The 288,358-nt window shown below is 45.0% G+C and overlaps 2 protein-coding genes across 3 annotated transcripts in view; both read right to left on the reverse strand.

The window, feature by feature from the left end:
- Positions 1 to 14,616: 14,616 nt before the first annotated feature.
- GALNT17 (polypeptide N-acetylgalactosaminyltransferase 17) lies at positions 14,617 to 195,921 on the reverse strand (the record flags this gene model as incomplete). The annotated part of the gene is made up of 11 exons (XM_079545336.1): positions 14,617 to 14,745; positions 15,004 to 15,171; positions 22,741 to 22,836; positions 24,000 to 24,137; positions 27,136 to 27,321; positions 79,094 to 79,211; positions 120,799 to 120,996; positions 122,863 to 123,037; positions 130,858 to 131,024; positions 147,676 to 147,859; positions 195,684 to 195,921. The coding sequence occupies 11 exons, from the start codon at positions 195,919 to 195,921 to the stop codon at positions 14,617 to 14,619; spliced, it is 1,797 nt and encodes a 598-aa protein (XP_079401462.1).
- A 69,653-nt stretch (positions 195,922 to 265,574) lies between these two features.
- AUTS2 (activator of transcription and developmental regulator AUTS2) overlaps positions 265,575 to 288,358 on the reverse strand; it is a gene marked incomplete at both ends in the record, with an annotated part of 659,789 nt that continues 637,005 nt past the window's right edge. Inside the window, 12 exons of one of the 2 annotated variants that reach the window (XM_079545343.1) lie at positions 265,575 to 266,814; positions 271,446 to 271,668; positions 272,583 to 272,666; positions 274,401 to 274,478; positions 274,974 to 275,115; positions 277,935 to 278,006; positions 279,433 to 279,462; positions 280,891 to 280,962; positions 282,086 to 282,181; positions 285,775 to 285,819; positions 286,278 to 286,498; positions 287,389 to 287,642. In XM_079545343.1, coding sequence (XP_079401469.1) covers positions 265,575 to 266,814; positions 271,446 to 271,668; positions 272,583 to 272,666; positions 274,401 to 274,478; positions 274,974 to 275,115; positions 277,935 to 278,006; positions 279,433 to 279,462; positions 280,891 to 280,962; positions 282,086 to 282,181; positions 285,775 to 285,819; positions 286,278 to 286,498; positions 287,389 to 287,642 — 2,557 coding nt within the window. The remainder of the gene's footprint in view (positions 266,815 to 271,445; positions 271,669 to 272,582; positions 272,667 to 274,400; positions 274,479 to 274,973; positions 275,116 to 277,934; positions 278,007 to 279,432; positions 279,463 to 280,890; positions 280,963 to 282,085; positions 282,182 to 285,774; positions 285,820 to 286,277; positions 286,499 to 287,388; positions 287,643 to 288,358) is intronic. The other variant, XM_079545344.1, reaches the window with a different exon arrangement.

The following is a 288,358-nucleotide window of genomic DNA, read 5'->3' on the forward strand; positions in this document are numbered from 1 at the left end:
TCCCGTGTTAATGGGAGCACTATTGCTTGCTCCAGGGTTTACTGGAACGATATCCTTCAAGGAGGACTTTTTGCATAATTTAATCTAGGTCCCCAAGGACGTTTCATCAAACTGTCCCCCCACCGGATCCAGTACCCAGACATCCTGCTGGGCAGCTATAGATAGACCAGGTGACGCAAATGTTGGTACCTCTTCCATCCTCCTTTCCTCCATCCATGCTGGAACTGTACTTGCTTTCAGCCTGGCATTAATGCCCACACGCTTCCTGCTAGGACTCCTCTAGGTAGTGCATTAGTCACACAGCTTGTCAACGTGAGCTCCAGGCCAGCATTTATTTGAACTCCTCTTTTTCTTTTTTTTTTTTTTTTCCTAGCAGAACTGTCATTGCCTTCAGTGAGAATTTGAGAATTCAACAGCCCTATCCTATTTGCAAGGCTGCTGTGGAGCTTGTGTGTTTCCATCACTAAATCTTGCAGTGTTTTGCAAACACAGAATCATAGGGATTGGAAGGGATCACTGAAGTTCTCCCAGGTCAACCCCCTGCTGAAGCAGTTCCTACAGTAAGTTTTAACAGGAAAGTGTCCAGGTGATTTTAAGTATCTCCAGTGAAGAAGATTCCCCCATCTGGGCAGCCTGTTCCAGGTCTCTGGCACCCTCACAGCAGATATATTCTTCCTTGTCTTCACTGGAACTTCCTGTGTTCAAGTTTGTGCCCATTGCCCCTTATTCTGTTGCTGAACACCACTGAAAAAAGGCTGGTTTTCTCCACTTGGCACCTGCCCACATTCCTGCATGCCATAACTACATTCTTATAATCCTCCCATGTGGCCCACCCCCATTAATTCCACTTTCTCCTTCCATTTGAGATTTTCCATGAGCTCCTTGCTCATCCATGCATGTCTCCTGCCACCACTGACTGCTTCCTTAGTCTTAGGGATCTCAAGCTTGGAAGAAGTGGTGCTTGAATGTCCAACAATGCTAATGACCCAAGGGATACTTCCAAGTGGATCCTTGAAAGGAACGGGATCTGCTTCATGATCAAGAAATTACAGTGAAAATCTTTCTTTTGCCTTTGCCATTCACAAACACCACAAATATGAAGAGAATCAGAATGGTAAATAGTCGGCATGGAGGCTAGACAGGCTTTTCCTTGAACAAGTGGAAGCTCATTAAAATGAAGGGGAATGATGATGGAGATTCAGCACTGAGGAGGGAAGAATGGAGTAATTTTGGCATTGTGTTGAGTACCTTATGAGAAAATGTTTGGAAGACTTCAGCATTTCATGATCAAATTCCAGCAAGACCTGGACTATTTTCATTTATCTAGGTAACTCTTGCAGAGCTCATCTCTTTTCTCTCCATTTAAACTACCTTTTTTTTTTCTTGCAGGAAGACCCAACTTTAAGCTCATTGATTTAGTAAGGATCAATTTCACTTCAAGAGCTTCAGAAGTACTGCATCAGAAGGACTGACAGAGTTCACGGCTTCCTTTCTGCAATTTCACTTGCACTGTTGCCTTCCTACAGTAGAAGGTTTACATCAGCAACCTAACCTCCAACAGAAACACTTTCGAAATGAGCAAACTGGAGTGAAGGAATAACATTTTTTATCGTTCTTGTTCCTTTTTCTGGGGAGACATGTGGGCACGTGCTTGTGGGGCTGTGGGGTGGGGAGGAGGTGGATCTTGAGAGGATCTCGAGTTTGCTAACTGCTTTCCCATGGCCAATGATGTATTGTGTAGTCCTCAATTTCCCAACTCCACTCTCAGCACACTGGATCCACCCATACTGGGTTGTTTACTGTCTACTGTCTACCCATTGGTCCCGAGCATTCAGAAGAGACCAGAGAGTATCATTAAGTGTAGAAACATAAAATGCCCAGTATTCACAAATACATGTGCAATATTGAGACAGTACTGCAGAAAGAGCAAGAGGAGTAAATCAAGCTTCACCAAGTCTGCCTGCAAGACAAGAATAGGGCTTCTATTAACATTTAAAAGAGAGGATTGTTTCCCTTTCTTCCTGGGGATAAGCTGAAACCAATCATGACCACAGATAAATCCATCCTGACATCTTGTGCTGAGACTTTGAGTAACACCAAAGGGTTTTATGAAAAGGAAAGCTCGGGGTGAGTATTACTCAGGGTCCCTCTGCTATGAGGGAAGAGGGTGAGAGAGCCTGGGCTCTTGCCAGGGGTGCACCGTGGTTCCTCCATGCAGTGAGCATGGCCAAGGCATTGCTGGTGTGTGGGGAGGGGAAGAGAAAAAATTTCTCCTCTTTGTCTGGGAAGACAGCCATGTTTAGGAGCCATTTCACTGTCTCCAAATGCAACCTCCAAGGTATATTACAAATGAACTGACCCCTTCTTATGCAGGGGCAATGAGGGCGTGAATGGAGACACGCAGGCTCTCCTAGCAGCCCTCATTAAATCATACACACTGCTGTCTGCTTCGTAGCCAGTTTTGGCCTTAAATCTGTTCCACAAACACTTTTTCTTCTTACCAGTCCTCTAGGCCACCTCCACGTGTTTCATCACTCAAATATGCTGAAGCAAAGCTTTGTTTGCTGCGAGGCGTGGAGGAAGGAGGAGAAAAGAGGCTGGAGGACTGAGAACATCACCATGTGTGATAGGAAATGCACTTATCTCAAAATCGGGACATGGGGTGCTGAAGAACAAGGAAAGGGGACACAAATTGGAATTGAAACACTTGACCACAGCCACGGAAGAGATCACAGCTGCCTTATTGCCTTGGTGCTTCCCATGGCTTAGGACTCACTTCTTGCACTTCAGTTGGTCTTCTCTTGAAGCAAAAGCTGAGCAGCTCAGCTCTCCAACCACAGCCCACTCTTATAAAGTGTTTGAAACTTCACCCCAGCTCTCCAGACCCAAACAGCAGGCTTGTTGGAGAACTCCTGCCTGGGAGAGGCAGGAACCTTTCCCCTCTACCGACTTAACGATACGGGCAGTGTTTTCCTTTTAAAAACACTTCGCAGCTGAACCTCGTTCTCGTTCCTGGATATTTTGCCTTGGATCTTGAGGACCTCTTGTGGCGGGAAGTAAAAACGTGCTTTTTGAGGAGAGGAACAGGGGGCTGATGGGGCGCCTACGTTTTTTACAGAAGCTTTGCAAACAGAGGAATGGAGATCAGATGCTCCCCCTCCTTCCAAGTACTCCAGACAAAGGGATGTTTCCCCCCGCCTTTATATGGGGATACAGTGAATGGCACAGATTGACAAACTGGGCGACCCTGAGATGAGCAGGCAGTGATGCCTCCATCCCCTAAGGAGCCCCTTGTTGCTCACTCCCTTGAGGACCCAAGCTATGCTGTGCTCCATTTTGGGACTTCATCTTCCCTGGTTCTTCTGTCTATTTCATTTAGGAGTTGAGTTTTTTTGGTGTTTTTTGTTTTTTGTTTTTTTTTAAAAAAAAAACAACTTTTCATTTTTAGGGGACATTTTAGAGGGCAAAAACAGGTTCAGGTTGGATATGAAAAAACATTTAATCTTCAAAAGAGTGGTGCTGCAGTGGCACAGCTGCTCAGGGAGGTGGTGGGGTCGCCATCCCTGGAGATGTACCATGAAGAGCCATGAAGATGTGGCACTGAGGGATGTGGGCAGTGGGCATGGTGGGACAGGCTGAGTTTGGGCTTGGGGATCTTAGAAATCCTTTCCAATCTGAATAATTCTATGATTCTGTGTCTCTGCATGCCCATATGTTGCTAAGGAATGAAGGGTGTTGTTTTGTTTTTTTTTGTCTCTGAAGATGTTTGATGTCCTCTCTCAGTCAGCACCACTGACTGCCTGGAAGTTGCTGGCAGCAGATGCCTGGGTTCTGCCCCCTCTTTGCTGGTAGTGCTGGCAGAGACCACATAGACAAGCTTAAAGCAGGGCAGAGCTGGGGCAAAGGCAGCCCATTTTCTGCCTGCTGACTCACTTGTTTACAAGGGCTTCGTTCTTACCATGAAAAAGACTGAAGTGTAACTTCCAAAGGCTTTATTTCTAAGTGACCTCTGGTCAGCATCCCCAATAACTCAGAGTGTAAAAAGTAGTACGACTGTGCCCTTGCCATAGCCTATGCCACCACCAGTGGCTCAGCAGAGATGCTGCAGCACAGTGCAGGACTGGGACAGCACTACTGAAAGCAAAGCCACCTCTGCATGGCCCCTTGAGCATCTCCTGCTCAGCTCCCAGCACTGCAGCACCCCTCACACCAAAGCTGTGTGTTTGAGGCTGCAATTCCACACTGCCCCTGCTAACAATTGCTCCTGGATGGAAATTCCAACCATCAATGGTTCCTTTCTAAAATATTAAACCACCGTTTCTCTCTTCTCTCCCAGTGCCTGAATAATTAATCTGTAGTCAATTAATCACTGTGCCTCTGCCAGGGTGCCTTGGGACTGTTCTTCTCACAGTGCACAGGACTTCTGGAGCAAAGCCTGGCAAGGGAGCATCCCACTCTCCTATACGTTTTTAAGGACTGTATTTTGCAATGCAGAGAGATGCCTCTAATATTGCTCTGACATTGTGCCATGGGCATTACTGGGCCCACATGAACCTGTGTTGGAAAAACCAAGACCTCTTCGATCCCAATCCTGGCAAGCATGGCCCATCCTGGGCTTTGACACATCGGAACTGCTGTGACCCAGACCCAAGGCAGTTTGCAAGGCTGTTGTCATTAACATCAAATAGAGTTTTAGAGGCTGTTAGTAAATACTCAATCTTACAGCTAGATGGAGCCTCTGTCTTTTTTGGGACAATCTCTCATGTAAGAATACTTCATTAGGGATGGTTCAAATTGAGGTGGTTTTTGTTGTTTGTTTGTTTTGTTTTGTTTTGTTTTAATATGGAAACATTGACACAGCAGCAATCCTACCACTCCCATCTGAGGGCACACAGCAGCCCCAGCTCCAGGCCTGCAAACCCCAGAAGCCACTTTGCTGCCAAGCAGCAGAGGGATGAAGAGCAATTGTAGATGCATGCTTGCATTTGTCTTTGCATCTGCAGCTGGACTGAGCATTTGGGCCAGTCAGGACAGCACCTGGCCCTCCAGGAGAGAATGGGGCAGAGCTGGCTCTGCAGACAAGAACTGCCTCTGCAGCACTGTGTTCATCCTGGCACTCCCAGCTCAGCAACCCCAAAGCAGAACTGTTCTGGTCCCTTATCACAGGGCCTTATGCTACAGCAGCATCCGTCTCCATCTGAAGTTGTCACTCCCTGGTTGACAGACTGATGGGTGGGACATCGCTGGAGTGAAGGACTGGGGTTGGTCTGAGGGCTGGACACACGTAGAATGGAAACGTGCTGTGCACCATGGCACATCTGGCTTCTGCCTATGGCAAGCTGGGGACACATGGACACATGGCTGTCACCAGGAGAGCACCTCTGTAAGGGAACCACGTTTCAGACACTCAACACATTCCTTCTTTTTGCCTTATTTGCCAAGCAGGAAACTCCAGGTTGGTGCATGGCAGATGGATCTCCCATTCCATGCTCCTGTCCCAGTCTGTGCTAGCACCAACCATCCTCACACGTACTTTTTTGTAAACCAAACCCAAACCTCCCAGCTCCAAACTTCCAACAGGTCACGTAGTCACCAGGGCACTGTCTCACACCAAGGAGCACTATTCTAGAACCACTTTTTGCCTGGTTTGGGATTCTTTAGCCCCACAGGCAAATCCTGAACTGCCCATAACCCTGCCACTGTGCTGTGTTTTGTAATCCTGCAAACACACCAGGCTGTTTTAGTTCCAGGCACACGGTGGCACTGGGGAAGCAGCTTTCAGTGCTGAGCAGCTCTTGCAGTTTCACTCACTGCATCCATGAGGACAAGGACACGGGACAGCAGAAATCCCTTCATGCAAAGCATGAACTTCACTCTCTGTGCACATGAAGGATGAGCTCTGTCAGGTTCGGTACCCAGCAATAGCACCCCTCACCCCATGCTGCTGGTGCCCATGCTCATCCTATTGAGTCGACTTTCTTTTGCCTGTGTGCTGCTGTTGCCCACTCGGAGCCACTGCTCCTGGTGATCTGGCTCCCAGCAAGGACACCAAGCCCTATCACCTCCCCAGGGGTATCATGAACCAAGGTTTCTGATGTCCTTGTAGAGGTTTTGGGGTTTTGTTTTTGATTACCCTTATTTTTTTTATGTGCATACATCATGGTGCATTTCCCTTCCAGGAGGGGTATATGAACAAACACAGAAGGGGAGTGCAGGGCTCTGCCATGAGCACTGGGACACTAACACCAGCCCCGTGGGCAAGAGGTGGCCTCTGGGCAAGGAGTGGGCACCAGCTCCTTTCTGGAGCACCAGAGCTGAGGGAGCAGCCACAGGGCATCTGCCAGCACTGTCACATCCCACAAGCTGATGGGCAATGGCGGATGTCCCACACAAGCCTTGCTACAAGGGGACAAGCAGCTGCATGTGAACAAAGTCAGGAGATGAATCTTCTGCTCCCAGGTAACAGTGATAGGACGAGAGGTGATGGCCTCATGTTCTGCCAGGTTGGGTATCAGGAAAAAATTCTTCCTGGAAAGAGCAGTGCTGCAGTGGCACAGCTGCCCAGGGAGTGGAGGGGTCACTGTCCCTGGAGGTGTTCCAGAGCTGGGGAGATGCAGCACTGAGGGTTGTGCTGAGGGTGGGTTGGGGTTGAACTTGGGGATCTTAGAGGTCTTGTCCAACCTTAATGATTCTATGACAAGACTGTAGTGAAAATATGAAGCATAGAATGTTTGGGTTGGAGGGACCTCAAAACCCATCAGTTTCCAAGCCATAGGCTGGTTGTCACCCACTCAGTGAGGTTGACCTGAACCTAAGAGCAGCCTTCATGTGCTATTTAGAGAACATAAAATCTACCACATCTCTAACACAACCTATGCCTTGTTGGGTGCTCTGCCTGGACACCAGCACCCAGGATGGCAGAGATGCAAGGGCATCTCCCCACCACCAGCACAAGGCCATTCACCCTCCTGGTCCATTCCCTGTGCTTTGCCTCCTTCTCACAGCACCCAGCATGGGGGGACTGCAATGGTTAGGGCAGGCAGGGTCTCCTGTAATAAATGGTTGGAGCAGGCTGCACACAGCAGAGCTGAAAAATAACAGTGATGAAGCATGAAATGCTGCAGCAAACACCTCCCAGGTAGTTTTCCAGGCCAACAGTTACAGCAATCGCTCCCGATGTTCGCACACAAATAATAATAATTAAAGGAAAAGAAACAACAGAATGGTGTGTACACCTAACAAGGTTAAAAACAATAATAATAATGATTTTAAAAGTCCTCCTCAGGAAATAATTATGCTTTCTACGCACTGTTTATCTATTTGGAGTCTCAGAGGAGCCCCACATTTAAAGAAACCAAAATGTGGGGTTGTTATTCACATCAAGGTCCCAAGGATTTGGGGAGAAGCCCTCCCTGCCCTCTGCCCGGCTGATTTCTTTAGAAGAACATCAGTATTGTTGACTCGATTGTCTGTCTCATTGCAGTTTAATAGCAAAATTGCAGAGAAATGGATGAGCTTATTACTTTTAGCAATTTCACGCACATATTTTCAGCATGGGGGAAATTGTTCATTACAACATGAGAAGCAGCTCGTTTGGCTTTGAGGTTTTAAGCACTCTGATTTTAAGTGTCTTGAGTAACGAATAGATGTTACCTGCCACCTTTTCCCAGGAAGGACTCAAATACTTGGAAGGGGTGGGGGGAGACATTGATTTCACAATTAAATATTAAGTAACATTTTAATGGGAACTTTTCAATCCCCACCATGTGGCTCTGGTCACGAAGTAACTCATGCATGAGATCCCCCTGCTCTGGTTGGATCACACAGATGCTCTGGGGTTGGAAAAGCCCACCGAGATCATCCAGCCCATCAACCCATCACCACCATTCTCTTATCGACAGCAAGAGCACTGGAGCAGGTGACCACCAGCTCTGGGATGCACTCACAAGCACTCTGCTTTCAGAGCACTGTTTTTCTACATGTGCATCACTGAAAAACCATGTTTTCTCTCGCCAGCTATTGTCAACGATCACTTGCCTCCCAACAGTCCAGAGATAGCAGCTGATTAATATCAAATCTCTAGGAGCTGTTAGATATCCATCAAAGGCTGAAGTGTGTGTCTTTTGCCTATTGAAACAGTTTAATCACTGATGGGATTATAATTATCTTGCTATCAACTGCAACAAAGCAGCTCAGCAGGAGCTCTTACACTTAAACAGGGGAGGTCAATGGAATTATTCTAGTGGGAAAGTAAATGTGAGACCATGACCTTGCTGTACAGATTGCTTATAATTAATAGGGTTTATGATTTATAGCAGGGCCACGCTATCACCTGGCAGTGACAGGGTTGGCAGCTGTGTGCCCCTGGCTGTGATCTCTCAGCGGGATGTGCACAGCTGGGAGTGATGCTCAGCTCCAGCAGTGGGTGATGCAGAAGCAGTGATGCTTTGGGGCTGGGAAGCTTGGAAGCTGCAGCTCACTCTTTTTTTCCTTTTTTCTTTCTTTTCTTTTTTGAGCAGATGAGACAAGCATCTACCAGGAAGGGGTTGGGGATCTCACATACTCCGGGATGACCCATGGTCACGTGTTAGGGCTGGGCATGGCAGGGCTGACAGCTTCCCTGGTCCCATGCTGTGCCAGACACCTCTGTTATCAGCACACACTGCCTGGAGGCTGCAGCTCAACATTTCCCCATTTCCCATCTGACTGATTCCACCCCAGTCTCTGCCATCTTGCTTTCCTGGCTGCTATCCCCTTCCTATCTTTTCTCCTTGATGTGGCACATGCTCATGGTCCCACCACTGTTGTAGCGCAGGACAAGAAGGCTCTGGGCATTCCTTCTGCTCTCAGTCATCTCATTTTGGGGAAGGTCTTGGAGGAGTTGTGTGAATATTTTCCCCCCATATTAAAAATGACAGCCCACAGAGTCCAAGTTCTTGAATCCATCTCTTCCTGTAACCCCTTCCCCTTTCCCTCTGCATGACTCCTCTCAGTGGATGGCCACAGGTTCACCCCACTGCTTCAGAGCGATGCATCCCCAAACCCCAAGAATCTGCACTGCCTGAAAGCAGGATTTCCCCATTGTCTGCAGGTTTTTATGGTGGTTAAGTCTCAAAGGTTGGAAACCAGCACTTTGGCCATGCAACCAATGCCCAACCAGTGCCCAACCCCAATCCTGTCCACCTACCTTCTATCCTCTACTCAAACCCTAACCCCAACTCTAACCATCTACCCTCTGTTCTAACCCTATCCCCAACCTCAACCCTAACTATCTAACATCTACCCTAACTCTACTTCTAGCCCAACTCTGTAGGGTTGGCAGAGGTAGGATGGCATGTGCTGTGCTGATGTACAAGCAATAAAACAAAGGTTTGGCCAACAAGCACTGTAATTAAAATTTAAGGAAAGTAAAAAAGATGGCTTGCCTGGGTTCAGCTCCAAACCTGTTAGAAGAAAAACAGGAGATGGGGAATCTAAATAGCAAAACAGTGATGTGCAATGAACAAAATAATGGGAGAAAGAGCAAGAATACAGGGAAAGCAAAGCAAGAGGTAAAAAAGGAGATGAAATGGGAAAGAATAAGGAAGACTGAAAAAAAAAAATCAGGAGAAATAAGCAATCAAAAGAAATAGTAAAGGAAAAAGAGCAAACGGAAGCACGTGGGGAATAAAGGAGCAAGCAAGGACAGAGACAGAGCAACCTCCTGCTGAGAGCAAAGAGAGGAACATAAGGCGGCCCCAGCCACAAAAAGTAAAACAAGACAGTCATAAAGACAAAGAGAGAGCGGAACAAAAATAGCACCAAAGCCAAAAACATGATGGGAATGGAGGTGGTGGTGAGCTGACACTGGAGTGGAGGGGGAAAGCAGAGTGCAGGGAACATTCCTGGGGAGCTCTGTCTGCTGCCATCCCAGGCCATGGGATGAGGAGGGGGCCTGCGAGGACACCCAGAGGACCTCTCTGCTCTCCAGGGGAGGCTCAGAGCATCCTGCTGGGTGCTGCTCTGCTCTCACAATGCCAGAAGCTGGTGCTGCTTTACCACTGGCTGCCAATCCCGTTCTCAGCACAGCACATCACCTTGACCCCACTCTGCTGTTATTTTCCTCCTGGCTGCGATTTCTGAAGAGCACAATAAGAATTAGCTCCTATGTGGGTTCTTGCCTAACTCTGAAATTCTTGCCTATAACAATAAAACCTAGAATGACAATAGGCAGGAAATACATTTGGAAAGCTATTACCGATCATGTCTCAGAGACACCAGATGGGAATAAAATAAGAAACTCCTTAGAAAGCTCTGTGGGTTAGACAGTCTTTCTTCTCGCTATTTTGTCTTCTGACAGAGAAATAACACTTGACACAGAGGACCAGGATAGCCATTCTCAGCAGCAATTCCTGCATGCCTTCAGAATGAAACACTGAGCACGTTGGGTGCTCACCAAAGCTAATGCCTAGGTTGGTATTTTCCCTTGTGCTGAGCACAACTAGCGTGACCCTAAGCCTGAGTTGGGGATAAGGAGAGCTGAGGTGGCAGTGGGACTTAGCACAGTCTTCCTCCTGGGATGTGACACTTAACCTGCTGCTCTCCCCCAGGGATCCTGGGTAAGTGGAGACTGCTGAGCTTGAATTTTGGGTTTGCAATTCCTGCTGTGTTATTTCATTTTAATATGGTGCTGGACAGATGCTGTCACTCTGCTTCCAACGCTCTGCCTGGATCTTGGTCCCACCAGCACTGACTGCTGCAGACCTGAGTGACCTGAGCAGCTTCCATTGGTCTGGGAACATCATGTAAGAGCTGAAGCCATTAATGATTTATAGCCATAATGATGGACTTTTTTTTAATTTATAGGAGTGATTCCAGGTATCACCTCCTCCAGAAACACAGGATCAGCCCAGCTACAAGGCACGAACATCCAGAGGGACTGGACTTGATACAATTCCTACATTTCTGTGATGCAGCAAATAGAATTCCATAATTCAGTAAAAACTCAGAAGAGCTTGGCACCATACCTTTCCATCTATGATGGAGATTCAAGGGTATATGGATTTTCTACCACCATGGCATCCTTTAGGAGAGCAGTGGCTGCAAATTGGATGCTCTGTGCTGGAGCTGTATTGGCCATGCTCTGCAAAAACGAGCTCAGAGCTGGAGGCCACACTCACCTGGAGTATTTCCAGCAGCCTGCCATGCACTCAGCTCATAAAAACAGCAAAGGTGCCCTTGCTGTAGGGTGCACACACAGACATAGCTCCTACCATCCATATCTACTCACATCTCACTGACCTCATAGGATCATCATTACCAGCCACCTTGGGTTTCATGACAACATGGGCACATGAAGCTGGATGCAAGCCATACCTCGAGCTTCAGGATGCTTTTAGAAGCATCCACTCTGGGTACATTTGCAAGCGATGCTGTTTTACCGTGTAACATCTCTTTTTAACTCCTTGAATGTAATTGCATTATCTTGGTGAGTGGCAGCCAGCATGGGAGGATGAAACGGGAGGTTAATTTGCACTGGCCATCTCTCTTGATTTCTCCTTCATTTCCATTTCTTTTTAAAATGGAAGTTCCATTAAAACAGCAGCACACTTTTCTATTAACTGAGTAACAGAGAAGAATGACTGCCTCTGTATCTCATCAATGGTGAATCTTTTTAAAATCACTCAAGAGGCAAAGCTCAAATCATATATTTAATAAGAACCACTTTGATATCACTTTTTAAAGCAATTAACATTATTATTAGAGATAAGCGCAAGATGCAACATTTAGATCCAGATTCCTAAGACAGATTTCTAAGGTTTAGGAGGGTGCAGACCTCAGGTCGTCGCCTCAGCAATCATCTCTGCACGTCACAAACCAATATGAGCACAGAACTGCACTTACAGGGACGCAGCAGATAAAACTCCCCATTTTAATCCCGATTTTGCTGCTTTTCAGCCATTTCCAAGCACTCTACGCACAGCAGTGAGAAGAGGGAAATCGCTTTGGCAGGGTTTCTTCTCCACCTGAAGGTCCTGGAGCCAAGCATTCATTTCCACATCTCCTTCGCTTGGGATACGCACGAAGGGAACAAATCCCTGGCTTTTTTTTTTTTTGTGAAGAATCGGAGCCCGTCACCAACGGGATCCAGATGTTTCGTGCCACCTGAGCTGACAAGCACACGGATGTCACCACACACCGCCACGCCACCATCTTGGAGTGACCTCAGCCCACGGTCTCACGGTTCAGCAGAGCGATCCCCGCCTGCTGGAGAAGCGCATCCTGCAAATGACAGCAGGCACGGTGCGGCTCCTCAGCGCTGACGGTGATGGGGACAGAAGCCTCCAGCAGCAGATGGAAGGCTGGCGGCGGGGACACCTTCCACCACCACAATTAGATCTGACAAAGCCCATCTGCCGGCGCCCTGAGCACTGGCAGGACCAAAGCGGAGCTGAGAAGCGTGAATGGTAGCACAGCAACATCCAAAGGATTCCTTTTTCTCCCCCACCCCCTCCAAAACATGCAGGCTTTTCCCAGTGCTAAATAATACGTGGCTTCCACTGATGACTGACAGCAACTGACTGCTCAATTAAAAGGGAATTTTACATTTTGGCCACTAGCTGTGAAGTCTCAAACCCCCCAGACTTTCTTGGAGTCCTCTCCATTGGCAAATGGTTTCTCTTAGAAGGCAGCAACAAATGCAGGGGAAACACCTCATGCATCTAAAGACATTGCAATCGTGTCTGTTTCTTAAGTGCTAAAATTTATTACACGAGAGATGATGCAACAGCGAGTAAGAGAGCAAAATTCTACATTGAGTCCCTACTTTGCAATTCAGGACAACAGGAGGTTTTACTGCATTACGGAAGGCAAGGGAGAAAACCCAGAGACAACTCCAATGAGTCTTGTCACGTGTAAGTGAACAATCAGATGTGATGCTGTAAGAAGGAACAATGAAATATATCTGTTTCTGTTCAATAAATTACTAAAACATCAGTCATAAACCTGCTGCATGGCTTTGAAAATCAAACTCATTAAACACCCAGGTAGCATTATCCCGATGCAAATGGAAGACAGGCATGAGTGCTCTGCAGCAAACAACTCTGTGCACATCCCATCTTTGGGAAACATATTTACACGTACATCTCATATATTAATATATTTTAGTGCACCCTAGCCAGAGGGCAACCAGAAAGAGTATTATTCTGTGAGAAGGACAGGAGATGGGCTGGCTTCCCCTCTCAACTGAGCAAAGCCTGCGGCCACCCATTAGTCCCACATCCATGTGAAACGACTTTTCAAGACATTTCCCTTTTCCAGTTAGCCAGACACCAGGACCCCAAACTGAAGTCTCCCACAGTGGCTGGATTTGGTTCCCAAGATTCCTGCGGGTCAGATAAACCAGGTGAGATCGGCCCACTGTGTTAACAAGCCTTAAGTGACCTCAAGATGAAGAACTTCAGGCAAGCTGCTATTTACTGGTCTCTTGCCCTCCCTCTCCCTTCCCTACATCAACTTATGTCACTGCAGAAGCACACTGAGCAGGCAGGATAGATGTGTTCGAGCCTCAAAAAGAAAACTACACCACTACAGAGGTAAGGAGACTACCACTATTCATGTGTTCATTCAGAGGCAAGGATGCCTTTAAAACAAACCCCAAAGCCTCCATGGGAGGGAAGCCTGAGCAGGACTTTCTCTCACATGACCAGCCCTCAGCCTCTTGCACACATCAGCACATCCATTCAACAGCAAAAAAAGTGGTGATGGAGTCCCCAAGGGGCTAGTGCCAGGCTAGCAGCCTGCTGTGCAATGCTTGGGCTGCTGTGGGTTAATTATTACGAGGCATGCATCCAAAAGACCCCAAAACAGGGAGGCAATCAACTGTGGGGCTTTCCACTTGGGGTCTCCACAGAGGGGCTGGTGCAGCACAGGGCTGGTTGAGCCAACAGCAGCAAGTGGGCACAATGGGGAGCAGAGAGTGGGAGCTCAGGATTCCTATTCAACTGTATTTCATGACATGACATCTGTTATGGGGGACTGGAGAGATCTACAGGATCTATCAGGGAGTCTCTGAGAGCTTTGTTTCTCCCAGACTCAAGAAAGGGGATGCTGGATGCAGGAGCAAGAAAGGGAAAAGATACAAAGCACCTAGCGAGATGCCACGCCGTTTAAACACAGCTTCTTCAAGGCTTGGTGACCTTTCCCTCTCACAAGCACGCACGTTTGCACGCTTGCCATGCAGATATATGCAGGGTCTCTTGACTTCAATCACAGTACAAACCTGGATGGGTCTTGGGAGCGCTTGGAGTCATCTGAGAAAACAGCATTTCCCTGCCAGTGAAATGCCCACAAGGATGCATGAGCTTATTACACTTACTTCAGCAGAAATAAGTGGTACCTTTTAGAGTGCTTGCTAGAAGAAAATTAGAGTTCTGACCCAATTTCACACAGCTGAAATCATCTGTGGGAGACTAATATACAATAAAAATAAAGACACAAATGCCCATTTCCCCCATGTCCTCTCCTAATAACACGAATAAAGCTCTGTTTTGATATTTTGTCCTTTCCAAAGGAGTCCAGACGGATTGGTCCAAGTCAGCCATCTTTCAGGTGAAATTCCTCTGACTTCTCCACTCTTTACTTGATGAAATTTTTAATTGTCCACCTCTGTCCTGTGCAGCTGCGAAGGATCAGATCGATGCCGGCCATTCCCCTGTTCTCCACCTCCAAGCAGCGCCCTGTTCCCTTGTTCAGGATGGCACCGTTCTAAAATTAAAGACATGGAGAAAACATCAAAAAGAATTCACGTGGGGATGCATGTGAAGGAAATCAGGACTGCATGCTGTGGGAGAGGCTGCGTCCCTGTGCATGGCTGGGAAGCGCACAGTGCTTTGTGGGGCGATAGTGAAACTGAAGCAATAAAATCATTTCCATAATAATCAGCAGGGTTGACTGGAGCAACCTTTGTCACTACCAGCCCACTGTATGGGACCGAGAGGCAGTGATGGCAGACCCAGAACACACCTGGATGAAATTCCAGCGCTTGTGAAGGCTGCTCTTGACCTTGTCGCAGTCAAGGAGCTGGGGGAAGCGGCTCTTCGTGTTGTCCACCAGGCAGCGGGTGTCGGGCAGGAGCGTCGTGGTCCCAAGGGCACCAAGGTGAAGGAACCCCTCCTTGGTGTACCGTGCAAGCTGGGATAGGGAGGAAGGGAAAAAGACCATCAGTATCCTTGAAGTATCATTTAAAAGCAATAGAGAAGAGGACAACCATGGCAGAGCCCAAGGAAAAATCTGTGAGGATGATGAAGAGAGAAAATAGAACTGATGAGGATAAAAGAATAACCCTTTCTCCAGCCTTTTTCTCCTGTTAAGTTTATTTTGCAGACACAGGTGGGGAGGAGGGGAAGGGAGAGGAGGGGAGAGGGAAGGGGAGAGGAGGGAGGGGGGAAGGGAAGGGAAGGGAGGGGGGAAGGGAAGGGTAGGGAAGGGAAGGGAAGGGAAGGGAAGGGAAGGGAAGGGAAGGGAAGGGAAGGGAAGGGAAGGGAAGGGAAGGGAAGGGTATTCTGAGCCTTAATGCCTTAAATCACAGGGCAGCCTCCTCCTGGCCTTGGTTCTTGGCTGGAGCCAGCTGGCATCAAGGCCACGCTTGCCCAGTGTGGCTGCTCATGTGCTTGCCAAGCCAGTGTTGCTTTGGACAGCAAGAAGCAATGCCACTGGTGCACCTGGGACAGCCCTCCCACAACCTCAACATTAGCCAAAGGGCAACATATCACTCACTTTGTTACCCAGGATGCATGCCCAAACATCCCCCAAAGCTCAGCTGCGCAGCAAAGGCTCAGAACTACACCTGACCACTGCAATAGCACTGGCACATGCGTGCCATCCAGCCCTGGGTGCTGCAGTGGATGCTGTGAGAGCCAGGCTTTGGGGGCTGGGGGTGTGGGAAGCAGCTGGCACTGTGATGGCACCACGCACAAAGGGCTCCTGCATCTGCAGTGTTCGAGAGACCCCACTACAATGTTTCCCTAAACATTTTTAAATTCAGGAGTGAAAAGGAGATGAATGACAGCGGCCTGCCTTTCATAGTTCAGGGGAAAGATATACACAGCTGCTTATTTAAATTATGAATCAATCCATTATCTAGCAGACAAATGAGGAGTATTCAGCACGTTAATTAACTGAGCATATCTGTGACCCAGATGTTTAAAAAGAGACAGTAAATCACACTGGGAGTATGGGTTATCTCTGTTAGAATAATTAAACACTGAAAATCAAGTTAAAACAATGTAAAAGGGTCTGACTTGAGCTAGTAACAGCAGATGCAGTGCTTGAATCTTGTTTTCCATCCCTCTATTTCTCCCTTTTATAGAGAGAGGAGTGCTGGATCCTCCTGCTGGCCCCACAATGCCTCTCTTCCTTGAGATGCTGCTCAGTGCATTTTGCTCCCAGCTGCAGGAGGATTTGCACTTACAGCTCCCAGCGAGGGAGCTGCCCTCTGCACAAGGCAGCAACAACCTGGGAAGGAATCCCTGAGTACCACATAAGGCTCAGATTCACGTAATTTGTTTTCAGCAGTTTGATTTTCAAGGTGGTGCTCTCAGACTGACAATGCCTTTAGCCATGCAATTCATTTGAACTGGTATCTGAGCACGAGCCCAGAGGATGGGACCACTTATCTTGACAGAAAAAGCATCTAGAGTCCCAAACAGGCAGCTCAAGTTACCCTCCTCCTCTGGTTCCTGACGTTTTTGCTACCATGCCCATAATTAGAGTGCTACACACTTTCTCCTCTTACGCTGTTCAGCAGTTTGTCCTCTGAAAAGCTGGCCCCATGCCCACCATGTTATCACCTAATGTGGTGGGAAAAGTAAGTAGAGCAAAAATCAAATCTCTCCCCGGGAAAGGAAAGGGGTGGGGGCTGCAGGGAGGCTAAATGAGCCGAAAAACAAACATGGATATTATGAAAAATGCATCAAGTGCATGTATTAGATGTGTCATCCACTACGTATAATAGCCAGATAAATAAAGCCCTGAACATGTGTCTGGATCGGGAGACATTTGAGATAGCCCCATGGGCTGCTCTAGAGAAGCTAACCAGCTCTTTTTGTCTGGGTTTGCCTGAAAAGAGATGAGAAGTGTTACATCTGAAAGAGCAGCTCCAGACAGCTCATCACTCACAGTAGACTCGGGCCTTATTTAGAGGATGCTCCATCGTATCAATAAACCACACCTGTGCCACTGCCACAGAAACCCTGTCAGCAGTTGCAGCAATTCACCATCTCACCAACGAAGTAGTTGAAGCCAAGCTGCCTGCTTCAATGTGGCTGGCACAGCCCAAGGCAATCAGTGAGAGTTTGTTCTTCAGTTCCATGTGAAAGGTGAATGAGCCAGGGCTGGTGCTTGACGCCTGATGGGCCCACAGAACAAGAAGGGTGCAGAGCTGTTGGAGCTGGTCCAGAGGAGGTCACAGAGTGCTGGAGCACCTCTTCTATGATGAAAGGTTGAGGGAGATGGGATTGCTTAGCTTGGGGAAAAGAAGGCTCCAGAGAGACCTCGCTGTGTTCTTCCAGTACTTGAAAGGAGCTTACAGACAGGAGGGGAATCAACTGGGGGAGGGGTTGGAACTGGATAGTCTGTAAGATCCCTTCCAACACAACCATTCTATGGTTCTATAATTCTCTGACATGTTGAGCACCTGAAGAAATTGCTCAGCCTCACACAGGACAGTAGACAAATCAGCAGACCAAGGGGACAGACCAGAGAAAAACAGTCTGAAAACACTAATGAGCTAGCCATTGAGAAGTGGTTAATCTTGATGAAGTCTTCTACAGCTGCAAGCAGCCCTCAGCCACATCCCCAGAGAGAAAAAAGGATTTGTTCCTGCAGCATTTTCCAAGCACATTTCCAAGTTTAGGCTACAAAAAGACAGCTTTGGATCTCCAGTTGAGTCACTGAGTCCTAAAAATAAAGGATGAAAAGCTCTGGGATCTCAAAATGAATCTTTATGCCATCAAAACAGACGTTGGGACTAAAAAAGGATGCTTTGGATGAGGATCTGGGTCCTAAATTGGCACTGCACACGTGCCCCATGCACTGCAAAGCAGTACCAACAATATCTCTTCTTTGATTATTTTTTCTGGCTGGCTGCATCTCAGGGATGGGAGAAAGTTAATTAGACATCTCAGCACCTGGGAAATAAAAGCCTTGATGACCTTCATTGACTGTATTGGAAAATAATTTAGGGTTGTTTAGCTTCCTTTCTGCAGTGAGCAGATCATCAATTAGCCACTGTTAAGTAAAGAGTACAGTATTTTCTCTTAACCCAATTTCATCTGATGTGCTGTTTTGTCATCCTTGACATCGCGGTGTCCCAGATGATCTCAGTATTAATGACTTTGTCCCCAGGTTCTGATGATTAAATGGGCAAAACATATTTTATCCTATAATTAAATGAAATGCTCTGCTGGGTGAACATTATCTTAAGTTTTATGGCATTATAGTGCTTTCTATCACATTAATACATCACCATCGTGCTGTCACTCCAGTGAGGTATTACTATATTATTAGTGTGATACATCATTACAGCAAGGTTTTTTCATGATGTATTGCTTAAAAGATGAAGCCGTCAGGAAAAAGTCTAAAAGAGCACATTCAGTATAATTACAGGATAAAAGGATACTTCGTTATGAAATCTGATAATTATTTGACTTGGAAATGAATAAAAGCAGAAAGAATGAGAAGGTAAAGCGAAAACAGAAAAAAAGACAAAAAAACCAACAATTTCCCCATTATAGATTCTACAACAAAGGCGCTGTGAGAAAAAAAGCCAATAACTCAATCCACATTTGGCACCAGGCAAGGGATCCACTGCACCCAACCACATCAGTTTACATGCTACGCGGAATCATTACGGTTGGAAAAGACCACTGAGATGACCAAGCCCAAGTCCCTGCCACATCCCCTGGAACACCTGCAGGGATGGTGATCCCAGCTGTGCCAATGCACTGCCACTTTTTTGGAGAAGAAACTGGAGAAGAAACCTCCCTTGGTTTGCTTTCCTCGTGTTGTTAAAAAGCCAGCTGAGAGCATACACTTTACTAGCTGAGGCAAGGAACCTACTCCTAGACTGGGAAATGGATTTCAGCGTGGCATTGATGGGCTACAGCACCAGGGGGAGAAGTGGATGTGGCAAGCCAAGATGTGAACACAAGTACCACTCTGTGTGCTGAACTGCTCAACAATCCAACAGAAACTGCAAGTCCTTGTGCTTTATGTACATATATACATAAATCTCCAGCAAGTGAGCTATTTGAACAAAGTGTTTACATCCCTTCTAATTATATTTCCGGTAATAAATTACAACGTGCAGCCCATTAATTAAACTGTAGCAGTGAAAGTCCAATTTCTTTTGTGCCGTGCCTGTGTTTCTGCAAAAGGCTGATTTCAAAGCTTCTGCACTCCCTGATAGCTACTTTTCAAGGAGTTAAAGCTAATTGCACATACGGTGAAACAAAAGAACTGCCAAGAACTGGCTCTCAGCTGGAGAGGGAAGAGATGACGTGAGATGGAAAAAGCAGGAAGAAAAACCTGTGCTGAGCTTGTGCAACAGGCAGCGTTTTATTTCAGAGTATCAGGTTGGAAAAAGAAAACGTTGTTATGTTTAATCACAAAAGAAGCTGTGGAAAAAATAAGTAACCTGCTTTTAGTTGTTAGTCTTAAAGCCCGGGCTTAGCAGGCACTGTCAGACTTAATTCAGTTTCTCCTATTATAATGCAGTCAGAAGTTGGAGTTTCCATCCGGGAAGTCCAATAGGTAGTTTGTGCCATTTAAGAAAAAGAAATTGTGCATTTATGCAACAGCTAGGTTATATTTAGCAGGGACTTGATAGACCACGGTTGACTGATCTCTGTTTAAAGACAAGGATAAACCAAAGTGAGGTTTGTCTCTACCTCAGAGGACTCCCATGGCCTCAGCTCAGGTGGCTCCTGAAGTTTGCAGTTCAGCTTCAGATGAGCTTTGCAATTACTTAGTCCCAGTGAACCTGGAAAGCTGACAGTGACTGCACTGCGAAAATGGACTCTTTACACATTCCAGTCTTCCCATATATCTATCTCAATCCTCAGACAGTCACTAAGGCTGCCATGTCCTGCAGCTCTATGTCCCCACTCGGCTCCATCCCAGTCTTCAACTCACCTTCCTGCCTATCCTTAGCAGAAATCGTTCTGCAGAGGAAGAATTAAAAGAGACCAAAATCAAACGTCATCCTGGGAAGCTACCAGGAATGGGGAGACATGCTCCCAGGCCCTTGGGAACAGGTATCAGATTTTCCTATGGACTCCAAAATGAATTTCCCACCTGAAAAGCAGCAATGGCAGTAATTGCATGGAGTCCTCCTCCTGTTCATGGGCAGCGCAAGCACTGTGAAGGACCTGTCTGCAGTGTCCAAGGAATTAAAGAAAATTCTATTCTCGAGTTCTGTTCAAAAACCAACTTGAAGTCAGCAGACTGGCCACAGCACCTTCTGCATCAACTGGAAAACTGTGATGCTTGTAGTGAAAATCCACTCAACAAATCACCCAAAATACACTGGGAAAGCCTACTTTACAGTGGGCAGTTGCCTTCCCCCCCAGTTCTTTTCTGATTCATGGGAGAAAATTATCTAGGCAGTGTTTTATTATGCAAATACCTGCAGGCATTTAATGGGGGTGGTCTCGATTATATAATATTGAACGTCTTAATGAATGCAAATGCAGTACTGAGCTTTCTTTTGCAATGTGATGAAGAAGTTTCTCTCTCCCAGCCCACATAGAGACCACATCAGAGACACTGGGTGGGCTTATGAAGCTCTTGGGAGCTGTTTTCCACTGGCAGTGAGCATTTCTATGTAATATATGCATTTCTGGGACAAGCTGAAGCTCTGATGCAGTATTATTTCATGGCGTCGCATATCTGTCAAACAGCTTCACTAGGTTATGCAAAGGTGGGCTTTCCCTAGAAAGCTCAAAGACAGGCTGTTCTCCAGCAAATAAATACAGACCTCTGCCTATGCCCTCCATATACCCAGCTCAGCATCCTAGCACAACTGGATGGGTTTGTCTCCCCTAACCTTATCCAAATCAGCAGTGAGCTTCCTGTGTCAGACTCGTCCTCTTGGAAATGAAGAGCAGTTAACAGGACTTATCCCTCCATGCCAGGTGTCACGGGGCTGCTCCTGTGGAACATCTCACCTTCTTTTGAGAGAGCACAGATAAATGTCTTCAGACCAGACACTCAGCAATCTGACAGCAGTGAAGGTACGGTTTTGCCCAAGTTTCTAAGTAGATTAGTGGATGAAATTCCTTCAGTAGAAAGGTGGCTGATGGCAATGACAGCAGGGAAATGTTTCTTAGTTTGGTGGTGCCACAGACTTGCCAAAAGAGAAAAAGCAGTGGAAGAAACAGCCATGCTTCAGAGGAGCTTGTCTCATTCCAGAGCTTATTACCTCCAAATCCTGCATCTTGGCTACATTTCCAGGATAGATGGCCACAGCATTTACATGGGAAATGGACACAAAAGCAGGAGGTTCAAGTCAGACAAACAGCATACCCTGGCAATGAACAACCAGGGTCTCAACGGATAGAGCTGAAGTGCCAGTAGAGTAATTGCTGCTAAACTGGGGCTTTAGGGAGGCTAGGCATGATTTTGGCAACGAAAGAAAACCCAAAAAAACACATCATAAATAAAAAAAAACCACCACCACCACCACGTGAATGGTAAGACAGTTACTCCACCTCCAGAACTAAGAGGAAACTTGTTATACTTTCTCCTTCAAGACTGGATGGGAGAGCGTCATTGTGCTAAGAGATCTGCATGCTGAGATGATGGCTAGTGGGCACACAGAAAGAGAAACAGGAAGGAAATCACACAATTTAGGCAAAATACTGAAGTGAGGATATGGGACAAGAGGAAGAACAGATGAGAAAAATTAAGTTAACCTGGAGCCTGCAGATCCTGGGAGTCCAGCTCAGAGTCTGCTGCTGGCTTTACAGATACCAGCAGCAACAGAGCGAGCACTGCCCCTGTTTTTTTCCAACCCTACTGCTACGGAGCCACTAGCATTCCTCTGCTGCTTGCTTTTCCAAACACTATCAAAGATAAAACTGCATGAAAGGCCAAACAAATTCATCATCTCTAACTCTGAGTATTTGACACCTCCAGTGATCCTCCAAAAGACCGAGTGTGAACCTTGTAATGATGAATTCTGATCCAGAATGAGCTTGAAATTAGGATAAGAAACTTCTGGTTTGCTCCTAAAACTTTGGAGAGGCAAAGGAAGTGCTAGAAAACTAACACTGTGTAAAGCCCAGCCCTGCTGAAATGGCTGATTCTCATCCCATCAAAAAGCAGTGTTTGTTTTCTTATCCCAACTGGTTCGTTTCTACTCTGTCACGTAAGAGAGAAAGAAAAAGTCTTAAAATGCTCTTGTTGTGTGTGTTCTGCTCTGCTCATTGGCCATTTGCTTTCAGAATTATTTACCCTTGCCTGGAAGATGTTTTCAAATTACGCTTTTACTCGCAGCTCTGCCGCAATTATGGTAATCCAGAAAATAGCTCTCAGAGTAGTTGGGAAAGCACATCTTTTATGTGATTTTTTTTTTTTTTTTTTTTAAAACAAAAAGTCAGGCCTGGTACACTTCAGAGTGAAGCCAACAGACGTGTTGCACATCCAGGCTCCATCCTCCATCCCTCCAGCACCTGCTCCCAGCACACGTGGGCTCCTCACCTGTGGTCCCCAGCCATGGCACGGGTACAATATTGCTGTGTGGTTCTCCTGCGGGCCCTGGTCAAGGCAGACATCTTTTGCCTTGTTGTTTCGAAGCTGTAAGAAATAAAGAGAGCGTGGTTAAACAGCCCTGCGTCTTCAGACATCAGCAGGGGACTGGTATGCAGCCATGTCTCTGGCCATGGAAAGAACATGTGGTATTATATATCAATGGGCATAATCAGGCAGAGGAAAGTTTACTGTGCCATATGTTTTCTTTAAACATGGGCCTAACGATGACTATTTTTACATCATAATCACCAGTCAAAGGAGCCAGCTTCCCTGAACAGTGTTTTTATTTGGTCACATGTGGTAGCAGCAACTGTATTTTCAGACTGCTTTCAGCACATTGCCAGGAGCCTCAAATCAATGCGGAATCATTTCTATTTCATCAGAATCCCAAACTGTTCAACAAGGAAAAGGATGTCCAGATAGCACAAGGAAATCCTATGACCTGTCACAGGGATGCAGGAGGAGACACAGAGCTGGTGGCTTAAAAGACCCCCATTGGAGAGTGCTGGACTCCTGCTAAAAGCCAGGTCTGTGAAAGCAGAGGTCCTCCCTCCAGTTTCATCAGATAGGTCAAGTAAAATGAAATACTGCCTTTAAAATATTGCTTGTTTGGGGGCGGGTGCCCTGAAGCTATTAAGTAAATCCAATAAGGAAACTTCCTTAAAATTGATGCCCATCTGGGGTGCTCAGGATGTGTTTCGAGGAGCCTTCTTGAACTGCCACCGTTCTGTGAGACCAATTGCAACAAAATATTGTTAGTTGCCTGTTTTTATATTCCTAGTACTGTCTCAAAGCCAAGAGAGATTGAATTAAGTCTCCTTGCTTTATCTCAGCCTTAAGCTGTTGTGACAATGTATTATATCCTACAGAGACCATGTAAGAAATTAGGCTGAGGTTAAGTCAAAGGGTTTTATAAAATGACTACATGTTTGCTGCATAATCCACGCACTCGATAGGCAACACACACAGTTTTGTGTCAACTCAGTAAATAATGTATTAAAATATTTTACCGTATGCAGTCTCCAAGATTAGAAACAGATCCCAACACAGGTTTTCACAACTGTGAACAGGTTTATAAACATTTACACAACTGCAGCGGAACAGTAAGGTCTGATTCACATTCAACTCCTTTGAGGCTACTTCTCATCAGAGCTTCACCAACTGTAAACACTTCCTGTCTCATCTAAGGATGTATCAGCTTTAATTACCTCGCCATACGCAACGGTGTTGTTGTATCTTCTCATTTCTGGATAAACGTGGTCCAGATACCACTGGAAATTTTTACACTTCAAGCTCTTCCTTAAGGCTTTTCTCTCGGAGACATCCCCGATGTCAATACCTGGATTCTGAAAAACAACAGACACAGCACATCACTGGAAAAAAAAAAAAAAGAGAAAACAAGTGCATTCCACTGATTTCACTATTTGTTCTAATCCACTTGGAAACTGCCAAAGGTTGAGTAACTTCACACAGAAGCCGTGCCAGGAAATTTTGGCAGGTGTGTTCAAGGCTGAAATCATCAGCAGAGAAGTCTGACTTGGGACAGAGGCTTCACAACCACAGCAAAGGAGGCACTCACTTCTCTGACAGGGTTTGAAGGTGCTCTCGCATTGGCCACCAAACACACTTTGGTCCTGGGAGGAAATATGAGAAGTGCAACATGGCGCTGACAAAGCTTCCCATTAATCCCTTCTGCCTTTGGATCAGTCTGAAAGTGATGGAGTTTATCAAAAGGCACAACGCCAAGCTATTTTTAAGAGATCTCACCTACCACTTAGGTACTGACATAGTGGATTTCCAGAAGAGCTTAACAGCAAATGTACATCAGGGTTAAAAGATGGCTGCATGCTCAATCCTGGGAAAGCAAAGCCCTGTCTGCACCAGGCACCAAAACCCTCACCCTTACATGATCTTTGAAGTTCCTTCCAACCCAAGCCATCCTATGATTCTATGGAGACTCTTCCAGGAGCTACCTCAGAGGACAGGATGGTTAGAAAAGTATAAAATAAAGAATTTTTTTTTTTTTTTTTCCAAAGGAAAAGATCTACGATTCAAATAGAAGAGAAGCAGATAGGAAGCAGATAGCTGAGAACAAAGGATAAAAACCACAGGAGAACAGAAGATGAACCTAAAAAAAAAAAAAAAAATCCTTTTTTGACAATTTGGACAAATACATGTTGAAAGAGTCTCCCTGGAGGAACACCACTGCTCATGCTGATCTAAAAGCACACAGAGCTGCAGCACCTGTCCCAGGGGGAATAAACTCACAGCAGCTGAAGAGAGCAGCCCCTCTTTAACCTTTTATTTCTCTACAACATTTGGGGAACTAATGCAGCAACCAGGTGAAGGAAATCAAAGGCACAAAGCAGCCACTTCTCCTTCCTGCAAGTGTCTGGGTTTCTACTCTATTTTAGCTCCTGCTCTTTTCTCTTCCAGTGATCATTAACTACAGCTGGGAAAGCAATTTTCCATTACAATACTTGTAATGATCTCCTAATGAATTATTCACTCTGCTTTAGAGAAGACACCATTTTAATCTGTGACTGGTAGCTCACAGGTGAAATAAAGATGATTCAGTAGGTAGGACAGGCTGAGATCTGAATGGGTGAGCCTGGAATATTCGGCACCTGGTATTGTATTAAGGGATGGTCAGGTGGCGTTAGGAAAAGCTTCTGCACCAGAAGGTGGTGGGCACCTGAGCTGCCAGAGCTCAGGAAGCATTTGGACAATGCTCTCAGACAAACGGTTTGGATTTTGGGAAGGGGGTCCTGTGTGGAGCCAGCAGCTGGACTCAATGGGTCCTTTCCAATTTGGGATATGCTGTGACACATTGTCACTATGCTGCCTTTTCAGAGATGCATGGGACCTGTGCCCTCCTGCCACATGCTGGGTAAGCAGCATCACCTTCCGTCCCTACTCATTTATTTCCTAACAAAAAAAACACAACACAGGGCTCCCCACCACTCCCAGAAGAGCAGACCAGCAGCATGGGCAGTTACCAACCTTTCCCAGTTACCCGTTATTCTCTGATGCAGTACGAAGATGTGACTACTAGGGCTCCAAATGCCAGGAAATCTCTCCAGATGTAACCTTTCCTCCAGCAGCAGCAGCTCCTGCTAATGCCTTTCAAAATGCCCTGAAGCACTGTGCTGCCAGAAGGCATGCTGCTGCAGCATGGAGCATGAACCTGGAGCAACTCTTAGCTGGGGCAGGATCTGTAAGGAGTCCTTATTTTCATCACCAAAAGGATGGCTCTATATTTACTTTGTTATTACATGGGGTCTTGGGCTTTGTGATTTAGACTTCACCTGCACAAAGACCAGAGATCAACAGCAGCTGTGGATGTATACAAAGTCCTCCTGCAGTTTATAGATCTTTGTGCAGAAGTGTAGGGAATCACCTACAGAGGTGTAGGATCTGTGCCCTGAGCATCCCACAGCTTCCTAAAGACACACCATCCTGCAACAAGGCAGGATTTACATGAAAAATAATATCAGATCTGGGAAAACCTGAACAATTCTGTATGGAAATAAATAATAACCATCAGAGTTACACAGTGTTCTTGGAGCACAAACATGGTGCTGCTGGGAGGGCATCTCCCCTTTGTGAGCCACAGCCTCTGATCCTTTACCACAGTTCCTAAGCACCGATGGCTTTATCCTTCCCAGTGCTGAGTTTGCCTGCACACGACATGGACCTGTGCAAACTGCAGGGCAAGCCCCAATGCCATTATTAATTACCTCTGAAAGCAGGTTGCAGAGAGGTGGGGGTCGGCCTTTTCTCCCAGGTAACAGTGATAGGATAAGAGGTGATGGCTTTAAGTTGTACCAGGAAAAGTTCAGGTTGGATATAAGGAAAAATTTCTTCTACAAAAGGAGTGGTGGGGTCACCAACCCTGGAGGTGTTCCAGAACTGTGGGGATGTGGCATTGAGGGACGTGGGCAGTGGGCATGGTGGGATAGGATGGGGTTGGTGATCACAGAGGTCTTTTCCAACCTTAATGATACTCTGATTTTATGGTTCTACGACTCCATTTGAGGAACAGCGTAATGACATAAACTCACGCTGTTTAAACACTCAGTGGGGAGATAAACACTACGCTGCAGGTTTAATATTGAGAGGCTAAAATGAGAACACCTGATGGCAACTATAAGAATTCCCTTAAATTCTGCAGGTGCTGCAGCACCTCCATCAAAGCCGAAATAGCCCTGATGGCTTCCGTGGCTGAAGGGTGGGACAGAGGGTATTTAAGGCTCTCCTTCCCTTGGGAGCACCAAATCCTCTACAATTCAGCATTTTAACCCAGTGGAGCAAAAACTCAGGAGCAGGGCACAACGGCCATACCTCCAGAGGCAAGTTCCACGCGATGTACACATGGGACTTGTAGTCATCCATCCACACCTCGGCCACTCGCAGGGCGTTACGCTTGGTGTAGAAACCAATGTTGTTGTTGTAGGGCTTCTTCTTGCGTTCAATGTGGGCCACCCTGGAGCAGGGCAGGACTTCCATGCTGCCACCACACAGCCACACCTGCAATGAAACCAGGCAAAACTCCCATCAGCAAAGGGTCTGTGAGCAAATTCAAGAGAAAGAAGGCTTTGTGGTTTTTGTAGCACACGGTATCTCATCATCTAGCTGCAAACAGAAACCCGTGGTCATGTTTGACCAGCTTGACCACTCTGCTCAGCACCGAGGCAGAGGGAGAAGTTAACCTGTGCCCACAGCAAAATGCACTCTGCATTTGGTGGGATGACAACTACACCATCCCACCATCAGCACCCTGTGGTATTACTGCGTTGCAGGATGGGGTGCTGAGTTTGCAGAGCTGCTTCTACTAAATAAAAAGGATTAGTGCCTGGAATAACTGAAACAATCGCAAGAGCTCCTTCTGCAGAAGGGATGACTCAGAGAAACATATGGCAGGGACAGATTTCTCCCACTTGAAAACATTTGTTCATTATTTTTCTTTCACATGCTGTTTAAAATTCCCTTAAATCACAGTTTACAAGTTAATAAAATATTTGGAGAGCTTCTTTTTCTCAGACACAAAGGGAACGTGCAGAATGACTCACCATACCTGAGTTCTTCCCTGTTTGCCTTCACCAAGAAGTTATTTATCTTAAATATAAAAAATCCGTGGCAAGGACACCAGGCTCTGGGCAATCATCATTAACACATATGCCAGGCAGGCCTAATAATCCCAGTTTCACCTATTCTGCAGTCTGCTTTGCATTATCCTTTTGCACAGTTGTTGTAACACCCAGTGTTTCTGGGATCTCGTCCAGGCTCACCACCTTTATTGCCATCTGCGTTCCCTAAATGTTATCAACCTGCTCTCTCAGCACCACAAGGAGACTCCAAGCCCCCAATGCCTTACCAAAAACCAACCAAACTCACCCCATTTATCTCACAGGGATCAATAAAGGAGCCCAGGGTGAGCAGCACCACGCAGGCATTTGGGCCACAGCTAGCTAAGGATAAGATATGTTATGCCCAAACCCCAAACATTTGCATCTTCCTGTGCTAATAACATCCAAACGACACAAAGGAGATATTAACAAAATCACGTTAGAAAAGGTGAATTAGTTCACTGCTCCGTCAGCTGCCCTTCACAATGATGAAATGGCAATAGTTCAACTGTTTGGAGCTGCCAGTTCTGGGGAACCCCACATCTCCCCCAGTGCTGTGGAGCAGCGTGTGAGACTTTATCCTGATCCGAGATCAAAAGAATCATTCTCACAACTTTTAAGCCATCACGTAGTTAAATTGCCATCTTCCACCAAGCTTGCTTCGGGTAGTAAGAATGTAATTTTGTCTTTTGAGTTTTGTTTTAATAATTCACACGGTTCTATGCTAGACAGCTCCTCATACGTTGGAAATATCTGTACAAATGATCTTGAAATGCATATATTGTAATAAACAGAGAGCGCTGGAAACGGCAGTGACTATCTATGTATCCACCAGCCAGAGAGATCAATAAAACCCTAATTCTAAAAAGGCACTTCTTTGGGAAAGAAAAACAAAACAGATGCGTCTATCATCTCGTAAGTAAATCCACACTGTCATTACAGAGACAAAAATCGAACAGCTTCTACAACATTTCTGCTGGCAACAACAGAACAAAGAGAACGTGGGGCTGTTACACAGGGAGGGGCTGTGTATTCAGTATTGCCATCCCCACTGAGCAGGGGAGAAGCCGTGGGCCCAGATGCCGCTTGTTCCCAGCGGCAGCGACTTCTTGAGCCTGCTGGCATGCAGGTGAGCAGGTCCTCAGATGCTCAGACCCCCAGCGCAGATGCCTTTCCGTTGTCAACAGCTCCTTTGGGAACCTTCATTACTGCCCTTTTGAGCAACCTGCTGTTGCACCGAAGGTACGTAAGGAATAAGGAGACACTGAAAAGTAGGCTTTTCTTATTCATAGCAAATGAACCCCCAGTCCCTTTGGGTACTCTATCCGCTTCAACTCACAGCTTTAAATGGGCAATCAGTCCAGCATGGTTTTTTTTTCTGCCAGTTCCTTCAGGAATTGTCCATGTTTCTTAGCAGAAGTGTAATCAAGAGAAGCAGAATATCGAGACCGTTGAAGAAACAAGTTCTTGTAAATTAATTCATGTTTAGCCTCTTTAATTTGGCAGAATCTTTCACACTGCTTGCTACAATGGAACAAATAACCATTACACCCATTCATAAAACATGCATGGAGAGCGTGTAAAGACAACGTTTGAAGACTCGAGACGGAGTGTGTAATAGAGCAGGCTAAATATGAGGAACAAGTCACAAGTTTCCCCTTGTTTTCTGACATTCAAATTTCACCATGACTATTAGCTTGCCATTCATCCACCCGTAAAGAGAGGCTGAATTAAAAATAGAACATTCCCCTCCAGTAAATGACAGTGACTCAGTGACTGCTCCTCCACCCGTCTACACAGATGTACAGAATGATGCCTGGGGTGGTAAAAAAACCACTTAATACTAAATTCTAGTAAAGCACTTCCAGAGAAAGAAAGAGAAAACAAACCCATCGCCAGGAGAGCTTTGGTGTGTTTTCAATCACTGAGGCTGGAAAAGAGCTCTAAGATCATCCAGTCCACCCATCCATCTACCACCAATATCTCCCACTGATCTGCGTCCCCAAATGACACATCCCTATGGTTCTGGGACACCTCCAGGGATGGTGACCACACCACCTCCTTGGGCAGCCTGCTCCAGCGTCTCACCACTTTTTTGGGGAAGTTTTTCTTAATATCCAACCTCAACCTCCCCTCGTGCAACTTGAGGCCATGTCATTTTGTCCTTGGCGAGAGGAATGCAACTGTTGTCCGTTGTCTGACTGTCGTCCTTCGCAAAAGATGACTTTTGTAAGAATTCAACATGGAAAACCAGCAATTCTCAAGCAATGAAATTTTTGAGTGCAGCTGAAACAGCATCAGCCATCTACTTTCTACAAGTGTTTGCCCACGTGGGAGGCAGCCCTTGGTTAGTGCAAAATCCCATCGCCTTGCTCTAGGGATGGAGTGGCCCAGTTTTGCTCTCCCATCACCCTCAGGGAGCAGGAAGGTGTCACAGATGTGTGAAAGCATTGACAAAACAGCACGATGCTGACCTGCACTGGGACAGTGCAAAGCGGGAACAAATTTGGCATGGTGCAATGCAGCAGTAGAGCTTCTAGGGAGGTGCAGGGTCTTCTCTTGTGCATGAGCATGCAAATACATTACAATATTCAGGGTAAGGCATTCCCCCCACCTCCCAGGCAAGGCACCAGCATCTGCCCTGCCATCAGCCTGCAGGTCTTATGCAAAATCAGAGCTGTTTTCACACTGCTCACATGGAGCATTTTAATGTGTCTCCATTCCTAATGATGGCTGGGATGTCAGTAGGCGCAGTGCTTGGGGGAATGGCAAGAAGCACATGTTCTCCACTGCTACTGCCCTGCTGGTTAGAGAGGGAGGATGGGCAAGAGTGTGCAAAGTGCAGCACGCAGACAGTCCTCTGTGCTGGTAATAGAGACAGCAAGAAAACCCCCATTTCACTTGACCACCTCACTGCAGTGATCACAGAAACAATTTTCCAAGTGGTATGCAGTTAGGAACAATTACTGTCCACGATCCCCTTTGCCCTCCAAAATTCACTGCAACCATCAATTTGTTTTGCTCCTGCCTGCCAAAAGCAGCAATTACCCTCCAAGAGCATTATTTAAGAAACAAAAGGACTTCTGACAATCTGCCTGCCATCACTGGAGCCAGCCAGGTGGAAAAGGGAGCCCCAAAGGAGCTGTGCCTGCAGGAATCATAGCGTCATAGAATCACTAAGGTTGGAAAAGACCTCATCTAGTCCAACCATAAAGGAGGGTACTGAGAACCTGTCCTGTGCTACACCAGCCTCAGGGCATCGCCTGTCCTCCCCTGCGGGCTCAAGAATTATCACGTCTCGAGGTTTGCTAGAAGGTTCTGTTGCTAGAATGGGACCAAACCCAATTTAATGCATACTAAGAAAAGGTTGGTACTGCCCCGAAACAGCACCTTCTCCTCTCTTACCATTTGCATCCACGTGAGAAAAAACATCCCATTACTTGGGCACTGCCTTACATAATGCTGTGTGTCCCCCTCACCCGCGGGACATCATTAATAATCATCATAATAAAAAGTCAGAAGGGATAGCAGCTATCTGGGGTCCTGAACGTGGCATTCTAGCTGCAGCTCTCTGAGACTTCCATAATGCACACTGACAGCTCCCATTACAGGATCCTGACTTTCCTTGCTTATAACTTTGGCAAATTTTAAGTATTCAGACTGAAATATATCCTAGAACAGCTCGAGCCTGCCTGTAGTTAATGCAAAGAGACATCATGTCTAATGGTGTCAGGGTGAGTCTGCAAGGTAAACTTCTAATCTCCGAATGTATTGTGACAGAAGGATACGGGGAAAAATGCTCCTAACTTTCATTACACAAACTCCAGTCTTTTCCAGCTGATAAGTTCATTTCTAAGGTGATTAGCAAAACTGTACCTTAATTAGCAACGGATTTCCCATTTAACAGTTTTGCCTTATCTTCACCCCCCTCCTTTCTTTTAAAAGCAACTTCTTTAGTTGAGGGAAAAACACAATTACCCAGGGCAGCTAAAATAATAAGAACACATCAGAACAAAGACCTAAATAATGAAACTGAGAAATAGCAAAAAATTTAATAATAATAAAAAAAAAAATGGCAAAGAAATACTAATTTCTGCACAAGCTCCCTTCTATAGCTCTGAGATACGGCCTCTCTCTCCAAATTATTCCTTTTGTCAAAGGAAGCAACACTTTCCACAACACATTTCTCGCTACATGGCTGAGGCATGTAGCCTCAGTTTGTCCTTTGTGTTCCCATTTTGGCTCCTATGCCCTTATGCCAACATGACAGTGCTGCAGAAGAAGGGTCAGTAATGAGATGAAGAAGAACCCTTGCACCCAAAGTTGCAAGACTCTCATAAGCAGCAAGCTGGGTAATGCTTTATATACGTAAATGTCTATCTATAGATTATATGCCATATCATTGCTGATGTGCTGCTGTGAATACAACTATCTAATTGTAAAAATCACAGCAAGAACTGGAGAAGAAATGTTTAGTTAAATAACATGAAAATGAGTTAAGAAGTCAATGTGGGGGGAAAAGGAGAGGGAAATAAAATAATGTTTTCTTTCTATGGCAGAAGAATGCAGCATTCACAATCTCTGCAGGTGCACACAAGCACTCCTTGAAAACGGGTTGCTGTCTTTTAGTTATTTTAGGCTGGGTATGTGGATTTTCACAGATCCCATTGGAGGAGAGGATTTAACAAACAGCAGTGAACTTTCATGGGCACTGTGCTGCAGTCATTCAGCAAAGGTGCAGCGTTGTACCTACAGACCAACAACCACTCGCTGCCTTTGGAAAAAGGCAACTCCGTGTGAGCAGGGACTGATGGATCATAGAATCATAGAATGGCCTGGGTTGAAGAGCAGCACAGTGCTCATCCAGTTCCAACCCCCTGCTGTGTGCAGGTCGCCAACCAGCAGCCCAGGCTGCCCAGAGCCACATCCAGCCTGGCCTTGAATGCCTGCAGGGATGGGGCATCCACAGCCTCCTTGGGCAGCCTGTTCCAGTGCCTCACCACCCTCTGGGTGAAAAACTTCCTCCTAAGGAATCCTCTTGAATATCATGACTTTGGACAGGTTCCTGTCTTTGCTGTACCAGACCCGGACTAGAAATATCCACATTATTTTGTGTCCAAACTCCCCAGCTTTTCTGCTGAGACCACTAAATGCATTCCTGTTATCATGGCCATTTAGAAATGCCAAATAGAAGCAGAACCCAGGTTCCAAATTCACTCCGCAAATCCTAACCTACAGCAACACGATGTAACAGTGACGGATTCCATCCTCTTAGCTCTGTGTGGAACATAAACAGTTTAACATTTGACATATTGGAGATGCTAGAATAAAGCAAGCTTCACGTCAACGCGAAGCAGAGATTTCTCTGTGCTGCCACAGTTCAAGGAGAATGAGACATCCACACTGTAATTGTGTTTGCTCAAACTTGAGGTTTTTCCAATGAAAAATTTATGCTGTGCTCCTCCAACAAATCTAACAAAACCTGTCCTACATTGTGCATCATTGCTGGGTACAATGGGCATTGATCTGGCTTCATCACCAGATAAGGTACGTAAGAATGGGTGCGAGGGGAGGCTGTATTTAAAGCACTCACAGCTGGAAGGCATGTGTCCCCATCCTCCTGGCTCAGAAGAACTGTGGAAAAAGACCACTTTGTCTCTCAGCACATCAGGACGGGTACTTCAATTACTTTAAGACTACTGGGGTTACCATAGCGTTGTCAGTTTAACATTTCTAAAAGTAATTTTTCAAAAGAAGAGGAAGGGAGTATGCCTGTTGAATCTGCAGGGATGCTCTCTCACCTATATCCCAGCCTTGGTCGGAGCCCAGCTTTGTGCCACCGGCTCCTGTTGGCTGAGCTTGGCATCGTCTCATCGCTCTACAGCACCAGATACATGGGATGTTAACCAGGCACTGGATTACCACTCTTAATGTGAGTCGTGGAGCACGAAGCCCTGGCTCTGAAGTGTTTCGCAGCTATCGTGTTATAAATCTGTGTCTTTCATAATACATTCAGCGTGAAAATTCCTCAGTGCGCTGATGCTATCTGATCAGTTTTGGCAGCACGACAGGGACCTGATTATGTTTTAATAGCATAACACAAAGATTATTACAGAGACCCATAAAAGACGAGTGCCTAAAACTAGCATCAACAATACCTGTAAGCCCTTTTGGAAGGCAACGATCACGTTGGGCTTTACACCCTTGTAAGACACGAACTACCGGCAGGATTTGACCCTAATCTACTTGGAGGTTGCTCATTTTTGTTTTTTATTGCCGGTAACGTACCAAAAGCATCTTGATCACATTCTCTTATTACCACTTTTGTCAAAGCTGTAAAAATAAAGCAGCATAAACAGTTGAAGGGAATTTTGATGTATTTTTCATGCATGGAAAGCCGTTAGAGAAAATTATCCTCAGACAGTTCTCTGGACTAACAGAGCTCCACATGGGGAGCAGCAGGAGAAGGGGGAAGGTGTCATGGAGCAGTTTAACTATAAGAGGCAGTTCTGAAACAGAATTATTTATGCAGAGAGAGGCAATGCATGCTGGAGCTGACAGCTCACCGAGCTCCTTCCAGTCATCTTAACTCCAGCACATCACGACTGCGGCTTCTGTGATCGGTAATTATAGATATCCTCTCATCAGACACTGATGGGGAAGGCACTGAAAGGAAGCCGAGCTCCGACGTAGATACTTGTAGATGGCTAGGATTTAATGCAACTCAGATGATCCTCTCTGCAGAAAATTGCTCGAGCAACTCATCAAAAAGAACAGCTAATGAGTTTAAAACTAGAACATGGAACTGAGGGAGGAAACGTATGCAGTGTCTGCTATTTGGTGTGAACACCCATACACACATGTACAGACACACAAGGCATGTCCTGCCTTGTCAGAGCTCTAACCCAGACTGACAACGCTTTCTGGGCTCTCAGATGTTTTTGCTATGGACTTTCTCATTCATTAGGTTTAGAAAGAATGCCAAACATGAGCACTGAAACAGACTGTCAGGTTTCCCTGAGGCTTCTACCCTCAGTTTCTGATTCTGTTCCTATTAGGAGGGGCTTCAAAGGGCTCTGTCTGTCCCTGATGCAGAGCCCCCCACACCCAGACACCGGGAATCTCCAAAGGGGTGAGGGGGAATCCATTGGGACCACAGGAATTTACATTCCTCTGAAAAATGCTGCTTTACAAACCTTAGCACTGTATTTTAGTTGAATCCCAGAAACAAAGAATGATAGAATCACAGAACTATGGAATAGCCAGAGTTGGAAGGGACCCACAAAGATCACCAAATCCAACTCCTGGCTCCACACAGGACCACCCAAACCCTATGTCTGAGAGCAGTGCCCAAACTCTCCTCGAGCTTTGATCACGGAGGGCCGTGCCCACTGCCCTGGGGAGCTGTGCCATGCCTAACACCCTTTGGTGCAGAAATCAGACCGTCATTTCAGTAGTTAGCTATGAGCAGCTCATGTAGGGCAAGCAAAATTTGTAAGCTAGCTATAATTTTAGAGAGGAAAAGCCAGCTGCCTGTGTTACTGAGGTCCGTGGGCTATTGCATGCTACTGCTCAGCACATTCCCCCTCACGGCACCACGTATGCTGCAGACAGACTTAATGTGTGCAAGTTTGAAATCTGAAAATAAGGTCCAAACCAGATGGTTAGAGACTGGGGCTGCTCTGTCATATTTTTGCCATTCACTCTGCCATCTGCTTATTTTCTAAGGCAATGCTAAAATCTCATCTTCGTCTTGTGCTTTGAAATAATGAATACTTTGCAACTCAAAGCAAGTGTGAAAGTTTAAAGCCCGAGCAATTGCTGTGGCTCTGAAGCTATCATCAGCAAAACTGCTGATAACTGACTGTCACAGACAGCCTTCGACCTCCACTAAAACACTCCCTTCAAATTCTGGCACATGTGCAGGTGAAGCATTGCGCAAAGGCTCTCGAAGATGAAAAGCCTCCTACCAGCTGCTCATCAGCACCATCGTCTGTTCAACACCACTCCTTCAAGGCTGACCAACTCCGGAACCATTTCCCTTCGGTACAGAGAAGCCACTGAGCTGGAGCTGTGATTTTTAGCTGTGATTTTGGAAGCCCTGGCATGGGGACAGCAGTGAGGATGGTAACAGTAGTGCAGCTGCTTGATGTAGACATGAGCTACTCCAAGAGCATGAAATTATTTTGGCGCCCGTCCACCTGGACTCAATTCTTTCATCTTTAAAGGTTTCCACTGCAAGTGGCCTGGGCTTGCATTCATGGTTAGATGTCAGTTTACTAAAGACCACAGCATACCCGTTATGGGAGTACACTGGGTGCATGGCCTCTGGCTTCAGAGGACTTGAACTTACTCAGAGCAGCCAGCACCAGCCTTCAACTCCCTCACTAAAACCACAGCCACGAAGACAGGGGTTGTGTGGTGAGTGGGGACAGACTTGGACAGGAGGGAAATAAAAATGGATCAAATGCAGAGTGGGGCTTTCCCCCATCTTGCACACAGCACTGCCTAAAAACAGAGCTGCATTCCTGTTTTTATTAATACAAATCTTAATTAATGCTGTCTCTGTAGAAGCTAACCCTGATCAAAGCCTTGTTTGGTTATGGAGTCCTGCAGAGACAGCATGTGTTTGAACTGTTGAGGGTGATCCAACCCACTGGAACAGTCACATCTTCATGGGAAGACATGAGATTGCATTATTCATGCCCAGAAAAGCAGCAGCAAGCTTCTCCCAGGATGGCCACACACCTCAGATGTGCTCATGTCCCACCACTGCAGCAGGGAAGTGTTTTTTGTGGCTGCTCAGAAAGCACGCTGCTTCATGTTAATTCCTCTTATAACACACGTTGAAAATTGTTCCATTGGTCTGCGGGACCAAATTTCCACAGCAGCTATCAAAATGGTTTTGAAAGATGACCTTGGCTGCTTGCTCAACCCACCAGCTTGATACACTCCATCAGCTTGCTCCTCCTCTTCCCAAATCCCAGGCACAAAGCTTCTGCCGCATCTCTATGTCCCTCGGGGTCTGGTCACAGCACGGACACCACAGAGCATGACCACTAATGATTTTTCATGCAGCAAACACCAGCTGTGCTCGTTATATTGCACCCCGTCAGTGCAACGTAACAGCAGTGAGACACCAATGAAACGGCAGCTCCGCATTGCCTCCGGGTGACTTTGGTGATGTGCGGCTGCTGTGTGACAGAAGGGAGATGGGCTGCTCTAGCAGGGTGTCCCTTGGGTCACATTCCCAGGAGGGATGGTTGGATAGTCCTCCACACTGCTGCAGTGTCTGCCCGCTGCCCTGAACTCTGACTGCACACACACACACACAAAGCTCTCTGCTGTAAATCAATCCAGCGTACGGCTGCACTTGATGGGTCCATGCTAGAGCTTCATGAAAAAGATAAAACGCACAGACTACACAGCCACTTTGATGCTTAGATTTTTTTCTTCATACTTGTGAAAAGCCTGAAATATCCCCAATTCCTTGTTTTACCCCTGCACACCTACATATAATGTAATCCTGGAAGTATTTTGGTAGGGTAGAGAGAAGAGCTGGAGCTTCTTCATCCCATGGCACCAGTTGATCAGGTGTGTGGCTGCAAGCTCTCCACGGCTGCAGTCCTCTGTGTGCACCCTTACACAGAGCTCTTGCCTGGTAACTATTTTCCTTTAACTATCTGTACTTCCATGAACAGGAAAACATACCCTCTTTATACTCATCTCACCCAGCCAGGATGCACAATGGAAGCACCCAGCACTGGGACACAGAGGCTGAGGAGCCTCTGACCTCCATCCTGGGCTGGGGATGCCCATGAGTAAGCTGATCCAGTCTTGAAGCTCAGCCAGCATTGAGTTGAAGTAGATGACAGCCCTCAAGAAGTCTGAATCTGAATTATTCTGCAACTCCTGTGCAGAGATGCTTAAGACAGATGTACAGAGATCCCTGTGAGGATATCACTAGGCTAGGGTAGAAAAGTTGTGAATCATCATCTTGGCTCTTCCACTGAGCAGCCTGACAAGTTATTTCTGTGCTATCTACCCTAGTTCTCCCCTTCTACCAACTATGTGGTCTAACCAGACAACATGTCGTGAGGTGGGAGCTGTAACAATATGTGGATGGCTCCTTGTGCTATACTGGTCCCTTCAAGATACTGGAAAACAAGGAATAACTTTGCACAGTACGAATCCTCAGGCTATTTTAAATTTAAGTATCTATACAATGGTGTTTTTCAAATGTTCCTCAGCTCTGAGCAATGTCAGATTTTCCAGTTGAGGAAAAGAGACCTTCAGGAACTTCTCCAAGTTCAATTATCATATAAGCATATAAGAACTTTTGTTTCCTACCTGCTTGCAAACAGTACCTCAACAGCTGATGTCCACGAGGAGCAGACTAAAAATCTGGTCTGAGATGTCTTCTAGATTCCTTAGTCCATAGAGAAGATGGGAACATTCATTGTGTCATTCAGCTAGACCAGACAGCTAAGCACAGGTGAGATGAATCGGAGCCTACCTTCCTCCTCCTCCATACAGCATGAAGGATGTTAACTGCAGCTGGGTCAATGAGAACAACGAGTTGGTGGAAAGGAAGAGATGATTAGGAATCTTTTATAGGTCTCCACTTAAGTCGATCAAAGATGTGCAGTAATTTAAAAATGAGAAGCTGAGTTCATAGAGAAGAAGAGAGGCAAAGCAAGCACATTGCCATGTATTACAGAATACGCCTTCAGCAACTGAGATGGGTATTAAAAGCCCCGTCTTTCTGAACAGTCCATTCTCAGGAGTGAATCCCTGCACTGAACAACCTCATCCCAAAGTCCTCCATAGTTCAGCTGCCTTCTGCTGAAGCCATGGATCCAACGAAACAAAAACACCTTTGAAATAGAACTAAGTTCACTTATTATGAGGGTCCAATAGTATTTATCTTGCATGACATCCACAATGGTTTGGCAAAATTATACATTAGTACCTTTGTGTGCTTAATCTGACAGGACCCAGTTCATTTGTTTGATGTTACCTTGTTTGCCATCATGTTATCTACACAAGTCATGCTAAATATTTAATAGACCTTAAGAACATCTATTCTAACTCCCCAAATGCATAATCATTGTTGAAGAGCATCTAATATCCATCAGCTTCTATTTTTATATCTGGTTCCTTTTTAAAAGCATAATTAATTTACTCTTCCTAAAAAAAAAATAATAAATTAAAAGCCTCTGTAGAATAATGATGTCTTCAATTCCTGCAGAGGGAACTGCCAGCCTGGCTAGCAGCACTGCATTTCATTCAGCACAGCCCAATTCTGAGGCTGCATTTTAATAATGGGAGCACGGTCCTTATCCATTCTTCCCTGACTTCTCTTGTCCTTGATTTGCCAATTAGAAATGACTGCAGTAGAAGTGATACAATCCCACAATGCTGGTTGCAGACAGACTGTCACCTGAATAGCTATTAGAGAGCAATAAAAAGCTCATAAGGATTTTTTTTCCCAATGAAGCGTGTTGATGAAAACAATGAATGTTTTCATTTATTTATATGTATATACACTTATGAGTACACACTCGGATATTTTGTTCTAACACGAAGAAACCAATTATCATTCTCTGCAACTCCAAGCCTCAAAAAGCACCACGAAGTATGAAAATGGTGATTATATTCTAATAAGACATTTCCATAGAGAATATTCCTACTTCTTTCAGCCAAAGTCTGGGACAGCACAGAAAACAGGCAGTCGCTGTAGAAACTCATTGGTAAGGTAAAATTGCTGTTTTCCAGCTCTTCCAAAAAAAATGGGGCTGTGCTGCAAGCTGTCCTGTGTTGGCATCCACCCCCCACCCACCAGCCAACCGCCCTCAGTGCTGTAGCTGTGAGTGCCCAATGTGCGTACTATGAATGCCCATCCCCACACAGACACACAATGACTGCATCTTTTCTGTCTTCTCCTTTTTGGCTGATTCTAGGCATCCCCACCAAGTGCACGGATGGTTTCCATGGTCCCAGGAGGGCAGAGCCCACCAATGCCTGCCTCAGGGGGAAAACTGCATCCTCTGCAGTGTGGAGTGCAGGGACTTATGCCTTATCTGCACCGCATAAAGACCTAAAGCAACAAACTGGTTTGGTGTACTACCTCTGGCCTCACCCAGCTCCTTACCAGCTTCAAGCAATCTGTTGCTCAGGGACTTAGGGAGCAGCAGAGGCCTTTTATTCAGTAACCCCCAGCAGATATTTTTATGTTTCCTATTGTTTTTTCCAGGGACAGGCATGGGAAGAGCAACTCACTGCTTCTAAGTGTCCGAAAAAGCCAGGGCAGGGCTCCTGTATGTCATGGCCACAATACATCCCACACGTGCCTGCTTTTCTCATGGTTCCATATGGGATTCAAGATGACCCCACTGCGTAGGACCACCCCCCTCAGCACCTATGCTTGGATTGAGCTAGCACCAACAAAGAAGAGACAGGGAAGAGGTCTGCAAGAGAACATCAATTATTATTCTTTGACTGAATTAGCACATGCTGTATCATGGAAAAAAGGGCTGTTCTCTGTTAAAAAAAATTCCTTTTTTTTTTTTTCTCCTTCAGCATCCAAGAGAAACAGCAAAGCTTTGGAGGGTGACTTTGGGGCTTTGCTCCTTCTCAGCAGCTTTGCTGCACAAGGCCAGAGTGGCTCTTCTGCAATTGCTTGGCAACAGACCATTTTTTCCTTTTATTACACATCCACGCTCGGGACTCGCTGCCCTGTGGGAAAGCCATTTCCTCCAGCTCTTCTTCCACAGCTGGGGAGGGCTGAACAGAGGAGGCAAGGAGAGAGGCCAGGCTGCCCAAGAGAAGCAAATCACTCTCCCCCAATTATAGCCAGACAACAAGGACTCCAGGAAGAGCCTGTTTTTTTTTCATTCGAGCAGCTCTCTCACAAGAAGAGGACAGAAAATCCTGCGGGTTGGCAGACGCAGCCAGGTTTCACTCAGTGCTCCCACAGCTCCTCCACATCAGCTGTCTCCATAGAGCGGTGTGGGCAGAGAAGATGAAGTGAGAGCTTCCAGAAGAAATCAGAATGTATGAGAGAAAACAGATGGACCAGGAAGCCTAGTAGTGATGGTGCAACATATGGTGCTGTTGTGCTCTCCATGTTCTGCATGGAGCAGTGAAGCAGAGGAGAACTTCCAAGACTTCACTGCCATCAGTCTACAGAACTTTGGTGGCAGTGATGCCCAGGGACAACAAGAGACTCTTGCTGGAGCAGGATAGGAAACCCAGCCCAAGCAATGCTGCTCCTCAAGTACTCATGGCAGCTCCAAGCAAGGGGACACTGAGGCAGGCTTCCACAAGTAGAAACTGAGAGCGTGTATTTATCACCCTACGCTGTGGGGCCATACAAGTCTGCCATTAGATACTGTGTCCTCAAAAAACATCATGTCTTAGGCTCTTCATGGAGTTGTCTTCTCATCTAGCTAAGTTCACAGTACAAGGCAGGGCACTACAGCTTCTGCAACGGTGCTGGTCTGTGGAGGACATGTTCCTGTTCCCTCCCTTCACTAGCCTAAATCTTCTGGCTTAGGATTTATATGGCACACCAGGGATGGGAAGGGTAACATGATCTGTTGTGTAGGGCCTTCTGGTGGCCTGTAGAGCTTTTCATGGCACGGTGAACGCTGACAGCGAGTCTCTTACAGCAAGACTTTCACTAATACATTCAAAATGTTGCATCTGTAAGCAGGCTGCGGTGTGGGAAAAGCAATCCCTGCCACTTAGTAGGAGCAAAGGATGAAAGACATCACTCGTTAGCAGTAAACAACTAACGAGGCCAGACTGTTCTCAGTTATTTTAGTCTGAGAGACTGAAAAAGATGGGTGCTCCTGATATGTCACTGAGATAATTTATTCTGCCACATTCTCCTTCATGTCTGTGAAGTGTTTCCCAAGTCATTTATCTAAATGAACCATCACATTCTTATAAACAAGAAAGTGTATGATGGTTACCCAGCCCTACTCCAAACTCTGTCTCGAACCTTGCAAAGGAGGTAAAGGATAAAAACGTTTTTGGGTTTGTTTTTTTTTCAACTATGTCAACAACAAAAGGAAGACTAGGAAAAATGTGGGTCTCCTGCTAAATAAGATGGGTAACAAGGGACACCGAGAAGGCAGTTTTGAATGCGTTCTTTGCTTCAGTCTTTAACGCTAAGACTAGCCCTCAGGAATTCCTGACCATGGAGGTAAGAGAGATAGTCTGGGGAAAGGAAGACATCCTGTTGGTCAAGTGGATCTGGTCAGAGAGCATCTAGCCAAAATCAGTGCACACATATCCATGGGTCCCAATGGGATGCACCCACATGTGCTGATGGAGTTGGCAGAGGTGATTGCTGAACTACTCTCTGTCATCTTTAAAAGGTCTTGGCAAATGGGAGAGGTGCCTGAAGACAGGAGGATAGCCAATGTCACTCCAGATTTCATAAAAAGCAAGAATCAGGATTGGGAAACAGGCCAGTCAGCCTCACCTCTGTCCCTGGAAAGGTTATGGAACAACTTGTTCTGGATACCTGCTCAAGCATTTGGAAGAGAAGGAGGTTATCAGGAGTTGTCAACATGGATTCACCAGTGAGGAATAATGACAGGCCAACTGGGCAGCCCTCTATGTTGTCATCATTGGGTGAATAGATGGGGGGAGAGCAATGGATGTTGTGTACCTTGACTTCAGCAAGGTGTTTGACACTGTTTCCCACAACATCCTTCTTATTAAACTTAGAAAGTGTGGGGTAGATGAGGATGGTGAAGTGGGTTGAGAACTGGCTGACTGGCAGAGTTCAGAAGGTTGTCATTAGCAGCACAGAGTCTGCTTGGTAACTAGCAGTGCTCCCCGGGGATCAATGCTGGATCTGGTCTTATTCAGCATCTTCATCAATGACCTGGATGAAGGGACAGAATCCACTCTCAGCAAGTTTGCTGATAATAGAAAGCTGGAGTAGTGGCTGACACGTCAGAAGGCTGTGCTACCAATCCATAAGGCCTGAACAGGTTGGAGAGTTGGGCAGGGAGGAACCTGTTGAGGTTTAACAAGAGCAAGTTTAAAGTCTTGCACCTGGGGAGGAATAATCATAAGCATCACTACAGGTTAGGGGATGACCAGCTGGAGAGGAGCTCTGTGGAGAAGGACCTGGGGGTCCTGGTGGACAACAGGTTGACCATCAGTCAGCAGTGTGTCCCTGCAGCCAAAAAGGCCAGTGGTATCTCGGGGTGCATTACAAATAGTGTGACCAGCAGCTTCCTACCCTTCTGCTCTGCCCTGGGGAGGCCATGTTTAGAATACTGTGTCCATTTCTGCACTTCCCAGTTCAAACAGACAGGGAGCTCCTAGAAGAAGTCCAGTGGAGGGCCACAAAGATGATAAAGGGCCCACAGAACCTCGCATGTGAGGAAAGGCTGAGTAACCTGGGTCTGTTAGCCTGCGTAAAGAAAGACTGAGGGCACATCTGATAAACATTTATAGATATCTACAGGGAGGTGGGAGGCAAATGGATGAGGCCAGGCTCTTCTCAGAGGTGTGTAGCAATAGGACAAGGAGTGATGGCCTAGAACTTGAACGTAGGAAGTTCCATACAAACGCGTAAGAGGACTTCTTCATGGTAAGGGTGATGGAGCACTGGAACAGGTTGCCCAGGGAGGTGGTGGAGTCTCCCCATTTGGATGCCCACCTTTTGCAGGGTACGTGTTTGAGAAGAGTGGCCTGGACCCAATGATCCCTTGAGGTCCCTGCCAACTCCGGTGATTCTGTCATTCTCTAACCTCACTTTGGAGCCCTCTTCAACTTTTCCCTGCCTGTTCCAAGCACTCACACAGTCTCTTACACATCTTGAGCTGGCTTTCATTAAATTGAGATTAAAAGGACTCTCTCCACAGACAAAATCGTGAAATTGAAAAAGTCTCATTTCAGCTTTTCCTTCCAAATACGAAGCTTCCCATTCAAGGGCACACCAGCACTAATAACTTTTCTGCTGAAGTAGCTACTTCTATTTTATTCCTTAAAAAAATGCATTACAGAGGTTACAAGCCCCAGAGCAGTAGCATAGGAGATGTTTTTAGGCATCTCTGGCATATGTGCATGACACTTTAGTCCAGGAAGCTTTATGAATACACCAAAAATACAAATGGCATGGATGTGGAGTGCCCGGCTCTGCTCCCATCCTTTAGGTTGCAGATATTTGCTCTGAATTCGGCATATGAAGAGTTGATTATATCTCAAAAAGTTGAGTCAAAAGGATCTAAGCCTTTTTAAAAATTTGCAACACTCTGATGTCAATGAAATTCTTTCAAAAAGGAAGCAGAGAATTTAAGGTTCATCAAAATGTGCAGCTGGTGTATTCTGAATTTTGCATTAAGTTCAAAAGTTGCAATAAATTGTAAGAAATAAGAAAGTTGTGACTGGAGCAAAATTCAGATTTACCAAAGCAAAACATTGCCATCAACTCGATCATTGCTAAACTTCAATTTTGGAAACTTTTCAGTACTTTCTGAACAGCATTTCAAAATCCAAACAAAATAATGAGTTTTGGAAACAAGAATATACGAAGTGGACGACACAGAAGAAAACAATGAGCAGCACTGTGTCTCTGGGTCACGATGACTCATTTCTCTTATGTTCATTTGTTTAGATTTCAACACCAACTGTTATTAGTTGCCTGATTCACTGGCTTTCATGTGCTCTGTATGAATTTAAAATGACAAATAAAGCAATTCCCTGCAAGCACACAAAACCGTAAGAGATGGAAACAAAGCATAAAATCAGAAGAACCCATCCGGATTGCTGCCCAATTGACGTTACTAAATTTTTCTAAGACACCTGTTGGAAAAAGTGCCCACTGCTGCAGCACCAACTGCTGAGCAGAGGTTGCTTTTAATGCATCCCTCTGCTCTAGCAAGGTTATGCAGGAGAAGGGATCCTCTGAGGCTGTTTGTGGCTTTGCAAGACACACCAGCATGTTAATTCTTTTTTTTTTTTAAACACCTGCAAGTCACCAGGCAGCCTTCAAGTGACTGCAAACCTTAAAGCACGAAAATCCTTCAACCAAATTCCCTCTGAAATGAAGTCTGGGCCACATCCTGGCTCAGCTTCAAATTACACTTGTGAAGAGCAAGCCAAATCCCTGCAAGAAAATGGAAATATCTCCATCCACTTCAATAGGCTTTAAATCAGCCGTAAGTGCGGCCCCCACCACTGAACTCGGCAGCGGTTCACTTGGGAGATGCCAATGCCATCAGCATGTACCAGGGCCGAGATTTCAATCAGAATACGATAATAAAACTTCATTTTAATTAGAAAGATGCATTCAGGTGCAAAAGGATCTACTCCTCCGAGGCGCATGGAGAGCTCTGGGTCTGAGAAGTGCCTCCAAGCTCTGCTTCATTAGTTTAACTAGGAGATGCTCGTTGATCTTTCCTGTAAATGAGCAAGCTCTAGCACACCGTTAAGCGCAGTTATGCACATCGTGCTGGAGGCAGAAAAAAGCCTGCCTGGCTGCTCACATCCCTCTTACAGCCATGGACAGCCCAGATAGGAAAAGGCCGGGGTTCTCCTGCCTCCGTGGCACTTCCATGCGTTGTCAGCTTTCTGCCTGAGTGTAGAGGTGAAGACTCTTCTCCCATCAGCAAGTCATCCCATGTAGGTTTGAATAAGCAGTTTCCTGCTGAAAGAACTGCCACAGAGCTGCTGCATCTCTATTTTCATTACACTCTGACCCAGTTCAGAGCCGAAAAGACTGCCAGAGCCTTCAGTATTGCTGGGGAAAGAAAAGATCAGGCTTGTTGTCACCAGCCGTGCCCAATGCCAAAGAAAGCATATTACTGGTCACACACAATGATAATGCATGTACCAATGTACCCATGATAACAGGGCTTTGTACATGCTCACAAAGCATATAATAACTTACCTTGTTCTCATTTGCTGCATTCTGTCTGTCATGGTTTGGGTGCTTTTAAATGTCTTTAGAGCTATTTAGAATTACTCATCCTTCTGCAGGATGAAATGAGAATCTGAACTCAAACTGCTGATACTGAGCTCGTCGCTGACTGTTTTCATCTCTGTATAATTACTTTTGAGATAGATTCCTTCACCAGGAGGAATGACTCAGGTTTCCCAGGGACTGACACACACTCTGTTCCCCCTTGTAATAAAACGTGCTGAAGGTGTTTGGGGCAAACCACTGCCTAAAACTGCAGCAACATCCTGAGCTGCATGCCTGGTGTCCATGCCCAGCAACAACAGGGCAACCCAAGGTGTTCCCAGCAGAAATCCCTTCAAGAACCTCAAGCTCAGACAAGTCCACCTTGTCAGACAGCAGGAACTCTGTTTCCATGAAAATCACTGAAGTTTGGAATTTTCCTTTCATTCTCACAAGTCCCAGATTAAGGCAACAGCGGAAACACTGATGCTTGTTTTTCAGAGCTTCTCCTGTTTGACCAGTCATTGTGCTGCTTTACTGTGAGCACTGTGGGCATACGGATGCAGCATTTATACAAGGATGCTCCTCACCAAACCTGTACAGCAAAGCCATGGATGAACCCCTCATTCAGCAGTGCTGGTGGAAAGCTGGTGTAGAAAAAACTGCTTCTATTTCTCTTAAGCTCCATGCACACAGGATAACAACCGGACTTAATTTCATCTGCATTAACATCATATATTAATGGTTCACACACACATGATGAGCAAAATGCAGCCAAAGCCTTGATGCTGGGAATGGCAGAAGGCCTCGGTTTTAGTCCCAGATTCGTAAAACCTCTTAAAATGAACCAATAGCAGCTACTAAGCAAATATATGGTTTAAAGGTAGCAATTAATTTACAAGTTGTCAGGGGTCGCATCCCACACTATCTCTGGATCAAGCAGTAAGAAGCATTTAAATCCTTCAGGAAGGCAGTAACAATTACTTGGAACAATGATAGTGTACTTGTTATTTTTCTTAAAAGTGCTTTCCTTTGACCAAAATCTATTCACAGAAGCACAGAATGGCCTGGGTTGTAAAGCACCACAATGCTCATCTCGTTTCCAACCCCCTGCTACGTGCAGGGTTGCCAACCAGCAGACCAGGCTGCCCAGAGCCACATCCAGCCTGGCCTTGAATGCCTCCAGGGACGGGGCATTTGTTGTATTTCATTTTCATGCTGGTACTTTTTCTACAATGAGAACGAAAATGCAATGCTTTCCCACACCGAAAAAGGAAAAGAAAACTGAGAACTCCTCTTTTTCTGCTTTTCCCTCCCTGCTCTGGGAAGAAAGCATGTCCACGAGCAGCACTGCGCAGTGATGCAGGGTGGGGTGAGCAGCCCTCTGCAGCATTGACCATGGTGGCAGCCCAAATGTGGGGCCAGGGACACGGGCAGGCATGGATGCCATGCAGCTCATCCACACATGGGACTGATGAAGCAGAGCTTCAGCCAGGGCTGGCATCCCCATGTTCTGGAGACAAAAGTGCACTTCATGTGCCTGAATGTGCTTCAGGCCTCAGGCAAGGCCCATGGAAATCAGTACAAAAATTCCTACTAACCTCAGCAGACAATGAATAAGGAGTAAAATATTTAGTCACCAGAATGAAGCACCAGCTGTTATTAGGTCTTTATTAAACAAATTAAGTAGATTAGCTTGACAAAATAAAGGCCTTTCACCTCCTTAGGGTGGAGGCAGCCTTGGTGTGGCCTGGTCCATTGAGGACCCCAAGCCAGGGACCCTATCCAGCCCACAGCTCTTTGCAAGTCCCTTCCACCCACACTGATTTATTCACTGTGTTGAAAGCGAGGCTTGTTTTTGCCATTAGCTGATCACAAGAGAGGCACCTTGTCCTCCCCCCAGGTCACCCAGGCCTGGGCACTGCTGACCAAGTGATTATAGTTTTCTGAGGTCATTCGTATAGAAAAAATAAGTGAAAATCTATAAAGCAGCAGGAAGTCTACAGCCTGACTGAAGAAAACATCTTTGAAAACTGAAGCAGTGACTCATTCGAGGACTGCAAGAACTAGTGGGAACTTGGGATAATCAGTGGATTAAAAAAAACCCTACCATGATAACGCACCCCAAATCTTAGAGAACAAACTGTTAATTCTCAGTTGACGTTACTGGGTGGTTTCAATTAGGCACCACCCCGCTGATGTCCCCTTGCTGATTTTTACAGCTGGGAAGGGCTAATTGAGAGGCAGGCTGGGCAATCTGCTCTGACAAAATCCTATGAAAAATGAGGAGAAATCGAAAATATGAAGCTGGGAAGATCACATCTGGCAGTGTCTACTCGGCCTCATGTGATTTCATTCCAGCTCCTAAATCTATTGGCTTCAAACCACGGTAAAAAGGCATATCCAAAATGAAAGGCGCATTCCTGGAGGGCTCTTCCATTGCCATCTGCAAATCATTATTTCTTCTCCATAAAAATAATGAAGTACAAATGGTTACAGGAGAGGGGAAAAATTCCTGAGTTCTTTCCAGCAGGAATTGTTAGTAGTGATTGAAACGGAGCAGAAAAGACGTGGGTGCAGCGAGTGTCCACGTGTCCTTTTAATGGGGTACAGCAAAAGCAAAGGAAAAAAAACAAGAGCAAATACTTCCTGCACCTTGCTGCAGACACAGTCTGCATGTGCACAACCACCCACCACGTTCCCATAACACTGACGACACACAGCTCTGCTCACCTCAGCCAGAAAGGTTTCAGGTCTAAAGCTGTCGTTCCAAAATCAATGTATATAACAAAATATACAGGAGCCAGCATGGGGTGAAATGAAACCCCTGCCACAAGCTCCTGCCTGATCCCTGGGGAAGCAGGGGGTGCACAACAGGGACCAATGAAACTTTGCCTGCACAGGGTCGCTCTGCAGATGAGAAGAACAACAAGAGATCAGCTCAGAGGACACCTGATCCACACTCACTGAAACCAGACTGCAGTGTAAGGACTGGCACGATATTTTTTGGCTTAGTTTCATCCTGGGAACGAGGGGGAGAAGCTTGGCCCAGACAAAGAAGCAGCCTGGTGGCTATCTTATGTGATCTTTTAGAGAAACTTTTTCCTTTCCTGTGTGAGTCATGAGACTGGAAAGAATAAGATCGGAAGATTAAACAAGTTATCAACTCCCCAACTCTGGAAACATAAAATCCCTTTTTCTCTCCAACGGCAATTAACAAGGAGCAAAAGTAGATAAAACTGGAGCCGACTGCTTGCCATCTCCTCTTAATCTTCAGATAACTATTTTCTTAAACCTCCTTCAACTAGCTGCTCTGCATCTGCAGCACATCGGTCCCTGCAGATGAGGCTGTCTCAAGAAGAAGGATAAGGACATTAAGGAAAATAGAAGATAAAGAGATGAGGGAAACGCTTGGCATGCTAAGAAGGGTGAAAACTTACAAAGCTATTGCTCAGAACCAACACAGGAACAGAGATGAAAGGGAAAAGATTAACTTCTGTTGTTCAGTTTTATGAAGGCGCTGTACACAGCTTGAGCTAATAGGGCTCCTCGCTGAAAATCACAGAGGACAGAATTATCAGCAGCTAAAGCAAATGGAGGGAGTTGAAGATTAATTCCCAGTGCGACAGAAATGCTCTGCTGACAGTGAACTGCCATGCTGCTCTGAAGCCCTGACTTTCCCAGCTCAGCTCAGCTGAGCAGAGCAGTGCTATCTGTCAGCCTGTCTTTCCAGAGGCACCTCCAATGACCCTGGAAGCTGCTGCTGGACGAGCCACCACCAAAGTGAGGACTGTGCCAAACTTCATGTGTTCACCCTCAGAAAGCTCAGCAGTGGAAAAAATGCATCTGTCTCAAGACAATACATAATCCAATGGGTTTCGTTTCCTTTTTCACAGAATCACAGTGCTGCTGAGGCTGGCAGGGACTTGTACAGACCCTCCAGTCCAACCCCAACCAGCCTGCAGCAGGTTGGAGCATCTTCAAGGATGGAGCCCCTACAGCCCCCACGGTCCTCCCACATTTGCTCATCTTCATACATACAGGGGCAGCCCATGAGCAGCAATCCTTGAAAACCAACCCGTCCTCCTAGGCTTCTCTTCCTGTTTTTCTTCTTTTTATTTTTTAAGAAAGGGTCAACGTACAGAAACAGCAAAGTTGGATCTCTCTGAGCTGAGAATTCTCAGTGACTTTATGAAAGCTGCATGTAGATACCACTCTGATAACAAATTATAGATAAGACATCACAGAGGGATGATGATTCTGGCTTTGTTTTCTTGAGCATGAAAGAACTAGAAGCAATTTTCCTCTTTTATCCAAACCAGAAACATATTACAGACTCTCCAGATTCCATTAAAGCATCCAAGCCATGTTCCTCACTGCCACTCTTTACAAAAATCAACATATTAAAAAAAGTGCCAACACCAAAGCCTGCTTTCAGGTTGAACTGTCAAAATATTTCCCATGCACTGTGCAGGTATGCACTTATGACTGCCAGTCTTTCCAGATGTCTCCCCCAGTAACAATTTTACTTTCTCACTTGCTAATTTCTTTATCCATTTGGTAGAAACACTTCACGCTAATTGTCGATTAAAGGCAAGTAAACAAGATGTAATTTCCAGCAGGACACCCACACAATGCATGCATGAGTCTACGCAGCTGACAAATCAACAAGGACTGCTGCTTTGACAGAAGCAACCAGAAGAATTTGGATAAACACACCATTAGGTCTACAGCTACTAAACAGAGCTCCAGGTATTAGAACAGCTTTAAAATATTTGTTAGTATCTTTCCTAATAAAAAAATCCTCTGTAAGCAGCTTTAGCAATTACTGAGAGCCTCTCCTATAAGCGCCAGCTGCAGTGCTGCTGCTGCTCTCTCTCTGTCTCAGCTGTCAGCATTGGAGTCTTTGCTCCATTTGCATCCTTCCTTCTTCGTGGCTGCTTCCACTCCTGGTTCTCCCCAGCCCTTTCCACTTAGGTGAAGAACCACGTTGAGCCTTGGCATCTTGGTCCATTCTGAGGTTCACCCTACACCAGGCAATTCAGTTGTTAATTTCGACCAAGTTTCAGGGTTAGAAAAACTGCTGAAGAGATGAGATGCTCACATTGGGTCAGGTTTTGCTGATTATCAAGGTGGGCAGCGTGACTGGCAGCAGGAATTTCGGGGCTTGGCACCTAGCAGCTTCCAGCTACCACCTCACCTGAAGAAGTAGTGCTCCCTGCTTTCAGAGGGACTCTGAAAAAAGCAGAAGTATTTGCTATCAGAAGTAACACATCCCTGTGGCTGACAGGGTTTGCTGCTGGTGTTGAGGGGCCAGTGGGATTCACAACGGTCTGCTGCCCAAACCACAACAATGCTTTGTGCTCTTCAAACAAATGCCCGGTATTCTATTCCCTTATGTCTCCTTTACAAATTCAGCTGCTTAATTAGTTCACAATGAGTTACTGCATGCATTAATAGCAAGCCCATGAATAAGCATCATGCCTGCTGCCCAGGGGCTCCGTTGCTGAGCATGTGTACCCTGCAAATTAAAGTCAGTGAGAAAATGCAATCTTCATGAGTTTGATTTCAAACACACTCTTGATGGCACTTTGCTCTTGCAGGTACCAAATAGGAACCATGTGAAGGTATTTTTTTCAGATTATTATTTTTTTCTCTTTTAAGGAAACTGTTTTAGAGGAAAAGTCATATAGATGTGGGCCTGGGCAACTTTCTGTGCATACCCCTGCTTAAGCAGGCCTTGGAACAGCTGCACCCAGAATTCCCCACCAGCCTCAGGCAGTCACTTCATCTGCAGAGAATTAAGAGTGTGGCAACCTGGTGTGGCAGAAATGCAACCAGCACCTGGTTTTCAGCCAGGATCACGGGACTGTACACTCACCTGATCCTCCATGCCAACGGCATCTGTGATGCTCATTAGCCTGTAGCAATTACATGGTGTTACAATAACCTTGCGTGTCATCAGCTGATAGTGGCAGGGGGGATGGGTGTTTCAGGGTGATGTGCACTTCTCATTCCTCAAATCTGTCGCAATTAATTGGAACCTGGGTTTCCTGACTGTTGTGTCCGTGGATATTCTCTGCTGCTCCTTGCTGCACAAAAGCGTGCAACAGAAAGTTTCTTATTCCCATTTTAAAGATGGGGAACTGAAGAAGAAAACAGCTGCGTTCAGTTGGCACTTGGGAACAACTGGAGCCTGAAATAAATCTCAAGCGCTGCTTTTGTGCAAATGAATGACCCTTCTGATGCACTGGAAATAACTGATATCATGCATTCGCCACAGAGAGCAACGCTGGGAAGAACTAAGGGAAACATGAAAGAAAAAATCTTGCTTGTTTATTTATAGCCCCTTTCTTACCGCAGGAGAGGATGTCCCTGCAAGCACCCTGTAAAGAACCACGGCCAGACAGGGGAATTCCCTACAGGGGACATGCAAGAATCATGGGAATGGATCTTTTTTCCTGATCAGGAAGCTCACACTGGCAATAATGGGTTTGACTTGCTGCAGAGAAGTCATTTTGCAGCTTGGAGCTCTGCTCTGCAGCACACGTGACAGCCCTGGAATGAAATGCAAGCCCAAACCTGGCCAGAATACTCAACTCAATTGAGTATCACCAGGAAGGAGGAAAGCCTGCATTTTCAATTGACCCTCTGGATATATTGCAGCTGTGAACAGGAAGAAAACAGAAACTATTAGCCACGCTGGGCCAGTGTTTCTTGATTCAGTGACGATCCCAGATTTTACTATTTCAGCTGGTGCAAGACACAGTCCATGGGAACAGTCACCTTCCATGAAACACACAGGATTTATTTTCCCTTTTTATTACTTACTAAAATGACTCCAATTTACCTCTTCCCCAGCTAAAGCAATGATGTTTAGCTCCAACTTATCAGGAAGGGCAAAAGTTCTGGGTGAGCACTGGGCAGGACAGGGGCCATCGTGGGCACAGCTGTGCCCTGGCTGCATCGCAGGTCGCTACTTGGCAGGGATCCTTGATCCTTCATGTGTGATGCAATCAGGTTTTGAGTTCACAGCAGTCCAGAGGCTTCCTTGCATACAGGAATTCAATTAAGGAAGTGAAAGGCAGCCTCTTGCAGCGCTTTGCTCAGACAGCCACATCAATTTCTGCCCACAATTAACTGGGGTGAAAGAACAAAACGAAATCTCAGAGCAACCCTCATTCTCTATTGACTACAATTCGTCCTTTGCTTTTAGATAAAGGCCACTGTCAATCTATCAGCTTTGTCCAGACCAGTCTGAATAAGCATCAGGAGCAGGAATTGCTGAACCTGGTACTCGAACTGGGGAGAACTTCACAGTGACAAGAGAGAGAAACAGAGGCTGCAAGGAAGCAGTGTAGGAGAAGCCTGAGGAAAAATACTCCTCCTTGCGACAGGCTACATCTCCAATTTCTTTCCTTGCACGTAGTATTTATACTTCTTTGCAATATGTATATACATCAGTTCTCTTCAGTATTCTACATTATACTGTTTTTGTTTTTCTTTTCATCAAGTCCTCTGCTCAAATCAGTTCCATTCTAATACAGACCTTGGAAGCACTCTAGTGATGAAAGCAAGAGGACTGTGCTCCTGGCTGCTATGTTGATGCCTCTGTGACAAACGCTTCTCTTTCTTTTCTATTTTAACTGCTAGTACTCAAAACTTATCAACTATTAAGATATTAAGAGAAAAGGTAAAGTAAGAGACAGGGCTCATTTATTCTTCTCGCTGCTTCACTTATGAGATGCCACCAGAGCCAAGACTGCTCATCAAAATGTCTTTCTAGACATGCAGTGAGGTTTTTTTTAATGTGAATTGTTCATTAAAGATTTAACTCAGATCATAAAATTAATTTTACTCAGTGCTTCCAATAAGCCTTATAGCTTGGTAACCCCACTCCTTCCTTGTTTCAACATTTGCTGACAACTGGCTGGCCCAAACGGCCCACCAACGGACTTTATCCCAGGTTAAGTCACGGCCTCACCTGCCACAAAAAATGCAGCTCCTGGTTCTACAGGAAAACCAGTGCTCCAAACTGTCTGATTTCAGAGGCAAAGCAACAGTAAGCACGCTCTTGAAGGCATTCAGAAAACCGGCTATTCAAAAATTCATTTTCCCATTGGGATTGTAACATCAATAAACGATCACTTTAATGTCATCTTTTTGGTTTTTTTTTTTCTTTTAATCATTTTCCCATCATTTCTAGCATTAAAAATGATTTATTGAAAAATAAAGAGATACTCTGGACAACTCTGGACAAGGCATCTTGCTCAGTATTATGCACAGGAATTCCACATTTTGGAATAAAAAAACAGAAAGTCGAACACAAGAACACAGTACAGTGCAACTGCAATGCAATTCTGCAATACATGCCTCAACAGCTGGCTGCCTTTGGCTTTCATGACCAGGTACAAATATAAAACCATAAAACCTAAGAGAATTTAGCTTCAAAGTGAATAGTGAACTGTCCACGTTGTTTAAAAGTTCATACTTTGAACACACAAAATCTGCTACTGCATGAATTTTCATTCACATTTATGAAACTTGATGAAAAAAACAGAGCTTAAAGTGCAACAAATCTGTCTCACTCTGCTGCCACAAGAACCACTGCTCAGTCCCTAGAAGATCCTCACAGCTGAGATATTTGTGGTATGTAATAGGAAACATTTATTTGCACAGCCTCCCTTCACAGCAGGGTCAACACAGCCTCCTTCTCTTTGAAAAGGCAAGGAATAATTCAGTCTTGCCTGCTGGCCACTCTGCTGTGAAGAAGTGCTGAAATTTTTACGTATTTGAGAGAGCTGCATTAGAGGTAGAATAGTCCTGTGACAGTGATGGAAAACATGCTGAAATGGGTATCATCCAGCCAACAACGTTCCTTTCTGAAGTCATTCCTGAGCTGCTGGAGCAATGAAAAGATCAAAAGACATCAAGGGCACCCTCGATGAGTGCTTTTGCTGAATATGGCAAAAAAAATGGGCAAGTCCACAGACTTTCTGCTTGCAAAAGAGCCACGCTAACTTTATTTCCAAGCAAAAATCACAAAACAAAATATACCTGCAATACATCTCCCTCCATGTCTCGCCCAGGAACCAGCTGTAATTAAAGCAACTCTGCTCAGATGTGACTTCATCCAACATGATGAAACCCTTAAGACATTTTGGCTTGGGGAAGATCAGTCTGTGGCCAAAGCACTGACCTACTTTTTACTTACTCTTTCGAAGGAAGAAAATCTGAGGACTGATACAGAGCAGGAGGGAGGAAGAGGGAGAAGGTGAACAAAGCACCTTGACTCCATTCCTCTGAACAAAAAGCAGGCCAGGAAAACACTGGAGCAGCAGGACATGCAAAGTGCTGATCCACACACCAAATCTACAACAAATAGGTGAGGCTAAGAGCATACACACAAACAGCCATTCCAAAACTGCAAAACAACAAATCCAAATTCTACCCCTGCAGCTCTATGTGATGTGATGAGCTCAGGGACGCACGTTCCCTAGGCACATTGGGCAATTGGGCCTTTAATGGTCTGTATGTGAGATGGGGGACCTAGACCACCACCACTGTCCTTGGTCATACCTCTGGGATGAAGCTTCGGGGTGCAAGTCTGGCTGGTCAGAATGGGAGTCCCACACCTCTGCCCTCATCCAGCATCCCCAAGAGCAGTCCAGCCACCACACCGACCCACAGCTTGCTGGGTGGCTCGTGCTTTACCAACACCATGCTGGGCTGCAGGACTTTCATTCCATGCCAAATCCAATGATTTAGACCAGCTATAAAAACTGCAAGCTGGCTTCATCTCTTCTAGAACAGCTTGTGCCCATCCACGTGCCTGCGATCTGGGCCAGAGCTGTCGCTTACTGACCCACTCTTTCTGCTCAATATCATGTATCTGTTCTGCTGGCAAAAAATATGCCTAAGAGTCAACAGGAGTTCATACTTAGAACAACAAAATGATGGAAAAAATGTAACCTACAGAGCCAGAAAGCTTGCTTCTTGGCTGCTCTGAAGCAAGAATAAAACCCCAACAGCTAGCTCGGCATAGAAGGTCAATATTTTCCTGTATTACCTAAGACTTCATAAAGATAATAAGGAGTAATCAGAGCGCACAAACATTTCAACTCTTTGCTTGTATTATTTGACACAAGAAAAAAAAAAAAAATAGCTCCAGCAAAAGTTTTAAGGGAAAACTAACTTTGAAAAACTAGGCACTAGCAGCCAGGTAATGACACCTTTTGTTTTTCTTGGGCAAAACGCCTACAAAGCCTAAAACTCCTTTTATTTTTCCTGACTGAATAGGCAGCTATTCAAGCTCCCCAAAAGCCCAACCACAGGGGCTGGGAAGTGATTAATTCTCCACCAGCTGACCTGCTGCAGCCCTTAATGTGTTTTCCCAGATAAAATTAGAAAATACTTCATTCTCCCTTTAATTTGCATGATACTCACCTGCATTTTCAACACTTATTACCACATTTGTAACAGTATAACTAGGCTAAAGACCGAATGTGAAATTGAGTTTCATTTCCCAGACTATGTATTATACTTTAATTAATTCTAACAACTGCTTATAGCTATTAGCACTGTGCCAAGCTGGGGCTTGTTTATACATACAAACATTCGTGGAAGCTATTTCTGCACGAGTATTTTTGCAGAGAAGTGTTTGTCCAAGTCCAAGTTCTATTTGAGATCTGGGGGCTATGGGTGGATGAGACTCCCCCAGCTTTGGAGCTTCTCCAGAGGAAAAGAGAATATTCAGTATCTGTGTATTTTCATGCTCAGAGGGCTTTGCTTCCACAAACCCCAATTCAAATCTCCCCTTGGTTGTGGTCCTGACAGCCACAGCACAAAGTGCCCACACCGTTAACTCCTCACCCAGCTGGATCCAAACAACTCACAAGTGTGAGGGAATTTTGGGGCTGAAAGAGGGTATTTCATTTGACTTGGAGCTGCTGGCAAGTATTTGATGCTTGCAGAGATGGATGTACCCAGCCCCACTTCCACTGCTGTGGGAACATGGAAGGACCCCTGAGCAACAGCAGTGCTCCCCTTTCTCCTTTTATGTAGGAAAAACTGTTCAGTTTTGGTTTTAAGTCAAGGGAGGGAAGATTTTGGTTGGATGTCAGGGGGAAGTTCTTTACTATGAGAGCGGTGAGGTGCTGGAACAGCTGCCCAGAGAGGCTGTGGATGCCCCGTCCATCCCTGGAGGTGTTCAAGGCCGGGTCGGATGGGGCCCTGGGCAGCCAGGTCTAGTTTAGATACGGAGGTTGGTGGTCCTGCACGAGGCAGGGGGGTTGGAGCTTCATGATCCTTGAGGTCCCTTCCAACCCAGGCCATTCTATGATTCTATCATTCTATGAAAAAAAGTTCGTTTCCTAGAAATGGTTTCCATTTCAGTGTCAGGAAAGCAATATTCCAAGTGTCCTCTCTCCTCACTGAAACGATTCCACGTAACTCCTACTGCGTCTGGTTTTAGTTCAGGAATTTTGTTGTTTGCCAAACGACAGCGATAATTGAGACAAGGGATTAGAACCAAAAGGGGAATGAGAATTTACAGTGTTTACTCTGTCTTCCAAAAAGCATCACTAAGGCCCAGAGTGTCGTTATGGGCAGGAGGAGGTGATTTCTGCTCCCACTGGCTTCCTCTTGAAACCAAGACACAGACACGTAGAGAAAACTAAGAAACGCTTTGTCTCCCCTTTTTTATTGAGCATTCAATAGTTAAGCTTTTGTATGCACGATGCAGTCTATATCTGAACAACGCAAGTGGGAAAACACATGAAATCCAATGATTTGTAACTGAAGACTGAGAATAAACAGATATTTTATGTGAGGTTTTAAGTTTATGCTGCTAAAGCGGCAGGGGAAAAATGCAAGTGCATTTATAAGCATGATTTTTCTCAAAATCCTTTCCAAAGACTCAGGAAATAACCAGGCTGGGCAAAGTTTTGATAAGCAGCTTTCCAGTGCAGAAAGAAAATGTTCTTGATAATGTTGACCAATAGCAGAAGAAAATGGCTTCTGGGGCACTTTACTGCTACTAGGTCACGAAATCCCTCCTCGCAGGATCTGCTAAGAAAACTTCATTCCAAGCCAGTTGCCTGCAGCTTTCCCAGGTTCTCCATCGATTTTATTCCAAACTCCTGAAATCTGGGGCACAAGGGGGCTTTGTTACCAGCGGTGAGGCTTTCCCTGATATTCCAGCCCACGAGCATCTCTGTAACTCAAGGCTCACAGGGCTCTGCCTGGAGGAGATGAGTTGATCCCTCCTGAAACGCTATTTCCACAAAAAAAACCCCACACTGTTTAGTGCTTGCGCTACCTTCATTAGCAGCACTGTTGCTGTTTTTTACCATCATTTATAGTGGTGTTAGGAGCAGAATCACAGAGTCATAGAATCAGAGAATTACTGAGGTTGGAGAAGACCTCTAAGATCATCCAGTCCAACTGTCCACCTGCCACCAACACTGCTCACTGCCCACATCTCTCAGTGCCACATCCCCGCAGTTCTGGAACACCTCCAGGGTTGGTGACCCCATCGCCCTCTGGGCAGCTGTGCCACTGCAGCACCGCTCCTTCTGAGAAGGAATGTTTCCTAATATCCAACCTGAACCTCCACTGGCGCAATTTAAACACATCACTTCTTGTCCTATCTCAACTACGTGGGAGAAGAGGCTGACCCCAGAGTAGTAGTGTGCTTTTCCTATCAGAAAAATGGTTAGCTTTCCCAGTCTTTCTAAGCTCTCCGGATGCTGTACTCCAGTTCCCAAAAGGTGATTCCCTTTCGGGAGTTTTCTCTAGCTTTCTAATTTCCCAACACATTAATTTCTGCTATTAATAATCACATCTGATTGCCTGTGCAGCACTCGCCACTTAAAAGGATCTCACATGTATCAAACACACTTTCTTGGGAAAGCATTTGATCTTGGGAACGTGCAGTGCCCCAGATTGCAGCGAGTCCAGCTACATTAGCTCTCTGGGGCTTATGCCTGGTGTGCAGTAAATATATGGCTTTAGACATATCCACCTCTGATCTTAAATCAGAGGAAGAATAAAAAAAAATAATCCACTAAAGAGGGGAAGCTTGGGAAGATGTGGTGACTGAAAGCCTCCTTTGTTTAGATGCTGAGCTGGCTCTGAACCAGAGCTCTCTTTCTAGAGACGGAGAAAGCAGTTAATTTGTTCTGCTACTAAAAAACAGATTAAAGTGCAAGGCTAAAGCACTGTAAATAACATCATGTTCCTTCTCAAAGCCAATCAAACGGGTGCACAAAACAAGCAGAAACATTTTAAAATTCAAACAGAAAAGGGAAGAAGGCTGAATTTGCACAAGGCAGACCCTGCCTTGGTCTTTAAGTATTTTTCCCTCTGGGGTAGAAGCAGGAGCAACCTGTCCTCCATTCGGAAAACCCTCAGCACAATGGCACCTAATCCATCCTTCCAAGCTTTTCTTTCTTTCAAGTAATTACTGAGAGTTTGCAATGCATTCATTTGATGGCAGATCTCATCTATACAGCATGCTAAAAACTCAACCAGAAATCAGTGCTGAACACCTTTTCCCTCCGATCTGCCCAATTCTGGCAGTGCTGACGAAAGATAAGGGCCTCTTGTTCACATGCAAGTAGGCAAGGTACTCAAACACAGAAACTGGCCTTAAATCACACCAACGGCTGGGTGACCAATGCACAGGGAACAATTTATCCACATTAGACAACAATTTTGAACTCTTCTCTCCCCATGAATTGCCACATGTTGGTATTATATAAACCCATAAAATATGGGGGACTGTGTGGGTACAGCAAAAGCGCCTTCAGGTATGGTCAGAGCTGTGTTAACACACACTGCGTATGTGCCATGTGAATGAGCACAAGGGGTTTAGCAGCTGATGAGGTGTCACACGGAGATGCAACCAAAGCCAGACAATGGTGCAGAAAGTGTTTAGTAATCCTCCACGCCACGTCTGTACAAATACAGCTCTGTAATGTATGGCCCTTCCCTCCCTGGTAGACTAATGGAAAACCAAGCTCGCCACTTTGCATTTCATTTGAATCACAAGAGACACTTCAGGAGGTAACAAATTGAACCAATTCTTGCCCTGTATATTTTCACAACAATAATTTGCTTTACTTTATGCAAAGAGTGTCATGAATATGTATTCCAACAGCAGCTCCCATAAATCAGAGCTCAGGGTGAACACACAGCACGCATCTCCTCAATTAGAAACCTGCCTTCCCTGGGGATGGAGCAGACGGTTGGTGGAAAAACACCAGGAGCCACTTTGTCTGTAGCAAAAGATTGAAACAACGCTTTGCCCCGTGCCTGGCTGTGGTTGCCCTTCCCACGCTCCCTTACGACCTGTTTTATAACTGCAGTGTATTGTCCAGCCCCAGATATTCACATGTCATGGATGTATCAGCTTGTAAAGCTCACCACAGCACAAAGCACTTGTTTAAAACAGCACTGCTCTGTGACATCTGGCCCAACCAGTTCTCAAGCTCATCACTAGCTGCTGCTCACGTGCACAACTGCAGAGTGGGCTCCAGAGACTTCAGTAAGTATCAAAGGGTGTGAATCTCCTGCAGTAAATATGACCTGGAGAAGTGCAAAGGACTTTTGGTATCACCAGCATCAATCTAACCATCAAATGGAAGGCCCAGTTCCAACAGATCAGTGGTTTGACTCAGACACCATCGACAAGCATTACCCCAAAGCAGTAGCAATTACCAAAGCAGAAGCCAGAAGACTGACAGAACATCCATGGACAACGCTGTTACATCAGCCTCACCCAGGGGGGTTATTTTCCACGTCATGAGTGGGCAGAACCACACGATTTCCAAGTACGTGGAGAGCAGGACAAGGCTGGTGCCATGCCACTCAATGGGGATGTTGATACCACAAGCAGAAGGTCAGGATAACCTGCACAAGGACGAGCCAGTGGGATCGTATAAGAAAGCCACGTGCCTGTCCACGTTCTGTTTTGCTCTTCTGCCTTGCAGAACAAAAGGAAGAGCCTGCTGCTGGACGCAGTCCTCCGGGAAATGAGAAGAGCTTCGGAATACTTTCTGGATACTCGAAAGATTTCTTGCATGGTGAAAATCCAAAACTTTTGATTTCAGTGCTGCATGCTCACCATCATTCCTTCATCATCAAACAGCCTCGGCAATAAACTCTGGTTCTGCGGTCCTTTAAATTCAGCATTACTGCACCATCCTAGGATGTGCTATTAATAACGATGAACATCTCAGAGATCCGGGCATCACAGGTAATACCACATCCCATTTCAACAGAAAATTTCTACCTACTGTGATGATAACCAAGAGAAATAGGAAAATGCCTGGATAGAGATTGCCTTTTTATACATGAGAAACTCATGAAGACAGCGCTTTTACTCTATTTTATGTTTTAAGATTTCACCTTAGCCAATGCCAAGGAGTTGCCATTTTCTGTCTGCAGGTTATTTATTGTGGATCAGTTTGGAAAGCGGGAAAGCAGAAAAATGGGCATTTTCTACCAACTTCAGTTAGTACTTGCTGCCCTATGCATGTTTATAGGGAAATACATCTGCTTACTCCTTCAAGATCCAAACGTGCCATTTCCAGGACATCACCATAATTTAAACAGCAATTCTTATGCAATGCGCAGGAACTGCAAGGCAAGATGTTATGAAATATGTTATATATTTGTACATGCTCGGGAGGAACATTCATTCTCTTTAAATAGCATTGCATTTCAAAGAGACTGAGACAGGAAAGGCTCGTTATCTACAGTGAGGGTCTGGGAATTAAGCTTTTATGGGCAGGTCCTCCCACCCCTGCAGACAGAGGGCAATTCCCAAAAATGCACTGCTGCGTTTGGCCAGAACTGGTCACCCAAAACAGGAGGCATATCAGTAGGGCAGAGGATGAACCTCATGAAGAAACAACAAATTTTGGTGATAACGACAGTGCCAAAAAGCACGTCTGAGATGGTTGCTCCAAGAGCTGCACCTCCACAGCTCCAGCGTGGGGGCTGGTGCTACCTGTACATCAGCTTTCAGACCAGCATGCATCTTTATGGCACATCTAAACCTCCCTAAAGTGGTTTAAAAGGAAAACGCTGACGCACGGGCTCCTGCTGCAGAAGCAAGGTGCCAAATGGGAAATTTCCACAAATGGAAACAGGCAGAATCTTTGAGCATCTCTGTGAGTGATGTCGTCAAGGGTCAACTGAGGAACAACGGTGATAAAAGACAAAATCAAACAGGAAAATCTGCAACGCCGGTCAGTGCTGCGATGGGCTGGCAAGGACAGCAGTGAGGAGGAGGAGGAAGGCAGGCCCTAAGCTGATTAGCAGGTGGAAGGCAGGGGTGTGAGGGGTTAACACAAGGCACGCTCCCAGCAGCAGAAGGGAGGACACTGCCTGCCTTGACGATGAAATGAGCGCACTCTTGACAGATCTGGGTCTGCTGTGCTTAACCTCTCCTGCGAGGAGATTTTGAGCTGATTTGCTCTGTCAGAAGGAATCATTCCTGGCTGTGGAGCGTTTCCCTGCATATCATGATTTAGCTGGCGGCAAGGCGCAGAAACAACTCAGAAATTACTTGCTGTAAACTTGTGTGCATCTTTCGGGCTTTATGGCTTTCCCAGAGCTGTCCTATAAACACACACAGGCGTTGTGGAGTGAGGACATAAAGACAGAGGTCAGATGAGGACTGCATGATGCAGCTCTTCTCAGCAACCCCCAACATGGGTGTGCAGCCCATGCAAATACCCACAACAGGAGTTCAACAGGATACACCACTTCTCATTATAAAGGACACGTCCCCCACCAGGATTTTCCTGTGAAAGGTTCAAGAGGAGACCCTGCAACAAGGAGGCCCAGAAATACAGCACTGCATGGCCACAGCCCTATGCTTCCAAAGTGGCATCACTTTGGTAAGCACTGCAAAATGAATGGAAGCATGGGGTGGAAGATGCCTGAGTAACCCAAGCAGGGATAACATTCAGGAAGTCTTCTCTTTGCCTTCAGTCAAATTCAAGGGAAGATTCTGAGATGTGAAGCTGGCAGAGGTCAATGGCCTGTATTTGGTGAGCCTGGACCTTAAAGGCCATCCAGCCCCATCCGTGCTGTGGGCTGGGTGCCACCCACCAGCAACCTCCTCATGCAGGAGTGCCCTTCATGTCCCCTGTTACCCACTGTTCCCTGTTCCAACCCAAATTCCTACCTTCCGAGACACAGGGCCCCGAGCTATGCAGTGTGGGCAAGATGTGGGCAGTCCCAGCCATGTCCTTCTTTTGCTCAGCTCCTCCCTCAACAAATTCCTGCACACTTGCTGCCTTTCCAGTTACCACTGGCACAGAGGTGGTCTTTCCAGAAGAGGAGAAACTGTAGCACCCATCCCCAAGTCCCCAAAGAAAGGACAGAGCAGAGGGCTTCATAAAGAGGATGGACAAAACCTGGCAGAGAGATCAGTGGAGCACATAAAACCCAACAGCTGATGTATGTTAACCATAACACTACTTCTCCATTTAAAGTAAAGTAATGTTAATTGAGAAACTTGCATGTGTGTTTAATCCTGAGAGCTACAGACCCTTCCAGGTGATGACCAGAAGCATTTGTACAATGGGCTTTTCATGCTCTTCAGTCGACATCATGAGATACTCTTTATAGTCTACTCTATTTACAAGATACATGTTTGCCAAGAGCTAAATGCTTTCAACGAGAATAATCTACTACACACTGCTCATTTGCAATGGAGTCCTCTCCTTCCTTTACAGTGATGCTTGCCAGCAATGAAAGCAGCTGGTCTGAAAATGCTCCAGGACTTACTCTTAACTGGAATTGAAATATGGAAATTCAGGGGGAAAAAATATATATATATATTCTCAAGATGTGCTCTTAAGTCAGAAAATCTGCAAAAGCAATATCATTCCCTTAGCGCAACATCCAGAGATCTTCAGCCTTGGCTGAGGTCTCCTACAGCTACCAAAAAAATATTCTCCTCTCTCCCAATAAATCTACATTAATTTACACCAGCAGGATGAGAACGACGGAACACACAGCTCTACCAGATATAACAATTTATCTACGGTTCAGGTAACGGACCGAAGGGCTGCGCGCATCTGCTTGAGGCGCACATAGCATCAATCACTACTTCAAATGCTGCTATAAAACCAGGAGTTTATGAACGCCTGTTGTTTCGTTAATCATTTTATTTCTGAAAGCTGCACATTCAAAGTCGGATCAACTTTAGGAGGAAAAGGAGAAGAAACGTAATTTTATGAGAAGAAAAGAAATGGTTTGGTCGTGTATCAGCATTACAGTTCCCTCTTCTAATGTTTCAACATCTACAGAAATTTAAAACCCTCTCTGTATCTTCCTCTCTGCTCTATGGCAATGATTGCCTTTAGATATATGCACCAGTTACAGCAATATAGCTGAAAATGATGAAATGCCATAGGCATTTTATTATGCATTCAAGTTTTTAAGACTTGGATTAAAACCACATTGCAGAAGCCTGGTCAGTAAAGCTGAGAGAACTTCTGCAAAGATTGCAGAACTGACAATTTTCCATTTCACATTGAACATATCTTCCTCTTAAATGGTATAGGTCTTCTAAATTCAATACCAATAAACACATTTTTCCCCTTATGCAAGTCACAGAAAGAGCAAAGCAAATCTATTACACACACAGAGTACTATACCATGAACTTTCCACTTGAAATCTAAGCAGAACACACAGCTGAGTTCTCTGGCCTGATGCATAGATCTCTATCAATGATGTTTTGCTCACCAGCAATTCATCTCCAAGACTTCCTGCTTGCGCAGGGGACCAGAGTCAGTGCTGGATGCCCCTTTAGTCAGTGCTGGATGTCCCTTCAGTCAGTGCAGGATGTCCCTTCAGTCAGTGCAGGATGTCCCTTTAGTCAGTGCTGGATGTCCCTTCAGTCAGTGCTGGATGTCCCTTCAGTCAGTGCTGAGCTTGAACACTAGGAAAATAAATTACTGAGTGGTAGTTTCAGCTGAAGAGCTGACCATCCTATTACTGTTCCTGCATGTTCTCCTTGTATCATGCAAGTGATAATCCCTGAACAACTGTTTGCCCCTCTCGTGTAATCGAAGTAGACAACAGAACTCTTGTAGAAGATGTGACAAGAGACTCCTCCACGAATTTGACAAAAGCAGCAGATGATGCAAACGAACAGTTTTGAAAGGCTCTCCGAATGGTTCACTTGGCTGATTTTTGACTGTCAGCAAAAATTACCATTAAGATGTCCTGCTTAAGAAGGTCTGCACTCCTGCAGTTTGTACAAATCTGAGTAATTGAGACCTCCTAGGAGGCAATAAGACAGGTTTGTTCTCTAAATAATTACTAAGTCTTTCGTGTCACTTCTTTTCCACAACCTTAGAACCACTTAGAAATGCATCATCAGACAACTGTAGGGCCCTGCAAGCAGATGCAGCAGTTGTTCAGAGAAGCTGTGGATGCCCCCTCTTTGAAGGTGCTCAAGGTCAGGTTGGATGGAATTCAAACTGAGCTAGGGGGTGGAAACACTGCCATGGCAGGGGGATTGGAACTAGACGATCTTTGAGGAGCACTCCAACCAAAGCCATTCTGTGATTCAGCTAATCTTTGGCCAACAAGTAAAACGGATAAGGTCAGTAAGAGCCATTCCCTGATTACGTATGCTCATTATTAATGTAAAACAGCAGGGAAGTGATGCCAGTTTCTAACAGGACAGTGTTCAGACCCTTTTGGGTTCCCTGATAATTCTTCTGGTCTCAGCCCCTTGGCCACAGATGCTCATGGCTTTGGGTAGAGCTGCAAGAAGTCCTTGGTGGGAACAAAAGGGCTCGGGAGCTGTCAGGGTAATTCTATGCAAGAGCTGGAAGATCAGAGAGCTCTGCATATTTTTCCAGCTCTGGGTTTTTCAAATTGTGTTGAAAGGAGACATCTGTGATGGCCATTAAAGCAGGCGAGAGAGGAGCCCCTGGGGCAGAAGAAATGTGTCATCTCCTGTGACTCACCACCTCTAAGAACCCACTGGAGATGCCATGGGGAAGCACAGATGAAAAGGAAACAAAGCTTGCCAAAATACAAGTTCATCAGAACGGTGAGATGTTACAGGATCTGGAGCTGGCTGAGCAGAAACCAAAGCTACAAGGAGTGGTTTCTATATGTTCACAGCCAAAGCCCAGGGCTGGCTCCTGACGCTGGAAAAATCCAGTGAGTAACATGAGCCTTTTACAAACCCACACTGGCTTTCAAGTACAAACGGCCAAAGGTGGTGTTTTCATAGAATCAAAGAATGGCTTAGGTTGGAAGGGATCATCAGGTTCCAACCCCAATGCCACATGCAGGGCTGCCAACTGCTAGATCGAGTACCAGATCAGGTTGCCCAGGGCCCATCCAACCTGGCCTGGAACACCTCCAGGGACTCTACAGCCTCTCTGGGCAGTCAGTGCCAGCACCTCACCATCCTCTCAGTGAAAAACTTCCCCCTGACATCTAAATACAAAACAAAATTGTTCGTGTACATTTGTATGGTTTTAAACCCCAAATCCCAGGAAGGAGAGCGAATACATTTTAATTCTGGATGCAAAACTTTGCATTTGTTTGTGACTCTTACAGGTGCAAAGCCAACCAAAGCAAACCAGCCCAAAAATGGACAGCTGAACTTCAGGTCTGGTTTTAGATCTCTCTCCTGGATTTCACTACTGCTTGCAGGGGACTGGGAAGGGCAAAATGCATCCCATCCACATAGAGGACCCAAAGGAAGTCTCAGGGGGATGTTCCACACTTGGGGACTCAGACCAGTTCTCTCCATCCATTCTCCCATTTCTGCAGTGACAAAGGGGGCAGGCACCACAGACAAACAGAGCAATTGGGGTTAACACAGACACATCTGTGCTGCAGGATCCCATAAGCAAAAGGTGAATATTGACAGGTATCTGCCTTTGGTGGAGGGTTAACATCTCTACATGGAAAAGACAGAGTACCACTCACAATGTCTTTGCCAGCAATGTTTACATTAGCACTGCTTAAGCATCCTAAGTTACAGCACCTACCCAAGGAGGTCACCATTTAATACCCAGCCTAGATGCTTCATTTGGAAAACAAACAAAATGCATCCTCAGAAGCAATTATAAAAACACTAATAAGCCCTCGGCACAATCAAAACTTGAATGACACCAAAGCAACAAATAAGACAAAAGATATGGAGGAGGCTGTGTGCCCAGTGGGTCAGTGATGAGACTGCTGCCCTGAGATAGATCAGATGTACCTGGAGCATCCCCCCCTTGGGTGTCCTGGCCATGGGGGAGCAAGGAACATTTTCCTTCCAAAGAGAACACACTGCAGGCCAGTGGGGGAAGTCCTTTGTCATGTGCTGCTTTGGGCATTCTAAGACCTTCAGTCTTAGCAAAGCAGAGCAGTGGGCTTAGAATTCCTATTTTATCATTAGGTTGCGTATAGTTCAAATGTGAATTCATATCTGTGATTCTGTGATCTAATTACCCCTCTCTGTTTAACTCTGTGGCTTTACAGAATGAAATCCCCATTCCATAAAAATAAACCTGGGTTCTCTGCGCCCGAGGCAGATCTAGACTGTTATCTCCTCTATGGGATTACACATGAATTCTTCATTAGAAGCTGCGTTATTTGCAGCAGTTTCTGCAGTGCTGGGAAATTCTGATTCTCTTTCTCATTTTAGTCCCAACACTGAGCTTCAAAGCACAGATCTGATACTGAGGGACTGCAGACAGCACAAAGTGGTATCTCTCAATAAAGCAAAAATGCAAAAGAAAGTGATCTCGGCATGATTGATTACACTTCATTTGCATATGCCCACTAGCAGTACTTTGGTTAATTAATACGTATTTTGGGCCTGTAGATGAATATGAAATAATAGGTTTGTTATTGCAGCTGTAGGTATAAATTCATTTAATGAACAGGTTAGTTTACTTCCCAATGTCTTCTCATATCCTCTGTGCAAATAAGACAAAATAACTCCCCGGAAGGTGGTGAGAGACATGGCAAAATCCAAGAAAGACGTACATACATTTTAAAGCTACACAAGTTAATTAGTTCATAAAGAGAAACTGTTTGGAGGGAAGAAATGACAAGCAAAAACATTTTCCTCCAACAAAAATAAAGCTGCCTATTTCATTTTGCACATATTAACTCTTATGGCTCAAGGTCAGCTCTAGAGGGCCCCAATCCAGAAAGGCATTTAAGAAGCACTTACATTTAAGCAGGAGCAATATTGCCAGAGAAATCAAGAGGACTCCCCAGGTGCTTAAAAGTTGAGCGATTTGCTGGAGCACAGCCTGTGCTGTCAAAGGTGGAATTTCATTTTACTCTACGATTGGCCTCAGCAGCTTCCTGCGCTGGCTGCCTCTAACCAGTTTGGGGAGAAATTGGATGCTGAAAGTATTGCTAAAAGCCTCAGTGCAGGGAAAAATACCAACATACACTTTCACTCCGTGAGATCTAATACCTGGGTGTCTGAGTTCTTAGGTAAAGCCAAGGAAGCTTTGGTCAGACACCTGAACCCTGACAGAATTTGAGGATGGGATTTGGCTGACAGCTTAATACCAGCTTGCAGTGCAGACATCAAGCTGTGACATTTTCCACTGCCCTGGGACTCCTGGGAAAACCCTGAAGTCAAGGAGATAAATGAAAACCGCGCCGTGTTACTGGGGTTAACCACCCTTTAGGCATTACAGCAGCGGTGCACCACAGCCATTAGATCATCTATGAGATGACTGTCTTGCTATGAATAATAAATGCAGCACGGGGAAGCAAAAAGTTCACTGCTGTGATAGTACTCACTCTGCAGGGAGCTCTGCCTGCGAATGCTGTTCAAAATGAGTCCCACAGAGCACCACCTCTGCAGTCTCCACCGAGCGGCACAAGGACACAGAAGACTGAAGGATAAATGCACTGGGAAACATAAATCATGCCCAGTTGTTTCCATGTTATTCTCCATGATGCACAGGGCAAGTCTCAAGCAATAGCACGTCAAGGGAGGTGCATTCAGCACCGGGCTTTTGCTAAGCACAAAAGGAAAGAGAAGGCTTACCCAAAGTGCTGTAGGAGGTAAATGATAAGGTCCCAGTGAATTTTTCTGAGAATTTTGCTCTCCCTGTTGCACTGATGCAGTGACTCAAGTCTGCAGGTACCGAAAACGCTGTAGAAAAGCTGAGCCAATCAATCTGATACGATGATCAAATAAGCTGATACTTCACACTGCTGCTAATATTGCCAGTGTTCAGACACCCAACATATCAGACAATGCAATTCCTATCCCAGCCATGCTTCACATATGAAAAAGCTACCCTGAATACGGTAAAGCAAGCAAAAGAAGCTCAAGAGTATGTGGGACCTGCTCTGGCCAGAGCAAGCCATAGGCTGGATACAGTACAATGTGCCAAAATCAGAGACCTTCCAGGGCTTTCTGCAAAGTTTCAGAGCTGGGCATGCTCATGTACCAAGCGTTACCATCCGTACTGAGTGGTTTACATCAGCTTTGTACTCACTGCATGCTGGAGCTTGTGGCACCACAACAGCAAACGATGCCCAGTAATACTGAAAACAAAAGGTCACAGACAGGTGACCGGCGTACAAACATGTGGGACCACATTTCTTGTTCTTGGAGGAACCTAACGTGAAACAATCCATCACACCTGGCAAAAGCTGACAAACGAAGGTGATGTAAAGCAATCCCAATGAGTAGCATGCCAACCACAAATGGATTCCGATGTTCAAGGGAAGGCTGAGGTGGGCGCAAAGGATCTTCCAGCAAAAACGGGATGCTACAAGGACACTATGCAGGAGGCAGGGGGGATCCTGGTGGAGAGGGCTTCTTTAATTTTAGTTTGAGCTTGAAGCTGGTGTTGCTACACGGTTAGGGCAATGCTTGGTCATTAGCACTTTCATTGTTGCTGTGACCTTCTGCTGACTCAGAAATGCACATGGTCTTGCCATCACCATCTTGCTGCCAGTTGCCTTTCAGCATCGCCAAGGAGTTCAGATGAACATGAAATCCAGCTGGAATGGCTGAGAGCTGAGGCTGTGATTGCAGCAGGGGTTCTCCAAAAACAGTGGTTTTGTTTGTGAAAACCAACGGGTTTGACCTGAAAACCCTTGAGAGACGATGACTGCAAAGCCTTACGGAGACACAGAACGCACCCAGAGCTGGCTGGGAACTGTTTGGGAATTTCTTGCTACAAGCTTTTTGGCTGAAAAGGATTGTAATGGCATTGATTACATTTTCATCAGGAACAATCCTTAGGCCTATAGAGCAACCTACAGTCAATGAATGAGCCTTAGCCTTAGCCTCATCTACAGTGATGGTGATATCAGACCACTCCAAGGTCTGAGGCCACCTGCACACCAGATATTGCAGAGATCAATAAACTCAACCATGTGGGTCTGGATGATGTAGGGAAAAAATCGGTGCATCCCACTGTCTTAGAAAGTGCATTACAAGTGAGGCTTTCTCATAAGAAAGGACAGATGAAAAGCAAAGATTAACCTTGCCTTCCCACTCATGATGAGCAGGGAGCTTTCTGAAAGCTTTATGAACATAATGGGATGGGGAAAAAAAGCATTTCTCATCTCGGTTTATTATGAGCCTCATTTATTGGTGTGTAATTTCATGTCAATTTCTCTCGGTATTTCCCAAGTGTGCTTTCTATAAGAAGACAAAGTTCAGTTTGGCTTGGAGTTGGTTTTTAGGAAGACACAAGCCTGTTTTCTGTTTTATGGGGTAATTTATACTCCAGACATCATAGGCACGTGCACAGAGTAAATGTGCTGCTGCTCACCTTGTGTAGTGAAGACTGAAAGGAGAAAGCATATTTCAGAGAACTATTGTTTCAGGCACCCAGAAATACTTAAAGGACTGTTGTCCTCCAGGGATCAATGCTGTAACACTGAGTTTCAGGGGGCCTAACTTGGCTGCAGCTCAGCAGTTCCTGAGTGAAGCTGCCAGGCACTCAGAGCCAGCAGCACCCCGGCTCATGCATCATCCCCCCATTATGGAGAACTCAGTGCTGGAAATGTGAGGGAGGATGAGGAGGGATGTCCCAGGCTGCTCCCACTCAGCAGGGCCCAGGAGGCCCATAAAGAAGCAAACCAATACATCAGTTGGAAAGGTAAGGAATTCTTCTCTCAGCTGCTCGTGCCTGTCATTGTTGATAAGAGGAGTTAAGTAATTAATTTCTGTGCAAGAACAGAGGGTGAACTCCAAAGCATGGTGATGCCAAGTCTTGGGACCTCGCCTGAGCCAACGTCTTTACCCCCAGACGTGACATCCTATAGGAATGACAACAAAACAAGCTGCCCCACACAATCCTTGACATGCCTGCTGATGTGTGAAAGCCAGATTCCACGTGTCAGTGTGCCCCTGCCCAGCCAGCCAAACAATCCCTCCTGCTATGGGAAAGTTGAGTGGGACTGCACTGCAGGCATCTTGCCTTGCCTAGAGGGGCCCAGGCATTCCTCTCTGGGGATGCTGGAGCTTTGAGGGAATATGAACAGGAAACGATGCATCTCTGATGCAACAAGAAGGGAAGAGTGAAAATTCAGAAACCCCGAGTGAGAGTGGAAAGGGCTCACAGGGTGGGTGTAACACACATGGAACACAGCATGTGATAGAAAAAAAGCAACAGCCTGTCCTGGGGATACTGGAGATGCCTGACACTGAGATACGGGCAGAGTGCGAGCACATTGCCCAAGGAGCCTCTGGAGCAGCCTCACCTGACAGCACCAGCATGGTCCAAACCTCACTGTGACAAATTCAGTGGAAGAAACAGCATGGCAAGGCTCTGTTCAATGAAAGCACCGTTGGGCCAACCAAAGTTCTCTCTCAAAAGCATAAATAGCCCAACCTTCTGAGAGCCAAGGAGCCTCCATAGCCACATGGCCTTCGCAGAAGCACTGCTGGCTACTGCAGTGCTGTGCCTGCTCTTCACACTGCTTTTCTCCACGCAGGCCCAGGATGATCAAGGTGAGCTCCAATCAGTGTTAAACCTAACTGTGCTTGCAAGAGGCAAGCATCGACCCTGTGAAAAATCAGTAGGAAGCTGATACCTGCCAGTTTCAAGGAAAGATAAGGCACAGCTGAGTCCTAAAATGGATTTCTTCGTCCACCAGTCAATCTCATCCACAACACACAGCTCATTGCACATGAGGAGTTATCATCTTTCCCAGTAAAGATGATCGGTGTCTTCCCGGCATAAAAATCAACTTGTCAGTAAAAACACTGGAATCAAGTGGGGTGAAAAGAACGGTCCCTTCCCCCTCCTCCAGCAGTAACAGGCAGGGATGACAAATTATTTTCTATTGAGAGGAAAGAGAGAGGCAGGAGCGCTGCGGCTGCCTGCCTGCAATTCCTTTCCCCAAGGAGGGACAGCTCTAAAGCTGATCACAGCTCTGCAGCTCCCTGTCCCGAGGGTTAGAAACTGGTTAGGAAATAATCAAAACACAGCTCCATTTCCATGGAGATAGGTTTGATGAAAAAGCATCTGTACAGTTTGGAAAACTGCGCCGGAGCTTCTTATAAAGCATTTTTAAGCACCTACAGTAAATTCGGAGCTGACAACTAAAATGCCAAACATAGGATCTGAAGTCATACTTGCACTGATTTCTGCTCTTAAAATAAATGCATGCAGTGATTGGATATTGTTCAATGGTGGTAATATTTCTTCCAACCACACAACAATCACTCTGTAGAGCAAACTCAACTTCCTTGGCAGGGATACAGGTACACATAAACAGACTGTGGCCATACACAAAGGTAATGCATTATGGGCGTATCACTATTTCTAAAGCTGTATTTCTAAGACCTTTACCAAGGTCAGTCCTACTCTGCTTCTTACTTTCTTCTGAGTTAACTCAATTTTCATTTGGAAAGAGCCCTAAGCCTCAATTTCTAAGTGGATTTTGGTTCCTGGCTGATAAAATACTTTTTAAAAGCTAGTCTTAAGTTTCTATTGTTGGCAGGTTTAGGGCTTTTTGTGAGTTTCTTCTTTTAAATGCTTCCTATACTTCAGGATTCCCTGAGGCCTTGGAAAGCCACCAATTTCACCCAGGTTTATGCCCTCAGCTTTTCTAACAGAGTTCTGCCCCAAGATTTCTCAGCCCCTCCCCTATTGCCAGTGGCCCTCCTGAGCATCCCCCACCACCAATGCTTTCTCTGCATCATCAGCATCCAACACCATTGTGAAATTTACGTTTCCTCAGCATAAATTCTCCGAAATTTCAAAAGAGGGGACATATTTGAACAGTACATGTACTCCAGGTAAGCAACTGATAGCTGATAAAATCCCCCCAAAGTGTTCAACCAGCCAAAGGCAACCAGAAACATGTCAGTCCATGTGGTGACACCTCCTGCAGCTCGACCAGAGAATAAAGCCTGGGAGACATCTTGCTTCAAAACCTACCCGTAAGTCAGAACACTGGGCCAATTTGTCCCCCCACTTTCCACACAAACTATTTGCTGGTGCATGTGTAACTTCATGACTAATTCAATCTCAGCAAAATTAGGTGCAGATGGGGAAAAAATCCCTGCACACCATGAGAAACTCGATTCAAGCCTAACTACTGCATCTCAGCAAACCCTCACAAGCCTAATAAAGCCTTATGAATAAATTACATGCTTTTCAGCCTTCTATTTTTCAAAGTGATAAAAAATGTAGCAAAGCATCAGCACAGATCTGCCAGACCTGACCAAACCCCCATCCTGAACTGGAGAAACCGTAATTCACAGCCCTGCACTGATGGACGGGGCGGCTCAAAAAGGATTTCAGGTGCTGCCTGCTGTGAGCTATCTCTGTCTGCACCCAGACTTTAATGCATTAATCAGCAGAACTGAAAGGGAGGCATTTGAGGATGATCAAAGAAAAAGCCCCAGTGAAACACATTTTGAAAGACAGCAGTAAGCACACGTCGCAGAGTCAAAGCGTGACACCCAGTATTGGACGTCTGCACATTTGGATGGTGTTATAAAAATAAATTCCATCCTAACAGGGCACATTTTCAGACTTTGATGACAGGCACTAACTATTTCAGTATTAGATTCGTGCAAGTAAAACCCTAGCCAAATATTCATGCATCCCTGTGCTCCCTGTTACACTTGCATCTACCACTCTTCCACTTCAGAGTCTGGGTACAGGCTGCCCTTCCTCCACACAGTCCCAGGGCCAGCACAGCTATGGATGCTAGAATCAGACAATCATAGAGTCATAAGAGTTGGAAGCGACCCCTAAAAGGCCATCTAGTCCAACTCCCCTGTGACGAACAGAGACATCTGCAGATCAATCGGGTGCTCACAGCCTGGTCCAATCCGCTTTGAATGCCTCCAAGGACAGGGCATCCACCAAAGAGGAACCTGCTCTAAACACCCTACCGATACAACCATAGTTTTATGGAAAACACAAGCAGAAGAAGTCAAGCTCCCTTAAGAAGCTTAAGTATATCTGTTTGATGGCTTTCCTTTTTTTTTTGCATCTGAGGGCCTGACCCTCTCAACATTTCAGCATACGAATAACCACACTCATGTAAACAAAACAGGCTCCTTCATGGATGAAACAGCCACAAGTGCTTTTGTACATTAAAAGGCTATTTAATCTACCTTAAGAGTTTCCAAAAGATGAAAGGATGCACAGGCACCGTACCCTCTGGGAGAGGATCAGTGTCGTTGCCAATGCAGTGGGGTTACTTAGGTGACTGTGTGGCTGGGGGATGAAAGTGTGATTATTAAGGAAACCACTCCTAACAACAACATGCTAATGCTCTCATCGTCCCCATTTGCTACTCCAAGCTTGATGATTCAGCTCTGACAGCTACACGGAGATGAAACTCTGCCCGTTCTGTAGACACAACTGTGGGATTGGGGGCACTAAGACTGGGCTGATGAACCTGGCTGACAAACCTGGGGCACACGCTGTTCTCTTCCTCTGGAAATTGGTTTAAAAAGCCCAACCCAAGCTTCAGACAATTTAAAATTCATAATAAAATGTAGCTCAGTTACTAAACCTCAAAGGGATCCCCGGACTGTGCTTTTCTTAATGAATTCAATAATCGATTCTTACTACACAAATAAGGTATGGGATGGATCAGCTAATAAGCATTCCCAGTTAATTGCTTTCTTCAAGTGACAATTCGTACAAATGATACCATCAAAGGAGTAATAATATCCTTATTGATTAAATTAATCTCTGAAAGACAACTCAAATGAGTTTAATTAGCAACGCATGACAGTAGCACAAAATACTCTGAAAATAACCTTGTAACCCATCCCAGGCTTGAAATCGTGGCAACAGGCACGCAATGGCCCTTTGCATCTTTATTCCAACAGACACTCACAATTTTAAAGAGCATCTTTAGCGAATGTCTGTGACCAACCATGAAAATCCACAAAACCAGAGAATGCAGAGAATCAGCGAGATGTTGCAAAAGCATTCAGTCCCTAAAAGCCAGGGCCACAAACAGGCTTAAAATAAAATAAAAACCTTCAATGAAAGGAGGCTGTTGGAGAAGGCCACGTGTCAAAACGGACAAAACGGAGTCAGTGGGGATCCAGGGCAACACCAGTGCTTTCAAGAGATAGGAATTGGGCACCAGGTTCACAAAATCAGAGGAGAAACCTGCTCAGTGAAGCAACGGGTTGAAGAGATTGGGTGTAAGCTTGGATTTGGGAGAGCAGCTATTATCTTTGGGGCCTGGGGCTTGTGCTCCAGGGATGGGTAGTGGGATCTCAATGAGACAGAGTTGTCTATGTTTCCATGTTCCTGTGGCAGGACTGAGACCAGGTCAGTGGTTGGGGCCACGGCAATTTTTCAGGAGATGTTTGTGCTTCTTAGCTCCTTCTGATCAGATGTGAGGCTGCCTGAAAGCTACAGACATTTCACAGCTGGAAACTGAAGCTGCATATTCCACCAATACAAATGGCAGACAAAATCCTGTATGTTACATCCCTACTGCAGTGAAATGAAAAATATCCTCACGTTAAAAGTCACATTCCCATGGGTAAGGAGCACCCCAAGAGATGCAGTAAGATGAAGTACGACTTCACCCTGGTGCCATTCTCTGATGTTGGGAGAAAAGTGCAAGCCTTCTCGCATCCTTCCCACACTGATGAGTAACAGCCTTAAGCTGTGCCATGGGAGGTTCAGGTTGAACATTATGAAAAATCTCTCCCCAGAAACAGCGATGCTGCAGTGGCACAGCTGCCCAGGGAGTGGTGAGGTCACCAACCCTGGAGGTGTTCCAGAACTGTGGGGATGTGGGCACTGAGGGATGTGAGGGGTGGGGATGGGTTGGGGCTGGGGTTGGTGATCTTGGCCTTTTCTAACTTGAATGATTCTCCGTGGGCTCCATGCAGCCAGCAGCCTTACTCAGTTGCAGGCACAGGGAGGCGGTTTCCACAAACACTCTGCTGTTGGGAGGCATTAACTCAGGGACAGGTTGATCAAACATGGGGTCCTTGTGGCTGTCAACGCAGTGAGAAAGACCTGGAGCTCTTATAATATGATTGCAAGATTGCAAGGCACACTTTGGAAAAAAAAAAAGAAAAAAAAGTGTTGAAAATCTCTCTGTTGAAATATTAGCCTACACTGCCTAGCTTAGCAAAGACTTCTGTGCTCTGCCAAGAAAAGGGGAATTAGAGTTGATTCTGCCTCAGGAAGTGAAGGAGTGGACATCAGGGACAAGAGAAGAGAATAAGCACAGCATTCTGGAGACACTCCAGTGTGATAAAAGACAAGACAATACAAAGAACAACGTGTTCCCCATGCCGGGGCCAAAGCCACCCCATGAGCAGAACAAGGATTTGCCTAGGGCAAGAGCACGCTTAATGGCTTTATTATTAACTGAGCAACCCGAGGATGCTCCCCAGCACGTAAGGGAGAGCAGTGAGCCGGGAGCTACCTCATGAATGTGAGTAATGGGGTTTGGGTTTTTAAGTGGCTCACACAGAAACATTCTCACTGAAATCAGCACCTGAAAGCGCCATCTGCAAATATTCCCCTACACAAAGATGCAGTACAACAGATCTATATAGTCATGAGACTCTTGTGTAGTATCAAGCCTTGGCCCTAGGTTAGGACAGTCTACACTCCTCAATTATTTACTGCATTTTCTTATTCAGATTACTTACCTTTAATTTTAGCATTAAAAACAATGCTAAAATTTAGCAAAAAGCTTGTGGTTTTGCCTGAAACACTGTAATTTTTCAATTTTGTTCTCAAAGCCTCAATGGGTTTATTATCTCATTTTTGTTCTTTGAGCAATTTGTTTTTTTAATACAAGAATAATATGTTTTTAAAATTGCCACGATTCTCAGAATGGAATTTGCGTCACCATCAAAACAAAAATAAATCCTCTCTGTACATATTTTTCATCCGAGAATCACTACAACAAACATGGAAGCACCAAATTGCTTCTCTGACTGCAGCCAAAACAAACAAACAGAAAGAGCAATAAAAGCCTCGACATTTCATATTCAAATCGAACCTTTAGGAGAAGATTTGGTTCCATCAGAGTCACGCATTACTGACGACGTGAGATGGGTGTTACAGACCCTGGCCATGGCAGGTTGCAGGCATGTGGGGAAGGGCTGACAATCTCTGAGCTCAGGATGACTGGGAAAAGCTTAAATCCATCTGACACCCCGAGTTCTGTGTGCAACCACAACAATCCTCTGCTTCCTTATGCAGCCAACGATTAGCCTTGGGTAAACTACTTATGAACAGAATCTTACTGTAAAGCAGAACTAAAAATATCTGGCAATTGTTAACAGAGCACCTACGGGAGCTCTCCCCTCAACATGAGCTACCTGACAACGGCCAACATACATTACGTGCCAAGAACTCCCAGCTGCCCAAAGATGTCACTTGCACTCAGTGATATTTGAAAACCTACTGCCTAAAAAGGGAGATTTCCTAAATATTTTCTCTATCAAAACCACCAATATTTTTCAAGTCTTGACCAGAACATGCAATGCACGCGTGTGCAAGAAGCAAAGAAACACACAGGCTGCAAACACAAGCCTGGGTGAGTCACTGGAGGAAGAGGGGGATTATCTTTTTCCAGAAGGATGTTTATTGCATGGCTCTAAAAAGTTCAGCACGTGAAAAAGAAGACGACATATGTTCACCAGTTGTCCCTGAGACATCATCTTATTTTTCTAGTTAAGAAGCCAATCTTCCATGAAATCCCCCCAAAACCTAACAGATGGGTGAAATTATTAATTGTGAGAAGACTAGTTCCACAGTGATGATATTAAAAAAAACCCATAGATAAACAAATTAGGATAGTCACAAGAGAAGCCTAGTTTGGAGCTGGATCTCTCTAGACCCAGGAAGCGAGTTGCATGATGATACACAATAATCACTTCATATGGAGAAGAGTATGTGGCATATTTAAAGCCTTTAATTTCTACTCCCTTGTTTAAATGAGATTATTGCTCCCTGTGTCAATAACAATAGATTTTTTAAGTTTCTTCTGATTTGCCAGCAAAGCAAATATCCTCTGGTAAATCTATGAGCTGAACAATGATTTTTCATTTTTACAACAGCACAGTCAATTCAATTTTCCAGCTCTAAGTCTCAAGTCTCTCCCTATCAGCCTGTTAACATACAACTTCTGTACTCCAAAACATGCCTGGAAAAACCTCCACAGACTTCTCCATCCCAGGTTGCTTCTTTACACTGAATTCATTGCTTATGAATCATTCACTGTATGTACACATTTGAATCACTAAACCCATCTGATATTGTACACAGTAATCAAGTGATGTTGTCACAGTAGATGCTGTAACGAGGAACGTCTCGTGGATTTATTGAGGAAACTCTAAAAACGTGGCTGTTAGTGTTTCGCTTTTAAAAGCTTTGCCTATTTAAGAATACATTTTATTTGCAACTGCTGAATGCTTCTATGATATCTTCTTGATGTACTCACAATTGTGAGGCCCACTTCCCCCCTAAAACAGCGCCGTATTTCTACTGATATTTAAGATATTTATGGCTCAGACCAACCAACGTGACAACTTGACCAAGGTCAGTTTATACTGCCCTCAGAAATTGCTCTCGCCCCTAGAAACAAGTCATTTTCACCTTTAAACTCAAATATACATTCTTTAAAGCAAGCCAACAATTCACCTGAAATGTTTTAGTAACTGCGTTAACCTGCTGAAGTTTTGCTTTCGGCTCCTTAAGTAATGCTAGGTGAGATTCTGCTCACAGCTGTGGCACAAACCTTGATGCCGAGCTCTATGTTCTCCCCTCCATACACGTCCATCCCGGGATCAAGGAGCCCGATCTCTCCAAAGAACTTCCTGTGCACAACGAAGGAGCAACCGATCATCGCTGGCGTCCTGCACCAAATGAAAAACAACAGAAATGCAACAAATTATTGACAGTTTTCCACCTTCAGTGGACCACGGGGACCATCTTTGGGTTTCCATTCCCCCTGTGCAAAGGAAATAGAATACTGGCATTTCCTTCATCTTATTCTGTTCCAGCACATCTAGTAACAGAGCAGACTTCAGGACAGATATTAGTATTCACGAAAAGAGGTCTCTACTTAGGATCTTTATAATATATCATGAAGGCATTGCTATCAGCTATAAAGGAGCATGAAACCTTTAAGAAAGGTTTAAAAAAGGTTAATAAAGGAGCAAATCCTTTAAAAATTGAGAACAACTGCTTGCAGAAACGTTGCAGTGCCTTTTGCTGAGTTCCACCAATACCTACAGTGCCCTAGAGATGAAGTTCCCCCACTCACCTGTGAACCCCCGTGCCCTCCAGCTCACACTGCTGCAGGAGCAGCCAAGCAGTGCTCAGGCAAGGAAAATAACAGAAAAAAAACAGGAGAGGTCCTACCAATACCAATGACATCAGTGTAACAGCAGAAAGACTGAGGAAAAACTCCGTGTCAGGGGTTAATTTATAATTACCATGCAATTTCAAGGATAGGGTAGATGGTGGTGTTTACTAAGCACCCCTGCTGCCACATGCACATAAAGCAGCCCTCCCTCGTTGCTTTGCAAAACGCTGGATTGCATCTCCATCTGATACAGCTTCCCTGAGAGGAGGATGCTGTTCTTATCTCTGCAAGCTGAGATCACGTTTGGGGGCATTTTTTGTGAGTGGTTAAACACTCGTGACCCTGTCTGTAAAATTACACTTTGCTACAGAGCACGGCACTGAACAAAGCCATATCATTATGCCCTTGCTGCTTGGGGACACACTAATCTGTTGTGGTTATGGTATGCAGAGAGCTTACCCCCCAGGATATTTCCTATACTAAAATAGAAATATAAAAACCATTTGCTCCTTTAACTTGCTTTCATTTGAAACCACTCTGTAAAGAAAAAAAACCAAACAACATAAGTATCCAACTGCAGGGATCAGCAGGGAGGAGATGCGGAATTTTACAGGTTAAGGCTTGCCAAGTTTCTGCTGTTTGCTCAGGATCCCTCCTGCCCACACGAAGCAAACAAAATGCTGCTGCTTTGAGCAGGGGGAACGATACAGGACAGCTGGTCCACCACCTCTGCATTCTCAGGACCTCACGTGACCTGGAGCAGGCTTGCATGGTAAGGGGTTGCATGCACGTCTGGGAATTGCATTCACTTAGAAAAGCATGATTTCTGGAGGAAACTTGGTTTTGAGGTAGAAACAGGGAAAGAAGATTTTAAAGACAGCCTCCCAGCCCTGGCTCAAAGCACAGCTCATGGGCTCTCTGAGCTGTGGAAGCTGAAGCCAAGCAACCAGCGACTGCAGAGGGGGAAAGCATCCTCAAACATACTCAAATGTGGCTCACAGGACCAGGCCCATGCTCAACCCTGCCATCCACAATGCACAAAACACCCACATCTGCCAGAGGAGCCATGGATGAAGAGCTGTAGCCACTTAAGTATTATTATTTATAGGCTTTTTAATACTTTTAATAGACTGGTAGAACAGCTGAATGCTGCTGCCACATTAAATGAGTCAACATCAGAATCCATCAGAGGGGTTTTTCCAATAGATTTTGTCCCTGACAGCCAGCTCACTCTTCCTTCCCATAAGCAGTGTAATGCTTCATGATGCGCTGCCACTCCAGTACTTAAGATTTCTATTTTCCTGCTTTATTTGTAGCAAGTTAGCTGCCATTAGTAGAAACAATCCTTTTGAAACGATAAGCGCATTAGAGACGCCAAATCTAATAGCTCCATTATCCTAGATCACCTGCCGCAATTAAACAGAAGTTGCTCTGGTTTTATACAGAGCAGCCACAACCCAGCCCATGGGGAATAGATGCGGGGGACCTGGAGCACTGGGAACTCATCCCCAGATCAGCAAGGTTTTCAACCCTCAACAGTTGCGCATGGAAGCTTGACTGTGTAGGGATGGGGAGCCCCAGCTCACTCGCAGGATGTGCCACGGCGGCATTTGACAACAACATGATAACCTCTCGGCCAAAGGGTTTCACCAGCACAAATGGAATGACCTTATTTTTCAACAACATTACAGAATCATGCAGAATCACAGAATGGCCAGGCTTGGAAGGGACCTCAAGGATGATGAAGCTCCTACCCCTTGCCACATGCAGGGCCACCAACCTCCCCATTTAATACCAGACCAGGCTGCCCAGGGCCCCATCCAATCTGGCCTTGAATACCTTCAGGGACGGGGCATCCACAGCCTCTCTGGGCAGCCAGTTGGCCGTTTCTGAAAAGACAAACTGCAAAGGACCACGACAAAGAACTTCTCCAAATTGCCAACACCAGCCCTCGACTGCCGCCCAGGAAAGCTTTTCTTCATCATTATTTTGCAACACACCTGCTCTTTACAGACCAAAGAGTCCATGATCTTTTCAGACACACTTGCAGAAAAAGCCTGATGGGGATTTTGCAACTTCACCTTCACATTTTCCTCCTTTTCATTTTCCTGTGTGTTCTGTTTTCAACACACGATACCACAAAGCATGCAAAGCAGCGCTCCCGAGTGGATCCAAGCTCCCTCAAGCAATACAAATTAAGTGCTACATTCTTCTTTGTAACAATGCTTCCATATTAAATAAATGAGAATCATGCAACGCTCAACTATTTAAATAAAAACACCATTTGATTTTGCAGTAAATCCTTCAAAAAGGTGGACGCTTACAATAACAGATTGCCCATCCGCCACAAAATTATGGCCTGCAGACAAAGAGCTGATAAAGCCTCTTGTTTCTCTGCCCCTTAATTAAAAGCATTAACACAGTTTGTTTTTAAAAATCACACAGCTCAGCGCAGCTCAATGCATTTGCTTGTCCCGATAGCTGCGCTCACTTTAATGAGAAAGGAAAAGCAGAATTTGGCAGGAAAGGATGAACAGAAATGTTTAGCACAATCGTTGCGTTAGCATCCAGAAATCCACAGCCTTAGATCCTTGCCATTATTTCTGTTGGGTCCTCTACGCTGCAAGTGACAGAAGGTCAAGAAGAACAGCTTTTATGAAATATCCTCAGCGTGAATCTCTAAATAAAGATGAAGAAGGTACAGAGGAAAACATTTATCCTACTCTATTAAGTTACCTTAATGGTCTTCCTTTCTTTAGCACACAGTTACCATCTGATGATTAAAAAGTCTCAAGTAGATTGCTTCTTCAATTCAAGGAAATTAATTTTCCTTCAGAATTGGATCTTGCTTCCAATTTTATGCTAAAGCGCAAGTTATAAAATATGTAGAAAAAAAGATTAAAAAAAAAAATTGGTGGTCATACAGGTGCAGGAAGGCTGAGAACTTTAAGAATTTGCTTGAGCGCCCAGTTTCCACGAAGGCGCTGTTGTTTTTGATCAATGTCAGTCATAGAGCTGCTCTTCCCACAGCAACCCAATCCCAAAGCTTTAGGAGACACAGCACCACTCCCAGCTCATCTGCGACGGTCTTTCACCCGCATGGAAGGGCATTCTGTGCCACTGATGTCTCTGTTTGCCACTCTTCAATGCGTGAAACCCAAACATCACATATAGCATCGTGAAATCTGAGACTTACCCAAAATATGCACTATTTCCCTCTTCTGCTGCCTGTCTGTACCTCTGTGTCCCAACTGGGGGTCACTGCTGGGAGCCCCATCTCAGCAGTAGACAATGAGGCCCAAACTTCTCCTTAAGGAGTATCAACTCTTCATCTGTGCTGGGTCTGTGCCTGGATGCCACAGTGACCACCCAACAATCATCACAGAATCAAAGAATGGTTTGGGTTGGAAGGGACACCTCCCACCAGACCTGGTTGCCCTTTTTGCTCTTTGGAAAGCTGAAATGCCTTGGAGAGCTGACATCAGACTCAGATAACATCTAAATTTTCAGTTATATTAACAAACTTGGCAAAAGTAAGTACACAGCTTCCAATAGCATCCTATAAATTACTTTCTGGGTTACATCAGGGTTAAGGTGATCACCTTCACTTAATTTTACATGGCAAGCTATGGTAAGAGAATTTTCTTTTGGCTCTAAATAAAACGAAGAACCCAATTTTCAAATAAGAATGATTGCAGTGCTATACACCTCCATATTTCTTTATCTGTGGGAAGGTGAATGTCTTGTGTAATGAAGACTGACTTGCAAAACAAAGCTTTCTAAGAAGAGAATACATGTGGAAATTAAATACAATCAAGTGGCATTAAGGACTGATCCTTCTGGTTGTAGAACTGGGTTAATCCCACAAGATCTCGTGTGCCTGACCCAGCCAGAGAAATGGAAGAGGAGAGGAACTGAATGATTAAAAATGAAATGGAAAACAACAAGCCTGCTGCTCGATCACATCGGACCCAGTGATTCCCTACACCCATCCCACCCCTCTGTGCCCCCACAGCTTCTCCCAGAAACAAACGTGCAGGGCAGACACAGCCTGGACACCCACTGCAGAGCCAGGATTTGCTTTAACAACGAACTTCAGGTCATTAACTCCAGAAATCCGCAGTAAGGAAGGTGCTGGAGCACCTGGGCGGCTGCAGGAAGCCATCACCAACAGCGCACAAGATGCCCATCCCAGCAGCCCCAGTGTCACGGATGAAGTGTCTCTTGGAAGGAGAAATATATATTGCTTCTGCCTCCTACAGAGGGGCTTCTACGTGCACTTACTGAGTCAGGCAGGAGCCAGGCTCTCAGCTTCCCTTCAGTGCCTGTGTAATGGTGTGGGCTGATAAAAGCTGGATGTCTTTCAAGAGAATGCAATAAAATTTCTAGGAAGGAAAGGCACTTCAGCCTACAGCAGCGTACCTTGCTTAATATCATCCCCAAGATGGCATCTGCAATAGTTGTTTCTTGAATAATTCTAGCTTCCCTGCCCCAGTGACCTTGTTTAATTGTCTGTTTCAAATGGGTTTATTTTCCCGCTGTTGCTAAGTACTACGGAGCCTGTGGAACAAATTAAAAATAAAGAGATATCACATAAAAGAGATGCTAGATTGAACGCCTTCCCTGCACTTACAGGAGATTAATACAACTTTAACTTTTAATGACACAGAAGCTGTGAAAACGATGTATTTTTGAAAACATCTATTCTGTCTGCCGTGGCTGTGACCTTGCCTGAGATCCATTTGACTTTGTTGCTTTCTTGTATGGCTGCTCTGATTCCCACATCAAGGAATGACTCACCCAGGACCTCAGGCAAGGCGTTCAGCCTCTCTGTATCTCATCTACCAGATGAGTGTAATACCCACATGGTCTTCAGAAGTAGCATTTATAAATCACTTCAGTAACTTCTGCATTAGATCTGCTGAATTAACTACCACCGTTGGTACATATGCCAGACCCCTCCCAAAGTCAAGTCATCTGAAGTCAACTGCACTGGCAGCTAACAACCTTACAAGTAAGAGATCACACAGCCTGCTGTTTCTAGTCTTGCTTTAGGCCACCAGCAGCAACGAAAGCCATGTGCAGGCCCTGATAGCGCCCGTGGTGTGTTGAGATATGGCATGCAAATCTAAAGCAGATTTGTATTACCCGTCCAAGCTTCTGGACTCTAACCTAATTGAAAAATTTCTCCTGCTGCATTAAAAACTGCTGCCAAGGTCATTACCTAAAAGCGTTTTCTGTCCTTGCCTATTTTGCAAAAACCAAAGTTGGCCCAGCGCTTCAGATCACAGGATGCCAAAAAACCCAACTCCACGCTCCCGTTTTCTTAAGCGCTTCTAGCAAGACATTTTATGCAAACGTATGCTGCTAAGACAGCCAAAATGTGCAGGCAGTAACAGTCCCCAGTGGTACACATTTTGTCAGCTGAACTACAGTTCCCTACCCAAAGAACTCCACAGATCTGCACCACTTTTTTTTTTGTAAAGCTTCAAGCTACTGCTGATGTGGAAGCCCACCTACCAGCACCACGGCCCCTAAGCTCCCACCCTCTGCCCTTTGCGCTATGCAAAGGAGGAAGAAAAACCATCCCACTGATCCTGAAATTTGTAATGACTTAATTAAAAACCATTTAGCCTTTTACAAATGTCGACCCCAGTGAATAAAGCACAGCCCTACACACCACCATGGTATGCCAGGTCAGAGAGGCCAGGTGAAAAACATAACCCAAGGCCCCATATACTCACCCCATTTCCACAGCCACATGGAAACAGAGGATTCTCAGGTCACACACCAGCTCTCCAACCATCTCCCACGATGATCTAGTAGGGATCTCAGCTGAAGAAGACAACCTCGAGAAACCCTTCCATACCAGTTTCTGTGAGATGGGAGGGATCTTCGCTCAGTGTCACTAAGACTCACACACACACATGCATTTCGGGGCTGTTCTCCATCACTCTCCTGACTCCTGGTAACAGTGCCAGGTGCTGACCGAGGGTCCTGGTCCTGTGCTGCCTGCACAAGGAAGCAGTGCTGCATCACAATATTTGAGGTGCACAGCTTTGAACCAAATAAATGGTAAACTCAACAGTACAAGAGCTGAAGAAGTCACTTTGTGGAGAAGGTTAATTTGGTAATTACCCTTCAGTCGGGACTCAGCCTGTTTGGGAAGGGTTTTGAGGAAACGGTTGCAATTACAGACTACTCTCTCGAGATAAGCTTAGAAGATGGTTCTTCATTTTAGCTGGCTTAGTGGCAGTTGCAGAGCTATTCCTGGAGACAGAAGCACTCATGGGGAAAACCAGTCTTACTCACTTGGTGGAAAGCCCCCGGCATGCAGTGATGAGCCAAGGTGCCTGCCCGGGACGTGGGGAAAGAGGGTCCCACAAGGCACTGTAGCACAACTGCACACTTGCAAACATCAGTAAGCTGATGATGCTGACCCTAATGGTCACCCATTTATCCACAAAAGTAAAACTGGGGGAAATAATAATAATCCCTCAAAGTGATTTATTAGGGATGGTCACACTGGAAAGGCCACACGGGCTCGGAGTTGGAGGCTGAGATAAAACAGAGCATGATTTTCATACATACAACCAAAATATAAAACTAAACACACTGTTGAATGCTGATGGTTGTGTAAATCCTTCATTCCTTCTTTGCCATCCCTCGTGAAGAAGTGGCATCTTCTTCATGGAGCCCCAATGGGGGGTGGAGGGTCAGGTTGGGAAAGGCTCGTCAGCAGAGGGTGGTGGTCATGGGCAGGCTCCCCAGGGCAGTGATCACATCCCCAGGCATGCTAGAGTTTGAGAAGTGTTTGGACGATGCTCTCAGGCACAGGGTTTCAATTTTGGGAGGTCCTGTGAGAGGCCAAGTGTTGGGCTTGATCCTTGCAGATCCCTTCCAACTCAACTATTCTATGAGAAATCCAGCTGCTCAGCCACAAAGCTTCATCTACATGAGGAAAATAGATGCTTTCCTGTATCTCCTTCAGTTAAAACTTGTTAACCAACAAGAAATAAAATTACAGCAAAATAAAGCAGCTTGCAATTTTCATCTGAGCTAGGAGGTGAAAGCAAATCACAAGTCTCTTCCCCCTGCTGTGCATCCCCATGCTACACACAGGAAAGCTGCTCCTATTTAACACAAGGTATGTATGGCGAGCACACACCTTTTAAAGATTAATCAGCAGAAGGTCACAGTCCTTTCCTGTTATTGACTATCACTCACCTCTTCAATGCAAGTGGGAAGTGCCCTCCTGAACAGCTTATTCGGGAGTTTTCAGTCTCACGTGAACTTTTCATTAAAAGGTTAGTGTTTATACATGCAAATCAGACCTATTTATTCTATGCTAGAAGCAGCACTCCCTGGGGCACCGTCAGGAACTGGCTTCAAAGTTTCACCCGAAGAATACTCAAACCTCCTCTCTGCTAATTGGCAGTGACTAAAATCCACCTCGTCAAGCAGAGCAGAACAGAAGATGCATTCATCAGTTGTCCAGGATGCTTGGAGTTAACACAGAGAGAGGCATCAAACACCTTTAAACTGTTTGTCAGTTCTTCAAGAAGGCAGTGTTATATAGATAGCTCTAGACATAAGGATTTGCATTTGCACTGCTTCCAAAACCCCACTGGCAGGAGGACACATAATGCTGGGACTCCACCTGCATGAAGCTGAAAGCTTTTTTTTTGTTGTTATTTCCTCCAATATGTGATCTTTCATCACTTTTGAGTTATTATAACAAAATGTTTGGTGCATGAGAAGTAAAAAAGACAAAAATAATAATAAAAAAGCAAATGTTTATCCTTAAAAGCACCCAGGATGGAGGGCAGGGGCTGCAGGCCCATCTGCACATGCTCACTTCATATGACACCTCATCCTAATCCCAATAGTTTTCAAATGGGACCACAGCCATTTGCTTGCTACTGGTAATAAATGTAATGCAACTGTGACTTCATCTCCTTCCACTGTTGCTAAACTGCTAATTAAATGATAATTACTTTTAGATGTAATATGTATAACTAACAGGCACTTAACAGGAACATGTTATTTACTTTTCTTTTTGAATGTGAATATACTTTTTCTCAAGGGCAGCAAAGCAGCTGACGTTCAGTTGTGTTTCTCCTCTCCAGATTGCAGGGAACAAAATTCACAGGCAAACCCATCTCTCACCTTGCCTGAGCCACAGCTTCCAGCCCAGCTCAGCAGCAGGGTGTGCCTGGGGCTGAAGGATCAAGGCTCGAGGTCTGAGCTGCCAAAGACTCCTTCAGTACCCACAAAAGGACTTACATAGCATGTTGTGTCCCGGCCTATGACCAAGGCAAAATCAGCACACCCCAATTAATTTACTGGGCTCCTATGCCTTGGCAAACACTCCCAGGGGCTTCTGTGCTCAGCTGCTCCTAATGCAGAGGCTACAAGAGGAATGAGCTCAGTGCAGAAACATGAGCCACAGCCGCTTTCTTCCCAACCACAGCTGCAGGAGGCTGTGCCACCACCCTATCTATTACACAAAGAACATCTGCATTGATAGGCACGTATGCAGACTGCAGAAGAAACTGCAATCCTACAGGAAAACTGAGAAAAAGTGTTGACAGTACAAAATCTGGGTTCTTAGGGTGCGGATGTGAGCATCACTCGAGAGCAAACCTCCTCTGTTTGAGTCTGAAATGGCACAGAATCATTGAATCAGTAAGGTTGGAAAAGAACACCAAGATTATTTCATCCAACCATTAACCCACCCCAATGGAGCCTCATCAAGAAATGGCCCTGGTTTCCTCCAGGCACTTAGAAATATCTCCTAAACCCGAATTCCTCCTAAATGCTAAACTGAAGGCACCGTTCAAAGTCTTCATTGGCTGATGATGGAGCTCTTCATGACAAATCAGTTTTGCTCAGGCCCTTGCTGCTTTCAGATGTACTGCCGTAATGGATACTGAAGTTAAAGATTCAGGAGACAGCCGTTATTGGGAATTTCACAGATATTTCTGCAGACAGAATTTAGGTAAACGTGTTTACATTCACTACGGGCTGCTGCTAAGAATAGGGACATGAATAATGGTTATTGACAGATGGAACAGTTTCACTTTGTGGGTAAATGAGAGTGCGCTGAAATAGCCCTGTAAGCACCTCAAAGGAGCTGAGTAACACCTTTATTTTGACAAGTATTTGATAGGAGCCCATTCACAGGGAGGGCAGCTCTCAGGTTTAACTTATCCTTCACGCATCCACAGCACAGAAGCACAATTCCTGAGAAACATAACAGATACATTTTGTGCCTCCAGCATTTAATAGTAAATGTCATTCTCATCTCTCAAGCTTCGGGGTTTTATTTTAAACACTGAGCGAAGCAGATAGAAAAGAAAAATGAACACGGGAAGAAGTGTATCAAAATGTAAAAGCGAGGTCAGAAAAAATGACTGCCAGGTGAGGAAATTCAGAGGTGCAGAGGCTGTTTTGGACTCACCCCATTTGGATTAGAGCAGATCTACCCATTCAGAAACCTGATGTCCCCATAGGTACAAAGGGATTTTACCAAACTGCCTGTTTAAGGGCCAGGTAACTCAGGGTCATGGGCTTCACAAGCAGAAATCCCATTCAATCCCCAGGTGCCTTTATCATCCCCAAAAGATCTATGAAAATGTTAAGGCTCCAAGCATTTCCTCCTATAGATGTGCACAAGTTGGGGACCACTACTGAAGCAAGAACTCTTTGAAATGGTGGCACGAGGCAGCACAGATCACAGAGCAAGCAATGAAATCATCATAGACTGCCTACTTGTGGTAGATGATCATGAAAGCTGATGCTCATACACCTTATTACCCAACCCTACAACGCCTGAGTTTGGCAGCCCAGCCTGCAATGTACTTCTGCCAGAACAGGGCATCCTCAGCATGAACCACAAAGAGCCAGCTAGTTCAAAAAGCCCAAACTGCTTTTTTTCTAAAGTCTGGATTTGTGAAGCTCCTTAGTGGCAAGCGTTCACCTTCAATGCATATGAAAGAACTAAAAGTGCTTGAATTATGTGATGCTCGTGTAAAAGGCAGCACACATCATCAGCCAGTTTGAAGTCTTTGGCTCCTGGTAATTAGGTAACTGCTAAAGACGGAATGAATGGGCTTAGCCATGTGTAAAATCAGCATCAGCCCAAGAAGAATTGGACCTGACCACAAGCCAAGATTTGTATGCTTAACTCAAAACATGGTGGGAGCTCACTTGAAGCAGACATCTTCAGGAAATAAAGGAAACATGGAAAACGAGTCCTTCTTCCCCTTCAGACTGCTGTCCTGAGGAATATAACATCGTTCACTGGCTGCACACAGTCAAACTGGAGAAGTCAGCACGAATGCTCATTCAGTGCCCTGGAAGGTGGATCCTTCCTTTCACAGCCACTCTGGCAGGAAGGCTCCTAGGACAGAGAAGGAGCAGCTGAAGGCAGGTTGGGCACTCCACCACCGCAGATCAAAGAATCATAGAATGTTGGGTTGGAAGACACCTTTAAGATCATCTAGTTCCAACCCCCTGCTACAGGCAGGGACACCTCTGACCAGACCAGCTTGCTCACAGCCTCATCCAGCCTGGCCTTGAGTGCTTGCAGGCTGGGGGCATCCACAACCTCTGGGCAACCTGTGCCAGTGTGTCACCACTCTCACAGTAAAAAATTTCTTCCTAACATCTAGTCTAAATCAACCCTCTTCCAGTTTAAAGCCGTTTCCCCTCATCCTGTTGCTACATGCCCTTATACAAAGTCCTTCCCCAGCTTTCCTGTAGCCCCCTTCAGGTCCTGGAAGGCTGCTATAAGGTCCTCCCAGAGCCTTCTCTCCTCCTCTGTGGACAGGATCTGCAGTTTGCCCTGGCAGACCTCCAGCACACTGCAGACTTGAAAGAAATCAAGACTTTGTGATTGAACCCATGGTCTGGAAAAAGCTGGAGGAGTGGATGTTAGCATCTGAACTCCTAGAAAGAAGTCAGACAAGAGGGGAACCTTCATCAGCAGATTGTCTGAGGAGTCTTGCAAACCCAATAGGAATCCAACCAAAGACTGCTGAACCAAACCAAGAGCTGCAATGAGTTCACACTGTCAGGATGCGCTTCATGCCTTCTGATCCACGCTGCTGATTTCTGGAAAAATGGATATCAAGTTCAACTGCACTTTTAAACCATCTTTGCAGAGGCTTCTTGCTTGTGCAAGATTAACAGCAGGAAGGAAAGACAAAAACTAAAGGCATGTGCTAGGAATTGCTGCCAGTTTTATCACACGGAGCAACAATTATTCCCTCTCTTTATATAGAGCACCACATGCCAAAAGAGCCAAAAGCACTCTCACTCTGATTTTTCCTTTAATCAGAAGAAAAACATGTGGAATTCAACAGTCTGAGGAAGGACCACAGAAAAGCAAAGGAAAAAAGGAAAGTTTTAACCCCCTCCTTGGCTGCCAGACCTCTTGCTTCAGCAGGTGTGGAAGGAGGCTGCTGCCATATTAGAGGGGCAATCAATAACATGAAGCAAACAGCAAAACCAAATTCTTCTGAAGCAGTGGGGTAACCTGTAGGCAACCTACAAAGGACAAGTGCTGCAATGAAAAGGTTCCTAATCTGTATGTGAAAACCATCCAAACACTTCAACACTGATGCTATACTGAAGAACCCCTTTACTGGCTCTACTGCCCCTGCTTCAGTTGAAAGGAATAGATTTGATATTTTAACATTACATAGAATTGGGGATGGCAGAAGAATTTAATTGGAAGGAAGAAAAGCATTTAAACCCAAACTGACGTTCACAATGTAGTTCAGTGATTTTTGCCTAGCAATTTTCAAAAAGTAGAAATACAGACTTTGGTCTTCATCGTGCAAACCTTGCTACCGAAGTCTTGGCTTCAGTAATATGTTTTCAACTAAAAGATGGCTAAGTCAATGAAGCCCAGAGCACATATTTTCCATAGGACTGTTGCTTACTTTTGGTTCTTGCATAGGCTCCAATGGAGCAAAAGCCCTAAGCACGTCCTTGGCACGGACCACAAGTAGCTCCAACAGCTTCAGATCCCCACGTCCCTCCCACTCAGCTCTTCACCGAGGCCCAAACAGCTTGTTGTCATTAATACTCGTGAAAATACTTCCACATGGGCCTTCTGTAGAACTTCTCATCCCGTAACAGCCATTAAGAGAACAAGCAAATACAAGCATACAGCTTCATTTCTCAAAAATCCCACCGGTACCACGAAACATCAGCACTAAATCTGGAGCCTGCGAGAGCTTTCTTTCAAACCCAACCATCCAGAAGGAAAGAAAGCAAGCTCAGGAAGAGGAGCTACTGGTGCTATGACGCCAGGAAGAGGGCTGAGCTGCCTACCAAAGCAATATAGTTCAGCTTCTCATATTTGGTTATAGCCAAAAGCCCATTTCCCTCTCCGCTTGGCTCTTCTCTGCATGTGAAAATACAAGCCAAAAAATAAAAAATAAAGGCAGATGGCTGGTGCCATGCTGTGGCAGTTGCAACCTTTGCTTTAATCATTCCCTGTACAAAAATGGCATTTGTGTCTGTAGGACATGACAGCTCTGCACTTCAGCATCTGCAGGAGCTCCTGCCACTGAGTGCTTGTGACCAGGGCGATTCATGTTCTCCAGTTCCCATGCTGGCTGTTAAGGGCCTGAAATCACAGAATTACAGAATCACAGAATTGTAGGGGTTGGAAGGGACCTCCAGGGATCATCGAGTCCAACCCCCCTGCCAAAGCAGGTTCCCTACAGCAGGTCGCACAGGTCGGCATCCAGGCAGGTCTTGAACATCTCCAGAGAAGGAGACTCCACCACCTCCCTGGGCAGCCTGTTCCAGTGAACATCAAATCATCTTAAAAGAAAACCTCCAATCACTCCAAAAACATCCGATCTCCAAACCACAAGCACTCAGCTCCCACCCTGGCTTTCCCAGGCAGTTTGCTGGGCAGCACCCTCTCTCACACGTAGGAGCTTCCCATCAATTTTTCTGTGCGGCGATTTCAGCAAAAAAGCACAGCTGATCCACGCACTCAATGCACCCAACAAACAACTCCTGCGCACTGCCTGCGGCAAATCAGCCCGCTCGCATCCACATGTGTGTGCAGAGAGAGATCACCTACAAATCCAGGGCTTCATCCCACATCTCACCTCCCAGAACTAAGTGAAAAATCCAGCCCTGCTGGAACGCAGCGATTGCAGTCTGTTGCCTTTCCATGTGCCCCAGTGTCTCCAGGGCTGCATTTGAACCGCACTGAGAAGATGCAAGGCCCAAAACTCAGCAGTATTAGCCTGGGATTTAGAGCATCTGTGTAGTTGTTTTGTTGTTGGTTTTTTGGTTTTTTTTTTTCTCCCCATTAATTTAATTTGACAGAAAATAGCAGGAAGGCCTCTGGCTCCCGGGTAAGCAAAGTGGATTAACAGCAGGAATTTTAAGGGAAGCTGAAACTAAACAGAGCAGAGAGGCCAGTGCCAGGGCTCAGAGCCCTGCGTGCTTGCTAACAAGGCAGAGCTTCCTCATCCCACCCAGCTCTCTGTGCCCTGCATGTTATAATGAGATTACTTTCATGCTCACTTGGAACTCACCTGTTCCAACTTCTCCTTTTTACTTTACTTAGACCATTCTGACTGGAGAATTAACACGGAGCACCTACCATGGAAAGTCAGCTCTCACCATGGGGGGAGAGGCAGCATCCATCGCTGCCCAAGATTGGTTCAAGAGCAGCAAACCATGATCCTGCTGCTCCATGAAGCCAGGTGCACTAGAAAATACGGCCTTCATGGGGAAACGTCCCTCTGTAGTCAGCATGGCATGAATCTAGCATCTCAACCTTTCCAACAATGGGGCACTTGAAATCCCATTTCCTCCCTGAATGACAGTGTGGGCAGAGATGCTGCACAAACCGCAGCAAGGAGAGCATCTTGCTTGGTGCACAATTCTTGGTTACAATGAGGCACCTTTAAATAACAGCTGCTGACTCCAGCCCATTTACACCCTGGGAGCAGCAGCAGATTCAGTCCCCACCTGAACATCTCTGACCTCGCAGCAGCACATCTGAGCACAAGTTTCTACAGACCCCAGTGCTCCTTCATTCCTTCAGAAAAATCTCTGCCAAAATGAAAAGCATCCAGACTTGAAAGAGGCTGGAGATCTAATCTCCATCCTGTTTTGGAAGCTCACTCCCTCCAAGAGGGAAGGGAGAAGGGGAATTTCTCTGCCCACTGAAGCAGAGCATAGGAGCTGTACCTTGGAAATGCAAACACGCAAGGCAGGCTGCTGCTGCAGAGCACAGCCTGTAGCAGAGCTGCTGCCACAACAAATACCACCAGGCCTAAATCTTGACACCCTCCACTTAGAAATGAAAAGTCTTGGCTCAAGAGAAGATAGAATTTCGCAATTGGCTTGAGTAGGAGAAAGGGTTTTAGCCACAATCCTCAGGATTTTGACAGAGTGGTTTGGTAGCCACATCCAAAAGCAAAGTCTTGTGTCTGCCCCAGCTCTTTCAGCCAGCAGCAGGTTTTAATTAAAGCAGGAATGCATGACACAAATTCACATTTTCAGTTACCCAATCCCAGCAAAGCTCCAGGACAAGGCTGACTCTGAATTGAGCCCAGTTGAAGAGAGACCAGAGCATGGCCAAGCCGCTATATAAGGAACACAGCAATTAAACACCAGCTGCTTCCCCATTTCATGTAGTTTTATCAGCTGCCCACTTAGACAATACAAACAATCAACAAGATGTAGCTGTGGGAAATGGCGATTAGCTGGGCTAAAAGAGGATGCTGCCTTCTGCAAAGAAGCCAACACAAACCTCTCACCAACCTCTTCAGCCTCAAGCTCCATTAAGGATCTCTGGTGGCTCCGTGAGAAGGCAGGATTTAGAGACATATTTGACTCAACCAAAAGATCTACATCTGGAGTTCTCACTTGAGGACTCACCCACAAACATCACACCATGGCTTAGCAAGAATTAAAAAGAAAACGAGGGCTGGAGAGGACTGACGTAGAGGCTGGCTTATTTTTCCCCACATGGGGAGAATAACTCACCAGGGCAATGAGCCACACAGAGACATCCAGGATTCTGCACCTCTGATGGTCTTTCCTGAGACATCACTTTAAAAACGCCTGGGTTCGATGCACAAACCAGCCATGGGGACGCTGATGTCACCTGGCTGCTTTGGGCACCGTCCCAGCACAGAACAGCACCCAGCCAACGTGTGCTCCCCAACCTGCACTGAACACCTCCAGGTAAAAGGGCGCCATGGACCGAAGCACCCACAACAGTTTCAGTCTCTAAGCAGCTTTTTTTTTAAAGGATCTCCGTATTACGTACAGATGCAGACATACTTCCACCTGAGTGTCACTTGACAACACAACCACAGTCATTCAGTTTTATTTTCCAAATGAGATATTTTCACTTCCGTGAAGATGGAACGCACTTTAATACAGTACTTCACAAAAGAATAATACCAGTGGTATAAGAGTTTTTTTCCATCAACAACAGGGAGCCCAGAATAGCATTTACAATACCAGCATAACATTTGAAGCCCTCTATTAGTAAAAGTTGTATATGATGCACCCTGAGAGGCTTTGAATGATAACAATGACACTTCTGCTTTCAGGAAATAACATCCTGCAGAAGAGATGAGAGCATGCTCCCTCCACTTCACTCTGCATCTCCTGTGCCTAGGAAAGGGACTTTAAATTACTCGGTAATTTTTAATGGAACATGAGTACCACCATCACATTGCTAACGTTCCTTCAAGTTATTTCTTCCATGGTCTCAGTTCTGCAGAGCCAAGCAACAGAGAAAAGAATGAAAATTCAGTAAGTCAAGGCCTGAAGTGAAACTCCAAGATTAAAAGCAGTGAATTTTACCTGCTACTTCTTACACGGAGATGCTCAAAGGCAGGAATGTACTAAGGGGAACTGCAGAAAGAAAACGCTCTCAGAAAAATAAGCGATGCTGGGGATGCAGTGTCACACATCCAGGGATGGGCCGAGCACTCAGCGTTCCTGGAGGGTAGGTCCAAAAAGGTCCAACAGTTCCAACATGGGCACAAACTGATGCTAAGCCTGGCATCGCTATGGCACGAAGTGGGAGAAGCGGAACCCGTTGGGTTTGCCTCATTTTTCCCAGCTCCCTGCTGTCACCCACTGGCAGAGGCAGCACATGGAGCTGGGCGGGATATTTATCACAGCAGATCCGATCATTCTTACAAACCTCCATGACGTAGGCAATTAATTTTCCTGTTTATTTTTAAATCATTAGTCCTTACAGTGCCCTCAACGCCTCAGCCATCAACACATGTCACAACATGATGGGTCATAAAGAGACAGACAGAACATATTTTCCAATGCTGTTTTCTTGGAAAGGAACTTTCCTTCAGTCTGTATCAAACGCATTTCAGCAAAAAGCTGGCATCACATTTTTGACTTCTGACATTTCCAACCAGCACTGGAGTTCTGAGCTGCTCCATGCATGAGTGAACTGAAAAGAAAGAGCATTTCAGATGAACGGGCAATCCGCACCAGGAATTGCATATATGCTCAATAGATTTATTCGAGAGCTCAACGCCATTCCAATCACACATTATTTCTGCTTTTCCTTTGATACCATTTTCCCATCACGTGTGAATTAACACAGCAGCAATCACTCCAGCATGCTAGCTCAAAGCCAGCGACTGTCAAGAACTCGGGTGTAACAAGGCAAACATTTCAAGCCAATTCAGCTTCACTGGAAGCCCACATCAAGGCAAGCTGCATCCAGAGTCACACGCAGCCAATAAACTCACTACGTCTTTGGGAGAAAAAGAGAGTCCACCATTTCTCTTGACACCACAGAACCTTGTAAAGACGATCCAGACTCCACTCCTGGGATTAAAAGAAAATACTTTTCAATACGTGGGCTGCTGTCAACGTGACTGTTTAAAACTGCCTGCTCCAGACAACTGACCTAAAAATCGCATCTGCCTTCTTAGCAGATCCATGCAGTACACTGCATTTGGGGGACCAAGAATTTCGTGCTTGCCACACTGTGCTCAGAACAGATGCTTGACAAAACTCCAGGGATATAAATAGGGCAATCATTTACTAAGGCCATATGTTGGAAGCCTGTAAGATGTATCTGCTTCACTCAAAAGCCTTCAAATAATGGTAATGACAATAATAAGACTGAGCAGATCTCCGACTCAATATTCTTTGGAGCTTTCTGGTTTGGGGCATTATACGCTAGAAACTCAAATAACCCCTAAGTTGCTTTCTTCTGTCCCCCATCTAACAAATATTTCCATTACTGAGGGGCCGTCCGTGGGCCCAGAGATCCCTATGCAGACTTGGCTTAGCAGCAAGACAGCAAGCTTCATGTGATCCTTGTGGCAGGGATGTCCTCACTGCCTGGAGTGGTCTTCACACTTGAAGATCTTGCAAACGCAAGCGCCTCTGATCACCCCAAATCTCTTGCAAATATCAAGGATATTTATTTGCCCAGCAAACGCTCTGGAGCAGCTGTTCAGAGGGACTCAGGAAGGGGCCAGCAGAAGCTTCAGGAAGGCCAGATGCCAAGTGCCGCAGCTGTATCAGCCCAACCCTGCAATGGGCCTGGCTGGGTGCTGCTGAGAAGGGCCTGAGCATCCTGCAGTGCACACACTGGGTTGTAGCTAGCAGCATCCATACCTGCAGGGCATCTACCGAGACAATGGAGCTGGGTTCTCTACTCCATCTCCCAAAGCCAGAAGCTCAAAGTTACCGTGATTAAATACGCAGCTCTCCAAAGAGCTCCTTCTAGATACGGCTCACCAATGCAACAGGACATGTGACAGACAGATTACTCTGTTATTTCCTGGATAGAAATTCCCTTCCCTTTCAGTAGCCTTCATATTTTGGTGTTTCAAATTTCACTGTTAAGGGTTTTCTTAGGAACATTAAATGTTTCCCAGTTTCAGGTTTTAATATATAGGAAATGATGCATGCCATATGCGAGGGGGAGCAAAAGATGCTGACGGCACAAGTGAGTGGAAAAGTCTGAGGGGAATAGCAGCAGAAGGAAAGGAAGACACTGCATTAAACATTAGTGTTTTAAAGTTGCTGAGCAAAGGAGGAAGATTACGGTAGCCAGGCTTGACATACTGCTTTTCTCCATCACTCCAGTCCCCAGCGGCAAAGGAGAAGTGCAAGCCTGATGCCCGAATGTGGAACATATGGTGAGTCATTCAGAACTCATCCATTTCTCTGATCTCAGGAAAGAGATAAATGTCTCATCTTTATTATTGCACAAAGGGGCAACTATTGCCAGGTATCACTTATTAGCAATGTTTCGAGATGCACCCACAGAGCAAATCTCCTGAGCAATGAGGAGCCTCCGTTCCTTTTGTCCATCAGCATCCCAGATCTACTGCTGGGAGAGTTTAGCATTCCCTGTTCTTGTCAAGATGTGTTTTCAGCTTCACTGCCTCACTTATTTCCCCTCTCTTGTTTCAGAAGCTGAATATTCAGCAGCATTCAGATAAAGCCACATGCTGGATGAGAAAATATGAGTCTTGGTAAGAAAACAAGAGATACAAGTTGAAGCTTCAGAGCAGGAGCAGTTGTAGAGAGTTCATTCACCAAAACCATCAGCACTCTTAGATGAATCCACCAAATATTTGGCCTTCATCAGCTGTTGCAAATGTTTTCATTTATGGTGAACAACAGCTTATTGTGAGCTAAAATCCTATGAGATACAACATATAGGAATTGCATTCTAAGAACTCAACTGATACTTTGATCCAAGTCACTCAGCAGTGCTTAGAGGTCTTCAGAACCAAAATCCAATATTCAAAGGTGACCCACAAGCCTACAATCCTGTACCTCAAGAATCTGGGGCAGATCCCTTCCTTTTTCTTACTGCTATGAGAAAAGAAGAAAATGGTTCTGCATCCCCATTAGCTTTCCTAATACTGCGGGAAAGGTTTGATGTTAACAGCAAGGCATTATCACTATAAAGTGATTAATCAAGCCAACTATTTATCCTTAGCAGAGCAGCAGGCAGTCCTTTCACCAAAACATGTGAACAGATGCTGGTAGCAAGCTGCATTTTCAGGTTTCTTCCCTGATGGTTTCTGTGCATTTGAGGCTGGGCCCTCATATAACAAATAACAGGCACCCTGCTCAGCTCTGCAGTACCCTAACCCTAACCCAGGCCCCCTGCATCCTTAGGGCCATGGAGATATCCCCAAACATGGGACCCCCATGGCCACTCCATCCTCCCAAGCCCTTCCAAAGCAATTCCTAAATCCCAAAGCAGCGTTCAGCCAAGGGATTTGGTCCTAGGCTTCCTGGGGTAAACTCCAAATCTTCACCTTTTGTGCCATGGCAGGTCTATCCCACCACCATCCTGTAGTTAGTCATTAGAAAAAGGCATTTATTCCAAAGCTGCCATGAAGACAGTCTTTTCAGGGAGACATCACTGTTGCTCTCCATTTTTCCAAAGCTACGTTGTGTTTGTAGCTGTCCCGACAGCTTTTGATTTGGAGGAAATCAAAATAAATTCTGTACTTTGTCACAACTTTTCAATGCCTCTCCCTCCACAACTGGGCTCCTTTAATGCCTTGGGGGCAAACAGTGTGAAACATCCACCTCCTTGGGTGCCTTGCACGTGCATTTACATGTTTGACAGCCAGGTGAGAAAAATGACCCACCTGGAACACCAGCAACTCCTTTCTTAGCAGCACTACAGACTTTGGCTCTCCAAATCTCATGGCTCAGTGGCTCCAAATCCATCATCCTGATGCTGTCAAGACCCACAGAGAGGGGGCTCATGGCACGTCATCTTCTGTGGTGGTTATTTGCAAAGACATACAGGTGGTGCGGGGGTCAGCCTGAGGGACTGCCACCATTTATTGCTGGCACCATGTTTGGTCTACCCAGCACCTGCGTCACGATGCAGCACTGCTGAGACAACGCACCACGGCCCAGCAGATTTTTCGTGGAATAACACATAATACAATGCACTTTCCTCACAACAAAACTGTTTGTTTTCTCCTTTCTTCTGTGGGCACATCGCCTTGCAGAAGAGCTTAGTTTAGACAGACACAGTAAACAAATGTGCTGAGAGATGATATGAATTAGTGCTTTAGCCCCAAGCTGCAAGCCTGTGACTCTGTTCCTGTCCTCCCCACAGCTTGATGTGTGGCCTTGACTGAGCTACTTACGCTTCCCAAGCTTCACTCTACTTGTAAACACCTTTCTCTCCCTATTCAGACTTCAAGGCCACTGCATGAGGGACCACTGCTTCTGCTTATTTGGTCTGTGTCTATTAAAAGCTTAATCTTGTTTGCAATCTCTATGGGAAATACTGTGACAAAGAAAAAACACCCACCAGAGTCTCAGCAGGTCAAGGAGAGAAAAACCAAGGCATGTATTATAAATGAGAGCTGAGTCTGAACACCCCTCCCTCCCTGCCACATTAGGGCAAAAATAAAACTAAATAGAAGAAAGAAAAAGAAGAAATGGGGGAAAAAAATAGTGGGAAAAAGAGAAGAATCTTGCTGACCAGAATGAGATTTAGGTGATCATACTGATGATAAAGGCAGTCCCATCAATAAATCAAACTGCAACCAAATATGAAGCCAATGGGATGCTTTTTTGAACCATTTGCCACCAGTTTAAACTTGCTGTTGGATGTAGCTGATGTTTGTAGCTGTTCACGTTGTCATTTTCAGACAGCTCCGTGTTTCTGTAAAATAGTTTTAGCTCATGTGACTCACATTGCTGTTAGCAGGATACTTCTTTGTGACAGAAAAGACAGCCCAGCTGGCATCCTATTGCCTCCTTCCAGCTCCACCTTGTTCTCCACCACGTCTAACAGCAAATAGGTATTACCATCTGCTGGTTAAATCTAATAAGCCAGACCCTGGGGTGGAAAAACCCCTTTTTCACCAGCTGGAGATCTAACAGATGGTGCTTTCCACAAAGATGGCCCACAGCAGCTAACACTTTGCATGACTTCTGAAAGAGAGTTTGCAATTTATTATTATTCCCTTACCTTTCTTCGCCTCTCCCACTAAAAGCCCAGAAAGAAAATCCTGTCCTCATCAACCACGGGATACAAACCAAGCAAGGTATTTAATGGGCCACTGTACTTATATACAGGGAAGATTCTGCTTTTCAAGGAGCATCCTTGATGTTGGACGTTAATGAGAGAAAATCTTTTAGAGCAGGAGAGCCTGTCAGAGACTTCAAACACCTCTATTCCTCGGGATTTCAGAACTCAATCAACATTTTGCATCTACAAGGGATGAAAGAAGAGCTCTTGGGAGCTCTGAAGCCCAAATTCCAGCTTCCCGCTCCTGTGTCCCATCCTCTTAGAAATATTTCTGTAAGGCTGAAAGCAAAAGGTGCCACAATTTGTGCTCCAAATTCTCTGCCATACTTTTGTAACACAACCCTTTGCGCTTACAAAGAATGTCATGCTGACTTTCCTTAGCTGCCCTTCCTGTGCACAACAAGATAAAGTGGGGCATCACAGCATCCCTCACCTCTACCAGTTGGATAAAAATGAAACCAAAAAGCCAATCACACTGCAGGATGAGGATGATGAGAATCTTCTTGAAGCCACCTCACAAAACCTAAGTCATAGGAAGAGAAAAAAGAGCTGAAAAACTCATTCTGCATGGGCAACTAATAGGCTGCACAGCAATAAAAGCTCACAGTTAGTAATAAGCTGGTCATATAGAAGACCTTTGGAACTACTCCTCGTTTTTAAAGTTTCAAGTGCAACGCCAGCGACTATTTCCCATTGCTTCTCCCCTAACGTTGGCAGGGAACAAGGGTGGAATCCAGACATTAAGATGCAATGTGGCAAAGGATGAGTGTGGAACCAGTGCACAGATGGATCTCCAGAGGTGTTTTTTATGGGCAGCCAGGATACACTCAGAGATCTCTCCTTCCAGTCAAGTTCACATGCTGATTAAGGGATGCTCTGCAGCCCATCTCCTGAACCAGAAATCTGAACCTGCACAGGTAGCAAAGCCACCGCCTGGACTCACACCCAAGCCATGTTAGCGCCTCCCTACAACAAACAGCATGAGCAGCAACCTGCTTGGGCTTCACCACAGAGATGCACGTGGGTCAAGCAGGATGCTGTGCACTGCCTGAGCACACTCAGTCTTTTTCTTGTTGTTTTGTTTTTTTTTTTCCTTCTGCTTTAAGAAAAACGCAGGTGGAGAAAGATGCTATCACTCAGAGTGCCCCCATGGCTTATAGAAGGGACACGTGTCTATGCTGTCCTGCCCTGGGCTCAGCTCACATATCCTCTCAATGGCTCTGGAGACAACGAGCCCTTGCTTTGTGCTAAACCCACTGCACAGCTTTCAGCTGGATCCAAGCACAAAAAGAGCAAAGCTGTCCCTGCCCACCACACTGGCCAGGGTTACCCAAACTAATGGGACATCTCTTGCCATTTGAACCCATAGTGTGCCATTACATAAGGAATGATTGCTAACCAAGGGGCTAAAGCAGAGCGATGCTACGCCTTGACTTCAGAAGACAAGCGTGCAGCTGCTGAAAGCTGGGCCCTGAACTCTTGTTTATTCTAAGCCATAAATCACAAGAGGTTGCTCTGGGGGAAAAAAAAAATTAAAAAAATATATATAAAAATAAATGAAGGTTATTTTCCATTTGCTTGTACACAGCAAGAAAGATAAAGCCAGTTTGCTTTAGAATAAAAATGCCACTAGTTATTTATCCAGGTGAAGAATTAGGTATCTTGCACAAGCCAGCAAAAGCTCAATGAAAAAGTAAATCCTTAGGATGGAGTGTAAGGGCAAAAAAAGATTAATTGATTTGTGACTACAAGGAGGTTTATTCAGAACCATATTTATCACTACAGTGTTTTTGAATTCAGGGGAAACTACTCAATTTTCTTCTGCAGCCTTTCTTTGCTGCTAAATGAAATAAATCAACAGGAAAAGAGAAATTACTCTTAATTTTAAGGAGAATTGCTTTACTTCAGAAAATAAAGTAGGCTCCAGAGCCGATGCAGGTCTGGAATATCTGCCCCCTGGCTACACCTGGGTGGAATTAGCCAAAAAAGGAACATTTTTCAGCTGACAGAAGCGACAGCATCATCACTATGGTGGGGGAAATAAAGGCCTACATTTTGGTGTGACTCCTACCGCACAGCAACGAGTTGCTTGGTGTAGAAGATGGGGGTTAAGAAGGGAGATGTGTGTTCTCTCTGCACTACGGCCACGCTCCCACTTCTGCTGCCCATGGTCTGCAACCCAGGAGGTGACCTGAAGACGTAAAGGCAGAGTTTTCCCGTCTCTTTGGGCTGCACGGCTTGGTGAGATGCTGCAGGATCTCATTCTGCTGTGAAGTTGCTGAGATTTCAATAAAGCAGACACTTCAAAAGTCAAACCTGCATTATTTGACGGCCGGCTGTATTACTGATGGAAAACACACCCAACTCATCCCATCTGCTGCTCAGCATCTGTTTGTGCGCTTCAGTGCTGTTACCTTCTACTCCTCTTGTACCAGAGTCAGTAACCAGTCAGCTCTTTCATTTACTTACACTCAGAAATCACTATGCGGAGCAAACATCCAAACAACTACTTTCATCTCACTCATGTTGAGCAAAGCCTTGAGCATCAACGCTTTGTGAGCACACGGGAAGCCCAGCAACAACAGGACTGTGATACCGAGAGATGGGTCGCCCAGCTGGGTCTGGCCATCCAACCCTCAGACTCTCTGTCATTCCAACATATCTGGCTACAAATATGCATTTGATTTTATTTAGCCACTATGGCAAAAGGAGATGCTTTAAATACACAGAGATGGCAATACTGTAAAGACATTTATTTGTTGTTAGCTTCTTACTTCAGAAGCCTCAATTACACTACAATTACCTGAAGAGAGGCTATAAGCATACAAACTGTGCACGTTTTTGGATGGTACACAAATGATTCCCCACATATCAGAAAAATAAAGAAATTACCCTTGAATGCTCCATCCCTTTCTGCAATAAGTGACATGTTAGTCCACACAACAGCGAGCAATTCTCAATTAAAGCATTAGAGCAGACAATACTTCTGGACCATTGGGCATGCTGCAAGCAACTTGCAAGGAAACGGGTAACTGTGTGCACACAAACCTGCTGCACACACCAGGGATTCCCTCGTGACAATCACAGAATCACAGAATGGTTTGGATTGGAAGGCACCCCAAGGATTATCAAGTTCCAACCCTAAGGCCACCAAATGGCAGAGACGAAAGGAACAAAAACAAGGGGAAAGGATTTGGGTTGCCAAAGGCTTGGAAGGCCAAAAGTGAGGAAAAGGTCAATGCGTTGTGCAGAAGCTGCTTCCTCAGAGCACACATAAAAGGAAACCTCCACTCGAGGCAATAATGCAACACCCAGAAGCAGCAGGCTGCCTCCCAGTCTCCCCCTCCCAACACAGCAGTTACATCTCGTGATGTTTGCCTGTTATGCCATCCCTGCACGATCCCAGGCTCATCCTGCCACAAACATTTCAAGACATTTCTCCTTAATTCCGGGTCTTCCCCCACTTCTTCTGGAAAATGAGCCATGACACACGAGCCATTTGCAACGAGCTGCAACTATGACATTGGTTGCATTTCCATGGCAACTCTCCCCCCGCTCACCCAACTTATAGATATGCATTCCCCTCGGAGTTTGCTTGCAGCCACAGATCATTATATTTAATCTGAACAAGTGTGTACCTGAGTTGACTTCTATTTCATGAAACCGTATCAGGAATTAAATTTCACTCCCTATTTCCTCCTCTTACGTCCCAGCGTCATTACTTGCAGTGCTGTGCTATTACTTGTTGCCATTTTGCATCAGTACATAATGATCCAATATCAGATAATGTTAAGATGCAAAAAAACACTCAAAACACCAGACAGCAATTTTCTGCTCAGTTTCCCAATTTAACCTGAATTGATACTACATTGTAAGTTTGGATGAGGTTCAGGGACTACTCTAATTGTAATAGCATCTTGGGCAACAGCAGCCACTTGCATCCTGCCTTTCTGCTACTGGCCTTGATAGTGCCATTAAGAGGCAAAAGGGAGAGTTGTTTCCAAGATTTGTCCTAATGAAGAGTAAAAGGCCCTGGTGCTAAACCTCGTCCTTTCATCAGGCTGCCATCTCCAGCCCAAAGAAGCCCTGAACTCCAATCAAACTCATTATGTTTTATCAATATCCGCTTCAAATGGACACCTTTAACTTCCTCTTCCAAGTCTGAAACACAATTTGATCATAAGCACGCCTGGCAGGATGCTACACTCACCATCCCTCTGTACCTCCTGCATCAAAGCTTATTCAGCTTACAAGTTCAAATTGTTTTTTCCCTTTTCCTAAACACTTGCGCTGCGGATCTCTTCCAGTTGAGTCAGCTCTGGTCTCCTCCACCTCAGAGGCCACCACACAAAGACAGTCAGCAGATTACACCCAATGGCAGCAACCAAGCAAACCCTGCTGGATCACCTAATTGCCCCACAGACACTATGAGACAACAGCAAAACCCACTGCTGCAACCAAAGGAGGCTTTCTTCCTGCTGCCTGATAAGGAATTGGACAGAGAACACATCCACCCCACCAGGCATCACTCCTTGTCTACAGCTGCCCCCATGTATGGTGGTCTTCCTCCAGCACAGCAGACAGCTATGCCTAGCTCAGAAAACCCTTCCCCCTCCCATCACCCCTTATTTTTTCCCCCTTAAACTGTGGTTTAGATAAGAAAACAGCAGAGCGCGATGATCAAAACCCACATCCCCTGCACCAAGCATGCACACATCCCTCTTACTGATGCAGTGCTGGAGATTCAGATGTTCCGTAATGAACAACCCACATGGTGTCTCATATCCACAACAGGTGGACATTTCCAAATGGAAATATGGACTTTTTTCTTTTTTTCCTCTTTGGAAAGCCATTGGAACAAGCTGCCGTACACAGAAAAAGCCCAAATGAAAGATGAGCAGGTGTGGGCTGGCACATGGTGAGATAACACATTTGAAACGGAATGATTTAACATTTTATGGAGCCTTCATCTGTACTCAGCTGGTGGCCATTTCTGCATCTGCAATAACCTGTTTCCTTGATGCCTGCACACAGTAGTTTCTGTAATTTTAGCTAAGTCTGCAGAGATAACAGGAAGCACGCCAATCACACTGGGCTAGCCATTCCTGCAATGGAACCTAAACAAGACAAACCCAGGAAGAAATAAAAACCAACAAAATGGGATTTCCTAGTCTAAGGTACATTATTTCCTTAATTTATAATATATACAAAAATTCATACTATATATTACAATGCATCTTGTGTCTCTCTCTCAAAACAGTTCTCCATAATTATGGAAGATGCTGGCGATGGACAAAACAAATCCGTTTGGAAAAGACCGAAGTTTAAACTAACATATGAAAACAAATCCCACAACATTATTTTGTCACGTGGCCAAGCAAGGCAATGTGTGACATGTGCTGTGCACGATTAGGATTATTCCTATGCAGACATGACTCTTCACACCAGTTATTTATCAGCTCCAAGGTGACCTGGGAACGTGATTCATAAATGTCCCCAGCACAACTGGAGTCAGCTGCCAAAACCCAGAGAGCACGAGGGACTGCATTTATCCTCTAAGCAGCCACCTCCTAGCACACACACCACGTGTTACCATACACTGAAGGTGGTCAAGAAGCAAAATTATTTTGAAAGAAAATTATTTGGAAAGGTGAGAAAAACAGTATTTCAGCATTTTATTTTCTTCAGCACTGGATGCAGGATGAAATGGGATTGACTCATTTGTTTGCTGGGGAAGGGTAGGAAAGGACCAAAAGATGACCCCATCCCACAGAAGACACATTTTGTAACTTGCTGTTCAGGAAATTCAACCAGGACATCACGAAGTCAAAGGAGGAGCTGATCTCAGAGCTCCCCTAACAGCAGAACGCATCCTCATCACAGCAAGAGAGCGGTTGGATTTTGCTTTCAAGCCCTGCTCATGTTTGATAAATTATACAGATTAGAAGTGCTCTAACTGAAGGGCCTGGAAGCATATTCCAAAATGCTAAACAGTGACCTGGGACTACTCAGACTTTGGTTTCCCATTTTCCAGGTCAATGACTGAACTAAACCAGGCTGCATCTTGCTGCCAGTTACGAGATGTCACAGCTCTAAAAAAACCCCAAACAAAAGAAAAGAAAAGCCGTAGGCAGGTCTGGCTGCAATGGCTGCACTGCCACCACAAGTTCAATTTTAAGGGGGGTGGGGAGGGGGAAATAAAGAAAAAAATGGCAAAAACAAGAAATTCAATCCATCACCCCAGCTGCACTCCAGGGGAGCCCCGCTCCATGGGTGCAGGTGAGCGCATCGCCAGCTCCCAAATGGGCCACCAACACCTTTCTTGTTTCATCCCTCCACTCTGCCTTTAAATAAATCATTTCCCTTCCAAGGAAACTGCTCCCATTGTGACGTTCACTCATGCACAGGAAATTAAAACGCGTTATAAAGGTAATTTATGCACCCCACTGGCCGCAGTGCATTGCAGAATGTGCCTCCCTGCACACACACACACACATGGAAAGCATTCACACACATTTGCTCCGGGTTGAGAAAGCTGAAGCCTTTTTCACTACTTTTTACCCCCCAGAGTGAAAAACTTCATTGAAACGGAGCTTTGCACCAGGCTGGGGTAGTCCCACCAAACAGTCCACCCGTGAAGCATCTCAACGTTATCATTTTTAAATGCTGAAGGTGCAAAACCAGCTCTAACTCGTTTCATTACAACTCGTTATGCTGCTCTCGCTTCCTCCGAAAAAAAAAAATCACAGGAGAAAAATAATTCCCAGCCAGCTTTAATTTTAATTGATTCATATTCAATCCAATGAGGTCATGCATGTTTAATTATCATCAGCCTTATTATAGATGGAAAATCAACTTCCTCTGATGTTGCTATGCTAATTATCATCTCATTTGTTTAGCAATGGCATCCAGACAACTGAATGAGATTAAGGCAAACAAATAGCAAAAGGAGCCACACGAAAGCCATTACAAACAGTGCCAGGGTTCAGCAAAGTACTTCGCCACGGAGCTCACGTTTAGCTCCACTTCAGCCCTCCTGTTCAAGCTCTGCAGTGAGGAACGTGCTCGAGCATTTCCCCACGTCACACCTCCAGCAAATGAAAGAGAAGTGGGAGGAAAAAAACCATCACATTTATTTAAGCGATAGGAATGGAGGTGCAGAGTAATTAAAGATGAGCTTTTCAAGGGATAAAATGTTTCTGAAAGGCAAGACTGCTGGAAACGCCAGCTCAGGTCTCTTGGATTAGACCGACTGTGAGAAATAAAACATTCGTGGACAGATTTCTCTAAATCCCCTACAGCTCATCACCACGCACCCGCAGCCCTTGGCCAATGCGTCCCCTCTGACTGCTGAGCACCGAGCTGCCTGTTGGTGCTAAGCTTCCTTCCAAAGAACGCTGTCATTCTGCACCCTTCAGAATGTGAGCCACGTGCAAGTAAATGAAAATCAACCCCAAATCTGCCAATGGAATGAAAACACCTTGTTTCGCTTTTTCGAGAAGACAGGTAAACTCTGTGTTAATCCCTGCTTCAAGCAAGCATAATGCTTCTGCATCCAAATAAATGGTGGCATCTAGGAGTACAGTTCTACTACATCAGTGCAACAATGTGTGTGACCCAAAATAAGAACACGAGGACCAGGAGACTGTTCTCCAAAGCAGCTGGGTGTACATATCTTCGAAATGGTTATTAAGTTCATTTAAGTACCAAATTAAGCAAAGAGTGGGAGGAAGGACTGATGAAACTATAATCTCCTGATCCAAGTTTAACCTTGGCTGGCAGCACTGCTCGGTTTTTTAGGCTTATTTTTAATTTAATAATGCTATGATGATTTATTTCTTCGTTACGGCTTATTTCACAAAAGCACAAAAAGAAACTACTGTATATAAAGCAAACGCTCCCTTGCAGCTAAAAATGAACCCATTTTACTGGGCGTGCAGGAATTTCTTGACTAAGCTAACTATAAATCAGCAAGAGAAGCAAGCAAACTCACTGGTAAGAAAGCAGTCATGCTGCACTGTCTTTCTGCAAGGCTTTTTCTTGCTAAAATGGAAAGCGTGCCTCTATTGTACAGCCCTGCAGACTAATAGGGCTGCAGCGCTCCTCAGTTTACAGCACTTTGGAAGTACTTTACCTGATCACTGCTTCACGTCCCAGACACAAAGAGGCCATCAGCCCTGTGCCACAGCCCAGTAGAACTACTAATCCTCTATTTTACTCCTCTTCATGAACACTCACGTGGGTTTCCTTGGCAATTCCTAACTGTGCCCGTCCCAAAATCAGCTGGAACGATCAACTGCCAGCCATCTGCTTCCCCCATCTCTCGTTTCTGTTCCAACAGTATCTGGAATCTCTCCTTTCCCTCCACTTTCCACTTTATTTTTAGCTCATCTTTCACTCAGAGCTCAATTTCCCCATCAGTAAGTCATACTGCATATTATGAGCTTCTCTTTCCTTACAACCACAACTTCTTCCAGCAGCAATATCCCAGCGGAAACACTGCATTCGTTGACCAGTGGCCAGAGAGCTTTACAATGCAAAGAGAACAGAACAGCATTTAGAAAGGACAGATACAGATCCAGAAACTCACTCAAAAGAAGGTGAGGTATCTTCACCAAACACTGTCATCTGAAAACAAAATATATATATTTTTTTTCCTATAGGAAACGGTGATCATTCTCACAACTGTCCACATCTAAGTGCTAAGCCTACAGACAAATAGCAAGGACAAACTGCTCACGAAGCTTCTCTCTTCTCTACACCTTCAGCCTGTGTCTGGGGTGATGCCCACACAGCTGCCAACAGAACCAGAAAGACAAAATTAAACACTGGGTTGATGGAACATCAGCAAGCATTCGTATCTCATTCCTTTACCAAAGAAAAAGGAAAGGAGACACAGTAACACATCCCAAACTGTTATGAAAGTTGCAGCTGTACCAAGAAGAGAAATTCTCAGGGTGAAGTGCTCTGAGTCACCTCATGCTCCTTTTTAAACCAAATTCAGCAGACATAATTAACATTGTAATGACACACTCAGTTATGGCCAACCACTGATCCCTTCTCAGCAAGAGAGGTCTCTAACACATCAGTTTCACTGCAGTGTCGCCCTCCTGGAGGCCTTGTATCAAATCACAGAATCATATCATAGAATCATAGAATGGCCTGAGTTGAAAAAGACCATAATGATCCTCTAGATTCAACCCCCCCGCGATGTGCAGGGAATCCCTCCACCTCTCTTCCAGAGCAAGCAGCCCACTGATGAAGCATGGGGGAATCCTCCCAATCCTCTGCAAAATGTATTAGCTTCATCCCCAAACCATTTCTTAGCTTTTCACCCTGCTTCCACCTGGCCCCAAATGCCCTCGTCACATCCAATGGCCAAGTTCCACTGAGGGCTGCTGCTGGTTTCACATGCTGAGCAGCCCCTACCCCACAGTCCCCCAACCCTTCCATTATTCCAACTGCAGAAGGTTTGCCCAGTGAGGAATTTCAGCCCCTGCTTCTTGGCTCCCTGCCTTAGCTGACTTGCCATGCTTAATGAGAGATTCTTGTCAATACAGTAGGAGAAAGAAAGGGGGGGGAAAAAAATCCCCTTAAAAAAAAAAAAAAGAAGTCAGAAACACTAAATCACATGGCTGTTAAATCCCACGTGGAAACTGCTTGTGGAAAACCTGTGCCGAGCTCTTGGAAGCCTGTCAGCTGCTCTATTCTGCAAGGCTGGACTTGACAAGAAACATCTACACGGTTTAGTGTAGTCTGGGAGCGCCAGAGAAGGCAATTTAAGGTGCACATTTGTGAAAATGATTGATGGTTTTTCTAATTGCCAAGAAAAATAGAGCAGTGTCGGCTGAGGTGGCGATGGTAACAGAATGGACTATTGCCTCTGCTGACATCAATCCAGCACTTAGAAGAAGGCAAGAGCTCATTTAAAACACCCCCAAGCTGTGACTTTGGGAAAAATTCACAAAGATTGGCAAACCTGAAACAAACAGCCTTCCTGCCTCCAAGGAACAAGGAACCTCTGTGCAGGCTGAGCCGGTCATCAAGATGCCCATCACCAGGGGAAGGAAACCTCTTCCTCTGGCACTGAGGCCCCCCCAGCCCAACCCACCCATTCAGACAGACAGGACTCAATTGTGATCACAGCACTCAGAGGTCTCCAGGCACCACGTGAAGGTACTGACAGCTGTTTGCTTAAATATTTCATGACTTTTTTTTCCTTCTCCTTTTTCTGAAGGGAAATCAGAGAGATAGAAAGGATAAGGAAAGAGGAGGACACCCTTTGTTAGCATTCAAGGAGCGATGCTTTGCTATCAGCTGGTGCTCCAGGCTGTGCTAACAGACTCCATGCCACACTACTGCTGTTGTCTCCACGCTTGTAACTTTAAGAACAGCTCTAATGATGGGTGAGGATGGGCTGCAGGGCTGCTATCCCAGGGCAGACAAGACCAAAGCACGGCCCTACTTCTAGACACCCCATTTCTCTGCTTCAGTGCCGTTCACCAAAACATATTTAAAAATGATTAAAAAAAAAAGGTGAGTTCACACAGGTATTAATCAGAGCAAAGAAGCAAACGCTCATCAGATCATGTTAAGAGCACCTTGAGTCTGACTGCTCATTAGCAAATACCTGCCTGTCTTCTAAGGAGCACAGCTGCTCCTACAAGGCAATTAGGATCTCAGAAAGGTGTTCATTAAGCACCAAGATGCCCAGCACGGAAAAAACAGGCTTCCTCAACTGTCATATCAAGGGATAAACTCCAGCCGGACTGCTAACCAGAGCAAAACCTACTCTTAGCCTCACGTTTCCCTCAAAGGCTTACCTTGGGACTAGAAGCAAAGCAGGTTTTTGGTCTAGGGACCTCAAAAGAGCAGGGCCAGTGACAACCCAGAGCCTCACAGAATCCTTCAGGATCAGCACAGCTGATGTTCTTCCTACAGCTTCCCTAGGTGTTGCTGAGCTGAAGGACCCCACAGCTGGTAGGCAGCTGCCCCATCCTCAGCACAGAGCTGGCTGCAGGCTGTCTCTACTTGCAGTAATTTGAAGGTGCTGATGAAAGCTGCATTCTGGAGCCTCAAAAAAACAGCAACACAAACATGTCTGAATGTGTTTTTGGTTCCATATGAATGCAAAACTCATCAGCACACCAATATCTTCCAGGACTAGGACTTCAGAAGGTACATGATAACTCCCCCATCACCATACAGAAAGCAAACAACATCAACACTTTTTAATTCTTCCCCAGAGATCAGGAGGTGGGGAGAGGGTGTGTGCCCCATGTCTGTGGGTGGCAGATCAGTGATCCCTACCCCAGGAGCCTCATGCCTCCAGGAACATAGCAGCTCCTTCTCAAAGCCTGAAATATTCCCCATGCTTAGTTTGAAGTTTGCACCTTTTTTGATGTGTCACTTTCTCTGAAAAATGATGGGGATGTGGGGGCTGTGTTCTGCAGAAGAGCTGTCTCCATCAAAGGTGTTTAGCAATGATTCCTTCATCCATAGGATGCATTTGCAGGGCCCACAGCATTGCTTGCTGGAGACCAAACCTGCACCTAACAGTGCTCTCAGAGCTAATAATTCTTGATCTGGGCTTGAATTTTGTAGAACAGATCCTGCCGTGAAAGCTCTGCCTTCAGAGCGAGCAGCGACGGATAGCAGAGAGCTGGCAGCCAGGAGACCCATCGTGCTTGTCTCCGGAATAGCTCCTCTGCTGTCACCAAGTCACTGCCCAGCTACAGCTCCTGTGCCACGTCCACTCCCCTTGCTTCCTGGTTGTCACATCATCAGACCTCCTTCCACATCACCACAGCTCTCAAGTTCCTGTGACGTTCACTGTGGCCACACCACCACTGAGGCAGTGGTCAGGGGGATTCTGAGCTGCCCCTCCTTGGCTTTGTTCACTCGCAGATTTCTGCATCTGCACGTTTGCAATGGAAACCAAAAAGGAATAAAGGCTGCAGCTGCCCTGGCCCACACAGCAGCACAGAAATTGAGCACTTGCAAATGCCACAGCTGGTCCTAATGCACACTGAGCTGAGGATGCAAAGCATGGGTCCAATGAACAAGACACATTTTGAACAATGAATGTGTCAAGCCGTTGCTCACACCCACAGGTACAATGCTTTACAAGCATGAGGAGATTTAAGCTCCAGAAGATTTAATTCAGACTACCAGCACAGTGGTGCTCTGGGCTGAGAGCCTTTCTGCAAACCCCCAGACTCCCAGGCAGAGGCAGCTGGGAGCTTGTGGCATCAGATCCTTCTTGCTCCCACTGATGGATGTGATAATAAGGATCTATTTTTCCTTTAATTTAAACTATGCTTATTTACGTTCCACTGACTGAAAGGAACAGTGAATTAAAGTGCACATGAAAGAAAATCATAGCCCTTAGCACTTGCTCTCAAACACTCTTTTAAGTCCTGTCTGATGAAGGGCTGCTATGTTTTGTCACTGAGGGCAATTGCCTCGATCATCACCTCTTTGTTTTGAACACCCACCTCAGAACTCACTAGATACTTCCTGCTTAATGAGAATAGATTGGCTTTAGCCAATAAATCACTTAAATGCCATCTACTAGAGAAGAAAGAAATTCAAAGGGCCAAATTCCCCCAACTCCTTTTTGCATATTTTTGCCCTCGCTTTCAGATTTAGAGAGAAAAGCCACTGGTGTCATCCAGCAGCAGCAGCCTCCTCCTCCGGGAGTGTGAACAGACCACAGAAAAGGCTCTGCTTGGCTCTGACTTGCAAAACCACTTCATGGACCACTTTGAAACAGTTCAGCCAGCGGGATGGAAGCTCTGTGTATTGTTGTTGCCCCAGATTGTTTTGTTTTTATTCATAAGATTATTTCAGTGAAAGCAGGCTGACTGAGGCTTAATTTTACTAGCAATTGTTAAATAATTCAATACCCATCTTTTCTGTCTCTTTAATGCTTCTGAAAAATCAAAACCCTTCACAAATTAAAGGCCAAATCCTGTTTATTCTTCCCTTTTCTAAAGCAACTGACATCAATAAAGGCTGTTTTTGTGACAAGGGCTCAGATTAAAAGTTCTGTTTGTGCATGTATTTATTTATTTATAAATCAGAAGCATGCTTTTTTCTTTTTTTTTTTTCCTCCTTTTAATCAAAATACTTCTCTTAAAGCTTGAAGAAAGGCAAATTTCTCCAGCATGGCCAGCCTTTCTTTCTTCGTGGAAATGCCTTACATTATGCGACCTTCTCAGGAGGCAGAATGTTTGCACCTTCTGCTTCCTGCAGGGACAATCCCAGCTGTCCCTGACCCCGCTCTGGGAAAAATTCCTGCTGATTTGCTAAGCCTTACTTGCACTGTGCCTTCATTTCAGCGTGGAGAAGTGGTTCCAATGCAAGGAACATCCACATCATGCTGCACTGAGCTACTCTGGAGGCTTGGGATTGCTGGAGGGAGGGCTCTTCCATGCCAGGAGATGCACAGCTTCTCTGGAGCAGCTGCTTAGCCCTGCCCAGCACCCAAACTCCCCCTTTGTGTTCCAAAATGAGCCACCTAGAGGTTTTCAAATGCTGCCTTCTGACGGTTACTGGGCCAAGCCAACCAAGCATGAGCCCACTCTCTGCACAGAGGTGCACACCAGCATCTACAATAGCATCAAGCAGAATGCTCAGAGGCTGCAGAAACATCAGAGTCATGGAATCGTTAAGGTTGGAAAAGACCTCTAAGATCATCCAGTCCAACCATCCACCTACCACCAGCACTGCCCACTGCCTCAGTGCCACATCTGCACAGTTCTGGACATCTGCAGGGTGACCCCACCACCTCCCCCATCCTTTCCTCCAGCAGCTTTCCTCCAATTTTAAGAAAAATCACACTTGCAGAGCCCCAGCCCCTTCGGTCTTTGGCAGAAATCTCACCATTCATTTCAACGAATCTGGCCAGTTCCTCACTGCAGCCAATGCGTGCGATCACAAGGACAGTCCTTGAGAAATTAAAAACCATTCTGATGCAGCACTAACACACACGGGCAGAGCTGGTCAGCACACGGGCTGCTGCAAACCACCCACATATGCTGAAATCCCAGGTGCACCCTCAGCAAAAGCTCAACAGTCTTTCAGGCAGCAACTTAAGTCTGTTCATCTTGTAAAACCTGACACAGTGACAAATCATCAGGCGCCCTTCTTTTACGCTTTGCACTAAATTATGTAACATTCAAAATGACCGGAGTCAGGGAATTCATCACAAAAAGGCACGACAGGTTTCTCACACCGTGGGGAATCCCTGTGAAGTTTGAGGGCTGAAAATCAGCATTCTGCTGACAGTTACTTACAGTGCAGTGAGTCGGGGTGCACTTCTCCCCAATGCATTCCCATTCAAAATCTGGAAAGTCAAAAAAACTCTGCATCTAAAAGCAAACCCACACTGATAGGGCTAAAAAGCTTCCTGCAAAGCCATTTTTTGAAGCCAGTAAAGCACTTGACAGTTGCAATTTAATCCAGAGATGGATGACAAAGTTTATTGAGATGAGGATTCTGACCTAAGCCTTCCCTCTCCTGGAACACAGGTCCAAACAAGATTGCCCCAAATTAAATACTGATGAAAAAAATCCCTTCCTTTCTTCTGCTGGGCTGTTTGCAAGTTGTCAGAGGCCTCTGTGCTGACCACTGTCAGTCAGGAGTGACCTTAATTTTAAGAATGATGTACCTGGATGCACGAGGCTCCAGCAACCACAGCACAGACAGCATGGGTTTGATTTACAGATGTTTACATGGAAAGATGCTTGTACCTCCTCACTGCCCAGGAGCACTCACAAACCTTCCTGTGTAGCAGAATCATGATAATCCCCTATCTGTCTCAGGTTTGGACCAATGACCACTGAGGCCGTGGGGATTTTTGCTATAAGGGTGACAGTAGAGTGCAGCTGCAAGCATGCACAGGGCATGGGGGGGATCAGCATTTGGGTGGTCAATGCAGAACTTCTTTGAGCTGCTTATGAAAAGGGGCCTTAGAGACAGACAGCTCATCAGTACTGTTATTTTATCTTGTGCTTGATTTACTCTTTATATGTGGCCATTAAAGAGCTCCCTGAGTGCTCTGCAGCTGCTGTGATGCTCATACACACCCCATTCCTCTAAGCACACGCCTGCACAGAACAGACACACCTGCTGAGGCTTCCCAATGCAAGTTACCATTACCAACCATGTCTGGTTCTTATGAAAACCAGCCTTCCCTTTAATTTCCAAAGCAGCTACACCAGAAGAGTGAGAACATTTTACACCTGCCTTCACACAGCAATGGGGACCTCCCTACAGTTTGGAGATGCTAGTGAGCACCAGGAAGAGCTAATTTAGCATTTCATACAAACACCTTCTTCAAAAACAAAAACCCAAGGAATAATCCTTGAAATTCTCACAACATCACCTACATTTAACAGCCTGCCACACCTCCTGGATGCTTTTTCATAAGACTGTCAGGCTGAGGGCTCAGACGTGGGTAAAAGTTCTTTACAGAGAAAGTGGTGAGCTGCTGGCACAAGCTTCCCAGAGAGATGTGGATGTTCCCTCCCTGGAGGTGTTCAAGGCCAGGTTGGTTGGGACCCTGGCCAGCCTGGTCTAGTATTTGATCTGGAGGTTGGTGGCCCTGCCTGTGGCAGGGAGATTGGAACCTGATGATCCTTGGGGTCCCTTCCAACCCAAGCCAATCTATGATTCTATGAAAACATTTTTAACAGTTTTAGCAAGGCTGTGCACAGCTATCTGCTGAGGGCTGTGTGCTGCTTTACGACGCTCATCCCTGCAGAAGTGCAGATACACCACAGGAATAAGCTGTCCTAAACAAAAGTTCACCTGCATCATTCTGCATGTTGGGTATTCCTGAGAACAATTTTACTTCTATGGCTCTTTAGAGGCTGGAGCATAGTCTGCGTGCTACAGAGCTGCAACAGCTGCCTGGAGAAAGCCTGAGTAGATAAGGAGGAAAGGAGACATCAGTTAATTAAAGAAAACAGTGAGTTTTTGTGCTTCTGAAAGCCAGCTTGGGATGGTGGCTGCTGGAAGCACTAAGGACATACCTAGCAGTTTCCAAGTGTATATATAATAAATATAGTAATAGCAAAACAACACCACAAACCCCTATGGCCTTACAACAAGCAAAACACACCTTGACAAGAGTGGGAGATCTCAGTGTTATTTGCAGTTTATGACAGAGGTGACAGTTCATAATAAACACCACAAGCATTTTGCTGAGCAGCAGAATTAGGCACCTTCTCTCCACTTGTCTGTCATATTCAATACCCAAAACCCTCGTTTTCTTCCCATCTCAACCTCAGCATCCACGCAACCACGACGAGAGTTCTCTCTTTCCTAAGTACGTAGCAAAGCAAACCCATTAGCATTTGAGGCTGAGATAACAGGTAATTGGGTGGGCTAATTCAAATTATTTTCATCATTAAGAAAAAAAAAACACCACTCAAAATCACCAGCTTTTTCGTTCTTTTACAAACCATAACTCTCAAAACCAATTTCCTCCTCACAGTGATCTTAATACTAATTAAATGAGCTTTTGTCTTCCAACACCACTAAAGATGAAGTACCACATAAAACAGCTGCAGCAAAACCCCATCCAAAGCCCAATTTAACCTGCTTGCTGCTTCCCAGCTGGACTCTGCGTGCCTGCAAACACACATCTGTCATCTCTGAAGCCACCCGAGGACTCCTTCAGTCCCAGCACATTAGGGTGCTTGCAAGCTAACAGAGCCATTCAGCACTGCTTTTAACTCTCAGGCTGAGCCAATCCACCAGGCAAGTGCAGAAAAGACCAAGAGAAGTCAAGAAATGCATTATATTCTATTCACAAGCCTCTCCATGGACCCACCAACCACGCAAGTGGATTACCCACTCGTGGAGGCATTCAAGGCCAGGCTGGATGTGGCTCTGGGCAGCCTGGTCTGGTGGTTGGTGCACACAGCAGGGGGTTGGAACCAGATGATCATTGTGGTGCTTTTCAACCCAGGCCATTCTGTGATTCTGTGATTACACACATTGCTGCTGGTGGAAAAGTGGAACCCTAATTTCTGTGCTCAGACATGTGTCCCTCATCCTCAAGTCTGGTTAGACGCTCTGTCTGCTTACTTGGCTTTTGAAGAAACAAAGATGCAAGAGTGCATTTAGTTGTCTTCCTGAATCAGACCCCCAGAGCCACAGAGGTGTCACAGATGTAATTATAAATCATGAGTCTTGCATCTGGAGCACAATCAGCAACTCCAGCCAGAAATCTCAGATATCAGCAATTTCTCCAAAGCTGTTCTCTGACAAAACCTGACGCAGCACCAAAGAAATGAGTCAGGCAGAAGGAACCAGCAGTGCTGCAGCAGTAGGCAGGCTCCTTACTGAGAAGCCCCCCAAAATCACGGGCTTCCAGGTGGGAGATGAAGCTTTCCTGGAGAGCAACGAGGGCAGCTCCCACCCTGTTGTTGGATGATCAAGTCAGCAGCACACCATTTTATGGCATTTCCAAAGACCTGGTTGGGACAGGACACAGAAAACATCAGCTTTCTTCTGTTTTCCCTTGATGAACAGGATTTCTGGGCTGGCAGTAAACTGCTCAAAGGGTATCATTAACAATAACGGACTGCATGAGTACAGGTTAGGGGAAGACCTATGGGAGAAGCTCTGGAGATAAAGATCTGGGTGTTCTGGTGGACAGCAGGTTTGCCATGAGCCAGTAGTGTGCCCTTGTGGCCAGGAAGGCCCATGATGTCCTGAGGTGCATTACCAAGAGCATGGCCAGCAGGCTGAGGAAGGTAATCCTACCCCTCTGCTCTGCCCTGGGGAGGCCACACTGAGTATACTGTGTCCGGTTCTGGCCTCCCCAGCTCAAAAAAGTCAGGACTAGGAGGAGTCCAGCAGAGGACCACAAAGATGACAAAGGGCCTGAAGAACCTCCCATATGAGAAAAGGCTGAGTAACTTGGGTCTGTTCAGCCTGGGTAACAGAAGACTGAGAGGGGATCTGACAAATGTTTCTTAAACACCTAAAGGGAGGTGGGAGGCAAATGGATGAGGCCAGACACTTCTCAGTGGTGTGCAATGACTGGATGAAGAGCAATGGCCTAAAACTTGAACGTAAGGAGTTCCATACAAACACGTGAAAGAACTTGTTTATGGAGAGGGACAGAGCACTGGAACAGGTTGCCCAGAGAGGTGGTGGAATCTCCTTCTATGGAGATATTGAAGTCCTGTCTGGACACCTACCTGTGTGCCCTGCTGTAGGGTACCTGCTGTAGCAGGGGCTTGGACTGATGGTCTCCTGAGGTCCCTTCCAACCTACACTGCTCTGTGATTCTAAATACACACATTAACACCGCCTGAATGAGAAAATTCAACTGCCTTGATGGGAGGTCATGCCGATGCAGATAAGGATCTACATGATGACTGTTTAAAACATCTCTTACTGCCTTCCTCTCCTATGAGTGCTAATTCAGATGTGATACGTTATGCCATAATCACAGTTTTATCTTCTGGGCAGAAGTAGTCAGAAAAGTCCATAGGCCCAGCAAGGAGAGTCTAGTTGTGAAATGCATGCACAACAGAGTGCTGAGATTGAGGGTCTCCTCATGTATCAGAATTTTAAATGTTAATGGGAAGAAAAAAACAAACACAGAAGATGAATTACAGAATCCAGGTATTACACCAGCATCCCTCCCAGCCATTAAGAGAGACTGCCTCTTGTGGGAAAATCATTGGATAGAGCATAAACCTGGAACCAGTTTGAGACTGGGCCATATTTTAGATGAGTTTCATGCCGTCAGCACTCTTTGCCTGGATAATTATATCTTATGAATCAACCATGAGAGAAAATTGCCTGCCAGTGCGTTCCCACAGCTGTCTGCCTCCGGTCTCCACTGCTAAGGATTTGGTAGGGGCACACTGGAGCCCCCATCTTGGGCAGTGGAGTTTCTCTTGATGCTGCCATGATCCCCACACTCCAGTGGTATAAACCAAAACAAACAGAAGGAATAAACTGCCTTTTTTTTTTCCCCTCTCACCCCCACTCTTTTATCCTAAAAGCTCGCTATAAAACTAATGTACCTTTGCATATTATCATTTCAGAATTTCCACTAATCCCATGCATAATTACTTGGAGTACCGCATCGGTATCCCACTCATGCAAACACTGTCATAAAGTGCAGAGTTTTCATAGCACTGGGTGACAAAAAAAATAACTGCGGTCATTTATTTCTGGTCTGAAGGCAGTTCCACGACATAATGCAATGAGACAGTATTTTTCATCAGCTTTTTGTTGTGGTCACTACTATTCATCTACCTCATAACCCTTCCCCCAGTGCACGTTAACAACGTTATTTTAGTAAGCTGTTGAATTATTCAGCAGCATCGCAAGGCTGTTGGCTCTGACAGCCCCCGTGCCCATCCTGCACACCCCACACCTGAGGCAGCAGTGCCCACGTTTCACTTCAGGTATTTGGGGGCTGTCAATTGACCTCTGTGCACAAAGCAACCCCAGCCTAACGCACCGAGCTGCTCTCCCTCCTCCTGCTGTTATACTTTGCTCAAACGGACTTGTCCCATACCTGCAGCCTGCAGGAACAACATTTTAGAGCTGCCAGCCACGCAGAGATCAGTGTAAGAACAACTTAAGACCTATTCTTTCAGGGTTTGTAAAATGATATCTTTGCTTGTTCTAACTTTGCCCTGAAAGGAGATGCAGTTTTTATTCAGAATACGCAGTGTCTTTATTTCATGAATTCACACTCAGATCATTATGCAGCAATAATCACCTCATTCCTTATGATTTCCAAAAACTGAATGCTGTAATTGAAATAAAGCACCTTCGTCACGTGCAGTTAAACACAAGGCTGTACAAACCTACACAGTGCCCACAACTCCCAGTGCTTCTGCACACCATGGCCAAATAATACCCTCTTCCAAAGCTGCTCACCCCAGTAACACCCTTCAACTGGTGGTGTTACAACACAACACCCTCTCTGAGCATCCAACCTCTCTAGGCTGGCTTCTCACTTTGTCTTCCCACATTCTGCCCTATTACATCTCACCTGGCGGGCCGTGCAACATACCTGATGGGCAGTGAGGGGTCCCCAGCGTCCCACCAGTCCTTGGGGGGGCTGATGTACATGCACCACAGCTCCCAGCTGTACCCGTGGGCTGAGTTCTCATAACGCTGCACCTCAAAGTTGTCCTGCTTGATGTTGTCTATGGAGGGAAGGATGACTCTTCTTCTGTTTTCCTGAATTCGTGAAAGCACTGGCTCAGCCCTGGGAAAAAGAAACAATGTGTAGGAAGAAATTTAATTTCTCGCCATGTTTGCACGTGGACACTGTTGCCTTCATACAGCTTGTATGATTAAATAAGGGGAAGGAAATGAGCATCTTGTCACCATTCAGTAAATAGAAAGGAACGTTGTGAGCATCTCTTGCTGCCATTTGGAAGATGGCACGAAAGAGATACAGCAGAACCCACACAAAGGGGTTCGGAGAGCCACTGAGCAATCTCACATTGCAACACCCTGGCTTCTGCACTACTGACCCATCTGCCCCTGCTTTTATCTGTGCAGAAACCACATGCAGAGAGAACACATTTACACGGCCAGGACTAAAGGCTGTTTCTAAAAGGCACTGCCAAGCCAACAGGGAGATGCAGCAGGAGGTTGCAGCGCTTGCACTTAGCGGGGTTCCCTGTCTGAACACATCCCTTGTGCAGGGCTGTGAGCAGAGACAGGGACAAAGCCCTGTGTGTCTGGGGCACTCCAGCACCCTCCTACACCTCTGACTGCTCCTATGAAAACCCATGGGCGAGCTGAGGCCAGCAGCAGAAGCAAAAAACAATTTCCACAAACTAAGGCATTAAGCTGTTGAAATGAATGAAAGCTCTGAAAGTGGACCTTATCTTTTCCTGCACAGCCAGCACACTGTGTTTTCTCTGTATGGTATGCTTGCTTAAAACAAACAAACAAACAAAAACAACAACAAAAAATATTATTAAACAGTAATTCCACACTTGGAAATTTTTAATTTTCAAAATTGTCATGTTTTTAAACTGAGCTTTCCCTATATCTTCACTGAGGTAGCAAAGAAATTGGACAAACCATGAACTAAGGGCTGGATTCGCAGCATGGACTGACTCTGCAGGCAGAGCAACACAGAGAATGCACTCAACGACCATCTGGAGTCTCCTTCCATAGAAGAACAGCAACAGCAGCAGCTATGCAGTGCCAGAGCCGAGTCCTTGCTGCAGAACCACTCCATCCCTTACAAAAGCTATTTCAAGAGTTCAGTAAATTGTAACTTTCTCAGTATACCAATAAAAGCATGTGTGGAGACTTAATGACCTGAAGAGAGGAATGTTTAGTTGAGCAGATATCAACATAAGTAATGACTCCTCAGTGCACTCTCCTGATGTGCTGCTATTATAAAAACTCCAATGACTGCACAGAACTCTGCGCTGCAGAGTTGAATGTTGAAGCATTTTTATAGTGGATGTTTCTTCATGTTCAAATTGGACACAAGTTAGTCTCCTCTACACTTAGTTTCCTAAACATGGGCCATTTACTTTTTACATGTGGTAGGAGAGAAAAACCACTCTCGGTTTACTTTCACGATCTACACTCACAGAAACTTCAGCCACTTGAACCCACACGTTTCTAATCCCTCTGGAAAAGAGTCCTTATGAAATACCTCTGTTGCTTCTGCACCTCTGCACTTATTCCTAGCTGCAGAAGAAAACAAATCAATCTAAGACATCAGCCTCCCCCAGTGGGATCCAGCTGCAAAGGGCAAGAATGTGGGAAATGCTTTCTTTCTCAATCCCCTGCTGTCTGGGCTTTTTGTTTTTTAAACTTAGAGTTCTTAGGCCTAAGAGAACTGGAAATCAATGTGAACAACGAACTAGAAGCGAGGGAGAAACAGGGAAACATCAAACAAGGGACTAGGAAATGATGATAGTAAACAAGAGCACTAATAATTAATATTAATAAGACCTTCCCTGTGTCATCCCAACATGTCCCATTAGCAACCGCTCAGCACGGAATTAAGTGTGTCCACAGGATTAAGGTGCGTGTGGAAATGCTCTCATGCATCCTAACAAAACGACGGGCTGCCCCCCATCGACGTCCTCACACCTACCAGCCAGCAGTGAACTCCACGTGGGCATCGAAGAACCCGGTGACGTGGCCCGTGGCCGCCTTCCAGCCTTCGATGCGCGCTCGGATGAGGCCTTCCCTCTTCTGGTTGCGCACCACCTTCACGAGCCCTGGGTACCGCTTATTGACGTACTCCTCCAGCGGTGCCTTCAGTTCCTCTGCCAGGAGAAGCACCAGAAACCCACTGAAAAGTTGCAAAGCTTCCACCTAACGTAACCCCCTGCACCCTGACACCGCCGCCAGAAAGGATATATTCACCTGAAACTACCTTAGATTTGAGTTAATGCTGTTTTGCATTTGTTAAACCTGACGTTGAACGGACTCTGATAGAATTAAAGAGGATTTGGCTTTGTTTGGAAGATCTTCATCCTTTGTGTCTTAATGCTCATTGGAACTGCAGATCATATAATTGTGCTACCCAAGCCTGTACATGTGCTGTGGCTGAGAACATGATGGAGCTGTCAGCCTGCAGTCATTACCAGCACTGAACTTGATGGTAGGTACAAGTTACACATTGTGAAAAGAGATGTACAGAATTTTTGAACCTGGGAGTATAAGAAAGGTTGGAAAGGCTGCAAAGAGCAGCATGTTTTTTGAACTGTTTGGAAAAGTCTCCGAAATCTCTACTGCCCCATTTATGATTCTCAGTTCAAGGTTTGGTTGGAGGTCCTGGGATTGAGAACCACTCCATTCAGGGACATAATGCAATCACCTGTCATTGTGTGTCACGTGCATCCTTCCAGCTTCCCAAGGGAGATTTCAACATGCTGTGCCCAACACTCCAAAAAGAAAGCAAACAATAAATGAATGAACATCCAACCACCACAGACAACAGAGAAAACTCTAACGGAACACGCCAGCTTACAACTGTGCCCAACTACATCGGTACAGAGCCTCCTGTTACAAAAATCACCCTCTGTGCTGGACTCTAGTGCTCTGCCTCTACCTTGGTCCTTATACCTCCTGGTGAATCAGTGACATGCACAAAGATCTGCTGATGAAATGTGCTCTGTAAGACCTAGGTAAAACTACAGTTTACCAGCACACACTGTTAACGCCATGAGGGTCTTTGATTCCTATAAGGCTCCAAGACATCAGGAAATTAAGATATGGTCAGTGACCCCAAGCGAAGGTTATTACCTCCCAGATAGACACAATCCACAGCATACAGCACATATCAGTAACAAAGCCATTCTTGCAGGAAGGAAACAGCAATCGGGGAGCAAATGAGTCAACAGCAAGGCCCATCTGCTGGGCCAGCCTGGGATACCCTCAGAGGATACGGCAGCATTGATTCCCTTTCCCTCCACTCCTTTTCCCAAGCACATAAAATGTGCTTTCTTCAGACTGGCATTGTTCCCCTCACATACCAATTTCCCCAAAGTCTCATTTCTCTTTTATGCTGAAATGGGAATAAAAAGAATAAAGCAAATGAGCCCCTTCCTCAACTCAAAGCATCTGCATCACATACACACATAACTCAGCAACTTCCATTTCATGCTGAGCCATTCGGAGAAAAACCAGTGTTTTATGGAGACAACAACTCTTCTGAATGATTTTAAGGAGACAGGGACACAGACTTGTTGGCAGATGAAGCCCCACGAGCACAGCACAGCCTCTCGTGTCTTTTTGTCATTAATGCTGCAGACCATAGCATTGCAGGCTAGAAGGAACTATTAAAACCACTTTCAACAAATTGGAATTTTAAGCTTTCCTCGTCGAAGGGAAAGAGGAAGAAACGTTCCTGGGAACTGTCTGAGCAGCTAGAAGGAGGGTACAGATTTAGTGAACCAGGGAGGAACTGTGTGAAGTGGAACAACGCTGGGCAGATTTCTGGGCTCACTCCCTCTCTTCTCTCCCAGTATGCCGCAGCCCTGAGCACCCTGGGGTGAGAATCAGCTGTTCAGATGCGCCTCTGCAAGCCCTGGCCAGAGGAAGGCTGCACATTTGTGCTGCCCTTGGTTGGTGTCTGAAGCCTCCGAGGAGGGCAACAGCTCTGCAGGAGAGCATGGTGCTCAGCAGGTGTAAGCACGATGCCAGAGCACTTTGGGGATTAGGAGACTCCCACTTAGCACCCAAACAGGTGATATTACCAAATAGCTAATAACCTACTGAACAGGCTCAATAGTGGGCTGGGCTTTGGATGTGCCGTGCTGTCAGAAGGCGCAGATCCAGGCTGGAATCCGGAGCACCGCTGCAGTAAGGTTGGCAGCAGCAAACCTTTTAATCTGCCACCAACTTCAGAAGTGCTTCACCTCCAACTCCTGCATCTCTGCAGCATATCCCTAAGCTATATCAGGAAGGTTAGGAGGGCTGAAATAATATGCCAGGAATTAAGTGACTTCCACTACGGGGGAATAGCCAAGAGCCTTGCTTAATAGAGTCAGCTTTCCCTCAGACTGGCAATCTGGCCTTTGAACCTGCTATTTTCAGTACTCCACACAAATTACAGCAAGGGAGGAAGCATCTGGCCGCTGTTCTCCTTGCCTCTGCCTTATGCTATGTACTTGCAATGCTTTTGCTCGTATCAGCTTGTTGCTGAAAATGAGAATATCCACAGCATACTGCACCAGTGAGTAGTTCAGCATGGTATGCAGCTCAGATAAGAACTCTGGATGCAAAGAGACAACCAAAAGGAGCCACGGTGGGAGCAGAGCAGCGGCTGCCCCACTCCCCCTCATCCTCATCAAAGCAGTGTCTGTGCAGCCCACATGCTCACAAGGTATCTGCGTGGGTCAAACTCCAGGGGTGCCCCTCCACAGCACACCCACATCATTCCTGAATCTCATTCGTTACAGATGCAATCAATATCTGCACATTGAGGTATCTGTGAACATTCGGTCTTTGCCACTGCATGAGACGTTTCCAGGGAAGTTTTGAAGAAAGAAACTGAACTGAAAATGCCAGCAGGTTCAATTTCAATCCTCCCTTTTGTTCTCCATCTGTCTGTATTGATCTTCACTGAAAGGCGAGTCCAAGAAAGTAGAATCCAATAGACCTGTTGCTCTATTAAAAATTCCAGCTGTCAGCTGTAATGACTTATGTTATGTATTGCAAAGTGGTTTGTCACCTACATGAGCCTTTTGGGAAATAGGCCTGCCAGAGAGACAGAGCCACCGGCTGCCACTCCAAGCAGCTGTGTCACGGACAGCAGCCCTGAAGCAGCCATGGGAACTTCCAGGAATATCCACTGCTCTGTGTTTTGTGCTGCAAATCCTGCCCAGTCCTTCCCAAATCCCCTCAAGATGGGAACTACCTGGTGGCACACTCAGGTAGGAGCAAAGACCAATGGCACCAGATGGCCAGAGGAACTGCACCTCCTCTACACCCCGAAGGAAAACATGGCAGTGTTTGCCAGGCTGAGCCAAGTGGGAGAAGTCTACGGAGGCTTTATCAGAAAGCCCACACACTGCAGGGCATGTGGGTTAGGGCTGGAAATGCCCCATGCCATGGGGACAGCAGCACTGTCTGAAGTGCCTCACCTGCCTGAAGTACCACAGCCATCACAGGTCAGGAACCCACGGAGGAAACTCCTTCAATGATCAACAAATGGCCATGAGAATTATGGCAGCGAAATTCAGATTCAGGTGAGCCTCCAAAGCTTTTCATGTTTGTGCACAAATATCAAAGAGGTAACTGTGAACAGGGGAGCAGGTGTGTGAACCAATTCCCAAACACAGACAGAGGCTGGGCTGGTTCTACTCAGATAGAGATAGAGGCAAGGCTGGAACACTGAGTGCCTTCAGCTGCACATCTCTCATCTGACCAAAGCCCAAGAAATAGGGACAAACCAACTAGTTTCATTGCCCCCTCTGCTCTTTAGCAGGGCCTGAAAGCACCAGTACTGAACACCTGTGGGACAGCACCAGGTCTGTTGCAATTAAGCAACCCACATTTACATAGAGCAACTGGAATGAGCAGGCACTCAGATGGGACCGATGTCCAGGAAAAGCTGAGATAAGATCCAGCTTCTTAGAAGTTCGTTGAAACCATTCTCTAATGTGTGAGCCAGCCCCCAGGGGAGCACACATACACTGCTGGTGGTGCTGCAAAACAAGAAAGTGATGCACCAAGCCACAGCTCATGCCTTGCACCGAGCTAAACTGCAACCAGCAGCACGCACCCTTGGGTGCAGCCAGCTGCTCCGAGCAGCCTTTCATCCAAAGGTTTCCTTTGATACCAAGGAGTTTGCTTTTCAAAGAGATATTACCCCAGATTAAAAACATTAAAAGACAGCACAAAAAAGCGGGTGTTGATTTAAGCGACGCACTCAGACAAAGTGTGCAAGCGTGAGATAACGCAGCATCTCGGGGGCACGTGGCCACATCCCTCCAACAAGCTGGGAAACACCTTATCAGTGCGGAACACAGCCTGCACGCCAGCCTGGTAATCACACCCCTGCAACAAACAAACAAAAGAAACCTCCAAAAAAGTCTTTACAAAGCGTGACACGCAGCTCAAGGGGGACGGGGGCTCCAACTACAACTCCTCACGCTTCTTCCTTCAAGAAGGGATTTCTTCCCATTGCAATAGCTTCGTATCTTTTATCTCCTTACAGCTCACAGACAAAGAATCAGAACACCCTTGTTTATTAACTTTTCATCTCTCATTGCATAGTTTTACGTTGTGCAACATTGTTCTCTAAATGGCACTACAACAAAGCTGAGAGCAACACTCAGCTCTCACCTCCAGCCCTGTGACTGACTCCAAAACATGAAGCTGACCTGGAAATCCCAGGGCTCTTGGTTGGGGTTGGAACGTGATGATCCTTCATGCCCCTTCCAACCCAGCTGTTCTGTGATTCTATGACACCTATACATATTCCCATCCTACATTTTTCTCTTCCTGTATTTGTGGGAAAAACGGAAAAATGCTTTCCAGCACAAAACACACCAAAACACAGCACCCTACAGCCCGTGGTCCAGAGCCATGGGCTTCCATTGGCCCTCCAGGTGCTTGCCCAGAAGTTACCTCCAGGAAACCACCAGGGTTTTGGGCCTCTGCTCTCAGAAAGTCCATCTCCTTTCTGATTCACAAAGCTGAGCCCCAAAACTTCATGCAGGCTCAGCCACAAGCCATATGCCATAGAAAGTGACCCATGCTCACAACCAACTCTAGCAATTTCTTGGGCCAGGCTTTTTTCAGTGGTGCCCAGCAACAGGACAAGGGGCAATGGGCACAAACCAGAACAAGGGTTATTTCCATCTGAACATAAAGAAGTTCATTGCTGTAAGGGTGCCAGGACAGGCTGCCCTGAGAGGTGAGGGAGTCTCTTCCCTGGAGATACTCAAAACCCACCTGGACATCTTCCTGGATGTCCTGCTGTAGGGAACTGCTCTGGGGGATCTCCAGAGGTCCCTTCCAACCCCTACAACTCTGCCCTTGTCTCATTCAGTGGACAATGCACACGCACAGCTCCATCCTTGCTGGCATCCTTGGCACAAGTGCTTACTCCTCCAGGAGTCATCTCTAAATCTCAGAGCTCATGAGAATCTATTTTCCTGTAATTATTTTCCTGTAGAGATAAATCCATATATTATAATGACTTTGTTTGCAATATCTGAAGCATCAACTGTAAGATGTTACTGTCGCTGCTCACAATTATTTCCTACCATTAATGCAAATTAATATGACAATATTATGGCCATTAATATTTCTTTGCTGTCATTGAGACTCCTTGATGATGCAGAGAGCGAGTGCACAGGTCCAAGAGCTACGTGTTGGTTTGTATCATTTCTTTTATAGAAAAACTCTATGTTATTATACGCTTGGGAGGAGCTCTCCATAAACATCTGCCAAGTTACCTCATTACCTTCCTCCAAATCCCCCCCTTCAAAATCTCATTTGTTATGATGCCCACAAAGATTCATCAGCATAGCTCCAATATTATTAACTAATCCTGGTGGATAACAGCATCTCCTTATGCCTTGCCCCGTTTTCCTTTATATTTCCATCGGAATGCTTTTGAGGACAGTAGCACTTTGGTGCTCGGGTTTTGTACAACACCATCCCATTATGAGGGATGCTCACTGATGGAAGTGATGCATCCTTGTGGTGGGACACAGCACACTGCCCAGGCGTGCAAATTGGTTTTACAAAGCTCCTCCACCCCTCAATCAGAGTGGGTCATTTCTCTGCATCTCTCCCAGCCTAACCAGCTCCCACAGAGCACTGCAGCACAGGGAGCTCAAGCAGCACAAAAACAGGCACACAGAAGGAACCCTCCAGGTATGAAAGCCCTGCTATCACCCTGCTAATACCAGTGCTGGTACAGCATTCCTGCAAGCCACCACCCTCGTACAAGCCACCAGGAAAGGTCCTGCCTTGCAATCTCAGCTGAGGATAAACAGATTCCATCCTGCATCCTCAACACCAGCAGTCTCAGTTTACTTGGGGTTGATGCTTTTTGAAAGGATTAATTTCATTGTCTCCTGTCTTTTAATAGTGCCTCCAGAGTCCCTGACTGGATGTCAGTGATGCGAACTGCAGAGTGGAGGCTGTTTACAAGCACATTTGTCAGTGTGTGGCAGCGTGTGGAAAAACCCAGCAATCATTATAAGGAGCTTCTCTAATGAAGAGAATTCTTCTCTTCACCCCATTGGTATGGCTCAGTTTGGAGAAGGAACATCTCGTTTTGGTGTTTCAGACTGGGCAATACCACAACAAGAGGTCGCCTGCACTTTCTCTTCAATATCCAAACCGATACCTGAGCTCTGAAATCCTACAGCTTCACCAGTGAACGTCAGCTCAGCTTCTGCACCAGAGCTGCTGCGATTTTCATCAGCTGAGGAGCTGGCCTCTTGTTTCTTCTACTGGTAATTATAATTCATCAGCTTTCTATGGTGCTCATTACTGTGATATTTGAGTGCCTATTTTTACAGGCTTGAGTAGCTCGCTGCACACCATCTCATCTCGCTGCAGACAGACGACCAACCTCTCAGACTTTCTTTGGAAACGAGCTCTCCTCATCCTGTGCCCTGTTTTTTCTCATCACGGAATCCACAGCCCGTGTCTATTATTATTATTATTTTTAAATAATACCAAAAGCATGCAATGCAAATGAAGGCAGCAATCAAAGCAACAACCATTTGCTGGTCTTCATGAGATTTTAACTGCCCTCATGACGTTATCCAACTGTACACTGGAAGAACAAACCTGGGAAGAATCCAAGACCGAAAACGTTGCCATATGAAATTAAACACCCTGCATATTTCTGTAATCAAAAGCCAGAAGGGAAGATACTCAGCAGTGCCTGTAAGAAGGCCGAATCAAAACACAAAGGTAACATGGGAAACCTAACATCTCTCTCCAAGTGTTGTCATGGCTTGAACTTGCGTGTGTCTGGTGCACTGGTTTCCTCCTCTGCACAAATCTTTCTCACATCAAAAACGACATATAAGGAATGAGGATCTCTGCAGATCCCAGATATTTTAAAAAAAAAAAGTATATATATACACATTTTTTTTTAAACTGGAGTTTTGTTGCAAATAGGGAAACTGAGGCACACAAAGGGGAAATGCAGAGTGTAACACCACTGTGAGGAGCCAAAGCAGAACTGGATCTCTGTGCTCCAGGGTCTTGTCCTTCTGCCTCTTATTTAGAGGTAATCCTCTGCAACAAGCAGAGTGCTGTGACCAGAACAAGGATACACCCGAAACCAGAACCTGTGAATGCTCCAATGAAGGAAAGGTAACACTGCTCTCTAGTTTCCTTTGCAGACTTCCAGTTTTTAATTACAATTCCAATCAGTAGTTATTGCAGATTTTAACTTTGGTTTGATTCTGTTTCAGTTTTTGCTACAAAAGCTGAAGAAAAAGAACAGGGGGAGAACAACCCTGTCAGACTGCAGGCTGCCAGCAGCATCACCACAACCAAAGGAAACGCAACGCAACGCTGCATGAGATCTGAGGAAAGCAAATCTGAGATGTGAGGAAATCAAAACTCCTCCTGTGCTGGTGCCCCACACCCCAGCACTAACCCTCATCGCTGTTGTCATCCACGAGGATGATCTCCTTCAGCAGGTGGGCCGGCGTGTGATTGACAGCACTGTGCACCGACCGCAGGATGACCGAGAGCGCTTCGTTGACGAAGATGAAGATAATGGAGATCTGGGGCAGGTCCTTGCTGTACTTCAGCTCTTTGCACCTGCAGCACAAAGGGGAAAGAAAGAGATGAGGTTAGCAGAGCGTGCTGCAGCACTCAGCGTTGGGAACACGTCTGATGTGCAGCAGTTCCGCGCGGTATTTCGGCTGCCTGGGTGTGATTTCATCAGCACTGCATAGGAAGAGATGGCAGCACCACAGAGCATCCTCCTGGCTCACCAAGGCAGGGTGCAAACAGCTCGCTCAGCTGAGGTTGTGTTTGCATATCCGTATGTCCACAGCTGCCAGAACAGAGGAAGTATTTCCCATTTAGAAGGAAGCTCCGCTTTGCTACTCCATGTCAAGATTAATTGATGCTCAGAAATGAGTTTAGTTCTTAAACCACACTTGTGAACTTTCTCCCATCTGTCATGGTATGAAACGAATACAAAACAACCCACGTTTAAATAGTTTTAATATACATTTTTCGCTCTCTTTATAGATTCTTCTGAACACACTTCTGTCTCTGAAGCATCCCAGCAGGGCGCTGCTGTGAACTGGGGTCTTTATACTTCACAGTCAGTACAGGTTAAACCACAGCTTTGAGATCACCTCCCTGGGTTACAGAAGCCATTGCTTAACTCCAGCTTTGGTTTGGTGGCTGAACATCTGCACAATTCTGTTGTCAGAGGTGGTACTGGTGGCAGAGAGATGCAAGGTGTTTCCATTTTCCCCATCAGCCTGCACCCCAGCCAGTAACGTCCCCTACTTTAAACAATTCAACCTAACTTGTCAATTTCCCCTGTTACAAAGGGGGAAAAACAAGAAAATTAGCTGTTCTGCTCCCTCTCCCCATTGAAGCTGGATTAGCCACGCAACATCAGTGTTCACAGAATTGCAGGGGGCATTTACCAACTAGATCTTGCCCAGGTAAGCAAAGACAGAACAATGCAGGACCAATATCCAGGAGCAGCTTCAAGCTCCTTGACTCCCCAGCAATGACTCCGTATTTAATTGTGCTGGGTGTTTCTTAGGCAACAGCAGGCATTCTCTGTGCTCCAAAAAGAGACACTGGAGACAGAGATTTGCACAGAAACACAGTTCTTTATGATTCCTCTTTAGTTAACAAGCATGTTGGATGAAAACAAGGTTGTATTTCCTGATTTAACTGTTGCATACCCTAAAGCAATCCAAGCTTTCCACAAAAATCCTCAAATGCTGAAAAACATCTTCCAGAAGGCAGATCTCTCTTTACAGTGAACACAACTGACCCTGCAATCCTGGCACAAAAGTCAAACTAAACAGGGAGAGATTAAAAACCTGCTTTTCATAGCTGTCGGTACCTGCTAAGCTGAAGGGAAAGTGGTCACAAGATCAGGAGTGTTTCCTTCTAATGACTGCACACCTCTGGTCCCCAGGCCACGTTTCTGGGGAATACTCAGCGTGTGATAAAAGTGGTGTGGGGCAAAATCCAAAGCAAGTCCTTTGAGGCTCATCTTCTGCTCACTGTTTCCCTCACCCAGTGGCCGAGGGCTGGAGAACAGCATTACAGAGAGACAAGAAGTCAGGAAAGGAGCAGACACCTCAACGCCCACATTGTCCCTGTGCAACTCCCTCTAGGAGGCCCTGTACATAAACACCCCATGCTGGTTGCTGTGGTTGCAACCACTGGAGCAGGGAAAGCGGCCGTTTAAAACCAAGCTAACTTCAGTTGGGTCAGCCCTCTTGAGGGCCCTCTGGTGCACGAAGCGGCTGTGCTGAGCAGAGCTTCTGCCTGCAGCCAAACTCATGCATGGGCCATGTTTTTCATCCATGCGTGCCAGAGAGCACCTGGTGCTGTGTGCTCTACGGGGCCAGCAACAGGAGGAGTGCTCAGGTTCCGACCCAATTAGAAGGGTCAGCAGAGAACTTGTTAAAGCAGCAGGAATAATGACTACAAAGGAATGGAAGTAGTTTGGTTTGCTGTTTGATTTTTTTTTTTTTCCTTCTAAGCATTTTAAACACAACACGGACTGATCCAGACCCTGCAGCGCTCAGTGCTTCAGGTGAACCCAAGAGGAACAGCAGACAGAGACAAGTCCCAAGGTTCAGGCTGAGACAGCATTCACCTCCAGGAGACAAAACTTTTCATAGAATCATAGAATCACAGAACAGCTTGGGTTGGAAGGGACCCCAAAGATCGTCAATTCCAACCCTCTGCTACTGGCAGGGCTGCCAACCACTGGATCAAGTACTAGACCAGGCTGTCCAGAGTTCCATCCAACCTGGCCTTGAACACCTTCAGGGATGGGACATCCACAGCCTCTCAGGGCAGGACAGTGAGAAACTCTCAGTGAAAACCTTCCCCTCTGACATCACTTGGGTGATTGCAGCCTCCAAACGCAGAGCCCAGACCACATCCACGTGCAGGATTCAGTCTGAGCATCCAGAAGGCAGCACACACACCAGCCCTGTCTCCTCGAGGATGTGCAAATTAGTGAGATGGAAGTGATGCTCTAGAACATTCTCAAGGGAACATGAGGCTAACAGAAAGGCAAGAAGTGCTGGAAGAAACTGGCTGTCCCAAGGCTTTTGCCAAGCTTATTGAGAACTTGAACTAAAACCAATGCAAACACACCTCTATGTAGACTAGAAAGCCTCTGCAGATCCTCTCATCTTCCAGGAAAACGACCTTAGGTTTTATTTCTAATGTTCAGTTCACACCATATCTGCTGGTGGCTCTACTCCCAGCCCAGGAAGGATGGATTTCTCAGACAACAACTGCAAATACTTTGAAAACTTTTTGATGTAAATACGATGACGGTGAGATCAACACAATACATCCTTTCTGGGGTGAAAGTCCAGCACCTCTTTTTAACATAAATTTGCCCACTTCCAGTCATCCATCATTACCAAAAGGCAATTTTGGAATACAAGGGCAAAACCTGGCCCTGTATATCAGGAAATACCTCAAACTGGAAACAAAATCAAGCAGTCTGCAGTTGGTCCTTCGTTTCCTCTTTGCCAGATGAGGAACACTCCATCAGTAAAGCTCAGAACAACGCTTGCTTGCCAACACCTGTGAGCTAATTAGCACAGGTTACACAGTGACATTTTCCTCACTAAATCCTACTCTCTTCAGCTAACGTAGGCTGGCACCTGCTTGCAGGATTTATATCAAAATATCATGGATTAATAGCAAAAAGATACAGAGCCCTTACGGCTTTGTCTCTCATTTAGATCAATGGGACATCAGAGTAAGAGGCATTTTATGTCCCATTAAATCATGCTTGACTATGCCCCCTTAAATCACACTGACAAAACCCTCTTTAAGTTTTGCCTTCCCAATGCACAGCATCAGGGCTGAAGATAAAGCCCAAGCTGAGCAACCACTGGGAAGCATCACTTGATCTCCAACAGTAGGAAATGGGGTTTTATTCCACCCCTGGTCCCCTTCACCTTTCTTTGGTCCGAGATCTTTGTCCTACACAAAAGCCTGACCTTGCAATCAAGAGCACATGGAATAAAATATATTTACAGGGAGGCTTTTTTATTGTTATTATTTTTTTACTGAGACAATTTTATGCAAGAAGCCATTGAGAAACAAATAAAGGATGAAAAGAGGAGGTGGGGGAAGGGCCGAGTTTATGGGGAACAGCTTGGTGTGCATCAGGCTGCATTAATCAAGTCAGCACATTTCCAAACAACAACAACAACAACAAAAATCAGGCTGTGCAACAACGACAGCATGCTGCAGGAAAAACAGCACCCAGACACAGACGGAGCCCAGGAGCAGTGGGACAGCCTGCTCCCACATCACACCACTGCCACCCACACCCCATCACCACGGATCCCAGTCATGGCACCAACTGAGTCCAGAAGCAATCTGCCTCCTCCTGCAATAGGCTCAGCTCATCCACTCCTGGCAGCACGCACATCTATTTTCCGCAGTACCTCAAATCATTACGGCCATCATTTTTTCCTAATTTGTCCCAGCTGTACCGTCTGCGAGGTCCTTCCTCCCAAATCCATATATAAATATGCCTACCCAAATTTTACGTGAAGATTAAAAACCATTAAGCAGAAAGTATAGCTGTTCTCACTCCTAGCGAGAAGGCAGAACTCCATAAATTTGAGAAGTCTGCTCCGGATGGGATGTGCCATGGGTTTCAAATAGGCTCCATGTTTTAAGGGTAATACTTGGATCTAGTAAAGAAAAAACAAACAGAATTCAACAGGCTGTCTGAAAACAATCCATCCAGAACGTGAATTTCCTAGTGATTTATTTCTAGAGAATATTTCCATTCTCCATTCACCATGGATTATCAGTCTGGAGCCATCACTCCAACCATGTGATGAGGATGCAAAAAAAAAAAAAAAAAACCAAAAAAAAAACCCAATGCAGAGATTTTGGTGAAAACCCAGAGACAGATGAGCTGGGAGGAGTGTCAGGTGGTAAAGAAATAGGAGAGAAATGCCACTGAAGTGTCTGAAGTATCTGCTACTACAGGCACAGAACCCAGATGGTGCTATTAAAGCCCCATCAGCACAACCCATTCTCCAAAGGTCACTTCCAGCTCTGCATCCAGCTCTGTGCCCTGCTGCCTGGGATGCTGCTACATCAGCAAGGAAGGCAAACAAAGTGTTTAAAAATGTCAATGGAAAACCAAATCTTCCTGCAAAAGGAAGCCCTCAGACATGCCCTGCAGCACAAGAGAAGCAGCGCAGGGAGCTGGGCAGGACCTGGTGCCAGCCAAATCAAAGCCTGCTAAGAGACAACTGCAGCTTCCCTTAAGTTGCATGTTTAGTTCTTAAGCACACAGCTGGCCAGCCACTGAAGGACAGGAAACACTGGACAAAAGACAGAGGCAGTGCATGGTGTCACAGAATCATAGAATCACAAGGTTGGAAACGACCTGCAAGATTATCTAGTCCTGCTGTCCTCCCATTACCACTGCTACCAGCACTTGCCTGCCCTTGATTCCAGCCTGACCCAAATGAGCAGCAGTCGAGGACCCTGATCCAACCCAAACACATCCAATGAGCACACAGTGATCTGGTGGCACCACATCCTTGGTGCAAGCCATGAACAAGGCAAGTTTTCCAGATAAAACATACACAAGTGCATTAAGGCATCAAAAGCATGCCAGCTGCTGTGGATCCAGCTCAAGTACTACCACTGCAGCCTGCAGAGGGAAACAGCTCCTGAGCCCATGTGCTGTGAGGCAGAGCAGTGAGCAGGCACAGGCATGAGTTCAAAGCCTCATCCCCTCTGACAACTCCAGACGGCATCACTACTTACTCATCTTCAACATCAGTGCAAGGTAACTGTTGACATGAGGAGCAGCACATCCTATTTAGAGATTTGAGTGCAGTGCAAACTTTAAGTTTCCCATTTCCACAACAGCAGGAACGGTCACTACTTGACAGATGGAAAGGTGATGCAGAATAATGCATGCAATTGCCCAGAAATGAATTACTAGCAGACCAGGAACCCAGAAGTATGCTGCATAACCTTTTTATCACTTTAAAATAAGGTTATTTCTTACTTTCCCCTTGCTGTTCAGCCCTCCCCAGCCTCCTCATTGCTCTGTGTCCTTCCCCCAGCAGGAAGCAGGTAAGATTTCCCATACAAAGGACAGACACTGCATTACCAAGCAGGACTGGCTCTGCTTTGGATGGATGTCGAGTATGAAAAACACACACAGAAGAAAAGGTCAACAAAATAACGGTGGGCTGCTTTCTTGCAGCCACTGGAACAGTTTAATTGGTCTGACTAATGGCTGTCACAGGGTGAGCATCACACAAGGTAAGTTTTGGGAGCACAAAGAGCTCTGTTATCCTCTGAAGTTAGGAGGCACAGACAGCCACAAGCCAGTACTGATGGACTTGCTGCTTCGGCTAACACAAGGCAGAGGGGCTCAGCAGCAGAAGCCCTCCGTGCCAGCCTTCCAGGCATTCAGACTGATGGATGAGCACTGTCTCTGTCTAATGGCTACATCATCATTAGCTCTGACTCTACGCCATTACTCATCTTTGAAGAAATGCCCTTCAGGTCTGCTCAATGCACTGCTCTGCACGGCGCAGAGGTGACAGAACACACACATCCTTTTTGGGATTCCAACATCAGAAACTACCACGAAGAAGGACAAGCAGCCATGCCTGCACAATGCCCTACAGTTCTACCCACAGCTCCTTCTGAAGTTACCCCTACATCTACTGATAGGGTCCGACTGGATCACACTGGAACAGGTTGCCCAAGGAGGCTGTGGATGCCCCATCCCTGCAGGCATTCAAGGCCAGGCTGGATGTGGCTCTGGGCAGCCTGGTCTGCTGGTTGGTGACCTGCACACAGCAGGGGGTTGAAACGAGATGGTCATTGTGGTCCTTTTCAACCCAGGCCATTCTAGGATTCCATGATATGATCCTCCCCATCTCATACGTGTGATCCAGCCATAAGACACAAACTGGACAGACAGAATTAAGTATAAAAAATTCATGCTGGTGCCTGAAGAGTAAAACAAAGCAGACAAGGACTTTAGTGGCTTTGATTATAGAGACCACACTTCTTCATAAAAGACCTCAAAGACTGCTTTTTCACAGATTTCCTCCTGTCCTTCTTACCACAGTAGCTGGATTTTTTCTTCTCCTTTATTTTTTTACTTTTAATTCTGAGCACCCAGTAGCTCCCAATTCTGGTTCTTGAAGTTAGTTATTAATCATTTCCTTGCTGGCCATCACACAAAATAAATCCAGCTAACGTGCTTCTCATAAGCTTATCCCTCACTGACATTTCATTCTCGTATAGGCTTGAGGGTTTGAATATTTAAACAGGCAAATATTCTTTTGATTAGTAGAATAAATGATTCTTGTTACTTACGGCCCTGAAAAACAGTAAGCCTCGTGAAAGTGTTCAAATATGTTGGCACAGCTTTTACAGGATTTTGTAGCTTTTCCTGCAAAATGTGCCTCGGCAGCAGAGAGAGTTCAACTTAACAAGCTCACATGCTTTTAAATGCTTCTCCCACAGTGACATATGGAGTTGTAACATTAAAGCAAAGGTGCAACCAAGTCAACTTGTTTAGAATTTCTGCACATTAAGTTGAATTCTCCCCAAAATTAACTATCACACGGATTACAGTTCGGTCGAGCTCTTATAAAACCAAGCTGGAGCGAGCACCATCCTGCAAATAAAGGAATCAATAGATCTCTCGGTGCCTAGGAAGCTTGGACACATTGGTTCCAAGACTGCAGTGTCAGAGCAGTGACCTTGTAAGACATTTCAATGCATTATACAGGGGGGACACCCAGGCTCTTTCTGTGCAGAAGGGCCTCAAGAGCCCACAAAACACGTGCTTGGTTGTAATCCTACAGCTGGCCTTTGGGTGCCTATCACCAGAGCCATACTTTCCAGGATAGCTCAATTAACGAAATCTGCTGTCTCTGCTTCTCGTGTAGAGCCCTGGGCTCTTCACCTGCTCCTTATCTGTCCCATAAGGACAAATCACACCGTGACAATGCAGGGCTGGGCACAGCCTGGTGCCATTGTCCCATGTGGCCACGTTGCAGGGAGGTGAATCTGGACACTGTGGAAGCCCACAGCACAAGCGGGGACTCCTGGTCTGTCAAGAGACTTCAGAAGGAGGAGGCTGCTCTCCTCTTAATTAAGGCATCGATGATTTAAGCACCACTTGATGCCATTCAAAGCTCCTGCTATCAACCCCTTAAATGAGGAACTGCAGAAATCAGGCAGCCAACCCAAGGCCACAGGAGGTCAGTGGCACTCAGGAACAAAGCCCACAGGTCGTGCAGTGACGCCAATGCCAACCTGGTGACCTACCTGCAATCCTGGGCAAAGCCCAACAAACATGAAGAACATCTACGAGCTTTTTCATTTTCCGGTCAGTCTGTTATATAAATGGTTCCCTCTGAACTGGGCTGAATATTGCCAAAATATGCACGGATCAAAGGGAGAGGCTGTGAAATTGGCATTGTACAGTCTCCTCCCACCAGGAGATGAACAGATCCAAGCTCCAACTCGGGACATATGGGCACTGGGCCAGTCAACATCACGAGCAGAGGAACAGGAAAGGGGCAACCAAATCCTCCATGTTACGAGCTCGTAAGTGCTCAGAGATCACCGTGTGAAAGGCAGTAATGTAAAGCAGTAAATTAGCAGTGTATACTTTGACACTCTATTAGAGGTGTCACCTACCTGTGTAGCTGATCATGTAGACACGATGCTGGATGCAGCTAATTAACAGAGCATTCAGCGTAAGATGAAGCCGAGCTCCCGTTGAGGTCAGTGCAGAAACAGAGGCACTGCCAAAGGACAACTCATGCCACCCTGCTCTCCTAGAAGCACGTGGCTGCCTCGCTCACAGGCTGATGCAGCTATTTTCGGGAGCAGTGCCTCTCCTCTCCCTTGATCCCAGACAGATCTCAGCTGAACTTGCACTAGATGGACACATTCCAGGAAACAAACCCTCACCGAGTCGCTCAGGGCCGTGACCCCATGGTGACAATCGCACCCACGAGCAGCCCACCACCAGCTGCTCAGCCCTGCTTAGGCATGTGGGGATACAGCCAAACGTAGCATGAAATCCTTGCTGTACTGTCTTACCTTAGGAGCTCCTTACCAGAACTGATCTCATGGAACTCATGCTCTTGCTGTCCTCTGTATATATACGTAGGGCAGTCAATAAGCAAAGCGGCTAATACAGTGCTACCTGGAACAATGCCATTGCTCCATCTAACAGGCAGCATAAAATGATGAATTTAAAAAGCAGCAGCTGATTTTTAGAGACAACTTCCTTTCTCTTTATGGCTGATCCAATCTTTTGAACGGCTTTCTGGTCTGGTATGAAATGGGGAGGTTGGTGGCCCTGCCTGTGGCAGGGAGGTTAGAGATTCGTGATCCTTGAGGTCCCTTCCAACCCGGGCCATTCTGTGATTCTGTGTGACTTTCACCTGCTTCACACAAGACCAAACCGAATCTCCTCCCACCTGCACAAACGTAACACATTAATTAATACAATCCAGCATTCACGTTTCTCCCTCCCACACCAGCTCACAGACATCCTCCTGGTCTCGCCACAGAGAACTGCTATGCGCTTCGTGTTGGTGCAGCTGAAAACTTGGGAGGTAAATTCTGGTCTATGGATGCAGCGCTGGTTGGATTGAATGATTTACTCACGATCGGGCTGCGAAGCACCGTGACTGAAACACAATACGTTATAAATCACTCCACAATCTGCTGCTGCCTCCGCACACGCTGTTGTGCCCAGGCAGATTCAGGCTTGCTCAAGTTTCCTTAATCCAGACAAATTTACTGCTTCTCAGCTTTTACTTACATATCCACAAAGGGTTCTGGCTTTAAATCTCAGTAGAAAAGCAAAAACTTGCACGTCCTTCTGTACCGATGGCAAGTAAGCCCAGGAACTGCAGGGACTGATTGCCAACCAGCTTTGTTCATGTTCTCCTCACAAAAATAAAGCTTCTCCAGGAAATGAATTGATCTTCATTTGCTTTTTGTAAAGATTATAAACAAGCTTAGAAGAAAGCACGAGTTCAGCCCTCTATTCATAATGCCACTTCCTAATCACGCCCCATTCACTGATTGCTTATTTCAGTTGGTATTTTGCTGATTCAGTCACACATCTTCTGGCAAAAGGGATTATTGATATTAAATAAATTCTATCTGCCCCGTGAAATAGATGGAAAAGTGAACTATTTTCTATTACCCGAGAATCTTAAGAGGTCTAGCACTATCTGATAAAGTTTTATGTTTATAGATTCAGAACATAAGGCTCTCATAAATTGACTTGCTGATCATTAAACCTCTAAAACTCATCAAGTTTTTCCCATGAAATCTCTTTCTGTTTTGTAGTTTCCCCAACTCTCACCTCATTTCCAGTAACCACTTCTCAGAAACGTTGTGCCTTACGTTTTTACAATTAAAGCACCAAAAACATGCACTACGATTTCAGGATTTAGGTATACACAGGCATTTCTAAGTGCACATCACTTACTCAGCAAGTTGTAACAAGAAATGATCTCCTAAACTGTAAAAACAGAACGTGCAGAGCAGGATTTATTTTTGTGACAGGCTCTTGTAATAAAGTCATTAGGTTCAGACAGGTCTAAGGGACATAAAAGCCAGAGCCATTCTCAGTGTCACAACCACTTACCCATCTCTCCCCACACACACAAGCTATTTCACATTCATGAAGGAACAGAACGCTGGGAGACCCTCAGACTAGGATTTATTGAATGGCCCCAAGCTGGGGACAGTAGGGAGGAAGAAAAGTAATGAGTTTTAGAATTATTTCAATGGATTCATGCTTTGTGTTGACTGTCCTTCAAGACACATTGCTGACTGCAGGACAGATCACCCGCTCTGCGTCCTTCTGCCCATCCCTGCCGGCTTTGCTGTGCTGCTTTGGATGCTGGAAAACCAAATAAATGGTTTCAGGATCTATACAGGCAGACAGCAATGCTGGACCCACACCTCTCCCTGGCTTGGCTGTGAGTTTGCAACTTATTCAGCAGGTCCCAAAGCAACAGAACTGCTCTCTGCAAGGCAGGGAGGTGGGTCAGCAGCACAGACAAGCAGGCTTTGTTTCCTTTGGAAGGCACTTTAGAAGCAGCATATCCAAAGCTTCGTTTGGTTCATGTCTTTTCATAAGCACAGCGTAGTCAGAGGTATTTGTAACAGGTATTTTTCAGTGCAGGGGTTCAGACAAGCACAAAGCTAGTTGTTAAATTACACTAAAGCTGTCTTCCACCAAAGCACACATTTAACACTTATGTTTGCATTAGTAAGTGTTCTACAGCACACTTCATAGATAAAAGTCTTCCCTGAAGCATCATGTTCCCAACTCAGAACAGGGAACAATTCTGTAGTCAGCAAGGGAAATTTGACAATTAGTGGAACCTACTACGAGAAAAAATTAAGGTACTGTGTATATAAATCCACAGCCACAGCATTTCGAGATCACATAAGGCAGAGTAACAGCGCCAAGAGAATCCCACAACAGCCACTTAACAATCCCCAGAGCCACCCTCCCAGAAGCATTTTCTTACTGACTGGGTTAAACAGAGCTGCTGGGACTTGTAAGCACTGCAGCTTTTTGTCACTTCTGACTCCACACAGAGCTGTCAGGCAAAGGATACTGCATCAAGCAAGCAGCAGTGAGGAAACTGTCTCTGTAGGGACTTCACTTGCCCAGCTTTCAAGAAGTTACTGGAAGTCCAATAATCATCTCTGCATACATATGTACGGAGATGCACTGAAGAATACAGATCCACACCAGTATTTATTCAGTAGCAGAGTGGTTTGTATCGCACTGGCAAAGCGGTGCAGTGATAAAGCAGGCAGGTGCAGAGTTCTTCCCCTGTGCAAATCTGGCAGAAGGCAGCAGGAGCTGCAGCATGGATGCAGACATCACATCCCAGGCATCCAGTGCATGGGGCTTCAGCTCTGCAGCTGAATTCATCTTTGTACCCCAAACCTCAGATTAGGGGCAGGATGGGTTTGGCACAACCTCCAGCGTTCCTTTGGAGAACACAAAGAACACGTGCAGCCCAGCAGAATTAAAATGCCTGAAATTACAAAGAGGTAGGAGAAATCTGGAAAGACAGCATGCTTTCATAGAAAACACTTATCAAACCACCTCTGAACAGCAAAACGATCCAGCTTTGGTAAGCCCTTCCCTGAGACACGCTTTTCTCACACCACTCCTGGCACCAACCCTCGCTGCTTGATTTCTTTGCTTTCTCTCCGCAGAGATTTTCCAGTGGCATCTTTCCAAGTATCGGAAATTACTGCTTTGTCCACGCTGAAGCCACAAAAAAACATGGACAGGATTTTTCACACACTGCTGGTTCAGATCACAGGTATCTACTAGGAGAGAGGAAATATCCTAGCACTTTCTTTCTAGAGATTCATTCCCATGTTCTCTTCAAGCACGATTTCCTACTTGAAACACTGGTCATAATTTTCCTCCTTCTCAGAATCACAGAACTGTTTGAGTTGGAAGGGACCTTTAAAGACCATCAGGTCCCACTCCCTGCAGTGCACAGGGACACCCACAGCTCCATCAGTGCTCAGAGCCCCTCCAGCCCAACCTTGGGTGTCTGCAGGGATGGGGCATCCTCTTACTCAGCCTTGGCTCCTTGCTAGCTTTTCCTTCAGTTCTTTGAAGAAGAAAATTACTACACCTTGTTTCTCTTCTCCTTCCTATTGTTTGTACATAGGATTACAAAAGTTTGAGAAAGCCTTTGCAAAAGCTAAAACTCTGGACACAATGGAGAAAGAGCTCTTTTAACCTCTTCTGTCTGCAGTAAACAGCAAAGACTACAAAGCAAGAGTCGTGAGTCTATTTCCCAGCAAATATTACCATGTAATGCAGTTTGTTTTAGCCTTTTAAGCACTGTCCTTCTCCACAGACTCATTTCATTGAGCCTGGTTTAACACCCTGGGGCAGGATGTGACTAAAGAACTGGCATAATATCACAAATGTGCAACTGCCAGCTACTAAAATACTCGAGGAAACCACCAATAAGGAGCTCTCACTTGCTACAGTAATGTTTGAAGATCTCAGCCACAAGAAAAATATGCTCGGAGGGGAAAAAAACCCAAACACTGTGTTTCAAGAAAAGCTTGAATGAGCTTGCATGGCTTCTAGTTTGAAGAGGAAATGAGATGCTAAGATAAAGTGGACGCTAGATGTGTGGAGTACAGGGCAGTCTCCTCATCATCCTCCTCCTCCACTTCCTCCTCCTAATCATGAAATATCCAAAGGCAGATGAGGCCCCATAGGCAAGAAGCTCAATTACAGGTCTCCTATAGCTCACACTCCTGGACAGTCCTGATGTAACCAAGTTCATGTCCCCCATCATGACTTTCCAAAGGTGCATTCCATTTTGAGTATAAACAAATATATATGTATATGCACACACTATTTTTCGGTCCTGTAACACCCTGCAACATGAACGGAGGCTGAGATCCATAGGAAACACATGGATCTGCCCTACAGCAGAGGGCAAGGTGCTCTCCAGATACCCCAAGAGGAGCAATGCCTCCTTCTACACCACGCTTTCTATACCCCAAAACACATTCTTGCACCCACTATATACAAACTGAGTCACTAAAGGGTAAAAATCAAATCAAAAATTGATTTGGCTCCTGTAAGTTTCCAGCAAACAACCCAAAGTCTCCTCTAAAACCCTCTGTCCTTTCCACTATAGCCCAAAGAGTTTCAATCAGGAACACAGCAGGCTCTGATAATAAAGCCAGGTGATGCTAACAAGCCCAAGGCTCCCATGCTCCCTAGAAATACAGGTGTGATTCAGCCACGTGAGACACCTGAGTGTAATGACTCTGACTCAACTCCCAAACATGCCATTAAAATCAAGTTACTGATACGTAACTGTTTGATCTTCAGCAATTGCTTCCAGGTGATGGTCTAGCTCTACCCAAGGCGCTGCTCTAAGGCTGTGTGGAACAGCTAACAAATGCAAACCTTTCTGCCATGCTGTGATAAAAATCAGCAGCAGATCACGTTCCCCATGCACTCGTGCTTTGCATGAGCCGTGTGTGAGAACTAAAATGCAGGCAGTGGGAAAGGATGGGGTTTCCTAGTTAGAAAGCCCTCAAAACCTCAGCAGACTAAGCTCGTGGAAATTACTTTTCGCTCACAGTTTTTCCCCTTCACTTTAACATCGGTGTTGAATTGAAGTTTGCCTGCATGAGAACAGCTGCTCGGAGATTTGCAGCAGCAGGAGTATGTCATCTTCACCCAATGATTCAATAGTCCTCACAATTGTGGGTATTATTTTTCTTAAATCTACTCCTTAATCCCATAATGCCATAAAATACCACTGAATAAAAGCTTAGCAGGATTCCAGAAAGGAATAGACTTTTAAAGAGATAATGAGAACTCCACGTTTATATTGGATAGGATAGAAAAGAGAATAGAGAAGACAACGTAGCAGATGGGCAGATTATTTCATAGTTCTCCTTAATATGATTTCTTCAACCTGAAGCATCTGGTAATTCTACTGTAAGAGATTAAATACTGGATAAGATGGACAGCCAGGCTGATTTAATGCAGCAATTTTTACTCTCTCGTTACATGTAGGAGGGGCTCCCATTAAATCATACATCAACCAATTAAAACAGAGGTGTGTAAAAGCTAGCATCAAAGTGGGGAATGCTAGCAGCCCATAGGGTCCACATAAATAAAATATTCACTTTCAATAAAGAAAATAACAGACATCTCAATGTCCTCTCTCCCCCTTTATAGGCAGGCAGAAAATCAGAGTCCTAGGATGGTTTCGCTTGGAAGGGACCTCAAAGACCACCCAGGTCCAACCCCAGTGCTGTGGGCAGTGTTGCTAACTACTTCACTGAGCACCAGGTCGGATGCAAAATACAATAAACGTATGCTATATCAACAATAAAACTCACAGACCAGCAGAATCCTTCCCAATTTTTGCAGGAAATCACAGATGAAGGTATTTCCAGACCTTATATACTCCCAGAACACAAAGAAATCTCATCTTAGGGTCCAAAAACCTAATCAAGCTAGCTAGAAATGTGTTGCTTATGCCTACCTCATAACCCCGCTGTTCAATAGCTAGACTTGAAATGAGGTCATAGAATTATAGACTTACTAAGGTTGGAAAGACCTCCAAGATCACACGGTGCAATCAACACCATGTCCACCCTTTCCTTAAGCACCTCCAGGGGTGGAGACTTGGTGTATTTCAGCCAAAAGAAAAGCTTTCCTGGGCAAAGTGGAACACTTCTAGATTCCCTCTGAATGCACAGCACCTTTTTCGGAATCCATTCAGCATAAAGCCCTGCGCTGCTCACGTGGTGAGGAGCAGGACAGGTTTTAAAAAGCAGAAAGTTAAAAGGAAAGGATGTGAGAGCCACTACATGAGCAGCTCAGGGCCATCAGCATTCTGGACACTGAGCAGCCTTTAGCTGAAACAAACAGGCCTCACTATTATATTTAAAAGTAATACATGCTTTGTAATGCTTATCAGCTGGAGTGTTTTCAACAATTTTTCCTACTAATGCTGCAATTTCAAAACCATTTAGGCTAATTTCCTTTGCCTTGAATCTATTTTAATCAGAGACCAGGATACTTGACTTAAATGGTTTGCATTAAACCCTTCATAAAATCAGCCATAAAATTGCATGCACAAAATAGCGAATGGATCTTGAAGTCAGAAGCAGGAAAAGCTGAAACTTTTCAAATCCTGCAGCAAAATGAAGCTTATTTCATCACCACATCAAGCTTTCTCTTAAGATACCAAGAAAACTGATCTAATAAAAAATACACACACCCAAAAAACCCACCGCCCTGAAGTTCCTGCATAGAAAAAAACTCACTAAGCTGCGCAACCCACAAATTCTCTCCTCCAAAGCATTAGCCCAGCTCCAAAATGATGCGTATGTTAATAAATTGCTGTGTCTGCTCTGTCCTCTCCACCGCCCTCCCATGAAATGACTGATGGTGGGACCGAGGAAAATACAATGCAAACCTAAAAATGTCAGAATTAATCCCTTTCTTCCCTCGAAGATCTGAAAAAAAAAACATTAATTCTCAAATTAATTCTCACAAAGTAATGCTGGCTCTGCTAGAAGTCAGAGTTCTGGATGAGAAATGAAATAAGAAATTCAGACTCAGGTAACTGCTAGAGAAGGTCTCACTTTAAAGGATTTGTCATTGTAGTGAGATTTGCATATCATATAGCCAAAGGTGAATTTCTACCTGCAATTTATTTTGTCCAGACAGACCGTAGCAGCAGATTGGAGGCTGGGCCTCCATGCCTTTGAAAACTCATCCAAATATTTCTGTTGTCAGTGGTCGACAGCCTCGGAAACCATGAGTGGCTGCTTGAAATTCATGCAGCATGCAGAGAAGTGAAGGAACAAAAGCTCTCCATGCTCTCACATCGTTAACAATTTGCCAGTACGCTGGAGACATGTAGCTGCACGATTTTCAATGGTTTGCAGATGCCAAGCAATAGCTCTGTCACCACCCTAATGACACAGGCATTTGGACATGTATCTTTCAGAATCTAAATCTCTCTTAGCTATTTATTTTAGTTTTTTCAATCGGAGCTGTCACTCCAGGCCTAGAAAAATTGTCACTTTCCTATTTTGAGGAGCATGCTGCTAGCCATATCTAAAATTAACTTTCATACAGATAACTTTCACTGCAGCTTTTCTCACACTCTTAACAATGATCTGGTATCTCATTTAAAGTGAGATGGTGCTTACTAGGTAATGTTCATCATCACCATCACCTTAAAAGGTCTATCTAGTGAAATAATATAGAGAAGGTATTGTCAGTGCATCCACCGAGACCAATTCCACTGTGTCTGGACAGAGGTATCGCTGTTCAGGAGACATCTGCCGCTCTTTCTGTTCAGTTTTTAAAGTCCTTCTGCCACCGAGGTGCAAAAAGGTTTAAGAGCTTCAGCTCCCTCCTTCCCATCAATCCTTTAGGGGCAGTTAAAGCTCAAGAGGAGATTTCCAGCAGTGTCCCAGGACTACGCTGGGAGAGGCGTGGAAGCTGCGCCGACTGCATCTGCTGCTCATCACTGAGCACTGCGCTGAGAACGATAAGCAGGGAAGAGCAAACAGGATCCCACCAGAACATGAAAGCAACCATCGGCCCAGGCTCTCAGAGCGACACGAAGCCAGCAGTACTTACTTGGTTGGACGATAATCTGGTATGGAACGGTCCAGTGAAATTTTCTCACTGAGGTAGGAGTTGTAGCCGTATTTCTCATGGGGTCCCTTTGCTTTCTCCTCCTCCTCGGGGGACAGGGTGGCTGGAAGTCCCCCTTTGCCACGTCCACCATAGCCTTCGATGAGACCGAGTGACTTGGACAGACCTTGAGAGAAAGAGAGCCATTGGTCACTGCTAAATTCACCACTGCTACTTCCAAGTCAGAACAGGAACAAAAGCAATCTGACAAAGCGTTTTATTTTGCTTTTCTGAGAACATTCCCAATTCTAGTCCTTTGACCCAACATAGGAGGGAAAATGAGTCAAATTCTGATATTCTTCACGGTTCAAGCATGCTGCTCCTGACAGCTCTACCACCAGCATCCAACTGATAACCCGTCCCAGGAATCCATGCATTTATTTAGCTGTTAGGAAGGTTATTCCCCTCTAAGAGAGGTAATTACACATGAGGTTAGATGTCCCCAGGAGAAGGACAGGTGGAACACAGAATAAGAATAAAATTGGGTTGGTTAACTGCCAGCTGAATCAGTTTTCGCTCAGGATGAACAGTGAACAGCATACAAATGTTATGGATTTAAAAACAATTTCCCCTCAAAGCTTTCTTATCTTTTATGGTATAGCATACCCAGACCTTTATCAAGCTGAATTATTTATTTATATCTGCATAGCTGAAGGAAATGGGCAAAGTTCAAAATGAGCTGCACAAAAAGAGCTAGACTGATGATTTGGTGGCGACTGCAAAGCCAAGTTTGTACTCATGTTATTATTTATTACAAAGGACACCTGGGATTTTAATCTTTTTCATTAGCAGAGACTTGCACTCGTCACTGTCAGAAAACAAAAAATCTGATGGACGATTCTGTTATTTTTTTCTTTTTCTTTTTTTTAAATTAAGATACCAGAACATATTTGTTTTTGTTGTAATGGCGGAGTCTTGATTCTGCGAGCTGAACAGACTTCACCACTGATATTTATTAAGGGACAACAACCTTTAGGCTATTCCCAAGGCACCATGATCCAAGAGCATGGTCCATCTCCCAGCCTACACAAAGCACTTTGCCTCCTCACCTACAAGATACATATTTTAACACTTCCTTAAAAAGTAGTATTGTGAGGCAGTAAGAAAATCACCTCTGAATGAAAACCACAGTTTGAAATACTTGGATGTAAACTGTTGTTATTATTCGTTCTGACAAGGTACCTCCAAACAGCCCAGAGCTTCTGAGAGCTGATGGAGCCTTAGACCTCACTGGCTTTGATTAGATTGCATCTGAAGACTGTAATAACAAATCATCTGCAAGGAGAAGCTGGCTGTGACATGGAGCTGGATTAGGTATCCATGCTGCCATCATGAAATGCCTTTGCTGCTAGACGTATCACAGAATCATTAAGGCTCTCTATGATCACCAAGTCCGACTGCCAACCCACCCCACCATGCCCACTGCCCACCTCCATCAGTGCCACAGCTCCACAGCTCTGAACACCTCCAGGGGCGGTGACCCCATCCTTGTGGCAGTGCCTGACTGCTCTGTTGGAGAAGTTTTTCCCAAAATCCAACCTGAATGTCCCCAGCACAACACGAGGCCGTCACCTCTCATCCTATCACTGTCACCTGGGAGCAGAGGTCGATCCACGCCTTACTGCAAGCTGCCTTCAGAGAGTTGTAGAGAGCCATGAGAGACAGACAAAAGAACTTGGTATTTTTTAAAAACATTCTCACAAAAACACAATGCTCTGGAAATGCCCATTTGTTTTCTCAAAACTCGGTATTTTTTGCTCAGGAATGGCACACCTGACAATGCATACATTTCCTCAGTGTCATAGAATCATAGAATCACCAAGGTTGGAAAAGACCTAAGAGATCATCCAGTCCAACCGTTCACCTATTCCCAATAGCTCCCACTAAACCATGTCCCTCAGCACAAAATCCAAACGTTCCTTGAACACCCCCAGGCTCGGTGACTCCACCACCTCCCTTGGCATCCATTCCAGTGCCTGACCACCCTTTCTGAAAAGTAATACTTCCTAATGTCCAGCCTGAATCTCTCCTGCCGTAGCTTGAAGCCATTCCCTCTGGTCCTATCACTAATGACACGAGAGAAGAGGCCGACCCCCAGCTCACTACAACCTCCCTTCAGGAAGTTATAGAGAGCAATGAGGTCTCCCCTGAGCCTCCTCTTCTCCAGGCTGAACATTCCCAGCTCTCTCCTCATCAGCCCTGTGTTCCAGACCCCTCACCAGCTTCGTTGCCCTCCTCTGAACACGTTCCAGGGCCTCAATATCTTTCTTGCAGTGAGGGGCCCAAAACTGGACACAGTACTCGAGGTGCGGCCTCACTAGTGCTGAATATAGGGGAACAATCACCTCTCTGCTCCTGCTTGCAACACTGTTTTTGATGCAAGCCAGGATGCCATTGGCCTTCTTGGCCACCTGGGCACACTGTCGGCTCATGTTCAGCCGAGCATCAATCAATACCCCCAGGTCCGTTTCCTCTACGCAGTCCTCCAGCCACACCGCCCCAAGCCTGTAGCGTTGCCTGGGGTTGTTGTAGCCGAAGTGCAGGACCCGGCATTTGGCCTTGTTGAAACTCATCCTATTGGCTTCAGCCCAGCTCTCCAGCCTGTCCAGATCCCTCTGTAGGGCCTCGCTACCCCCAGGCAGATCCACGCTTCCAGCCAATTTGGTGTCATCTGCGAATTTACTGAGGGTGCACTCGATGCCCTCATCGAGGTCATCAATAAAGATATTGAAGAGGACAGGCCCCAGCACCGACCCCTGGGGAGCACCACTCACGACCGGTCGCCAGCTGGATTTGACTCCATTCACCACCACTCTCTGTGCCCGGCCCTCCAGCCAGCTCTTCACCCAGCCAAGAGTGTACCCATCCAAGCCTCTGACTGCCAGCTTCTGCAGGAGAATGCTGTGGGAGACAGTGTCAAAGGCTTTGCTGAAGTCTAGGTAGACCACATCAACAGCCTTTCCCTCATCCACCAGATGGGTCACTAGATCATAGAAGGAGATCAGGTTGGTCAAGCAGGACCTGCCCTTCATGAACCCATGCTGGCTAGGCCTGATGCCCCGCTCATCCCGCACATGCCGCATGATCTCCCTCAAGACGATCTGCTCCATAACCTTCCCTGGCACCGAGGTCAGGCTGACAGGCCTGTAGTTCCCCGGATCCTCCTTACGACCTTTCTTGTAAATGGGAGTCACATTGGCAAGCCTCCAGTCTTCTGGGACCTCACCAGTGCACAAGGAGCGCTGACAGATGGTGGAAAGCGGCTCGGCTCTCACCTCCGCCAGTTCCCTCAGCACTCTCGGGTGGATCTCATCTGGTCCCATCGACTTGTGACAGTCCAGTTGGAGCAGTAGGTCTCTGACTGTTTCTTTCAGAATCACGGGGGGGTTAGTGTGCTCCCCAGCCGAGATTACCAGGTCAGAGAGAGGAGTATCCTGAGGATAACTGGTCTGACTTTTAAAGACAGACGTAAAGAAGGCATTCAGAAAATGTCTCCTAGATCATGTCCTGCCTCCTGTCCAAAAAGACAAAACATCCTCCTCTGTTATCAGCTCAGAGCTTTATCGCTAACAGATACATTAGAAGAGAATTCAGTTTATAAAATTCCTCCTTCTTCATCTTCCCCCATGAAATGCTTCTTCCAAAAAGCCAGCTGGAAGAAACTGTCCTACTGCACAGCATTTCTGTTTCTTGGTCAGAACGATTTCACACAGCGCTATGACACCCTTCCAACTGCGCTTTTCAGAATCTACAGTTTCCTTTTCAAGCTTGATTTTGCTTTTCTTCGCTCATTTCAGTAGACTTCTCACTTCCCTGGTGCTTTTGCTCATGGTGCTCTGAATCTACGTGCCTGTAAGAAGGGCTGCACAGAAGCAGAGGCTTTCAGAGCAGGAGAGGCTGGCAGAGGCTCCATAGATGGAGCTCCCTGCTTGAAGGCAACAGGGAGAGACTCCTTCCTCCAAGATTAACTGAAACACCAGAAGATCTGAATCAGCTTCCAGGCATGCTCATCTCTGCCTTGCACAATGCAACCGTGCTCCTGATTACCTAGGTGAAATACTTGAAAACAGACAGGAAGAACGTAGCTTTCACCAACAGCCAAGGGAGCCAGCTGTCCCAGCTTGTCCTGAACCACTCAGACCAGAGACCTGAGCTGGTGTTACCTGCAGCAGGAGATGCCTGGAGCAAGGACATCTTCACCAATGAATTCATCTGCAGGGGATTTGCAGGCTGGGCACAGTGCAGAAAACTACAGGAGAGCACAAGGATAACCTCCTTACTTGCTCATCTGTGCTTTTACTCCATTAGAAAGATATAAAAGGAGATGGTGCATGCTTCACCTCTCCCAAAATACAGGCAAGAAGCAGGAAGAGCTGTTCCAGACCCATCTGTCACAAGGCAGCAGCTCCCCAGTGACTTCCAGGTCTGGCAAAATGATGCCTCTCTGCCGACTGCAGAGGCACCAGAGAAACGCCAGGACATGACTTCACACATAGCAGCTCTGACTGACAAGCTCATAATGCCATTAACTGCCTTTTTCCAAGACTGCAGTCGTGACAACTAGATTCATACACACACCAGCATCCATTTATCTCGACTCACTCATTACCTTCCCCAAAGTTCGTTCCTGCAGATGAACTGCTGCTGGTCTCTCTTCCAATGCCACAATAGCAAAATCACCCACAGGGACAGTCACAGTTCCCAGCTGCCATGCAAGTGGGAGATGCAGGCGTTCATGGTTAAACATGGCACCCTCCAGTCGAGGCTGCCAGAAGGGTTCATTGGTGCAGCTGGAGCATCACTTTGCTGTGTGGCACATGCACGCACAATTCAGCTGATGTCTGACAGGAAAGATAACTCACGTCCAAACAGAGCTGGCTTCCAGCTAGCTGAAAGGATGCCTCAGGAGAGGCAGAAGTAAAAAAGAATGCTTAACGCAACCCTCAGTCGGCCAATGCATTCACTCATTTGCTTGTACTCATTCAGTTTCAGGGCTGCACAAAGGAGGACACAATTCCAGAACCCTTAAACATCTCTGACAAAACTTCAGACATCGTCCTCAGTGCAGCCAGGGATTCCCCACTGACGCCTGCAGGCTCCAGCCAGCAGAACCAAGCAAACTGTTTGGGAACACGAAGCCACAAAGCACAGGTTCCTGCAGGCAGCATGTGCATCTTCTTTCATTTTCTGTTTGCCCATCAGTCAGCATGGAAACGCCATTTGGTCCTCAAAGAATCAGCAGTCTCCAGTACTGTGTTCAAATGCTGCACTGAACAATTAAGTGCCTGTGGTGGTGCAGAAGCAGAGAGGCAAAATCACCTCTGAAGCCAGCTGCTCCCAACACACAGCTGCCCAAGGCTGGTTTTCAGCAGCCGTCAGCTGTGGCCTGCTAGCAGCAATATGCTTGCAGTGTCTTTGCACTTTGAGAACCTCCAGCCCTCTGCCAAAGCTGCTTGAAATTGGCCTGCAGTGCCACAGCACAGAGACACAAAGAGGAAAGAAGAGCAAATAACTGCACCAGCTTATTCCCTTGAAGAATAGGGCTAAGATATAAGAACAGTCAGAACCTGATCATCATTCTGGGCAAGCACCAAAGCAGGAGTGCTGAAATGCTGGCAAAACATCTTTCCTGATGCCTGTTTCAGCCTATCTATAGTGATAAACAGCATTAATCCCCCACAAAAGGGCTGATCCTTGGGAGACTCTCTAGTGAATTTACAAGTCCATGAGACAGAAATGGGCTGCATCTGGTTTAAATGCCCAACACAGATCAGAGCTCTGAGCAGTTCCGAGCTTCATTCACCCAACAACTAGCTTAAAAATGAAAAGATGTTTTTCCTCAAAGCCTCCTAAAACATCCAAGCTTTGAAACAAGAGGCGTGTATTGCTCTCATGCTGCAGGAATAGCAGGAAGGAAAGACACCACTTTCGCCTGCTAATATCGGAGCCCCTCCTGCTGGAACCACCACACTGCATTCCCTGAGGACTGACAAAGAGTTGTTGGTTTGTTATTTTTCAAAACAATATAAAAATTTCATCTCCAGAGCCAAAGCATTCCTAGACAGTTACAGTAAATATATTATTCCCTTCTTAAACCGGCAGTATATTTCACTGGGAGACAGGAGCTTTCTGCGATAGAGAAAACCTTTGGTAAAATGCAATACAGTGTGATACACGGCCTTCATTTATAAAGTGCCCAGCCAAACAGGCTCCCCAGGCAGCAGGCCTGTTGGAAAAGCATTTTGCTATGTGTCAGCCTAGATGAAAGAAAACGTTAACCCTCCCCATACAAACTTACAGCAAGGGAAATGTCCTTTGTTAAGGCTGAGGAATAGAGAAGGGCAGCGGAAACTGACAAACAGAGGTCCTGAGCCTGAAAACTGAAGGTGGAGAAGGGGAAGAATGAGAAGAAATAACATAGGAAAGATTTCTGAAAAGGCAAAGAATGGGCAAGAATTTCAAGTTGCATCCTTCAGCATTTATTTATGCCATCCTAATACGTGAGTTATAGAGCACGCAGTCTGGACTTCAAGGCACATATCTGTAACCACACAATAACAAAGCCCTTCCTTCTCAAGGAGTGATAAATACAAGAGACAGCCCTCAAACTGAAAATAAAGGATGCAGAAAGAGAACACCAAAGGCCATGTCTGAAGAGCACCGCTCATCCGAGCTGTGCTGCATGGAGTGGCCCGGATGGCTCTTGCAGGGATCATCGCAGGTACATCACAGCCTCACTCCTGCCAGGGGTCTGTGGGCTAAACAGAAATCCCCAACTCAGGAAAAGAACAACAGAGAAGACGGCCTGATATGTGCTGCATGTTACACTGCTGATACTGCTTCCCTCTGACCTCCCAGCCAAGATGGAAAGAAATGATGCAATGGATATAGACTTTCAGGGGTACTGTACAAGAAACTAGAATAGATACCAGAGGGTGAATGTCATAGGTAATGCTGGAAATTATGGAAAACTGCTGTAGTTTTGAGCGTTGTCTTGCTGAACGCTGCAAATACAGCCTATTAAAAGGAAGGCTCATTAAAGATAAGGGTAATTGGCAGACTAACAGGCACCAATTTTCCTTTGCAGCTTTGGTGGAGCCGGAGACCTACAAACACATTTTATCTTTTCTCCCTGCAGCAGTTTTTCCACTATGTTTTTACCCAGGCTTTGCTCAGACTTGTTTATTACATTAAATAATGCCCCTTCCTCTGACTGCGGGTCACATCTGCTTAGCATACAGCTCTCTGTGCTACAAGGGCAATGGAAGCTGCCCAGGCAGTGCAAAACCCATCCGGCTCCATCAGCCTCCCTTTGCACTCTCTCCTTCCCCAGAGCATTCTTCAGTTCTCACAAAAGGCACCCAATGCAGCAGTAGAAGCACTGCAAGACACGGGATCACTTTATTTGGAGGAAAATTAAAAAATAAACCCCACACATTTTACAAACGAACTTAAAATAGTATTCAGTAGGGCCAGTGGAGTCCACCTGAACCCCACGCCATTTCATTCAGTGTAGATGACAGGAATGTTTTACCCAGAGCTGGTCGCTTACCAGAAGCCAGCATGTCCTTAGCATCAAAACTGAACAGTCTTTGCACCAATCCCCCTCACAAAGGACCGCTGCTATCTGCTTCCATTTGGATGGTACTTCTCCAATTAGCACACCTGAACCATGCAGATGACATGTTGGTTTGCTGCAGAGAGAAACTTCAACACCACAACTAGCAGAGGGCTGCTGCAAGAAGACTTCCAACCTTTGGCTTCACACTAAATGACAGAAGGCAGCTTGAGAAAGCAGCTGATGGATCCTGATGGGCCCATGCTTGATAAGCAGGGATTCCAGCCAGGCACAGGTGAACTGAAAATACAGTGCAGCTTACCTGCAATCCAACGTGTCTGATCTCTAAGGAAACTCTGGTGTAGGTGAAAAACTGAATAGTTCTTAGTAAAATGTGCTCGTCCAGCTGATCAGACAGAGCTCACTGAAGTCACTATGATGAATGGGCATGAGAATCACAAGTTTTCCAGCAGCCCAGGTAGGCAAGCACCAAAACAGGCTGCCCAGGATGGCCACAGCTCCTAAGTAAATGCACTTAAGGACAGGCTATATCAACATCTGTATCCAGAAGGATGTAAGCACCAGCTGAACTCACACAGGGAGCAGCAGGGCAACTTCCAAGGTTCCTTCCCACTCTGTACTCTCTGAAAATGATGGATGAAGATCGTGCTCTCAAACTGCAAAGAATTTAGAGACTGGTTTGAAATGTTTAATATAAATATACATTTACAAGCGTTTATATGTATACACATACACACATGGGTAATTGAAGTTTTCTTATCTATATGGAAATGGAAACACAGAGCAATTACCTTCAGAGCCAGAGGGAACACTGGCACCTGTTGCAGAGAGAATATGGTCCTCGGGAGAATTTCAAAGCCAGCCTTGCCCTGTTCCAGCCATTGCACTACAAAGTTGTGCCTGAAAATGAATTTCCTGATCGTGATTCACCTCGGGCACAAAATAACAGGAATCTTTCAACCAGCTGAGGCCGTTTGGTTCAAAGGATTGATAGAGTTAACTCTAAAACCTGGGACTAGTAGAAGAGCTTAGACACAGATGTATGCTCTCTGAAAACCCAGAGATATTATTAGCACCTATGATTCTGCTGAACATTTTTATGTTACTTGTCAGGAAAGAAAAAAAAAAAAAAGCAGGATTTAGCAACAGAACTGGTTTTGAATCAGAAGACCAAGGAGATCAGGCTAAGAAAAGCTCTCTGCGTTTTAGCAGGGAAAATAGGCAGGAGGCTCATGCATAAACATCTAATTTGGATACAAAAGACAAGAGTGAAGGTGATTAATATCCCAAGGAAAAGCCAGGACGTGTGTGAGGAGCTCCTGGCAGTTTAATGAGAGCAATGCTCTTCCCCATCACTAACATCACCACCCCAGCAGCTGTGCCTTTCAGATGAGATGTTCAAACCAAGGCACCAATCAGACCTGGTCAGTAAAGGTTCATCTCAAACTGATGACAGCTGAACATGGGGATTTCCAATGGATGTGGCTTTCCAGCACGTCTCCCATCTCCTCCTTGTGCCCCACTGCACGTGGTGCTCAGCACCGGGGTTTGCATCTCCACATCAACTGGAGGAAAAGGGATTCCTGTGACAGGCAGGCAGCTCATCACGCTCTCTGCAATTAAATACGCCATAATAAGCCACATCATTACATCAGCAGGGACAAGACACGCGTGCTGTGAAAAGGATGCACTTTTAGCAGGCGAGGTATTGATGTATTTGAAGCAGTTGCCATGTAGAGGAATGACATATGTAGCACCAGCATCTTACTTGCAGTTCCAGATAACAGACTCGGATCTGTGGAGGGGGATGGATGAAGTGCGTTTGCAGAGAGGCAAAGAAAAGAATGTGTTGCAGCAATCTCCCTTCACATTATGACACGAATACAGATTTATATCTCTGACTAACACACGGTACCACTGTATTCTGGAAATATATGCTTTTACTTGAGAAGAGGGAAAAAAAAACAACAACAACCCACCAAGTAGCAGTAGATCAAAAGGGTTTAAGCAAAAGGAAAATCAGGGTCGAAAACATCATTGAGATCATTTAGAGAGACAGCTGACTCCAGGCACACTGCATCCATGTTCAAGATGTTCAAGAGCTCCAGAGAGCTCACTTTATTAAGCCCTGCCTAAGGCTTGCTTTCAGCCATTCAATCTTACAGGATGCAGGCACAACCACTTCCCCACCAACACACAGCAATGAATTTCCATCAAGTGTTTAAAACACTCTAAAGCAATCTTCTCACTGTTATGTTAACTTGGCAGGAGCCATCAGAAAACACCACTGCACACAGGTAGCAATAAGAAAGTAAGGAGGACACTCAGCTAGAGATAAAAGTGGGCTCAAAAGTGGGCACGCAACTCCTATTACAAATTCTCCACGAGAAGTGAATCTGTGTCCAGGGATGAGGTACCATGGCTTCTCTTCATGCTGATGGCAGCAGTGAGGTTAAAGAGCAACGCTAAAAGCTTCGTCCAGCACCACGTTTGCAATGAGTTAACGTATAGCTACCTAAAAGAAAGAAATATTTTAAGGAGAGTCTATATTAATAGCTTAGCAATGTAGTACAATGTAAAACATGACAGGACTTCATATTAACAACATGGTACTGTTCCAGCAACTTCCAAAATCAATTTAGGGTGCATCATCATTCAAAAGAGAGACAAGGCCCCTGGCCCATGCTCCTAATGGGGTATTGATTCTGCAAACACAGAAGTGCCAGCTCTGCATCTGATGGACTTTGCTGAGGCACCCAAGCTATTCCCACACAACCCAGCTGACCTGGCGCAGTATCACACAGCTGGGGACACGGGAGCCTGAATGAGAAAAGTCAAGGGTAGAATGAATGCTTGCATCTTTGTACTGGTCAGCCAAGAGGTCATTTGGTGAGTAATTAAGCAGTTCTCAGCAACTTTGTTCTTACAAGCCAGACTGAAATTCAAGCAACTACAAACCGTCTTGCTTTCCCATTAGAACCATATGGGAATCAGCACAGCAGCAGCCCCAGGCACATGCAGGATGCGCTCAGAAAAGCTGGCAGCAGCAGCACGTGGAGGTCTCATTTATTCTGAGACCCAGTTCAAGCACCAGAAAGCACAAAGGAAAATTAGGAGACATTCCTCATTATAACTTCTCTCATAGTTAAGACAGCTCAAGTTCCCAAACTCTTCTGCTCTCGGCAGCAGATCATCATCTCTCTCATTTGTGCTGATGCAGAGGTTTGTGAGGGCCATCCTGCCAGCTATTCATCCTCAGCAGTCACTCCTACCTGCATCAGACAGAAACTCAGGGCCAGCCAAGCCTTTTGGTGGGCTCGGAGCACCTGCTTTTATGCTCCAGAGTAAAATTCAACTTCTTTGGGCACTGCAGTCTGCGCTCACCCCTCACAGCCCTCAAAGAAATCCGGAAGTGGGAAAAGAATGGAACTCACAAAACCACGAGCCAACATTAACTTGAACTCAAAGGTTAAAAATCATATTCTACATTCTCATTATCAGGAATCTGATATTTGCTGATGCATCTCCACAACAAGCCGTTAGGGTCTGTCATTTCTGCCAATGCATGTTCGTGTTCCTTGTAAAACACTTCCTTTCTCTAGGGTTGTTGGCCTGTTAAGGGCCACGCAGCAAGGAAGGAAACTGGGAGATACCCAACTCTAGTGCAGGCTAGCTGGTGTTGTCTGGGGCATTTTAGTTATACAGTAGGTGACACACTTTGTTAGCCCCATGACACGTGCAGAGCCACTGGGAGCCAAAGGAAGGACAGGGCACAGAAATGGAATCAGTCACCAAACTGCAGCAGCAGAAAGACTGTAAAATCTTCCTTCTTGCTCCCTAATTCTCACTTGGGAAGGGAGCGAGGCAAGCACAGGTGGTATTTCTAACCCAAGAGTACAGTGAAATGCTCTACCTAAAAGCTGGGAATCAGTGACAGAAAGGCACGTGGCACTGCACAGTCACAAACACTGTACAGTGTTTTTCAGACGCCTCTTCTGTGTGCTCCCAGGTTTCTGCACAGGGACCATTTGCTCTGTACCATCCTTCCCTGGGCTACCCCTAAACCTGTTCACTAAACCAGTAAAGAGCGAGGTTATTAAAGAAGATATTGTCCACAGCGGGCTTTCTCAGAATAAATAAAAGCTTCTTAACTCCAACATGCAATTATTATGCTCAGGGTTAACACAAGCATCTTCACTAAGTTTTGTATACGTTTCTTCCGACCAACTGCCTTTTGCTGAGTTGTGAACTTGCTACTTTTTAAGGTCAAGAAAGTCTATTTTACAGGGTTTTGCTTAGTGCACTTAATTTCTTTTATAATACTTGCTCTGGCTGTGCTCAGACGCTGTTCTCACTCAGCAGCTGAAACAATTTATTGTTGCTTTACTGGTGTGCATTCCATGCTCTCAGACTCACAGGACACCCCAGAGAGTGCTTCTGCTCTTCACATTTCTTCCCATCTGCTTGTGCTTTGCTAATGGGTCATAGGGGTGACACACTATGACTCGCAACATCTAAGGACAGAAATAAAGACATTAATTTGGTCATCAGAGAGAAATATTCTCCACTGCGATGCCTCTGTTCTCTTACACATCTGCATCCTCCAAAATACCACTGTTAATGGGTCTAAGGTGCTTTATGTAATGTGTGTGTTATCGCAGCGAGCACAAGCACAACCTCAGATAGCAGGCTGGAATTGCTCTATCCTGTCTCTGTATTGGTAGTGGTGAAGGCAGAGCCTTGCTTAAGTAGTTTCCAAAATTAGGTTACTGAATCTGGTGAAAGCATTCGAGTGTGTAAGTCAAGTATATGCTTAAATGCCAGACACAGGTCTCCAGGAAGGAGAACCTCAGCATGCTCTCTACTGTCAGTGCAAATTTATGAGTTGGATGCTGGTGGCAGAGCCATCAGGTGCAGCTTTTCCTAAGAGGTCACAGATCCGTGACTGTTTAACTTTGTGTTGCTAGAGAAAGAGGATGATGATAGGCATTAAGTGCTTTAAAAACATAATTAGTGCTCAAAGCACTCCTGAGAGGGAGCTAAAGATGAGACTCAGATTTTAAGCCACCTGAAGTAGGACTGCCCTTGTTCACCCTGTAGAACACACCGTACAGCAGGGTATGTGGTACAACAGCCTCTCAGTCCCATTGCACTTGGCACTCCAAGAGAATAGACCTGAAAGCATACCCCACTCATTTTCCAGACAGTCAAACACAGAAAATAGTCGGTCCAAGGTGACTTAGCTAGAAAGGATTAGTGCACAAAGGGGAATAGGAGAGGTCTCATGAATCCTTGTCCTTGCCAAACCTCTTCTCTGTTAGGATCTGCCCTATGTTTGCCGTGGTGCCAAGGCTTCCCACACAGATGCAATTTGCACCTCAATCCTCTGGCCATTCCCCAGCCCTCCAGCATACAGCCCTTCTTTCCCTGTCATCCTACCAGGGACGTATTTCTGTCCCACTGAGGCCAATGATTGGGCCAAGTTACAGCTCAGACCTACTCAGAAGCAGCCACCATCAGCTCATGGACTCCCACCCAGGCTCCCATGAACACAGACTAATTTACCCCTAAAAACTGTGCTAATGAGTAACCCTAGTGCTACACAGCATGTAGGAATCAGCTGTTCTTTTTGTTCTGATGCTTAAAGTAGCAAATAAACAAACAAATAAATAAATAAAGCCTCACCATTGATATTTCCAGACACACAGGGAGAAAAACAAGATATTAATTAATCCTCCAACTCATCCTGAGCTATTTGGGATGTATATTGCAACTCCTCAAACAGCGGGTTATACTTTCCTCTTGCTCTTCCTCTAGGGGGGAATGCAATTAACACCAGCCTCACCAAGCCTGCCCTACTCACCTTAAGCAGATTAAAAGACTTCAGGGGAATAAAAGGGCTCTTGTACAATACCAAGGGTCAGCAACCTCATTTATCAGCTCCTTGCCCCTTCCAGGTCAGGTTTACCAGGAATTCAGATTCCCAGAAGAAAACACTGCTGCCGTAGACACTGAGGCACCAAACCCTCACCCCCTGTCCCTTCCCCGCTCAGTAAGTACTGGGGGTGCTGTGGAGAAGATGCCATGAAAAAGATGTTGTCCCTTCTCAATAAAGGGAGGTACCACTTTACAATGTCCTTAAGGATTACAAATCCCATGTTTGCTGCAGAGTGAACAGCAGAAGCTCTGGGCTGAAAGAAGAGCTGAGGACGCACAGCAGGGACACGCTCGTCCAGCAGGACAGGCCCCGTTCTGCCAATGCACACAAGGGCTGGTGGGCATCAATTCTCTTCCCCCACTCTTTCCCAAAGATACCTTTTCTTCCTCATTGCCATGACAAAGCCTCCCACACATCCTGAGTTTGCAGAGATCAAATTCTCTTTGGGGAAATTATTTATTTATGAGCAAAACGTAGCTCCTGCTCCAGATGCAGTCAAGAGAAAAAGAAGCCAACAGCATTACATTCATTTCTTCATGCTTACTTATTACGGAAATGTCACCTTTTGACAACATTTGAGAAGAACTTGGATCTACAATGCAAAGAAATGCTGAGCAGGAAGCGAGGAGCAGAAAGATGCTCTCCCAACTCATCTTTTGGGCTTAAATTTTGTAAAATAAATATTCTCAAAGTGGGATGAAGAGGAGTAAGTTATTCTGAGCAACAGTGCTGCTTTTCCTACACCAAGTTCTCCATCATGGCAGAACTTCACACCTCCACTTCTGCTTTAACCACCCAGCACTGCCATGATGATTCTGAGCCCACGAACTTCTTTCTGGCTCTGTGGCCAAGTGGGTTCAAGCCAGGCAGGAGTTCTGCCAGTCGGGCACCCAGACCTTCCTTTCCTTCTACTACTGTACCATGACCAAGCCCTCACCTCAGGCATCTCACCCCTCTGTGTTCCAGGTCCTCCAACAGTCCTGGGGACCAGAACCTTTTCTCCTTAATAACCATGCTGAGCATGATTTCAGTGCTTTGCATTAATTCCTGCAGATACTCTCTCACCCCATTTTCAAATTATTGACAAAACATATTACTATCAGAAATTCAGGCTCTGAAGTGCCAAACTAAACACACTCAGAGGTTGGTGCTGCTTTGGCATCAGTATGCAATTCAGGTACGTATGTGGGCTTGAAAGAAAGACTGCAGGACTTTTAAGTCTGAAATCGAAGTTCAGCTTCATAACCCTGTGAAAGTTTTCCCTGGACGGAATGCAGAGGGAGCCCATGAGTGTGATGTGCTGCTGCTGCCTTGCTATGCACCACATGAACTCCAGAGCAACTTATTAATTTGCGTGAGTTAAACTACACTCTGTGGCTCACAAACCAATGTCACAGCTCCTGGGCAAAAGGGGATACAGCTTGCAGCCTGCATGACAGCACCCAAAGATACTGCAATACTGGCAACTGCTCTCTGTGCCCACTTCTGCAGATTAAAACAAGTACCTGAACTGCTGAACCCAAGGTGCTAATGGCTCTGTGGGAGTCTGACTTGAAGGGATTTCTTCACCTCACTGCAGAAAGCCTTAAGACAAATTCCTTTTTCTCTAGAACAGTGAGCAATTTCCTGAGGGTCACCACCATTTGGGGCTGCATACTTAAGGAGCCTCATTTCAGACACAAGAAATGTTATCCCTTTGACACATCACCACTGTCACTTACCCGTATCTGTCATCGCCTCGTGAAGGTACAGCGCTGATTTCTGTCCCATGCAGGTATGCAGCAGATTAAACCAAAGCTTTTCTATGTGCACACAGATGCTTAATGATCCACACAAGAAGGGAGTGAAGAAGATGCAGACAAATTCTAATTGTGTTTGTGCTGAGGAAGATTTAAGCTCCAAAATGAGTACAGTTACAAGACTGGGAAGAAAGGCACAGTACGAGCTTATAGAAAATACCTAGCTAAAAATACATATATATCTTTGTAAAAGGTCAGATTGCTGAGAGGATACATTTAGAAGGACAGTACCGTGTCCATTAGTCCAAATACTTCATTGTACTTCCAGTACACACATTCTTCTATGAAACATGGTGCCCATTTCAACAAGACTAGCCTCAAACAAATCAGTCCTTCCTGGAGCAAGCCTTTGAAAGCGGAGACGAAAGCCAACGGGCTCCACAAGCAGACCAAACAATCCTCACCCTTCTGTCAGCCAATGCAGATCCCTGCTGCTCCAAAGAAAACCCCTGAGCACTGCTCAGTACCAGCCCACCCTCCACGGCTCAGGGGGTGAACAGACATCAGAAGGTACTTGGAGTAAATAAGGGCTACATGGGAATTCTGTGCCACTCTCATGCCTGGCATGGCTAGTCTTGTGCTTCCATATAATCAAGGGCAGAGAAAAACCTACGGATAGAGAACACGGACAGAAGAAAGGACAACATATGTTTACTAATTTTTCGAAAGGTCTGAGGGCAAATTCTCCAATCTTTGCACAGATTAATTAGAGTAATTAGTTAAGTTGTTAACTGTAAGGTCTGCAGAGCTGTTTTATTATTCGTACCGAGCCTGACTCAATGGGATCCTGATATATGACAGTTTCCTAAACACTACCCAGGTACAAATAACCAATGACAACAGCCATAAACGCAATATATTCAGGGTGACTGCAAGGCTCCGGGAAGAAGATGTTAATCAGTACAAATTTATCACTCAGTCTGTGCCCCAGCGGGGATGAGGACCTGGTCTGAGGGCTGTGCTTCCGAATGGGAAACGCGTGCGATTGGACTATCTTAGATCCCACGGATTAAGCAGGATTTTCCCAAATCTGTCTTGATCTCCTGCGGTGTCGAAGCTCACATCCCCAGCCAACGCTGGCTGCCACTCCACTGGCTTTCTTCACAACGCTTGCCTGTGCTGTATCAAAGGAACATCCCCTCTCTAGGCTGGGAAAGGGAGAAAATGCCTTCCGCTGAGTTTAGCTGGGCAATACGAGGTACAAAGGGAAGGACAGGAAAGTGGCCCATGAATTTCTAGCAGAAAACTTTTATTAGTGTCTGAAGAGTGACATGTAGCTGGTTCTTGGCTTTGCTGTCAGAGAAGCTCACGAAGCTCCTCAGGGTAAGCCAACCAGCCAAAACTCTGTAACTACAACATTCCCTTACCCTTCAAACTTAAGGCAACAACTTTACTGGGTATCACCTACCTCACACCGTACAGGGAGTTCACATAGCAGTGAAACTGCTGCTCTGAAAGCTCATATAGAAGTGTTTTTCACTGCCAGGGCTGTGGGTGGGCTGTGGCAGCCATGAGGGCACAGCAGCCACAAGGACCTGGTCCAACAGCAGGCTGCAGGCACTGCTCACCAATGGGATCAATGCTTCCCAGATGAATTCTGAAGCAAACACATGTCAATCAGACCTCACCCTGTAATTCCCCTGTGTTACATGCCTGTAATTGTCTGCACAAAGTAACTTGCTGCTTATGTGAAATCAGAAGAACCCTGCTGTGCCTATTTCTGGTATTTATTGAGACTGCATTTGAGAATTCGGTGTTCGTCTATGCATTAGTCAAACGGAATTACATTAAACAGCTGCAAATCATTACACACACACACCAGGTCTTATCTCGTGATATAGCAGCCCCAGCAAAAAGGCACTGAGCCCTGTTTCACTCTATTAACAACAGATCACATTCTGACATTCTGATGCAAGTTTTCAGGTAGCGCCAATTTATGTGCCAATAAATACCTCAATTCCATTCTTTCCCTCAAGTTTGATCCCACTCTCTCTCTCCCTGTCTAAAACAAGCAGGCTGTGCTCCCATTCACATGATTCATTAAATCAACCACTGGCACCAGCTACCAAAAACCTCTCGGCTCAAACCTCCACCAAGAGCTCTACAAAGCTCCACTTATCCCACTCCTAACATGTCAGACCTTCAAGCAATCTGCTTCATAAAGCCACCCTGAAGCAACAGCACGCAGCTGCGGCCTTCTATGGGCAAAGAACAGGAAAATAACCCTTGCAACAACACAGGCAGTTTTAGGCAGACAATCTGCTACCTGAATGCAGATTCCTGGAAGAGCCCAGAGCTCTTCAGCTTAACTAAGGATCAGGAGGATCTCTCAGTAATTCAACTAGCAGCTCACAGATGCTGCTGGCTCCAGCACTGCGGGCATCCCAGCCCAGCAACACCAAGGCTTAGCCCTACCAAACTGATAAACTATCAGCATGTCAGCCAACCTGAGCACTAGGAGAAGGAAAAAAGGAAAGGACAGCAGCAGGATGGTAAATGAAGATAGATGAGTTTGTATTAGCATGCGGCTACCGAACCGCAATGTTATCTAACACATTAGGGCTGTCTGCAGCTGCCTGTGGAAGAAGACAGCCTAATCACCCCTCCATGGGGCTGTGAAGGCTTAGCAGCAGCCCTCTCCTCTCCCACTCCTTTCCTTCTATTACTGCCCCCAAGGATGCTACAGCTGCAAGAGCTCAGCACCAGCGGGCTGTGCTTGGTCTTAATCCCCAGCCATTCAAGCTGAAGGTGGAGCAGGAACCCCCCTGCAGCCACAGCACAGGCACCCATGATGCTGTTCTGATTTCTGTGCATCGTATATCTCTATAGAAATACAGGACCGGTTAAATCCCTTCCAGATGAGACACTAAGTCTGTTTATGCCTAACAAACATTCCAGCGTACAAATTAACTAAGCACATCTCAGGGCGGATCTAGAGAATTCCACCCCTGAAGGCAGGGCTTTAGGAAGCTGTGGATAACCTGAAGCAGCCACCCTCACAGAAGCATTCAGGTTATCCCAGTGCGGCCCAGCAGTGGGCAGATACCAAACTTCTGCCCATATGAGGTGGCATCAAGCACACCTTGAAAAGTCCACCCTAAAACACCTGCTGCTTTCAGGGTCCTATTTGCTGGAGGAGGAGTGCTCCTAGCACCCGGGAGCACACAGAGACACATGAAGCAAGCAGCCCAATAGAGAAAGGAGGCATGGAAAGATACAAGACAGATGGAGGAAGTGCAGATTGCTTGCATCTTGCATCTGGTTGGGCTATAAAACGTTGGCAGGTGTTAGGACGCTGCAAAGTCAAGGATCTTTCCTTAGCCCTGAGGCAGGGAGCACTGAGCCTTAGGAAGAAGAGTTGTACCCAGGCAGGAGTGTGGCTGCAGTAAAACCACTGCTCTGCTCCTGGCAACTGCAACAGAGAGGGCAAGTGGCAGCACTGCCATGCATTCATCCCATAATGAACAATGATAATAATTAAAAGCAGGCAAAGGCAAGAATGAGTGCCGTTAATGCCTCTTTGTGTTTAATTTTGGATTTGGCTGGAATAGGAGCAGGCAAGCACGCAGAGCTTGTGCTGGGAGCCTGGGGGGCAGCTGGAGCTTTCCAAGCAGGCACCCAGCACGTGCTGCTCAAACTCTCTGCAATTCCTCCTATTTTAGCATTAATTGAACCCAGTTACAGACCTCTCGGTTTTGTTATTTGAGACACGAACATTCCAAACCTTAAAATGCAAATATAAACATAGCATGTGTAACAGCAAAGGAAGAACAGACTTTGCTTTAGAATACGTACAGCCCAATGACATTTTAATGGAATCACAATGAAAATCAGCACTTTTATAGAGTGACTTTTTTTTTCTCTGGGAAAAAAAATATATATTTTTTTCTAGTATCTCAGTACATCTGTGCACCCCTGGAAAATAAACAGACCATACAAGAGATGTAGCCGGTGCAGCGCTAGCACAAATACTGAGTAAAATACCAATAATATCTGAGTGCTGCTTTTCGAAGGCGGCAAGAAGTGATTAAGATAAGAAAGGAGAAGAATGTGCAGAGATTAAAGAAAAGGCACTACAAGAGCACAGAGGCATGTTTGCTGGAGCGGATCCAAGCAGCATTACTCCATCCCAAGCTATCTCCCATGTCATCGCCTCATCAGGCTGCTGAAGCACATCGCAACCTGTTGCACAGCCCGGCCTCATTCACAGCACAAGCTGTGCATTCCCAAGCTTCTGTACATCAGCAAATCTGTCATCTCGGGAGCTCTTAACTCACTTCCATTCCATCTTGTGGCTGTGCACGGTGCTCCCATGTGCTGCAGCAGCCCACGTCCTCGAAGCAACAGATTTTCCTTCCCACTGAGGCAGCACAAATGTATTTCGTACCTAGCAAAGAGCAATAAGCCCGGCCACAGCAAATTATGCTACATATTAAATGCATGCAGAGTCTGCTGGTGGCTATACAAGCTGGCCAAATATTATCTATGGGCTCTACTCCCACCAGGCACTTGTTTTACAGGCCAGATGTTTCCAGCTGTGGGACAAATTCATGACAAACCTTCCCCTGGGGCACTAAAGGAGATGCTTTGATCCCCACCTGCCCCCATTCCCAGCAGGCAGCATGGCAGTGTAAGTGTATAAAACAACACTAAAAACCAGAGAACTCTGAGGCACAAAGCCCATCGCACCCCGTGCCAGAGAGAAAATGAATTCTGCTGGCAATGTACACCAACTCCATAAAGTTCATGGGAGAACACAACCCACCTCCACTTTGCACAGTACACATGTGCCAAGTTTACCTGGACACCTGACAGCATCTGGCAGCAAAGGAAACAACACGTGCTTGACATCTGTGCAAATCAAGGCAGGTATTTAACTGCTGGCACAGTCATCCGCAGCTCTGTGATATATGGTGCCATACTATCTTTTACTCTGGAAATAGATCATCCACTTAACATACACACCAAAGAGATAGATGCTGCAGGGGTTTAATAGTGCCCTTGATAATAGGACCTGTAATGGATTTTTAAAGCGAATTTAAGTCTGATGGAAAGAACCGCAGTGATGCTCATGGAAGCCTAAAGCCTAAAACTGCCCCAGGAGCCATTACTGGTGAGGAAGAAGTAGTTTGAAGAGAAGTGTGTAATTCATGGATGGGAGCAAAGCCACAGGTACCTGGTGCACGCTTACTCCCTGCCCACAAACGTTCATGTGGATGAAAGTGCTTCATAGCATCTGGTCATAGGAAAGAAGGGAGGAGAGAAAACTCAAGAGCATCTGTGCACCCCTGAGGACTGGCAAAGTCTTCGAGATTTCTGGTCTTAAAGAAGGCAAAGCTTCCATATGAGCAACCAAAGATTTTTCCCAATGCCACGCTAGGGTCCTGCAGACCCTCACGGTTTACCTTCGGTCTTCTCCTCCTGCCTTTTCTATCTGACTACATTTAAAATAACAGTTCCCCACATCCTGAGCTCCCGTCCTGCCAGTTCCCTTGTGCACACAGCCAGGGGACACACAGATGCACTGACTGTCAAGCATGGCCAGAAGCATTGGTTCAGTGACCTACTCAGCTCTAATTACCATTTGTGCTTAATTTTAACACGAGCATGCCATTACATGCAATTACAGCATTTTCCTCTAAACTTCAATTTCAAAAGAAAACAAAAACCAAAAAACAGGACCTTCATGCCAAAGGAAGTCGGACACTTTGCTGTACAAAAGCACTTGCAGAGGTAGAACACATATATAAAAACCAGGATTAACACCAAACAGAAGCAAACACACAAACAAAAAGCTGAAATTGTCCTGATAGGGATCAAGTGAAAAAACAAGTAATCATTTCATAAAAGAAAAATGTCCGGCCTTTAACAAGATACCACAGTTAAAGACAGAAAAGGCACACAAAATAAAGGTACCCTTTGCAGTGACCACATGGAAAACCAGCTTTTCATTTCAGTGTTCTGTAGATACCGGTGTCTTTTTCACACTCAACGCAAAGTCCAGAAGCAGACACAAATATGTTTAAATAATCGAGTGGGGATGTCTAAACAACACGGGCTGCCTTAGGTACTTCTTGACACTCATCTTCAAGACACCAGAGACCAACAACTCACGACTGGTGCAGCTGCATTATCAAATCTCTTTCTTCTCTCAGGAAGATTAACGTCACAAAAGATCCGGAGCATCATGTGTTATCCCCTGGCTCTTGCTGGAGCAGCGTCGTTAGAAGGCTGTCAGCATTTCTGTTAAAATCTGTATCTTCAAGTTGAAAATAGGAATTTCCTCCAGGGTGAAACTTGACATTCGCACTTCTGTCTCAGAGCAAACATTTCAGAAAATGTATTAAAATCTCTGTCGCGGTGAAAAAGAGCGATAGATACTGGAGACTGTTATTACTAATTGTAATTGCTATAACTGTTGGGCTCAGTGCAGCAAAACAAAAGCTTGCTTTCTGAAGGAGAAACAATAAGAAGATGCTTCAGGCACTGAGGCCAAAATTTTTGGTACTGGATACCTAAAGCCAGGCTCCTCGAGCTACACCTTGAGATGAAAGAAGCGATTTCCAAAGGCATGAGGAAGTAAAATACTTTGATTTTCCAAAGACCTGCAGAATCCTGCATACCTGCCTGGCTGAGTAGCCCTACTAACAAAATGAACTTGAACACATGCGACTGCCTATGCCTGAATGCTGTAAAAAGCCTAAATTTTAATGATTCCTGATGAAGTTTGGCCTTCAGATCACATTAACTCTTTTGTTTAGCCTTTAAATCCTCTTGATGCTCAATGGCAATTGAGCATGTGATACCATTCCCTTGAAAATCGCCTTACACAGAAAACAGGATTCAGGAGTATCTGCTTTAAAACACGTATCTGAAACACTGACACCATCCTCTCTCTAGCATAAGTCATCCTGATACGACAAGGGAAAATGGTTTCAAACTAAAAGAGAAGAGATTTAGAGTGAATGTAAGGAAGAAGTTTTGTACAACAAGGGTGCTGAGGCAGGGGCACAGGTTGCCCAGAGAGGCAGTGGTGCCCCATCCCTGCAGGCAGCCAAGGTCAGGCTGGAGGAGCTCTGAGAACTGATGGAGCTGTGGGTGCCCCTGTGCAGTGCAGGGAGTTGGACCTGATGGCCTTTAGGGGCCTCTTCCAACACGAATGATTCTATAATGCTATGATTGTACTTCTTATCAGTTGCATTTTCAAGATTTATTTTGGCTTTTCCTCGTTTGTAGTTGTAGACTAAAAGGTACAAAAAAAAAAGACTCTGCAACACAGAGATGAGAGACAGGAAAAGGAAAAGGAGGTGAACGATTATTCTCTTGCAATGACTAATATAAACATTTTGTTTATGTTAATGTAATTATGTTAACGTAAACAGTGCAACATTAGCACTAACAGCAGCACAACAAACAGGAGGTTGGTGCCAGGCATTCCAATGCCACCAACCTGCAGAGCTGCAGTATGTCTCCATTGCTGCCCTTGCTGCTGCTAGGTCCACAGTCCTTGTGCACCCCAGGCACCACGGGCAGACAAAATTCACATTCAACCATTATCCAGGATTTCTGATCTGGCAGACCAGCCAGAATTTCAGCTACGCACCCAACAACTTCATAGGGCTGCAGCCCCATCTGATATTCCAGTGACACAGTCAGTGCCTCTGTGCCTGAACTTTGCTCCTCAAGTCTTAAACAATGCAGGATTGTGAAGAAAGCTATTTATTGCAAAGCTTTCCCTCGAACAGCCTCAGAGAAGTTCCCATCCTCAGTTCAGGTCTGAGGCCCCCAGCACAAGAAGGACATGGAAATGTCAGAGTGAGCCCAGAGGAGGCCACAGGGATGCTCAGAGGGCTGGAGCACCTCTCCTATGGAGAAACGCTGAGGGAACTGGGGATGCTCAGACTGGAGAAGATAAGCTCTGGGGAGATCTCACTGTGGCCTTCTAGTACCTGAAGGGAGGTTATACACAGCAGGGAGAGAAACTTCTCACATGGTCTGATAGTGATAGAACAAGGAGGAATGGCTTTAAACTTTAAGAGGGGATATTTAGGTAGATGTCAGGAAAAAATTCTTTACTCAGACGGTGATGAGGCCCTGGCACTGCTGGCCACAGCTGTGGGTGCCCCATCCCTGGAGGTGCTACAGGTCATGATGGGCAGCCTGAGCTGAGGCAGGGGGGAACCAAACAACCTTTTAGGCTCCTTCCAACCCAAGCCGATCTTTGATTCTGTTATCTTGGTGCTTTCTTTACACAGGGCCCCACACCAACAGGGCTGGCTGCCACACATTCCTAGCTGGAGACATCTCCAGAAGGAGGTGGCCAAGGGGATCTATGAAGGCTCACAGGAGCAGAGGATCCAGTGAAGGACACCTGTGGTTGAAACAGTGACAGGAAGGTTTGCAAGGAGAGCCAGGAACCAAAGGGTACAGATCTAACAGGATAACGATTGTTCTGCACATCATCCTCCCATGGGCTGAAAAATCCTCCCCTCCTTAGCAGGATAAAGACGTGAGGCTTTTTACTGGAGAAGCATGGAGGGAGCTGTTCAAGCTCTCAGGAGAAGTCAGCAGTCAAGTTGGTATGAAAAGATCAATCCCTCCAGCAGCCACTCTGCTGTCTGCCCCAATGCATGCACTGAAATGGAAAGCTGGGCTTGAAAGCTGGCAGAAAGACAAGAACTGTTCCTCATCCTCCCCTCCAGAAGGAAGGAAGACAGCACCGTGTATGCAAGTGAATTGCAAGTGAAGACAAAAACAACTCTTCAATGCCCCAAAACATCCCAGGTATTTAATGTGAACTCGAGGCTTAGCTACTGGAAAAGGACAACGTAAATCAGGACCAGGACTCACCCATGAGACTGCTGGCTCATCTACCTACCACATCTGCCCCTAACATCTCACTAATCACTAGCATTAACCATCCCCTTTTGTACTGCTCTGCATTCATTCCCAAGTTGTTACACTGAAAAAAAAATACATCGATCTCCAGGACTCAAATTATAGCCCAACACACCGCTAGTTTATTAGGTGAAGCAAGCCTGTTCAGACACAAAAAAATGAGACTCTGTGAACCAGACTTATGAAAGACATCAATTTCTCTGGGAAGGTTGCACAGTTACAGAGCATGCAGTGCTCCTGTGCATTATTTAAAGAGGGCTCCGAGTCTCCATGGATATCACTTCACCCTGATGAAGAGGTCCTGTCCAATGGCCCAAAATTAGCCTTACTGAACCACTGTGCAGAACATGGGAGAGAGATGTTCCCTTCTCGGTTCCAAGCCCAGGCAGAGAGGCTCCCAGCACAGCCATGTTCTGCAGGCTTCAAGGCACACGTGGTTTCTACCACAAGCTGATTACATTTCCCTACAAACATTACTCCATTACCCCAGTGAAGTTCTGTGGTTGCATTTTTAATGCAGACTATTAATTTTACTGTGAAACATGCATCTAAAACCATTAGACTGTGATGAAAGTCTAAAACAAAGCTGCTAATTATCGTTTTTCATAGACATTAGCCTGTAACAGAAGGGACAAAAAAAAAAAAAGATAAAAATGAAACTACAGAAGTAAAAGCCTCAAAGAGATGTACTGTACCCCCTGCAGGCCTATCAAAGGGAAAACTGAAACACATCTTTCCCAAAATAGAAGCCATCAGTTGTCTCCTAATGATACTGATAAGGCTTTCTCTTGGGCTTATGATAAAGGACAAGGAAATATGGTGCCACTGTCTCGGGGGGTACATGTTGATCAGAGTATATCAAGAACAACAAATCACTTGGGTTTCGATGTGCTCTACCAAAAAAATAAAAAATAAAAGTAATAAAATCAGACTGTGCCAGCTTAACTTTTTTTCTAGTAAATGCTGCAGCAAACTCCGCAGCAGTCTAGCATTAATACCTTACAAAATACAAGTGGTGAAAAAGGCTCAAAATACCAATGTCCTGACAATGTGCAGACTATTATTGACTTTGTGCACCTACCCACTGGTCCAGCACTGCCGTCCCAGCAGCCCAGTGCCTCATTTGTGCTCAGGGGCTGCTGGCAGTGCTGGCCAACAGCAATCTGTCAGTGCAGACTGCAAGAAGAGCACCAAACGGCCAATGCCTCCCCAACTACTCGTATATCATCTGCTCAATTAGTCACTGCGGCACTTGCATTGTCTGGTACTCAAAATAATCCACATTTGAGAGGAAGGTTAAAAGAGGGATGGTCAGAAACTAATTGGGAATTATCGAGCTGCTATTTTCAGCCAGTGCAGAACAAACTCATAACGGTGAAAAAAACTGCAGACATAACAGCAGGACAGTGCAAAGGGAATATAAAACGTTAATAATGCTACACAGTATGAATAAGGAAGCTCAACACAATAGTAACCTTACTACAGCATGCATCGAGTGGGAAAAAACCCGAGATGTGGCTACTGCACTGCTAAGAACACTCCTGCAATATCCAGTTGCAGGTGGCTGCAGTGCTGGTAAAAGCCCACAAAAGAGTTGCCTCCCCCCAGCGCACAAACGACATCTGGGGAAGTTTTACGTTGGGTCTCACCCAGCAGCACTGAAGTGTTCAGGCACAGAAGATGGACACTGGAGGATAAGACAGTCAGCTGTTCCCAACGTACAGAAGGTCAAGGAGAACAGTGCGAGCATCACATGGCACACAGCACAAACAGACCTCCAGGTGAGCATGCACGGACAGAAGCGCTTCCGATGTCTTCAGGACATAAAAGCTTGTCCTTCAACTCTGCAGAACACCCCTTGATGAGAGATCAGACGTTGGAAGACCTACATTACACTTTCCTAAGACAACTTGCTGGAAGCACCCAGATGCGCTCTCCATACAGCTATTTTCTCATCAGAACATGACATAAATCTGTGATTTAGGAGAAAAACCTCAGAATCGCCAGGTACCCTCATTCTCCAAGCACTGTAGAAGCTCTTACAGCTTATCAAGCATGCCTGAAATGCACAGCAAAGCACACAGGGCCACATCTATGTGACAACAAAAAAAATTACTTTTCCTCCATCTCTTCCCTCCCCCCAACTTAGATTTGTTTGTCCCTGACAGAGACTTAGCAAGGGTGACAGTTAAGGAGTTGATGGCACAGAACACCGTTATTTTTCTCTGCACGTGACAAATGCAGCAAGAAAGCACCACTAAAACCAGCAGGCAGGGTGTCTGCAGAGCTGCAAAAGGTCAGCTGTGCCCATATTATCCATACCTAACATTGTGACAGAGAAAAGCTATGCCAGGAGGATTTGCAATCCATCACAGAGGAGTTGTAGTAATCAATGCTCAGCTCCAGCCCTGCATCAGCGTAGCACAGAACACGGTCAGAAGGCTGCAGGGGAGGCACGATGGCAGCAGGGGGGCTGTGAGAAGCAGCAGGCACAGAGACGACCCAGCCATCAAGACTGCAAGACACACTAACTCACACCACCACAAACCGTGGGGTGAAGTAGGTCTGCAACATCCTAGGGGTCTGCCTCACCTGTCTGCCAAGGAAGTCTGAGGAAGGGAAAGGCTTCGTCCTTAATACTGCTGTAGGAAAGTGCAGAGATGTGCTTCGTTAACGTGGCCTTGGCCAAAGTGATAATGTGCTTTTCAGAAGTTCCAGGCACTCTCCCAGGAACACTGGTGCAGCTTCTTGGCATGAAGCCGAGGGAGTTCTCTCTCTTGGTTGTTGCACCTCATTGTTAAAGACGGGAAGAAAAACGTACTTTGTGAATAATTCCAAATTGTTCTCCAACTGAATTCTCTGTGAAGATCTCAGATTTGAAATGAGCTGAAGTAGGTTTTTTTTGCCATAAGGAGAACTGAGCTTCTTTTACACCGCGCACGGAGCGAAACGCCTGCGGTCCAGGGAGCCGCAGTGCAAGGGCTGCTGCTGTCCGTGAACCAAAGTGCTGAAATGGCCTCCAAAACAGCTCGCAACTTTTTTTATACAAGCCTTTTGTTGTTGTTGTTTTCTACAGTTGTTACTGAACTTGTTTTGTTTGTTTGTTTGTTTCTTAGCCCTTCATTTTCTTTCCCCAGACATTTAAATTTTGAAGTTTTCTGAAAACTACCTCTGCCTTTTTCACCCAACTGAGCTCTCCTCTGCTCAGCTCTTTTGCCATCACCTTTCTTCCCACGCTCCCTCCCATGCTGCAGCGCTGAGCACATGTGGCACAAGCTGCAGGCTCACCACCATGCTTTACCGGAGGAGGAATGGGGGCTCATGCTGGATACTTCAGAGATTTTTCTGGCTGCATCTGAGCTGAAGATTTTACAGCTCTGGCTGTGTCTCCGCGCGCTGAGCAGAGATTTCTCATTTCATACATCATTTACTCCTGCAGCGATTCCACAAAGTCACAACATGTCCTTAATACACAGAAGAGGAGAAATCTATTCTTCTCGTGATAATGGTTAAGGCTGGAGATATTGAGCATAGATTTCTCTGCAGCAATGCCACTTGCTACAGGATAATCCTATGTCCTTAATAGAGAAATACAAGGCAAACACAGGAAAGAGTCAACTCCCTGCAATCAAGGGATGATGGTTACAACAGGAGGTTTCCCACAGCTCTTAATAAGTTATTTATGTGCAAAGCTCCAGCCATAAGTGGAGCGCAATGCTCCCTGGAAGCTACTGACAACATTTCTAGAGAAGAACAGGTGCCTGTGAGTGGTCAATAGGCAGCAGTCAAGCACCCAGTCCTGTTTTACATAACTTGGGGTACCAACATTCAAACCAATCACGACATTCATTAGCAACTTCAGCTTTGGCTTCAGTGTCCTTCTCTAGAGGTCTGAGCATTGACCTTTAGAGCCAACACGTGGTCCAAATAAACCAGTGCTGAACCGTTTGAGGAAAAGTGGAAGAAACAGAAATTGGGTGGATACACCACGGTGCATCCCCCCTCCATACCAACAGGTGACTGCAGTCAGTGGGGTTTGGAAGGTGTTCAATCTCATCAATTAAAGCTGACAGCTGAAATTTAACCCATGCCAACAAAGCTTCTGTTGTCCAACACATCTCTGACAGTTGCCTTGGAATAGAATCGGAGGTTATGGGAAAATGTGTATCCTAGAAGGGAGCACCATTATAAGAATAAACTGGTTATTATGACTGCAAATCTTTGTAGAGATTGCTCTGTCAGAAATATAAAGCAGATGGGTAAGCCAATTTTTTCTGGGAGGAAAGAAAGTTCATTGATTTTCATTAGAAATATGTTTCCACTTTCTGGAAGTCAAAATTTTCAGGGGAGAGCACCACCAAATTTAATCAGATCCTTAATGTTCCTTCCCAAATCTATTTGGAAAATTCTGGCAATGTATGAACACTTAAAAATGCTAACCAAAGAGAAGGGACAGGGCAAGTTAAAGAGAAAAAGTGAAATGAATGGCTCAAGGGAGAACTTATTAAAAACCTATTACCACGAGACTTTGCACGCCTGTTTTCTTTTACAAAACAATTGATTTACCAGAGGTTGGCAAATACAAGAAAGGACATACTGAAAGAATACACAAACTAATACACAATTTATGAAGGATCATTCTGCCTGATGGCCAAGAATAAAGGCAGCAGTCTGGAATTGCTCTGTGCTGCTTTAGGAAATGAAACAAGTCCCCAGTTAACTTCACCTGCTACAGACCTCAACAAAAAACCTGCACCTTGCTGTACAAACTCTCTGCCTACGCACAGACTTGGAGCAGCAGACTGTGTCTTGGGGCTTATCCTCATGAATAACTGCAACACGTTTGATGCTGAGCAACAAGTCAATTAGCCCAAGTGGGCACACAGTGCTCAAGGGCATCCTTGCTACCATCTAAAACCAAATGTTCTCAGATATTTTAGCACAAAATCTCAAGTGTTAGAAAAGTTTCTCCTATCTAGAAGCAGCTCCCAGCACCATTTAACACACAACTCTTTGGCACAGATGTTTGCTTTTTCCATTTGCAACTATGGATCCAGGTAGATCCAAACCCTGGGCATCCCAACACCACTTGCTTCGGTCCTCTACAGCTCAGAGATCACACAAGAGGAGGTAGCAGAGAAAGGAATACAAACCATGCAAAGCCCCTCTGACATTTCACCCACTTTTGGGGCTCAGAACAAGCACCCCCACATGCTCTGTGCTGTACACTGCCACCCCACAGGGCTTCCAGCGAGGCTCATTACAAACTACCAGATGCAGCCAACCCCCAATAAAAGGTGTTTTATTAAATTAAAACATCAATCCCAGGAATAGATGTTTGTTCAACAGATGCAAACGATTTCAGGATCTCATGCTGCAAGCTGTAAAACAAAATCAAACTGTGGCAAAGCAGAAGAAATGAAGCCATAAAGGGAGAGCAGTGGGAGGAATGCAGAGACCTTTTGCCAAAAGGAAGCTGCTTATCACAGGCTTGGTCCAGGCTGAAAGCTCGCAGGTACGCCACATCCAGACAGCACATCTCAGTACGTGAAAGCAACTACAAAGCAGTACTTGGAAAACAGGTACTAAGGATATTCAAAAACATTAACAGCCTGATTTCACAGACCCTAAGCATAGATTTTCTCTGCGACAGTTTTCTATATTCCGTTCCATGCAGAACTGGCTATATTATGCCATCACTGCAGCGTTGTGGTTTTTTTTAAACTGGAAGATTGCATTGGTTCCAGGATGTTCCACTGAGTCAGACGCCAGCTCTGCTGCACCACCACCACCGTGTTCCTTCTATCAGCAGTGATAGAGCCACTCTGCAGAGGCTGCAAAGAACATAAAGCATCCAAAGCCAGGGAAAATTTGGAGCACTGCCATATCCCAGCTCTTCTAATTCCTTTCCCCTCTGAGGTCTACACTGTGCAGCATTCAGAGTGTTTGCCCTTCAGGAAGGTTCAACTGCAACAAACCGCCTGGGGGCTTGTCCCTTTGCTTGAGCACCTGAATGGGAAGCACTTCACTAGTATCAGTGTTTTCTTCTGGCTCCGGGATCATTAGAAATCTGAGCCCCAGGATCTCTTTGGAAAGCCAAGGGAACAAGGAGCCACCAACCTGCACAGAGTGTGCATTCTAGGAGTGTTTAAGGGCAGAAACAAAACATAATAAGGTCTTCTGCCCTCAAAATCTAAATTTTCATGGCCCCCTTATTACATCTATGAGATATGTTCCCTCCAACCCCAGTTTATTGCATATACTGGTCCTTAAAAATATCTTTCTCTCCCTTCCAGAGGGTCAGCTGATGCACCCTGCCCAGCAGTACCTGCTCTCATGGCTTTAGCTCATGATACAGCCTTGCTCAAAGGCTTGCCAGCAACCTCTCACCAATCCTTTTAAAGTTGTTGCATCCAACTTTTTCCCACTCCAAGACAAGGTCCCAGTCGTTTTGCCCTAATTTACCTAATTGGTAGCCCACAAAGTCACCACATTCCTTCAGCAGGCACACGAGGAAAGCAGTGAGTGCTCCTGCAGGCAGAGAGGAGGGCTGGGAGCCCCGTGAGCAGAGCATGGTGGTTCCACAGCCCGTCAGCACAAGGGAATTACTGGAGCTTCACAGGAGCAAGAGGGAAGAAATCACAGCGCTCAGCAATACACAACATCCACGTGTACCTGCACAAGTTGTCAGTCCACATGCATTAGGAAAAACAGCAAGCTAATTAATTTTCTTAGGAAAACATGCTTTTCAGGGCTTTGCTAGGGTCTGGCGTTACAGAAGCTCCACTCCTCCAACAGACACACTGGCTGCTGTGCCAGCAAATGCATAAAACGCTCTGTTTGCACACAAGGGCCCATCTGTTCCATCTCTCACAACTGGATCCAAGAGCTCCGCTGTTATTATTTCCATCTCTGTACTCATGGGAATGTCTTTATCCTGTGCCATGGACAAGCACATCTCAAAAAGGGCATTGTCACCATCATTGCTCAACCATCTTTGAGCTCTCCGCCCTGGAGCTGAGCTCTGCCAGCTCCCAAATCCTGAGGACAGAAACCCTGGGCATTTCTCATGGGCCTTCAGCCTGCTTTGTCCATGCTGTCCATACGGAGCAACCAATAGCAGAAGCGCTCGACGCTTCAAAGCATGAGGTTTAATCTTTGTAGCTTACAACCTCACCACAGAACAACTGAATGAAAAGATGGCAACAAAGAAGCAGACTGCTGATGCCAAGTAAATGTTGGGCCTTAAGGGACTTGTTTTTCCCACATCCGTGTTACTTCTGCGCATTACAGATTAAATCACATCTCTAGAAGACACCTCACCAATGCCACAGCTTCCAGCTGAGAAATGAAACCAGCTCACAGCATCCCATAACATCTTTGGGGCTTCTGATCTCAGATTAACATTCTGGGCACTGGCAGAGATGATCATTGCTTACCAAAAACCCCAAGGACCTTGGAAATGATTTGCCAGCCATGTGAAGGCATCATCCATAGCAAACTGCTTTCAGCTAAAGGCAAGAGGCTACTGTATTAATAACCACAATTTTGTTTACCAGTTATTTGAAGATGGGTCTGTAACAACAGGCAACAGAACTGCTTTGATTCTGGATTCCCTTTGAGGACACCTTTGTTGGCGAGCTCAGCTGATCCCCAAGTCTTGCTTTCAGATCAGCTTTCCCCAGAATTAACCCTGACATGAGCCAGAGTCACTTCTCACATTCCCTTCTCAACTGGCTTTCTGGTGAGTACTAAACATCCTCTTTCAGTAACTGCTTTTATTTGGGCAATATCCTGTCCTTCCTGACCTCTCCTTTACGTCAACACCAGTGAACATGATGAGTTCTTGGCCTCCTTCCCCAAGCAGCATGGACGCTACAAATGTAATCTCTTGATTGCAAATGCTTTCACACAGTGCAAGCATAATATGTCCCACCAGGCTGCGTTCCTGCTGGATAGAAAGGAGCCACAAGGTTCCCTGCAGGGCAGGATCTGGCCCCGAGGCTCCAGCCACACGCATCACATACACTGCTTACTCTCCTCTCTAACTGAGCACACAGGGCTACGCAAGGAATAAGCTGGCATTTCAGAATTACCTAAGTGCCCTGCAAAATAAGATTTTTTAATTAAACCTAACCTGTTTTAATATTTAAACAAATGGATAAACATCTAAGAAAGCACTGCCTTGTTATCTCTCCAGCAGTTCAGCTGGTTAAAGTTTTTCTTTTTTTTTAATATTAAAATAAATCCTTCTGAAAGGAATCATTAAAACCCTACTATAGACACAACTTGTTTTAATGACACTGTAAAATATCTGATGTTTTACATTTCAGTTCAGGCGGTTTATGCTCTGCACCATCGGCACACACAAATCTGAAGAGCCTCGTATCGACATACACATTAAATACAAGTGCTACAAAAAAAGTGAAAATCAAAGCCTTACTGCTTTCTGAAATTAAACAAGAGAGTGTACCATGCAAGACTGGGAGAGACTGAGATGCAAGGATCACTGTGCAAGAGGAACAGCTGCAAATGGTCTGTGCCATTCTGCGTTCAGCTTTAAGCCTCTCAACTGCTCTTCTGACACACTGAGACTCGAGAGATGCTGTGAAACAACCTGGAGGTTTGGGAGACTGAAGGAACAATCTATCCCCACCTTCTGCAGCACCAAGACAGGAAAGTCAGTAGGAGAAGAACTTTGAAACACTAGAGCCATTGAACTGAGGCTAAATGAAACTGTCCGTGTGAGGGCTGGGCCACCCAAAACATGAACTGCGGGGATTTACACTTCAAGGAATGCTTCTGACATTCCTGCATATATTGATGCCATTTCCCCAATGTGTGGCTGAAGCATTTTCTCCTTCAGACCTTGCTTTCACACCCAGCTGCAGCAGACTAGCTGGGGGACATCAAGTCTCTGTGTAGAGCAAGCCAAGGGGAAAGGAACACCACCACAGAGCAGGGCAGCTGCCCTCCTCATCGCTCCATTAGATTGACTCAAAATACCTTCCTCTCTGCAATGGACCAATAAGCTTTTCTTTTATACGTTACTGAAGACATGCAACATTTAAAGCGGGCCATGAGACCTCCTCTATACCTCTCAGATTTGCTATTCTGAGCGAATAGTGGAATGGAAAAGAGAAAAAGAAATTCTATTAAAAAAGCAACAGGACACAGTAATTGTGTAGAGCCAAGCTGAGATGGGAGCATGAACACCCTTCGGTGGCTGTGAGCAGCCTTTTCTCACCTACTCATTGCTTCTTAATTTCTAACTTGGTTCATAGATCCTGCCGAACTCCCAACAGGCTCTGCAAACCCAACATACGGCTGCAGTGAAATGCAAGTACCCAGAGGGCAGGGAAGTCTTCAGCTCATTGCACTCCAGAACTGGGAAAAAGAAGGAAGATATTTCAGGCAAAGGCAAGGAGCACGGTGCTCTTATAAAACACTATCACTGCACAGGGTTAGCAAAGAAAAACATCATACTGTAGTCTCTGAATAAAGGAGTGAATCTCTATCGCTACCTGAACTTAAGATCAGCTCAGTCAAGATGTTCCCCATCAGAAGCTCAGACCAACAGCATGTTCTCCCAGAACTCCTACATGCCTACCAGAACTCCTTGATCCTTTAAATGCAGGAGCAGAGTAACAGCTTAGCAGCATTCAAGAGCTCAGTTTCTCACTGCTTCTTGCAATGCATGTCCTGTACCCAAGTCAGGTCCTAGTTATATGAATGATTCTGCAGGTGATGCAAATCAAGTTATGATTATAACTGGAAGAGCATAGATGTAGACTGGATATAAGTAAGAAATTCTTCTGTATAATGGTGGAGCTGGAACAGGCTGCCCAGAGAAGCTAAGGACACCCCACATCTCTGAAGTGGTCAAGGTCAGGTTGGATGAGGGACTGGAACCAGGTGGTGTTTAAGGTCCATTCCAACCCAAGCCATTCCACTGTTCTATGATTTTCACACAGAACCAGCAAGAGCCAAATAAGCCCTCTCTCATCAAGCCTAACAGTGTAAAACCTAGTTTGTATGACAGCCTGTAGGACCTGCAGGTGTCAGTACAGCCATAAAGGCTTTAATGGGGTAAATACTGAGAGCAGGGCGTGCAGCTCCCTGCAGCCAAATGAGTATTGGCTCTCTAACATGTTATACAATCCCTGGTACTGACTCATCACCCTTTTCTGCAGAAATCCATGCATTTCAATGTCTGGCATGAGTGACAGTCGTTCCGATCTGGGCACACATCACACTGACTTTACACCAAGGCAAATGATCACCCTAGAGACAGGGCAATGAGCTACAGCTGTGCACACTCACGTTGCAGCCCTGGGAACAGCACCAGCCTTGCAGTGTTGTTCTGCAGCTCCTGCTACGATGAGACCAACTCCTCGTCACACAGAAAAGCAGGAGCCCTCTTTTAAGGAGAAAGGCCACAAGCTGCATATGCACAGCTGATGTGACAGTATATTTATATATGTACGTACAACTCTGCACCTCTCCTGGCTGCCCAACAAGGAGTGTGTGAAAACAGAAACTAACGCATGTCCCAACCCATCTGCTGCTACAGCCCAGCTCAGGGGGATCTCCAGATCAGCCACCACTTGGCAGCTCTCCACAAGGATGTTCCCAAATCTCCTGCATTTAAATGCCCCAATGCAAGGCACGCTGCTCCTTCCCGTTTAAGTGAAGCAATGGAATGGGTTTCCTAAAAACACTGAACTGTGGCTAACATTCCCCTGAAGGCATACCTGAACCTTGCCATCTACCAAATGCCTCTGCACGAAGCTTTTAATCCACAGGAAACTCCTGAAGGACAAGGAGGTTTTGTTGGCTCTGAGCTCCCAGGTGAGTGGCAGAAGAGGACTCGGTCCAGGAGCACTGACGCAGATCCCTTAGAATTATATAAATAAAGAACAGCCCACATTTCAGTCAGCTCGCTCTCTCCCACCCCCTGCTATGTAGGTCACTGCCTGCTATGGAAATCAGCTCGCCTTCAAAGCAGGTTTGCTCCTCTCTTCCCTTATCTCCTTAATATTAGAAATGTGCAAACCATTGTAAGAGCAAAAGTTAATTTCAGACTAATTCGATTTATCCCTGGCATGGGTATAAATATGAAGCTGTATTTACTTGTCAAAAAAACCCTGAGACATTAAAAATGAATGAAAGCTTGCAAGGTATCTCCCACACGGCTCTGAATTCAGTACATAGCTGAAGTCGAAGTCTCTGACACAACACAATGCAAATGAAATACAAAGGGTCCTACTGACCTGGCAAGGGGAAAAAAGCTTAAGGGACTGATGGCAGAGAAGCCCAGCTCACACCAATCCGAGGCTGAAAACAGGACACTGCTGCTATATTTCTTTAAGCTCAGCATGCAGCTTTCTAACTCTTACTGCCAGTTAATAAAGCACCCAACATGAACCCGATCCTCACGCTGCTGAAGGCACTGAACACAACCCGCTTGCAAGGACCAGAGTGGGTTCCCTGGGGCTTTTCCAGCTCACCCATATGGAAGCATCTGAGCAGGATCCACCACCATTCACTGGACAAATTCACAGCACAGAGCCATCCCCACACAGACACACCAAACATTGGTCTGACCCAAGCAGCATCCTCCAGGTTCGGCTCCAGCCATTACACATCCGAGCAACCACTGCAAGGAGCTGAGCTGAGCTGGACCTCCAAACCTTGGGGCCACCTCTCAGCTCCTTTCTGCAAGCTCTGAGCACACAAATGGCAGAAAATGCAACTCAAAGGCGTGAAAAGAAGGCAAATATTCAAAGGATTTATTTAATAACACCCAAAAAAAAAAAAGTTTAAGTGAACCATGAGAATTTCATTATCTCTTCAATGCCCATATCAGCATTTTTTTTATTATTTTTTTAAGTATTTTAAAAGTCAAGAATAAAGGAACTTCCTAAGAGTGGGAAAGCATTTGCCTTTGTGCACCTCTGAATACAGTCGCATCGTACAAGATCCTGACGCAGCACGTTCAGCAAAGTTCTGACTCACAATTGTGCAACTTCAGCCTCTTCCTCTGCTCCATTGATCCAGGCAGAAGACTCCTAGATCAGCTTTTTTTTTTTTTTTTCCTTTGCAACTTCTTGAGTTTCAGCTCTTAAGGTTTTAAGCCAAGGCTCAGCACGGAGGCTTGAGGAAGGGAAATGAAGGAGCTAGCAAAAAAAAGGAAAAATATCTCCATCTAGTTTTAAAAACTTTTGGAGGAAAGGGAGGGAAACGAGGTTGTAGGTCAGATGGAATCTCCAACAGAAAGCAGCGTTTTGCTTTCACACAGCAAACAGGGAGCCCACAGCTTGGAAACAAGGAGTAAGCTGGGAAATACACAGCTGCATTGGGGCTGCCAGTGTGTGCAGAAGGACCATGGCAGCTCATCGTACAGCTGGCACCGGTCTACACTCTTAACTCACAGGGAATTATTTCACTGGATGCAAAGGGAAAAAGCCAGAGAGCTGACAGATGTGTGTCTAGGTAGAAATATATATTCATACTTATTTTCCAGTTTGATAATAAGGAAAAGGATGACTCCCACCAGGGAAATAGAGCAAGTCCCTGTATAAGCCCAAAGTATGCACACAGGTCATCCATCTCCCTGTCAAACTCCCACCGAGAGCTTCCTGCATCCTGGAAGACCGTGACAGGGCAGCACCAGCCTGGGCTCAACAACTCACTGAACTTCAACCCCATGAGATGAGCATGCAGGAGCCCAACGTCTTCTTGTGAGAACAGTGCCCGGATGACTAAGAGAAGAAAACCTGTTGGACTCAGAGATGCATCACAGCATGCAATGACACCAGAGTGCTTGCAGCACCTACCCTTGCATCACCCATACTCCAGGCCCTGCTTTTGGAGCAGCGTTTGCTTCCAGGATGCATCTTCCAAAAACTGACATTCACAAAAAAAAACCATAATTGCAACACGCCTGGAGGCTTTTAAATTTAGAAAGGGCATTATTAATATTCATATATACCATTTCATAGTAGGAAGAAATAGAGAAAATAGACAGCATTGTGCCTTAAGGCCTAGAATCAGCCGGGATTTTTGGCAGCACATGCTGCAGAAGACAGTAGCAGCTGTCACATCACAGCTGGAGTTGCTTCTGGTGGAGATGATTGAGAAATGGGACGAAGGAAAAATACAGGTAAAATTCAGGTAAAATGAAACACAGGGAGGACAGACATCTGAGCTAATGGGCTTCCCATGCCTGCAGAACATCTAAATCGGTATGAACTGCCTATTTCCTCCCTTTTCCTTCCAGTATTTCTAACCTGTGTTTTACACTTTCTTTTTCACTCCCGCTTTCCTCCATTTTCCTTGCACCCTCTGCTCCTTGTTTTGCAGGGAGGTCCACCAGGGCTCAAGGCCAATGGCCTCAGGAACATTGGCAGCATCCTACCTAGTTGGTCTCCTCCCTTCAGCCCCATCACAAAACAAAGCACAAAGAAAACCTTATTTCTTCCCCAGGGGCGGCCTGGGGAGCTCACAAAGCTGCTGCTTGGGTTGCAGCCTCCCACATTACCAACTCTCCCCTGTTACAAATTTGTCACAAAATCCTAAGAACTGTTAAAAAAAAAGAAAAAAAGAAAAAAAAAAGAAAAAAAGAAAAAAAAGAAAAGGAATATATATTATCTAGACATACTTATATATATAAATAGAGCAGGAAATCCCAAATAAAAAACTTCTTCACAACAACCACCCCTGGGTTTGCCCCCTCTGACTCAGCACCAGAGTAAGACAAAGCAATGCTCACTGAGGACGTATGCACTCCTCAGCACTGCTGTTGCTCTGCCAAACCCAACCGTGGCTGCTTCCACCAGGGACCTTTACATCAAAAACTTTCTAATGAAGAACAGCGTGAGGTGAACGCTTAATGCCAACCTGCAAAAAAAAAATCAATGGTGCTACTCGCTGTTCTGAGGCATTAAGGAAAAAAATCACCAGCAGTTAGCTGGGAACTAGGACAGCTGCAGTATTTAAAATACGTACTACAAATGAGAAACACTTAGGCACATCATAATTAGTAAATGGCAAATATTAGGAGTTATGGGAAAAGAGATCATTAAAGCAGATTTTAATGGGCCAGCATTTCATACATTTGGATGTGAAAACCCAGCCTGCACACACTCTGAGCGTTCAGCCGACATTAAGAAACAAACTGCTTCATTTCTGGAGTTGTAAAAACAAAGGTTACAAACAAACCCTGTAATTTTGCCACGGTGAGGGTATAGTCACGCTTCACACATCTGTGATACCTGCCCAGCCCTGTACCCACACCTTTTGAACACCCTGCCATGCTAATGCTAACCATGAAACCAGCAGAAATACACCTGGCAGTAAGGCTTCTGGAAGCTCCCCCTCAAAGGATAGTTACACTTCATTTATAGAAAATAGCTAATTGCAAATAACACATTTTTTTGCAGATGGCCACTTTTTCACAGCTTACAGCAAAACCTCAAGCAAGGGCTGTGTATCCAAACAGTAGTACAAAACAGAGGGGCACCACACAGGCAGGCACCATTCCCTGCCCCAGCGCCTTGCCCCATGCCCAATTCCCATGCCAGCCTCTTTATCTCCCTCTTTCTGTGCTCTCCTGATTTTTCAGCCCTTCCGCTCCTCTTCTGCCCCTCCACAGGCACAACAACACTTGCTTTCTTCATGCATCATTTCCAGAAACACCTGGAATCATTTGCTGGGATGAAAGATAAAGAGGATGCACACAGTACCTGACCACTTCAGCCTAACTGGGAAAATGAGAAATAAATGAAAGCAGTTTCTCATGATGGGAAAATCTGGGCAGCCTCATAAGAAGATGCTAACAGAGATGTCTACGCTTGGGCCTGCACCTTTGGATGAAGTTCTTCCTTTAGACATTCAGTTGCAGTAATTATAATCAGAGCCGGGTATTTCAGCTGCACTAATCATCACTGGAGATGGACATTCAGGGGAACGTCACAGTTTTCTATACAGCTGCACAAAGGACATAAATCACGCCGGGTGCCTCAGACTGGGATGAGATGTGGCAGTTTCACTCCTTGCCACGCATTGCCTCTTTCTCTCATAGCAGCCTGGCAGCCAGTTCTAATTTGCAAGGGCTGATGTTGTTGTACAGGATCAAAGAGGCAGCATCGGGAGGGAGGAAATGCGTGCAGGGAACACAGCATTAATTAGTATTGGAAAGTTGTGCAACATCCTGAGGAAAGACTGATGAAAGCGTAAAATCCCACACTGCTGTCTGTCCTCCTTCAATGGCCGTGCAGAGCTGCTATGAAGCTCCCCCAGAACGTCACTTATCGATTCAGTGCTTGATCCAAAGACAACCAGAAGTCGGTGTGAGCTGACCCTGGGAGCACCTTTCACCCAAGGCATCGTGAGAGGCCGACAGCTGCCTGCCAGACCCTCCTGGAGAGGCAGATTTCTAAACGAAAGCCTCTGCTTGCCCACAGATCCCCTGCACGATGCTGCTGGCTTCGTCCTGCTGAGCCCACCTGTCCCCAGCAGCCTCATGGGGACGTGGAAAGCATTTGGAGGCTGAACTTCATGGAAACAGGCGGGTGGATCCCAGTACACGGGGGGACTACAGGTTTAGAAACGCGTATGGGTTGTTACTATTACTGTCTTGCCAGCACAAATAGGAAAAGCTCCAATAAAATCAGGCAGAATACAGCTTTTATGCTCCAACCTTTAAAGCAGTCAGTGCTCCAACACCCTTCACTGAAGAGGGTGCAGTGTAAAAAACGCATAAAGGTCAACCAAAGTTATTTTAAACCCAGTAAGAGAATAAAAGCAAGCATTAAAATAACACTAAATGGATTCTCCCTTTTTTTTCTCCTTTGTTTTGTGTTAGAGTGTGATCAAGTTGTTGTTTCACCAAAAAAAATTGTAGTAATTTGGCATAAATACGAGTGCTTTCATGATTTACTTTAAAGTGTAATGTGGGCAAAGACCCAGAAAGAAATTCATTGTTTCACTCCTTCGTATTAACCTTCTCCCTTTGGTTTTTATGCTCTGGGAACACAACCATGGGAAGCTGCTATGTTTTCTGAAATACTGCCTGACAAATACAAAATACAACAGAAGTAAGAAGACTTCACCCAGAGTCAGGTCACTTGCTCAGCCCTCACGGCTGCTCACGCTCCCTGCAGTTGAGGAAGCACCCAAAACAGCAGTTGGGGCATTGCTGCTATCTTAACCCATTGTGGACTGTTCTGATGGTTTTCTGCTTTCTGTATACCAGCAGCACTTGGACACATCAAGGAAAAGCAAGTGGGAATCCCTCTGCCTGCAAACACAGCAAGATCCCGACTGCTGCCATGCAGAGAAGATGGGAGAAGAGACTGCAACTTCCACATTAGCTGAGGGTAGCGATGGGAAGAAGGACCAAGGATCCGTTTCCACCTCCAGTGCCAAATGCTGGCACATCACAGCTGGTTTTACTGCTCTGAAACCAATCAGGCAGGACAAGGCACACCAAATTCACACTGAGCACTGATTTACCATGTAGGGAAGCCCCAGCTTTCAAGAATCACTCATTTTCACTATCAGCAGGGAGAGGTGCTCTCACAGCACAGCCTGGGCCACGTAACCTAGCGAGATCCCTACTCTAAAACATCCACTTACGAAGAGTTACCGCATTATTTCTGTATTACAGACACTGGGAAGAGGCAAGTATTTCCTGCACTGCAATACAGCAGATACCCTTTAGCATCACTGTCTGTGAATACTGAGCAACAGAGGGAATCCCAGGGAGGGCCCTATTGCACAGCACACAGCGCCCATCACACAGCAACCAGGAGGCAAGCTCTGATTAAAGAAAAGATGAAAGCAAGTAACAATCTTATCCGACTCACTCCTGATTTTAGGGAATTGTCGCTCTTATTCGTTAACTTTGTATCCCTGCACCAATGCAGGCAGCAGAGACGGCATGGAATGGCTCAGTGTCAGCTCCACGTTGTGCTCTCCTTGAACGTAACGCGTGACGTAGGGCCCCCATTGCATCATGACTGCATTATTTTTAGATAACTGTCAGCCAGTGTCAGAATGCGGGTCGATAAGCTATTAGATTTATAGGCAGAACTAACCATGCTTGCAGCAATAAAATGTAAAAGCATTCAAAAATTTCAGAAAGAAATTTGACCACGGGGATTGGGGGCCAGAAAATACAGTTTGCCAGTATTCCCAAAACTGCTTAGGGAAAATAATATTGTACCACTAGGATATGTTAGTGGAGCTGAATCACTGCTGTTGACTCACGCTAGGGTCCATACTGCACGCATTGGGTCTGAATGGCCGTTTGCAGACGTCGATGAGGACATCTTGCTGAAAACATCTCCTGTTTAAAACATCTCAGCAGAATGGCCTCACCTAGCCTGGGAGGGGGCAGCCTGCCAGTGACATCTGGACCAGATTGTTGAGTTTTTACGTATAGATCAAAGGTGTAGAGTACAAAACAAGAAAAACCTTTTTAATTACCTGAGCATGCTCGTCTCTGTTTTCTTTTGCACTAAATCGGAGGTGCTCACATGCTACACAAAGCATCTCCTTGTGGAAAACACACGCAGCCTTTGCCAGGACAGAAGCAACGAGGGAAAGCGATGGCCAACAGCAGGGTTGACTTCCCCACAGCCAACCACACTGTCAGCACACGCCCAAAGCCAGCTTCGTCTGCCTGTCCCCTCTGATCAAAGAAGATCTCCAGCAAGCAGGGCACTCTGTTGTCCAAGCAATGCCTGCTGCCACTCCAACAGCCCTGGGGCATCCGAGATGCGGCGCGAGCCCAGCAGATGTGACACTGCTCCGACAGCAGAGTCGTGTCCTTCTGGAGTGGCAGCTGGGAGCCAGGCAGGATGCCCGCGGGCTCTGCAATGTCACTTAGATGCCCACGTTTTGCCAAATGCATCCACTTCCAAATGTCTCTTACTGGAGTCGCTGAGGTTGGGAAATAATATTGTAATTACAATAATTTTAACGGCTTAAGTTATATCCCTGAAAGCTCACACAACGAATTTGGTCGCCTAAATCTGACGTAGCTTTGGAAAATTTACCATCGACCCAAGGTTCTGTTCCTCCAGTCAGTCAGATGTGATTGATATGCAAGAATAAAATGCCAAGTTGTCACTATTTGCTAGTACTGCTGCTGCATCTCATGACTCCGTGTTGTCTCTGCATGACAAACGTGTTAGTGGCTCATTACTCATTCACTGCCAATGACTGTGAATATTCAGATGATGATGCCAAACAACGATCGAAAACAAAAATTATCTATCAGTCCCCAGCCAGCCGGGTTGTAAACTAAATGTCACATCACCATCTGAGCTTCCAGACGATTCCTAATTGACTGTGTGAAGCCTCACCTTGCAACTCTACTGTTTCTTCTACTTATCCTGTTCATTCTTTGACCAGTATCAGACTTAATTTCCACGTATAACTTACAGGCAGCAGCTCTCAGGTGCCCACAGACCGTGCAGACCGCTCACCTCGCGGCTGCTGAGTTTAGGTTGAGAACTTTTAAAAGCATGAATCTGAATCTGGACAGATTGCCTTATTCGCAGTAGGGACCACGGCAGCCCGGTCTGTTCGGTACGCAACAAACATGAAAGCTGCGGCTTTTATCAGGCTGCTACATAAGGCCACATAAAGTAATATAGTTTGTTTCTACTTCAGAAACATCACGGTATCAGAACAGACAGGGAAGAAAGTATATCCGATGCTGTGTGATAACCATCAGTTAACACAGCAGTCACATCCATCGCAGTGTGCCACTGTTCTGTTTTATCTCCACGTCACCATCTCTGATATCAAAGGGTTTCATGCAGCAAGGCTATGCTCCTATGAAGATCTATTTTGATTTGATTTCATTAATGTGATTAAAGTTTGGCCCGCTCTGCCTTTAAGCAGCGCTATTCTACTCTCAGCTCTGTATGTTTAGCTGTTTATCTTAATCAGAGAACGTCTTTGTGCTTCAGTTATATATTACCTACCTGTTGGGAAATCCTCATATTGCTAATCTGTGGGTGTAGCACTGCTACATGCCACTAAACGGCTGACGGAACGGCTTCTAATCTGCCTTATTTACATATATAATTTTATACTCGGTAGTTAGCTAAGTTTGTAATGTACTTTGAGGATGATAAGTGTTATAGAAGATAAGCATTATCTTATTCTTATGGGAAGTAAATCCACATATCTCTAAAGTGTTTTAAGTTAATTAAGTGCCACTTTACAAGGGGGATAGGAAGACCACGCAAAAGGCTGTGTTACCGAATCTGCCTCCATGTCCACACAAAGTTAATTTAATTGGATAAGCAGACGAGAGCAAAATCTGTATGCATGGAGGCTGCTGCCACACACTTGTTCATAACTCAGTATGTGCAAATCACTGCATGTGCAAAAGCACAGACACAAGCTTGTTTAAAAAAAAGAAAAAAGAAAAAAAGAGCACAGCTTATCTAACTGCCAAGGAATTTAAAGCTCCTCTTCAACGTAACCACAAGAGCAGTTTGCTCTGTGCACTTCTTCAGCAATAGGGAAAACCTGCCTCTGCTCACCCACTTTCTGGCCTGCTTACTCCTCCTTCATTGCTCACAGGTTTTAACCCAGCACCCAGAGGTCTGCTGAACGTGCACAGGTAGCACGGCCCGGAGCTCTGCTAGCAAGTAGCCATGCAGATGTTTACCCCAGCACAACTGGGAGGTGGTTAAATACCTGCCTCAGATAACCAGCGGGCAGCTGAACCGATTCCCTTCTGTTTGCTCAAGGTATTCAGTGGCAGCTGATAGGGGTGCTGGCTTTCCCCATGTGCAAACCTGGGGTTTACTCAGACATCTCCTCCCTGCACTTCTTATTCTCAAAGTGGTAGTGCTACTTCAGGAGCATGCTGTTCATATACTGACCTCAAGAGCATCTGGCAAGCAGGGCTCAGAACACTCATCACCAATGATGCTGGACCTAGGAGCCTAGGAGCAGCCGACAGGCCCCATGCATCCCACCTGCATCCTGGCAGCTCGATGCACCCTGGGCTACCCTTCTCCTCTCTGCCTTTGGGGAGAGGAGTGAATGCGTGCTGCATCGCTGTGAACGTTTCCCTTTTGCACACCCAGGCTGGGATCAGCCTCCAGAGAATGAAGGGAGATGGAGCAGAGAAACACAAAAGCGCAAGGAAGAATACAGCTTTTCTCAAATCACACTGCTTGTCACACACACCACCAATCTCGGCACACGGCAGTTCGATGCTAAAAACTTTGGGCCAGCCTTGTGGTTCCCCTGCCCTACAAACACACACAAGGCTGATATTCCCTGTGCTCATCGGTGAGCTTTCAACAGTGGCCCCAAAGGCAGCACAGGGCTGCAGCAGAGGCAGACTGTGCTCCTTGAGTGCTCACACACTGCAGATCCTCCCCAGCTACCTCGGCTTTGCCTTTACATAAGCACGCAGATCCTCTCTTTGTAAACACGAGCCCAAACCGAAAGTTCATTTGTGTGAATCTCCATATAATTGGAGGTAATCTGGACTGCTTATGTAAATGTCAGCGTTAAAAAAAAAAAACAAAACAAAACACCTTGGATCACAAAGACAAGTAGTGGTTAACATCCCAAACAAAACAGTGTGCTCCTTGCAGACTCCCATTAGCTTTCTCCTAACATCTGCTCAACAAGAGAATTCCATCCATAAAAACGACAGCAGGAATTAGAAATTCCCTGAATTCTCAGATAAGCACATGCCTACAGAACAGCCTCCGACAGATCGCTCCAAGGTCACCTGCAACACACACTGTGCACCATGGCAGCACCTGGGTAGGGACCTGTAGGGAATGGCACAGAGGGAAAGGGAGAACCATGGGACTGCTGCAACGAGCTGAGGGGCAAGAATAACATGTGAGAAGGAGCAAGGCATGTGTATAGCTCTCCAGGAGTTTTAGGCCTCCCCCAATAAAAGACTGGATAGACAAATTTGGACAGGGCTGAGTCTTCTCACGGATTCTTCATGAGTGACTAAAAGGAGAAAACCAAGCACAGGCAAGGCTTCATGTGATTAATGCCCAACCCCCAGCTTGAGCCTCATGTTCCACGTGAGGGGCAGTGCAGGCAGCAAGTCAGGATGTGTTTGGGACAGCTGTCTGTGCACAGAGCATCATGCTGCAGAGCAGGGCCTGGCACTGCTTGCAGAACAACATAAAAATACGTAGCTCAGAGGGAGCGATGGTGTAAAACCATTCCTTTACCAGACCTGAGGCACACAGCATTGCTTAGCTTGTTTTTATGACCGACCTTTAAGGAAATAAACAGGCGTAGGTATAACATGAGGGCTGCCACGCCACAGATTGCTGTTCTTTCTGTTCTTCTGCTCCAAGGAGCCGAAACCACAGCAGCTGTGGGATGGGATCACTCGTTTCATCTGTACAGAATCGGTGCTTTTTAAGAGATTTGCTTTTTTAAAAATAGCTCCAACTCCCACTGAAAGCCAGCCAAGTGCTGTAACGCAGACAGAATCCATAGCCACTTTCACCCAAACTGTGCTTCGCTTTCTCCCCATGTTCAGACGCTTCTTGATGTTCCCTAACATGCAGGCTTACCCTGTGCTGCACCACAGGATGCTCTGACACCTCATGAATGCTGAAGCACAGGTCAGACTGAAAGCAAAATACAATTTCAAGCACCAGAACAAATTCTCTTGGTGGATGTGTTGCACCGGGTGCTGTTGCTGGGTGCTGGCCAGCAGTACGCACGTTTCCTATCCTAAAACCAGCAGAAACAAAGTGAGCACGTAGCTGCACGCTTCAAGCAGGCACGAAGATTTCTGTCATAGCCACTCTGTGGGTGCCCAGGAGGAGGGATGAGCACCGGTGTGGGGAAGCTGCTCCAGTGGCTGTGCACCCCTGGCCCCAACTGCTGGTGTCCTTTGAGAGAGATGGGTGTGGGGGGACCACTGCCTTTAGTGAAACCTTTAGTGAAGCCTTGCTGAAGCACAACACAGACGCTGCCCAGCGCCCAGAGCAAGCAGTACGCATCTAAAACACACATATCAAATACACACTTGACCCAAAGTTACGTAAAAATAGCTCTACACGAGAACCGTCTGCTAGCCAGACTCATCAGCCATAAAGCACCCCAGAATACAGAGGGCAGGTAAGGTATCACATAGATGCGCTCAGCTTTCCGCCTGCGCTAAGAAAACGTCTGTGATGTGGGCAGTGCGTGATACCTCTCTGCCTCCCCTGCTCCCAGGTGCACAGCTGCTGCTGAGCACACAGCAGGCTCCTGACTTCCCCCAGGGCAGCCCCCAGATGGTACAGTACAGCACTGCTCACACCTGTGGCCCCAGGACCAGCCCTGGCGCAGGGCATCCCAGGCTCCCCTCCATGAGAGTAGAGCAATCACTTTAATTTCAGCTCTCTCTCTGTACTTATGGGATGCAGACAGCATCACGATTACGGGTCCGACACCACGGTCCTGGCATGAGGTCTCCTATCCTGAACTGCACCTGCTGCCCCTTTGTAAGCAAAGTGCCCAAACTTCTGCCCAAGCAGCATCCACCAGCAGCAGTTTCAGTCTCTGTAACAATTACAACCTATTTTTCCACCTTACTCCCTTTCCTTTTTCCATTTCACCTTGCTTGCCACCCCACACTGCTGCTTCATCTTCCGGCGGTGCAATAAACAGAACAGGTAATGCACACAAGTGTGCGAAGCAGGAGCACAAACAACACCTTCCCACTCAGCTGAGCACTTCTCACTCTGTGCAGCCCCTTCCCCAAAGCACAGCTGCTCAAACCCCCCCCTTCCACCCCCCTCAAGAAGGGCACACTGCTCTCCTGCTGCACAGCACAACGCACACCGACTGTGAGCACAACGCAGCACAGCACCGAGCATCGCTTTTCCTCTTCAAAAGTCAGCAAGGGAATCGCACTGACGCTTCCAGGAGCACCAACTCCACTCATTCTGCAGCACTGAAGATGGGAGTCGTTAACGCTACAAAGATGGGAAGGAATAAATGGGAGCCTGGGCTGGGACCACGCTGCCACTTGGGAGTCTATGGGGAGCAATTTGAGAAAGATGAGCTTCCGCATCAGTGTTTTAATTAGATGCCTCACCTACATTTCTTATGTCCTTACAACGTTTCTCTATCCCACACGGCATCTTTAGAACTCCCTTTCTGCATCTTGGAACTACTGAACCTGGTGAGATTTTAATAGAAATCCCTTTGCTGTGCTATAAAGAGAAGCATTACTGAGGTTTCAATTAGCAGCTGTTAGGACTGAGCCGTAGGAAACACCAAATTGTTTCCTCAACTTCACAGTCACCGTGTTTTGCTTAGCGACCTTCTGCACCCAAATGACCCTACGGCCATTTAGAAACTCCTTTCCAAAAAAAGCACTTCTGTGGCAATTAAGCCATTCCCTGATCAATAATGCGCGCTGCTCTGCTCGGCCACAGAACGTCCTCTCTGGATGCAGAAACCAGAATGCTGTGATCTCCCAGCCAGCACCCCAGACCCGAAGGCAGTGTTACACTGCTGTGCCTTCCGCGCACTCTGTGCCAGGTGCTCCGAGCCATCAGCACGAGCACAACTTCGAAATCAGATGCCACACCGGTGAGCTGAGAGCCCACGTATGAGATAAAGGGAGCGTGGCTCCACCACCAAAACTTCACGAAACCCCCACGCTCGCTCGGTGCCCCGCGGCCGTAGCCCAGCGTTATGCGCACAGAGCAGTTCTTACCATTGAGCTGCCTGTAGACGATGTCCTCCAGGAGGGAGAGCCTCTTTAGCACAGCGTCCTGGATGGAGCTGATGCCGCGGGCCGTCAAGTTGACCACTTCTGCCCGGGGATGGACGTCATGAAAGGAGTCGCCGCTCTTGGCCGTGATGGGTCTGCACTTGGCCAGGAAGAGGACGAAGCCGGCCACCGCGATCAAGTTTAACACCAGCAGCACTTTGACTCTCCTCAAAGAAGCCATCAAACTTCCCGAGGGACGCCTCCCGCCTCCGCGCCGCGCTAAGGGACCGGCCGGGCAGGTGCGTGCCGCTGCGCGCACATCGCACGGCTGCGCGGGAGCTGCGCCCGGCCGCGGGCTGCGCGCGTCGGGGTGCGGAGCCGCTCGCTCAGCCTACGGCCCCGCAGGGGAGACGCAGCCGGGGCCGCCCGCCCCGCTCGGCCGCAACTTCATGCCCCGCGCGGCGCGTCCCGGCGGCGGGGCGCGGGGGGGGCCCTGCGGCAGCTCCGCGCGTGGCGGCGCGGCGCCGAGGGGACATGGACGCGCCCCGCCGGGCCCGGCCGCGCCGCCCCTCCCGCCCCGCGCTCCGCCGCCGCCGCCTCCTCCTCCTCCTCGCAGCAGCGGCGGCGGGGCGGGGAGCGGGGGCGGCGCGGAGCCGCGCGGTTCCCCGCCCCGCTCGGCGGCCGCAGGGAGCGCCCCCTGCCCCTCGGCAGCCGGCCCTGCGGGGCTGCGGCACCGAGCGCGCCGCCTGGAGCCGCGCAGCGCCCGCGGGCTCCGCTCGGGGCCGCCCGGCTGTAACGCGCGGCTCCGCGTAGATGTGAGGGGCGGAAATCACGCACGTCTGCCGTTCGGTGCTGTGGTTCCACCTGCCCTCCAGCCTGCCGCGCGGTCCGTTCCTCGACTTTGCTCCTCGGCTTTCCCGGGGGAAGGCTGTATCTCTCCGCCTGGAAGTACAGCTCTCCATCCCCAGGCTTTCAGCCACAAAAGCAGGCGTCTGCTTCCCCCGAATGCGTTGCTATCACCTGCTTGGCCAGCACAGATCTACCGCGCTTCAAAAACAAAAAAGCTCTGCTGGTAGAAATCATCGGCTCGAACTGAAATTCGAATTTTAAATGCCAGAATATGGGAAGTTGCCATCTGAGAGCATGGCTTACACAAAGCAATGCAGGGGAAACCCGTGTCTGAGCAGAGGGCCACAGCGAGCCCAGCTTCTCAGGAAGAAAATAGATGAGAAATACAAACATTGCGTGTATCGTCCCAGGCACCGCTCCGAGGGGTGAGAGCATCCCCTCTCATCTTCAAGCCATAACTCAGAAAACAAAATATAGATATATATATCAAGGCCATGGAAACAAACCTAAAATTGCTTTAAGGACTGAGAGTTTCAGTGTGTTACTTGTGGGCTGATCTGTGGTTTCAGATCCAAGAACCTGCTACAGACCCAGAGGAAAGGGCGTCAGGCACAGTGAAATTACCTGCTCAGATGGCCCAGGTGCCTTAAGGAGCAAAGCTGAGTGATCTGCAGGATGTGAAGCTCCACCTAGCAAAGGAATTCCCTACAACCAGGACAGCTTTTTGCTGGCATTGAGGGAAAGCGTATTATATCTGCATGGCTGGGAGTTGTTAGGGGGTGTTTTGGTGCATGTTAATCCAGAAAAAAAAAGAAAAAAAACACTTTGCAGAGTTGTTTACAACAAAGCAAGGCATGTAGCCTCGAGACTAGCAGGAGCAGAAATAGTGCAAACAGAAGGGTACCTGCTGCTTGTTTTAAAGCAGTCCTGGATACAGAATCTATTCCTGCGAGTCTTTCACTGCGCCGCGCTCCCACTGAACTAAGAGTTGTTGTATTACAAAGAAACAGCAAGATCTATTTTAATTATAAAACGCCGATTGTAAAAAGCTAGATTTAATAAATTTTGGCACGGAGCTATCACAGAATATGAGTATAAAGAAAAAAAACTTTCCTACTTAAAAAAAAAATTAACTACCATCTTGCTAAAATTCCTGCAGTTTGAGTGTAAGGAGCCCAGACTACTGTTAGTAGAGGGTTTCTAAAGCTGTTTGACTAAAGCAATAATCATAGAATGGCCTGGGTTAAAAAGGAGCACAGTGCTCATCCAGTTCCAACCCCCTGCTGTGTGCAGGTCACCAACCAGCAGCCCAGGCTGCCCAGAGCCACATCCAGCCTGGCCTTGAATGCCTGCAGGGATGGGGCATCCACAGCCTCCTTGGGCAGCCTGTTCCAGTGCCTCACCACCTCTGAATGAAAAACTTCCTCCTAATATCCAACCTAAACCTCCCGACCCAGTTTAAAACCATTTCCCCTTGTCCTATAACCTTCATATCTGTACATTGGTTTTTATCTGGTTGCCTCTTTGGACAGCTGAGTCTGCCAGCAGAGGCTGAGAGCCTCAGCCAGCTCCTTGCTGAAGTACAACAAGCAGGGTTGGGAGAAGAAAGCCATGATCCACCTTACAGCGCTGCTGGGTGCAGTTCAAGGACACCTGGCTCGTGTGACAGCCACCCAAAGCCAACTCCACCATGCTCACTGTCCACATCCCTCAGTGCCACATCCCCACAGTTCTCAACACCTCCATGGATGGTGACCCCACCACTCCTGGGCAGCTGTGCCACTGCAGCACCGCTCTTTCTGAGAAACTTTTCCTAATACCCAACCTGAACCTCCCCTGGAGCAACTTTGGGCCGTTCCCTCTCATCTCATCTGTGAAAAATCATGAGCTGTAAATAAAATCAAGGATACTCACTTTCATCAGCCCCACTCGTACCCAGGATGATTTACAAAGACTTTTCCAGGTGTCCATTGTCGTTGTTGCTTTTTTCTATGCAAAATCCTCCTGCTGGCCACAAAGGGAAAAGGTACAACTGGACAAATCCCTTCCCTCTGCAAAGACCTGCTGCACTTCTGTCCAACGATGAAGATTTTAGAAACTTCTGGGGCTCCAAACCTAAAGAATTAACAGCCATCATTAAGTGCCCTTCAGCTGCCCGAAGGAACAACTGTGTCACTAGGAGTTGCAGTACTATCTGCCAACAGGTAGGTTTATGCATTCCCTGTATAGGAGAAACCAGTGTGCTTTGCTGAACAAAATGCAATGAGGACAAGATCTACTGAGGATGGACCAAGAAATAGGCTTTGTGGCATAGAAATCATAGAACAGCCTCCTGCAATCACTGTTTCAGGTTGGCCTCACTGGGGTATAAATGGCAATACAAGGTGTTGGGACACAGCAACTGTGAGAGCATCTGTCAGGACTCTGCTCTCTGGAGTGGGCTTTCACAAATGACCAGCTTCCCTGGAGGCTGTCGGGTTGGTTTGAAGTTTGGGTTTTTGGTTTCTTGTTTGTTTGTTTTTTCCTCATTTTGTGCATTTTCATTACTTTCTTATCCCCCAAAAGTCATGAAGAGTTACGAAACTGAAAAGAAGAACTGACGAGTATTTGTTGGTGTTGGGAGAGAAGATCAATCGGCATGCCTAATAGAACAGTTCTATTTTTGCCTACTACGGTAGAGGTTCTATCAACAGCACACATGCTTTTCAAGTGCTAGCCAAAATAATTATTCTCTCCTTCTGTGGGGGGAAAAAAATGCACTAAATCATGAATATTCAGCAGGCTGATTAACGACATAGTAATCCTTTAGCGAAAATCTCTGCGCCTTAAAATACCATGAACGCTAGCTGCCAGTTACGTGAATTAAAAGTATAAAAATAACTTGGTTTCCAGAGGTTATCTCATCCAAATTACTTCAGAACATCCAATGGCAGCGTGGTGCCAACAAGCAGCTAAGGCAGACTCCGGACATCCTTGGTATTAGTTAGCACAGCTGGGGTTCCTTGTTTGCAGGATTCAGGTGGTGCCCAAAAGTTGTCAGCCTTTCATTTTTCTCTCAGACACTGGAGAATACCTGATTATTTAACTCGATTTTTATTTCTGTGTTGTCTGAAACCACCAAGAGAGCCCCACTTTCCAGGTCAGTTGAATACAAGCACCTCCATTGCTGATGGGCTCTTTCTTTTTCACGCCAGTGTTTCCTCCGTGCAGCAATCTGCCCCACGAGGAGCTAAAGGCTGCTGTGAGATTCACGTAGCTCACACTCAGTGCCAGCAGCACCAGCAGCACTCGGGGAATCTCAGCTGCAGTATGACCTGAAGCATAAGGTTGTTGTGCACGAGGCTGCAGTCCGGTGCTCCCCACCAGAGCCACCAACAGCATTACGTTGCACTGATCACTCGAGGCCCAATTTGTACAAATGAGTAAGCATGTGCAAAAAAGATTTTTCTTTTTAAAGTTGATGGCTCATTGTGTGCTCCTTCAGGATTCATTTCTGGCAGTAAATTAAGCATGTCTTTAACATCAGGGAGTTAAGCCTTTATCTCCAGCCTTACAATTCTCCTTTGCTACGCCACACAAAAGCAACTTTTCCCCCAGTTTTATCTTCAAAGTTTGGAAACATATTTAGTTCTACATTACAATGATTCTATTCATATTTCATGAATTTTTAAGTTCAGACTGTGAGCACGGACAGCTCATCACTGACACATCAGTGAAATGCTGTGAAAAACAAGCAACATATTGTGCTTTTAGCTTATGAGATTGCTTTATGGTTCCCTCAAGGATATTAAAAAGAGATCTTCGCAAGGATTATCAATAAGTATCTTTCAGGATCAGCACTTCTGAAGTTTCTAGAATGGCTTCAAATCTTGACTGAGTTTGGAAATGAAAGAACCCACTGTGAAACAGCAAAATCATATTTTAAAGCTCAAATATTCTTTAGTTTTGCTGCTTTGCATTTCAAATTCTGGTTATCACTGTGAATGCTAATTCCTACATCGTTTTCTTATTGAAGCTAGTTTTAAGTTTCAACTTGTTTATCAAAAACAGGGAAAAGAGGAGCAACTTCACTGAAATTTTGACCGAGCATTAAAAAACATTTTCAATAAGTGATTTAAATACTGTCTTTTTGGATGATCAGAAAAGAACCCCCATTAGCTTTGCTATATTAAACAAGATAGCTGCATAGCCCGTATTATTACAGCACCTCATCATCTCACAGCCCTTCAGAACATTTCATTTGAGCTAGGAAATATGTTACTTCACATTACATGTACAAACAAAAAGGTACCTAAAGATCTTTGAAAAGGGGCTCTACATTCCCAAGAAAATTAGATGATAAAAGTAACTGTGCCAGGATCAAACCAATAGCCTTTAAACCAGAGCATGAAGTCGATGATCATCAACATGAAGTCGATATGAAGTCGATGTCCCCTTGATAGGACAAGGGGAAATGGAACATCAAGACTGGAAATAAGGAAGAAAAATGTTATGATAAGGGTGGTGAGGCAGTGGCACAGGTTGCCAGGGAAGCAGTGGTCCCCCATCCCTGCTGACAGCCAAGGTCAGGCTGGAAGAGCTGTGAGCACTGATGGAGCTGTGGGTGTCCCTGTGCACTGCAGGGCGTGGGACCAGATGGCCTTTAAGGGTCCCTTCCAACTCAAATCATACAATGATTGTGTGATAAGTTCATAGGTAACCTACAGCTGATAGCCCCCCCTTCAGCAGTGGAGTATCTGACAAGGGAAAGCAGGGAAATCCAGAAATCTCACTGAGCACAATTTGCAGTGCACCCCTGTTCCTATCAACATTGAACCATCCTCTCATTTGACTGTCAGAAGCATCTCAGAGCATGAAAATAAGAAGCCCGTCTGCTTGGATACAATTGAACCTTCCAAGGTTCAGTTTTTCTCCCTAAAAGCCCAACCGTGAGTTTTACATCAGCAGGAGACCTCCTAGAAATGGAGCATCCCTGCCCAGCTGCACGATGATCCTGGATTTGCAAACTTCTCTTGATGCTGCAGCTTGTGCTTAAGGGCAGCTAACCATCCTATCCCTTACATTAAGTCCTCAGCTCTGGATGAAAGGGAAGACTCAAAGATTTTGGAAGCTACAGACCACTGGGGTGCAACTTGTGGCTCCTCAGGCACAAGCAGGGTGCAGATGCACCTGTGCTGGAGAAGCATCACTCAAAACTCAGCTGTAATGCAGATACAGGCATCAGTGGAAAACTGACAGCTGCTTTTTCCTCCTTATCTAATAGAGCTCTCTTTGTACTGATGAAAAAAAAAGAAAAAAAAAGCATCTTTTAAAATAAAAAGCAATAAGAAATTAGTGTGAATTTTACAAGCCAGCGCACACAAACTTATTACTTTAGGTCTTTTTCCTGTAATCCTTTTTCAGATAATTAAGATATTTCTTGCACTGATTTGTGTTCCAGCTATGTTCCAGTCATACCACGGCAGCTTTCATCCTGCTGTGACCCTGAGTGGTGCTGACCATCTGGAAGTAGCACGCACACGGTGTTTTAACCTTAAGAATGCAAACCTCCCAATAAAGAGGTACCACAGATTGCAACAACTGCTTAATGAACTGTGTAGTGCATCACGCTAATTAAATCTCACTGATAAATAGGAACAAAGTGCTCGTTACAGAATTTAAAAGATACTTCTCATAAAAATTTCAAGAGGTCTTCATCCCAGCAAAGATATGCTTCAAAGCAGTTCTAATGTTTAGAAGCCTATGTAGGTCAAAAAACTGACATATACATATGCTTATACTTTGAATTAAACAACTGAATTCCCTCCCATCACATCACCCTTTGGCTTGGGGCAATCTATATATTATTTCGTTGAATGAGCAGTCACAGGCATGGGTTGATGCTTGGAGTAGATGATCTTAGTCATCTTTCCAACTTTAATCATTCTATGATTCTATAATTCTTTGATTCTGTGATCCTCAGCTCACTAATGCTGCTCAAGTACTCCTCATATCTGACCCTGGGTGAAGATTTTGGGGTGTAAAGGGGCAAAAGAGCGAGAAGGCTCCTCAAAGCAGCTCTTTTTAGGTGGGAGTCACCTTTTTATTCCAAATATTCTCAGCTGGGAAGTCATTCAGGGCAAAACCTGCCTCCTCTTGTTTAACATCTCAGTGAAACTGCTGTAGGAGATCAGGGACAGAACGAGCCAGACTTTGGGCTGTATTGTGCTTTCTTGTCAGGCTTATCCATGCTTATCCAAAACCGATGGCTTGCTCCATGAAAGCTGAAGCTCAATACTGGCTGTGATTTTCTCTGCAGTTACAAAAGCAGGATTCAGGACATCTCCTACCACCCAAGCACAGACCCCCATGCACTGGTGGAGCACCGTCCCAGCCCTGGTTGGGGTTAGTTGTGAGCATCCTCACGGGCAGCTCCAGCCTGATACAACAGTTGTTAATCTTGATGCCTCAAAAATACAAACTGCCTGTTTTCGTATGGTCTAAGGAGTTATTGAGTTACCCTGAAGCAATTGTTTTTAGCTTTGAAGATTGCTGCTTTCATTGCAGAAGAATGGCTGACAATTTTCTGTTTTCTTTCCAACAATAGCATTTGTTGTGGGTGAAAGATATGACATCTTTAAGGAAGCAGAGAAGAGAATTATGTTCAAGGCTCTGCTTCTGAAATGTATCCCCTGAAGGAATGTGCACTTTCATCTGGGGCCGAAGATCTTGCAGACAAATATTTTTTAAAGGAAAAAGACTGAGAGCCTATCAGGTTTCTCTCTCAATGCTATCGCAGCACCTGGGTGCTTCCCCTTTTCCCAGGGCAAAAGGAGAACAAAGCATAAGGAGACGCAGGGTTTCACACACAGTTTGAAGTGGAGAAGACACAGTGTGCCCAGAGCTGCCCCCGGCCTTGCTCCCCTGCACAGCCATCGGCCTGGGGAGCTGCAGCACAGCAGTGCAAACAGCCTGGGCGTCCTGCTCCCATGCTGCCTCCAAAATCCCCTTAAGTGAAAAAAAAATCAGCAAAAGTGAATCAGAGAAACGTCATTCTCTCGGTGCTACTGAGTGCATGCTAAAGCTTCTCTGCCTCATCAGCAGCTTTGGCTCAAGGAAGAGTTACTTGCTGTTTATAAGCCCTGTATGTTTCTGGTAAACCAGTTCTGCAGTGCCGGTTCCTTCCTCCCTGTAGGTTGTGTAGCCGTTCCTCCTCCCTTGCTAGCAGTGCTGCACTGAAAGCCCAGTGGAACATCAGATGGAGACACTGCAGTGCTTTGTTTTCTTCTCTCCTTAACTGCTTCTTTTTTTTTTTTTTTCTTTTAGCATTTTAAAAACACAATGCACTCATGAACGCTTGTAAAATTCCTCATAAAGTTTACTGTGCCACAGGATTATAGAATACCTCTCAGAACTACGGATAAACAGCTAATCTTAGACCTGTCACCAGAAAGAACTAATATATTTCAAAAAGCTATTAGCCCTTAAACCAAAAGCAACACAGAATTTGATTTGGAGCAACAGGCTATAAAGCATTGAAATTGTTTGGCAACTCTGCATTGAAAGCAGGTGGGAGAAGCTGTTAGAGCCCCGGTATTTATTTTATTCTGCTACTTAAGGCATATTTTACATAGTTTCTAAAATCTGCATATCAAAACTAATATTAATTAAGGATATTTGAAAAAATTGCTGAGCAATGGATTTACCTCACGTTTTCAGGAAGCAGAAGACTGTTTCTCATGCTACAGAACAAAAGCAGGGAGGGTAGTAAATATCACATACAAAAAATAGTGAACCATAAATAGCTTTTGCATTTTTATATGGCTTCATACCTTTAAGGAGCTATAGAACCATCAGCACTGACCATAACCAACCAGATATGAGCAATATCCATTTTGTGGATGGGAACACTAAAGCACACCCATTAGTCCTTAAGGCCCTGCTGCTCCGAAGGGCTGCACTGCAGCGGGGCAGGGCTGGTGGGGGGCGCCAGGAAGGATAAGAGAATGTCTGGGGAACGCAAGGGGGAAACACAGTTTGTGATTCTCACACATAAAACCAAAGCGTATCTCGTCTCCCACCTTTCTTCCATTCCCTTTATGAAAGCTTTGTCCTTTCTCCTCGCCCAGCAGTGATGCTGTTCCAATGTGGGTTTCTCTGCCCACCATACCTGCATCTTCTACGCAGAGTGATTCCTGCAGAAAGAATAACGCTCATAAGAAAAATATTTCTGGTTTTTCTGTGGGAAATAACCCACTGTGTGCAACAACAACTTCCCCTCCCCCCAAAAAAACTGCTCACATCTCAGAGATAATTAAGGAAAGGAGGTATCAGAATAATTAGCAAGCACTGCTGCTCCTGCCTCCTACTGCAAGAGTAGGGGCATATCAGCATAGTGGTGTGCTGCTGGTCCTCACAAGAGGCTTTGGTGCTTGCTTGCAACCCATTAGACGTGTATATATATGAGGAGGAGCCAAATTCTATGATTTTATTAAAAACAGGTTTCAGTGATGAAGAAATTACACCTCATCTCCCTTCATTCAATGGAGTGTAAGCAGTATGATGCTGACTCATAGCACGGTGCTGTCACAGTGTCATAAACACTTCAAATAAAGCACTTGTGGTGAGGAGCAGATAGTTCTGGAAAGAAAGCACTGCTCTTATAGCCCACAGAGGTCTGATCATCACATGGTAACCAGATCTGCAGGCCTGGGAGGCTGAGCACATCCCACCAGCAGCCTGGTAAACATCCTTCAGCTTCCAGAATTCACATGGAAGAGCCACAGGGTTTCACTGTTCACAAACTCTAAACTGCTCTAAACTATTTCAGGGCATATTTACAGCAAATCAAACAGCTAATATGGGACGTGCGTGTCTGGCCATCTCCCTTAACTGATGCTATAAGCCCTCTTCTGTCCCAGCTGGATACAGAGGAAGGCACATGCAAGCAGGAAACCCCTTTGTGTAGTGAGATGGACGTGGTATGGCTCCGAGCAGACATACATGCCTGTCTGCTTTGTGGGTAAAACAGTGGAAACCTGCTTCCAAACTGAGCATTTGTGAAAAGTCCTGTGGATGGATTTTTTTCTGCCTGTACAAAATTCCATCAAGCGAGTGGAGCATTTTGGAAATTTCATCTATGCATAAATTAAAAACACACACACAAAAAAAACAAATACCACCCACCAGAAAAGCTACTCGCTCACTCAGCTGCTAAGCTGCCTGCAGTGGTTTACTATTGAAGAAGGAAGAATCACAGACAGGACCACTCAGCAGGAGAAATTCAACAGGCTAAGAGCAGCCCAGACGTACACCAGCTGTTCCTTTGCAGGTTTAACAGAATGAGAAGAACTACATACAAATTATTCTGAACTCCAACTTTACTCTAGGTCTGAGGCCTCCCAGTTGTAGCCACCAGCTGGAGGGCTTGGTCTGTCCCCTTTGGAGTCAGAGGTCCACACACAGAACACGTACATGCTTCCTGATGCTGGTAAGCACGTAGTCCTGTGAGAAGCCAGTGGCTCCATTGACTGGTGGTGTGGAGGGAAAAAGTTACTGAGATCAAATCAGAACAAATCAGTGAATAAGAAAACATTATTGACTGGAATTAATCCTTCCATTTGTTTGTGAATTGCTTGCAAAGATGCATTTGATTTCTGTTCTGAGGACAGCCTCCGTAGTGCAATTGGAATCTGAAGGCACACATTATAGCCTGTCAGTCGTTCCGCAAAGTTGCAATTCCTTCTTAAGTAAAGGGTTGGGATAATACCTGCATTAACTCAAACCTGCTTAAGCCCTGTGTTTAAAATTTCATTACAATAGCTCCCTGAATTGAATCACATCAGTAATCATATGTGCAAGTCTGTTTGAGTTGTCATGCTGTTTGTCTAGCTCTATTCTGGCTTATGAGATTGTTTTTGATGAACAGCTACAAGGTGACTCCGTTAATTTGGACTACGATTCAACCGGGAAAGAAAATAAACTTTGACATACCAGATGTAATAAGCCAATAAGGAGTAAATTTTAACTAAGCTGATGTTTTGTACGTGGTTGTTCAAATGCAGTGAACTCAAACAACTCAATAGAGTTTTTTATATAGATGATATTCTCTAGCTTGTGTCAACCACTCATATTCCAACTATTCATGTCTGTAATTCATCAATTATCTGTGAATCCTGGACTTGCTCAGTTTTTTGCAAAATCTCTGAATAAGGTGATAACCGACTGCTCAAAGAAAGTCCTTAGGGTCTATATATGCATTAGGGGCATCTCCACAGCAATCAATGCTGAAATGCTAAAACATTTTGGTGTATAGTGGATTCTGCTGCTGAACAAGTGTGTGCTGAATCTCTTTCTTCAGTGCAGGGAGTCTGCAAAGGATCTGCTTTTCAAACTCTGCCTTGGGTGGGATAATGAATGGTCTTTCAGCTGTGTTATCAAAGAAGAAGGCTTGTAGGCAAAGCTTTCAGCTTTTCTTGTAGGTGTAGCTTTAATCACTAGGGACTACGCTGAGGCAAATAAGCCTGTTGATGTGGTATTTCTCTGAAATAAGGAGCTGGTGTTGCTCCTTTAAAGAGCTTCCAATGCCTGAAACAACACTGTGTGTGTGTGTGTGTGTGTGTGTGTGTGTGTAAGCATTCTGCTTAGAAAGAACAGCTAGGTCATATTTTCTGTACTGATCTATCTTCCCTCTATATCATTAAGGGCACTTTCACAGAAGCAAGAGCCTTTTCAGGGATCTCGTCTGCTACAGAGGCTTCTTCCCCTAACTGAAGTTCAACCCTCCCTAGATGCTTCTTTTTCATTTCCTCAGCAGACAAACAATTGTATCGCATCAGCTGCTCAGGGGAGGGGAGCTGAACTTCAAGGGAAGGCAAAAAAAAAAAAAAAAAAAAAAAGAAACCTAAGCAAAAGACAAACATAAAGCATCGTTAATAAATGGCAGGTCAACCAGAGATGATTTCCCATATGCTTCCCATATGGTCCTTTAATGAAAACATTACTGGGATACTGGGATCTGCGTTTGCTGGGTATGTAGCCAGAGATAAAGGCATGTTCAAATCGAGTACTGGAGGCTGAGAAATGCAACATCTCTCACCTTCAGTATTAGGCAGGACTATAAAATACAACACTTTTATGGCATATTAGATGTGAGACGCTTAGATACAGAGTGAAAGCCATCATCCACCAACCATTATTTGGATTTTTATCATGGACTAATATTTGACACTTTTATTTAATACCAAGTAGAGCTTTACTTAGAGACCACCCCCATTCATATCCCTGGAACAGATCACATAGCAATTTTTATCGTGTTATGGATAAGAAAAGCAAAGCCCAGTCTTCTGTAAACACCTTAAATATAACTCACTGAGTGAAATGGCAGTGACAGTGGTTTAAAACTGGAATTGTTTGCCTTCTTCTACATCCTGAATGCATGATTCCACAATTATTAAAGAATACGCCACACTTTTCAGCCAGGAAGAGCCTTGCTGTTTTGCAGCAGCAACCTGATTCAGTACACACAGGTCTGACGCCTGTTGTAGCAGCCCTGCAGGTCCGCAAGCTAACTCTGATATAATGCATCATCCTGCTACAAGCCAGTGTTTATAGCACTTCTCAAATCCAGAGGCAAACATCAAGAGGAATAAAAAGGGCCTGTACACAGGGAGCGTGGTTTCGGCTAGTATGGGGAGGAAGATCCTTAAGAAGGAGCAGGAGATCAAATTGCATCCAAAAGTTGGTATTCACTCCAGGAACTGAGGAACACCACAGTCCCAGGGAGGTCACAGGGAAGGCAGAGAGCAAACCCTGCAATGTTACATGATGTGCCAGTGCTCAGAGACCCACCCAAGTCAGCCTGCACTCAGAATGCTGCCCAGTTCAAAAGTGCATGCACTATATGGTGTTTTTTTGTTAACATCTGTGTAGGCTGAGGTCAGTTCAGCTCTGAGCTGACGACAGTTAAAACAGCCAGTAAACACCAAATCCCTACCACACTGCAAAGGGCAGCAACGTACACCACAGCTTTTCAGAGCATAAAACATCAAAGGGGAAACGGAGAACCTCCAGTGCCTCCTGACCACTCCTCCTCGGGTAAATCCATACCTGTTCACATCTCAGATATCAGAAGCAGGCTTTGGTGGTCATTTATAAAGGGCCACAAGTGAGAGCTTGTGAATGCAGTGCCTTGATTATTGTCAGAGAAAAAAAAGCGTAAAGATGGAGCTACACCTGGGGCTGCCTGACTGACAGCACTGCAATTAGCCCATACTCACATCCCAGGAGAAACCTTGCAGTTCAGCACAAGTCTCTTAAAGGGCAACATTATTCAGACATTATCAAGCACTTGTCTTTGATCTGCACAGTTCGTGTATGTACTTGTCTAGTGCATATTAACTTGTCCAAGGTGGATGAGTATTTCCTTTAGATTTTAATTTAATACTATGCCTGCCTCGTGCTCTCTGTGGCTTACATATGCTCAAACAACACAGCAGTCCAACACAGCAATGCCACTGAACACCCAGCACTGCTGCGTGCTCCTCTGTGCCACCCTCACTCATAGCTCTCAACAAAACCCCAGTCCTTCAGCCTAATTTGAACAGCTTCTGTCTGCCACAAAGCACTTCACAGCATGGGAAAGGACCCCCTCCTGGCTCATCAGGTTTAATTACCTATTGAACTGCCTCATATTGCTACTTTTATTAAGGGATCATGCCCACAACATTAATGAATCCGACAGCCCATAGAGGGGCACCTTGAATAGCAGGTCCTCATTTCTGAGCGATTTGCCAATGCCTCCCAGGGGTCCTGTGGTGACAGCAGGCAGCCAGCCCCACACGCAGCCAGCAGACCTCCTTCCTCCTCCCCTCAAGGCCCTCCTCCAAGGGACCAGATCGAACCTGGCAAATTTTATTTGCCTGACTGGCAGAGATGCTCCGCAGGAAGGAGGCAAGGATTTGGATAATCAAATCCCAAAGTATTTCCTTGGTTTGCTATTGTTTTTTTTTGTTTGTTTGTTTGTTTTTGTGTGTGTGTGCTTTATTAATTGCCAAGCTCTTTATTATACATTGCACACTGTGCTATTTGCTAGCCAAAGGAAAACAATAAATCTATAAGAAAACAGGATATTTTAGAGATGACAAATTGTGGTGGAAAATACTCAAATAGCACAAAGTGCTTTTGAGGAAAATTTAAGTTCTGCTGTATTATTTATGGCTCTTAAAAACATGAGGCACAGGCAGGTCCTTTCTGTTTCCCCTGCCTCTGTTTCCCAGTGAGGATCTCAGCAGAGCATTCAAGTGTCTCTGCCAGGAGAGCCTGGGTTTGCCTACCTGAGTGCTGTGGACTGAGCCACTCAAAGTCATTCCTACACCAAAGCTGCAGCAGGGGCCTTTTTACCTGGATGGCACCAAAACAAGAGGCATATGTTAAATGTCTTAAATGTAAAGATGTTAAATGTATTATTCCTCCAGAATCACCCATGCTTGCATTGCAGTTTCTCACAGATTGATGTAGCATCATTCTTCCTGTCTCAACACCGGGGTTTTGCATTAGCTCTTGAAGATTAGTGCAAATTACCTTTCATCCTCGGTTTAAAGAAAAATGAGGTGAGCAACTGAACTTAACACAGCAACAGAAGGAACTTCTCATAGCCCCACATCTTTGAGAGGTGTGAGCAGAAACGCAGGGGACTGGGTCCAAAAGGCCACAGTTCCAAGTGGCAGTTCATGCACCAGCAGCACAACCTACCTCCCAGCTTTAGGACAGCACTGCAGGCTGTTGTTGCACTGAAGTCTGCAAGAACATTCAGGCATGCAATGATTTGAGCCAATTTGTGGTGCTCACAGTACTGCACGTTTTCCCTTTTTTTTTTCCCCTCCAGTGAGACAAAAGCATGGAATCGATTTCTCTGAGCCAAATCCCTCATGTGACAAATATACAGCTACATTAAAATATCTGGCAGCTTCACTCTCCTCCAACTCAACATAAAAATTCAGATCATCTGGGATACTCAAGCAAGCCAAAGCCAAAGCAGAAGATGCGAAGGTTTGTAAGAGTTGGTCATACTTCTGTTTCCTCTCTCTTAAAGACTGTTATACTGTGACTAATATACTCCAGAAAGTACAGCATCAAGTTTACAATAGAAAGATTGGTTATGTTGTTCTTTCTTCCCCTGCAAATACACTAAATACTCACCAACAGAATTTTACAACTGCTCAGCTGTAGCACTGTAAAAAATTAAATCATGCATATTCGCTTTCACAAGATCCAAGTCTTCAGTAACAAAGCAAGTCTATTAGAATATAAAACAATTGTTTACACATCCCAGCTTGATACAGTATTTGGGTTTTTTTCCAGATGACATCTGTGAATTTACAAAATAGCAATATACCATAGTTCTTAAGGGAGAAAAACTTATTTCCTCAATTTATCTCCTTAGAGAGAGAGAGAGAGAAACGGAGATCTTAGCAAATACACTGAGCTATGAAAGCTTTTGTCCCTGGGACAAGGCATACTGCACTCTGGAGCACTGTGTTCATTACACAGAGCTGAAGGAAGCATGATCAGACCTGCTGGCTCTGACCATAAGGACAGCCCACAATGCTCAAGCCTGCATGCAGAGCCCCATCCAGCTGCATGGGGAACCTATCCCAGAGGCCAAGGGGTACAAAAGCAGCTGGACACAGACTCAGCATCTTCCTGTTCCTCACCAGAAGCATCTGCACATGCAGACAGCCTGTCCAAACAGCCTCTGTGGTCATCAGAGCCCAGATATCAAACAAGCTCTGTTCAGATTTACACCCATCACAGGAATGATGTCACAGGGATTCAATTCTGTAATTCCACCAGAGGTGAGCTTTGAGCAAAGCATGTCGATAGAAAACAGGGAGAGGAAAAAAAAAAAACAAAAACCAAGATGCTCCATATAGGCTAAGTGACTTGTATCAGGCAACATACGTCAGGAAACAGCAGGTTTGAATTCATGGAACTTTGGGCTGAATCTCTGCATTCTGTGCTAAGTCTGCCGTTAAAGTTGAAGAAAAACTAGATAAATAGATTCAGCAATGGGCTTTTTATCCCTAGTTTAAAAACCCACAGTTAGTTCTCCAGAGGAGTTTCTCCTAGTCTCACTGTGAGGCTGTTTCAAGCAGGAAGCTGGGTTATGAACCCCAAATGGGAATTTACGTGAACATCAAGCAATCAGAGCGCTGCAACACTGGTTCTAATTAGCAGCACTAAAGCGTACTGCAGACAGCACCATTTCCCCTTCGATGTCTGCTTCTCCTTGTCCTATGAGATGACTCCCATGGAATGTAGAAACTGAGCAAAGTACAGCTCTGAATTCAGATCAGAGTTTGGAATGAAAGATTCCAGAGGGAAAAGCCCACCTATCACTGGAATCAGCTGCTGGCAAGGCAGCCCAGCTGCTCCACAGATCAGAACAAAGCCACACCAAAAAGCCAACAGTGTCACGCTATGAAAGCTCTATTTTAGGTGAGATGCCTGTAAGACTGAAATAGTCATCTGCCTGGTGCAGGTGGCTTCCACACAGGACTCCATGTTGTGTCCTGCCAGATGTTTTCTACTGACTGAGGTCAAGGATAAAGCTGAAAAAATGAAAGGAGAACAGCAGGGAGGAATAAAACCAAAGGGCTGAGAATTGCTCTTCAGGGCTTTTCTTTCTCATACTGTCCAACCTCTTGCCTAGCATTTTTCTCCGTGGCCACAGTGTTTGTTACTCACCAGCAGGTCTCTGGGTACAGACAGCTCTGGGCCACACCTGTGTGTTGCTGCTTGCTTCAGCCAAGACCTTTTTCGTTAGCAATCTTTGATGAAAGTCACTCAGATTCAGCCACCATCTCAATGCATGTTATTTGTCCACTCAAAGATGCCATGGATGAGGGCAGCCAGTAAGTGCCCACAGACATTCCCCTTATCCAAATCACACACTTTCCAAAACCTTTCCTTGAGCCCAGCAAATCAAAATACCCCTGCAAAGGCTTGGGTCCCCTTCCCTTCTTCCCTCTCCTTTCTACATGAAAGACCTTTTGCAGTTCAGCAGTCCTGGTTCCGGCCACGATGAGCCAGACTCAGCAGCCAATGTGGAGGCAAGCACAGGACATGCCAAATCCTGATGTGTCCTGGAAGCCCTTTCTTCTCTGGGTAGCTTCACCCTGAACAAAACCACCTCCCTGATCTACATACAGTATCAGGCAAGATCAAAAATTAGAAAAGGCAGGCAATACTTCATTCATACAGTTGTTAAAGATCAGTTGCACTTACACCTCAAACAGTTATTCCCTATTTTTATCCTCTAATTTTTTTTTTGCCAGTTTTCTTTGGTGTTGACACGTTTCTGTACTCCATCACTAAGTAGAGTTGCTGCTCGCTATTGAACAGATGCTGCTATTCATGCCTGCAAGAGAATTGACCTCTAGATGTAGTTTGCTTTGTTTTCGAAGCATTTTCTTCCTTTTAGATAAAAGCCATCAAATTAAAGCAAGCTATTTTTTCCCCATTTTTAGAGCATCATAGAACACACAATCATAAAACAGTATGTTTAAACACCTTTTCTAAATCAAGTAAAAACCATTCCATCTTGACGGCAACCAAAACTGATAGCTCTTCCTACACATTATGAACACAGCAGATGTTAAGAAGTTGTTTAATCTTGTTTAGAATGCTTGAGGTAAAAAGCTGTGGCTTTCAAATACGTACAAAGAAGGTCAGAGAACTAAAATGCCTTGAAACAGTTTTGCTCAAGGGCCACTGGGATCTGAAGTGACCTCTATAATTTCTCAAGTTCCCAAACTTCATTATTCTAAGTCCACTTTTCCCTTTTGATGTTTTTACTATGCAGAAGGTGGGTGTTGCCTTCAGCATATCTAAAACTTTTAAGCATTTTTGATTTATTCTCCTTGAAAGGTTCATCTACCTGAGGCTGAAGCTAATGATCGGAGATCCATTGAAGTGTAGACTTACTATAATTACATTTGTAACCCCATCATGAGGACAGCTTTACAGTTTCTCCTGGATGTTCGAGAGCACAGTAACCCCTCTCAGCCTCAAAGCCACAAAACTGTTTTATAGAAGTTACTGTTTTTTAGAAAGTTTCCTCTTGTTTTACAACAGGATATTGGATCTTTACATCAGTTCATTCCTATGGACAACATCTACAACAAAATGTCACGAGGCTGATCCGATTCCTTTCGGAAGCACCACTGCCCTACTGCTACCAACCTGGACTCACAAACACCAGAGGAATTGGACTCGAGGTTCCTTGCAAGTTTGCTTCAACTAGGATACTCTATTTTAAAGGAAGATTATGGCAGAGAGGCCTTCACTCTGTAGCTTTTCTTCTAATAAGTCTGTTGGATCTCCTAGTAAAGCATTTTCTACAAGCATTTTCATATTCTTAATTTGATGGTACGGATGCATTCTTTGAGGTAATTTAGTTCATCTCAGCCACAAAAGAAACCCAAACAACTCATTATCCAAGATCAATTTGGTCATTGATTGAAAGCAAGGCTAACTTCCTGTATTTATTCTCGTGTTTAAAGTTCAAAAGTACCAACTGGACATTTTTTGACAGCATGAAAGCCTACCCCTCTAATCCTCTCTGCTATTACAGTGTTGCTCATCTTCACTTGACAGAGAATGATCGAAAACTGTTCTGCAAAAAAGGTGAGAAAGTACAGGATTTAACTCAGGTATAGAATATAATATCAGCACCAGAGCTGGAAACCAAGACAAAGCTAGAGGTCATGGAGGCCTCCTGCAAATATGCATTGCATATCATAAAATAAGAGCCCGACCTGACGTGGTGAAGGCAACAAGAAAATTTCTTATCCTAGCAGGCCCTGTACAAGACCCTGCAGCACAGCTCTGGAGGAGGCTGCATTTGTTCTGTATCTTTTCCGTAGGGATGCGCTGTCAGTGAATTCCTTTCCCCGAGCAAAGAATAGACAGACCAAGGAGAAGGGTCACAGCCTTCTGCGCCTCCAGCGCTTCACTCGGGGCCAGGACGAGGCAGGAGATGTCAGTGTGGTATGAGCTTTCATCAGGAAGATATACCAACTCATCCCCTCTGTTTGCCTCCTCAGAAAAGATGTGGTCAGGCATTCAGCCCTGCCCTGCAGACAGCTCTTCTGAGTTTTTCTGCAGCTCTTCTGCAGTTTTAACACTCACACAATCCTCTTTGTTCTTGTACCAAAGCTTGCAACATGCCACAATTGCTCTGCGATAGGGCACCAACCTGCCAAGCACGACTGCCCCGGCATCCGTCCACAGCTCTGCTGGCTCCTGCTGCACCTCAGAGAGGCCACCATGGTCGACAACAACAAGGCTGTCTTCCCTTACTAGAGAGGGAGACAGAACTCAAAAGGAGTAGCACCTTTAATTACAAATCTATTTGTCTACACTAACTGCAGCCAGAAGGCATTATTATTAACACACTTTTTTTCATCAGGCCTTAATTGCCTCATTCAAGCCAATGAATTATGCCATACTCAAGTTACAGTTCGTTCTTGATAACACTAAAAGGGGGAATTACATGAACTCTAGTGTACCTCCCTGCTTTCTCATTTGGAGGACCTAGCCTGAAAGGTAAGATTTCTGAAAGACATTACCCATTTTCCTTCCATCTATTTATTAGAAATATCTAGATATCATCGCTCCTGTCAGCTCCTACGAGAAATATTTAAGGACATATGGAAGAAGTTGCCTTTCAGAATCCATCCTCTGTTCACCTGGTTTTCTTTTGATCTATCAGTACCCAGCATAACTTAATTTTAGGAAGGTGCATACAGATCTGTTGCGCTAATTGGCAATTAGTGGGGAAACGTGGTAGAGTCTACCAGGCTATTATAGACCCACTCCAAAACCAGGGCTGGTTAAGAAGGGTTCTTATTTTCAATTTCCAGTGCTCCCAAGTTAGCCACTTTAACTCAAAGAAAAAGATTATACAGTAAAATAAATGAGTCGACTTCTCATCCTAGCCCTTGCCCCAGCTTCCAAACACACACAGCAGCTCTGGGGTTGCAGGTCTGTGCACATCAGCCCGTGTCACATAACCAGAATAGCTCTCCTCAGTTGAGATAACACTGAATACTTTAGGTAGAAAAAGGCAGTCACACATCTACAGCAGTAAGGGATCTCTAGTCAAACCATGACAAATTTTACCTTTATTTACATTAAAGAGCGTCCAAATGGTGCTCAGCAATGGCTCATTGACGCTATGGGAGTTCTTTAAGTAACAGAGCCTTCACCACACCTGAGGAGACAAAGAAGTTATTCTTATAGCACTGTACCATATACTTTGATGTAGCTTTGCAATTGCGCTGAGAATGGATTTAAAAGTGCTAAGATACTGTAAATGTAATGAAAGATGAGATTTGTAGTGTCCTGGAGTCAAAGTACCCATGACAATCCTCTGCTGTGCCACAGGACTCATAGTCTAGTTTCTCAGTATTTGACTAAAAGTGACTTTTCATAAGATGTGAGGTCCCAGAGAGATTTTTCTCTTAATCCCTATGGATTTCACTGCCTCCAGCTGTAATGGAAGACAGCATCCACAGCTGCAGGGTCCTCACTTTCAGCTAGTCCCAAGAGCATTTAAAGCTTTAAGAAGATCTACCTAAATTGCTCCCAGTTGCAGTGCACAACAAGCTGCCACGAAGGATGCTCAAATAACCCACTAGGTAAAAAACAGACCAACAGTCCGCCAAACTTGTCTAGCTAGAGACCTGTGAGCACTGCACCACTGCAGCAGCTCATGAGTTCCACCAGTACAGAGCCCCAGTTGACATAAGAACTTGGACAGTCCCAGGCTCGGTACATCCTGCTCAAGCAAACCAGTGCACATACCCTCACTGCCTTTTAGCAAGCCCTGCTTTTCTGGCCAACTACTATGAACTGAGTGGTGTGGTGTATCTGTTACATCTTACCTGTCCTTCCCTTAATGAATTGCTCTTTATTGCCTGTCACTAGACGATGAGCATCTCTGAGCACACTTGAACGCTCTTCCTTTGAAAACTCCTGGTGACACAACCATAGGTCAGATCATAACTGCAACTTCGATCCATTACTAATTTTGTTTTCCAGAATGATCTCATGGCACAAACCTCTGCCCCAGCCAACCGCAGCTGCTGTTGCTGTGTGAATAGAAGCGGTCTTTCTTTTTTTCTTTTAATTTTTCCCCTCCTGTTTTTCCCAGTAGTGAACATTTTAGTACACAGGCTGGTTCTTTCTGGTATTTTGAATGTGCACTATTGTTTTGAACACATTCATTATTCACGAGCTTTTGACTTTTTAATTGTAAAAATAAACCCTAATGGGTTTTAGGATTGCCAGCTGTCTTAGGGCTCGGTGCTGTACTGTTTGACAAAAGAGCTCCTGTTTCCAAGCCCTAACTCATCGCTTAAGTATTTATTGTATTCAACATGTGGAAAAAGTCCCACTGAAGCCTATGGAAGCAAGTATTCACTTTAATTTAAACATTGCTCAAGTGCTCTGAGACTGGGACACCTCTGCCCCTACATTAGAGATCAAAGTTTTAAAGGACTGGATTTAAAAAGATCCTAGCAGTTAAAAGTCATATTGGCTTGATCCTCACTCTACTGCAGGTACCCCAAAAAAGCACCACACCTCTCTAAGAACAGGCTAGTAAGAGAATGGCACACTGCTGGTGATGCTCAACATCTGCTCAGCAGATGGACAGCGGTTTCTTCTGCCAGGACTGAGATTCTCTGTCTGTGGAGACACAACCTGAAGAAGCTTTGGAAAGGAAACTGTAAGAAAAATGAGGTTTACATGAGGAGCAGGACAATGAGGCTCCATGAAGTGAGCAGTGAGCACCCTCACCCACGGAAAAAAAATGGGCTTCCTTTGACTGCAGGTAACCAGTGGTTAGCAGAACAAAAAGCTCCAGGAACCCAAACTGACTGCTCAGTCGTTCTACCTGATCACAGTAATCAGGTCCTCAAATAGGCAGCCGGAAAAAACAATATTCCTACCAGACCTAACCCGATTGGCACGTATAGACACAGCTCTCAAAGGACAAAACACTGCAAAAAAAATAACACAAAACCCTAAGTTGACAATGTTTTCACCATATCATAAAAACACTGTAAGCTTGGTCATATTTTAAAAGTTCTCCCCATTGAGTCAGGCTTTCTGTGCTTCCTCTCCAGTTGCAATTAATGAAAAACAGAAATAAAAACCTTTTAACTAAAAATGTTAATCCTTCTGTCTAGTTGAAAATTATCTTGGAAGAGCAGGTTTTAAAAATTAATAAGCTCTTAAAGCACAAATGATTTTCTAATAAACCTTCTCATTTGAAATTAAGTGAATTTTCTAACTGGGATACAAGTATTTTCAAGTATTTTCAGGTTGACTCATGGCAAGGAGGTAAGGAAAAAGAAAATTTTCACACAGGAGTCAATTAAGTGTTTTTACATTCAAACTAATACAAGGTCAGTTTCCAACAAGTGTGCGGGCAAATCAAAGAAAATTTCATGTACATGCATTCCTTAAATCTGCAGGCGATCGATTTAATGCATTTTGCTTCTTTATTCGGTTGTAGCTAAGAACATGCTAGTATAAATAAACGACATGACCTCAGTAATGGCTTCATTAAAAGTAAAAACACAAGGTGAGCGTTGTAAGTGATCTTTCTTGCTGACAGTATTGAATTTATACTAAATGCTGAAGATGGTTACATAAATCTACTCTTTCTTCATAGAAGGGTTGCCTGCTATAGGTTATTCTTCCTCACCTATCCAATTTAGTTTTAAGACACGATACTGGTGTAGTGCCCCCCTGGGTTACTGCAGACACAGCCTGAAACATCTCGCTGTCAGGACCTTCCTTCTCCTTCGCATTTATTTTATACCTCTCCAGTTTCACCTCCTTTCTGTCTTGAATAATTCCTCTCCGTATTTTTGTTCTTCAAATGTTTATAGCGTATTACATTCTATCCCTTCCTCCATCACTTTCAGAACCTTCTAGAACTTTTCTTTACTAACCGAATCCTTCAGGCTCCTGTTAATTTCTTACCTACCCTTCTCTGACCATCTCCTCAGTTACAATAGCTTCACAGTGGTGGAAGTAATCAATGTAATTCATTTGGGGTGCACTTATGTAAACACTTTATAGATAAGCGCAGCCAAGTGGATTAAGTAAAGTTCATGTAGGTAACGAATTCAGTTCCAGCACATACAGATGCTCCTCACTCACCAAGCACAAGAGTTTCGTACAAGACTTGCAAAGCTGGCTACAGCAGCTCTGGATAAAGCAGCATTGGTGGCAGTGGTCTGAAGAACGGAACAATGCAAAAAGTTGTCACTGGTGGTTTCTTTTCAAGGCCACTGCTGTGATTCTTACACTGACACTGTATGGGGTTTTGTTCCTCTAAGACACCATGAACTCTAGAATAGGAATTCCAGCTCTTGTGCATTCAAGCAAAGATCAACGGGGGAAGAAAGCATAAAGTCTACATCATCCTGACTGTTATAAGCCCTGGAGCTCTTCTGTGAATGGGAGCCTGGAATTCACAATAACAAGGCAATTCCATTCCTCTCTCTCTCTAGAAGAGAGGGTTTAAATCCCCAGGCTGAGAGCGTCCTCACATGCCCTCTGTAGTTCAACTTTAGGCACCTTGTCCCCATTTCCAATATCTACCAGGTATCTTTCATGCACAATGAAATCCTAGGGTCAAACATGAAATAAATTCCTTTTTAAAAGAGATTTCTCAGTGTTACTATAAAAACAGGTAGTTTTGGTTTTTTTTTTCCCCATAGTCACCTGTTGCTTTTCAGCAAGGTCAATCAAGCCAAGAGAAGACTGGAAGATATAATAGGACTGTCTACAAGTCCTCAGCAATATGGGAACTTCCGCTCCAAAATCAGATTGCAGTTCAGCCTGTGCAGTCCATGTCAACTGCACAGCATTTCTCACCTAAATAGATTTCCTTTCCCTCCTTGGTTGCTTTCCTTCTTGATGTCACTGGACATGCCTGTGCTCCTCGCACAACGTACCGTTCACATTTCAGGATGGGTGAAATTACAGGGCTAGGAAAATATTTGTTCTATGCAGAAGTTCACCAAGTTTGCCTCTTGACCCACAGATCCTGGAAACTTATTCGTGTCAAGTTCTCACAAGCTGAAATCCTGCATTCTTATCCATGTGCTTTCCTCAGCTGTTTAAAAAACAACAACAAAATAAAAAAACAAAACATCACACACACACCAAAATATTTTCCCTTCCACATATCCACCCAGTGCCTGGAATGCAGCTTTTCCTAGAACAAGCAGGAGGAGTTCCCAGATTTATTTTACTAGATTAATTCATTTGAAATTTTACTGCTAGATGATGAAGAAAACAGTTTTGCTCTTGGAAAGTAAGGGTAAGTCAGATGGTCGCAAGAGTGTGAAAAATCACCATTCCTGACAACATTCAGCAATGTCCACAGGGGTTTTGGAAAGCAGGCTTGGCAACGAGAGCAACATGGGGAGCACTATCACTCACTGACTGAAATGTAAATGCTGGTTTCTGCTAATATGAACCAGCTGCCTTTATCCTTGTCAAGAATACCGTGCATGGTTGGCCCACAGTGTATTACATAGTGATAATGACTCAAAACAGATTTAGGAAGCCAGCCCATGCCACCTGTAACACCAAATGTCACATATAAGGTTAGCTCTGCAGAGGTTTAATTAACATGAGAAATCAGTTTTCAAACAGTGCAGGAGTTAAGACTTCTCTAGTTCCTGTACCTTATGTAAGCATTCTATTTTATGTAAGGTACTTTTGATATAAACCAGCAAAACAGGAAGTTCTAAAAAAATTCATCCTCTCCATTCAGAAACAAACAGCTTGGCCCTCAAAATAATTCAGTATCACTTCTCATAATCATTTCAATCATTCAGTTCTAGCTCCAGCAGGGAGAAAGAAAGACAAACAGAACAAAGGGGAGAGGAGCGGGTTAAAGGGAAAAAAAGAAGTAGTAGTATTTTCACGTTTTCAGTTGATTTTGTTTCACTGGCCAGGAAAACTTGGTAACAGTGATGAGATGGGTGGTTGTACTGCAGAGGATTTCTGTGTGGGAGTGCAATGCAGCCAAAGCTGCTGAAAGCACTGCAATCCCACTGGCAAGGCTCGAGAGCTCCTCGCCTTCCTCGCTCTCGCAGCTGTGGCTCAGCTTGCCCAAACCAAAAGCAGCACTGATGGCCCCCCATGCACCCTTCAGCTGTCCACTTTCAGCACTCTGCTCACTCATCTCACAGCTTTACACAATTCCCCACTCCATTAACGTTTTCTCCTTCCTCTCCATAGATAGGAGATCAATCCCTTCCACAGATTTACACCGAGATCTGCTTTCAATTCCTGTCCGGTCCCCACCTACAGACACCAGCCATCACCTTCAATTCCTCCTTCTGGGCTACAGCTCCGTGTAAATACTTTCTGAAACATCACCATCTCAAAGTAACACCATGGAGACAGACTGGTGACGTAAAAACTCCAGTCAGGCCACCAACCAACATCCCTATTACTGCAGTACCCCAACCTTGGCCGCCGTTACCCTCACACACCTCTCTAAAGTGTCAGACCTGAGGAATGCATTTGGAACACTTACGGTGAGTGCACCCACTCTCTTACATAGGAGACTTAATTCAAACTGCTCGAAGCAGAGTAAATTCTAGGAGCAGAGATTAGGATAGAGCAACATTCAAATAATCAACAGCTCAGAAATGAAGAATTTCACATCAAATGTAGGAGAGAATGAGAATTTCAGTTCAGCCTTCCAAATCAGGTCATTTGATCTCAACAGCTATTTTTTCTTCCTGAATTGTTTCTAAAGCCATAAACTGTTATATTTCTATCTACTATATAAAAGCTACTAGACTATTTTTTAATATGTGGAAGATATGAAAGAGTTAAACAGCAACTAAGGAACTTGTAAAATAAACACAGTTCTACCACAAAGCAGCCTATAGTCACAAACATGATATCCATCATTTACACCTGCATTCTGCATTTTGGCTGACACGCCTGAAGGCTGTGTTGCCATTCAGCAAGACCTGGATAGGCTGGAGAGCTGGGCAGAAAAAAACCGGATGAGGTTTAACAAAAGCAAGTGTAGAGTCTTGCATCTGGGGAAGAATAATTGCATGCACCGGTACAGGTTGGGGGATGACCTGCTGGAGGGGAGCTCTGCGGAAAGGGACCTGGGTGTCCTGGTGGATGACAGGTTGGCCATGAGCCAGCAGTGTGCCCTTGTAGCCAAAAAGGCCAATGGCTTACTGGGGTGCATTAAAAAGAGCGTGTCCAGCAGGTCGAGGGAGGTGATCCTCCCCCTCTACTCTGCCCTGGTGAGGCCTCATCTGGAGCACTGTGTCCAGTTCTGGGCTCCCCAGTACAAAAAAGACAAGGATCTCTTGGAAAGAGTCCAGCGGAGGGCCACGAAGATGGTGAAGGGCCTGGAGCATCTCTCCTATGAGGAAAGGCTGAGTGAACTGGGTCTGTTCAGCCTTGAGAAAAGAAGACTGAGAGGGGACCTGATCCAGGTCTATAAATATCTAAGGTGTGGGGGGCAGAATGGCGAGGCCAGACTGTTTTCAGTGGTGAGTGGAGACAGGACAAGGGGAAACGGCTGGAAACTGCAGCATAGGAAGTTCCGCACAAACATGCGCAAGAACTTCTTTACAGTGAGGTGACGGAGCACTGGAACAGGCTGCCCAGGGAGGTGGTGGAGTCTCCTTCTCTGGAGATGTTCAAGACCTGCCTGGATGCCGACCTGTGCGACCTGCTGTAGGGAACCTGCTTTGGCAGGGGGGTTGGACTTGATGATCTCTGGAGGTCCCTTCCAACTCCTACAATTCTGTGATTCTGTGATTCTGTGATTCTACCTATCAGACTTGTTAATGTAGCCCTTTTTCACCTGAGAAGAGCCACACAAAGGTAAGGATGCATACATTATGTACAGTGACTTGCACAAAGCAAGAGAAATAAAGAGGAAAAGGAGTACATAGCATGGCCAGGAGAAATCAGATCAGAAAGTTAGAGTCTTAGAAGTGCAGGAAATATAAAAGCAGAGAAAAAATTGATATTGCTGACACTTCTCCAGATTAAATGTATCTGGTACATCTGACTCTTGTTGTCAAATGGAACAAGAAGATATAAAAGGAAACGAGATATGACAACCATTTACATTCCTGCACACACCTAGGGTAAGGTTTTACCTGCTCCACAGGTAAAGACAAAATACGGGCTCCTTCATGCTTACTGCAAGCATCTGGAATTGTCTAAATCCTCCGATAAAATCAGAACCTGTTTTGGGGAGTCAGAAATGATTCACTTACATGTAAGTAATTTGCCCCAGAAGATGAGAACCAGCAAAGCATTCACTGCAACACTATCTCGTGTGCTGAAATTGCTTGGTTTTGACTAGTTTTCTACTATCATACTTCATTACTTTAAAAAACAACCCTTCTATGCTTCACACATGTAGGAATACAACTGTGGCTATAAGAGTTTCCTTAAGATATCCTGAATGCCTTTGGGACATATAAAAGGAATTCATCTGATAGCAATGGATTCAGGCGACTATGAGAAATCATAATTTTTCACTCAACATCACTGGATAGCTATAATAATATTGTGAACATCACAGTATTAACAGCACTCCTTGCTTTCCCAACGTAAATCAGAACAGCCACCAGAAAGCTCTGCTGTACAAATCCTGTCCTTCCTCCCTATTTCACGCAGTCCAAAACTTGAGCAAATTGGCTCCCAGGCTCCAGCACCAACCCCAATCCCACCTTTGCATTCCCTGCCACTGCACAGAGCCAGGAGCAAGGATGCAGAGCAAGAGCAGGCACCCTGCACATACCACAGGCAGCAATCTTAGAGCACAGGGAGCTTACAGCAATGCACCACAGCCACATTCTGGGCCATACCTGCTTCTGACAGCCAGCAGTCACCTCTCCTGCCTTGGCAGACACCCCGACACCAGCGCGTTTCACTAGACTGACAGCTCATCACTTAAGTTCAATTTCTAGAGCAGCTATTAGTTGACCGCAGGCTAATGGGGAAAATGATATCAATTCCTTTATAAGTGCTTTCAGATTCATCAAGACATAAGAGCTAAGAAATTATCACCACTAGAGAAGACAGATCATCTTTGGATTGCTCTGCTTTTTGCCTCAATCTGTGTCCTCAGAAAAGCTCCAGTATGTGACAGAAAAAAAAGTGTTGGTGCCAGCTCATGGAGGACACAGCCTGCCAATTTCATTTTCTGTGTCTTGTTCTCTTCTTCGGTCTTCCTTTCAAACTCGTAACTAAAACACTCAAGTTTTATCTCAACAAATTTACTTGAACAACTTTTTCTTTTTTAAAACAAGTGTTATATTCTCCCAGTCAAGGGACTGCCACAGAACTGGAAGGAAGATGCCAGATTGGCTCTCATATCTTCAGGCTCCTAGAAAAAAAAAATAGACAATCTTACAGATGTTAGTTGTGCTCATATTTGAGGAAGTAAGCAAAAAGGTAAATGGGTTACATTGAGCTATAAAGCAGAATGGTAATTAAATAAGCTTCTGAGTTTGTTTTCTCCATGGCAGAGATCTTTTTTATTTGTATCACATGTCCCTAAAAATGTAGAACAGGACATGCATGGGTTACTGTGGAAGACCTGCTTAAAAATAAAGAAAATTAAATCATGAAACTCTTTAGGCCAACCAGAGGACAAGAAAGGATAACAGTTCAGGGAACAGAAGGAAGGTTTCCACAGTTTGAATTGACCCATTCCTGCAGAAGAGTCAATAGTTGTTTGCCAAATACATCATGAGCACTGCAAAAAACAGCTCAAGGCACGAGGATGGGCCTGCATGAGGACAAGAGGTTTCCAGGTGTAGAAAGTTATTACCTGCACAGTGAGGCCGTGTGTATCAAACGAAAAGCTAGACAGACACTTGTCCCAGCTGCCTGTTCAACACAAAGAAACTCTTACACGCATATAATAATCGCATCTTCCAGGTCTGAAAAAGGAAGTGCAAGAACAGATTCCTAGTATCAGCTGCCTGCTGCTGCTGGCAGCAGCCACAATTCTGACGTGCTCAGGGAGCCTAGAGAAGCACAGCAGCAACAAATGCAGATGTCATGGGAGAATCAGATACCCCTGTGTGCATCAAGTAAATGTCATATCCAGGCATAATGCCAAGACTCGTTTTCAATATCACTAATGACTGCCTCACAAGGTAGTTAATTAGTGAACCAGAAGAAAACCAACTCTTGACTTGGTCCTGGTCAGCACTGAGGATCCTGCTCACGTAGATCCATTTTGATCCATGGAGCGCTGCGTGTTAAAATTCAGGGCCCCTCTTGGAGTATCAGTCAGGTGAAAGATCCCCTTTGTCATTAAGAACTCAACAGGATGTCCAGAAATATCCCATAAACCTTTGAAGTGCAGTCAGAAAAAGTGATCCTTGTAGATGGCACAGGGCTTACAGATGGAGACTACACTGGGGCTTCAAGAAGCTGAAGTTGTATCCCAAAATAGAGTAGTGTGTACTGCGCTGGCAAGGCTGATTGCAGAGGTAGCACACAGCAGGACAAGAATACTTTGAGGAACAACTTGCAAAAGCTGTAACATCTAATAATAAATCCTTTACTGGCCATGGTGCAGGCAGTACATTGTCAGAGATTTTGTAGAGCCGATGGATGAGCAAGGTGGAAGAGAAGCTTTCACAGAAGATAAGGCCATGGGGAAAAAAACATCAGTTGAAGGTTTCTGTTCTAGAAGCTTTTTTCCCCTCCAAGATACTGAGAGCCAGTGGCCAGTTTTTCAATGCAGGCTAAGGAATCCAGGTATGCAAATCACTCCAAAAATGTTCATTGGGTATCCAATAACTCCTTTATGAGCCCCTCTGAAAGTCACACATTCACATGGGTGAACCAGTTTATCAATTCTGGTGCTGCAGTTTTTTATTACAAAACTGAAAGTGTTTACAGAGGTGCAGAGCTGGGCCTGAATAGATTGGATTTCTCTCTTCTACCTTCACCCTCCACCTCCCTCCCAAGGTTTCTACCTAGAGACCTAATTTAGGACGGCGATTTCACAGAGTTGCATATGAGCTTGGTTATGAACGATCTCACCCACATCCCTACCCAACACCTTCAGTGTTGGCAGAGCAATGCTGTCTGAAAGGACTGGGTGGCAGCTTTTTGACTCTAACTTTGATCCTGCATTCCCCAATTGCAGCCAAATCCTCTACCTGACCTTTTTTATTGCCAAGTCATCATAAGAACATGAGTTACTATTAAAACAACAGAAAGTTACAGTTGCCACCACCGAGCTAATGCAAATTAACTACATTATCTCAGACAGTATTATAAACAGCTGTATACCGTGGGACTCGAGATATATTAACAAACAGTTAATTATCTTGCTCAGAACTGTGAAGATAAATTCACTTCTGCAAGTCCAAATTACCATTACAGTGCCTGACCTGAAAACCAAACCCATCTCCTCTGCTGCTGTGGAAAAGCCATGGAAGGTGAAAGCAGAGAGAAAAGAATTCATTACAGTTAATTATGAGGATTCACGGGCATTTTTATTTGCTTTTAAATTAAAATAGCTCACGTGTATTGGATACTAGCAGATTTACCTTCTCCTGTGTCCTGGCCTTACGACATAGCACACCTGAGGCAGCAAGTCTAAATTTTAGGAACACTTCCACAGCAAATTCCCTAAATTGCTCATAAGTTGAACCTAAGCTTCCCACAACACAAATGATTACTGAGAAGCATTAATCTTCACCTCTCAAACTTACGGAGTGCCAAACAGGACAGAACAGACCCACTACTCGTACACACACGTTCCGCTCACAATTAGAAATTAACTTCCAGACAATACGCAAAATCACAGTGACTTCAGCATAATACTTTCAGATCTCTAAAAGGTTGGAAGGCGGTTTAAATTCCCATGAAAGAAGTGCACTTGAACTCGGTCTTTTGCTGAAACTCTCATCTATTTGCTGTCTTGCATTTCCCACAGGACATGCCACTACAATTTTCCCTCGATGTCTGCCATTTCTGAAAGCCTGGAGGAAATTATAAGAATAGCCTAATAGAGATGAAAAATGAAGCAATCAATAGGCACTAAAATAGAAAATTGCATACATGTATATTACATTAACTACACAGAAATACATCTTCCAGGAGACTTTACAGTAATTGTCGCAAAAATAAATTACACCCCAAAAGTGCCTATTAATGTTATGAGAAATAAAGTTGCTTCTGATGTAATTTTTCCTGAAGGCTTACTGAATTATTTTTGTGCAAGCTGTAAGTTGTAGCCTATGCAATAAATTAGATTTGAAAAATAATAATAATCAGAGACTATGTAGGTCAACCAATATTGTTGATGATTTTAAAAAGGAAAATCGATCCTAACATTGTCTAAAGGTTGCTTTCCCAACAACTGCAGAATTCCAGCTACAAAAACTCTTAATTACAATTAATATTTACTTAGTTTATGAGAAGATGAGGGAAAACCCAAGACAGTCTCAACGTTTACTGAATGTGTTTTGAGCCCTCTGTAATTCCGGGCGTTTTGGGGATGTTCTTTTGGCAATACCACCAGTGACAAACAATGGAGCACGAGAAGACAGAAGCTAAGTAGACATGGCTATCTCTACTGATTTTTCATACTTAGAAGCATAAATCTGTCTATCTTCAACATAACCCAAAGGAAAGCTGTTGTTCACCCATAGAGCCAAGCAGCCATTCTTCCCTCATTATCAAACAGAGATGTGTTGTGTTTCCTCCATCCACAGCTCACTTGTGAGACTGCATCCTTGAAAAGAGGAGCTTTGCCCCAAGATGATTCTCAAAGAGAGATGCATTAATAAAACAGACTATATTAGCAATATATTCAGCTGCCTTCAGTCAGAAGTATAACTGCATTCATTAATCATTAATTTGTATTTTTAACCACAGCCAAAAGTGACAGTTTGAAGCATTGCAGTAAACATGTGAATGCTCTTCAATAATAAAGTAATAAATTTTAAAGTTTCTACACAGGTATATTATGCTAATGTCAGATAGGAATGTATGGTGATGAATAATACTAAGCTCTATTCACTTGATATGTTCTCGAACAGCATATAATAATCTCAAGCTTCCCCTAATCTATATATCCTCTTAAGGAGATTAATTTTCATGCTCATTCATAAGCAAGTCACAGAGTCTGTGCAATGAACATTATCCAAATACATCCAAAGAACCTCCAATTTTTAATCAGGAAGTATCTTCTCCAGAGGCCGAGGTCTCCCTTGTGGACAAGAAGAAATGCTCAACTTCCTTAGTTAAGCTTCCTAAAATACTTATCTACAGACTCAAGGAAACAAATACGATGTATTATCATCAGTTATTACACACTGAAGATGCAGGGCATTGATGTTTCTCCCTGGGGATTAAAAAGAAAGCAAACAAGAACAAGAAACAGCACTGTCAATTTCCTACATTTCAGTAGTGCCTATAAACAAGGGTAAATTTGATCTGCTGTATCTGCATGTTATTGCTGTGTTTCAGTAGATTACCTCTAACCCTGAAGTCGGAAGGAAACAATTGCTGATATCAGTGCTATCATTTTCCTCCACTTCCTGAAGTTTCTCCCTTACAGTCTAACATAACCATAAGCATCTCAATTCAATAAAATCTCAATAAAAGCATCTCAATAAAAAGCACGGGGAGCTTTTTAGCATACATTTTGTCCTCTGCTCACAAGGAGCTCCGGCTACATTACTCAGGTTCGTTTTGGGAAATGCTGCTCCGGTAATAGGCAGGGGCTGGTGCACGCAGACTCACCTCCAAGCAGCCTGCCAGGCCCTGCCTGCTCCCTGCACGGCGCATCTCCCCGTGTTTGTTCTGCACTTATCACCACAGTACTGCATACAACTGTATCGAAAGCAAACAGGTAGATAAAGGCCATTCCGAAGAGCCCTGACTGGCAGCAGTGCGATATGCAGCCACCGTGTGTGTGGCCGCAGGAACAAAGATAGCCACTGTGCGAGCCAGAGGAATTCTTTGCAGTTTAGAAGTAGATAAGAGAATACTGATGTTAGCAGCTTGTTTAATTTACTTCTGGGAAGCGTTCAAATGTTACTGTAGTGACTGCGGTACAAACAATCCTATTCACAAGAGAAAGAATGCTATCTTCCTCACATTGTTCCCAGCCATTACGTTTCCTTTGTTCTGTTCACACTGGAGCAGATGTTGGAGCTGGGGGCTCATAGGTGGATTCTGGGCTTTAACCACTATATTTGCTATGCTTCAGCACAGACTTCCAAAACCAGCAGTGTCTCCAATTCAGTGCAGAAAACCTTGTTTAATTTTTAACAGAAAAAAAAAAAAAAAGAATACTTGGTGTCCTAGCTAACAAGATTTCTCCCTGAAAAAGGAAAGAGAAGTTAGCAATATATTGTCCAGCTTTTTTCCAATATTCTTTCATGAATTCTTAAATAGCAGGGTTAGGATTAAAGAAATTTCCTAGCTTCCCACATTTAAAAAGTTTTGAGCAGGAAATAATTTTATCAAACGCTATTAAAACAGTAGCAGACAAATATGCTCATTAAATACCCTGCCCTGAAACTAAGCCGATTTAATCGCCTACTAACTCCTATATCTTACTATTAGACGAACTCAGTTTGTCAAGAGGGATTAATTTCATGAAGCCTATTAAACGCATTGCAGGCCTGCTTTAATTTCAGAACAGACCTTACTGCACTGTAGGCTGCACCAGGTCTGAGGCTGAATAAGGAGGGGAAGGCTGTGCTTTGCTGTAAGCACTCCATGGCCCCACTGAGTGATGTGGGGGCTCTGGGTTTGAGTATTTGACATCTAAGCAAAGGCAGCAGAGCCCCATAACCTTATAGCACAACTGTAGTGCTCCCAGCTAGCGAAGCCACAGCCAGCCTTGCAGTGGGAATTCTGTGGGTTGCTCTGCACAGGTCTGCCCCAGCATTGCTTCTCCTCTCCCATATTTCAAAGGGATCCCAGACAAGATTCTACAGCTGAGCATCAAGGGGTGAACATCCAGGATTTGCACAGACAATCAAAGTATTGGAAGAGGGAAAGAAGATGGAAAGGGCTGAACTGAGCAGCAGGTCTGCAGAGCTAGTATAGAAACAAGACTGGGGCTGAACTTAGAATAACTGAACATGTTTACAGCCCAAGAAGATGAGGATTAAAGCTATCAGCACAGCCTTTCCAACTTGCATCCCCTCCCACACAGCTGTCTCTACAGCAAAGCACTCTCTTCACAACTCAGCAGATTTAAGTCAGATGTGGGTCCCCTCCTACTTTCTCCTCATCACTTCTCCTCCAAAGATGGGGGAAGACTCGCATTCTTTCTAGGTCACCAAAGAAAGTAATATATTAATAAAACTTGAAGTGAAACTACTTATTCCAGGTTTGCTTTCAAAAACAGAAGAACTGGCTCAGAAAAGCAAGGAAAGTGAAGTTCTCCAGAAAGAAAGGATTTCTGAATTGATGGGGAAACAGCAAAACGTGACATCCCTGACACACGATAGTACTTCACAGGACTGTGCTTTAAGAATAATCTTCTCAAACCCATTCTTGCTGCATCAGCCAGGACTCTCCTTGCTAAAAAGACACAACATTAGGCTCTTAGGACTTGTACCAACACACCCACACAGCTCTCCAGATTCAACACTCATAATCTGCCTTTATATTATGCTGCATGCTTACCACTGTTATAACGTAAGGAGATTCAGAAAGTGAAGTACTGCTCCACACGTTTATCCAGCAAGTACTGGCAATACCTTTGCCTCTATTTAAAAAATGTGCAGCTATTATAGAAAAGAGCTTTCTTCACTTCTGGCAATAGCTTGAAAACATTTAGACCCTTTCATAGCAAGGTCACATTCTCAAGCAGCAGTAGAATTAGCACCAGCTTTTTCAAACAGTACAATACCACTTCTGTAGGGATCTTACAAGCCTCTGCAAGGTGCAAGGAGGCAATGGGCACAGACTAAGAACAATAACTGTTCAATTAGGTACTCATTTTCTTCTGCCTGCAAGTTACCTGCTCACTGGCCAGCAAGCAAGTAGTATAGTGTCATCTGCACTGCTGTCCTTTGCAGCTTGCACGAGTTCATTATCAAAGGCCTCTTCAGTTCTTGATGCTACAAGAACTCAGAGCTCCAATCTGCTGAAGGTTTACTTCAATTAGAGCTAGGAGAACACTGAACTCTGTTTTTACACCAATCATAATAACCGTAATGAAGAATCTGTGCTTTGATGTTCTGGCAAATAACATTTAGCTTCAAACAAAACACAAGTCAAGGTAAACAATGGCAGCAGGATTAATTCTGAAAAACTCCAAACTGAATCAACCAGTGAAGCTAACACCATTAGCACTTCTAAGCATCCCAGAGCGTTTCACAGCACACATTTCATTTGCCTGCCTTTCAAAAAAGTCATGTGTGAGTAATTGTGGTTACTGATAAAAGCTGTGCTAGGTTCCTACCCAGGGATTCCAATATAGCCTGCTTAGTTTTGGAAATCTCTTTCTATCAATTTCCTTAAGAACCGTATCTGAATTGACACAAAGTCATTCCCTTTTACAGAGAGGGGCCCAGGGACAGGAAACTGCAATGACTGCTCCGAAAATAACATCTCCTATTTTATTTTGTTGACTCACAACATTGGAGGCAGATGGTGGTATGGCAGTAGAGGTAGAACCTTTCTGCCAATATCCCATTACGTTTCCTTGCTGCGTAACAGATAACAGCCAAGGGGTGGTTCGACAAAATGGTGTCTGAAAACATATGAAGCAAAGGTGTGGAACTGAATTTCTCCATGCAGAAAAAAAAATGGTACCCACGGACATTCAGTGATGCTTGCTGAACATTTATGGAGACCAAACAGGGGATGTGAGCTCAGTGAGGGGTGGGTGGTGCGCGATGTGAAAGACAAGCTGCATTCCAGATAGTCATGAAGATTTTTATGAGCGTGGCACGTAGGTTCTTGTTCATGGCTGGTGAAAAAGCACAGCCTATGGTGGTGATTGTTGAAAAAGTGTTTTGTAGCTGAGAATTTGCTGTATCAAATAGCATTGTTGTGCTCTATCTGTTGCAGTGCCCGTAGAAATAAATAGGAAGCATTACTTCCACAAGCACATGTGTAGGTCACTGAACAACAGCGAAGCAGGGCACAGGCCCACATCCACAGATTGCTCAATTTTGGTAGCTTGACCACTAAGGGACAATACTTTCTGAATCACAGTTTGTTTTGCATAAATCTAAGCAAAGGTTAAAGATACAGAAGATGAGAGAGAAGGAATAACATTTTACTGCCAGTTGTTTTTCCATGTTCATTTGCAGAAAAATACTCTCCATTTTGTGCTTTGTCAGCTTCTGCTTTCCTTCTTCACTTTTCACACCAACTGAAAGCTTCCCGGTTTGCTTGAAATGTTAATTGTTAGCAGTTACTACTTGCCTTATTTCTATTCTTTTTGTCCTCTCCTATAATGAAAAGGGAAGAATGCTGCGGGGAGGTGGAGTGTATGTGTGCTTCAGCTGAAGGAGGAGGGCAGAGGAACTGCCTTTGTTTAATTAATTTAATACCAATTAAATTAGCAGGTGAAAATGGTCAGCAGCCTCTCGCAGGAAGGGGCCTTGCTAACAATCTGAGCACCTTCACAGAACAGCATCTCTGCTGCTGAAGCTTTGTGTGAGTACCAAATTTTAGCATTTCCACACTACTGAAAAAAGTTCATTGTCTTTTTTTTTTTGGTGAAATGATGCCCAGGTCTGACTAGGTGTGCTAGGTAACCCACTACTCCAGATAGATTCCTCACTTAACTCAGCAGAAAACAAGAGCAAATTCCTTAACAGTCATCTTAGCATTTGTGGCAACAAACCTGTACCCAAAAACCTGAAGGAGTTAAACCAAAGGGCAGCCTTTGCAGCAGGGCATTTCCCTTTGATGTGCAAGGAACCCATCTCCCTTGCAGCCCAGCTGCCAGGACCAGGAGAAGTGTGAATGTTCGAACCTTAACCCTGCCTGCCTTCTCCAAGGAGGAGAACGTGAAACATTGTCCAGGTCAAAGATGCATCTGCAGAGCATCTCATCTTTTCACAGAGAGAAGTGAAACCATGAGATGAGAGAGCTGCATTTCTCCTTGCTCGCTGTGTAGAATCTCTCACATACAAACCTCACCCTCCAGAGGTCTTTCAACATCAGATGCTTCCACTTCCAAGAAAGCTCTCAGCTTTGAGATCAGAGTCTCAGTTCACAAAGCTGTTTTTCTTATTATTCCTGTAGACAGGCTCACTCTCTCTGGGTGGTAAATTATTCATTCTACATGTTCTCCATCTACGGCCTGACACCACATATACTGTTTAGTGCTGTGAAATCAATACATTCTGAAAGCTGTGGTAGACTGTGGCAAGCTGCAGAATTTGGAATCCTTCCCCCAGCTATATAACCTGTTCATTTTTGATGTTTTTCAATTAAAAGTTATTTCTCTAACAGCACGTTATTTTAGAGGACAGCAGACTGCAGGAAGGACTAAGGAATGTCACAGTGACTGCTTAAAACTGTAAAAACAAATACACAGTCATGTATATGTATTAGATGTGTACAGAATCAAAACCTGAAAAGAGTTGTGTTTCCACTGTTTTGTGTGGTTGGGTTTTAAACCTTGCTAAAGCATTAACAATTCGCTGGCAATCTATAGCTGAAGGGTAACAAAGACATTTCTCCTCCAGAAGTTAAGTTTTAAAAGAGTTCAGCCATTTCCCCTAATGTCACTGCGATTAAACTTACACTGAGTCTGTGAGTCAGTATCAGCAGACTTGACATTCTACAAGCAACTCAAGCCTTCAGCCTCTGCAAGGTGTTCCAACCATCCACCATGCTTTCTCCAAACAAGAAGTAAGAGAAGTCTATCTGGACATTCAGATGTAAGACTATATTCAGGGTCTTGGTAATCAGAGGGTGGCCAAACCTGATTATATTGAAAACTTTGATATTAGAATGTCTACAAAATATCTGGTCCGCAAGTATTTCAGTTCTGGCTGAATTTAAAACAACTGTTGTTCCTAAGCAAAGAGCACATAGTAAGAGAAAAGCAAATGCTAATAGGCCAGCCTCTGCCTCACTGTCATTAAATCCCTGGACTGTCTCACAGAATCTGACTTCTGCTCCCTTACAAACACCACTCACTACGTTGATTCCTTCCCATAACCACACAGGAGCAAGAGTCCTGCTTTGGACTGAAGTTCCCTTGTTATTGAGGGGATGGGATGGAATTTAATCATGTGCTAGTCCTGCTCTCTACCACTGCCTTAGACTGATTAACACAAAATTCAATTCCATGCTAATCACCCCGAACCCTTGCTACATGTAGTATGAATGCCCTAAATGCTTTAAAAGCTGCCTTCTTTCAGAAATTATTGTGGAAGTACTCATTGCACGACTCTCCTCCCTGGCACTCTCATTCTCATTTTCACTGTTGTGCTCAGAAACACATCCTCCAAGCTAGCTGCAACAAGAGAAAACAAATCCCTCTACCATAATAGACATTGCACAAAGGATTGATCAAGCTCCATCAGGAAGAGTCTGTCTCTTTCATACCTAGAGACAGACCGGTTGAATGGCTGAAAAAGCAGAATCTGAGAACACCCTACTTGGCAACCAGCACAGCAGAGGCAGGCGCCAGGAAATCTGTATCAGCTAACTCAAAGCCTGGAACAAATCTGATGTGTTTTAATTTGAACAGTGGTGAATATCCGGGCATACTTCAAAACAAACATCGCATCAGCCAGGTCCCTCTACAAAACACTCAAGAAATCACATCCCTTCACAGCAAAGGCACAAATGCGGGGAGGGAGGCAGCATATTTGGAAGAAGAGATCTGATGTTCAATGAGATTGAGGAGCGTCACACTGGACAGGTAGGAGTGCTCCAACAGCTTTCTTCACTCATGAACCATGTCCACACCTCCTTCCTTTAAAAAGCAGAAAAGAAAGCAGAGCATCCTGCTTGCACACAGGCCCAGGAAGAGTTGGGAAGTTACTGAAAGATTTAAATGTGGGGAGCAATAACCTTGTTCACAGTTTTGTTTGGACATCAGGGAGGAGAAAGGAGTGGAACCATGCAGCGTGCGGCAAGCAGGGCTGCTGGGCATCAGCCGAGCAAAACCTGCCTCTCCTGCAGACAGCAACACTGTTTTCTGTCCTCAGAGGCCCCTGCGATGGGGGGGGTTGCATCTTCCCTTTCCCTGACTCCTATACCGTCTTCTTTCAGCATCCCACTGTGCTACTCGAGGGTTTTCAGGAGGCAGCACCATCCAGCTCCTAGCAACAAAAACTTGCTCTGCCTGAAGCTTTCAGGATCCTCCTGCTGCTGCTTTGTGCTGGAGAGGAACTGCACACCTGATGCCCACAGCTTCAGACCTGTCCAGGCGTTCCTGTGGAGAGAAGCTGTCCCTCTCCATCAGCTCTTGGATGTGACAGACAAAGTACAGGACTCGTATAAGGCTGGCACTCAGTGCTCACTTACTAAGCCTTCGCATTTTGAAACTTCAGCCTTAACCAAGGAAAAAAAAAAACAGAATATCCCTGTAGCTTTGTGCAAGTTCTAACTAGAGGTACTTCTAAAATTACTGAGGCTTAGCCTATTCAAATTGTTCCTCTGGAGGAAAAAAAAAAAAAAAAAAAAAGGCAATAACTTATTTCAGACAGGAAAAAGCATTCCAAAAATTAAGAGAATAATTCATTTGAGCACAGTAATAAACAAAGGCATTTGCTTCAAAAGACAGCTGGTAAAAAAGAAAGCACTCCCAATAGGTCCTAATGGCCGCTCTGTGCTTTGCCACCACTCTTATTACTCAAAGGCCTAATCAACAAGAGAGTCTTTAAAATCCTGTTTGTCAGATTGCACCAACAGCCACCGCGTGCTCTCCTTGCGCCTTGCCTGTCCCGGCACAGCTAGGTAAATAGAGAAGAATGTTTCTTCAATGATTTATTTAATAAAGATCACAAAAATCAGATAATGTTTTGAATAATTTATTTGCCAACTTCTGCTGCTCACACTGCAAGGAAGAAATGGAGCTCTTGAAAACACTGCATACAGAGGCCGTGCCTACAGAGCAGCTCTGTCAAATCTCAAGCAGACTATTATTTCAGAAATCCCCATGCCCAAATAGCTCCAACCATCCAGACAAAGGCCAGCACAAAAGACAAAACAAAGGTTTGCTCTCCAGCATCAGAATGGGGAAAAAATACATATATTTATCTTAAAGGTCGGTTCAGTCATTGAGTAGTTGCCTAGCAACATTTCCTAGCAACACCACTGCAGAAAAAGCACAGCAAGCACTCTGCTACAAGTCAATTAGATATGGTAATTTGTATGGGAAAATCCCACTGTCCATTCCAATTAGAAACAATTCCTTCCTCATCACCATTTGTAGTAGAAGCTTTGTAAGTTTGTCTCTTGCTCCATTTTGTTCTGCCTTTGTTTCTACTTCCAGGGTTACAGAACTTTACATGAGCAGCGAGTCAATGTTGACAGCAGTAGTAGCAACACTCATATAAACAACAACCCACCCATCTTCATTTCCAAATCAACCAATTTCTTCTCTTCTGCAGAAGAAGCTCAACAGATACAGCTAAGACTTCAGTACTCTTCAGATCTGGAGATACTTTCAAGGGAAGAGTCCTGCAGCAAACTCGTGCTGATGCTACAGACTGCATTGTGCCTCCTTTAGTAGCTGTAGCCAGGTAATTTCACATTCTGAAGTGCAATACAATGAGGGAATGGGGTATTGTACCACTGAGCCACTATGCATGTGTGCTACGGAGTCTGCAAAGCACTAGCAACAGATAAAAATAGTTTGTTCAACAACAGTTATAGAAGTGCTTGGTAATTTTGTGTTTTTTTTTAATGCAGTGTACTCTGAAACAAGATTTGAAAAACTAAAAAGCCAGGCAAATCCTTGAGATGAGAATGATTGCATTTAAAGCTGTTCATTCTTGAATCTGTCAATCTCAGCAGTGACATTCAATGAAGAGAAAGGAAGAAGAAAGCGATCCTGTGTGGGCTGGTGACTTATCAAGTTTTAAACAGTCTCATTTACTGGTTACTTCAATATTCAATAATGAAGAACAGTTTCCTTGCTATCAAATGACCATAATTTTCCAGTTGCTTATTCTTTCTAGAGCCAAAAAGCTATCTCCTACTTAATTGCTTTCACTACTGTTTTTCATACTTTCGCTCCTTTCTATGAGTTGCTAGCAGTTTGAGGGAAGTAAGCTCCAACACAACACCCACAGATCTCACCCATAAACCCATTCACGTTCCTAACAAGCTGCAAACTAACCAAACAAAGAAGCATAGAACTGCTACACAGCCTTAGATCCTTTTGGAAGCTCCCCAGCTTCCAAATGATGCATACGTACAATTACAGCTGCTCCTAAAATGTGGCATGGGTGGCTGCAAAGGTCTGGAAAAATATCTAGTAACTCCCCTGTGCAACACACCCTCCATTATCAACGTTGCCAACGGGGTATGGCTGCTGTGCAGGGCTCAAACAGCTGGGAATGCAGGGCAGGTATGTCTGGAAGTATCTGTCTTTGAGTTGAGAAATGACGCTGCAGTTCTAGCAGAACCTGCTTTCAGATACTATTAAGAGAAAAGCTTATTAGTCTGTCAAGCTTTCGCGGTGAATCTGCAACTCTCTGGTTGACTACAGCGTGCTACTTATTTCATAAGGCCTACAGTAAAATTGTTCAGTGGTAACATAAGGAGTGAAAAATCACAACTACGTGTGTTAACATACAGCATGTCAAAGTTAATTGAAAGGTCCATATAGCTTTTAGCAAGGGAAAGGCTCCCCACACTTGCCTTTAAGCAATATATTTGGTAATAAGGTAGTACAATCAAAAAGCAGGCCTTCCTCCACAGGGAGCACATCCTGATGCTCTGATTTGTGACAGTACCCTGCACTGACTAGGGCTGGGAGCTGGATCTGCCTACGCCTTTCCTTTAAAGTGAACACAGTAAAAACACCTGAGGAGCACTGAATCTCCAGAATTAACCTGGAGATCACAAATCAAAGCAGGTTAAGTTCTGTGGCTGCAAAAATGTAGATGTACCAACCATGACAGATTAAAATAAAAAGCACCTTGCTCTCTTTTGCCCAACAAGAGCTTTTGAAACAAACAAGGAAGAGTGAACAAGCAAACCACATCCTCCCCAGCTACAATTGGGAAACGCTCTCCAGACAGCAATCCAACTTTACCAAAAGTTAAGGGTAGTTAAGTGGTTTGAAATTGCTCTTTCAGTGGCACCACTTGGGATTACATCAACTGTATGGTAAAAGCACAGGGGGTGACTGACAGCTTTTTACAGAAACCACAATACTGAAACCGTGTTTGCTCATCCCTCAAAAGGCCAGAGGAGACTTTTACAAAATAAATAAAACCATAAGATTTGAAAGGCAATTTTAGAATTTAAATGAGAAAGTGGCAACTGTGCTTTCAGCCCTCCACAACAGACAGAATGGCTTTGTTATAGATTTGGGCTGAAACCAGCCCAATTCATCCATCAGAAAAATGGAAAGAGAAATCAACAAACGACCTCTCCATATGAAAAACATCCTCATGTTAGTAGCTATAGGAGCCAAGGCTCCATCCCTCACAGGGACAGGAATACGAGCAAATAGCTCACTGGAGTGCTCCATTTAATTGTGGAGCATCACAAAGCACCCGGAAAGGATTCTGCAGGGCAATACACCAGCAAGATGAAAGATGTTCACAGTGTGTGCATCCCACGTTCCTTCACATTCTTTGGATGTACTCAACCATGGAGAAGAGAAGCTGTTGGTGCAGCCAAGCAGTTAGCTGCTACATACCAACTCCAGTGCAGTCCCAAGGGGCTCCGTTACTCACCTTCATCAATGCTTATTCGACATAGGTGAACTGAAGTCAGAAGACAAAACCAAGGTGACAGCCACAAGACAGATCTGGGAATGCTTCACTACTGCCATAGCCCAAGAGCAGCAGCAGGATCCCTCCTAATAACTCCCAGCACCCAAAGTCCCGTTGGGTGCATGCTACCCCAAGTGCCTTCATGAGAAGCTTCTTAATTCTGTTCTGCTTATTGATGATTAGGCAAGAAGAAACTTTCCTGCATCTAATGAGGTGGAGACAAAATAAAAAATAAAATGCAAGTTGGACAATATGCTCTTACTACAGGAAAAAAAAAAAAATGGTAGAAATACCTGGAGACAACTATAAAATAAGTCCAGGCCACAGAGGAAATCTTTCAGTCTCTGAGCAAAAGCCATAAGCTTTCCCGGAAACATCCATCTTAAATATCACGTCCATTCTTGTTTTAAGTTCTCCCTTTACTGAGAAACCCAAGTGCCTAAATGGTTATTTGTAGAATACTAATAGCCACAGTTTGCAATTGAAATGAAGACATACTGCAGCAAAAGCTATATGCAGGCAGTCCTTTTTGTAAGTCAGAGGGCAGAGAGAGGATGCAAACTGCAGAAGTCAAGAAGCTGTGGCAGAAAACATTTTATTTGAACACGCAGCCGCTATGAAAAAAAGATTTATCTTACAGCCAGCCTACAAAATGCCACCTCAGCTGCTGAAAGCTTCCACATCCAACACAAATCCACACTGGCCATTAGACACACACAGGCACTGGCCAGCTGTTTACCAAGAATGGAAACTTAGAACTGTCTCCTATCATCTTGATAGAGACAAAGGAAAACAGGGGAGACTAACAAGCCTTGTCCCAATGCTTCCCCATCTTTTTTTTTTTAAACAATTTTTAAATTAAACTAACTCTTTAAAGTCAAGTCTCCAGTTCACTGTTTCGACTTGTATCTTAAACGAAGAATGCAACTGTGCATTGAGAAGATCTGTCCCTTCCACGGGGACCAAAATAGTTCAGCTTCTAAACATAGCAGTTTGGTTTGTTTGCAAGGACAGCACATTTGTCAAGTCCTCTCTTGATAAAGGAATCACCAGTACCTTCAGGAAAATGCTTTCAAAAAAGAAAAGGAAAAAAAAAAAAAAAAAAAAAAAAAGCACGTTCAGAAATCTTTAAAATACAGCTGCAAAAGAAACACTTGTTTTCTCCAGCAGGAGAAAGCATCAGGTACTTCCACGAGAGGCTAAGCCTGGTTCTCACTCAAGATAAATAGCTTCAGACTAGAAGAGAGGGAAGTTTGAAAGTACTTGCACTCAATCTTCAGACAGAGCAATGCTCTGACTCCAGCTCGTTCTTCAGGCAGTTTGCCTTCACACCAATCTAAACTTAAAGAACACTGCTTGTCAATGAACAGACATCAGGATTCAGGTGGATTCCCACAACACAAGGCTGCACACAGCTCTCCCAGCAAGCCAGGGGAGCAATAGAGAATTTAAACCTGTCACTGCCCATTCTCCCAGGGAGGTGAGTGGAAACAAACACCTGCTCCTCACATTCAGCAGTCAGTCTCATGCATTTTTCCTTGGAGAAAGAAAAACAAGGGGAAGAAGAGTTTTTGCACAGAACGCTTTTTTCACCTCCTCTGATTGCAGCCTTATTACCTGTCAGGATTCAGTCTACTTCACAGGGATCTCTTCAGCAACAACTAATGGGAAGAAGGCAAGTCTAAAGCAAGTTGGAACCCACACTGAAATTTCACAATACCAAAACGCAAAATCATCTATAGGAGTACAGATCAGATGTAACAGGGGCAAAGACCTGAGATGTTTGGCAAGCTGTTAGTAATGGGCACAGCTAACCAAAGCCGAAAAGTGTTTGGGAGGTGATGAAGCAGCATACTAATGACTCCTTGGAAAGAATTGCTGCTCTAAAAGGAGTGGAGAAATCAGACTTCCAAACAGCTAGTCTTAGGTGTTCAAGCATACCACTAGAATGATCAACATGTTTCAAGCCATGTGCAAGGGCCAGGGGAAAGTGTAAAGTCTGTTCACACATGCAGCTTTATAATGCAAAGGATCAGCTTGGCACGAGACCACGCTTAGCAGTGTAGCAGTTATACTGATCCTCACCAGTTTACAAAGGGAGCTGCGAGCGGGGAGACCCATGCTCCACTATTGAGAGTATCCACTAACACATGTATCCTCCATGGGTGGAGAGTTCACTAACTGCTTCTGCTGGGAACTGCAGCCTGTTACCTCTCAGAAGTCAGCCATGGTCATAACACCCTTTCTGCCGAGGAACAGTGGGACTGTTCAGCCAGAGGCTCCAGAAGGAGCGTAGGTGGCTACGGTAGGGATTTCACTAACAGCATCGTGCAAAATTTGTTGCAGGCATTGGCTCACTTGGATACTTGTCTAAAAGGCAAGAAAAATAGCAAGCAAACCACGATGCATTGGCAAATAGTCCTGAGCAATACAAAATAAAGCAGACGTAGTAGCATGGCTATATGCCATGGGACTATCCATCGCAAAAAGCTATTTTAATCTGGCCTACTTTGGGTGCCGTAAATATGCTGAAGGTAACTGCAAACCCTTAGGCACCACTGTGACCAGCTTGCGTACTTCAGTGCTCTAACTCTGTGAACTTCACTTCAGATCACAAGGCTTGTTATCAGTCGCCCTTGCTATTATGCAATTGTGGATTCCATAAGCAGAGAAAAAGGGAGTATAGGTGAGTTAGCTGAACATATTTCTTCACTAACTTACTGCCTTGGAACATCTCAAGAGCAGCTTGAAAGCACAGGTCAAGAAGTGCAGTGGTTACAGAACTGAGAACAAAACCCAAATGGCTCCAAGGATGAGAAATGCTAACTGTTGTGATTACTGTAAACTGACCATAAAACAGATACTGTGATAAAGAGAAAAGGATAGGCCCAGTTTTCTGAGGGCAGTAATTTTTCCACTGCCTATCAGCAACAGTTCCATTTCTGGTCTCTCCTCACGTGCTACAATTACTTGCCTGAGAGCACTCCTGAAAGTGTATTTCTCACAACTGGTTCTCATTCCGGTGGAAGTGACTGAGTCTCTGCCACACATATGAAGCCTCCTCATGGCCTACTTCCCCGAAGACATGAGATACAGGCAGTGGGGCAGCTTTCACAGATCTAACAGGCAGTGTAGAACCAGAAGTTTGTAGGCGGGAAAGTAGGCTTGCCAATTCCCTCTTTGGTGCCTTAGACACGAAGGGAAGTTTTCTGACTGTTAGCTGGAAGCTATGTTAAGGCACATGCGAGATGAGGAGGTGATCGCAAGCAGCCATCAGGGCTTCACCAAGAGCAGATCATGCCTGACCAATTTGGTGACCATCCATGATGCAGTGATGTCGGTGAACAAAGGAAGGGCAACTGATGTCATCTACCTGGATTTGTGCAAGGCCTTTGACGTGGTCCCACACCACATCCTTATCCCTAACACTGGAAAGAGAAGGATTTGAAGGGTAGACTATTCAACAGATAAAGAAAAGGTTGGGTGGTTGCAGCCAGAGGATTATGGACAGGGGTTGTGTCCAGGTAGAGGCTGACAAGTGGTGTCCCCCAGGGATCCACCTCGGGAGCAGCGCTCTTCAACATGCCAGTAGCATGCGCTTGCAGCCCAGAAGGCCAACTGCATCCTGGGCTGCACCAGAGGGCAGGGAGAGGACTGTCCTCCTCTACCCTGTCTTTATGAGGCCTCACCTGGAGTAATGCTCCCAGGCCTGGGGCCCCACAAGAGAGTGGGGAGACACAAGAGAGACACGGAGCTGTTGGAGTAGGTCTGGAAGAGGGCCACAAAGGTCCTCAGATGGCTGGAGCTCCTCTCCTACAAAAAAAAAAAAAAAAAAGGGTGAGGGATCTGGATTTGTTCAGTATGAAGAGAAGGCTACAAGAAAAACTAGTTGTGGCCTTCCAGTACTTAAAAGGAAACTAAAAATTCAGTGTCCCTCCAGGTTTGTAGTTTGACAGCGATAGAAAAAAAGGGAACAAATTTCAACTAGAAGAATGGAGATTTAAGTTACATAATGGGAGAAAGTTTTTCACTGAGAAGATGAGGCACTAGACCAGGTTGCCCGAGAAGCTGTGGATGCCCCATCCCTGAAGGTTTTCAAGGCCAGGCTGGATTGAGCCATGGGCAGCCTGATCTGGTGGAAAGAAGGACCATCTTCATTATAAAGAGAATGACAAATTCTGAAGCAAACTTCCTTCCAAAATGAGCCGTCACATATTTTATAGTTGTTCTTTACTAGCCAAGATGTTTCTTTGGAAAAAAAAAAGTTACTGAATCAGCTACGGATTTGGTCTTTAGGTCAGCTATTGCATTTGCTAGCCAATTCAATTAGTGTGCAATGCAATATTCGGCCACCTAAGAAAAATTGGGCTGGGGGAATGAGGTAGGTAATACAGCACATTATCCCTGCAAATTATTTCTGAGATTAAGGTGCACGTGAAGGAATTACATAGGAGAATATTATTAAGGAGTTTTAATTATTAAGTTACACAGTACCAGGAGAGGAATATTTAATTTATGTAGTCTACAAATAGTCAGCCATACTGAGAACAACAGGAATCTGATAGCCTCAGCTGAATCAAATGAATTGAAAGCATAAAATTATACACATGCCTACACACCTTGAATAGCTCTTTTGGTGTTAGCCTTGATGTAAGGCCTGGATTCAGTGGAAATTACTTTACAAATTAGAGCACTCAGGTAGCCCAGATAAAAAAATAATCCTTCATGTTGAGGGACTAATAACATATTTTTGAAAAAGCAGCAGGAGGAAGGCCTGGGGCACAAGCCTGGCACAAATGCACAGAGCACATATGTGGAGACTGAAGGTTAGCCTATTAACAAACACTAGGCACCCTGTGCCATCCCAGAGAGAACAGATGAAGGACGAGAACACGCAACCCAGTACAGTTTGTTCTGCTGAAGAGAAATAACCACACACAGCTGTTATTTCTCGCCAAGACAGGCAGTGGATCCTTTAAAAACAAAAGGCAACCCATGCTGTTAAATGTCCCTTCGCTACCCTTCCGGCTGCAGGAGCAGCACGATTGCCACTAGCTTCCTAAGCAACTCAAGTGCACAAAAAAAAAAAAAAAAAAAAAAGTATGAAAAATGGACTGATGTTCACAAAGAAATGGAACATCCAGCAAGTGAAAGATAGCTTTCACAAAAGAAGTGGCAGTCAGTAGGGACGCACTACTGCTGGGCACACGCCTTCTCTGGAGGCCTGGTTACCCCGCAAACCAGGCTGCCACCCGAGGCACGGTGTCAGAAAGCAAACATTTTGTTCTAGGGAAAGGCTCTACCACCTCTACCTGTTCTTTGCAGGCATCTCCAATTATAGTATATATTCTTAACCCTGATACTTGCACTAAATTCAATGGCTTTATCCAAGTTATCCCCAGCCTACCACGCCAGGGCCAAAACAAACTCGCCTGATACTGTGCTGCTCTCTTCCTGTAGACCTTCGCCTCACTGCTGCCTCCCAGCTGCCTGACCTTGCAATACTCAGCACTGCCTCACTTTTTTGGTGGTCTTTGAAGGCAGGAATTTCACTAATTCATTTCCATGCTTTATTTCTTCTAAGAATTGCTTCACAAAGTCTGCTTAGGCTCACGAGGCAACACTCTGTTAGTGTGTGCCTTTTATAGCCAGGAGTTCAAGCATGAAATGGGAGAAAGACTGAGCACACATACGTATACACTGCAGCATCAACGAGTGAGGATAGAGCTCACAGGACACATGGGGAACAGCTTCCTAGCCTAGAAGCAGCTTTTCATTACAAGAAGATGAAAACTGATTTTCCCATTCTACTTCAATTAATTGTTATAGCCACCCCCATGTGGTTAAATAGAATATATGCTGTAGACCAACAGATTTTCCACCAGGATTTTCAACAGTAAGGAGATTGGAGGCCGTCATTCCTGCCAGCGCAGTCCCACAGTCAGGTTGGCTTTCACTGTGCTCCACCAGCACTGCTGCTCGTGCTTTCTTTCAACCTCCAGGAATGTCACACAGCCTCACTGGCAAGCCATACTTCAAATCAACCTGCAAAGTCCAGGACGTCATCATCCATAAGTGACTGCTGCCTTAGTGACGCTCATTGGAGCTCTTTTCCCAACTCCAATCAAAATCCAAATAAAAGCATGCAATTTCACAGAGGACAGGATAATGTTACGGCACTGCGACCTCTGCAACCTCTCCAGAGCAAATCCTCCTCAAGTTCATGCTAGCTTTCTCCTTTGGGATAAAGGCAACGTTCCATGCAGATTGGCTCTGCAACCCCATTAACAAGGCAACCCAACTTGAGATTCAGTTCTGCACGTCCCTTCCAAGAATGTTATAAAGTTACAGCAAAGCTTCCCACCCTTGAATTACTAAGTATTCTGATTAACACATAACAAATTACGAGGCCAGGATACGTACAAGTCTGCTACAAGGAACAGACCCGAAGATTCTTAAAGAGCGTTCTGTTCATTTGAATTGGAGCTCGTTGAGTTCAATTGATTTTTTTTTTAATGTGTTTATCCTCTACAGGGACTTTTTTTCTTAAATGCTGATTTGTTAAAACTGTGCCTATCCAATACTCATTACTGAAATGCCTGGAAAGCTGCCAAAAGAAGCAGTGCCTTCTGGACTAAACAAGGGATTTATTACTGGGAAAACCATAGCACAGGGTAAAAAAAATCCATCACAAACTTATTGATTTAAACTGATTGTAAGTAATCACACACAATTTATATTAAGTGAAACATACTGCCATCTAATTTAGAGTAAGTGAATTGAATGCTACTCCTCTGAATTCTGTTTAAAAGCAAACTAATTGATACCCAAATGGAAGTAATTGATAGCAAATAGAAGCTTTCAGAAAACATTAATATTAATCTCTGTTTATAATGTATTGATAGGCCATCTAAATAGTTAGACAATAATTATAGTATTATATTTCAGCAGAGATTCATACATAAGCCTAAGGGCAAGTTAAATAGAATTGGACAAGTTCTGTGCCTACAATGAGGAACAAAGACTTTGATAGGCAGGATGCAGTTTAAACCATTTCAACTCACGCTTAATATAGAAGCCTCAAACTTGGCCTACTTTCCATTCAAAATACAAAGTCACACATTTTACTAAAACCTGTTTCTCTAGCCTGCAGAAGCAGCATCTTAGGATGCAAACTGTATTGTATGGCACAGGTTATCGCTGCAGGACCACACCTTCCCTCCCACCTCCCATTCAGGGGACTGAGCTCGTCAGTCTCCCTTGATCTGTCACATAATTGGACAGAAACCCTCAGAATATTAGTTAGCCCTGTAGGGAATCTTATCTCTAAAAAAACCCAACCAAACAAAAACAAACAACTTTGAAGGTTTTTGGTGCTCTTTTAAAACTCTCAATATATAAACACTGACAGGAATAATAATAAAATTATTCAGAATGATGTCTCAGTCAGAAGTTTGGCTGTTAATATTTAAGCATGTAGGAACATTTTACGTAATAACGTTGTTAGAAGCAAACAGTAACACAGAGCATGCCAGTATACAGTTGGCTCTGGAGCTTTTGAGGACCTGAAGCCCACCGCAAACCTTGAAAGCTTTATTTTTTTGCAGTAGCACCCCAGCATGTGTTGCACTGATGAGTTGAAAGTTAATCCTGCAATAAGCTGCATATCAGTGGAACAGTTGTCCATAACTAGCATCATTACAATTCAATTAAACCCATTCATGGAGTGCACTGCAGCACTGGGCCCTCAGGAATTTGTGCTGTTCCTGGAGCTTAATAAAATGTGAGGTGCCTTCAACAAGGCAACAGCTCTGCATCCAAATCATAATTTACTCCTATTTGCCAGGTTAGTACAGCCACCTGTTAACTGCTATTTCTACAAAACCAGACATCTCCATTTGTATCGACTTTCCCCATTTTTATGGCCTGGCTCTTAAAAATCAAGAGGCAGCACGGTGTTGGGTGCAGGCACACAGGCACACAGCACATGCTGCACAAACACAACTGTCACCTGTACTTACCCTGCAGTTTGCTCTGGGATGTCCCACCCACTTCTCCCATTTAAGGACTTTGCATTTCAATCTAACTTAACTAGAGCCACAAGACAACTCGTTATATAAGGACTGCATTCTCTGGTAAATGTTTCTTGAGAGCGCGCATCAAGCTTCAAAACATTTTATAGGCAAAGCACGCCAAAAACTACAGGGCACCACAGCTCTTCAATTACATTAATTTAACAAGAATTTGGTCAAAAGATGATGCCAGACATGTGATTAAGCACCCCAGAAGGTTCTCTGCTCTTCTGCTAGGCTGAGATAAAGTGACACTTCTGTGAGCCAACACCGAGTCCTAGCAGAGGGTGCTCCTGCCCCTCAGGTACTTACCTAACATGACTTCAGTTCTGGAGAAGTTGCCATGAGAAGCAACATCTAATTTGGAAGTTCGGCCTTTCCAGCAAATCTATCCAGTACAAGGCAACACTGTTTAACAGGCTTATTTCTGTCCAGTGACATCAACACTGCCTGTTTGCACTCAATTCAGAAACACTTGCCAAAACGTTCATCCAAAGACACACTCACTGGATGCAGGCAGCTAAACTAGTTTGAAAAGTATAAATCTTCTTTTGTTGTGGTGAAGTTACATTATAATTTAGCTTGTGTTCCCATTTCACAAGCCTCACTCTCCTGTTTTAAGACAGTTTCCAGTCTCAAAAAACATTTCTTCACAGCTTATGAGAAAGCCTTGGTCCAGGGCTGGGCCTCTCCTAACTGCATGCTATCAGCTATTCTGCTGTTTTGCTAATCCTTAACACCTTTCTTAACAACTAGGGTAGTGATCAATCCTCTTCACTGAGGGGTAAATGGATTGTTAATAAAGAAATGAAAGTAAGACTTCGATCAGAGACAAATTGTCACAAGGGAAGGAAGTAAGAGAGGTTTATTTTGTCAGGTAATGGCTAAGGTTAGGCAGATAGAACTAGCAATTTTTCCAGCTGCTTTTCTCCCTTCCCACTCATTCTCAGCAGTCTAGCTATTTGCAATCTCTGAAGCAGATGCTAGGAAAAAAAAAATAATAATAATCAGAAGTAGGCAAAAAAAAAACCCAAAACCAACCAAACCAACAAAAAACCACCATCAACAGAGGTTGTGTGGATCAAATGCAGAAAGAAACGCAGGCCCAATCTTTGAATAGAAAGGTAACGAACTGAACAATCTGAGAATCATCTTTCTGCATCAAAAGCAGCTCACAGCAGGATTTTTTTCTGTGCAGAGCTCTGCAGGTTACAGCTGTGGTCAATGGGAAACAAGCACCACAGAGGTGCTTTCATGGGAACATGGCTACAATAGCACGTTCTCCTTTGTAATCTAACTTGGGAGTTAGAGCTCCAAAGAAAACTTTCAAAGGCAGAGCTTTGTTGTTTTACGTAACTCATTTCCCGACTGGCATCATGGTGAATTGTACCACAGAAAATAAGAATCTTCCTTAGTCAAAACAGATTCATCTATTGTTATGCTATGCTATCAACAAGTACTCAAATGGCTACTGTTAATGCCACCTATCCCTGCTCATCCTAAAATAAAGGACCACTGTCCCTCAGCTTTAATTCAAAGAACCTTTTATAGCAAAAGCCATCTGCCATGTGTTGCTTTGCAGTAGTTGGACACTTTGCTTTGCAGTATTCAAAGTAACTCCACTGCTAACAACTCCAGCAGTCCAGCACCTGATGACAACTGATAACACAAAGGAATACAAGGAACACGAAATGAGATGTTGCAAAATGAAGTTTAGGCATGCTGAAGTGGCCAAAGCAACAGCTAGTATTTGCTTTCTTTCCAACTTGAAATGGTTTTAAGGATACAGAAGCTGTCTATGCACTCAGGACCCTTTATTCCCAGCAGAGACCACTGCTCTCAAAGTTGTCTCCCACATGGAAACAAGGCTAGAGTCAGACAGCAAACACAACCTGACCAGAAATGCATTTATACTCGCTTTGGATAAAGTCAGATTATTTTAGGCATTAACCATTTTTGTGCTAGCAGACAGAAGGCACCCTGCCCCTCTCTCTCCCAAACACGGAAACTCCAGCCTTTTCCAAACAGAATATTTTTTAAAATACTTCCACCGAGGCTTCAAAAAGCCAGCTCATGCTCCACCCAGCATAACACCCTCCTGCTGCTCACACACAGCTCCTCAGACCTTTACCTTGTATTTGCAATGCTTGCTCCCAGGTGAGACTGTTAATCCCAGCCTCCAGGCTGTGTGGAAATCATTAGCAATCACCCCAAAATCTAGCTGAACAGGGCTGAGCCAGCTCTTGCTGCAAGTGTGCCCAGCCCAGTCCCACTGCCCTCCTTCCTGCCAGCTCCTGTGCAATATTTCACTGGGTTTCCCAAGAAGAGACCCTGGGGAATGGGAGGGGAAAGAAAGTCTACCTGAAAAATATTCTGATGAAGGGAAGTACCAAAGTGATTGAGCAAAGGTGCTGACAGCCTACGCTAGAGCAGGAGAGAAGCTGAAAGAGGCATTAAGAACAGAAAGAACTTGGAAAAAGTTTTACCAAAGGAATTTTTCTTTAAAAAAAAAAAAATAATAATAATAATAAGGACACCACCAGGCAAAAACAAAGAGCATCACAGTGGTTTCCTTCCTCAAATCCATCATAAAATCAATTCACAGCAGCACCTCAGAGCACTGATCAGGTATTCATCTACCATAGGTAAAATAAATGCACCAGAACACTAAGCTTTCATAATGAAGCACTGTCTGGCTTCAGTATTTGTCTGTTGATAGCATAGCATAATAGTAGATGAACCTGTTTTGACTAAGGAAGATTCTTATTAGCTTCATGGATGCAGAAGGCCACCTGGGAACATAGAGCTGCAAGCAAGCCTAGCACAAACCACATCCACCACTTTACTGCTCAGCTCCCTACTGTGTCAGGAATTAAATGTGTCACAGCACAATAACACAGGGAGAGTCTGACTCAGGATAAGCTTTAAAAAACCAACCTGAAAAACTCCAATGTGCAACCACCTCCAGGGGGGTTGCATGGGCTCAGTTTCTTGCTCTGAAGGAGGTATGAAGCTACTCAGCTTCTGGATGGGGTGAGAGGCAAGCAGGGGATCCCAGGATCCTTTTCCTCTCTGACTTGCATTTGTTTCTGTTTTACTTTTGTTTGTATTGTTTTGTTTGGAGCTTTGCTTTTTTTTTTGCTTTTTTTTTTTTCCTTCCTTTTGGTGGTTGTTTGTTTTAAAATCACAACTTCTCTGCCAGTTTCCAGGGAGATTTAGTGGCTCTGACTCCCCACCAATACAAGCAAAATACCATAAGAACTTCACAATCCTGGGTTACAGTTTTAGCCTCAAGAGGATTCTTGTTTAACTGAAATTTAAGTCAATGTACTGTAAGACAGCACACAAACATATACACAAAAAGTCCCCTCACATCCCATCTTCCTTTGGTATCCCTGTGACAGCAGTCCCAGACACCCTTGCACACAGCCCATTTCTTTCTGATGGTCCCCTCTCCTCATGCTACAGCTTTGGATCTCAGACAAGTGAAATGTTGAAATTAAAAGAAACCTGTGTGATGAGAGTAGTGAGCTGGTGCAGAAGCTGTCAAACCAAGGTAGTGTCTTACAACTGCCACAGTATAATGAAAACATTCTCAAACAACTGCAATGAGACAGAAAATAAAACTGCCTACACCTGGAGCACTCCCTGCTTCCGAGTGCATTTATCTCTGCTGTCTCTGAGCTGCACAGCCATTGCGAGTGGGGGCAAACCCTGTTCCCAAAATACCAGATCAACACCAAAAAGGAGCAGGCACAACACTTTTGCCTCCCGTTCCCTGCTGTCCACCAGGACACCCAGGTCCTTCTCTGCAGAGCTCCTTTCCAGCAGGTCAGCCCCCAACCTGCTCCGATGCACGTGACTATTTCTCTCTAGGTGCAGGACCTTATACTTGCTCTTGTTGAACCTCCTCAGGTTCCTCTGCACCCAGCTCTCAGCCTGCCTGGGCCTCCCTGAATGGCAGCACAGCCTTGTGGTGAATCAGCCTCCCAGACACAGTTCAGTTGAGAAAACAGGTGGGGAAGACCACTGCACAGCCAAGCACACAACTCTAGACTAAATAGTGAATATGCTTTTTCAGAAATCAGGGGTCAAAAGGAAGGTATACGTGAAGCAGAGCACACACATACTTGAACTTACACATCTGACTGTCCAGCAGCAAGCACCTTTCTTCACAGAGGCAATCAGCACATGCTGTGTTTTGCCATAATCCCTGTCAAGTCACTGATAAAGTCTCAGGCACAGATATTATCTTACTGCAAACAGTTCTCGACACTAGAGAAGTGGAAGATTTCCATGCTTTAGACACTTAGGCAGTGATTTGCACAGGTCGCCAGGGAGTTTGGATGTTGAGCTCCTGTTAGAAGTTTGAACATTGAAAAGTAAGCACAGGCAAGCAAATATTTGAGGTATTTAGCCTCCCCAGAAGGCACCAAAACTAAGCACACAAGTGACTAAACACTTGCAAAAGGACAAGCCTCAAATGTTGGGAAGTCACCTATGTCAGCACTGAGGCTATGAAGAGCTGTGGGGCACTACCCAACAATTCTGCCTTAGCCTCCAGCGCTCATGAAGTCAGTCAGGCTTGCTGGGCCTGCAGAACAGAGCCTCAACAGCTCCGGGGGTTTAATCACTGCTAAGATTTTACACATGAAGCCAAGTGCAAAGGCAGGGGCAGAGGAACATTTAGTGAGGCTGCTTGAGGCCAATGAAAATATGAGATGGTTAAGAGTAAAAGATTGGTATTGTCAAATCAATACTGCACAATAAATACACTGAGTGCATTAATCCAATTAGCTGAGTGGAGCGAGATGAATGTGCAAGATAAACCAGCACGACTGAAAGAGGCTGAAGTTGAACATATCCAAAAGAGAAAGACAGTGAAAACAAAATTCCAGAACAACCAGCTTTTGGCATCTACGTGCAGTCTGAGAACATAACCTGAGCACGGATGTTGTCTGAATACTTTTGGAACTTGCACCCCAGGCTCACAGGCGGAGAGTTAACAGGGACAAGCACAAGTTTTTCCACAACTGAAAGCTCAACAGTGCCAAAATTCTGCAGCTGAAGCTTGTTGAGCTGTTTGTTGAATATCATTGCACCACAATACACTGAAAATAAAGAAAACTATCATTGTAAAGAACTAACTGCTTGCAGAGGCTTATTAACTTGTATCACAACCCACACATCTTCAGCGAATGCTCAGTCAGATCTAGCACCAAACTATGAAAATAATAGGGAGGAGGAGGCTGGGCTAAGAAAAGAACTTGCAGACAGGGATAAAGAGGTATTTTAGGCAGTTAACAATGCTTAGAGCAGAGAACTAAGCTAATAATGTACCCGTCCAGGGGTGTCTGTCTGCACTGCATCATGAGTCAATAGCACAAGAGGAATGGGAAAGCAGCCCCCAAGCATTAATTTCAACCAGGCACTCCAGTAAAAAGAAAACTCTCCCTGAATGTTTTAAACAAATGAGGACTGACTTATGCATGCATTTATTAAAATGTTTTCAGCACCGAGCATTTTAGCTTTTAAGTGTCATGTGCTGCTTGAAAGCAAAGCAGAAGCCAAAGCATTAGGAAGAACACCATCACTTTAGAGGATTATGAATTAAGTTAACTGCACATTAGAGATAAAATAGTGGAGTACTTGTCTTTATTCTTAATAATAAACCATAAGGCATTGAGCCACACAGTATGATTAACTTCTTTCAACTTCTCACTATTATTGCTGAGACAGCAACATGGTAGCCTCATAGAAAAAAAGAAATAGATTAAGGTGAAAATTAAGTGAATTTAGGGCAGGCAAAAAAAAAAAAAAAAAAAAAGCTACATTGCAACTCAAAAGAAACAAGTCTTATATCCGTGTAAAGAGCAATATGAGCACTGTCCATGTTACAATGAATTCTGGAAAAACAAAAGTCTGAAGTGACCAGTTCTGGGGCTTATTCTGCATTCCTTCTCTCCTCTTCACTTATAACTCATCTGCATACTTGCTCTCTAGAACATTCCACAGTTAGTGGAACCTACCAAGGAGTGGAGAAGGATGAACTACGGAATCTACGGCTGACGCCGTATAGAATAACAGAATAGTTTGAGCTGGAAGGGACCCTCAAAAGTCATTTAGTCCACCTCCCCTGCAATGAACAAGGACACTCACAGCTCCATCAGGTTGCTCAGAGCACGGCCCAGGCTTACCTTCAATGTCTCCAGGGATGGGGCATCCATCACCTCTTCAGGCAGCCCATGCCAGTGTTTCACCACCCTCAATGAAAAACTGTTTTCCTTATATCCAGTCTAAATCTCCCCTCTTTTAGTTTGAAACCACTTCTCCCTGTCCCGTTAAAACAGATCCTGCCAAAGATTGTCTCCTTTCTTACAGCTCCTTTTTAGATACCAAGACTGCCCTCAGGTCTCCCTGTAGCCTTCCCTTCCCGAGGCTGCACAGCCCCAGCTCTCAGCCTGTCATCCCTTGGAGCATTCTTATGGCCCTCCTTTGGATACGCTCCAGCAGGTCCACGTCTCTCCTGCGTGGAGGACTCCTCATCTGGAGGCCTCACAGTGCAAAGCAGAGGGACGCGATTACCTCCCTGCCCTGCTGGCCATGCTGCTTTTAATGCAGCCCGGGATACAGTCAGGCAATAAGGGCACAGTGTTGGCTCCATCTTGCCATCCATTGTAGATGCATGAGGTTGTAAGTGAAGTAACAAAGTCCTTTCAGCTAGGTATAATGTGTGATCTGTAACACCATGGAAGACGTGCCTTAGCCAAGAATACAAGGCTCACTAAGTATTTGGAATTTTGTGGTGGTCTTTAGGCATTACGAGTCAGCTGCATGCACACATTCAATGTGCCAGACTGTGCCCTGGGGTGTTTGCCACCTAAACACACAAGACAGAATGAGAGCTGCTGAAATTTTTCCACAAAAACATGGGAAAAGGGCAATGAACCAAGATGCTTCATGGAAATTTGCTAGCTTCCAACATCAGCAGCATGTTTCCCCATATGCTCACCTAGTAGACTGCAAGGATGTCACAACATCACAGGCAGGGCAGATATAAACCAAAAGCCCTTTCAGGTAATTTAAGGGCTGCAGGATCAACAGCATTAGAAAAGTTGTTGCTACCAAAGCTGGCAGTACATTCCCTTCTGTGGTCTGCGGAAGCCTCAGGGAAAATATGAAAAGTGAGCCTTTGGTCAGATTTCAAAGGCAAATACCTTAATTACAAACTGCTTCAGGTTCACTGCACTGATTTATGTCAGTATTTTGGGAACCTCAAAGTCCGGTTATTGCAAATAACTCAGTTCCTGACTTAACAGCCCTAGGAAGTTTGGCTGGCTCCAGAATACATGTAGCTTCGTTGGCACTCACGGAGGGCTGAATGCTGCTTCCTGAAGCTGCTGGTGTCCCAGCTCTCTTTGCTCTGCTGGCAAGCAGCCTCAGATCACAATGGTGCTGAGCCTTCAGCATTACCTCACAATGACATTTCCTGTTTTGTCTTTGGATGTTATCACGGAGTTTCATTCTCTACCCAGGAGATTGACTTCTTTTAATTTATTGTTTTCATAGACCTACAGGATGGGGATTCAAGCATAATGTATTATAAACAAGGAAATTTGGAAAATTAGGCTTATTTTGGTATTAGGTAAACTACATAATCTGCAAGTTGCTTAGTGAATTGAAGAGGTGCCCAGGGAGGTGGTGGAGTCTCCTTCTCTGGAGATGTTCAAGACCTGCCAGGATGCCCACCTGTGCAACCTGGTGTAGGGAACCTGCTTTGGCAGGGGGGTTGGACTCCATGAGCTCCGGAGGTCCCTTCCAACCCCTACAATTCTGTGATTCTTATGGTGCCAAATAGCCTGTTCCCTTTAAGTTCCACATTTGAAACATGAATGCAACAGTTTCTGCTACTGAATCATAATAGACTGTTTTACCCTAACTTTTTCAAGGAACATCTCTAACAATGTTTTTTCCTACCTGTGGCACATTTAGGAACTCCTGGCATTTCTCTGATGCTCAACATGTAAAAAGTTTATTATTATCTTCAACACAGCTTAAGCTACCTACAGGACAAAAAAAAAAAAAAAAAAAAAAAAAACAACAAAAAAACCCCCATTATTTTACAGCCAGGTACTCTACTACATATGGATCATTCCGGCTCATTTCTATTTAGACATCCTGCCCATATACATGTTAAATAATCCTCAGTCCTTACCTCAAAATCATAAATATCTTCATAAAAACAGCAAGTTACCCTGGAAGAGGATGTTTTATGCCCATCAGCTACTTTTGCAGATCACTTATTCCCTATTTGCCAATACTTAAGTCATTAAAAAAACCCTTCAGAGTTGCCTGAAGACAGACGCATGCCAAAAAGAAAATATACCAGAACACCAATCTTCCTTTGTAAAAATCAAGCCTCCAAATCTAGTATTCTAGATAAAAGACAAAGTCCTACACTTTAGCATCATATTGACCTCTTACTGTTCCTCCTGCCCAACACGTACATATATATACACACACACACACACACGTATCTGCAGGGGTCTTTTTCCTGTCCTGAGGAGCCCAACTTGAAATATTAAAGGTCTTTCCCTGCACATTCAATAGCAGAACGCATTTAAAGTTAAAAAAAAAAAAATAAAATAAAATAAAAAAAAAAATCAAAAGCATAAATTGCTGGTAAGTATAGCTTTGGCAGTTATCATCTTACTTCTCATTCGGATTTCTCAGTTTAACGTAGTGCTTAGCTCACACCAAAATGGGTAGAACTGGGTAGTCCTGGGTAGAACTGAAGTTGTCAAGTGTACAGACACAAAAATAAGGTTCAGAATGACTCCCAAATAATGTGGATGCCAGGATTTCATGGAAACTTACATAATCAGTTAGAAAGAGATCCAACTACTTTCTGCTGAATTTCCTGGAGATGTTCTGTTTTATCAAGCAGTCTTGGTGCCATTGAGAGCAAAGCCAAGTTGAAACTGTGGAGACAAGGAACAAATCCTTTTCATTTCAAAATAGAGTTAAGCTTTATATTGCTGCTAATTTTATTGCAGTCACTGAAGAATAGTTCTTAAAATCTGATGCTCACTTTGACTATAATCCCTCTGTATTCAAGTCAACCTAAACATATGCCAAAATGGACTTACTGCTTTGCTTATCAGTATTACCAAAAACAATGGAGGAGTACAGAGAGGGAAAATGAAGTAATCCTACACCATGAAACCTCTCACACAGAATTTCCAGTAAGAGACCTAACCATTCTTTACAAGAGGAAAGTGGGGGGCAGGCAGGCAAATCCTATCACAGAGGAAGAAACAGGCACAGATCTCCCCACCGTAACCTTCTTGAGAATCCTCATCAGGCAAGACGAGAAATAAAGCTCAGTACTCCAGTTCTTTGCTTTGAGATAAAATTTTGCAACAGTCATACACAGAAACACACTACAGAGCAGCACACACTTGGCTCATCTCCATACAACCAAAGATAAATTTCACTTTCACATATGCCTAAGTTGCCAGAGCTCGTGAATCCAGCTAGTACACTGAACACATACAATCCTTTTATTTGAGATGAAACCCCATGCTTTTCCCACTTCACCTGTCCCACCTGCAGGCACACATTGCCAGGCCCTTCTGTGCCTCGGAAGGCAGGTGCTGCTCCATGGCTGCAACCAGGAGGGACAACCTGTGGACATGCTAACAGAGGAGCTTGTGGTACTTTGGATGACAAATAAGTGAACAAATGTATTTTAAAAGCCCTGCATATTATGCCCACTCCTTCTTGCTATTTATTCATGTTACCAGTTATCGTAGGTGAAGGATGAACTTAGTACTGACGCATTCTTTTTCCACATTTACTTCAGTTTGAATCATAGAACTCCCTGGGCAGCCTGTGCCACTGCAGCATCGCTCATTCAGAGGAGAAATGTTTCCTAACATCCATCCTGAATCTTCCTGGAGCAGCTTCACGCCATCACCTCTCATCCCATCACTGGGAGCAAAGGCTGACCCCCATCCCCACCAGCTCCTTTCAGGCAGCTGCAGGGAGCAGTGAGGTTTCCCCTGAGCCTCCTCTGCTCCACTCTGACCCATCCCAGCTCCCTCAGCCGCTCCCATCAGACGCGTGCTCCAGAGCCCTCACAGCCTCGTTCCTTCTCTGGACCCACTCCAGGGCCTCCATGTCTTTCTTGCAGTGAGGGCCCAGCACTGAACGCAGCACTGAATGCAGCCTCACCAGGGCCGGTCAGCTCTGCTCCCTGCACTATTGCTCATACACCCCCAGATTCTTTTCTTCTGCTACATTCCTGAATATATTTCTCAAAGTACCTTTACTAAAAGACCCCCTAACCAGAGCTTTATTACCCCAACACCTTGTGGGCCTGAAATCAGAACCAGGAAGTGCTGAGTTTTGCTGAAAGCACGGCAGCAACCTGCGGGACACTGCCGCCTGCTCACTGCGGGCCGACACAGAGCCCTCTTGCAGCCGCGGAGCAGCCAGATCTGCTTGAGACTTTGGAAAAGCAGACAGAAATCCCATTTTTAGGGACTATGTGCTGCTGCCAGCGCCGGACAGCCGGGCCGAGGTTTCCCCCTAGCGTCCGAGCGCGGCCCGCCGCCATGTTCGCGCGGGTTTCGCTCTCTCACAACGCCCTCTGCAGCCGCTTTCCCTAAGCGAGGAAGGGCTGAAGTCGAAGAAAATTGAAATAAAACGAATAAATTGAAGTGTCTAGAGGGGCTTCTCCCTCAGTCAGTCAGGAGTGAGAGGTATGAGCAGACCCATGTCAACCCCTGGGGCTCCAACGCCTCACAGGATGCTTTAGCGCAGGGTCTCTCACACACAGCTGACAGGAATCTCTCCTTTTCTCCCAAACCAAAGCCAAATTCAAGCTGCAGTGAGTCATACTAAAACCTTAAATGAGTTTCCATGGGTCTGCCAGCAGCACGATGCTTTTGCGACCCACACTGGTGGGCTACCAGGACGGGTGCAAGGTGCCATGCCCTCATCTGTATGCACCTGCCTGCGGGACTGTCTTCTGCTAAATAAATCCTTCAAAGAAATAGATGAGTATATTGTTGTAGCAGGCAGTGATGTATTTACTGCTGCAAAGCTCCAGATGCTCTATAAGCCGCAATGATACAGTTAAGTGGAAAATGAATCATTTAAAACCATAATGACTATCATAACATAGGCGTGCTGACAACAAAACACCGCTCAGAGCAGTGCCACAAGGAGAACACCGCAGGGCAGCTGGCTCTGCTGGAAGCCCCACTGGTATGGGGCAGCACAGATGGCTCCTGCCCTCCACAGGGCACTTGGGCATGAGCTGTCATCTCAACATGGCTCTTCACCCTGCTGCCAGCCCACCTTGCTGCTTGGCTTCATGGGAAGTGCTCTGGTGACTCAGAAGCAAGCAGAGCTAAGCATCAATTTGCAGGGGTTGGCCTGCCCCATAGCAGGCCTGCTTGCCCACAGTCAGGGCAGCAGCCCAAAGGATTGACACCATAGGGTGCTGAGAGCCACCCATCAACCACCTGTGGACAAATTCACCCTTCAGACCTCCATGCAAGCACCCACCACACAACTTCCAGCACAGAGTTATCTCTGTGCCAATTAGGCTACAAGCTCACAGCTGCTGCACATGAAGGTGTGAGCCATTTAGCAGCAATCTGTTGCTCACTGGTGAGGCTGCCTGAGGAGATGCCCCTGGAGACAGGCAGTCCTCTTGGAGTCAGCAGGGCTTCGACAGCATCGGGGATAAGTTAGCTTTCTGCTGATGTGGCAAGGGGGAGCATGTTAGAATAGGAAAAAACAGTGCATAGATTTCTACTGGTGTGAACAGACAGGTCTATCAATGTTAAATATACAGTTTCACATGCTGGTCTTCATTCCCCCTCCCTTCTCCAAAGGAAACAGTTCACTACTGACTACAATAAGTCCTTCCAAGTGACAGGTGGTGGGGAACACACGTTGCTACTCTTGTGAATGGCTGAGGCTTTTAGGAACTGACATTCACTGGCTCTCACTGTACATACTGTTTCCAGTAGAGTAGCATGCTTTATTCCTGTAACATAAGCAATGCACTTTGTTGCTGCACTGCAGCACCATGCACTTAAAGCCTAGCTCTCCACGATATGATTACCTTTATCTAGCCAAATGCTGTGGGTGAGAACCGCTTCTGGTTCCTCATACTAAACGTGATAATGCAAGGTCACTCTCTAACCAATCTGATCGTCTGCCACAGCACCATTGAGATTTCTGTCATTTATGCAGGGAAATAGGAGAACTCCTTGCAGATCAGGCTCATATGAAAATAATTTACAGCCACATTCACCTTGCACAAAACAGCATAGCCATTCTGTCAGCCTACACGTATTTCAGTTTCTCTTTAACTACCCTCTTGTGGTGTCTCTGAAGAATGACAGCCTTTTCTAGCAGGTGAAAATAAATCCAGCACTTTGGTCCATTTCAGTACGAATTCAGACAAAACTGTTCTTCTGGAAGACAAGTAACTGGCAATTATTTTTATAAGCTCCAAATACATTATGCTCGCCCCCGATACATTGAGGTTCACACACACACAGGGACTACTGAAAGCTCCAGGAAGTTTGTATTTATATGCGCAGCTTTAGTTATTAAAATATATATATATATGTTAGACCCATGCTTTACTGCTAAAGCAGCCACCACTCTCACAGAAGCGATTCAACAGAAATTAGTTAAAGGCTCTGAATATGAAAAGCAGGAGATGCATATCATCAGCACGCAGTAATAACGCATATTTGACAACTATATAATCAATTAACCTCTCCCTTAATTATTTTCTCCTCTTGAAACAAAGATGATTGTACTGGGAGTGGGTGGCTACATACCTGGGGCTAAGCCCCGCTTTTTCAATAGAGGAACCTGTGACATATCCAAAAATGCTACCCCCTGAGTTTCAACACTATGAGATACGGTAGCCATCAAACCAGCCACACTCAGTTACCTTATGGCCTATCTGCCTTTGATAACCAGAACTGCCACAGGCCTTACAGGTACTTAAATTACTCTATTAAGAAGTGTAACGCAATGGAAGGCGCAGCAACGACAACTAAGCAACAAAGTTGTAGACTGCAGCAAGGGAGGATTTGCTCAAATACAACAGCCATGGGCACAGAAACAAAGAAAAGAAGCTGCTTACCTCAGGTACACAGGAATCTTCAACAGACTCCCCTTCCCTTCACCGCCAGCCTTCAGATGAGGTCTGGGAAGGGGTGGATCCTGGCTCCACCCCTTCTGAGCAGGGCATTGCTTGCACCTGAGCTCCCCTGGCTGGGCCCTGCCTTCCCACAGGTGTTCAATCACTGTTTCAGGCCGTGACTTAGCATTTCTGCTACAATAAGTAAGTAAAACCATTAGATCATGGAGATAATTTTAGGAAATCTAGGACTGCAGGTGGCTGTTAGCTTAGGTTAGAGTGGCACTTAAGGCACTCTCTGAAAATCCTCATCGCCCACTGCCACTGACTTTGCCTGATTTAGGTTTTTGGGTTTATTTTTTCTCTGGGTGACTGAGGCAGGAACCTCGTTCCCCTTGGTGACTAATGGGATGATTCAGGCAGTAGATGGCTGTTACCATACTGTAATTCTCAGCTTTTTGTTCCCAACTAAACTTACCCCAGTTATAAAACATGTGTAATGCTATAGTAAGGTTTCACCAGACCAGTTGTGAAGTCATCAAATGCAATGAACGCATCCTGTAGTAAAACTCTCAGCAGAAACCAGCAAAAGGGACGCGTAAGGATCACAAAGTACCAACATGATTTCATTCCCCACTGTTTGCTGTACAGAGCTTCATCCCAGGAATATTGCACATGATACATTTTGATGTATATAAATACATGTATTTCTATGCCCAGAGTACACACATGAGGAGGGGCATATTCTTTGTGATCAGGAAATGCATTTGATCTGTGATTATTTTAGTTGTGAGATACCTGCAGAAACATAAAGGCCCAGCCAAACACAGAACTTGTAAAACAAATCTTGCTGAAAACTCTGCTGACTCTACAATGTGCACCTGGGAACCTTGCTCCTGGACACAGGCTGCTGCAGATGGAGTTTGCAGGAAGAATAGAGCCTGCCCTTGCCTGCAGCTTTGTCACTTCTTGGCCTGCAAAAGCCAATTCTATTGGAGTCTATTACAACGATTACCCAACGCACTAATTCACTGAAGCCCTGTTTTTGTCCAGATACAGCAGCACTCACAAATGCACAGGGCACCCAGCATGGTGCAATCACACTGTGAGAGTCAGACTGTTCCACAGAGCTTCACATAAAGAATGGGCAGCGTTGGTACTTTCCAATATAAAAGCAGAATGGAAAATCTCCGGAGACTATAAAATCAACATGATTCATTTTCATATATGCTTCTCTGAACCAGCTAAGTTAAGAGAGACTAGTCTTCACCTAGTTAAGAAATGAGCACCTTCAAAAGGCAGCTCAGACTTTTTAAGATGGAATCCTGATCCACATCAACTTCTGAGAACTGGATGATTATGTCCCCCGAGATGGCAGAGGGAGTCTAGGCGAGTTAAGTCCATTTATCGAGGCAAGACTTAATGGAGTCACCATAGGACTAACAACACCCTGCATCGTTTGAATCTTTGGTCTTTGCTGGAACCACAGCTTTCTTCTTTCTTACCAAAACAAAAAGCCGTCAGCCAAGCAGCTCCTCTGTAAAAGAAATCTAATCAATGGTCTGTTACCTTTTTCCAGTACCACAAGTGGCTTTCAGCAGAGGTCACCTGCATGCGTGAAAGAGTAGAATTCAAATTATCAAGAATCATGCTAAGTATTCACTTCATAAAACACAGTAATAGCAAACAAAAAACTTGCAGTAGAATCCTCCCCAGTTGCCATTTGCCATTGTTCAGTCCAACGAAGACTACAAATTCTGTTTTCGTAAGCTCAAGCAGGTGAAGGTAAAAAGGAACAAAAGCAGACATTGTACATGGCTCTCAGCAATTCATCTGCAGTATGTATCACTACCTATATTTAGCTGTTGTGAGGCACCAAAAAAAAAAAAAAAGCATGACTGGTAGAAAGGCATGGTAAGGTGTACATAGCAGGAAACAAGGCACTTAGAAAGACAACAGAGACAATATGGAAAGTCAAAATGAAAGAAAAGTACAACAAAAAATCGAAGTTCTGTCAGAGAACTGCTTTTAAAGATCCCCTTTGTATACCTTGATTTAACTGCCATCCCAACTTGTGATGGATGCTCTAGATGGAAGAACTAGTTGCAGTGGGGCATGGTGGGATCTTTAAAGCACAAACCAAAGTCCTGCGTGTTTCAAGCACAGTCACTCAGGGTTTTCTCTTTCTTTTATCTCGTATTCCATAAAACAATACCTTCAGTGTCCCTTCATTCCTATGGGTGGTATGGCGTATTGTCTTAACAAGTGTTTTATTTCTCAAATGCTGGTGATTCGTAAGTACAAGAATTATGACAAATGTCTGCTATGAAAAACCCCGCTAACAAGATTGTCCTCTACCAGCAAGCTGAAGCTTAGTGTCAAACTTCTGAGAAGCTATGAACACATCTGAAAAATTTGTAAGCATTAAAATCTTGTTACATCTTTTGTCATATCTTTCAGGCATATTCTTTGAACGTCAGCACTCATATAAGACCTCACACTGTTCTTCAAAGGCAGGCACCCATTTAAATTGCATTGAATTCAAAGGTTGAAATGCCTCAATTCTTTCTTGGACTGTGGGACTGAGGTTTCATTGGCTTGGTTGGAAATTCAGGACCATTAGCAGGTGTGTTCTCAGCACCTCTGAGGACAAGGGTCATAGTTGGTACAATCCACATTTATTCCCTCTGAAGACATGGACAAAGCTGCCAGAACACCTATTAAAATGCTGAGATGAGCTTGGAAGATGATCCTCTCATTGGACCCTCTCTCATGGACTCCTCACTGTACCCATGCAAGCCTTCTCCCATAGTTTTTATCCTTCTACAGCCATCTGTGACTGCTTGAACTATTTTTAATGATGTACACACAGAAGACCGAGATACAGGCTGCCTGCCGAAAAAAACCTCAAAGCTCTTTTCATGTATTGCTCTACTGCTGGGTACACTGCTACTGAGAATATGTAGAGATCACACCAAATTGGTTTCCAGAAAGACACTGGGCTGCTCTTTTCTCTTAGTTACACAGTTGAAATTCAGAGGAATTCCACTTTCTTCAGATTTGCGTGGGAATAACACAGAACAGGCAGAAATTCTACAACAGCACAGAGAAACAAAACTAAGCTTGAATGTACGGCTGCATACATTCAATTGTTTACAAGTGGTAATTGTTGAGGCAGCAGAAAGTTTTAAGTCTTGCTAAGGAAAACAAGTCTCAGTGTCATGAATCATCTCTGGCAAAAGAAACTTCGAAAAAAGCTTTGAAGCGTTTGCAGTGAGAGACGCAAAGAAAATGACCGAGCACCTGCAGGAAATCATGCTGCATGAGGAGCCAATTGCTTGTTTCAGAAAGGGTCACCATGAAAGCTGTGCTAGGAATTAAAAGCTTTGCAAGAAATGGTACATATTTATTCCCAAATTGGTCACAGTAACCAAGAGCCATATCCTCAGCTGGAAACTGGTAAAATGCCGTTGGCTTGCATGAAATTCACACAAGGAGTTGCATTCATCTAAGTATGGGACTAACCTAAAAGAACAGCTGGTCAGCAGTTTAAAGAAAACATAAGCAGGGCGTTAGCACATTTCAAAACAATCCAGGCAAGCCAAGCATTTGGTCTCCTTTTTGTTCCTTTTTACCTGACCATGAAAATCATTTCTGTAAGATAGCTTATAAAGTCTTGTCATGTCCTTTCCATTCTTAACAGCTATTTCTTCTGAAGATAAACCCACTCTTGGGAAAAGGTATCATTTCTCCCCCATAGCAACGATGGGGTACTCCACACAAAGAAGCACCTAGCAGTTTAGTTCACATTTTTTAATAACATGGCACAATTTACATTACACAAGTCTTCGCTGATGAGGAAACATGCTGAAGATTGAGAGCTGCTTCACTTTTCTTTTCACATAGGATCTAGAAAGGACTTTATTACATACAGGATAAACAGCAAAAAGGTTGGTATATAACAATCTCTTTACAATACTGAAAGCTACCGCTACGGTTCCAGTGTACATATTCTTCAGGGTTGGTTTTTTTTTTCTTTGTTTTGTATTTTTCCTTCTGTTCTTTAAAAAAAAACAAAAACCAAAACAAAAAAAACCAAAAATCAAAACCAAAAATTGAAAATAAAAGGGAAAAAAGAAAAAAAACAAAATGGAAAAAGAACACTGCACAACATCTGGAGTTCACAAAATCTGAAGCTCACAACTAAACCTTCAGTTGACTACTAAAATAGATCTCTGATCATTAGAAACAACTGTCTGTAGTTACCTTTTTTCTTTTTTTTTTCTTTTTCTTTTTTTTTTTTTTTTTTTCCAAAACAGGATAACAACTTCAGATAGCACTTTAATACACTAGAAGACCAATGGAACTAATTTTATTTCATACATATATTTTACAGTCCAGTAGACAAGATAGTGAATTCTCTCTGATAAAGTCATATTCTCTCCAAATATTTAGATAAGAAACTTAATGCGTTATAAAAAAGTGTGTTATGAAAAGACAGATTTCAGAAGAATGATGCATTTTGTTAAAAAGGACCACGTTCTTCATGTGAATTCACATCTTCTGTGATTAGGGAACAACAAGGCTGACCTGTTAACTATTCACAGACTTTATTACCAACTGAAATACAACAAATTGCATTATGAAATCTGCAGCGGAGTTCATTAATTAAACTACTGATCCACAGTGAAAACATATCCATCATTTTTCTAGAAAAGTATTGGCTTTCTTGTAGGATTTGTTTCAGTGTAGCTAAACATCACTTATTAAAAAAAAAAAGTGTGCGTACAGAGAAAAATGACACACAGACATGAACGGTTGTTAGCAAAGGTTCTTCCAAAAATAAATCTGACGTGTTAAGGGACAAAAGTTCTTGAAAACAGCCAGCATTTGATTATTACTCGGTTCAACCCAGGTTAATGTGACTGAAAACCTATTTGCCATGACAGTATCAGTGATTATAGACTGCTAACCTGACGCGTGCTGAGGAATACACGAGGTACAGTAACATCAGCATCTTGATGCAGGGGTTCAGACAGAAAACTACACTTCTAGTGGGCTGTTTCTTCATCAAAACAAGCAGGAGAAACAGGTTTCAGGTACAGATGAGCTTGTTCAGGGAAAATATGACTTTAAGTATGTTGTGTGTTGAAAAGGCTCCTTTGAGTTATAAAGGCTTTTGTGAAAAGCCTTAAAATTAATTGCATAGTTGAAGGGGTTTAGCTGTCTATAACAATATATGTAACACAGCATAAGCAGTCTGTGTTGATCAATATTAAGTTTGCAAATAGCACAGTTTAAGAAGTATTAATGTATTATGTTACTTAATTTTATCTATTTACATTTGTACAAAGTAAAGCTTTCATCTTACCCTTTTTGCATATATGAACCATTAACCCATGAAGCACTCTTTTTACATAAATATCTACAAATGTCTTCACTTCTGGTCTGCAAGAGCTTTGTACGGTTGTCATTGGTGGTGGCTTGTTTCTAGGCAAATCATTCAGATTAATGTCTTGTTCTTCAGTTCAAATTTTGAAACTTTTAAACTAGAAATAAAATAGAGTAGGAGACACGAGGAACGTATGGACTTAGCTAAAAGATCTGGAAAATTTCAACATATAATATACAAAAAAAACATTTCAAAATCTTTGCACTCAGGTCTATACATATTGTACAGTGGGTCACATTCCCAGTCTGTATCAATAGACTAGTAAGAAGGTCTTTATATTTATGTTCATTTACAATGTTCTGTCCCAATCTCTCTGCTTTTTATTTAGTCTCGCTCTGCTTATCGAGCTTCGATGTCCTTGAGGGTGTGAGAAGGAGGCCTCTCTCTCATCTCTGCTGACAGAGGAGTAGTCCTTCTCGGAGACCCAGGCCGAGGCCCCAGCGTAGAAATAAGTGGTGGAGGGGCACTGAGAGCTGCTGTGGGGGGAGTTTTATTGAGGATACCGTTTTGGTGTCCTGTCGGGGGACTGACTCTGGGGTAGTGCATGCTAGGAAGTCCTGGTGTGATGAGGCTCGGGTGAGGCAGGTGTCCATCCAAGGCGGCCGGGTGAACTGAGTGCAGGCGTGCATGTTCGTAGTCCTCTCTGAGCATGTGCAACCGCTCCCTGTCATCCAAGTGGTTGCCCCGCTCATGCTCACGTCGAGGGTCAACGGAGAGAGGGTGGTGGTGATGGTGGTGGTGATTGTAGTCGTGAGGTTCCCGATCCCTGAACGATCTGTCAGCTTCATATAACCTTGGCGTAGAAAGACGGTGAAGGGGGTCATTTCTTAGCAAAAAGTCTCTGCCCAGGGGGTCTCTCCGATGAATATCTAGTTCTCTGTAAGGATCTCTCAAGGGATCTCTCATTGGATCCCAGTGGAAAGAAGGATAGGGGAAGCGTTCTCCACCAGGAATTGGGCTAATGCCCATAAACGGGGTCATCATGCGAGTCCTATCCAGGCCACTGATGCTGTTAATGTGATGTATCCCAGTTACACCCACCGTCATGGGCATAGACACTAAAGGACTTGGATGGACATTAGATGTAGATATAGGCGGTGGCTGATCAGATGACCTGTGAGTCTGAGGTCCCTCATGTTGAGCATCGTGGTCTTCCTTTCGCTCCTCCTTCACTTTGACTTCATTGCTTTTCTTCGGATTATCGTACGCTGGCTCATTCTTCCTCTCAGCCTCACGGTTTGAAGTACTGTTAGGCCTGCTGCTTTCCACAACAGGTGGCCTAGCATAGGGTGAAGGAACCCTGGACATTTGCTTCGACTCTTCCACCACCCGGCTTTCATGGCTCAGGCTTTCTTTCTCTGAAATATAGCTGTCCTTCACCTTGTGCTCTTCAACATTAATTTCCTTCCGAGATTCGGAGTGATCCCTCTCTCGCTCTTTGGGTTTCTCTTTTTCTCGAACCTCAGGATTCAGATGGCTCCTGATCTGCTCACTGGAGCTGCGATTATGTCCGAGGGAGTTTACTGGATGGATAGGTGCTGGCGAAGGATGGCTGGAGTGTCTTTTCTCAATGCTCTCTCTAGGAAGAAAGAGAAGTGTAAAAATTAAAGCACAAGAAACTCTCAAAAATAAAACAAAGCCTTGAGGATGTCTGACTATACTTGATTTGCAGAAGGCTAATAACAAGCACCATTTAATGCAATGCTTCTTTTACACGTTGAGAACACCAGAAGAGCATCCCATCTCTACACTAGGTCTGTTCTGTTATCTCAGTGCAGAAGATCCCTGAAGTAGCTGCTTTGTGAGTGATCTGACTGAAACTTCAAACAATGAAGTCCACACATGGATCACAAGGAAGCTAGCTCTAGAAAAGATATTTCTAGGATCACAGCCTTAACTGTTTGCAAAAAGGACAGAGAATAACAAAAACATACTAATTTCATGCAAAAAAAAGTGGAGGCAATTACATCTACACGGGTAATAGGATTTTACCCACTGCTTCTGTTAAGAATAAATTTGGGAAAATAGCCAATATTTTGTTCGACTGACTTCCAGAGAAGCGTCTGTGCCTCTCTACATTACAAGTTTCTTATCTGTATTGTCTTCATCCTTCCAGATTTTCAGTTTACTTCTCACAATTTAATTTCTTTCTCAAACCTGAAGATTAAAGCTTCACAAGACACCAGTACTGTGGAGACAATCACCTCCAAAAAGACAGGCACCTCTCTAAGTGTGAAAAAAGCCCCAGTGCAGGTCTTTTAATAGAGCTGGCCATCATCTAGATTATACACTGACTTCTTCAGCAGCGATGCCCATCATTCAAACTAGCTCTCAAAGCAGCACCTCTCTGGAGTCTGTTGTTTTTAAGACTACCAATCCTTCCCCATTTCTAGAGTAGAGTGAGCACAGCGCAGGCTGCCGATTTATCTCCCTGGTACTGGCCAGGAAGCCTTCAAAACACTGCAAGTTCTTTCCATCTCTGAAACCTATTTACGTTGCATACAAGATTTAGAATTATTTAGAAAATAATCGTTTGGCAGCAGATAACAAAAGACATATCTGAATGGATCCTGTCCCAACTACTTTCTGAAAGCAGAGCTGACCAAGTGGAGTAGCCTTCCTATTTAGATTAAATCAAATTTGAAAGGTAAAACGAATTCCTCAGTTCCAATGTTTTTCAGGTCTCACTGCTACTGATTTCAGAGCTGCAGTTTCTCCATGAAGACAGCTCCAGATATTCGGTGTTGGGCAAGTGCTGTTTGCTAGATACGGGAATTCTGTTCCATCAGAGTGATGGACAGCATGCTGTTAAAGGCAAAAGTGAGAGGTGAGCAGCAGGGTCCTCTGCAGTCCCTGAACAGCTCCAGTTTACATTCTTCTCTGGGTTCCTCTAAGCTGTAGGTACTTCTGGTTTGTGAAACTGCAGCAACTGCTTAAAAATATCTTTGAAAAAGGAAACTGTCATTACTGGGACCAGAAGAATCTTCTGCTGTATCGAAATTGTCAGTTTATGGGCTCTGTCTAAAAAAACTTTAAGAGTCCAGAATGCAACTGTTAAGTGCTGGAGCATTTGATACCAGAGCTGCTTTGTCTGCACGGACTACTAATTAACTCCTGGGTAGCGGGTTCTGCTTTGACTGACTGTGCCCTAAACACTCCAAACACTGTCCTGCCTCTACTTTCCCTTCCTCCTGCTCTCCACAAAACATTTAAGTCTTTCAAACAACTTCCAGATTTGGACACAGTGAGACCAAGTCATAAAAACTTGACTGCAGGGCATTCTTAATTGTTTTATTTCGCTAGGGGGAGCTGACTGAGTCCTTTCATTGATATTTAATCAATTTTTCTGTGTAATTTACATATTTTAAATTGTTTGTAAAATCTGAACAAAATAATGGACATTTTCTGTAATTAAAGAAAGTATGTGTGCAATCCAAATAACATCTTCCTTTGCCAATTTCATCCTCTTCAGTTACACTGATGGCATTACCTCAAGATTACTGATTACTTAGGTAATCATTCACTTATGTAAATGGTTGCCCATTGGTCAGGGAAGGAGTAATTTTTTTATCCTCAAATCTATCAAGGGCTCCTTAGATTAATAACACGAGAAGAGCTCTAAGCCTCAGTCTCCCCAAAAAAGAAACTTAAGATCGTGTTCTCAAATGAACTTATGACTAAATAAGGTATGCTTTGAGGCTGTATGCTCTACTGACAGATAATGCGCAAGGCATCTCATGCCAATTACTTTGCTCCATTTATGTTGACAGAGAGAACAATAGATAATTGTATTCTTTCTAAAGTTCCAGGATTACAAACACATCGATGTCCTCATTAGAATGGAATTGCTCAGTGACATCTTTTAAATTAAATAACACAGCGAAGGAACAAATTCTGTTTTGCACAACAGCTGTATTCACTAATTTTTTTTTCTAATGCTGGAGTGCAGTAATAAGAGTCCTGAACAACAACAAGAAGTTGCATGCAGTCTTCCAGGAGGAAGCAAGAACTGTAACAGGACGTGGCAGTGCAGCTCCCCAGCCAGCTCTGCTCCTGGGAGAAGTTCACAGACTGCACTTTCACGTTATTTTCCATCTTAAACTCCTCAGGGATCTATCCTATCTCACTGCAGCCAGGGAAGGGCTGCAGCACTCTGGCCATATACGTTATCCTAAAGGAGCAACGAGCGATTCGCTGCAACTCATTTCGACAGCCATCTGAAATGAGGAGAAGGAGAGCTCAGAGGAACCTGCGAGGGACCTTCCACTGCTAAGTCCAGATGAGTGCTTTTGTCTAATGGCCCGTGCAGCGGCAGATAAAGCTCAGGGCAGTTTTGATGACGGGACAATTCTGAGATGAAATTATACCGGCACTCTGGGCACGATTCCCCATTCTGTCTAGTCAAGTTAGCAAAAAATAGGTCACACAGACTGGGACCTCGATCAGAAGGGTGAGGCTACACCCACACCCTGCTGGGTGCCACTGAAGGGCAGGGGAGAGGTATGAGAGGCTCATAAGCTACACCAGACATTATCTACGTAGGGAGAATGTCTCCAGGAAGGAATTCTCTGCATCTTCTCAAACAGGGAACAGTGTGAGCATGCTGCAAAGTAGAACTCTTCAAAATCACACGGATGCATAGCGATACTGGATCAGCAAAACCATTATTGTACTAAACTGGTAGCCGTAATTGTGCAGAAACATGAAGGATGAATGACGTTTACTTTTAAACTCTCAAATCACTGAAAATAAATCATGTTCTGAGCTATGATATGGAGTTCAGGCAATGCTAAAGCTGTTTGCAGGGGATGTATTTCTGAAAGGGATTTTCTTCAGCAGGAACACCTCATAACAAAGCAACAAAACAGCAACTGAAAGAATCACATAATTGTAAAGGCCACCCGTATCATTAGTAACTAAAATGCTTTGCCATTCAAGCCAGTAAAGTTACTCACATGCTTAAGCATTTCGCAGGACAGAATCCCCAATTTCTAACAGAAATTGATTTGGAAGCATTAACACCGGACATGAAAATAATGAAGCTATGCTACCAAACAGAAAATATTCCAAATGGAAAATGTAGGTGACAAGATCTGAAGTTTGACTTGCTCTTCACATTTTACAATAACATAGAAAAGCTCTTCAATGTATTTTTTAGAATATCTAACGTGTTAGCATAACTTCTTTTTGAAAAGGCTGCTAATATTTGGGTTAGTGACAGAGAAGTCAGAAAAGCACATCCCCTAAATATTTTTTTATGTTAAAAAATTAGAAACAAATAGCCATTATGTAGTAAAGTAATGTGCAAACTTAGCAGGAAAGCCATTAAGCCACAACTGAAAAAGCTGAAATCAGCCTCTCTGTATTTTTCAAGGAAGGCATGACACTTGCTGAATGGCAAATTCTCATAATTTGGTACTTCAATGTTAAGAGGAATTGTTACGGAGTTAACTGTAGAATGGGAACAGTCCTGACAAAAAAAAAATATGACCAGGTTTTACTTTTCATTAACCCTTCCCAGCCTGGACATGTTAGAGTGCAAGTCCATGTAAAACACTGGAGAAAAACCGTGCTTGAAGGTAAGCAACAGCAGTGCATGTATGCATGCTTTCTGCAGGGCAATCCAGGCCAATTTCACAGGTGGCATGCACTGAAGCTCACTGTGGTACTGGAAAATGCCAGGCTGTTGTATTTCATGGTTGGTGTCACTTTACAACTTTATCAGTGGTTTCTCTCCTCAGGCCATTTTAGGGGGTGGAAGCAGGGTTATTTGTTCTGCAGATAGGATCGGATTTACAAAGTTAAGTATTCACAGGTGCAGATACGTGTCTGATGGACTTCATAGCTCTTTTTGCATCCTGTCAGGCACCTATCCACACACTGAATCTTCAAAAAACCTATAAAAACGTCACCCACAAGGCAAGCATTCTATTCTCACTTGACACCGCCTGAACTCTGCTCCAGCAAAACTCCTTCTGATGAACTGAGGTGCAAGTGAGAAGAGAAACAGATGCAGCAGGAAGCACCCAAGGCAGATCTGCAGCTTCCCTACTGCCTGCGCTGCACCACAGGCGGGGATGGAGTCAGCTCCCCCGAGGGTCCCCCCCTTCTGAAGCTCTGGTTTAACAATGTGCCAGGCTGGGAAGGGTTAAAAGCGGAACGGAGCCCCAAGCTTTGAACTAGACAATTCTTGGAAGTGTTCTTTCGTACCTTTCTTTGTCATCTTTACTAACAGATGAGTCTCGTTTATCTACATCTCTATCTCTGTCATGAGCTGCAGCAGATGAACTGCGCTCCAGCTCTCCTGGCTTCAGCCAGGGCGGAGGGGTCGGGAACGAAGGAGGAGTTCGGTGCAGTCGGTTCCAGGGCTCGTGAGGGTTGCTAAAGCTCTGCATACTGGGGCCATCCTTGTGGCCGAACATTGAGTTGGGTGCTGAAATGGTGAAGTGGAAAACAAAAAGGTTTAAGAAAAAGGTATGCTCTAGTGAAGGTACTTACCAAAAAAACTTTTACAGCACTCAGAGTTAAAATGAATACATATTATTGGGAGCTGGAAAAGGAAAGGAAATTAACAGAGATTCATTAGAGGGTCTCATTCCTAAAAATGGGCAGGCATCTGACAGCTGTTTTAATTGGATAGGGAAATGCTGTGGATAAAATTGACAGGGGATGAAAGTAGAAAGATAGAAGTGACAATGATCCTTAGTCCAAATATTTTGGAGACACCAGGAAATGACCATTATACTGAATATAAATAATGGAACTTGTTGCATTTGATCCTGAACCAAAGTAATATAATACGCGACCAAAATCATGCCAGATTTGGAGTATGGTGAAAGAGAGTGACTTTTAAAAGGATGATCTTTTGTGACTGGCCAAATCTAGAGAAATGTTGATGACCCTGGACAAATAAATGCAGGTTAGTGATCTTTTCCAGGCACAAGTCCTGGATTCACTGGTGAGAAAGGAAAAAAGAATGTTCTCATCCACAGCTGGGGATTACAAATAAGCACTGCACGTTAACTACTTTGACCATGCAACAAAACCACGTGGAATCCCACAAGCTCCTCACACTCATGAGTTCGAGATGCAGTTACTTCTTTTAATAAACAATGTAATGGTGACGTTTAGCACTATGCTGAACCCAAACTATGAGGTAACTAAAAGAAAATCATTTACCGGTGACTAAAAATGCTGTTATTTAAAAGAAAAAGTTCGCTTTTCAAATTACCATCCCTTACTGATGCGTGACCTACGCAACTGATAAAATGACAGCAACTAGTCACCATCACTCCACGTCCTGCATTACACAGCAAACAAGAATTCATAAACAAGGAGGTTACTCACTGACTGTCGGGTTGCCGAGTCCCCCGAAGGCATTGCTACCCACTGCAGTGAGACCGCTGAAGGAAGCTGGTCGATTGAAAGGCTCTGCAAACCAACGGAAACAGCTCACTGGTGTGTTGCTCACTGTGAGAAGGCATTACTGTGTTACCCAGCTGTGCTACACCCGCATGAAAGCTCGGTCTGTGTCCACCAACATCATCCTCTCTGCATCACAGCAGTGATGGTGAGAGGGTGGGAAATACGAACCGATCTTTTCTCCAGTGCAAGGTGTATGGGATCATCTCACAAGAAAAACTTCTACTTCGAAGCAAAACAAGATGTTACACACAGCAGGGAGGCCTGCAATCCAGCAAAAGCAGCGACTCCACTTAAAATCTGCAAACATCTCAATTTTTCTTTCTTTTCATTCCCTTCCAACTCAGTTCGATTGTCCTCAGGAAACAACCCTGTCTAGCAAGGCAATTAGTAAGTCTGGCAACTGTGCTTGCAAAACACCTTCAGGCCATGCCTCAGCCATGTCTCCTACACCACAGGCAGGATATATATGAGATGCCTTACTGTACTGATATGTCCTGCTGACCTCAGCAGCTTGTAATGCTCTTGGTATTTACTGCTAGTACTGTATGGAAAACCAGCATGGACTATGAAAACCATTGGCACTTAAGGTACACAGGGTGCAGGTAAGCCAAATGAAGCAAATTCCCTTCTGCATTTCAGAGAAATTGATGAAACCATCAGCCCTGAGAAGAGGAAGGACAAACTGAGCATTTTTTGTAGGCAGCTCAGTACAGAACGATGAAACCACACCATGAATCTGCTGCAGCAGTTTGGTGGTCCTCCTGAATCACTCCCTATGCAAAACAAAATATCAAATTAAAGTCCTGATCTCTGATGCTCTTGTGTGCAGCAGGTTGCTTATTACATCACTAAATAAGAAGGAAACTAACATTTGTTGAATGTTGTTTTTTTTCTTGAACGTTTATTTGCTACTTTTTTGCTGCCATACACATTTAAGATCAGATCACAAGATTTTAAGGATCTGCTTCCCACTCACTGAAATAAAAAGCAGACATCTCAGTAGCAGTTTGGAACAGAAACACCTCTCTGAATCTGAGCCTTAATCTTCAAGTATTTTTTGACTGCTTATAAACACAACTACACTGAATCCTAACCTCCTGCTACTCCTCTAACGCCCAGATGGTTTTTTTTCTCAAGTATTTTAAATGGCGCTGTCAGTTTTACTATTATGCACATTTAGAACTGCTGCTTGGGTTACAGAAGACAAACGGATAAAATGTACAATCTGTAAAGGTTAAACAGGCACATAGACAACCTTTAATGGTCTACACCAATAGACATGAAGTAAGACCAGTGTGGCACTACTCTGCCACAGTAGCAGAGTAAAAGCAGAGTGCAAAAACTCACAAGCTTGCTACAAATTCAGAGGCGTGACCTCAAGCTTGTGCTAAAGGGTCCATCATGCAGATCCAGCTGTCAACACGGCTATGCCTTGTGGTGCTACGGGTGTGCTTAACTGTTACCTCTGGGGACTGCCTATGGAGGAGCATCTTCTGGGTTTGAAAAAAAGATGGTGGCTGTTCAGACTGCGCTCCATGAAGCCCTAACACAGCCTTTTGGCTAATGACAGAACAACTGAACTAACTCAGTTCAGTGGATATTCACAGTGTAACAAGCTACAGCAGATCCTGCGAGGGTAGCAGGGGCAGAAAATACCTGTGTGTTATTTCTGAGTTGTATTCACAGTGAGTGGCTTGCACAGAGAGGGCCAAGAACTGCTCACTGCAGTACTGCACTTACCTAAATGAGCAGCTGGGTTGAGAAAGTTGCTATGATGAGGTGGAGGACCAAAAGGGGTGCCGGCTGGATGAGCCCCACCTGCCAAAACAAAGCAACGCAGTGAATTCCTAGTGATGCTCAGGGAGGGACTTCCTGCGTTCTAGGCTCATTCTTAAACAGCACCTCACGTAAGCAGAGATTGCTGTATGCTCAGGTCAGGCTCTTATGCAAACAGCAGCTGCTTTTCTGAACAGAAGTTGTCAGTTACAGAAGGTGGAGGAGAAATGTGTCAGTATGGAAAAAAAAAGGGGAACACACAGTAGAGTGCATTTCCAACCTGTCATCTCCATGATGCAGATATCGCTGCGTGAAACGTTTCTCCGTGTATAACCTGCATGGCATTTCACCACATTGTTGTTCTTTTCTCAAAAACCATATGGAATAATTTTAAAATATTTATCAAATAGACTAATAGCCTCTGGCACCTCTTGCAAAGTTCATAAGCCAAAGCATATGGGAAATTTCCTCTCAACATGGCACAGATTAGCATGTTAATGAGCATGCCAAAGAAAGAGTTTGATCCTCAATACTTACTGGCTGTAGAGAAGAGAGTCGAGGGCCGGGCCAGGTCATGGGGGTGGTGGATGGCTCCAAAAAGGCTGGGGCCTGGGGGCCTGCTCAGAAATTCAGGTTTCAGGCCGAAGTCCAGCTTGTGTGGATCTGACTGCATCTGTTTCTGAAATATATTTAAAAAAAAAAAAAAAAAAAAAAAAAAAGAGTTGCAAGAGACTGTCCTAAGAGGCACTTTCAGAATGCTGTGGGTATGGCAATTTATTCGTAACAACTGATGATTTAACAAAAGATATTTGTTTTTAGGACCCTGGACATAGGAGCAGAGCCAGCCTTGTGACAGCAGGCCAACAACCTCAGGTTCCCAAACGATGCCCAGGGTTCACCAGTGTGAACACATTTACACAAACACATTTACCCCACTGGAGCAAAGGGTTTTAGCACAGACTTGACTGAATAGAACAAACACTGCCATCTCCGAAGAGGCCTTAAACACATCCTTGGCTGTAAGTACAGGTCTGTCTTTAAAACAACAATAAAAACAAAGAAAGAGAGCTGTTAGTTTGGATGTGAGGCCCGGGTGGGCAGGCATGCTGAAAGCAGGGAAAGCACCAAGTGCAAGAGGCAGAGCTGCCAGCTGACCTCTGACTGCAGGGATCACTCATCACAGTGACACACACACCACACGCATCACACGTTTAAATGTGGAGCTGCAGCCAAGCAACACTTGATGCTGCGCATCTTTCAGTGCCTCTCAAACTGCAATCGAGCAAGACAGGGGCTAAAATGAAGCAAATTACATATGAGGTGCAGTCGTGTCAGAAGAACTCAAGTCTCATTTTGACAGCCTGCACTCCAAATTCAAAGCACTGCATGTCACTGCCTCTATTTATATGGTATTAGAACGAGCAGATTTTCTTTCTGAAAGTGTCTTTCCCGATGTGGCTGTACTGTAAATGGTAGGTGGATGAAGGACGGGTTCTTCGTTGTGTCACAGACTCACTTTAGTGGTTCCCACTTCAACAGTTTTATAGAATGCAGAGGAAAACCAAATTCCCAATTACCTGTGCTGCCAGAACTCCCTAAATGCAGATTGCTGATTAATTGTGCAGGTCAGCTGAAAGGATTTACCAACGTGTAACACTGAACCAGTAGATCTGAACAGTAATTCAGGAGCACGTTACGCTTAATAAATCAATATTTAATACCGTGCCAGCTCAGAGTACAGACTATTACAATGATATAAATATGCATATTAAAAAGTTATGACCAAGTTAATGTGCATGCCTACTAGCTGTTTTTCAAGTGCTAATAACATGTCTATGAAGCTATGAGCAGAAAAAAAATGAAACAAAAAAGCAGGTTTATCAATGTTTTGAGATAATAACCTGCGAAACATGGCCATGTTAAGGTCGCGTCTTTCAGATGTCAGACTGCAGTACTTCAGTGATTTAAAAAGACCAGAAAACACAAATGCCTCAACTGAAGGCTGTGTGCCAGATTTCTAGGCTGTGAGCTCTTTTTATTCTTCTTAACAACCAAGTTATAAACTTCTGACAGGCATTACTCAGAACAGCAAATCTGGCAGAAACTTTAATTGCCGCCATATGAGCAGTACTGTTCTAACGACGAAAAAATCCCGTCTGAAGAGGAACGGAACATCACAGCTGTGTGAAAAGACTTCTGAATGTGCTGATTTACCTTAAAAGAATATGGAAGAAAACTGATCAGATTCGTTTTACTCCCATTTGCTGCTCCAGAGAGCCCCACTATTGATGATAACCCTTATGAATGTATTTCAGGTCCAGCACCTTAACCTGGGCCTGCTAAACTCAATGCAAATGCCTGCACTAATTTCATGGCACGTTAGATCAAGCTGTAAGTCCTTTCCTAAAAGAGAGCGGGCCAATTAGGGAGCATAAAATCTGCCTGGAATCCAGGCTGACCCCACACTGGTCATCCTGATCCACAGCTTGAACTGCTCTGCGCCCAGGGCTGCTGTCTGGCTCAGGCTGTGTCTCAGGAATCCTCTGGGTGTGCACACAGGTTACACACGTCTGAATGGTGTCTTGCTGCTGAGGTACAGGCAGGCAAACGGCATCTACAGCTACATGCATTCTTTCCTGGGGTTGCCTGCATTTTTGCCAACATGACTGCAAACCATACCTCACTTTCTGACTGCACTGAGATGGTGAAATGCACTTTCCAATTACTTTTGAAATTATCATCATCCATGCCTCAAAAAAACAAATGCTCTTTCCTGACAGCCTGAGCATTATTATTGTTTTTAAACAGGCAAAGTCAGTAGGTAGAAGAAATGGCTGCATGAAAATGGCATTTACCATGGGTTATAAATACAGCAGTATGACCTCTTTGAATATCAAATCAAAGAAGATTCAAAGGACACAGATAACATGGGAACAATAATTTCATTTCAAGAAAATATCTTTTCAATAAAATAGAAAAAAAAAGGAGATATAACTCTCTAGGTCTATAATCTTGTCTTTTTTGATAATGGGAAGATGAATGAAGATCACTAGCAGGGGAAACATAAGGAAGCAGAGAAGAGAGATACGTCTACTGCAGCAAATTAACCTGTCAACCTTGTTTAAAAGGGTTATTTTTAAACTCCATTAGCTGTAGATTTTAGTATCTGTTCAACATCTTCATAATCGTACAGCACTACCTTATATAACACAACTCAGCTGCATACAAAGACTGCATAGTGGTAGGGTCTGCTTGTTCATTTCACTTTCTCGCACAAGCTCCTGACTCCTGCAATGTAAGGCCAAACAAAGACACCAACCTCTCCTGCCTATTAATACAGTGAACATCTGCAGGAACAGCACAGCTCTAATGCTCCTTGTGGTTATGCTAACAAGGCATTAGCCATGGTACAGACCTGCTAACAGCAAGAGGCAATTCCTCCCACTCACAAGTTTGCCGTGTGCAATGTACGCGAAAAGCAGGTGCCCAAAGACTGACCTTGACTTTCTGTTGGTGATGGTAAATCTGCCAGGCGATGTGGACGTGCATAGCGCACCACTTCCCCGGTTTCTGGAAAAAACAGGAGGGATACAGCATGAATCAGTGATTTTCCAATACCTGTGATGCTCCACCCTAGGAATGCTCCTGGTCATCCTCCTCTCCAGACAAACCCACGTTCTGTTTTTCTGCACTCCTGCAATCTTCTGATGCCACTGGCTGAGAATGCAGCTTGTGCTGCTGGAATCTGCCTGTTAGCAACTGCTCTGCACAGCTGGATTGCTTCATACAGAACACTGAGTACGTCTCCAAAAGCGCTGCTATTCTAAGACTGGCCTTTCCACCCAAAGATCCCAATAAAAACACATAAAAAATCTCAGCATGGTCTTCAAAATCAATCTGACTCCCTCATGTAACCATAGGTCTGTACCTGCAACATTTTGGCTCATCAGTAAACCCCCAGAATTGGACGCCAGTCAGTTCACTCTGGTTGGGAAGGTGAACTGGCTTAAGCTGGCTCTTTGCATCCCTCCTGTCACCATGCTTCTAAATCATGGGGCTGAGAAAGGGAGGGAAGAACCAGAGCGTGATTCGGCTTCTTCATTGATTCAGTAGCCCATCTCTAGGACACCTGGAAATCATGTCAGTAGGGACTTGATAAGGACACACTTTCATTACTTTGTTATTTACGGCTCTGTAGTTAACCACATGAATAATGATTCCTGCACAGATTTAGAAATAATCATAGGAATGAAAGCGGCTCCTTAAGCTACCAGTAACTTAATTACTACACAAACTATGGCATAGGCCTGCCTTCTATATCTAGGTGTAGATCAGCCAACAGTTAAAAATCAATTACAAATAAAGTAAAAAAATAAAACCCCTCTCTCTCACACACAAACATAAAGTCAAGTCTTTTGCTTATTCACAGCAATTGGTTGCCTTAGTGATTTAATGAGTTTGGGTGGTCTGTACTTCCTTGGGTATGTTGCAAAACCAACAAAAATATCTTTTGGAGTATTCTAAGATCGAATCTTTTGGATCCTTATCTCTGAACCATTTTGTGTTTGAACTGGATTGTCTGTGTGTGCTGGACAAGAAGATACTCAGGTAGGAAGTTCCATACTGAATAACACACAAAACATACAACGAACATTAAAAAGCAGAATCCTTCAGCCTGCATTAAAACGGCAAGAGACGTCTGCCAGGGCAGTCTGTAGGATCAGCTCAGGGAACCTTGTGAGCCACAGCCATACAAGGATCATCAACATATAACCTCTGCTGTTTGCAATAAGGGGTTGTGTGAGAACAGGAGAACTTCTCGCTTTAGAACTGCTCATCTTTCTTGAGTGACCACAAGATGCTGACCACACTGCTCAGCAAACACAGTGCGAAATCCCCAAGATGGAACACGTTGCTGCTTTTGATCAGTGTGCTGCTGCAACCCGGCGGGGACTGAGACGAGCTCGACAAACTGTAGCATGAGAAGGTTTCTTACCCTCAACATGGGCCTGAACGGATCTGTCAACTGTGAAGAAGAAATGACAGCTTGGTTACATGCCTGTCACTCAAACAATTGCTCTAATTAACAAATTTGTATTGCTTCATTAAGAGATGAAATTAAAATGTTATAATTTTACTTTCAAATGAAGTCCTTTCAGATAATAATTAGTCCTCAGCCTCCGTACTGGAGCCGGCCTCCCTCCCCCCATGGCTGTTGTACCTAAGTGTTGACAAGCAACAAAACAAGCCTCACACTGAGCACTCTGTCCTCTGGCATCTGCATTAATTTGTTGATTTAATGCTACCAAAATGGCTGGTTAACTGCTCTGAAGAAGAACACGGCTACGTCCTTTAGGCAAATTTCTGCTCTCATCTTTCAGAGCTGCTTGGCTTGCGAGAAGGCTGGAATTGGGCAGGGCAGAAGGCTGCTCCCACTGAGTGCGCTGCACTGCCCTGCAGGATGCTGCCCTGCGCATTCAGCAGCAATGGCACTTGCTGCTGGCACATCCAGAGAGCCACCTCCTTTAAAAGGAGATCTACAGATGGAGGAGCTGTTTTGCAGACTTGGTGATGGCACGCGGCATCATCTTGAAACAATCAAAAGTGCACTACAAGCTGAAAGGCAGCATAAAGAGAAGTGACTTAATGATGGGAGGCTCCAGTTATCTTTTTGATTGGGCAGAATGAGCAGACATAAAAACACGTGGGTCCTTTTGGCATAAAGCTCAACAGCAGCAACCAATTTAGAGCAAACTGGAACTACTAGAACCCAAAGAAAACAGCTCTGCAGAGCTTAAAAGTTGACCAATTCCACAACATTGATTTTTGTCAGAGTTCTGCGAAAAACAGGACTGCATGATGTTCCTCGTTGCAAACAATGTATATGCAATCAAACAAGCAAACAACCCGAGGGCATTTGCAAAGAACAGAAAAAAGCCAGAAGACGCAGCGCCAGACAATAAATGCTGTTCACATGTGCTTCAGCTCAAAATCCAGAGGCACCAAGTGATCAATAAAGTGCATCCACATTTTGCTGCTGCAATCAATAACACAGTAACCAAGGGAATAACTGTCATTACCCACATTAGAAACATTTACAGAATACAAACGTAAATCTCAAAGAGGTTTGAACGTTTCTGCGCTGAACTGGAGTTTGCCCCCAGTCTTGTGGGGATGCCAGCTGACAACAAGGAAAGAGCTCTGCACTGCACGGCATCTACGTGCTTTAGCCAGCGATGGACAGGAGGATCAGGATTTAAACTGTCCTCATGCAACTCCTCTGATTTCACTGACTTACTAGTTCAGTTTTCAGCTGAACATAATTCAGCTGAACATAATTCAGCTTTAGTTTCACATGTTGATTTGGACATACAGAAGATGGCAGCCCTCGTGCTCAACATTTTCACAAGGAATGGCTTTAGTTTAGAAGAATACAGTAACACTTTTTACACACCCGTGGATCTTTCTGTAGGAGGGTATGTGGGACAGTTCCAGGTCTGGCTGCAACATCGATAGGATTGGAAGTCTAGAATTGTAACACAGAAAGAGAGCATTTATGAGTAAAAAGCCATGCAAAACCACAAACAGAAAAATAGCACTTCTTCATCATTAACACTGCCTAGATCAACTCTTTTAAGCAAAAAGGCTAACTGCTATAATCCTCGCAGTGATGTACATAGTTATCATCTCAACTTCCAAACTCGCTTTGCTCACTGCCTTCCCACTAGTTGAAGTGAGCTGAAACACATGAGGCAACAGCACTGGGAATTCCTTTCACCTCTGAAAAGCTGAGCAGTATGAGACAGCACCTAAAGCAGCACCTGGGATTCCCAGGCTGTGCTCTGCTGCTCATCAATAATGCACTGGAGCTGGCCCAAACTGCTGCCCTCACTGCCACACACAAAGCATCAGCAATCCACGTGGTTACCGTGCAAGGATCTGAACTGCATCCACAATGAACTATTACCACACGAGCATCACAAAAGGCAACATCCAGTTGGAGAAAATTAAAGCTTTTCCCTTGATTTGAATGTAAATATTCGGCTAACACAACAAAATGCATCTTTTGGAGGAAAAAACACTGCATTTAGACAACATCTTCCTCACTTAAAATGAAGAAAAAAGAAATCAGCTGCACTATAACTAACAATTAAGTAACAGAGTTGTTAACAGACTGATTACCATATATATGAAGAATCCTACTAATGAACTGCAATTTACATATTCAGTCATTAGAGTGGATGGGCCAATTTAAGAAAGGTGTCTCCTCTGCAGAAATTTCAGTCCTGATTTCAGTCTTCAGTCATGGAGACTACAGGCTACAGCAAATGATTTCCTCCCACTCATAAATCAAGAGTGACTTCATAAAAACAAAGGAAAAGAGAAACAAACTCATCGCACTTAACTACCGTCGCCACCACAACGGAGTGGGGAACTGAATCCATGCACTGCATGGTGCTGGAGCTCTGAGATAATTCTGGCAATGAGAAAACAGTAACGAGCCCTGTTTCCTAAAATCCTGATTGTTACACCACCTCACGCTACTGCATGCTACTCTGAGAACTAATCGCAGTGCTTCTGAAGTTAACCGTGCCACTGCATGGAGAACAACCGGTGCATCTGAGTGGTGAGATGGAAACACACCCTACCTTGGGCTGGAATGCTCCTTGGAGTGAGCCAAAGGGGCCCGTCGGAGGGATCATGGGAGGAATACCTGATACAGCTGGAGGATAGGAGTGAAACAGCTGAAACAGAGAAAGAGAGGGGAGCATAAATGCGTGTGAGCTACAAAACAAGGGCAGGCAGCTCAACGAGACAGCGAAAGCATTCCTGCAGAGACAGGGAAATGGTACATGGAGGAGCGCTGGAGATGTGATCCCGCCGCGACAATGTTAGTTAAAGCAGTCAATGGGATGTTCACAAATGTCATGATGTTCACTTCAGAGCTTAAAAGCAGTTCCAAAATCATACAGCCAGCAACCTGGCCTCTGCACTGGGCCATCGCAGCTGAGGCTTTTGTTGTGCAATGACTGGTTTTTAAATTGGATGGGGATTTTGAAGGGTTTGCGGAAGATTTCAAGAGAAAAGGCAGGGCCTGGCCAACAGGGCACAGAACGCTACTGTTTGAGTGGGAAACAAACCTGCACAAGCTCTAGGATATTGCATCATTAAAACCCCATTAGTATGCTAGGATTTTAATGGTTTCTGTCGGAAATGAGGAAAATATGCACAATTCTTACTTCATTAGCCTGTCTGAGAGGATATCCTGCCACTGCCAGCAGCAGCAGAGACAGATGAACTTAATTGCTAAAAAGGATTACTTATTAAAAAAGGCCAAAGTAGAACCCCCCAAAACTGGAGGGCACTGGTCTGATAGGACAGACCATGAGGCATAAAAAGAGGCAAATCTCCACTGATCTCAACGATCCCAGTGTATCTGTACTAAGACAATTCAGCAAAAACAAAGTTCTCCTGCGCTAACACAGACAAACACGTGAGAAACAAGCAAGTAAACCATCATGATCGAATCCTATCTGCTCTCTGTGGTCTGGCTGTGAATCTTTCCCTTGCACTGTAACACAGTCAGGTCACACAATTGCACAGGAACTGCAGAGATCACACACAAAACTGCTTTCTGGTAGGAGGTGGGGATTCAGAGCATCTCACTGCAAAGATGTTCTCACTGGGAAACCTTGGGATCTAGCAGGGGACGGCTGCTAACCTCACTGCTGCCAGCCAAACACCTGAAGGAGTTTCCTGGCTGAAATAATTTCACCTTGAACTCAGCCAATTGAAAATGAACCTCCTGGGTGCTGCTTCTGGGATCAAAATAAAGGACCAGTTGGCCAGCTGAACAGAAACAGCCAAAAGCTGGATGTGTGGAGGGGACAAACACTGAGAGAATCACATCCCACAGTAAATCAGCGTCACAAAGTTCTGAACTCAATGGACGTGTGTGCTTTTCTGAACCCTTTCTCTCAAAATCAGAGCTCCCCTTTCAACAGCTTCAATCTTGGAAGGCTGTTTATTCACCCTACAGGCACTGAGATATGGGAAATTATTTCAGTATGTCAGAGATATCAAGAGATTGTTTATTTAAAAGCATGGAACGAAGTCTCCTTTCGTAACGCATTTCTGTTGTTGTTTTCACTGCTCTTTAATTTGGACTTGCTCCTCTCCGTGATGCAGAAAAAAACTTCAGATGAGTTGCTGCTGGGCTGTGGGTATTTGAGAAATCATTGCAAGACATGTCCTCACTGACAGTAACTTTTTAATAACTAAAATGTGGTTTGAATCCTCCAGTGTCTTCTGTATTTAATTCTGTGCTTAATGGACTAATTTTGAAAGATGGAGCGAGGCTTAATATTCTATTATCTACAACTAATAATAAGGAATGCTTTTCTTAGTTTTATAACGACCGCTGAGTTAATTAAATTTGACCTTCCCCTGCTTTCTCTTTTCTAACGTACATCGATTTTAACTCTCTGACAAACATTCCTGCTCTCCTGCAGAGTTCATTTACAGGCTTTAACAACACTGCCAGCTTTTTTTGAAGATGCACCTGAACACACAGTGAAGATCTATTGCAGAAACTCACCCCTAAAGAAGGATCTATGGATGTGCCAAAGTTTCAGGTATTTGGAGGAGAGAAAAAGCCCTGGCAGGTACGCACTTATGGCAGCAAAAGGGGCAGGTCAGGAAACTGACGCAAGCAGCTCTGTACCTTCACAACCCACACTCTTCCTAGGAGTGATTACTGAAATGCTCTGGCTACCACGACCTTGCTGTAGCTTTAGCAAGGCTGCTAATCCAGTGAAATTTACTGCCATCATGTTGATCTTTGGCATTAGCTTGCTAAATATCCAGCAGACGCCAACTGTGATTACTCTGCAATAACTTCATTAGGACAAACCTTTCCTGAAGGAAAGCAGGGGAAGCTTAATGCACCAGGGCTCTGCTGCTCTGCCTGTGCCAAGGCCAACATCCCGGCACCCTGGCTATCACAGAACCACTGGAAGCTTGACCTTACTTGAACAGAGGTAATACTGAGACCTGCAGGATTCACCATGAGTCTGAACACAATATCCAGCTGAGGACTATTTCACTGTTTCCTACTTTACATATCAACCTTTGTGCTTTCTTTCTCCAAAACTCATTACTTATTTCCCATTATTGCCCTTATTGCCTGAATCAACACGGCACGTTCAGGATAATCTGTCCTTTGAATCCATGTAAAGCTACACAAACAAGAGTGCAGTTTTGCAAACAGTGATGCAAACAGCAGCGTGACCCTTCTGAGTGATTACCCTCGGCTTAAATGTTTGCCTCACACTCCCACAGGTGTGATCCTGCAGGCACTCACACACTGTACGCTTAACCAAGGTGTCAGGAATTAATGGGACTGTTCCCATGGGCTACAGGCATCAGTTATGAGCAGGAACTGCGTTTAATCAGGACAGCAGAAAACATCACACCATCATCTTAACCAGTCTTCTCGCCCAGTTCCACTTCTAAGCAAAATCAACATATGAAGCCAAATGCTTTGCAAATTTCTGAATGCTGATGCAGTACTCCTTCTCTCATCAAAATATCACTCCTGGATTTAGAAATTCTTGTCCAAATGAATGAAATACCTGCCTTTGTTGGTATGAAGAAGGAAATGTCACCCATCTTTCAGCAGCAAATGAATCAGTAGATTCTAAACCTTAAGAGCAGAAGCTTTGCAATTCGTATTGAGTTCATCTCAATACACAACATTTTTGGTAGCTCTGAGATAAGCGTGTCTAGTGCACAGCTGGACCGCCTCGCTGCCATCAAGCAGAGCACAACCAGCCCAGTAGGTCAGACAGGCTTTTGAAATGGGAAGAACAGACAAGCTTTCAAATTCTATAAAACAAAACATGATATATTAGAATAGCCATTAGATTCCCTAACCCTCAAGGGTTTGTATGATAGTTTGACGTTTTGTTTCAGATTTCTCAGGGAAAAGATCATTCTTAAGTGCTTTTGGCACCACCGAAACACGGCAATGAAACTGCTGCTCTGTACTGCTTCACGCTACGGTCACCTCTTGCCTCATCTTTCTCACAGCAAACCTGTCTTCCAGTGGTGTATGAGCAAGAGATCTTTTGATTGGAAAAGCTGATACTGCATCTTTATCAGAAACAAGCACCAGAAAATGCAAGCCTTCAAAAGCCAAAGCGATCAAGAACGATAATGGTAAATCCTGGAGTGATGATTAGGGAGAGATTCAACACCGTGCCATTGGTCGAGTGGTGATCCCAACCCACCACAGAAAAGCAATTAAGTCAGTTTTAAACAGAGTAATAAAACTCACACTGTGACGGTAGAAGGGGTCAACTTTTGTAGGGTATTTGTCAAACTGCAAAGGGATCAAAGCACAAACTAGTTACTTTCTATTTCGTTGCTTCATTTCTGTTGGTAACACAGACTAATTCCCTATTATTAGGCAACCAACAGAGAGGAAAAATACGCAGAAAATGAACTTCCAGTGAAGCTGGTTTGGGTTTTTCTCCCTTCAAAGTATAACGAGGTCTTTACGAGCTGGGAAAACGGAGGAGGCATCAGAGTGCACCACTCCAACCACCAGGGATTCCCAGGCACGAGCGCCCCTTCGGCCAGCAGCCTCATCCCTCAGCCCCTGCGCTGCCACTGGCTCTATCACACACGCAACAGCAGTAGGGAAAGGACCGCCCGTCCTGTGCTCCCCAACCACTCCTGGGCAGCTCTTTCCCCACCACCTGGCAAACTCTCAAATGTTCGTAATAAAGAATAGAGTTGTGCTCTACTTATCCTCACATTTCTGCCTGGGGTACGCACCATGGGCGGTGCTGGCGTCGGCATGATGGCAGTGGGTGGGATGGCGTGAGGGAAAGGCGTGAAGGTGTGCTGGTGTGTGTGTTGGTGTGTGTGCTGGTGCTGGTGCTGGTGCTGGTGGAACTCGGTCCTCAGGTACGGCGGTGGGCCCAGCGAGGCCCCGCGATCCGCGCTCTGCGAGGCCAAAAACCGCGTGTTTAGTTCCTGACGGAGAAGATCTTGTTCTGAAACACAAAGCAAAGCAACCTCTGTCAGCTCAGGGACTTGTCCACACCTTGTGCCAACTTCTGCTGGCTGCGGTGGTGACGTTCTACATTAAGCTTCCTCACGGTAAAGCATGACGCTGCACAGATTAAGAAAGCTCCTCCAGCTCTTCCCCAGAGGCCACGCTGAGAGAAGAAAGCCTCCAGTTCCCCTCTCTCATGGACCCTGCCTTCACTTCAGTGTTCATCTGAGGCGCAGCGTGAAGGTTCTCCTTAAATTCCTGGACACGTCCCTGAGCAGTGTGGGTAAGAACACTGGGAACAGAGTGGCCGCAAACACAGCTCCCCTACTTCATGGACAGGAATTGTATTACCAAAGTGCTGCTCATCCTCAATATTCATCCCTCAGATCCCTCTCAGTGAGCTGGGAGAAACTGACATCTTCACACAAAGTACAACAGAGCACAGTTTGCTCCACTTCTAGCTGCTCCCCCCAGCCCTGCACAAACCCGACCTCAGGACGCTGTGTGCATGGCCACCAGACTTCCCCCTGGCCAGGCTGGCTGCAGGGAAGCAAGGCTGAGCACAGACCACAGCTACAGCACAGACATCTGCTACAGCGTTCACAGATTTTGGGTGGCCCCATATGAACTCTGAAGTGGTTTTACCCTGGGGAGCAGACAGAAAAGCACAGGCTTCCAAAAATTCTTCATTCCCGGGTCAGAAGAGAAGTCACTGGGAAAGTCTGGGTGGTTTTTGCTTTTGACATCGACCCAAATCGTTCAGCGGCGAGTGACCCCTCTACCCAACCAGCAGCTCTCACAGAATGGACCCAAAAGGAGTTATTTTGACTACAACTGGAGATTGAGTTTCCTTTGCCACACTGGGGCCACGATCTGTCTGTCTCTTACCTGAGTAAGTGCTACCAGCTGGGTGTCCTGGAACCTGCAGGGTCCCTGACGTCAATGGAGGTGGAGGAGGCAAAGCCGTAGGAGGGGCAAACATATTGGGGTGATGTGGGTGTGCGGGGGGCTGGAGGGTGGGCGTGAAGGTATGCAGTGGGCTGTGGCTTGGTAAAGAGAGGGGGAATGGTGAGGCGGAGGGGTGGTGAGATATGTGTGGAGGGGGAGCCTGAGTCTTGGCAGGAGTGCTGCTTCTGCTGCTGCTGTTAACAAAAAGAAAAGCAATTAAGCACTGCAAAGAAGAGAGAAAAGCTCTAAAAGCACACATACTCTACCCCAATGTACTATGCATGGCTCACGATAAACCTGCCACTAATTAAAGTAATACATTGCAAATACAAGTTATTATTCTGTTTTTCTATCAGTATCACCGAGACACTCCTTTCTTCAACCTCTCCCTCATCCAGCATCTCTTACTGCCTATGCTCCTTCCACACCAAAACCCCAAGACATGTCTCCCTCCCTCTGAGAGGCTGGGATTCTGTCCTCAACAACAGAGGCACAGCACACAAAGGAGTAATCAGCTCTGCGCATTCATTACTTAATTATCGGGTCCTTTCTACATGACTGCTTCTGATTCATGTTTTCAGGCAAATGAAGCTCAACATCAGTGATTGCTGCATTAATAAAAGTTTAATTTCTCTGCTATGACTTAGAAAGATGGAAGAGTGTGGAGAACGTGAAATGAAGTTGGGAAGGCAACAACAGATACATGCTTATTATTCTGTTAATGAGTCTCCTTACCCCCACAATATAAAGAGAGTTGAATCACCACAATAAATACACAGGATTATACTGGTTGCAATTTTTCAGGTTTCATTCCTTAGCAGGGAAAGTTTCCAGTATAATCACACAGTGCTTAATCCCACTTGTCGTTATTTCAAGTAACGACACGTTTACATTGCAGTGGCTTTTAAAG

Source organism: Tetrao urogallus (assembly GCF_951394365.1).
Source record: "Tetrao urogallus genome assembly, chromosome: 20".
Classification (NCBI taxonomy): Eukaryota; Metazoa; Chordata; class Aves; order Galliformes; family Phasianidae; genus Tetrao; species Tetrao urogallus.